A 270893-nucleotide genomic window follows, 5' to 3' on the forward strand; every position below is an offset into this window, starting at 1 on the left:
CTCCAAAATCCGCCACCTCGTCCTGTCCTACACTTTCGAATATATATACATATATATATATATATATTAAATATTTATGTGAATATTATTTTATTAATTAAAAAATTAATTTTCTAATAATACATATAATCTTACATACACCGGGTTATAATTAAAAAAAAAAAAAATATTCAGTGTTGGAAATTATTAAAATGGAAACCAGGGTGATGGGAGAAGGTGGTATTTGGGAGGCCCGTTGTTTGTGATGGTATGAGGTTTCATGCAAGGGAGGGAACTTTGGTAAGATATGGTGACAGTACACCGTAGCATGATGTGCCATCATGAGGGGGCCACGTGTATGGCTGAGAATGATTCATATACATATATATGTGCTCTTCCAAATGCATCATGACAAATTTTCTTTATGTCAATTCCATCCAACAGTACCATTTTTCGATTAATCAGTGCGATCAAAAAGGTGTTTTATGTGATCAACACTTCTCATCACATCATACGTGTATGTATATATATATATATATATACGTTTGTGTGTTTTGTCTGTGTAATTATTATTTTTCTTTATGAGTGAATGCATGCATGCAATGCATGAGAATTTTACTTATTTCGTTTTTTTTTTTATAATTGTTATATAGTTTTAAAATTAATATTAGTAATAATTAATATCATCATGATCATAAATGAAAAAATTTAGGGTTTTAATTTATTAGCATTATATATATAGATTTTCTAAAAAAAGATTATTATTTTTTTCCTAATTTGTATAGTAGAAGGAATATAAGATTTTTTTTATAAAAAAAATATTAATAATTATATAATACAAGTTAGATATATAGTTTGAAGAAGAGTAAATATCAACTCTATATATAGTTCAGGGAATCTACCGATTCCAAGATGCTCATAATTGAAGTACCACATGTATGTATATGTATTATATATATCTATTTTGGGGTAAAATTAACCGTAAGCTAAGGGTAGACGTATATATATATATATATATTCAAACACGAGTCCTTACAACCATTTCACGAGTACCCTATACTATATATACATACGTATTTACAAATATATTAAAAAAAAAAACTATGATACATGTGATAATTAGCCATATCAAAAAGGGTTTTTTCTTTTTCTATCAACTTAACGTACAAAAAGCCCGGAGAAGGAGTTTGAATGGAGGTTTGATGCAACTTTATGCTCTGAATAAAACCTACATTAATATATAATTACAATGAAATCAAATAATTTGCATTATATTATATCATAAAATGTAGAGCATACATATATACACACACACACACATATATATATATATATAGAGGTAGGTAAGGATTGTGGGCAGTGTTTAAGCTAGTGTATAGGTGAATCTTATTAAACTTTTTAGACGACAAAGATTTGAGCCATTTCATCAAATAAATCTGGAAAATATATCTGCTTTTTCATTATTTAATTAGCTTTCAATTCTGAATTGGCTTCTTATATATATATATATGTGTGTGTGTATGTATATGGAGACAGGGTTTGATTCAATGAATGGTAGACTATGCAGATTTTCTTGATTTATAACAGTTGTTTTGATATATATGATGAAGATGTTATGTTGCTTTCTTTCAGCTTGGATATATTCTCTAAGGTCCAAAACAAGCTGCTCTAAAGCGCTTTCTCTTGTATATATATGTATAGACATATATAAATATATGATTAGTGTACTATACATATATATACACGTTAAGAAAGACCTGTAGGAGAGAATATTTTATGGGGATTTCAAGACCCCACAAACAAGGTGCTTTTCACATGAAGAAAAGTTCAAAAGCAACGAGTCTTTATCACTAACACATTCGCTAAGCATAAATTTAGCACATATTTATACTATAGATCCGATATATACATATATCTATATATATATACGTACTTTTTTAAAATTAAGATTGGACCTAAAATAGAAGAAGATCGGATTATACCGAGTATTGGTAAAAAGTATCTTTAAAAGGATGTATTTCTCTGTGTTTTTTTCTTCAAGCAACAAAGTTGAATGTATTTCTCTGTGTTTTTTGCTCAATGAGTGTTCATGTGTAAAATGTTGTTTGATTTCCATGTTAATCCAATTTAACTAATTGAACATGGGAATGAGAGAGATGGATATATATATACGACTATATATATATATATATTATATGAACAGCAGGGTGTTGTTTGTGTATCTTTTAATTATTATGCTGTCATGACCAGGGAAGGAGGATTTTAAGGAATTTTCATGATGCCTTTTGGAATTTGAAGTGATGATACACTTTTTCCATGTATAAAAAATTGACACACATGCACATTCAACATATTATATATATATATATATAAAGTGTAAAGCAGAGAAAGCTAATCATGATGATCCCAGTTTCAATACAAATATTATTACTTCATATATAGTTTATATTCATATATGTCTCCAAAAAATAGTTACTTACACAATTTATATTCACACACACTCTCTCTCTCTCTATATATATACACACACACATGTTAGATTTACTGTAATTAGACTAGTTAAGCATAAACGTTAATTACTTGAGCTTTAATTAGACCAATGATTGAGCCTTAATTAGATACAAAATGTTCACGAAATTTGTTGGCATATTATATATTACATATAAAGGCTAACTCCATATTTTTTTTCTTGAACAAAAAATTGTATGCACAGAGAAAATACAGTACAGTACTATTAATTATGTACATACGTACATACATACATACATACAATATATATATATTGATGGTAATTATTTGAAGGCAAGCCAATTGTCTTTTCTTTCTAATTTTTGTATTATTATTATTATGTGTTGTCATTTACTTTGTCTTCATTTGACTGCAACCATACGAAGCTTGTGTGGATTGTATTGCATGCTTAATTAATTTAATTAATTACTTTTTTTTTTCAACTGGAAAGAGACAAAATTCATTAATTTTGCACAGGTAAATTTTCAACTATATATTTTTTTTTTATAAAAAATTTAATTAAAAAAAATTATGTTCTGAAATAATTTTATAAATTCAGAAACTAATTGAAAAAAAAAAAAGAAAGAAAGAAATTAAACTAAAACATAAATAGTAATTACATTAATTATTAGTATATTATCATTTTGGAAATCTGATTAAGAACAAGATTCTTAATCTGGTCGCTTAACTAATCATGATTAAATAATTACTGTCTTTTCTTTAATTATGATTTAATTTTACTGTAGCCAAATTACCTATCTCTACATCCTAATTTTTTGGAACAAATTTTTTTTAAAGTTATTATTACTTTACCCTATCTACCTTACTATACTTTGCTCTTTAATTAATACCCATGAAAGAAAAAAGTTACATAGAGTTTAACTGTGATTATATTAAGATTTTAATTAAATATTAATTGCACGTCATGGGTATGTAATATAAAGACTTATAGTTCATGTGCATATACATTTTGTTATATACAAATCAATTGATTAGTAATTGTTTGGGGGGTATAAGCATAGGTAGACATGTAGATGTTAATTTATAAAGGTTGTCTTGATTAAAGGGGTGAGCTGTTATACATAAGGGCCCTCTCTAATTAATTAAGAAATTTGTGAAATAAACCAGCTACTTTCGGGTGGGTTAATGGTTACCTTCTCTTCATTAGTATTAGACGAACGAACGACTGTTTGACACTTCAATTTTCTATTTACGCAGTGACTTAATCACTAATTAAAAAATAATTAATTTTAATTATAAGAGATTAAGCATTAATAGACTCACCCATACGAAGGTTAGGGAGGCTTAATGTTTCCAACTTGGTCGGCAACGACAAAATCTGAATCCTTGAAATATTGATGTATTTATCCCCCACCACATTGACTCACCTTACACTTAATTCTCAAATTTTTTATTTTCTATTAATCTAATATGTATATATCTACCAAATATTTGAATTCATGATTAAGACAATATATTTTAGAAATAAATTTAGGAGTAATTTTTTAAATTTTTATAAAATTTATGCAATGAAAACTCAATAACAAGTAATAAAATCATATAAATGAGTTCGATTGATGATGAATATACACGTTAGTCAGATTATTACAATCAATATATGTAATAATATAAAAGAGTTTTTAGTTCGATTTTTATAAAACAATTTGTGTCGTAATTATACATGTAAATATTAATAATATAAATATTGAAAGTACGAATTGAATCAAAACTTAACTGCTAAAAATGATCAAATATGTTGCTTGTATTATTGTAATTTTAGGATTATGATCAATGATATAAATATACCAAGAAACTCTTTTATGCCTATATATGTATATCTCTAAGCTCCTAATTCGTCTTCTTTTTTTTCACTGAATATATATATATATATAATTAATACATTCATGCACCATCTAGAAACCTTAATTAATTATCTTTTCAGTATGAAAGCTAGAAATCCCAAGTCCGAAGTAAATTACAACCACATGATCATCGATGTTTATATATGTTTCTCGATGCTGTCTTTATCATTCATGATCTTCAATTTCCTCTTTGTTTCTTCGGTACCATGTTAGCTCTACTTGATCTTCTCGATATTTATGCGAAAACTCTAGCTAATTGATCAAAGTTTTTTTTTTTTAAAACAAACATATGATTTACATCTGAAGATAATATTATTGTCGAAGTCTAGAGATTTATATAGACTACCTGATATATTATATATATATATATATTCATCTAGAAGAAAACTGGTTTGCTTATATGAAGACAAAATTGGAGTTATAGTTTGACTTGAAACAGGGAGTTGACTCTGTATTAATGGTGCCCCATGCATGCATCTTCTTTTAGTTAATAACAGCCATTCATGGAGTCACCTTATTTATAAGGGTTTTCTATATATATATATTTACATGTGTATAATGCCCTAAAATAATTGGTCCACATCTGCTTTAATCAATAAATATAAAAAAATTAAATTCTACCTACTCGATCGATCCATGTCAATTAGGGTTCTTGGACTTTTGCATTTGGATCTCTCATAGACAGACAATACTACCTATATGCTAGAGATTTTCGTTGGCAAATTATACGTGTATGTCTTTATATATAAACTATATAGGTTAGAATTAATTATGTATTACATATTGGTATCAAAAATGTTATGGTCATGTAGGTATACATATGTATAGTTTAAAAATACATTTGACTTCGCACTTGCTTACAGCTTTCTCAGTTTTGTTTTTGTTTTCTTTCTTTTAAAGAAAAACCTAGACGTATTAATACGGACAGTTATCAATTTGGTAAGAGGTATGTGTGTGTGTATATATATACACACACACACACATATATATATACGATGCATGTGTAGAGATTTCGTGTTTCCTTGCATACGTACGATCTATGTATATATAATGCATGGATCTTTCAGTATACGATATGTTAAAATAATCGATTCAATTAGTACCATTAATTTATATAATACAATAAAATTAATTAGTATATAAATAAAATAAGCAGTAAAACAAGGAAGACAAATTTTAGACGATAAACCCTAGCTTTCTTTTTACAAACTTGTCTTCGCATTGCCTGAAAATAAGGTCAATATTCCATTAATAATTAATAATTATAATGCTTTACTTCTATAATTAGTATATATATATATATATATGTGGAATAACATTCCAAATATTTCTTTACATATCTATATATACACACACATACGTACATATATAGATATACACACACAGGGGGAGCTAGGTTCCAATTATTTCATGATTAATTAGTACGTATTTCAATGTTGGATCTAGAGGATAACATGAATGCATGCTAAGAGTATAAATGCGTTTTCCAAATATATATATATATATATATGATATGTTATATTATCATATTGTCGGTCAACGTCAAAATTATTCTTTTAGATTATTTTGGAAGCTTATTAAATTGCATATCTTCACTACATTATCTTTCAAATATTAAAAACAACTCTTCACATGAAAAGATATGTAAGATGCCAAATATAAGTCACATGTCACACGCACACATTCATATCTATACACATGCAAAGTGTAGATGTTTGTGTGTGTATACCAACTAATTCATATACATACATACATGCATACATGCATGCATACAAGTTTAATTAAAAACAAATAAATTGAAGTTGATAGGATTTGGGAGGAGATGCTTACGATCTTAATGGCTTAATTTGAAGAGAAGAGGCAGGAAATTGATTTGGTAATGTAATTAATCATGCATGAATTCAAGATTAATTGAATTTTGTAATCTTGTTTAGACTTGTGGTCAACATAATCTCTTAATTAACAATATCTTTGATTTTTTCAAACTAGCCAGTTGGGTCTAATCTTTTATTTATTAGATTTAGATGAGTTGGTAAGAATTTAGATCCTTTATAATAAAACAATAATATTATATATACGAGTAATTATGTGGACTACGAACTATATATACATTATAAAAAACGGTAACAAATTTTGAGCGTGTATAAATTTTAATTATAATTCAAACAATAATTTTTTTTTTATTTTTTCTAATTAAAATTGATGTGCTTTAAAATTTATATTGTAACGTTTCGAACTCATAAAACATAACATCTCATGTGATATATGTAATAAAGTAAAAAATATACAATTTAACAAAACGAGACTATAACTTAAAAATATGAATAAATTATATGTTGATTGGGATATATATATTTAATTTCACTTAAATATATATATATTATTTTTGACGAGATTTTTTCACTTGTGTAATTATATATATATTCTTAGCGAAAATTATATCATATGTCTTGAAAATTTAATTTTTTTTTTGAATATCTTTACTTAACAATTTCACCGAGACAATATTAGTTCATTTAAGATCAACAAAATTTTAATACGATCAAATAATTTAAAATATTAGATTAAAAATTTCAAAATAATGAACAATTTAATTAAAAGTTCCAACAAATTTTCATAAATTTCAAAATTCAAACTAATTATCAGTGATAGTTAATGCCTAATATAAAGTCAACCAAAAAAAACAAGAGTGTGTATGTGTATATATACATACATACATGTTCTCTCTCTCTCTCTCTCTCTCTATACATACATATGTATGTACGTACGTACGTATGTATGTGGGTAATTATTATAATTTTGATTATTGCTGTCCTTTTGGGTTTTGTAATTATAATTTTAGAACTGTTTAAACTGCATTCATGTGTCTATTATTTATTTAGAGGTATATGCTGACTTTATCGGACATGATTAAAAGCAAGTTCATTTGGCCAAGGTCGGTCGTCAAATTTGCTTTACCCATCATTTTGTTCTTCACTTCTCCTCCTCAATTTCTAACTACTTACCAAAATTATCAAACTAATTACGGACTCGTAAAAAGTGAAAGAATAATTTCTCTTTTTTTTTCTTCTGTCTTAATAACGAAATAATTACTTAAACACGTAAAAAAACATCGGTTAAACATTTGAATCTCTTTGCAATACTGAATTTTTCTTTTTTTTTTTGGTTATGGGTTTTCTTCGCACCTCGATTAATCTCTAAAACCCTTTTCGTTCTACCATTGCTCGTGCATAATTTGATCGACGTAAATCTATCGTTCTCCGAAATGTAACTACTTAAATAACAAACTAATGTTCTTATAATTAAAATTAGGTTTAGTTGAGAATCAAACGTGTGTGTGTGTGTGTTGTTTTACATAAGAATAAAAAATTTTAAAAAAATATTACATTAAGAACATATTATTGCAAGTGGGTATAAAATAATGATTATGGACTTACCGAAAAATAGAGACAATGTCTAATTGGGTTTTGTTTGTATTGTCACATGGATTCCCTCTGTACGAATCTGACAACCCAAAGCTACGTAACTTTTTAGCTTTTTGATTTCTGGTCCCAAATTTTAAAACGTTGGAAAAATTAAATAAAATTATTTCTTGAATTATATATATATATATTAATTAATTCGGTTATTACGTAATTTTTAAAATTAGAAAAAAAAATATTAAAATTAATATCTTATCATTTTTTCCAAGTCTTAATTCTTTATATTAATTAATAATATTATTAATTTATTTATTTGGGAAATTAATATATTTTTGTTATTTAATTTAGTGGAAGTTTGCGAGAATCTCTGGCATCGTCAGCTTTTTTTTTTTTTTTTTTTTTTTTTTTTTCTTTTTCTCACATCTCAATGTTCGTACGACAGACCGTATTATTACCAAATGACGAAGCTCACCTCTTTTGGCTTTGGAGTCGTCTTATTTCAAACTTTTGCGGATCGCGTGCATCTCGCTAATAATATTAAATTATGAGCTCGTGGTTCTGATTTCGCGGTTGATTCCACGAACTATCGGGAGCGTGCGGGGGAACGTTATATCGTTTGTGGAAATAAAAAAAAAATAGCAATTATATATAAATAATTGTTAATGCCTTGATTTTATTTTTAATGGAACGACGCCGTTTTGCAGAAGTATATATTTTACTTCTTATTACATAGTAATTATGTAATATTTTCTCATGAGTATCATTTGTCATTTAATATTAGATAGATATTTTTCTAATGAGATATTTTGCTATTTAAATTTTAATCAATGACATGACATATGTCGCTTAAATGTTTAGAGAGAGAGCGTATGTGGGTATAATATACATATATATATATATATATATATAGATACACACACACACATTTTTGGAAGAAAAGTATATATCAATTTGGATATATTATCTTTTAGCTAATTAAATAAGTGATAAATTTAATTTACATGTATCTCAAATAATTATAAAATTTATTTTTTAAGTGATCATTTGGGTACAAAATTTTTAATTTTTTAAAAGAGTTCTCTTGTACTCTTATCAAAATTGAAAAAAAAAAAAATATATTTTACTCTCGAAAATTGTTATATAAAAAAATATTTGAAAAAATTACATGTTAAAATTTTTTGAAGTGGACTACTAATGGTAATATTTTTAAAAAATAATATCGATTAATATGATGAGAGTTTAAATGATTTTAATTTATTTAAATATGCACTATTTTTTTAGTGTTTTCTCATATAAAATAAACCAAACGTACAAATAGTGAGTGATTTCTGTTTGTAAACGAAAATATGCATTTATTTTCGATCAATATTCGATAATTAAAGATGTGCGTCATTGTAATACCCGATTGGACCACTTCGGGAATTATAAAACACTTAACTCCTAGATTGAAGACCAGACTTTATTAAGTTTAGTCTAGTATTGTTCAGATATTTTTAATCTCATCTTGATTTCGACTAGTCAGGATTGAGTTTATTTATGAAGCTCAAATTTTCATTTTACCTAAGCAAACTTAAGAGGAACAATTTGAAAGGAGGTAGTGGACTGACTAGAGGCTGGAGCCGGAGTAGTGGAGGTTGGATGAGAAGTAGCTCAGAGAGCAAGGTCTACGAGTGAGTGAGGAGAGGAGAGTTGAAAAGGCGAGGCAAGAGTTGGAATTTAAGTTGAGGCGAGAGTTAAGCTGACAGACTGAGGAGAAGAGGGTTAGAGTTGGAGAGTGATGGCCAACGAGTGAGGTGCTGAAGGCTTAAAGTTGAAAAATGATTCCCGCATTGAAGTAAATACTAAAGGCTTTAAGTTAGAGAGTAAGACTCAACTAGCATAGATTTTGAGATTTAAAACTGTAGAAGAGTTAGGCAACTAAGTTAGACATAGAGGGTAAGGGCCGACTACTGATAGATGAAAATCTGGAGAGCGGCAACTGGAAGAGAATCAGACATTCATGTAAGAGGAGAGTTGAGACTAGTCTTGAAATTTAGAGGGGCGAGATTACTATTTAATTATTTAAATTTGCTCTGAAGAGGTATTATAGTCTACGTGCGTGTGAGGATTAAGGAGTAAGGAAAGCCGGAGAGGAGAGGGCGAGAGACGAGTGTGGTTACGTGAGAGTTAAGGGATTAAGGTTGATGAGGACGATTAAAATGTTAGAGTTTTTATTTTTGTTAGTAGTCGAGACCAGGAATAAACCGATTTATGTTGATTTTTTTTTTGTCCTTTCTAACCCTAAACCAAAAATAATTTGATCCAACTGAGCATCTCAGTCTATTCTAAATCGAACATATCGGTCCGATTCGGTTATTACTTAAATATAATAGTTCAAGCTGAGATTTGCACATCTCTATCAATAATGATGCGAAATAACTAGATTATATGAGTTTGTGATGTAAGAAAATTTTCAAAAAAATGTATACTTTGGTGTATAATTGACCTAGTTTGTGATAGACTCAACTCTAATCTACGTGAGTCACCCATGATCATATTTTTTATTATTTTTATTTAGAATATTATTATTATTATTTTAAATCTATTTATGTTTGGACTCCAAAAGATGAAGTTAGACTAGACTAAACCGAATCGATTGGCTTGTTAGTCCTATTAACCGTGTTGCGTTAGGTTAAAGCTTAAATCGAACTGTGTTGCGTTTGCAGCGTGAGACAAAGAGTTACACTAAAGTTCAGACTAATTAACAAGTTTTATTAATCTGGTACCAATATTTAAAAAATTATTTTTATTAATATAATAGTTTTTTTTTATTTAATAAATATTTGATAAGATATAAAATGATAAAATTAATTAAAGAAAAAGAAATATAAGTAATTAAAAAATAAATTTAAAATTTAAAATTAAACAAAAAAATGAAATACATTACCTCATTATTATTTTTTTTTTTGGTGAAAGAATAAATTGCCCTTTTTCTCGCAAGAGAACTCAACCCATCTCTTCCATCCTCAAGAAAATAATTTTTACCTTCAAACTTCTCTCTCTCTCTCTCTCTCTCTCTCTCTCTCTCTCTCTCTCTCTCTCTTGTTCGAGAAATTCTATACTCTTTCACGTGCAGATCTCTGTACATCAATATTTTTGTTATATCATCATCATTTCAATGGCCTTTAAAAGCCCTTTAATTCCCCATCCCAAGAGATACATAGTACCCAATTTCTCCTGCCTTCTTCCTCTTGAAAATTACAGTCCCTTTTAACACTTTCCTTTTACTTTTTCTTTTCCTTTTTGGCCCAGAAAATTTACAGACAACGCAAAATTAATCATGGCCTTGGAGGCCGTTGTTTTCCAGCAAGACCAGCTCTTTACTGGTTACACCACCAGAGATCTCTACAACCTCTTCGGAGCTGGGAATTGGAGCTTTGACGGTCACTTTGGTTTTGCTCGAGATGAACAAGATCAAGATCGAAATTTTCTCCAGAACCAAACGGAAAATCTTGACCAACAACCACCTAATTCTACCGTCAGCCAGACTCAGTTCAACGAGTTGCACCACCCCAACTCCTCTTCCTGCTCAAATCAGTACGGCACCATTGATGGCTCCAACTCGAGTGCTAATCCGACTAATGTGTCAACCATTACTCGATCGAAGAGACGACGATCTAAGAGTAGGAAGAACAAAGAAGAGATCGAGAACCAGAGAATGACTCACATTGCTGTTGAGCGGAATCGGAGGAAGCAGATGAATGAGTATCTCTCTGTTCTCCGATCTTTGATGCCAGAGTCTTATGTCCAGAGGGTATAAAGCATTCTCCATAATTTTTTTTTTCTCATTTTTCTAAATAAATTAATAATCTTTTTTTAATGCAAGAAAAAATAATTTTTTACTTTTTTTTTTTTCTTTATTTATTTATAAAGGGTGATCAAGCATCAATAATCGGAGGCGCCATTAATTTCGTGAAGGAGCTTGAACATCGTCTGCAACTTCTTGGCAGCCAGAAAGAAATCACAAATCCAGAGAGAAGTGATTCTGTCGCTCCATTTTCTGAGTTCTTCACATTTCCACAGTACTCGACGAGTTCATCATCAACTCGGGGAGGATTAGTTACTCATAACTCAGTTGCCATGAACGAAGAAGAACAAGCTGCTCATGTAATAATTCCTAACTCAACTCAATGTGCCATAGCCGACATTGAAGTGACAATGGTGGAAAGCCATGCAAACCTGAAAATAAGATCAAGAAGGAGGCCGAAGCAGCTGCTGAAAGTGGTTTCTGGTTTACACGCCATGCGACTCACTGTCCTCCACCTCAATGTCTCAACAGTAGACCAGACTGTGCTTTACTCTCTGAGTGTCAAGGTCAGGTACCCGCCATATCTGTAAGAATAAGAATAACTGGTTGAAAGCAAGGGAAACCCAATTGAAATTTGGGGGGTTTGAACTAATGGGTGATGGCTGGTTTTTTCAGGTTGAAGATGACTGTAAGCTGACTTCAGTAGACGACATTGCTACAGCAGTTTACCAGTTGATAGGTAGGATTGATGAAGAAGATGCAATGTTGATGAACTGAAAATTGAAGTTAATTTAGGTTTAATTATATAATTATTGTATCTAGTTAATTAAGATTTTTACTTGTATAATTTGGAACTGAACTGATGATCATCATGCTTTGTCTGCTCAGTTTTTCATGTTATTATTGTTAGTATTACAGTGAGTAGTGTTAGGTTTTGTTCTGGGCCTGGCCATGAGTTGGGCTTCTTTTGTGTTTAATTTAATTTAATTTAATCTTAATCCCTCTTTAATCTGATCCTAATCCTCTTTTTGTTTGGCAAATTAGAAATCTAATATTTGGTGTAAGAGTTATTTGCCTTTTTGGGTATGTTTGTGCATGAACCACACACCAATTGGTTGGTCAATTCATACTACTTCTTATATCACTCCAATAATGTATGTGATCATAATGCAAATTTTTTTTTTTTTTTTTTTTTTTTTTTTTTTTTTATCACCGATATAATATGTACACACACACACACACACACATATATATGTATGTATATGTTTTAAAGGATGATTTATTCATCTTTTACCTTTTGCCATATACAAACTTTTGCCCCATGTATATATATATATATATAAATATATATATATACACACACACCCCTATAATGATCTGTTTGATGGGCGCTCAAACGATTTCTATATATTCTTATGAAACAAAAAAGAATCAAGAAATGCTTGAAAAATAAGAATTAAAATATTATTGTGAAAAACTAAAACATATACGAGAATATATATATATATATATATATATATATATATAGTATCTTTAAAATTCACAATTTACATAGAGTATTTCATATTTTGGATTTTCTGTATATACATATTACAGGCTATAACACATTCTTCTGCACAAATAAATAAAATGATTATTAATGAAAAAATGTAACTTATTATTAAACATCTTATAATATTTAAACATATCATATGCAATTTACATATATATATATATATTAGTGATTGCATATCTATGTTTGTAACTATAAAAAATCTATAATTCAATGTTTGCATATATACAATATATTGTTAATAATACGAATATATATTATCTCATAGAAATAAATAAAAATATTATATATTACAAATTTCTAATTGTTTCTAACTATTAAATATCTTATAATTAAAGCACCAAGATATATAAATATATATATATATATATGTGTGTGTGTATATATATAAGCAACATACCAGCTGGTTTGCCTTTACAATGGGCCATTGCCAAAACCACATATCAATCAAATCAGACTCTGTTGATGCCCTGGTGCAGAGAGTTTCCAGATTCATTAATTAAGTATGAAGATAATTTGATTATCTGCTAATTAATGAGGTTGCTAATAATATAATAATTACTCTTTCTTTTCGCAATGACTTACTTTATTCTCATTTTCATCTTTAAATTACATCTGTTTATATATATATATATATCTATATCTATACACAGTTGTTTATCAAAATATATAATTAAGTGTGTATTTATATTATGCATATATATACACTTCTTTTGATGAAAGATATAAGAGTGTTTATATATATATACACATGTATATTTATGAATATGGAGAAGGAAGTAATAGTAATAATAATAGAGAGAAAACTGATACGAACATGGAAGGTTTTGATTTCAGAAAAGTTGGAAGGAGAGCCATGAATGGATTTATATAATAATTGGGGTGGGAGGTGGTGAAGAACTGCTGCTGCTACAGAAAGCTGCCATGAAAAAGTTATAGAAGGATAAGCTTTCTTTTCTCTGCAACTCTTCGTTTTTTACCTCCATTTAGTTAACTCTTCATGTGCTCATCATCATTATATGCACAATACCTTATAAAAATGTCAGTATCATCTACATATATACATATACATATACATATACATAACCTGTACTCTAATCTCTCTGTAATACATTAGTTGTTCATTTTTATGGGAATCTATAATAGTATGTAGTTGGATGATCTTTGTTAATATCTTCTTTTCTGTTTCTAGTGAAACCAGTCAATAATACCATTAACAATTGACATAAATAAATGATTATATGATAATTTTAGGTTTTAAAAAAAATGTTAATTAACTTACGAGATTTTACCTCTAAATATTATAAATTAGAGAGTCGTTTTTTGACATTTTCGATACGAAAATTTCTAAATTTATGTTGCACTAATTTAATATTTTATATTATTAAAATAATTTTTAAAATTCATCGTTCGTTATAATTTAAATAATAACTCAAAAGAATGAATTTATCCAAACGTATTTTAATTATTTTATTTTATTTTTAAATAAAAAGAAATTGAATGTCTAAAATAAATAAAAAATGATAGAGACAAAATTATAATGAAAAAACATAAAAAACCCAATTAAAACAAATAATAAATTTTGAAGACTAATTTAATAACTTATCTTAAATTATAATATAAAGATTACGGCTATTTTTTTTTTAAATAAAAAAAAATAAATTTAGTTTCAGTTAAACTTACTTATTCTAATTAAGGTAAATTAGTCATTTAATGATGTTTTTTTTTTTTTGCATAGAAATATAATAAATTTATTAAAATTAAATCGAATTTAATCACTGTAACCCAGTAAGAAAATAATGAGTTAAGTTTTTGATCGGATAAAGAATTATAAATCAATTACCGTAGTTCAAAATGACAAAATCTATATATTCAGTAAAGTTTGAATTTAAAATTCTCTAAGTAACGTATAAAACTCTTATAACTACTAAATTATTTTATTATTGGTGGTCACCAAACTTTGTTATCCCTAGAGTGCACTTGAATATATGTACATGAACTATATGTATATGTTTAGAAGATATAAATGTACTGTATACCAAACCTCCATGGCCAAGCGCACAAGAATCGTTTACAGGTGTTCTAGGCCTATTTTAGAAGATTCTAACCCATAGCTAGTCTCTTCTCTCTCTATCTATATTTGTTTTTACCTTCTTGTTTTCTACTAGGGAACACGGACCTTGAAATATTCCGATCTTTCTCTCCCTAGCTATATATATATATATATATATATATATAGATACAGATATATATAACTCATAGTTATGATTATTTTTATTATCATAAACTTAATATGTATGATACTATATATATTATTGATGTAAAGGAAGGAACAAGAAAGTTTTGTATTTTATGTTCCACTATCAAAACATTAATAATGATAATGGTGGGTAAGCTTGTTGCTAAGATACAGTTGATGTGTGTGTGTATATATATAAAACAAAACGTTGATATATTATATTATACACATTGTGAAGAAGAATACAAAAAGAGATGATGCATGGGCTTTAATTATGATGTACACTATATAAATATATATTTGTATATGTATATATATATATTTACTGATCCATGCAAAGTTATATAAGCAATTTAATAATATTATTATAGCAGCAGACAGCGACTTGCTTGGGGGGGGGGGGGGGGGGATCAAATGGAATAAAGCAAAAGAGATATAAAGTTATGAGAAGGATAACAAAGACAATTACCCTGAAACAGCAAATGAAAATGAAACATGTAGAAGAAAGAATCTATTAATCATATTCTGTAAGGAATTCAATCCTTATTTAATATATATATATATATATATCTATACACACACACACACGAATTGGGCCCGACTTGTTGAAATTAAAAGTTGGAGAATTTGTATGCATAGATATCTACAACACACACGCACAGGTATATACACATATTTCAATTAGGGGGAAAAAAAAGAATTGATTCGTGCTTGGCTGGTTTTGGTACAAGCTTCGTGTCATATGTGGTTTCTCTTTTCTAGGATTAATTTCAAGAGAGTTTTGACTAGCGAGACAGACTTCTCTGTGTATGTATTTCCATTAATAAGGTGAGAATGAAGAACTGGTACTTGTTTGGCTGATTTTGGTATAAATGGGTGCTGTATATAATTCTATATGTAAATCAGTACTAACTGTGAATGAAACAAATATATAATTCAAAGAACAATGCAAATACTATTGCTAACAAAATGATTAGATTTGACAAAGTTTCTAACTTTTAATTTGTTTGGCTTCTGGTGGAGTAAATATTCCATGGTCTAATTGATTGTTACCCAAAGTTAGTCCATGAGTATCACATGCATGCCATAATTGTATACTAATTAATGAAGGGTTCTACTTTTGCTTTTCTTTTCTTGTCTATATATATATATATATGTGTGTGTGTGTGTGTGTGTGTGTTAATTCCATAAATGTATGTGTAGAGAATTTCTTTTGGGTATTTGAATTATTAATATTATTTTACAAATGAGGGAAGATGATAATTTTTGGTATCAGTCTCTGAATTCTGAACATTCGAATTAAATAATTTTGTACGTAAGTAGTCAAGTCAGGTGATGTCTAAACATTCCATTTTAAAGACAACATGATGCAAATGAATGATCAAAGAAAGTTGTCGAAATCAAGATATGACATCCAATTTGTATTATCAATCAAACTTTTCAATAAGCTCCTCAATCTCTGTTTTGGTCACTGAAATTTACAGTTACTGGAGATCGTTTTTGAACCAATCAACGGACAGTAGACGACTGTTTTTCCATTAATAATATCGTGGAATTGTAAAGTAAAGAAAGTGGGGAGGCCGGAGAAATTGAACATCATGCGTTTGATTTTTGAGGTCATTGTACCAATGGTCGGTGTTCGTTATCTCTTTTTGGCAATTAATTAGGTATTCAGTTTTTATCAAATGGGTCAGTCAAGCCATTTCTCGTTCTTTGTGAAATTGGGGCTATTCACCAAATTGACTGCAAATCTTCACCTTTAACGTGAATCCATTTTTTTTGTACAGGAATTTTATATGCAATTTTACTTCTGTTTGATTCAGCCCGTTATTATTATTATTATTATTATTTTTTTAATGTTTGAGTAAATTCTGTCACAATTTTTTTTTTTGGTTTGATTTGTTTCTTTACAGTGGTTTGTGTTGAATTCTGGTTCAATTTCTGTCTTTAATTTTCACATAAGTCTTTGTCACCCGTAATTAGGATAGGATATGCATTTGATTTACCGTTGTTATCGTCTTGCATTTCTAATGTAAGATGACAATATCTTAAACACAATAATATTCTAATTATGCATATTAAAATTATGTAAGAACTAGAACTAAAATTTTTTAAAAAGATTGAATAAGAATTGAACCTGATACAACCTTGCAGTAATATATTTTTGTTCATAATTTCTACATTCTAAGATAATCTTAAAACTTCTAAACATTATTTTAAGGGTCTCAGGTCAGGAGCAATATATTTGAGCTTGGTTATTTGGACTAAGAACTGAGATGAGAAATAATGGAATATATCCTGAACTAAATTTATTCAAACATTAAAATATCAAACATAATATTGGTTAAAGATAATGTTTATATCAACGTGATTCGTTGCTGAACAATTTTAATTCCATTATTTCTGTCGATGAATCTTAAAAAATGAGATAAATTAGAACTTGAATACAATAAGCCTCTGACCGCCCATTTGAGGAAAATGGAGGAAATGCAACTCCATATGCTCGACTTTTATTATTGTTCCAGAGGCAGTTCTTTTCATCTTCAATTTTCGCGTGTCCAACTTTGATGATTAACCTGCATAAGGAAATTCCATTTATCAAGCTGGCTAGTGAAAACACATTTCAGAAACTTGTTTGCGGTAAATTCGGATCATTGCAAGATAACTTGTTAGGATTTTTTTCACAAATTCTTATTTTGGGTGGGTTCGGGATTCTTAATTTGTAAAAGCTATTTGTATTCTGTTCTCTCTTGACTTGGTCAACGAGTATATTCTCCGTATATTGAATTCCAACTGTAGAGATTTGTTAGCTTGGTTCCAAGGATTGTGAGTGCCTTACGTGGAGAGTATGGGTCAATGAGTGATGCTAAGTAATTTGCAAGTCGAGAAGTACACTAATTTTCAAGGAGCGGCCATGTTTTCTTGTACTAATTAATTTTCAGAGAACAATCAATATTGCCGTACATATATGCAGAACTAAATTACATAAGACTATGATGTTCTATACCTTTGTTTATTGTTGTAATTCCTAACTGGCTTTGCAGATGAGCAAGATAAAGGGTACAAAATTTCCGATTTTAGTTTTTCCAGTCTCCCTTATTTTCTTATTTGTAATTTTTATTTAATTTTTGGTGGAGCATTTACAAGTGAGATTGTGATCTCATCCAATTTACTGCAGAGAAACCCACATAATTCTGGAACTAAATGGTAAAAACATGTAAGAAAAATTCGAGGGCTAGCTGATAAAATGCACCTGCTTTAGAGGTACCTATCTTGTTCAAGTTTCTTGGTAGGATGGTATAGGCACGCCTGATTCTTCTGTCAGCTTCTTGTACGCCTTTTGCAATCTTTGAGTCACAGGTCCCACTTTTCCGTCACCAATTATGCGCTCATCAATCTTCACAACCTGTTAATGAATACTTGATTTACTCAGTTAATGAACAATAATATAAGGCACCATACCAATGTAATTTTAATTAGTTGAGTTTTCTGGTTAATTAAATTCAGATGTTGAAGCAATCCAAGAAAAATTGCTATTTCGCTGCTCAAAACCTATTAAACAAACAGCAACTTAGGACTACTTTCTAGTTTCTGTAATTCACAGTTCAGTGGTGCAGCCTCCTATAAGCAGTGCCTGATCCTGCATTGCATGAAGTGGATTGCTCTCTTTCAATTTTCACCATTTCATATGTACTGTTATCACTGTTTTGTAACTAAATTAAGTCTACATTCCAAATAAATTCTAGAATAAAACTCATTTGTTCCAAACATAGCCTAAAACTAGTATAGTTGTTCCAACTCAATGTAACAAGACTCTGCAGCGGCAAATCTATAATGAATAATGAGACCATAATCGTCGATTATGGTTTCTTAACCTAGTTATTCAACAAGTCACACAACAATAAATTCGGCAATTAAAGCTACATGCAAGATTCAGCAATCATTTGGGTACAGCATGTTTGTAAATTGCTTTGAGACAGCAGGAGCTCACAGTCCATATCAAACCTACTAACAGATTCCATTTGGCAGCATAATAAGAAGCTAACTTTCACGAGAAGAATTTTGCAGGATGCTTGGTGCTGATCACCAACTGGATAAAAACACATTTCCCCAGTTTGTTTTCTTAAATTAAAGTTTAACTGGGTATCTAAAAAGCTACCGCTGTTTGTTAGTCTTCAGTTTATTAATTTTGAAAACACCAAATAGGCAAATTACCTCTTGCTTTGACGTATAAAGAATTATATAAAATTGGCATCCAGTATCAGTGCTACAAAGAATTATATAAAATTTGGCATCCAATATCAGTGCAATTGGTTAAGATATGGCATATATCAACTATGTATGGTTTTCCATTCCCATGTGACTAGTAAGCCATCCTGACTAGGAATTATTCATTTCAAAATGAAGGCACATACCGGGCTTAGTTCTCCCATTGTCCCTGTTGTCCATACCTGCAAGACATGCATCTAAATTGTAATGTATTTTAAGGGATAAACAAACAGAAAAATAGAAGAAGACAAGGCAATGGTATCGGCATCATAAATGAGGAGCCATTAGAAAAATAATTTTTCATGGAAACTATCAAAAGGAGCTAATACAAAAGAATGAGTTTAACAGAAAATGCATCTGAATTGAGTGATTTGTTTACAGGTTATGTAGTAGAATAATCTCTAGATGGAGTAGCCCTTTTCAACACAAACTTTTGGACAAAGAAGACAACTTATGCATATGCTTTAAATCTTAACAATATCAACTTCTTAGAGGCACTCATCACTAGTTGAAATAAAACTTTTCAACAAATCTTCACAGAGAAAAACGAAGAAAGCTGTTAGAAAAGATAATCCAGGTAATTAGATGAATTTTTTTTAAAAAAGAGTATTTCTCATAAGAACCTCATCTGCAGTATGGAATTCTGATAAGCTGATCCTTCGCTCCTCCAGGACTAAATTTTCACTCACCACAAGGTCCATAACCTGTAAAAGTTCAACATCTATGTGGTCATATCAATACCAAAATGCAAAAATAAACAAAGGAAGAAATCAAATGGTTTACTAGAACGTGGGTTCTGATCTGCCAATGATACAAGAAAAAGGAACAGCCAACTCCTGATTATACATATTCACAAGCGCACGCTCACCGCAAGGTAATATTCAAGTTAACTGGAAGTGACAACCCATCCCTAGGTTCTCGGAACCTCAAAATCTTTGTTGGCACCTTCACAAATTTTCTCATCTTGTGCATAAAAAAAGGATTAATTTGAACAAACCCACAAAAATTAGTGAATTGAGTTGTAAATCAAAATTAACAGAAAGCTCAGACTGAAAGTTTAGATTAGAAATTGCTGTGCATTCTAAAAGGTCTGAAGATAAAATTCACATATTTCTCCCAAATCGAAAAAAATATTTTCCTTATTTCTCCTGCACGGTAAAAGTAATATCTCCTTTAAACTTGTTTAAGTCAACCATTATTAATCAACTTTAGATTGAACAAACTTTGAAGTGTGCAACTTACAGTGGCTCTGGTAATACCAGGAAGGCAGTAATCAGCATGAGGTGTCAGCACACGGTCTTTCTTCACCATAAACTGCAATATACAACATATGAATATTTTTTAAAGAAACGATTCAATATACAAATATCTTATCCAAAGATAAACTTTTTTTTTTTATTCAGAGACAATGACTCCTGATTATATCCAGTAAAATCTCACCATGATGAGCCACGATCAAGACCTCCATGGAAGTGGGATCTAACTTTTGGGGGTTTGAAAATTAGTTCAATAAAATCATTAGAAGTTTGCTGAACATCCAGATTAAGTTATGAAAGAAAAATAAAACAAAAAGAAAATAGCCACGTGTTGGTAAAATAGATTCTAGATGAAGACTTTCATTTTGTACAGTTGACATCCCATCTTTGGAATCTTAAGAACCTAAACCTTCCAATTTCTGTAGACAGGAAATTAGAACAGTAAAAAAGTGAAAGGGCAAAAAAAGGTAGCAGGCTTACAATGTTTGTAGCATTTGTTTCAGATACAAAACCATCCTTGTCAAGCATGATTGCATCATCAGCATGTGCATTATTTCCTTCTACCTGCTTGCACCAACAGACTCAATCAGAGAGTCATAGCTTATCAACAGACAATCAATCCTTTAACTGATGGGAGTTGATGGGATCCATAGATCTTGTATAAAAATTTATCATTGTAGTATCATATACCATAAGAGTATAGTTTATCATAAATATGCCATCATGCTAATAACTTGTTTATCAAGAATTAAAATCAAATTACCCATGCAAAATAAAATTTGCTCCATTATTTTGTTTGCCATCTGACCCATTCTAGAGATCCATTAAGGATATACAAAACCATACCTTTGCTAATATATTGTTCAGAAGATTGTTGTGGTGTATCTTGGAATCCAAATTCTGGCACAAAAAGAGGAAAAAAAAAGAAAGTCACATTCACTTCATTGGTAAGCTAACCAATGTTGATGAAATAGAACAAACTAAAATAAAGATCATATTAATTTACTCTTAAATCTTAATTAGTTTTTCTGGTAATATATGTCCTGCAAGCCTTTTCAATTCAATACATGAAACTTCGCAGGATTTGATTAATCAGCATGCTGACAACTTTACCCACAGGAATATAAAAGGACAAAGAATAATACAACTCTATGAACACCCTATAAAATTTGCATTCAGGAAGCACTCTTGAGCAAACTAATAAAACTTGAAAGACAGGTATTTACTTTAAGCCAAATGAATAATTGAGAGTAAACAGAACAGATAAAACAACCAAGAAATTGGGACCCAATTTGCAGAAACTGAGATTTTACTAATCTATTTTTCTTTTTGGTGTGTAACATAGGTCATACTAACTCATTCCGCAAACAAAATTAATGCTGAAGACAACCCAGAAGGTAAAAAGAATAGGAGGTTCAACTATGCTCCTTTCCTTTTTTTTTTTTTTTTAAAAATTTTTGAAATAGCTCCAATTGCCCAGTTTATAGATTCATCACTTCTGCTGCACAAGTTTCAAGAGTTCCATGGCAACTAGACTTTTTTCAATGTCAAACAAAAGTTTGCTCAATTGAGAAAAAGACAATTAAGTGTTACTGGGAGGAACTAGTTTATGACACAAAATTTTGCCATGTTAACTGATATCTTGTTTCATCCTATGATGATAATTAAGTGCAATAAAAGTCACCAAAATCTTACATTTGGTGAATTACGACGCGTTGTAGCTGTCACCAGAGTAATACCACTGATGTTGTCATAGACAGGGGGTTTCCATTCTGGAAGCACTGCATAACTCACAAAATATGTTGATTGTAGCATGAGAAAGTCGATTCAGTACAAATTTCGATTAGCCCCTTAACTATATTTGTCATGCTACTATTAGCTCCAAAACTTTTTTGTTATAATTTAGTCATTAATCTCAGTTCGTGATCTTTTTGTATGATTGTGAAAATTCTGATAGAAAATGACAAAAGTTCATTATGTCTTGCTTATATTTTTTATTTTTTATAAAATTTTAAAATTTATAACTAAAGGTTAACTTTAAATAAACTTAACCAGAATAAGTATTTTTTATTTTAGTTATACAAATAATAATAAGAGACATTAGAGAAAAAGAAGATACTTGCAATCACCAATTTGGAATTTTTTTCAACTCCTAGATCTAAATAAAATCATTTACTTTTTAAAGTAATCTTTTATGTCACACAAGCAAGAGATGAAGAATTTTTGTTATTTCTGCTAAAAAGTCATTGAAAATTTACATACTAAAACAATTTTGTAAGTTCATAAACCAAATCATAATAAGAAAATCATTTGAAACTGAATTGCATTGCAGACAGTTCAAAGACGAAATTGGTAATTTACATTATTTATAAAGAGAACATTATGACTTAACCAAAAGAAACTAGAAACAAACTTTAATACAAATAGTACTATTTTGGAAGCCAACATCCTCTGAACCTAAGAATGGAACCCCTTCAAAGCCAGTATGCACTTGTCCAAGAGATGTGAAGGAACACTAAGCTAGTACTATTATTGCAATGCAGAAATAAGTTATCATCTTACCTATTAAAGTACAACCATAACGATTGAATGCTGGGCTCATCCCAGAAGTGACCTGAGAAAGAAGAATATTGCAAATTAGAAAAAAAGAGAGCATGACCAAGAATGTTTCAACACAAAACAAATTTACATCTTCTACACCAAAACAATTGATAGGAACAGGTCCCCTATACTACATTGCACAGAAAACAACATGTGCATGCTTTAACATGAGTTTCTCTAATAAGAAAAAGAAACTATATCCATATACACAAAGGGGGCGCTCAGTGAAAAGATTATTATTATTTTTTGAAATAAAAATAGTATAGTATGATCCATTCACAAACACCAAGGGGGTGCAAACCTATGTACAACATATTTACAGTGAAAAGATTATATAGATGACAAAAGTTTAATGTATCTATAGTCTTCCTGAAAACCATTCTTTCACCCAAAAATTTTAACACACGAAATCATCTTATAGACAAAATTATTCCATATTACCAAAACCTCTTGTATCCTTGTCCCTCCATAGTATGCAGGAAATTCAACGGAGGCACCAAAGCTAGGTTCTTCACAACCTTCCTAGAAGCATGAATGTTGACCAAGTACAAGTCCTTGATAGCAGCCAATATGGCTACCACATCCCAGGACAAACCAATGCAAGTAAGAATCATCTTCACAAATTGTCTATATTGATGAATAAATAACATATTAAATTATTTCTTATCAGCTTAACTTTTTAGGAAAATCAGTTCAACTATATTATTTACATAGTATCAAAATCTTTACTAAAAAAAAAATATGGCATCAAAGTCATATGTCTAGTGTTCAAATCCTACCTATCGCTCCATTTCTATTAATTAATTTCAGTGAAAGATAGGTAGATTTGTAGTTGATCAATACTTTGAGTCTAAAGGACTTGTATGTGAGGAATAGTGTTAATGCATACATAATAAATTGAACCATTTCCTATCATCTTAAACTTGTAAAAAAATTTGTTCAATTTTATCATTCAACATTCTCAACCATAGATGCCACAATAAATGATCTTTGATGCTCTTGCCATTGCCTTTACAAAGGTATAGATTATTGACTGAAAATTCCCCATCTTCCTCGAATTATCAATACAAGTGGTTCCATATGCAAAAGAACCATACTTCAATTTTTATCAATGGCCTAGGTAATGAAATGACTGGAGCTGGAAGGACGAAAACCAGAAATCAGCACTTTCTTAAAGCTACCTTCTCAAAATGCCACGTTCTCCTCTAGCTAGAAAGCCATCAACCATATAACATTCAAACTGCAGGAAACTTATGGAAGTTGGAAATGGAGTAAAAACAAATGCATGTGTGCGTGTGGTAAGTGCTAGCTTGTATTTTTTATCCTGAGTATTCAGTCTCTTTCAGGTACTGAAATAACTCTTAGACATGCAGAGCAAGAGAGAGAAAGGAACCATACTATAGTACCTTTTTCCCACGGGTAAGTGACAACCGGATGTGTGTGTTATCAAACATTCCATTGACATTGAGAGTTCTAAATATAGCCTCTTTGACCTGCAATTATTAAGAAACTTTAATAAGATGAAACAATCCTCTATTTTACAAAGCAGAGGTGAGAGGTAACGGTGCAAAATGATGCACTAACATCAGTTACCATAAACTGCTCACACCATAAAAATAGCTATGAAATATAGAAATCATCAAAGTGTCACCTCTTCACGACTAGGAATGTTTCTGAATGCCAGAGCCTTTGCCGAATCAAACAACCTAATATGAATCCCAACAACGAAATTTTCAATAATAGTTAGCAGAACTTTTTGGCAAGCAAAATATTTTAACAGGATTTAAAAGGGTCTCCAAATTTCCTGAAAAGATAGGAAGCAGGAGTCAGAAAATCAAGAAAAGTGATTCCTGAAAAAATGAGAAATTTGAGAAAGTAAAAAAGCGCCTTCAACAGAGAAAACTCTCTGGAGAAGCATGTAGCAAATCCTCAATCCATCAAATACTCCTCACTGCAAAACTACATCAAAGTTCTGTCTCTGAGTCCAAACTCCCTTATCCTCTTATACAAGGACACTGGCACACGCACACATACATATATGCATACGTGCATACTTTTAATAGAAACATTTTTCTTTTCCTTTTTTTTAAAATACTTTTGATAGAAACCTTATCAACAGATTTCAGGATGCCTTCCGTCTAAGAACGGTAACACAGATTTCTGGAGTAGCAAGAGAACTCCAAACAAACCAAAAACCAGATCCCAACTTTCCTTTGCTTCAGTTTCAAGTTAGAAAAGTGCAGAATTCACTGAGTTCCAAACTCCACAGCAGGCATACAATATTGGGCATCAGGGTTTCTAAAAAATTACAAAAGTATGCCCTTGATGGCTCTACCATCTTCCGCACAATGATAACATAAAAAATTTATAATTTCCATCAATGTGCAAACTGTCCAAGAAGTTGGAATTAAACAACTAAAGAATAGACCACCACAGCTTCTAGAAGTTGTGGAAACTGTCCGATTGGAATTCAGAATCTTAGATTTCCACGAAAAACATTGTGGAAGCAACATATATAATATTTCATGAAAATGCAGATGCCATGAACACACACATATACATGAAAAGGTAATTACCTTACTTATTTAAGAGAAAAGAGGGAAAAGTGAAAATGAAGAGAAATCTGCACAAGTGTGATTAACAGATTACTATTATATTTTAAAAGCTCCAAACCAGATATCTTTAGCTGCAGCAACAAAAAATTCAGAACTGTCAATTACTGCAACATTTATTAGCATGAATATGCTTGTTTCAGATTTCTTAGTTTCTATTTTTTTCAAGATGACTTGGCAGCGGAAAATCAAGAATTTTTATTCATCTATAAATGTAACAAATCAACTCATTGAATGATTTCAAAAGACCAAAACCTTATCAACTAGAATAATATGGCTGCCCAAATAATAAGAACACTCATCCCAAGCGCTTATTTTACAATATTTATTGTCCATGTGCTTACCTATCTAAATGTTCCTCAAGTTTAAATATCTTCCCGTTGTAAATTCGAAGTCCTTCCCATACTGAATCACCGCCTTGAACAACGGAATCAAATACAGAAACCTTGCATGGCCACAGGGTGAGAATGATAAATTTTGGAGCATTCAGTATAAAATATATAAACAGAAAGGTAAAACCCAAGCATAATAGTTATGTGTAAACTTAGTCACCTTCGCACTCTCACGAGGTAAAATCTCATCAGCAACCCATGCAAGTAGCTTCTCATTTGCTGGAACTGGAAGATCAGGTGGAGGTAAGGGGCTCTTCAAAAGCGATGATTTATGCCTCACATGGCGCCTAAGTGTGTTGTAGAAGGGTAAGCTTTGCTCCAGCAATTCATACAATGAGAAGCAAAATGGCTGAAAGCAAGACAAAAACTAAGCATAAACTTTGCACCAGCAAGTCATACAGAGAAAGGAAAATGGCTGAAAAGAATATACAAACAAACCACAAATTATATCAGAGCTATCTGTCTATACAATATGTTTCCATTTCATTTCCATGTAAAAGTCAGTCAAATTGAAAGTCAATTATATTATATTGTTGAAAGTAAAATTAAAATATCTTTTAATAGAATGTAACAGGAAAAAATAAAACCTTGAATTGAATATATCACCTATTCGGCTTTATATGAATAGTGCTCACTGTTTATGCTACAAGTGACTTATTTATAGTAATTAGGATAATTCTTGTTAAGGTCATACATAAATACAGCACAAGTATGGGCAAGAAATCCGAGTTTCATTTTCATCAGTGAATTTGTGCATGCAGTATGCTAGCGTTGAATTTTGGTGCTAAAATGACAAAAGCAAAAGTGAGTTCTGCATATGTAACAGGATAAAAGATTCCAGTATTTTTGCATGAAACACAATACGAAAGTTACATACTGTAGGATACGTACTGCAGGATACCTCCTTGGAGGTGCAAAACCTGTTGATTTATGAACGCTCTTGTACCACCAAGGGGCCCAAATCCCATCTATTAGTTTTGGACCACTCTCCCATCTGAGTGACATTTAAATTAACATTAGAAAGAATTAACAAATTCAGCCATACACAACTGTACGGGAGAGATAGCACCTATATCTGTAAAACTGGTAGGATAGAAGAAAAAAACTCTTAGGGAGATTTCCTATGGTAAACTGAAAAAGATCTGGAAGGCAAATAATTGAAGTTGGGTTATGACTTAACATAAAAGATATCCCCTGGAATAAAATCAAACAGGCAAGCGGTGATTTAATTGCTGAACCAGATTGATTAGGAGAAGACTTAAATAAACTGAACTAAGCCCGTAGCTGCTTAGGTTTCTTAAGATGAAATGGAAAAGGAACTTTGTCTAACTGTAGATGCAAAAAGCTACCTTCATAGTGACCATGAGAAGAAAACTCCAGAAAGGTGGAACTGATAACAAATGTAAGTTTTTACATGAGAAATGTATAGTCATACCTAAGCATTGAGGCTTGAAATGGAATACCCAATTCTTCACAAAGACCATGTAAAGTAGCCTATCAATCAACAAGATAAACAGATGAACAGATGATTACACAGAATGTGGAATTCATAGAGACACTGAATTTTCTGATACTTGAAATGGAATATCCAACTCTTCACAAAGACCATGTAAAGTAGCCTATCAATCAGCAAGATAAACAGAATGATTATACAGAATGTGGAATTCACAGAGAAACAGAATTTTCTGATACTGAGAAGGGGCATTACATAAATATGTACATATTTACAAAGAAAATTAGGAAACTAAATATAGAAAATCAAATCAAATTAAATCAAATCTTCATATCAGTAGAATTCCCTACTGAGATGAACTTTACCATCTCCACCTCAAGTCCGTGTACTTTGCCATCTCCATGTAGCTAAGCTTCTTTTCCCTCTTCCCACACCTTTTATCATACTCCTTTTACTAGTTTATTTCGTAGGGAAAAGACAAATAAACTTTCAGCCACTTAAAAACTTCAAATTCATTACTGCAGTTTCTAACTGAAGGTTAGATTAGAAACTTCTCTAAACATCATGCCCTCAACTCAAATCCACTTTCATGTTAATTTGACTCATATGCAGGAGAACTTACAGAAAACAGACTTTACAACCAGACTTATCCGTGCTTGAGTAGTTGGCTATAAAATATCCATCAACTTTTTCTGTTGATCTTCAACACACTCAACACTTAATAATTTGTGCATTTACTAATAAGGTAATACAAAGTTAATTTCAATGCCCTAATGAACTAAAAATTTCTTCCATAGAAAGGTAAGAAATGGTTGTTATGCCAACTGCTGAAGAATATCCAAATTTATCAACATAAAAAACATTCATAAGCCAATGGAAACATCTGATATATCAGTGGTTAGACATTGAACACCATAAACTAGATTACTATTTTTGAAAAGATTATTTTTTATCTGTTCTACCATTTCTCATGGCAATTTCTAATAGGGCCACCTCTAATGAGAGAAAGGCATGAATAGTTTCTGATCATTAAAATGCTTTAAGAAGTAATAACCACTTAGTAAATCCTGCACATATTGAAAGCTATTAGACCTCAGGATCCTGTTGAAGATCTTCTGCATCGATTACAAGTGGAGGCTTTCCTAATGCAGACAGCTCGCAGTATATGGAGACTAGTTCTGCCAAACCCAGCTCCAGAAAGGTTGAAGGCACAACCTTGTCAAAAGATGACTGAAAAAAGCATCAAAACTCTTAAGTATACAATGGCGTAAAGGAAAACAAAATTTTCAAAACTTATGCAGTTCCTGACATGGAAGAAAATACTCTCTCAAGAGTATATAGAAAATTAATGCTCTCTTGAAGCTAACAGTATGGCATACAAATTGATTTAAGAGTGATTTCTTAATGTGAGACATATAGCAACCAAGATAAGGAAAACTTTCCCTGCTTACCAGTATATGAAGAGGATTTCTTATCAATATAAAGTGCTTTCCTTTCTTCATCAAGTCATTCGGCAAACCAGGTACACGTTGTTTTGCAATATGCTGTACATGATGAAGGAATGAATTTTTAAAAAGTCAGCTCAAAACTAAATTTATTCATTTACAGCATTCTATCTAATTTAACTGTTTCTATTAACGATGGGCATGTTCCAGACTTTTCTCCCTTTCCAGACAGATCATGAAATAAATGGCCAACATGATTTTACCTCACTTTCCAAAGGAATAGCTGTTTGATTAAGACAACAAAATAAAAATACAGCGCAGGTAAGATGAGTAACTTCATGACCTGACTATGTTTGTGCATATAATTAAACTTTCCACAGAAAAGCAATAAGAAATAGTTAATCAACTTCCACTAAATAAATTAAAGTGTTGGAAAGTATATATTAAGTAGGGTAGGGTATATGATATATTCGTAATATATTCGATCTTTATAATTAAGTACATTTCCTTTTATTGCTCATATTATGTTGTCCTAATATTCAATAAAGTACATACTTTAATTCTTCACATGGTATTAGAGCTGTAGGTTAAAAAAATTCCAGACACATTCACAAAATATCGGTTATATAGTAAGTGTAGTACATTAGTTCATGCACAAGTACAAAGAAGTACACTGACAAACTGTCTACACGTACACTACTTGAAAAGTACATCGAGCAAGGAATCATCGTTGAAGACAAACAATGGGTTACTTCTTGAGGTTTACACGCATGCAGATTACATTGGAACATTAGTTGATAAGAGATCTAGAGAACCATTAAGGATATTATACTTTCCTTGGAGGGAACCTATTTACACGGAAAAGTAAGAAGCAGAATGTGGTAGCCTAGTCTAGTGCAGAGTTAAAATTCAAAATCATGACTCAAGGAGTATGTGAATTCCTACAGTTAAAGATGATCCTGGAAGACCTAATAATTGAATGAGATGGGCCTATGACACTTTATTGTGGTAATAAATTGACAATTTTTATCACTCACAATCTAGTAAAATATGACATAAGTAAGCACATTGAAGTTGATAGATATTTCATCAAAGAAAAACTGGATAGTGCATTTATATGCACACCTTCTATGCCCACTATTTTGCAACTTACAAATGTGTAGACCCAAGGGCTAAACAATCATGCATCTTACACTATTATTACCAAAATGAGAATGAATAATATTTATTTATCGATTTGAGAGGGAGCGTTAGGAATTTTACATTAAGTAAGATAGAGGGTATATTAATAATATATCCATACCTTGGTAATTAAGTGTATTTCCTTTTATTACTCATATGAATTTAAATATATAGGGCCCTTATATTGAATAAAATATATATTTTTATTTTCCACAAAAAGAAAAAGACTGCACTAATTAAGTGTATTTCCTTTCATCAAAGAAAAACTGGATAGTAATTGATACGCACACCTTCCATACCCACTATTTTGCAACTTGCAAATGTGTAGACTAAAGGGTTGAACAATCATGCATCTTAAACTAATATTACCAAGATGGAAATAAATAATATCTATTTACTAGTTTGAAAGGGAGCGTTAGGAATTCTACATTAAGTAAGATAAAGGGTAAATTAATAATCTACCCATCTCTTGATAATTAATTGTATATCCTTTTATTATTCATATGAAATTATATATATAGGGCCCTAATATTCAATAAAATATATATTTTCATTTTCCACAAAAAGAAAAAGATTGCATTAATTAAGTGTATTTCCTTTAATCAAAGAAAAACTGGATAGTAATTGATATGCACACCTTCTATTCCCACTATTTGCAACTTGCAAATGTGTAGACAAAATTGTTGAACAATCTTGCATTTTAGATTATTATTACCAAGATGGGAATGGATAATATCTATTTACCAGTTTGAGAGAGAGCGTTAGGAGTTATATATTAAGTAAGATAAATGATAAATTAATAATCTACCCATATCTAGATGTATTTCCTTTTATTACTCATATGAAATTGTATATATAGGGCCCTAATATTCAATAAAATGTATATCTCATTTTCCACAAAAAGAAAAAGATAGTGTTAATTGTTCGATCCATATTAGTATACCACCATTTAATCTAAATAATCTTTTTACTTTGGGAACTAAAAACAGCATCCAAGAATTATTAAGCAAAATATTAAGAGATAATGCAGATATATCATATAAATATTTGGATTGGTTCTCTTTTCTATCTCTCTCTCTCTCTCTCTCTCTCTCTCTTTTAAATGTTTGATTCATACATCCTTGATCAACAACATCTTAAAGCAGAACTAGGAAAGCAGTTCCCTAATAAAGAAACTAGTACCAGCATGACATCAACAGATCTTGAACACAACCAAACTTTTGATTTGTATTAGTATCTTGTAATCTAGTGCACAATTATTGCAGCAAACCTCTTCTGCTGGGGTATTCAGCTACCCATATAAATTTTCTTTTACTTATATTGTATTAGCCTACAAAAATATTTTCTTTAAATTTTTTCTTCTGAAAAAGAAAAGAACAATAAAGCTCTCAAGTTTAAACCATGAAGAACTTGAGCTCAAAAAAATAAATGCAAAGAAAATTCAACCAGAAAGCATCTTCCCAGATTGCAATTAGTATCTGAATGTATCATAACAAACTTATGCATAAATGATGAAAGAATTTGCATATTACCTTACAAAACCGGTACTTCTTTCCTCCTGAACCATAGATGATTTCTTTTACAACCTTAGTTCCATCAGTTTCCTACACAAATTTGGAGAACTAAAGATTCAAAACCAAGCACAAGAAGACACGTGAAGAACAAAATATAATGTATTAAGAAAATGAAAACATAAAATAAATGTTATTGCACCTTATATGGTCCATTCAACTATAAACTGGTCAACTAATCCAAAAAGTCAGTGTATGAAACAGTCCAATCCGTAAACTAATCCAAAAAGCTCTGCTCTGTCACTCAATCCCAAGTCCCAAGGAAGAGTGTCAGTGCAGAAAATGTTTTATAAAAGTATCGTAAAAGCTGCTTCTAAATCTGGAATTAAGTTCTAGAAATATAAACCTATACAAAGGAATTTCCTAACTATCAGAAACTTTCTCTTTGACACAATTGAAAGACCCATATAGAACAGCTTATTTTATCTTAAAATGTAACAAAAAAGCAACATCTAGTATTATATAAAAAATGTAATTATGCCCTGGAATATAGTGATGCTTTGTCTAACATACCATCTTGGATAGAACCTCCTCTCGGTAGGGCCTCTCAACACCTGTTACCCGAAGGAAAGTTGCGTAGAGTGGCTCATCAAGCACTTCAATGTCATCCCTCTAGAAGCATAAAATATAACTGTATGATAAGTAGATGAGACGCAAGAAGAAACTTAAGAAATTATGAATTTTCCCGCAGTCATGCTATTCTCCCTTTAATGAAGCAAGTGATAGTTTGGCAATACTACGAGCTTGTCATCTAAAGTGCTAACTAAGCATGCTACTCGTGAGTCATTGGGCCACAAAAAATATACCACACTTTTTTTGTAAATCATCATAAACTTCCTCTACAGAAATACTTAATTTCTGAGAGTCATAAACACAAACAGTTGTTGTCCCTAGGACTCCAATAAAATCCAAAAAGCAGACACATTCTGGCTCCTTGGTCCCAAACTCCGCAACAAATGAATTCACACATCTAATATGGTAGTGACTAATATCACGTAGGTCGACTCCAATGCTCTTTATAACAGTGCAGGTCTCCCATCCGGAAGTGTTCTTGAGATCATTAGAAAATAGGCATTACAAGTGTGGGATGTGAGGCTTCAGCAATAGCATATGAAAAGACCATGTAATAACATTCCTATAACACATGAAGACATCAGTACTAGACATTATACTTGCAGCAAAATTTTGACAAATTTCCACCACAATTTTCAAGTATAGTTTCGAAAGTTTCAAACAACAGAATGACGCAGTAAGGATGACGAATATATATGCATTTCTGTTTAAAGTTTCAAGGATGAAAAGACCAAAACCAAAAAGATACATCCATTCTCTTTTCTCCTTCCCACATTCAACTTCTCCAGCAACCGTAATAGAGAACGGGAATATTATTGTAGGAAACATCAAACATGTGTCATGACGAATATTTAAAGCTCAGTTTCAGTCTAATCAAATAGTTCATTTCTCTCAAGAGTCTCAGCCTCTTATAGAAACACGAAAAAGGAAATTCAGATTGACTTCCAGTTTCTTCAATTCAATATAGTCAATGTCCAGCAAACACTAAAAGTTGGTGCACTAAAAATGACACTAGTAGCAGGTTATACCGATTTGATTGTGGTGCTAAATTATCTCAAAAGCTTGCAATAAATTCAAACATTTCGCTTCATTTCCTTCTTTGCTGTTCGTCGTTTTATAGAAACAAAACGGAATAACACCAAAAAAAGAAAATAAAAAAAGAACTCGAGACCTGTGCAAATGAGTACATAAGGCTGGTACTGAGTGATCTCGGAGCGGACCACGAGTGAATGACCTCCACTTCCTCTTGCTTCCGCTCCGCCATTTTCTTCAGGATAACGGTCAATGATGATCAGAAGTGGAAGAGAATCCAGAGAGTCAAACTCCGAAACGATCTGAGTGAGAGCCGAGGGTAAAACTCCGCTTGCTATTTATACAGGAATACGCATCCAAGAAGTACCCACGATAGGAGAAACGTACAAAAGAAAAGGTCACTATAAATACCTCGTTGTGGGCAACTCTACCATATTCCACGTGTCCCTATCACCATCTCACAACGAATAGATTAACAATCACGTTTTCATCGGGCGGGTGGATTAGAAAAGAATATTAATTGTATATAATTATAAGTATAATTACAGCATAAATAATATATTATATATTAAAATGCTGATTAACATATTTTTCATTTTAATTATCAAATAAAAAATATCATCCAATTACTTTTACGTATAAAATATAATATCTGACATATATTAAATAAATGAATACTGTTATTCTAAATAGAATATTCAAATGATTTTATTTCAAAAGATAATTATTTATAAAAATTAGATTTTAACTTGTCCCTAGTGTATCTACTATGTATTAAATAAAACATATGTATTTACTATGCAAGGAGTAGATATATTATAAAAAAAAGAAAAACTAATTATACATATAATACTCCAAAAACCTATTTTCACCACAAAAATATATTAATAGAAGGTATTATAAATAAATTAATTACGAGTAATTTTTTGTGTGCATCATAACACAGAAATCACTGCCAAAAGAAAAGGATATACGTCTTCCATTTTCATTCCTATGGAGAGATTACAGCATAATTGCTTAGCACTTTCGTTAGATAAAATGTTAACCCTCCGAGTTAATTTTACATTCTTAACCATTAGCCGAATCAGATTCAGCATAGACCGAACGAATACTCCAGTAATACCAATATAAAAATAATCGAACATAAACTACAGTCTACAGAGAGGCATTAGAAAAGTACTGATAGCACAAGGAAACAAGCCAAGAACATTTGAATCATCTTCTCTCAGTAAACATCATAGGAAAAGAGAAATCACTAAGCAAGGAGAAAAAACCTCACTTGTACGAAACAGTATATAATCGTATAGTTGATGGATCATATGACTTCATATAGGGAAGAAAACTAAAGGGTCTCAGTTTCCCAGTTATGTCGATGACTGAAAGATTAGCCTGCTCAGCCAGTTCAAGGAAATAATTGAAGGTGTCAATATTGCGAATAACAGAAGCTATGTAAGCAATCCTGCCTCTGGTATGTCCACAATTTGTGGCGGGATCACAGATGGGGCGATCTTTGCTTTGATTGGCACCATTGATTTCATTGTCAGAACATTTAACATCTACCAAAGGGCCCTTGCAAGTCTCTTTCCAGTCCTCGGAACATGAATTTGTTTCATTCAAAAGGGTAGCCAGTACTCGAACGAGATGGGGAAGGCAGGATGGGTCATAAATAACATCTGCACCCAAGCTGTGGAAAGAAGTAACAGAGGCAAAGTGATAAATCAATAGCAGTGCAGAGTCAGTTAAATCAAAATAGCACGGTTAGCACCATCGATCTTGCAGAGGAATCAAGCTCCTTCCTCATCCATATTTAAAAGAAATACAGATTGAAGAGTAATACTCACATAATGTCAGGCATAAAATTTTGTAGCTCATTTTCTGTTGCAGATTCCCATGGCAAATAAATGCACTTCACCTGAGAATTTGCAGTTAGACTTAGCTGTCTACTATAACTTGAAATAGTTAACAAGCTAACAAGAAATATTTTGGTCAAATGGACTCATTACGAACTCACCTTATTTTGGTCTTCAATAGCTTTCCCAGGCAAATTAGTTTCACCACTCATCTTGTTCATTTCCAGATTAAGCTTCATATTTGTCAAAGTCAAATGGTCACCATCACTTAATATCACCTGCATCACGAGTACCATATCAAGCATACGTGGCTGACCTTTTTCATTGAGTATCAAAATCTTACATTTTGCCAGAAATGATAGACAACTATACACAGTTCTACAAATTGCAAAGATAAAAGGGAGTGGTTCCAAACACATTATTCGGTAGAACAAGAGCAATGGAAATAAGAGATTGATAACACACAACTTATCCAATTCCCAATGACAGATTTAAGAATGTCTTCAGGACAACTTCCATAACGGGTACCAACTAGCAACAGCCAAGTTGTTTAAAGTCCACAACGGGTACCAACTAGCAACAGCCAAGTTGTTTAAGTTCACATTATAACTATCATAAAACTGATCTTCAGTACATCAAAGTGACCAAACGATCTAATCTATGCTTGTTGCAGAAGATTATTGGTAAAAAAAGGCGATATATCCAATTCCAGAAAACCAATCAACTTCTAATTGGCTAAAATCCGCACCTATCACAGTCCTATTTCCAGATAAGATACAAAATATGTGAGCCAACGACTGCCATGGGGTTCAAGTGGATGTATGGAAAAAGAGTCACTACTTAGGACATCCAGTTAGCAAACTGTGAAACAAACATACTACTCAATAAGTCACATAATTTTTGAAGATCAATAAGATGAACTAGACCTTCAAAAGAATAAGTCCAGAAAATGACTATGATATTTGGGAGAATTCAGAGAGCATATACATGTGGTTTGGAAAGCATACCTTGGAGGCTTTTACATGCGCAAGACAGATTCCAACCAAACCGACACCAGAACCAACCTAATCTTTTCTCAAACATAAAAGAAAATATAAGTTAACAAGTTTTGAACTTTGATGTATTGCCTTCAGTATCTGTCCAGAATATAATAATGAGGGGAAAGGGAAGGTATACATGTAGAGTAAGATCTTAATTATGAGAAAAGGAGGGAAGAAAGTCCAAGTAGTGCAAATAAATTCCAATGTCATGCTTTGTGTCAAAATGTCATTAAATGGTTGTTTCAGAAATTTAGTAAGATGAAGCTGTTTCAACACATTTATAGGTCACTAATCAATGTGGAGGAAGTTCTGAAAACTTTTTAATAGAGGAATCACATATGAAACCAGATAAATTACCTCAAAGCATGATTTATGACAGAATATATCTGGAAAAGAAAGGATGAACTCTGACAGAAAGAGACTGGAGGGCCAGACTGAACACCTGTGTAACCAAAGCTGTTATGACTTGCATAAGTTTGCATAAAAAATAGAATTAATATTTTTTGTAAGAATAATAGCTGTATATGAGAAAGAACTCAGTGTCATGATTTCTTATGTGCATGAAAATAATTGGATGAAGAGGATAATGCATAAATCCAGAGACATCCATTACATATTTTGATAGTGACAAATCATGGTCATACCCTGTATCTCCTTCAAGCATGTTGAGTGAACATTGGAGTTGAACTGTCAGCTTCCTCGAACTTGGGCAACTGTCAAGTTTATAGCAACCTAGAAGAAACAAGCAATCAAATATAAAACTGGAAGCAAGAAGATAGAAAATATTGAAATATTAAAAAAAACCAACATATGGGAGTAATAATAGTTACCCTCGGGAAAAAGATACGATATGTGCTTGCAGACTCTGATGCCTCCTTTCGTCAAAATGTCATCCTAGTGACCAGGAAGTCTTGTCAAATATAAACCAAGCACATTTAAGGACAAAAATCATTCAATTAGAAAGCCAATAAGTTTTTTGATAAACATTACCTTCAGTGAAACCATATAGTAAGCATACTTTTCATATAATTGATCCAGCATGTCACCATTCTTTGACTCGACTTCATGTATAAGCTTCTTCAGAAAATTCTTCACATAAGATACATGAACATTTGCAACCTGCTGCGATCATACAACTGAACCCAAGTTTTATACTCCATGAATAAACATTACCAGAGTTACTGTATAAAAGAAGTAAACCCACAAATCAAAGTTGAAAGAATTGAATGCTCAACAGCTCAAGGAAAAAGGGAACCTAGACTTAAAAGATTCTCCTTTTCCTTCAATTCTTTAAATGATTCAAGGGAAAGTTACTGATTAATGGTGGTATAGAAATTTTCACTTAAATTTTGACATCCTCCTGGAATTTCTTAGCAACCAAAGAGTCTCTAAGTTAAAAATTCTCATATATATGTATATATATATATATATATAGATATATAATACATCAAAAAGCTCTAATACTATTAGAAAAGGCTCAAATAAACCCTTACAGTATCTTTTGGTTCAAATATAATCTGAACTTTTAAATTTTATCCGAAGAGATCTTTATCATTAACTTCGTGTCTAAAACAATGTCCATAGCAGATGATGTAGTATCAATCGCAATAAAAAACTAACAAGAATACATAAAACTAGAAAGAAATTCCAATTCTTTCTACCGCTAATGCCGCTCCAGTGCTTTATATTCCCTATTTAAGTACTATAATCGGCATCTAGAAACACAATGCTGCAAGAGAATAGCTTAGCAATGACAAAAGCAGTCACATGTTGCCACCTTGACAATACTTTTAAAACTTGACAAAACTAGAAAACACACATTCTATTTGAATAGATAAATACTATAACTTTCGATTTAAACTCTTTTAAGAGTATAATTGCTTTTTGACATATTATCCACGCACGCACACACATTTGAATAGATAAATACTATGAATTTCGATTTAAACTTTTTTAATAGTATAATTGCTTTTTGACGTATCATCCACGCACACTCACACACACACACACACACATATATATATAAAATACATCAAAAAGCTCTAATACTATTAGAAAAGGTTCAAATAAACCCTTACAGTATCTTTTGGTTCAAATATAATCTGAACTTTTAAATTTTATCCGAATAGATCTTTATCATTAACTTCGTGTCTAACACAATGTCCATAGCAGATGATGTAGTATCAATCGCTATAAAAAACTAACAAGAATACATAAAACTAGAAAGAAATTCCAATTCTTTCTACCGCTAATGCCACTCCAGTGCTTTATATTCCCTATTTAAGTACTATAATCGGCATCTAGAAACACAATGCTGCAAGAGAATAGCTTAGCAATGACAAAAGCAGTCACATGTTGCCACCTTGACAATACTTTTAAAACTTGACAAAATTAGAAAACACACATTCTATTTGAATAGATAAATACTATAACTTTCGATTTAAACTCTTTTAAGAGTATAATTGCTTTTTGACATATTATCCACGCACGCAAACACATTTGAATAGATAAATACTATGAATTTCGATTTTGCTTTTTGACGTATTATCCACGCACACTCACACACACACATATACCCAGTAAAGTTGGCTTACAGCTTCGCAAATACAATGTTCCCAGATGAACCTCTGCACTTCCTCTGTAACCAATCCTCCACCGCAGTTTCTACAAGACGCGAAATGATATCAACGATGATAAAACCAGGGGAGAAACAAAAACGGACGCAAGAATTTACCTCGCGAAAGAAACCAAAGAATCGGTGGGTTCCATGGCGAGAAAGGCCGAGACTAAGTGGAGGCACGGTGGAGCCGCCGGGTCCGTCATCTGCGCGCCTGCAAGATCTGGGTTTCTTGCATCATCGAAAGGGTTTAAACTTGAAATTTTAAAGAACTTCGTCTTACAGCGCTGGCAGCCTGCAACATTGTTAACTTCTGTGGATTCATCGTCGGCTACGCTTGGGTAACCCATTCAAAATATGAACTGGCTTCAAGCGGTGAATGGGTTTGGATTCTACATAAAATTAATTTTGGCCCGTCTCTGGTTTGGCCCAATATAATTTTAAATTTAAAAACCCATAACTAATTTGGGCTTGACCTATTGGATTTAACGGGTCAACTCCGGTGCCTAACTTGTCATGGACGGGACTGGACAACATTTAAAAAATATCTCCTGCATTTGAATTGGGCCTACCATAAACATTAATGGGCCGGACCCACCACGTCAGGCCCACGTAGCTAGGTCCAATAATGAAGCCAGGCAACCGACTCTCTGGCCTATATTTAAATTTCATTTATCGCTTGTTTCCTAACTTGCCCGCCATTAGTAGAAACTTGTAGTGCAAGAACTGAGGTCCGTGAGTTTCATGCTAAGAACCGCGCTTCTTCCGTTGATTCCAGCGTTTCAAATTTTAGAATTATTTGAATGTAATCTAGGTTTATCTGTATATCATTTCAATAGATATGTTGTTTGTTCTTGATCTTCCTCGTTGGCGCGAGTCGTTGAGTAGCTCCGTTCACTCCATTGGTTATAACTCTTGTTTTAAACATGCCAATAAATTTTGTTTATTGATTTCTCAGGATATTTGAGGTTTTGTTGATAAAGCTATGTCAAATATAACGGTCTGCGCTCGATTTAGGCCTTTGAGCTCAAAGGAGAGAAGAGATCATGGCGATGGTGTCTGCATTCACGGCATCGACACTGAATCTTTCATTTTCAAGGTCCGTTCTTGCTTCAGAATGCTTAATGTTTAATATTTTATTTACATTTGATGCCTAATTATCTGTTAAATCAGTTTAGCAATGTGTTAGTAATTCGTGTGTGTGGTAGGATGAGAAGGAAGAAGATTTCACATTTAACTTTGACAGAGTGTTCTATGAGAAATCCGAGCAAGCTGATGTCTATGAATTTCTGGCTCTGCCTATTGTTCGAGGTATAAATCATAATCCATGGACTTAACCGTTAGCCTTTGACTCAGATTGCTTGCGGACTTTTCTGTTTGCTTGTTAAGAAAATCAAAGAAAAGAAAGACTAAAGAATTTGTCTGGTTTTCATATACTTCGACTGAAAATATGTCCTAGACTGTATCTTTGTATGTCTTAGTGTTCTTAGTCTTCTCTCAGACCCTAAAGAGATGAGATATATTCTAGATCTTGTAAATTTCTCTAATTTGTTTTCAATTTCCTGGCTAGAAACAGAAGATAGGTTTCTATGGACTTACACTGAGATCATGTCTACTATTTTGGCCTTCCTAACTTGCTCTCATGTCATGGTTTCTGATTTCTATATGTTTTCTTTGATAAGCAGATGCTGTTAAAGCCTTAAATGGCACAATCATCACTTACGGACAGGTAACCCTAACTTAGTGGTGAATTAGATGATCCTCACTAAGGATGTGGTGGCTAGATTATCATAAGGATTCTGGCTTTTGTTACCATGTTGATATTTCTACATACTGGCACAAAGAAAGATATTTATTTGATGAATCAAAATTAGAAATTGAGGAATGAACTTTGACGTCCAAAAGATCTGAAACATTAACTCCAATTTGCTAGATTCAAATACGCATCCTATAATATTGATTATGTTGCCAGTTCTGCTATTAAAGAAGTTGTTGACACAATCAGAAACCAGCATATAGAATTTCATGTCTGAAAAGTGAGTCAATTTTTTTGTATACAGTAGATCAAGTCTGAGGAATCTCACCCCTAATGATTTGAACCATCACTAGGTGACAATTGAGTCAATTGGTCACTGAAAACTATTTTTATCAGGAAATTCAGATGGGATACTTTACTAAGGACTGAAAGAGTTTTGGCTCTTTAAACACTATATAAGGAATCTTTAGAATTAGGATGGTTAGCAGAGTCATGAATGGCTTTTTTTTTGGGTTCCATGGACTTCTCAAATGAACTTACAGATTCTCAATCTTAACCAACTTTATCATCTTGACAACAGACAGGAGCCGGGAAGACATATAGCATGGAGGTGATGTAAAGAACAGACTACATATTTGAAGAATTTTAATGTTATATAGATAGGCAAAGATTAACTGGATTTCTTTATTTGTTATTCTAATTAGGGATCAGGAATTCTAGAACAGGATGAGAAGAAGAAGGGATTACTTCCAAGAGTAGTAGATGGACTGTTTGAATGTATTAAATCTTCCAGCGAAACAACAAAATACACAATGAAGTTTTCAATGGTATTGATAAAACTTGTATTGTAGTACAGGGTTTGCATTTGCATCAACTAAAAATTATACTTGCTAGTGCAATTTCTGAACAATCTTTTGACTCCACTAGGTGGAGATTTATATGGAGAAAGTCAGGTACCTCAATATGGTTTCTTATCCCTTTCAATCCTTGATTAGCCATGAATGAGGCTAAAATCTTCTTATAGTTTGGATCTGAATTTTAAATTCCAATGTGTTTTTTCATAGGGACCTATTTGATTTATCAAAGGATAACATACAGATCAAGGAGAGTAGAACACAAGGAATATTATTATCTGGAATGACAGAGGTGACCTCAGTTTCCACAACCTAGTTATTGTTTTGTAAGTTAATTTATCAAAGGATAACATGTGTTGGATGTCTCGTTTCCCTTTTCCTTTTCTTTATTTTTGTTATTCTATGTTCTCTAATTGCATGAATCTCTGAGTTTCTTTCTTTCCCAGATTTCTATATTGGACCCTGCAGAAGCATTACAAAACCTATCTGTAAGATAAAAATTGGCCGATATCTTTCCCATATACGCATACCATGTCATCTAGCTTCCTCATGCAGACTTTTTTGCAGAGGGGTATAGCTAATAGAGCAGTTGGAGAGACCCGTATCCTTCTCTCTTTGCTGCTTTTAATTCTTTCTGCTGCAGTTTAGTTAAACATAGAAAAGCCATTCCTCAGCGAGCTAATAAAAGAGTCAGATCTTTTTGAATCATATTGGAGCTCTTAAAAACTGTTTTAAGCATTAACAGATATAAGAAATGAATATGGCCAGCAGTAGAAGTCATTGTGTATACATATTTGTGGTCCAACAAGAACTGATCAGAGATAAGAGGTAATATTTCTTCCTTGTAGCGGTTGATTTTTTTTTTTAAATTTTTTTTTGAAAAGATAGTCTTGAACATTCAAAGTATGATGGCTGAACAGGGTGAAAAATGGTAAACTAATTCTTGTGGACCTGGCTGGGTCTGAGAAAGTAGAGAAAACAGGAGCTGAAGGAAAAGTTCTTGAAGAAGCTAAGACAATCAATAAGTCCCTCTCAGCTTTAGGAAATGTAATCAATGCTCTGACAAGTGTTGGCAAAGCAAACCACATTCCGTTCCGTGATTCCAAGCTTACTCGGATTCTACAAGATGCTCTTGTTGGTTTCTACTTCTTGAGTCTCATTAACTTTTTAACAAGTAAATGTTTTATTAGGAAAACTGATTCAGATGATATAGGGAGGGACCTCTCGAACTGCATTATTGTGTTGTTGCTCACCAAGCTATTCAAATGCATCAGAGAGCCTATCTACTCTCCGCTTTGGCACAAGGTATGTGAATCCTGACTTCATACAGAACACCATCCCACCGTTTGAAAGGTGATTTAATTTTATTTTGTTAGAAGTAAAAGAGGAATTTCCAAAGTTTAAGCACCTATAAAGCCCACTACATTCTTTCTTACTGTTTAAAAACAAAGAGTAACTGCATAAAATTTGTTATTTGAATATGTGTTGGTAGGGTCTCTTTTCATAAAATCAGTTTGAGTCAGTCCAGATGATGTTTCCTGAATTTATATCTTCGAAGATTTTGATATGATAGTTTTCATTTTGGGTGGCTCTGATTTCTGCCCCATTTTCTGGTTTGCCCTTTGTCAGGGCAAAGCATATAAAGGCATCACCATTCGTCAGTGAAGATAAATTCACCAAGAAACATACACTAGTAACCAAAAGCAAAGATGAGAAATGTGACAGAGTTCTAGAAAAGGTTAAAGCTCTTGTGTAATATATAATTGCATATTAACTGATACATATATTTTTTGTAATATCTAAGAAGCATCCATCCATGTAGTTGAAGGAGAGACTGAATACTGAAGATGTGAAGTTACTTGAGGAATTATTCATAATGGAGGGACTTCCCCTTGGTGATGAATCAGTTGAAGACTTGGAATCAGTTTATGAAGATGTTATTTCACAAACAATTTCCTCATTGCAGCAAACTCTGGAATATCTCCTATTTAGAATTGAGCAGGTAGTAGGGAAATGATTTGATTAATCATCCATGGCATGGTGTCTTCACTACTTCACGTGTATTTTTGGCTGCTTTTTTGCTTTTTTCGCTTGTTCAATTTAGATGTGGAATTGCTACGAGTTTCTCACCATGCTTCTTTTCCAGTCGTGTTTCAAGTCCTTCCCTGGAGATACATTAATGCAATCTCTTTATTCCAGAACCCAAGAGAAGCTGAATACTTCATTATACGGATATTTTTAGTGATAGTGGTTGTTGTGTCTTTTCAGCTTAAGGGTGAAAACGAGGTTCTCAAGGGAAGAGTAGCCGCTTCTGAAAGATTTTATGCACTCTACAAAAAGAGTAGAGAAGGACGAAGCCTTCTTTATAAGATGTCAGAATTTGTTGGTTCTTCTGTTTGGCGATTTGCGCCATTCAACCGCGCCAAGATGCAGAAATGAATAGTGTTTGTTACCGACATTGGGACATAATAATTCCTACCATGCTTATAGGAAGCATATCCAATGGAGGATTCAAGGAGATGATTTGAGTGAATTGTGGTGTCAAAAATTGAAACAGCATAGGTATCTGCTTTTCTGCATTCGTTTGCATGCCAAGAAAGAGAGGTAAATCCTACTCTTATTTTCACGTGAACAAAAATTATTGTATCGTGACGAAATTGTCAAGCAAGTTCTTGGACTCAGTTTGAAAAAGGACAGGAAAAACAAAAAACAGAAAAAGAAAATGTGGATGCTATCATATACATGAGTATATCTTCTATTATACGTGATCTTTTCCCAAAAAATAATAATTGTGCATGCTTTTTGTTAACAAACAAAAAAGGGCATGCTTTTTTGGGGCAGTTATGTGGAGGCCTTATGGTGTGGACTTGCCCGAGTGATGATGCTTTTCATAATCTGGGAAAAAGGCATTGTAATGGGAAGTTTTCTTAATCCATATAGGTAGTTTGATTACAAGAGGTAAAGTGAAACATGTAATTCGTTTGAAAAAATATTAACCTACATTAAAATCGAAGAAGCTTGTTTCTTGTCACATGGAAAATCATGAGCATTGGATCTTTACTTCTTTCTATTTACCTGCAATTCTTTCTGTATACTATTTTAAGTTGAATATATTGAAAATGATCATCATATGTATTCCCGGCCGACTCTTCCATACAATTATTATATGAGCAATAGATAAAAAGAATCAGAGATTGTTGCGCCACGTGTTGCCTTGGTGCACTTCGACTCTCGTAGTATCCCTTTGAATTTGGATTGAAGATCTTGAGTCTTATCTGCATTTAGTATTTGATAACATGCTTGAATTTTTTTGATACGTGAAGTTAAGTGATGAAAAATATATAAGAATTTTTTTAAAATAATAAAATTATTTGTCAATAATACTCGAGAAGTTAAAAAAACGATGAAGAATATATAGAATTTTTTTTTAATACAAATTATTTATTTATATAAAAATCTATATAAAGTTCTCTTGCTTTACGATAACACTGAGATATCGTTCAAATTTTTTTTTTATTACAATTAGAGTTAAATTAACATTTGACTGGGGAAAGAAACCGATTGTGCCCACTAGAAAAATATTACATTGGAAATTCTTTATTATTGTTCCTCCACAGACTTAAGTAACCAAGAAAATGTGGAGTAGGAGACTGGATAAAACAAAAAAGTTAAGTTTCCAAAATGCCACCCGTGGAAGGGATACTCGAACATCTTGCTTGCAGAATGGTGCCCAGTGTCTCAAGCCTCTTCTTATTTTTCTTTTGTCTTGGAATATTAATTTATTCGAATTTTTTTGCTTTATTTTTTTTATTTAATAGAAAATTTAGTATTTCGTACATTCAGACTCTAGAAAAATGTGATAAATTTCACTTATTGTATCATATGGTATTTGAACCGTGCCGGGAACATACCTTAGCCACTCGAAATATGAACTGTTTGGTGCTTTCAGGCTTTGATTAGGTTTGTTAATGTCTTGTCTTTTAGTATTTGTTTAGTATCATTTCTTCACAGTTACAGCTTCATTCTCACTTGAGAGACAACAAAAAAGAGGGGGTGTAAAGGCATTGCTTTTGGCCATAAATCTTGGCTCTTTCCATAATCTAAAGTAAACCCTCACTCTAAACATCAAAGGTTTCAGAAACAATTCAACTTTCCCTCTTCATCACATGTTTATAAAGCTGCATTGAATTTGATTTATTGGCAGAGCCAATCAAAACTTTAACTTCAACAAAGAAAGAAAGAAACAGAAAAACGTTTAAACCATGAAATTGACCCTACAAATCCTCACCTTAACTTCAATTCTCTTACCTCTTTCCTACCCCATTGAATTCAATTACCCTTCTGTTTTCAACTTTGGTGATTCAAATTCTGACACAGGTGAACTTATTGCTGGAATGGGTGATCACCTTGATCCTCCTTATGGTATGATTTACTTCAAGACTCCATCAGGAAGGTTCTGCGATGGCCGCCTCCTCGTTGATCTCTTAAGTATTCTTCTAACTAAATTTGTGTTTTTACAGTGTTGAAAATGTCATGTTCAATCAGTAGTTCATTAGAGAATTGAGAAGGGAAAAAAAGACAAGTTGGGTTTTCAGGCATTTCCTTAGTGTAATTAATGAAGTTTTTGTGGAACAGAATGGCAATAAGAAAAAGTATGGTACACCAACCTGCAAAACAAAACTAATTGCTTCCAATCTCCTGTCGGGTTGCCAATAAAAGAAGATGACTTTTATTGCAAACCACCACCAACCCTTGGTCTACTAATGGAAAGTTACAATACGTTTATATATATATATATATATATATATGTATGTATGTATATCTAGTTTTTAACTAATACGTGAAAGCTACCAGAGAAGATTGCTCTGGCTCTTATGGCTACAAGGACCTGCCTTCTGTATATCTGGTTCACTTTGATCTCCATCTTCTTGACTCTAACAAGTGCCATTCACTTCAATTATCCTGTGGTTTTCAACTTCGGAGACTCGAATTCTGATACTGGAGAGCTCATTTCTGCTGGGATTGAAAGCCTTAATCCTCCTAATGGGCAATCTTACTTCCAAACACCATCTGGGAGATACTGTGATGGCCGTCTCATTGTTGATTTTCTCAGTAATTTACCCTCCAGAATCTGAAAATAATCGTCCATATAAAGTTCTCTGTTTTTTGCCCATTAGGTTTTTATGGCTATAGTCTCTGCATATTGTCTGTTTCCCCTGTTGTCATCCATACTGTTTTTCTCATTATTCCTCTGTTTCCCCTGTTTTCATCAAGGTGTTCTTTTTTTTTTTCTCTCTTCAATCCTTGCATCCTTTTCTATGATGGCTAATTTTTGGTTCTGTTGGATATATTTACATTTGTTTGAGTATATAATGTTGCAGTGGATGCAATGGATTTGCCATTCTTGAATGCCTATCTGGATTCACTTGGCTTACCGAATTTTCGCAAAGGGTGCAACTTTGCGGCTGCAGCATCAAAGATTCTTCCAGCAACTGCTTCAGATCTCAGTCCATTTTCATTTGGGATCCAGGTTTCCCAGTTCCTCAGATTCAAAGTTAGGGCTCTTGATTTGCTAGCAAAAGGTGTGCATACCGTGAAAATTTTCAATCTGGTGAATTTTCAGAAGGATTATTGCCTGAAAATACTGATAAGAAATTTTAACCAGCACCCACTTATTTTAATTTTGTGGCAGGCAGGAAGTATGAAAAGTACCTGCCACTGCAAGACTATTTCGAAAAGGGTCTCTACATGTTTGATATTGGTCAGAATGATCTTGCTGGTGCGTTTTACTCTAAAACATTAGACCAAGTTCTGGCATCTATTCCAAAAATTTTAGAGGAATTTGAAACTGGACTAAAGGTGAGCTCGGTTGGATTTGAAAAGGGTCAAAATTGTTCTACTTTGATTTGCTTGCATTCTCTTTTTGATCATATGAAAATAGTAAAGATTTGAACTCTTTGATTTTGTTTTGTTTTTTTGTCCAGAGACTATATGACCAAGGTGCAAGAAATTTTTGGGTACATAATACTGGGCCTCTTGGATGCCTGGCTCAGAATGTTGCCAAGTTCGGAACAGATCCATTGAAGCTTGATGAGCTAGGATGTGTCAGCGCACATAACCAGGCTGCTAGATTTTTTAATCTTCAGCTTCATGCTCTCTGCAAAAAGTTGCAGAGTTCATTTGCAGGTTCTAATGTCACCTATGTGGATATCTTCTCAATAAAGTCCAACCTTATTGCTAATTACTCTCGATACGGTATGATCCCTCTTGATTAAATTTCAGTTATGAATCCCAACACTGTATTTCAATTGTAATATCTTTTAGCTGAATAAAATCTTGATTTGCAGGTTTTGAGCAACCTATAACGGCATGCTGTGGGGTTGGAGGTCCACCACTAAACTACGACAGTAGGATTGCTTGTGGGCAAACGAAAGTCTTGGATGGTTCTTCAGTCACAGCCACTGCGTGCAATGATAGTACCGAATATGTAAACTGGGATGGAATTCATTATACTGAGGCTGCAAATCAATACGTTTCGTCACAGATACTAACCGGGAAGTATTCTGATCCTCCTTTCGCTGATAAAATGCCTTTCCTCCTACCCATCAAGTTTTGAGGACAGAATCTTCATTATTGTAATTATATAATTAACATCTCTCTTCATTTGTTGGCTTATGGTATTGATTTCAAGCCACTAATAAGAGGGAGGTCTTGTCAAATGATACAATTTGTGACTCAATGATTTATAGTTTTCGACTAAAGACAAGCAAACATGTCACACCTTGTTTGTTCATTAGAATATTAGGATTGGACCCTCTAATGAGATTTTTCTCTTCATGATAAGCTCAGAAAAGATATATCAATAGAATGCTCCATAAAATTCTATGGTTTTATGAACCCAGAACCAGATCGAGTTATTGTTTTTGACCCAGAACCAGATCTGCAGAACATAGGAACTGCAGAAAAAATGCGGCAGCTTTAGTGTCCATCTGTTGGCACTAAGATCAGTTAGTCTCATTTGTTAAAAAGCTTACCAAGCTCTAGTTAGCTATTGTTTGGAAGGAAATCAAAGAGAAAATTTAAGTAGGTGTTACAATTCAGTTCTGTTTTACTATGAGATCTATTAGGATAGCACTAAGATGATAATGGCATATGGAAAATATTCACGACTACACGATTTCAAATACAGGTTTCATAAATACAAATCAAAATTTTGTACTTGTCACTTGATTGCAAGTCTCTTATCAACAATTTCAACATGATCAATTTGTACATGTGTTATACTTTCCCTTCATAATCTAGAAGAATTGATCCAAAATGAAGGTCTAACAGTACAAGTATCATTTCTTGGAGACATAAGCATAGTATTGTGCCATGGGAACAACAAAAGCAATCACCAACAGACCTCCAACGACAAGACTGAATTGTCCTCGTTTCTCTTCTGTCTCTTCCTTGGTTTTGAAATTAGACTCTCGTTTGTTGTCCTTAAATTTGGGCCCTCCAGGATCTGGAAGGCCATCAATTGCAGCAACTAGCCGTTTGGCACTGCTATAGAGGGCCTCGTTGTACTTTTCTTCCGTAGCAAAGACTGCAGTCAAAAGCCACCAATTTGATTCATAAGACTAATTAACTTCAGAGGAACATCCCAAACTGAAACAGAAACTTAGAACACCGAGTGTTTAATGTAGAGTCAGTCTAACTTCGGTTTAAGGCTTTAGTTAATGCTTCTAAGAAGAAAGTCAATTCATGTGTTGTTAAGATTCTGCAAGTATAACTTTAGGGAAAAGTACAGTTTCAGCCATGTAGTTTAGTTTCATTGCAGTATATGCTAAGAAAAAAATCTAAAAACGACCAACTTGAAGTTTGAAAAGTAAATGGCCAATTACCAGGAAGATTTTCTGATACAGTGGCGTCAAGAACATTTTCTCCAATAGCTTCAATAAATGCAGGGCCACCGGTAACTGCTCCTTCTTTTTGACTGGTGACAAGCACAACAATGCCCTTGTTATTGCCCTCTTCAACAGTGGGATACCAGCGCTCCAAAACTTGGTCAGCATACTCGAAAGCATCAGCTTTGCTCTGCAACCAAATGCTATCTATCCTCAGTATGCAAAACCTCAAACTCCAACCACTTATAAACTGTTTGATCATGTGTTCTATTTCACAAATTACAGACTTTTGCCAAGACTGTATAACCGAATCTAGTTAGCTACTAATTTTCTTAGCACTAACCATTATCTGGTAAGATAAGTCCTCAACAATCAAAAGCTTATAGGCCATTTGCTTTCATATCTATTATCTGATACAAAATTGAACTATTCCATACATACTTTTAGCTTTATAGTAAATGTATGTTTTGTTAACTTGTCAAGGGAATGATTATGAAACTACCTTTGTTGAGTTAGACACATAATTGGCATAAATCAAATTCAAATTCAAATATTATTTTATTCACAACTTGCAGTAAATAAATGGAAAACAAATACTGAGGAATTTGAATCTCTGCATATTTGTTTTTAATAGCTAAAAAACCAAAGTTTAGAACTCCATTTTCCATTTTCTTTCTCCCGGTTTCCTCAATGACCAATTACAGACTTCGTAACAATTTCCTACAATCTTACAACTGAAATTTCCTACTGTTCATCAAGAGTCATTAACAAAAGAAAGGATAATCTAGAACAAAAATTCTTACAGTGAGCTTCCTAACAGTGACAAAATTGATATGGAAATTCTTCCTGGATTCCAAATCTGACAGCAGCCGCTTCAAATCGGACTTGGTAACTCTACTGAGCACACCCGCATCATCAACCACGTATGAATCCTTCGGTGGCCCCTCATTGAGCACATCAAACTCAGACGCTAGTGCATTGTCACTATGCAACAGTGGGGAAAAGTTGAGAGCCAAAGAGAGAGCTAAAGCCGCTAGCGCTTGTTGGGCACGAGTTAACCAGCTGTTGCTGGTACGTACCTTTGAAGTAGATTTTAATGGCTGAGAACTTTGTGCTCTGAGGCTGCAAGAAAAGGGTTTGTAGAGAAATAGTGGATTTGATATGGGTTGGAGAGATTGGGGCAAATGAGTGTGTTTCAGAGATGGAGCTTTTGGATGGAGGAGAGGGGAAAGAGAGTGGGAAGACAGTAAGGTATCCATTGAAAAGAGAGATAGGAAAATGGGAGGGAGAGTGAAAGTGTTTCAGAGGAAGAAGAAGAAAAGATTTTCCTTGCTCTGTATCATTCTCTGGTTTCTTTTTGGGTTGGGATTTTGGGTGGCTTGGATTTGTTCTGGTGTTGGATTGGTGGGGATGAATTTCATTTTTCAGGATAAAATGAACCATCCTGGCCGGTGAGAGATCCATGGGCATTTTGGTCATTTCGCCAACATAGCGGGTAACTTGATGAGTTTTGTAAAAATATTAATTAACAAATTACAAAAGATAAATTTTAAAATTAAATATATGATTTATTATAGTCTAATATGTAGGGGTTTATTTATTTATTTATTATTATTATTATTCATAAAATCTGAAATGTCGAAACTAGCCTGCATTATTTAGAGAAACGCAGAGATTCTCTCTAATACATACATAGCCTGGCTCATCTTCTGCCCCACTTTATCCAAAATTTCTGTATCAAATCCCCGCCATGGGTTCTATCTTCACTTGCTCATGGCCATTCTTCCTCTCTCCCTCTCTCTTCACCCACCACCAAACCTCACCCAAAACCCCAAACCCACTTCTTCCTCCACTCTCATACCGACCACATCCACCACTGTCTTTACCAGTCCCAGAACTCCCAACAAAACTACCTGTAAAAGGGACTTCATTCTCAAAACCACTTCATTTTGTATAACTCTTTCCTTAGCCCTTCAAAACCCATTAGGTGTATCCTTGGCCGAACCTTCTTCGCCTTCAAAACTTGGTCTTTCTGGCATTGCCAACACAAAATCGTGGTTCCAGTTTTATGGCGACGGGTTTGCCATCCGGGTCCCTCCTCAATTTGAAGATATCATGGAGCCCGAGGTATATTTTCTTCATAGAATCGTGCATGTGTTTGGTTGTAGTTAATGGGAAGTTGTGTTTTTGCTTGGATCGTGTTATTTCAAATCGGGTGTGTTCTATTAGTCTTTTTTTTTCCTTTTCTCCTGCTGCTCTGGACTATGGATCATTTACCCCAATTGGTAATGGAACAAGATGATGTAGAAGTAAATTTTTGGATAGTTAAAGGTGATATTAGTTTAGATGCAAAATTCATGTATTGACTTTGTTTATTGCTTGATCTTTCAAGGATTTCTCTGCTGGCTTGTCTCTATATGGAGACAAGGCAAAGCCCAAGACCTTCGCGGCACGATTTGCATCTCCTGATGGGTATATATATAATATGCAGATCCTCAAATTACCTCCTGTTGATCTCTCTATTATGCTTCTTAATTTCCTGTTCAGTTTTACTTTATTCCCTATTTCTTCAGACTGTAGAAAAACTTGCTTGCCATTGTCTTGGTTATAGTCAAAATTTATTATGCATTTATATTTGATTTTCTTACATGTTATTGCTTGGTTAGGTCTGAAGTATTAAGTGTTGTCGTCCGCCCAACCAATCAGCTCAAGATCACCTTCTTAGAGGTTTGTGTTGTATTGTCGTGGAGATTTTCCCCCATAATATATGGTTTACTCACTTGAAGTCAAAGATTTCTTTGCATTTTTATACTTAAGGATGTGTGACTGTTTTTTTTTTTTCGCTATCGTTACATGCTGTATATGACCAGTGTCAAATAATGAGGCCGGTTTGCTTAAGTGCTCCTATAAAATATGTTCATTCATGTTCGCTTCTCTAATTGCATAATTTACCTTGTGGAATTGTTTGGTGTACTGTGCTCCATCATATCCTCGTGAATATTTAGGTGAATCTTTTTGGTCTGTTTTACAATATTCCTTGATAAACTCATCAAGGTATTTACACAATATTATCCGATGTTTGAGCAGGCCAAAGATATTACTGATTTAGGTTCCTTGAAAGAAGCAGCAAGAATTTTTGTTCCAGGTATTTTACATTTTGTATTTTGTAGACTTAAGTATTCTTCAATAATTATAGGTTGTGAATTACACGACTCGATGTAGTATCACATAATCCAAAAAAAGAAGAAATCATATATAACTGTTCCTCGAATATCTTTTGTTCTTCCATCCCTTTGGTTTATTGTGATGCTTGTTTATCGGTAGGTGGAGCTACTTTATACTCTGCTCGGACACTAAAGATAAAGGAGGAGGAAGGTCTCAGGCAAGTTATTTTTTCTCATTCTCTAGATGGATGTCAGCGTTTACAAAGTATAGGAAATATTACACTTGGGCATATTTTTGTTCACTATGAAGCATATGAATCGAGCTTTAGACTTTCTAATCAGGGATTAGGTTTCTAATGTATAACATTAATGCTTAATTTTTTTCAGGACCTATTACTTCTATGAATTTGGTAGAGATGAACAGCATGTAGCACTAGTAGCTGCAGTCAGTAGCGGAAAGGTCAGGGGTGCATGCTTTTACTGCTTCACTTAATAACTAAGATGTTTTGTTGTCATTTTAACGCGATACTTCTGTCTTGTAATTTCATTTCCTTGTTTATTTGTTGCAGGCAATCATTGCTGGAGCAACTGCACCAATGTCCAGGTGGGATGATGATGGTGTCAAGCTTCGTTCTGCTGCTATTTCGCTGACAGTTCTATAGTCTTCCGCCAATAGCTCATTTGGCAGATTTTCGGATCTTAGATACCTATTTACTTAGTTTAGACAAGAGAAAGCTACAATGAACTTTCTCTCAGTGCAGTTGCTCGAGCATTGTCATGCATCGATGAATATCAGAAGCAGAAACAAACTGGACACTGAGATTCTTTTTCATATTGCTCTACTTCTAGGGGACAACCCTTGTGCCCTTGGAAAAGGTGGGGCCATGCTATTACAATGTCAAACTTGGAATAACTATTAACGAGAATTCTTTTGCAAATTTAACCTGCGGATGATCCAGTCATGCAACTTCTGGTTCGTCGCCGACTGCTTTCTTTTCTTCTAATGGCTTTTGAAGCAGCGACTTGAAGCTTATAGAGTTTGAATGTAATATTGATTTGAGGGACTATTATCTTTCATTTTTTTATTTTAAGATGGCATTTATTGCTCAAACAATTTTGAAATTGAAGTAATAAATTTTGTTCTGCTTTATTTATCCATTCCACCTAAAATTCTCCAGTACATTTGCCCAGTGTCCTAAACTGAGATAAGAACACTGGAATAGTTCGTGAATTAATGGTGACCCCAGATTTTTAAATCTTTTAACAAATGCAGTCAATTAACCATTAAAAATTATTTCTATTGTCCAAATCGGTAAACAGAAGTTAATTCATGTTACAGGTTATAAATCTAACTAAAAAAATTAGAACTCAGCAATATACTGCAACAATAATATCTGCAGTTTCAGAACGTATGTTAATATGGTGCAATTTCAAATGCTTGTGATTCTAAATTTTCTTCAAACACCACTGAGAGGCAGAAGGAAATTCCTTTCTTGTCTCAATATATCGAGCTGGTAGGTTGCAGCAATTGTAGAGATTCTGATTTGTAGAGGATTATTCCTCAAGATCAACTACCAGTCTTCCCTCCAATTCTACAAGTCTTGAACGTGAAAACCAACCAAGCAAATCCTCAGAGCTCTCTAATATGAAATTTAGGTGAAGACTTCGTGTTTGACATCCCAAATTTTGGCACTTGCTTCAGCATCTATGAAACCCACAATCTGTATATACCAAATTTAGCTACTCAACACCAGAAATGGCTGAAGACTTAGCAGGTTTTCTTAGCACAACCACCATTATTGCACTGACTGTCTTCTTCACCCTCCTCTGTGCCATCATCATCATAGGACACGTCCTTGAAGAGAACCGATGGGTTAATGAGTCAATCACTGCTCTTCTCTTGGTGGGTACTTATAAAATCTGAGCTTTCTTCTTGTTTGGCTCTTTTATACTGTCGTAGGTTAAGGTCAGTTATTCGGCTATTTAATTACAGGGGTTGTGTGCTGGAGGAGTGGTGTTGCTGGTGACTAAAGGTTCTGATTCTCATATACTTGTGTTTAGTGAGGATTTGTTCTTCCTTTATCTGCTGCCACCAATCATTTTCAATGCTGGGTATGATTTTTCCATCTGCTACTATTTTAATTTCCATGATCTGTGAGTTGGTTGCATAAAAATTTTAGCTTGAGTTCTAATTCTCTGGGTTATGAAATTTTTTATTCAAGAGCTATGTAATTTGTCCATATTTTTTGTTTATAGTTATGCATGGAAATTAAATGTTTGGAGAAGACCAAGTGCAGCCAATAATTGTTGGGAAAAAACTTTTCCAGATTCCAGGTCAAAAAGAAGCAATTTTTCAAGAATTTCACCATAATATTGTTGTTTGGAATACTTGGCACCGCAATTTCATTCTGCATCATCTCTGTGGGTAAGGCCTAGGAACATATTTTGTATTGCATAACTGTATCTAGTTTAAAGCATTTTTAAACTCATTTTCTATCTCGTATTCCATCAGAACAGACTTAGCTTCGCATGTATGTTTTTGGAAAACCCTGCAGGTGACTTCCTGCTGTTTACAAGAATCGGCGTGAAATCTCTAAGTACTCAGGATTACCTAGGTGCTTTAGTTTGTCTTTTTTTTTTCTTTTTAATTCTGTTCTTCTGCCCTTGTGCATGTGTTGGGTGAAAGTTTGTTGTTTTATACTTATCTTTGAGCATTATTCGTTTGCAGCTGTTGGTGCTATATTATCAGCCACTGATTCAGTATGTACATTGCAGGTACTTATGATAATTTCAAAAAATGATTGTAAGTTTAATCAATCATATCAAAATCTTAAGCTAATGGGAAATGAGCTAATTTATTTTCTATATCCTAATAAATACTAGTTGCTAAACAGAAGCTTCCTCATGGCAGTTGATTATTGTCTCTAACGCGCAAATTTTCTCCTCCATGTTTAAAGGTTCTTAACCAAGATCAAACACCCTTCCTTTACAGTGTGATATTTGGGGAAGGAGTAGTAAATGATGCTACATCTATTGTGCTTTTCAACGCAGTCCAGTCCATAAACTTCAACAACCTAAATGTCATGATCATCTTGAAATTTTTGGGAACATTTCTCTATCTGTTCTTCACCAGCACAGCACTTGGTGTAGTAGTAAGTAATGTTTATAATCATGAATCAGTTTCTAGCTAAATTATGAATCAATTCCTGAGCTCTGAAGAATCGAGCTTTGATTTCCTTCCAACATGCTTTGCTATCTTTCAGGTGGCTCTTCTAAGCGCTTATATCATAAAGACGCTTTACTTTGGAAGGTATAATAGAATGTTTTATATCCTTTTTCTCTAGCATCTATGATTACGATGAGGTTATGAATCTTAACATGACCAAAATAGCCTTCAATATTGGATGGTAAGTTTGATTTGCTTGCAACTCGGGCTTTATATCTATTCTGACATTATATTCTGGCATTGACAGGCACTCTACAGATCGTGAAGTAGCACTTATGATGCTTATGGCCTACTTATCTTACATGTTGGCTGAGGTAATTGTCAAAGAATCATAGTCTTAGTCTTGAAAAATTACGTTCCCCTTTTTCACTCGAAACACTAATATTCTTATCCTCAATGTTCGTGAGGTTCTGTATTTACAAACACTTTCTTTTAAGGGAACGAGACCTTTTTTCCGAAATCAATGGTTCATCCTTTTGTTGCTTTTGCAGCTTTTGAGCCTCAGTGGGATTTTGACAATTTTCTTTTGTGGCATTGTCATGTCACATTATACATGGCACAACATAACTGAAAGCTCAAGGATAACAACCAAGTAAGAGCCAAAAATATGTATCATGTTTATTATTGTGATCAACTCTGGTTAATAAGCAACTATCAAGCATCTGAATCCCTAGATACTTCATCCAATCACTCAAAAGTGGTGCTATGGAAAAGTCTGATAGAGACATGCAAAATCTTTTCTTTTATCTTTCTATGACACATGATCTTAATGGCTGCAGTATCTGAATTTTTCAGGCATGCCTTTGCGACAATTTCTTTCATTGCGGAAACTTTTATATTCCTATACGTTGGTATGGATGCCCTGGACATTGACAAATGGAGAGATAGCAGTGCAAGGTAATACTATTTTGCTCTTGTAATGTATGCCTAGAGCAAAAAGTTAGTTGACAAGTCGATCTCAAATCTGCTAATCCATTATTGGCCAAAGCCAGACTGCCATGTTTCTCTTGTCTCAAGTTTGAATTCTGGGGTTCTGTCTCTATTACCAGCCCTACTGGCTGGCCCAGAAAGAGTAGACCTGGATTCTGGAGACAAGTTAACAATTTGTGAATACAATAATGGGGGAATACTAAATTCGAAGCTTGTCTTTGCTCGTGCTGCCATATCCGAAGTCCTAACCATAGCTATCTTGTTTTTCATCTTCTTGATTCAGTCCAGGCACCTCTATTGCTGTTAGTTCAACATTTTTTGCCTTGGTGTTGATTGGAAGGGCAGCATTCATATTCCCTCTAGCAAATATCTTAAACTATGTTAGAAGGAGCAAGAATACGAAAATTGAGTTTAGACAACAGGTGATATATCATCGCCAAGGACCTAATCAAACTTATCTCAATTGAACTTTTCTTTGGTCCAGCATTTGCTGACTGTTATAAATCTCAGTGTATAATGTGGTGGGCAGGCCTAATGAGAGGTTCAATCACCATTGCTCTATCCTATAACCAGGTAACCGATAACCTGATACTCGAAAATACAGTTTTAACATTTTAAATCTCCAGCTGGAAAATTGATCTACTGACATGCAAAGTTTGTGTCACAGTTTTCAAATACTCACAGTTCATCAACTGAGGACGCTGCACTCATGATTACCTCTACCATAATTGTTGTTTTGTTTAGTACAGTGGTAATTTCCATTACTTCACTGTTCTTATCTGAATTAGATCGCTGATTCTTCTATCATTAACTTAATCTTCGGCCTTTTATATTCGTTTTTCTTATTTATATTCTAAATGTATAATTTTAGTATTATGCGAAAGAATTGAGTTTAATTGAATTTTTTAAAAAGTTTAAACTAATATAAAATAATCAAATCTTTAATTTACATATAATAATCTACATCTATATGTTACAACCTTCTAATAGATTATCTCCCGAATATGTTTACAACATTGCTGATCCCATCCGTAAACAGGTGTTTGGTTCCATAACCAAGCCCCTGATAGAAAGAGTGCTGCTAAGACATCAAAAACCTGCAATTCCTGATGCAACCGATAATCCCAGTCTGGATGACTTGAGACTACTGTTGACCGAAAATGGCGAACCAAGCGAGCAAGGCAACACCGGGCCAGCTCCGAAAAAAAGCAATCTGAGAGTGTTAATTACTCACCCTACCCCAACTGCTCACTGCCTGTGGAGAAAATTTGATGACAGATTCATGAGGCCCGTCTTTGGCGGCCGAGGATTTGTTCCTCACATTCCCAGTTCCACAACTGGTGCAAATTATCAGAATTCTTGAATCACAGAGTTATCAGCATTCCTATTTTTTATTGTATCATTGTTGGCAGATAAATTCTCAATGGTTGCCTGAATTTTTCCTAGGTAGTATTATTAACGTATTATGAATACATGTAATATATATTTTACATGTATATATGTATGCACACACATGTATGTTTTAGGTTGATGAAAATATTTTTAATTTTCTAAAAGAATATTAAAAATATATTTATATTTTAATTTTCAAATTTTCGTAAGTGTGTTTTTTTTATTTTTTTATTTTAAGTTTTCAATTTTTATTATTGCTTTCTTTTTATTTTTTTATTTTCTGTTTATATCATTAAACTAGTATTCTATTGGACGATCCCGCACCCATAGTTAAGCTATCGTGGGCTGCGTACTACCCGATACTTTCTCACTTAAACCCTGCAGAAACTAAGAACTAAAGTCTTTTCTGATCAAACCATCACGTTAGGGTTTTGGATTCAGTTTAATGATCGCATATGGCGTTGTTAAGGAGATTGCAAAGAGTTCGCGCTGTTTATCAGACGGTTGAGGCACAGGAGTTTTCGCATCTGTGAGTACCCACTTCATTTTTAACTGTCTTGATTAGTTCCTGGGGAAATATGTGAAAACGAGAAGGAAATTGTCAGATTTTTTTAATTAACTTTGAGATTTGTTATACTCGAAAAAGAAAACTCGCTTCTGCGTATGGTTAATCTCTGAATATGGTTCTCGAAATTTGGAACCTTGAGGTGTTCTTTAGCTGAGGGCTTCTTCTTTGATTCTCTGTTTCCCTGCTGAGAAAATGAAGAAAAAGAACTACGAGAATCTTTAGGCACTTCATTCAAATGATGTTTATTGCACGGTCCATTTTTTGTACGCCTAGTCAGATTAAAGCTGCGAATTCTGTATAAAAAAGGCTTCATTTTTCATTTCCGTCTTTTCCCTGTGTTTTATACAAATTGGACTTCAAAAAAAAAAATGCTCTTCATTTGCTTGGCATGAAGTTACTTTTTTTTGACATCTTGTTCATTATTTTTCAGTACTGGGAGCTCGAGGAGTTACTTCCCTGGTCTTTCTCGTGGTAGTTCTTTTCTGATAACAAATCTATTAAAATTTTGATTACATACTAAAGTTATTTGTGCAACTTTTAGTTTTGTCATTGTAAGCTGATGTGTTCTATGTGATCAGTTCCTGAACTTTATAGCCGAAATTTTTCTTCTTGCTTGTATAAGAACCAGAATGCTCTTCCATGGACACAGAGCAGTACAACGATGCTTCATTCTAGGATGGTAATCTCCCGACTAGAAAGTTAGTTGGTTGGATGAAAATCTATCATGCTTTTTTTTAGCTGATGTAGGTGCTGTTTTGTCCCTAAGATTGTATCCTTTTTGGTCCTGATTTAGGGTGCTGAGTTGTTGATTTTCGTGAATGACAAAAGGTTCTTAGCAGTGCAAGCACAAGCCCATCCACAAGCGAGACAAATGGTTTGTACTCTCTGTAAATTTCAGCTTGATTTGAGGTGGTTGCTTTCTGTTTATTTTCGTTTCTCTTTAAAAGGTGCTTCCACATTCTTAGCCATTGTCCATAATTTTAAATGGAACTAATCAGACATGATATGTTCCATTTTAGTAAGAAGCGGTATAAAAGATTTGGAGAGGACAAGCCCACAAATGTATGGGAACATTGATGCAATATGTACTTCTTCAGCCAATTTGATTATCGATAGATATTCTTCGGAAGAAAAACTAATAGTTTTGTGATCAGAATGCTTTTGATTATGCCAAAAGAATGCGAAATGATGGCTGAAGATCCACACACATGCTATTATATAGTTTGAAAGGATTTATCAATTTTAACCATAACCAATTATTTATAATGCTGCCGCCAAGAATCTGCAAGTTTTTGTTTTTATATGTATTAACATCTTTCTAGATTGTTTCTCACACTTTAGATGAGATGGGCTGCAACTCTCTTTTTTGTGTGAATAAAAGTTTCTACTTGTGAAAAGATCCACTTATTATATGTTGGATGTAAATAGTAAAATGATTACCTGTTCCTCTTGTCATGTTTGTAGAGTGCTCTTAAAGTGTCAATGTTGAGCCCTGGATTCATATATGAACCTTATGCACCTCGTGAAAAAATCTCATTTTGGAAGAGGTTAGTTGTATTTTAAGTAAGTTGCAAATTGATTTTCAGGCATACAGCCTTTTTCCCCTTTATCAGCCCATGGTCAGGGGGAATTTCCCCGTAGTTATCATCAAATCATGTTATTGACTTGCATTATAAGGTTATATTTATTTTTTTTCTTATTATCAAATTCACTATGAAACGTTCATAACAATTATTGCAGAGATGGATAATTTATTTTAGTTGTTAGATTCCTTGTGAAAGTAGGGATTCTTGAAGGAGCAGAAGTGGAAGGTAATGAATAAAAAGACATTGGTTGTTCTAGAGTTCTAAATCTAAAATGGTTCATGAAATCACTTCTGGATGAAGCTATGCTATCCTAGTTTCACCAAGTAGTTGTATCAAATTTGTGCAATTTGATGTCTATGCTGAAGGTACTGGCAAAAATAATGGTAAACAGAAAACTTAAGCAATAGTTTACAAAAATCTGAATAATGTTGGACTGTGTTAATATTGTCTTAGAGGCTGCTTCAATGTGCCTTTCGTCCTTATGGATACTAAATTTCCTCGGAAAGGCCACATGAAAAGTGAGAGGCATGGCAGACTGCCTGACTTTGCAGGATTGGAGTATAGGTTACTTCATTCAGTAGGAAGATAATACGGTATTCTCAATAATGATCTTCTCTTTGCCATGGGCTTTATTGAGAGATCTGGATGGATCAGGTGTTTCTCCTTTGTTCATCACTTTTTTTCTCTAGGAGCAGCTGGGGTTGCCAACAATCTTATTCAGTCATAATTGTTATCAAGATCCATTAATTTGAGTTGCACTATCTTTATGCGTCTTATTTCCAGTGGACTAGCTTCGTGCACTGTAATTCTTAAAGATATGCTTATTTCCTGTTTCTGACTTTTTGGTGGACTGCCCTTCAGGTGGTTCACACGAAGTGGTTGGAAAAGAACAAAAGAGGATTCCATTTTGGAGGTTAAGTCCTTCCATTCCAGCTCTACTTGGTTTCTTGAAATTATCAAATAATTCCAGCCTAGTTTTTGAATCCCCATAGTCATCTTGTATGTTCTCTCTAGTCTGCTGTAGGTTTGTTTTATGAAATTTACTACATTCTGATCTTTTTACAACCACCATGCAATGAGATATTTAGCATTATCTATGCTTTGTATGGTTTTAGATGTATGTTTGCAAAAAATTAGAGTCTTTTGATTTTGAATATCATTATTTGAATGTTCTATCAGAAAGCAAAAGTGAAATCTTTGTATCTGAACAGTCACATTTCCAATTCTTTCATTTGCAGCTTAAAAGTGCTTATGCAATTGCTAAATTGAGGAGAACTGGATACTCAAAACAAAAGTTCTATCAAGAGGCTATAAATTTATACAAGGAGGTGCGATACTTGCTCTTAAATTTTAACTACACTATGCAGTTCAGGAGCTTCACTTTTTCTATATGATTTTAATTTATAAGGCCATTTGGATATAGGAAATATCAAAATGAGATGCCCACACAAAATATCTACCTGTCTGATTCAAATTAATATACTCTATTTATATTCTATATGCCACTGTGATGCCCTATATTTACCCATGTTTTCTTTCTTCTCTTTTTGGTGTCATGGAGTGGGAGAAGTTGGTAGGTTGGAACGAAAATAACTTACTTTTCATTTTTCAGCATTTTTCCTATGTTGTATTGTCCCTCTTTACTGATTGTATTTAGTTTCCTTCTTCCATGTGCTAAAGCGTTTCTCTTTGTTCACAGATTAACACTCTACTGGTGATTGGCGACAAATCATCATTAAGGAAAGCAGTAACCGAGAATATGTACTCTGTATGCTTGAGTTCTTTTTAGCTGCTTTCATGAGATTCTGTCTTATATCCTCTGTTAGTCTGTCACATTTTCAGATTCTTTTAGCCTCTTAGCTTTTTGATCAAGTTGCAAATGGTACTTTTAAGCTTTCACCCATTATTTTCAATCTTCATACTGTAGGTACTCAAGAATGAAATTAAGCAAAGAGAGTCCATGTGGAGTAAGGTGTACTGGGAAATGGTTGAACCAGTTGTCAGGATACGGACTCTGCGGGCTCGTCTGGAAAGTGTCCTTTTCTTTCATCTTCTTAAAGCTTCAGTCAACAGTATTGACATAACTGAAGTTCTCTTACATTTTACCTATCTAGCAATAATGAAATCTGGCTAGTTGAATAAAAGCTGTTCAAATCCCTGTCTACAAAGTGGCATTTGGGAGCAGCCATCCACTTGCTAAAAGTCTTAAACCAGATCTTATGCTTGGCTAAATAATAACATTATATCTGAGGATTCCCTATGTTCATAAAGTTTCAGCATTTCACTTTCTTTCCCTTGGCTAACTTCACGTCTTCTTAGGAATCCATTAACACCAGATCCAAGAGTAGGAAATATACTAGTGTCTGAACAATGGAAAAAGGACGTCTACCATTCACTAACTTTCTGGTCTCTGGTACATGTGATCTCTCTTTATTATGAGCACTTCTCCCAATTGCCATGAAGTCCCCAATTGTAGATTATGAATTTGGTGATTTCATCATTCAAAGACGTGCCATACATCCAGAATTTTCTTTTGTCGCTAATATGATTCAACAACAAACTATGGGGACTTTTACCTAATGATCGTCTGCTTTGTAATGCTTGAGAGATTTTTGGTAATTAAAAGAGCATGTTTTAACATTATTCAGGAAAGAACATGTTTTAAAAAGAACAAACCCTCTCTTCAATTCATTTAGGGAGTTGCTTTTATTGTTCTTTTAATAATTGCAGATTGGTGTGGACCGAAATGATCTCAAGAAAGTGTTCATACAGCTTACACTTGAGTTTCTGACAAAACAGGTAACTAAGAGCACCAGAATTCTGTTTACTTCTTTATATGTCACTTTATCTTATGCATAATATGAAGTCCTTTCCGTGATACTTCTAGAAATTTGAAGCATATGATTCAAGCGGTGCTGTTGTTGCTGGAGACAAAACTAAGGAGGTAAGATTAATTCTATCCTTCCCTATGGGTAATGTGTGCTTGATTTGTTAGTTTTAAATATAGCGCATTTTGATTCCTGATATAATTTATTATGATGTTTGGCAATTCTCATCTCCAGTAATCCTTGATGCTTAGTATGTTTTTTCAGCTCCTTATACGTGAAATCTGGGTTTTTGAGAAATCTCTGTTTCATACCGGGGCTTATTGGCGTCTTTGTGGAAGGCTTAAAGTGTAAGCCACTATTTTTAGAGTATTCTTGATTGAAGATGTATCTGCTGCGGTGCAGTAAATGCCATTTGCACCCAATTTTGTAAGTTGAATAGATTATATGTACCAGAGTATTATTTATTATTTGTTCGGAAACTCTCCTTGTTATCTGATAAAAGAGAGAAATAAAATGGGAAAGCTTAAGCATTTGGTATCTGAAATATTGTTCTCTTGTCATTTGGAATCGACAGATTTGCCACTTCAAAAATGAACAATCCTGTATATATATATATATATAAAGAAGTGGCAGCCCTTGTCGACAGGTTTTAGATGCCTATCCATGAAGTTTAACTGGCACGTATTGAGATTGTTCTGTCAATTTCCAATATCTGTAATTTTCTTCTACTGTTAGAAGATCCTGCTTGCTTTGAGCAGAAGTATCAAGTTTTCTTGAGAGTTTACTTTCTGAGAATCCCAAATATTCCCCAAGAAAAGAATCTGTCTTCCTGATTGTTTCGATTTCTTCTTAACCGTATAATATCCTAGGTTAAAAGAAAAGGACCCCCCCCCCCCCATTCCTCAAGCATATCCCATCTACATAAGAAGTTTTGCATGAAGGAAACACAATAAAATATACAGAAAAAGAAACCCTACAAATGGATCATAGGGAAAGCAAAACAGAATCAATTGGCATTTGCAACAAGCTCTACAACTTCATCACGCAGACCTTCTTAAGACATGCCCTCAAGACCGTGGCCTTAGGCCGTCCTTTGCCTCACCTGCTTCCTGATACCACAGCCACAACTAAACAGACCGAAGCTGACTCAAAAGGCAACCAAGTCGCAAACGCAGTGGCTCAGGAAATGGGAACCAAGGCTGACCCAGAACCAGAACCAGCAAGAAACTCATACCCTTTTGAGCAGACTGAAAGTGGCAGAGGTTTCTCGTCAGTTGGTGAGACAGGCCTCGTGTCTTCTTCACTGGAGATTGACGCTAAAAATGATGATCGACATGTGAGCTCTGCAGAGAGTGGGGAAAAGGAAGCAACAGAGCCTGGGATTGAAGGAAAAGCTCCAAAGAAAACGGTGAGCATAAATGAGAATGTGGAGGAGATTAGGTGGAGTAGGAAATACAGCAGGAAGAAATCGACAGAGAGGTTGCCTTCACTGGAATTACAGGGTGAACCAAAGCCTTTGAAATCAATCTTAAAAGTGGGTTCTGATCTGAATAAGAATTCCTTCATTAATCGAAGCAAAAGTAGATTAATTACAGAGAATCAAGCTAGCTAATCACCTTTAATTAGCACTAATTATTGTAAAATGTAACTAGAAATAAACTACAGTTATTGAATCTAAAAAGCCTTAAACCATTGTTTTATCAACCTAAGCTTTTCTTGAATAAACACTAATTATTTAGATATAGACTTATATTTGATTAGTTAATATTTCTTTAATAATAATAATAAAAGTAATTAACTAACAGATTAAGTTGACGGATGGAATCATGATATTATCTGCAAAAAGACGATTTACCCCTTAGGCTCACCTACCATGCATATTATAAATGTGCTATAAATTGTACCTACAAATTACTTTAATTCATTAATATACATATATATATATATATAAATACTATAACTTTTAATGAAAAAATATAAAAATAAAACAACTAAATATTATAATATAAAATTTTAAAATTCTAAAACTAAAAATATAATTAATTAATAAAATTATAAATAATATCATGAATGCATATTAATATTATAAAAGAAGTTTATAATCATATTTCTAAAAATTATCTCAAATAATAACATAAAGGACTAATAATAGAGATGGTGAAATTATTAACTTTTTGTTGATACAATTACACATTATAATTACAAAATTATTACAGATAAAAGGTTAACTAAAAATTATCACTATATATATATATATATATATTAAATTTATAAATAATAATATGATCTAAATTTTATGGAGGTCAAAACGAAATTCTGTTCATGTGTCAATTATTTACATATTCTTATAAATAAGAATTTTTTAAAAAAAAATTATATATTATTATTTACATAACTCAAACCCATTTTTTTTTAAAGAAATAATAATTAATATAATAATTTAAATATAAATAATAATAACAACAAGGATAATAATAATAATTAATTAAATACTATTAAACATATAATTAAAGATTTTAATGATGCTAAAATTGTTAAATTAGAATCTAATATTATTAATGTGTACGGATAAATACTATTTTTTTTTTAAGTGAGTTTTTTTTTAATATTCCTCCCACCCCACTAAATAATTAGTTTTCCCAAAATTAAAAAAGAAATATATATATATATATATATATATATATATATATATATTATTTGACTATGCAATCTACTTGAGAATATTACCAGGCTGCAAAGAAAGCAAAGGATTTGACATATGAGAATCTCGTTTCAGTTCAAAAAGCCAAAAAGAAAAAGAAAGAAAAGGTCAAAATGGGTATTGGTCATTCTTCGTGCACTTCCTCCGTCAGCTTGCCCACTACTGGGCGCTGCTGTATTTTTTCGCATCCATCAGAATCAAAATCCAATTTTTCATTGTATCCTAGCCATAAATTCTCGCGTACCCATCTCGGAAACCCCAAAGGTTTGTTGACCCACCAACCGGTGCCGCTTCTTTTCTCTTCTTCGCGTCCAAAGTTTGGGCCTTTCAAGTGTGACCGAGGATTAATTGAGATGGAGACCCAGGAGGGAGCAATGGTGAAAAAATCCTTGTTGGATTTCGATTTTGTAGACGATGATTTGGTTCAGAAGATGGTTTATGATGCTCTAGTTTGGAGTTCTCTTCATGGACTTGTCGTTGGTGACAAGAATGTTAAGGTCTCTCCGCAACAACTCTCTCTCTATATATATATATGTCTCTGTGTGTGTGTGTGTGTGTGTACTGGCTTCTCTATTGAATCAGTATATGCTTGTAGTTATGCGTGTGCTAGTTAAGTTTGGTTCGTGTTTAAAGTGGATTGTATTGGTTTTGAATGTCGGTATTATTTTTAATCTGCATATGATCATTTGAGATGAGATTGAAATTATTGATTTCTCTTTCATTAGTCCAAAGTTTTTCTTTTTGCTTAAATTGGAAGAGCAGATTCGTTTAATTATTTCTGCCAATTGAATTTCGTATTTGACGATTTTGACTTTCAGAGATCAGGAAAAGTGCCTGGTGTGGGGATGGTGCATGCCCCATTTGCGTTATTGCCTGTTATATTCCCAGAAAGCCACTGGAAACAAGCATGTGAATTAGCCCCCATTTTTAATGAGCTTGTTGATCGTGTGAGCTTGGATGGAAAATTTTTGCAGGATTCTCTGTCCAGGTTTGGCTTCTTATACTCAAATATGATATTGAACTGTGATAGTTAGCTTAGCTGAATACATTGCGATATAGGTGTTGGAAGAAACTAAAAGGCATAGCAGTATACTTTCACTGGCTCTCTGTTGCTTTTCACTGATTCGACGAAGCTCACGGGTGTTGATTTGTATTACTAGCTTCCTGGCATTGGGTTGTGTTCAGTGTCGTACTTATTCAGTAGATTGGAAGTCCTTTTGGATTGATTTTGTTCTTTTTCTTTTCTTTACAATCTCAGAACGAAAAAGGTCGATGCTTTTACCTCAAGACTTTTAGATATTCATTCCAAGATGCTAGCAATTAACAAGAAAGAGGTAAGTACATACAAGTAGGGTATATCATCTCATACCATGACAAGGAGGATCTTCGTGGCTTGTAAATTAGCCCTTTTTCATGTTTACTTACTTTTCAATCGATCATGTGTCCCTCACTTTATAACTTCATTTAGTCATTGCAAAAAAAATGTTTAATAGGAAAAGCTAGTGCCTTGTTTTTACTTCTCAGTAATGAGACCAGCATTGATCTTTTCGTTGTTGGCACAGGAAATACGTTTGGGTTTACATCGCTCAGATTATATGCTCGATAAACAAACCAAATTGCTTCTCCAAATAGAGATGAATACAATTTCATCATCTTTCCCTGGCCTTAGTTGTCTTGTCACTGAGCTACACAGGTCACGCATCACTTACAAATTATTTAAGCTCTTTTGTTCTTTATACTGTGCTTCAAAGACTACAATGTGCTAGACACATGTTTGATACCTTATGGATCACTTCACCGTGATTTTTGTCTAAAAACAATCAATGTTCTCTGGAAATGCACCAGACTTCAAAAAAAAAAAGGAGCACTTTATGAACCTTGGTTTGCTATTTTTCAGGAGCCTGATTAATTGTTATGGAGGTCACCTTGGATTAGACTCCAAGAGAATTCCCAGCAATAATGCAGTTAGTCAATTTGCTGAGGCATTGGCTAAGGCTTGGGCCGAATATAATAACCCCAGGTTAAATTTGCTGCAGTATGTAATTTTCTCTTGTTGCTAAGATATTGAGTGATCAGTGACTAAAATATTTTTTCAGGGCTGTGGTCATGGTTGTGGTTCAGCCTGAAGAACGCAACATGTATGATCAACATTGGCTTTGTGGTGTTTTGAAGAAAAAATATCCTTTTCTGCATTTTCAGAATGGCTACCATGTCTGAGACTGACAGTTCTTCTGATACAGCACCTTGATATAATAGAGATCCTTCGGGCTATTATTCTCTAATATGAAAATCTAAAATAACCGAAATTTGATAAACTAAATGTTTCCAGTTCCTGCCTTTTTTCTTTTTTTAGTCTTTAATTTTCCTTTTAAAGCTTGTTACCAGTACTTCGCTCAAGATATCTTTCTTAACTTTAGCTTGATAACACACATAACATTTCAAGTATCCGGAAGACTTTGGCAGATATTGATAGAGAGGGGGCAATCCTGCCAGATGGAACACTTGTTGTGTAAGTGGGTTTAAATTCATGAATTTTTTGCTTCCCCCCAAATTGAGATTAGTCTGTGGAGTTACCAGAACATACACATATGATTGGTATCATGAAAGTTTTTCTATTGTAGAGGTGGCCAAGCAATTGCAGTCATTTATTTCAGAGCTGGTTATGCACCAACTGATTATCCTTCAGAATCAGTAAGCAATTTCCTTGATCTTCCTGCTTATCACAAGTTGCTACATTGGTTACTTACTAATCATATAATGTTTATTTATCACCTAATTACTTGAATTAGCTTTAATCTTGGTTGAGCTTTTGACGTCCTATCTTCTTTTCTCTTTTTTCTTTTTTCCGGGGGAGTTGAAATGTTCTTTTTTTGTTGTTAGTTATCTACGAGTTCTAGATTCTTCTTTGTGAATGAATTTTGGCTGCCTTCTTTCTCAAACACGAAGTATATGTTTATGACTTAAGTTTAATGTGGCAATCAATAACTTATTAGTTGGTTTTGCATGTCTCTCATCTTTTTTCTCGTACTCGTTCTTTTCTAATTTGTAGGAATGGAGTGCTAGGTTACTTATGGAGCAGTCCTCTGCCATCAAATGCCCCTCCATAGCTTATCATTTAACTGGCACCAAGAAGATCCAACAGGAACTGGCAAAACCAAATGTTCTTGAGCGGTAATAATCTCCACACGCTTGGTGGTAACATTTTCCGAGCCTCCAAATTATTGCCAACTCCATATTTGTGTGTTTATGTAGAGTTGGAATGCATTGTTCTGATTTGACATGAAATTTTTTCCAATTCCACATAAAATTTTAGATGAAGTCAATTCTTTTATCTTTTGATTGAGTTCTTTTCTAATTTAGTTTAAGCATGAATTTACAAATAGGTTTTGTAAAAGTCTGGATTTATTCCAAACACAGCCTTAGAGTTTTATTAGAGATCTTTTCCTTCTTGTGTTGAGGTAAGCCACCAAAGATTTTCTTCTTATTCTTCCAAACAGATTCCTTGATAACAAAGAAGAGGTTGCTAAAGTACGGAAATGCTTTGCCGGTTTATGGAGTTTAGATGAGACCGCTATTGTCCAAGGAGCAATTGAAAGACCAGATTCATATGTAATGAAGCCACAAAGAGAAGGCGGAGGTCTACATGTTTCTCTTTTTGCCATTGTTCTTGTCTTTCTACTTTCAGAGCAGTGATTTATGTTTTGAACCACCATTAACTTAGATCTTGTCCTCTCCAGGTAACAATATCTACGGTAATGATGTAAAGGAAACCCTTTTGCGATTGCAGAAGGAGGGTTCTGAAGAAGACGCGGCTTACATCCTTATGCAGAGGATTTTCCCAACCGTATTGACCACTTTGTTGATGCGGGATGGCGTCTGCCTTAAGGATCAGGCCATTTCAGAACTTGGGATATATGGTGCTTACTTAAGGTATGCCTTATCAGGATCTTTGCCTCCTTTTCTGACATATATGAATATGATATCGATGAATTATGTAGATATAAATTGAATCTTTTACGTGAATTTGTGGGAAGAAAATCATAAGCTAAAGAAATTAGATTTGTTTGAAGATTGTTAATTTCTCATGCTGGCTGCCCAAGTAATTTGTGAAGGAGAGATTTCATGTGTTTACTTAGACTGTTTAGAATGAAGTCCATATGTTTATGGAATTCATTTATAAATTTATGCTTAATTAAATAAACCAATAAGTAGGGATTAAGCTTCAGATTTTAACATTTTAAGACGGCAGCTAACATACTCAGATTGGAATTATGCAGAAACAAGGAGAAAGTGATCATGAATGCCGAATGTGGATATTTGATGCGGACAAAGGTATCTTCATCAAACGAAGGTGGAGTTGCAGCTGGTTTCGCAGTCCTGGATAGTATATATCTGAACTGAAGAAACCGACTTTTCAGTTGCGTCCACTGCTCGGGACGACCGGCACAAGAGTTGATTATTCTTGAGACAGAGCAATACTCAGAAAGGAAAATAAAGTCTCTGTGCCGGAATTTTTTTCATTTGGATGTTTTTCATTTTGTTATCATTGGTGTTTATATATCATAATATATAAATTTCTACTCAAAGAAAAGTTCTATATAGATTTTACCGAGATTATTTCAAACGCAACATAATTCGACAGTGAAGAGCTTGCAGATATGATAACTTTGGTAGAATAAGCAGTGAAAACTCTGAAATTTTGTATTCACAGGAGAAGCTTTATTCTAAAGCTTAGCATCAACTGAATAAAACAACAAAATCTATATATATTATATCATTATTTATATATATTTATGTATAAGCTGTTCTGTTACTTTTCCAACCAAGTTCTCGAGCTCTTCTCTCCCAAACTGCTGAAAGCTTACGTTCCTGTGCAAGCTCTGCTTCTGCCCTTTCTCTTGCTTCCTCACAAATCTCCATTCCAGCAATGCACTTTGATGCTTCTTTCTGGTAATGGGAGGAGACCAACTTGGCATCCATGGTTAACGCTCTGGTGTGCTGTAAGGTTTCATTTGTAACCATTCTCTGTAAATTAATCTCTTCTGATAGTAATGCAACCATATCTTTTCTCATTTCTTCTTTCATCTCTGGATCATCTGTTCCACAGTCTGCAAATTTATCCAACAACCCTAAAGTAACTTACTCTCAATCAACCCTAAAGTAACTCAGCATATGGGCGAAACTGCGGAGTTAATAACATTAAATGTGATGCTCTGATACCACATGGGAAAGAGATATAATTGTTAAATTTTATATCAGGATTCTGATACTACTTGTAACATTTCACATTCTGAGTACCACTGTATAATAAATTTTTAGACCAGAATTCTTAGTAGCATTGTGACTTGGAATATTCCGCTGAGTCTCTTTCTGTATCATTGTAATAAAGCATTTCTCTTTATAAATTTTAATTTATACAAGTTAATTTTAAGCTGTAATTTTTTGGAGTTGAAATTTAGTAGGAAGAAAAGTTTACAGATACTGAAATGTGATAGCTTCATCAAAGAGGAAAACAGAAGAAAGACACAGACAGATACTGACCTTTAAAGGAGGTGTTGTCAATGCCAGCTCCTGCAATAATAATAGACATTAACAAAAGAAAGTTGAAAGAAGGAATAGCATAGAAAAAGAAATACCTTCAATGAATATTAATAAATTATATTTATAATCTATCAATTATTTACAAGCAAAATTATACAGCACCTCAAAAAATTTATAAATGCTTAGTAATTTTTTAACATTTCACAATAATTTTATATAATATATAATAATGATTTCTACACACTTTATCTAATTAAATTACTATTAAAAAAATATATATTACAAAGAAGACAGCCATGGAGATATTCACAGAACAAGAACACAAAGTGTATGAATACAGTTGCAGAGATTTTCTAAATAAGATTGTGGAAGTTTCCATGAACAGAATAACTGAGAATCAAGCATACAAATTAACGCTACAGAAACATAACCTTACCGAATGGAAAAAACAGAGCAGTATCTGAAGAACAATCACAAGAACAGGAACTACACGGAGCTTCATCTTTCCAACTCCCCTTCCTCAAGAACCACAACAATGGCGAACCTACAACAACGCAGCCAACCAAACACACCCCCGCCATAGCCAAAACCATCCTCAAACCTCTCCTACTACAAACCCTCTGCACCATCGGATGACCCATACGCAATCCCTCGAACTTCAACAAGATCAAAATCAAGAACCAGAAGCCCTACTCTGTTTTCATCTCAAGAACAGAGTGCAACAGAGGTAGTAACAATCAAATCAAATCACCCATTTCTCGGTCTGGGTCACCCTGCAATTGACTCGGAGTGGGACTGTCACCTCCAATTGGTCGAGTTGATTCCGATCAGCGGTTACCCATTTCAAGATCTGAGTCAGAAAGTAAGACTCTGAGCTGGACCGTAACTCTGAATGGTTGCGAGAGAGAATCCAAAGAAAAAGGTGACGGCTGTTTGTTTCGAGAAAGCAAAGGAGACCCAGATCCCTATAAATGTGAAGAGATTGTGGAAAATCAAATGTGGGATATGATTGATTTTCCAAGATAGAGAGAGAAAGGGGGATTAACCGAGAAGAAAACAGGATTATGAGGTTGAGTTTATCAAGAAACCTTCTTTAAATGATTGTGTTGGGAGGGCTTTTTAGGCTTATTAGCCTTCGTTAGAGGAAGATTTAGCTGCCAGTTTCTAGAGAGTGGTGTCGTACGTTTATATTTCTGTCGGCACAAAAAATAGGCTGCCATTTTTTTGTATGTGTATTTCTTAATTATGTTTTCATTGGTTTAAAAATGTTAATTAATTATTAAAAATATTGTATTTAGCATTTAATATTTAACTAAGCGTAATTTACAGAATTAAAATTAAGATACTTTTAAACAGTAATAATCTTAATTAGATTAAACATACTTTTAGTAAAATGTCAAGAGTTTAATTTTCTAAAAAAGGTAGAGCATTCATAAATGAAAACAAAACTAACTTCATGTAGCTTTTTGTGATAGAAAATTCTTTTTTTCATCATTTTGTGTAGAATTTTCAGTTTTTTTTTTAAATCTTTTTATTAATTTGGATTTCTAAACAATAATAGACAAAAGATAAATACTAAATAAATTAAAAAAAATTACAATAAATGAAATAAAAAATACAAAATTATAACATAATTATGTTAAGAAAATATTTTATATATAATTGTTAGGGTGAATTTGGATTTTGTTTATTAAAAACTACATGTTGTCAACAATATCCAATATACACTTCTTACTTTTACATTCACTAAGAACACATGATAAAAGCATCGAAATCAATCAACCTTTTGAATCATCAAGATTTGATTAGATAAAAAGTATAATATCATTTCCAATTGAATACGATGAATACCTCCGACATAGTCGGAGAGGCTGTGATATCTCGCAAGGCACCACACCCCCACAACTCCCTCGCACAAGCCAGGTCTCATAAATTTTCTTGTAAGATCACCTTATGTAAGAGGAATTGTGGTACCATTAAAATACCTCGGAAGAATCTATACGTGTTTCATCAAGAATCAATTGCATTTCAAATCATTCTCTCCCGTCATCAGTATCATTACTACTGTCGTTGTTTTGTTCAGTTAAGTGGTCGAAAAATTCGTCCATATACCAAGAACATTGGTCATTCCACTCACCCCTTTTGGCATGGATTCGCCATTTCTGGTCATTAATCATTTCAGGGGAGAGTCCCCATTCCTCCATTGCTTCATCGCTGTGATGGATGGCTAAGCTGTAGTCTCCGCCATCTCCTAGCTCCATTATCCGATATTCGCAGTTCCCAGGATTGTTCAAGCGTTCGAATTGATCAACTGTCCACTTGAACCATTTCATGAGAAAAACTCGTAAGGTCAGCCCGTGTGATACGATTACAAGATTTAGGTCTTGAGAAGGATCATTATGAAGCCTATTCATGTCAATATCCCTCCACAGAGATTCTAGAAAATCTGGAAAAGAAAAAAAGGACATAGCCAAATTACATCAACATTCTGCTTAACTGCAAAAAAAAAAAAAAGGTCTTCTTTCAACTTATTCTTCCTTAGACTACATTCCGAACAAATCAAAAACTTCTACATAGTTCATTTGCAATTTGCAAATATACGTCCAATTCTAACTAGTGAACTTCTATCAGAAATGGTACAAGAAGATCTCAAAACATCATGCATAGAATTGGAATAATTTATTTGAATTTCATTAAGAATAATAGAATTTCAAACAATGTTGAAATTTCATATAAGATAATTTTTTTATCGAAAACTTTCAGAACCTTCTAATTAGTATTTGGCAAATGAATCCCATAACAATTCCGGATTTGAGTCAAACATGGCTTTAATCTTCAATAGAATACAGGAAAGTAGTTTCTTACTACACTCCAGGAATCAAGATTCTAAATAAGCAGGATGGTGATCAAACAAAGGGATGATAGCAAATTTCTACCGAAAGAATCAGCTTCAACCCACAAAAATCTATTACCCCCAATGAGAGAATTAAGATTCACAGAGACAGAAAGAGTAAAAGCAGAATTTATCCAAAATCATCTGAGAGCCACATTAACAAGCCAGCTTAACTTGTATGCAATAAACAAACAAGAAAACAACAGGATTTTCGTCATAGAACAAGATCATAAACAAGTTCAAATTAGCTGAGTAAACAATTAGCAAACACACGGGCATTTAATAGGAAAAAACAAAATTCTGAATAAAAAAACCAGAGCAGGAAAAAGAAAAAAAAAAAAAAAACCAGATGGAGTGCAGTCTTCTTCTTTGTTTAAAAAATGGAGACCACAAAATCCTAGATGGCTGGAATCGAACAGAGCACGTGAACCTCACGCGCGGGTTCCGAAAGCGGAGCCCGCCACTCAGAGAAACGCAGTAGCAGGAAATCAATGATCAAACAAGAAACAAATCAGTTGAAAAATTAAGAAGATGAAGAACCAGAAACGTACTGGAGACGCGGTCGAAGACGTCGGCGGCGGATTCGCCTTCCGGAAACCGGTAAAAGAACCGACCGAATCTCTCTCGGGTCTCCTTGATGACCCGCATCCGTTCCTCCACTTGGAAGTTCCCGAAATCCTGCTCGCGTACGCGGCATTCCTCGCGGACTCCGATAATCCTGCGCCGGGAAAATGACCGTCCAATCTCCCGGAGCGTAGATCGGGTGCGTTCGTACGGCGATACGTAAAAATACGCGCGCCAATCCTCCGACGACACGTTCCCCGCCATCAGCGCGCGGAGCTGGGCTCCGGCGTCCCGCGCCTGCGTCAGGCCGGCGTCCGTCAATGGGATCTTGTGGTCGGGTGTCGTCGTGTACGCCGCCGTGTCTAGATTCCCCTCCGACTCTCCGTGCCGCACCAGCACGATTCGCCTCGGCATCATCCTGCCGTCGCACCCCATTTCCTGCAATTATTACAGAGTCACTCTCTTCCTTTCTTCCTCCCTCCCTCCCTTGCTCTCGTCTCTGTACAAAAATCTTGAATTTCAAACAGGGAACAGAGGTCTGAAGGAAATGAGGATGTGGATTTTGTTTGTTTTGAATTTGGGTATTGAATCTGATGCGGAGGGTTTTTGATCTGCTGACTCTGTTAGATTTTATAGTTGTAGCTTGGCGCGTATTCGCCATTTTTAGGTTTCAGCATCATTTTATATATATGAAAAGGAGGACAATATCCAGTTCTTAATTTGACAAATTGATTAATTGTTTAATCAAATGATTAGTATGTTCATGTATTCATAAGAAATGGTATTTTTCAAGTTTAATTATGTTTTAATTTAAAGATTATTTTTATTATAATATAAGTAATACATGTGTATCATCTAATTAATTAATTAATTAATTAAAAAATAACATAATATTAATTGTAATGTACGTTTTCATATTAATATACAAAAATACTAATTCTACCGGGAAATCTTTTAAGATTAGCAATTGATAAGTGTTTAAGTTATGTAATTAAGTAACGTAATTAACCGGTAATTAAGGGAATATTTGATAATTCAATAGTTCACATTCTCAGTTTGATAATTATTAGACATGCGTGAGTGAATACAAATGTGTGTGTGTGTGTATATATATATGTACGTGTGTGCGTGTGGGTTTGTATAAGATAGACTTCAAATTCCGACTATTTCTACATACCTTGAATTATATATATACATACATATATATTATTATTTCTCAACATATAAAATTATTTATAACATAAAATTTTAATGGACTACGCCGTCTCAGGTTCTACTCCTGGTGTCGAAGGGTGTTTGTTTTTTTACTTTTGTCACACCTGTCTGGCTGCCGTTTCACTCAAAGTCCCTCTCCGGACCTTTTTCTAAACTGGTCAAATGAAGTGAGGCTTATTTCAACTATAACGTCATCCATGTATTGCACAAGTCATATCAATAATTGGGTCAAAACCTTTGACTATGTGCATAAATCAATCGACTGTACATTCTCAATTACCATTTCATTTTGATCATATATACTCAATCTCCCATATTTATATATATATATATGTGTGTGTGTGTGTGATTAACATGAAGTAATTAACTGTGGATAGATTGAATATTTTGATACTTCAAATATATAACAGAGAGACAACAAACAGTACTTAAACAATTAAGATCAAAAAATGAAGAGAGTAAAGCAAAAAAAAAAAGGAAAAGAAAACTCTGATCCACTTGTGACTTCTAAAAATGGAAAAAGCAACCAACTGTTCTTTCTTCATCCCAGCTGTTTGCTGTCCATTTCCTAAAGATTCCACCATTATCATCCTCCAACTTTTCTTGACACCTCAACTCTGACTCTCTGCACAACTTCAACACACTATCTATACAACACACTTCCCACAAAAACACACACAGACTTGCAGAGCAGAGCAGACCCAGCCATGAAAACAGCTAGCTTCCGTGTAAGCTGTCTGGTTTCTTCTATCCCCCACGTGAACCATATATAAAGTATATACGCTATATCATCATCACCTAGTCGTCACGCAATGCTGGCTCCACACATGCAAGTTATGGTGGTGACCATCATGCTGATAATGATGATGATGATGATCGTGATGATGATTCACCACCGCTACATCATGGCACCTGATTCTCATCCCATCTCCACTCCCACTACTCACCGCCGCCGACCCTAACCTCCATTCTTCTTCTTCTTCTTCTTCTTCGACGAGTTCTTCTTCATCTTCATCCTCTTCTTCTTCTTCCTGCCTTTCGAATCCCATTAATTCTTGTTCAGCTTCCTCATAAATTTCTTCTTCTTCTGAGACGTCGACATCTTCTTGGCCTTGTTCTTCGTCGGTGATAAGGTGCAATCTCAACCGTCCATCTTGTCGGGAGGCACGGAGGATCTCCGGCCTGTGGATCCTGACCTCAGTCAACTCCAGCCTGCCGTCCTTCCTCACCGGCCGGAGAAAGAAGTTGGGCTGTCCGTTATCATTCAAGGAAGACAACGGAGGAGGAAACTTCTTAGGCTCTCTTTTGCTCCTCTGCCTATCTTCCCTCCATTGCTTCCTCCTACTCGAACTCAAAGAAGAAGAAGAACTCGCCGCCCCCGCCGCCATAATATCGATCCGGCAGTCTTCGTCAACTCTCCTCTCGTCGTAACTCTCGAACCCTAAGCTCTCCGTGCATGACATCAGTCCATCCACCCCGCCCCCTACCTCATCAATGAACCCGAAATCACCCAGGTCCTTCCTCGAAAGCAAGCTCTCCACCGCCGGAAACGGCGCAGTTGGCGGTTCCGTCGATTCTAGTCGTTTTTCCGCCGGCATGGGAATCTTGATGAGAGACGATTCAATGATGTTAGGACCACGGTAAGCATCAGAAGAAGAAGGCGCAGTGATTATACCCAGCCCGCATTTGCATGGCGGTTCACCGCCATAATCATAATCGGCAGGTTTCGCGGTGGCGGCCGTGAGACCCAAAAAAGAATGAACACTCTTTTTGCAGAAACTCATCATCACGTTTTCAGAAAAAACTAAAAAGGGAAAAGTGAACAGAGACTGATATAGTTGGAAAAAAAAAATTGGAAATTCGAAAGAAAATTAATTTGAGTTCATTAAATTTTCTTGGAGAGATAATGAAAAGAGAAGAAGGATGAGGGTATTAATAATACCCGCAGGAAAAAGATAGGGAGGTGGTATGGTGAAGAGAGTGCCAACGCGGGAGGTGAGCTGGAATGATATAGCGGGTCCCACGTGAGAATGGCGCCTCACACTTTTCTTCACATTTGATTTAATTTCCACCTAATCCTGATTATCGTTAATTAATTGCTTCCCTTAATTTAATTATCTACAAAATTAATACTCGTTAATTTTAGAAAAATAAAATTTAAGATATATCAGACACACACATATATATATATATAGTCCTCCAGCTCGTTTATATATATTTTTAGGGAAATACCCAATAATTTATATATATATATATATATATAGGATTATAATTATGTGAGAATATTTAAAATTTAAGGAAAGGAAAAAAAAATTGAAGCTCCTTTACATCTCATTCCAACTTAGCAAGATAAGAGTGTATTGATATTTGTGATCTGATCTCTATATGTAGACAAGTCAGGATTTTCTTTATGTATAAATATGAACGCACGTGTGTGTATGTATATAATATGTACACACGTGCGTGTGTATATACGTTCAGTTTGCTAGTAAGGAAGAAAGTCTAGCAGTTTCTCATAATTCACACGGATAAAATCGTGACAACGTTTGTTGTCCGCTGCAACCATAGATTTATAACACAACTTTTGGTCCGTGCCCCCTCAAAAAATATCTTCCATCTCCATTACCACCACTTTATATTAATACATACATGTATATATATATATATATATGTGAAGGGGAACATTATCTATATAGATATATATATATATATGTGTGTGTGGGTCTGAACTTATGTATCATTATCTCTTTTATTTTGAAGAAGAAGAAGCGTTAATCTATATGTACGTAATTATGGAATTATATATGAGAGGAAATTTGTGTGAACCATGTCGGTGCACGTAGTAATTGAAAGAAAGGAATATATATATATATATATATATATATATATGATATATGGTACGTCGATTATTACATTTACCATTCCAAAATTAGAACGTGTTGTTATTGCATGCAGATGTGCGATTGATGGGTCATTATAACCACTTAGATTTCTCTGAAAATCTTAAATTCAATTACCCAATCGCCATTGGTTACTATATATATATATATATATGTATATGTATATAACTTTAACTTTATTTTTGAAAAGAAATAGTGGGTGTATGTATATAAATAATTATTTAAAAAACTTGTGTACTTACGTAATTAGATGTAAGTATATATTTCGATTTAGATTGATTTTGACACTTTCTTTTTATACGGTCCAAAAAAATTGTGTAGCGATTTGATTTTCCATCACCAGAAAGTAGAAAAGAAAAAGATAATAAAAAAAAGAAAAGAACAAAGATAAGGAGAGGGATTTTCATCACTGAAATTTCTCTGGAATATATACCACTGCTACTAATATACATACATACATACATATATATATATATATATATATATATATATAGTGGAGGAGGCTGCAGAACAATCATGATCATCAAGACGAATCTTCCGCGGGGATGTGCTCAAACTTGTTAGTGCAACCACCACATCAATGGTGAACAGATTGATATTCCTGTGTCTGTATATGTGCGTGTGCGTGTGCGTGTGTGTGTGTGTATATATTTGTATAGTGTATGTATATATGTATGGCCAAGTTTGAAAGATGACCATCCAGATCTTATCTTGTTGGAAAAATGGAGACGTGTAAGTTGAAGGTTTGTGCACATGGCGAAAGGAACAAAACTCGTGGTTATCAGCTACTGGAATTATACGAAGTGTATGCCAGTTATTATATAAAATAATTTCAGAATATTTTCTTAACAGAATAAATAAGACGCATTCTATAGAAGGATTAGCCATGGATGCTTTGTATTTCTTCAAGTGTTCTCCCCTTGGTTTCTGGTACAAGCTTCCAAACAAACGCAACAGTTAATCCACATATGCTCGAAAATATAAAAAATGTACCTGTCAAAATACCCACTACATATTATCTATCAGTAATATATACACACACACACATGTATATACAAGCTAGGCATGCACGAAAGTGATACAAAAATTCGGATGTAAGTAGTAATATACCAGATGAGTTCCACTTCATGAGAAAGTTAAAAGCATAGGAGACGATCCAAGAACCCAGCCAGCTAACCAGTGTCACCAGACTTCCAGCTGATCCTTTCATGTTGATTGGAAATATCTGAAACTCAAACAAATTAAAATCAGCCCTTCATTCCTCCAGTTCTCATATATATATATATGTATATATGTATGTGTGTGTGGGTTTGGAATAATAAACGCTGAACAAATTTCCACCCACCTCTGACATTATAACCCAAGGAATTCCTCCCATGCCTAGTGAAAAAGATCCAGTGTAAATCTACAAATTGAATGGTCATATAACCTCATCAGAAATATATATATATATATATATAGATATATATATGCATATTATATTGAAGCCAACTACTTCAAATGATGAAAATAAACAAGATGCAGGGGATATGTGAACTAAAAGAGACAACAAAATATAGAACTATTCAAACTTACGATACCTTATAAAAAGAGAAAAATACCAACTATCTAGCTAGTTAAGTAATGATCGATAATGTTATATATATACACTTTCAAATGGCATAGTTACCAGGACACCAGCAAGTGCCGAGAAGGGAGTCACCTCCTTCCAGTGTCTTAAATCCTGTACGTGATAGAAAGCAATCGTCAAGAACATAAGATCATGATTCAACAGATGAGCAGATTCTGTACTAGCTAGAACCTGCAAGAGGAACGAGAGAGCCACGAGAAGGCATCCGAAGCATGTTCCGGCTGCAGAAATCTGCGGACGTGATTTTAATTAGACAACTCTTTTACTTCCAATTCAACTTAGATCACTTAAGTTAAAACAGACTGAGAAGCTTGATTCTTTTAGATACCAGGAGAAGAGGTCGTCTCCCGGATTTATCCATCAAAAGTGCTCCCAATGCAGTCATAGGAATCTTTGGAAGACGATCAAAAATGTCACGAGAAATCATCTTGTAGAACCTCAAAAGAAATTTGAAGTTAGGAAGTGACAAACCTGAACAATAACCATTGCAATCATGCCAATACTTCCAGAAAATCCTGCCATAAGCCAAGCAATTTATCGGTTTTCCTTCCATATTTCTTAGGAGACAAGGGTAAAGGAGAGAAGGCAAGGCTCTCATTTACCGGCCGAGATAAAGATGGCACTAGCGTAAAATGCAATGGCATTAACACCTCCAAATTGTTGAAGTACCATTAGACCAACTCCAACCTTACAAGATTTTGAATCTTTAATCATAATTAAAGAGTTTTAAAACATGGAAAATAAGGCCATAAAAGGTCTTAAGAAGCTAACCACTAGCAAATGAGTATAGTTCCACCGGAACAATTCAAAAATTCCAGCTTCAGATGTCCTTTTAAGCATTTCCGTATAATCCTACAAGACAAAATAATTCGTTGAAGTTAATTTCTCCCCGATGAAGTAAGAATACACTGAGTTTTCTTCTATTAGTTTAAACTTCTAGAAATTTAAAAGTTCGATACTCAGTTTTTTTGGTATAAACAATACAAAAGTAAATTAATTATGTAAGAAGCAGAATTTGAATTTACTCTAATCTCAGTAGCTTCATCAGAAATATCAGAATTTTCTCCTCTAAGGCGAAGTAAGGCACTTTCACAGTCTTTCCCTTTTCCGATCTTCGCCTACAAATTAACCATTTGCAACATCTCAGATATACCATCGTGCATCTAACATATTTTTCTTTCATGAGAAAATCCCTCACCAGATATCTAGGAGACTCTGGGATGAGGAACAATCCTAGCAGCTGTACAAGACATGGAAGAATTCCTAACACACAGAGTTAGAGCCAACCTTGTCAAAACACATTGAAACAGCAAGATCGTTTACACAAATTACCAATTAATGCCAAAATCCGCCAATTCAGAAAAGCTCCCATGAGATATGTTAATGAGACACCACAACAAATCATCAACTGCAAAAGAGAAGTTTAATTTGTAAGTATAGGTCCACGAGTCTTATATGCTCGATCATGATGTTCTGATTTTACTTGATGAACTGTCGTGAATCCTCCTCGAAGATCCTTGGGTGTAATCTCAGCTATATATACAGGCACCTGTAACATTTCATATAACAGTTAATTACTTCATATGGTATTAGCGCTACAATCAATTATTTGATGATTTAAATGAATTTGTGACTAATCAAATATGAAATGAACAATTACCACATAAGAAAGTAGACCCATCCCATATCCTACTAACAGTCTTCCAACATCAAGCAACCAAGAAACCTTCCAGCAACAAGCAGATCTTTTAACATATCATCAAATCTTTTCCGAAAAAGAGAAGGATCCCGAATTCGAAAAGTAGGCATCAATGAGTTTCACCTTTGAGAATGCTATTGCAATCCAGCCTATAAGGCAGAATATATCTGAGAGACCCATTGTCTGTTTTATAAAACAGAAATCTTAGTTAATGATAATCAAAGACTTGTAACTTGCTAAAGAAAGTTAACATAAATCAACCAGAAACTCACAGCTTTTCGACCAATATGATCTGCTATTCTGCCACTCATTATTGCACCTACCATTGCTCCTATGGTTAATATCGAACCGAAAAGTGAGTACTGCAACAGAATCAACAAGTTGAAAAAAGAAAGCAAATTATGTGAAAAATCCTGTCTAGAACAGGACAAAAATGAAAATTAAAACAGAGAACTAAAAGGAAATAGTATTATGTATACTTCTGCAACAGAAAGACTCAATTCGCTCATGATTCCAGACTGGACGGGTGATGAATATCCCACCTTCAAAACAGTTAAAACACAGAAAATTACTTACAATCTGATGTGATGTGCACAGTTCATATCAACTAAATTCCTTACAAGTTTTTCTACTCACTCCGAGATTTTCTCAAAATCTTTGTAATTACTTAACCTTTTTCTACAATAAATCCCTAACTGTTTAAGGGATAAAGAGTCTATTAGCTGAATATATGAATATACAGGAAAAGACGAAGTTAGATATATCATAAAGTTAGCATCTAAATTTTAGGGTTAAACAAGGTTTAAACAGAGAGCATTACTATTTTTTCAGAAGTAAAAGATGAAAAAGTAGTTTACAGCAGATCCGAAAACGTATGAGCCACAGACAGCAACAAGGGTGCTGAGGAGAAGCACAGATGTGGGTGATGAAGAAGATGAAGCAGGAGTTTTTGTAGTCTGTTCATCTTCTCTGGGTTGTCGTTTGAGGAGCAGGGAATTTGATAACTCCCCTTCTTCTATAACATCTTGGCTCATCTTTTTCTTGAAAACCAAGATCAAAATTAAACGCTTAAGTGAGGATTAACCGAGAAATAGTAGAATATTTTGGGAGTCACGAGCAGAAATTAAGTTACAGAGAGCCGAGGAAGATAGTGGAAACAGAGCAAGAAATTTCATGAGTTGGTTTCACGTGGAGATTTTGCCTCTTCAACTTTCTTCTTTATTTTTCTTTTTGGATTATTCGTATAAGTGAAAATAATAATCTAATAACGTTATTTTCTTAATTACATAGTTAAATAATATGTTTAATGTGTATACTTTCATAAACTAAAATTCTTAGTTTTTCAAGAAAATTTTCATTTATAGGTGAAATGAATCAGATTTCCCAACCGCCCCCCGAGGTTACCTCCAGCAATCCATTTGCTAAAAGTTAGATAGGAATAATACATATAGGGGGATGTGTGTATACATGTATATATGTATACGTATGTACTTACTGCGGCCACAGATGGACCCAACTATTCTTCCATGATTGCAAAATTCAAAGGTTATGCAGAGTTGTTGAACTGTAAATGCAGCTTCCTGCAAGGAATACATATACATAAACATATACATTTATAACATATGTATATATGTATATGTATGAGAGTATGTAGATATGAAGTAATGATCATATATGCAAGTCAATATGTATTATAATACTCAAATTAATTTTTATATAATTTAAATTAATTTAAAAATATAATTTTTTTAATTTTAATTTAATATAAAAATGAAAAAAATTTAATGGATGATGAAATTTAAAATAATTTTAAAAAAAATTGGTAAAAATTTGAGTTCTGTGAGTATTTTTGAAAGAAAAATAAAAAACTGGAAGTGAAAATACAAATTAAGAAAGTTGTGTCACGTAAAATGTCCGGTCAGCAACTCCGACGAACCAAAACGAGCTGCGTGGCAACGGACACTGTCACGGCGCCACGTGGGAGGCCAAGCAAGCGATCCGCGCGCCCGCAATCAAACGGCCTAAATTCGCTCCCGCACGCATGGACTGCCCAGATACGTTTCCTCCCCAAACGCGATTGGACGATACATATCAAATGCGATAGACGATCTAAATTAAATGGATATGGATATAAATAGATTCTTCACACTAAACCCTATCCCTACCCACCAGACCTCCCCCCCCCCCCCCCCCCGCCGGAGAAGAAGACCCAACTGCTAGGAAGGAAGCCGCCGCCACTCGCCGTCGCGCCGAAGCCACTTTCGACCGCCAAAAGAGGTAAAAAATTTCTCATTTGCTCGGAATTCAATTTTAAATATCTTTATGGTTAAATCGGAGTAAAAGAACTAACTGATTAGCCAAAAATCGCAGACAAAACCCCGTGAAATTTTTTTCTTTGCTCGGAATTCAATTTTAAATACCTTTATAATCAAATCGGAGTAAAAGGACTCGCTGATTAGCCAAAAATCACAGGCAAAGCCCCGCAACGCCACCGCAAAAATTAAAAAACCGCCTTGGAGCTTGTATACACACATTATTGCTGCAACAATGTGTGTATTTCCGATGGGGACTACTGCAGAAAATTGCAAAAATTGCCAGAATCCCCAAACTGGCCGAAAATAGTTTCTAACACCGATTTTTAGTTTTTGGGGTATTTCTAAGTACTTGAAGCGTGTTTTAATCTCGGAATGAAAATTTAAAAAACCCGGAGGGGACTGCCAGTAGGTACTGTTAAAAGTTTAGCGTTCAAACACCAATTCGGGTAAGAATCCATCACCTTATTCCATGTTATGGAATTAAAATTTAATTATAAATAATATGGTATTTTGCATAATTTGGAAATATTGATAATTAAAGGTTATTAATGGAATCGGAACCGATTATTTATTACTGTTTGTCATGTTTAACTGATTGATTGATTTTACAGTTTCGAATGCATGATAATACACTATGATTGATATGATAATTCAATTGTATTTCCTTGATATATGTATTGTTTGTTTTACGTTATTTACAGTTAATTGAGAAATTGAAAATTAAAGATAAATATAAAATTATTTGATTAAGTGAATGGATAAATGATACCCTTACTGGATATCCTAGGAGATGGTAGACGGAACAAGTACATAGAGAACCCTACCGTGAACGTTGCCTTATACTGGACGGGATATCGAGAATTTGTATTTTGTCACTCATACCAGACGGAGTATGGGGATAACCCATTTCACCCTCATACTTGACGAGGTATTGAGAGATTATATCTTTTAGTGCTCATACCGAATGGGGTATGGAGACGGTCCGTTACTTGAAAAGGTTGAATGAATGTTTACGTATTGCAGGGACATTCCTATGAACCTTCATGGATACCAGTAGGTTGATAAAAAAGAAAATTATTGTTACGACTGATTGAATATGATATTATAGTATTATTTATGTTATTGCCTTTATATGTCGGTTTTACAAATCTCACTATGGTAAGTATGCAGTAAATAATTTTATTCATCAAAAACGAATTTACTTAAATTGAAATCTCTTTTATTATTTTTATCAACTTTCATTTCTGTATCGGTGAATAGCATACTATTCTTACTGGATTTGTGTAGTTCACTCTTTCATTAACTATTTCAGATCAAGAGAACCAAAATCCAAAACTCGATTCACAAGAGGATTGCAAGTAAAATGTTTAGTTTATTTTCTTTTTATTTATTTTTTTAATTATTAGTTATTATTTTAGAATGATCATTCATATAACTCTATTGGGTATCATGAATTATTGTGTAAGAAAATATAAACTCTAACGCTATTATTTTACTTCTGCACTTAATTTATAATTTAATTACTTTCAAGTTTTGGAATCATTACGGAAAATCATTCAAAGTAAAATTTAAAATAAAAATTCATTTTGTCTCAACGTAATCATTTTATAAAATAATATAATATAATATAAACTATATAAATCTTAAAAATTTTAATAATTCGCAAATCAAAATTTATTATTACGCATACACTATAATTAAAATTCTAATTCCGTGTGAGTACAAAAATATGAATCTCCGACTCTGAATTAAGTAAATCATGAATTATACTCTCGCTAGTTATATAACTATTTCGTTCTTGACCGCCATAAAAGAATGAAGCAGCTTAGAATTGTAAGAACTCTTTAGATAATACCGAGTTTCAAACATAAAAATGAGAATTATATTATATATACAATCACTATATTTGAATTCGCAGTAATTAGTATACATAATTTAGTATTATCATCGAACAATATTTGAAAAAGATGCATGTATTTCTTCTAGAGTTCGTCCTTTTGTCTCTGGTACAAGTGTCCATATGAACACAATGGTTGCACCTGATATTCCAGCAAAAGTATAAAATGTTCCTGCAAATTTTTTTAAATTTCTACAATTAGCTTAATCCAATTTTATAACCCATGAATTAAATTATTAATTTTTAACTAATACATATATATGTATATATAAATACCTATAGGGCTCCATTGTAACATAAAATTAAACGTATAGGTAACAAGCCAACCGGTGGACCAATTGGCTAAGGTCACCAGGCTCCCAGCTGAAGCTTTCACGTTCATCGGAAATATCTGAAACAGATTAATTAATGTCGTAATTAATTTCTAATTAATTAATTAACTCAAAATCAACTTATAACTTTAATTAAATTAAATTAAATTACCTCCGACATTATAACCCACGGTAACCCTCCCATGCCTATTGCATTAGCTGTAATATAACCCTGTACGTTACAATAAATAAAAGACTAATCATTAACCCAAAAACAAATTATGTTAATTAATTTCGCTACTTAATTATAATTAGTTAATTAATTAATGGATTAAATACCACTAAGCCAATGAATGCTAAAATAGGAGTCAGCTCTTTCATGTAGTGGAGCCCCTGTTCATAGTGGGAAAAAATATTCATTAAATAATTAAAGAGTACTTCCAAATATGTATATATATATATATATATATTGCATACCTGCATCCAAAATGAGAACCCAACTAGGAGGGAACACAAGCACATTAATGCTGCAGAAATCTGAAATTATGTATGAAGTTTAAGTTAATAATATATATATATATATATTTAATTTTAATATATGAAATATTCGTGATTTTACAATATTGTAAATATTTTTTACCATCAGAAGCGGTCTTCTTCCCATTTTATCCACAATAATTAAACCCATTAAAGCTTTTGGTATCTGCAAAATAAAAAATTTTGTAATTAATTAGATAGCTAATCAAGAAATTTAATTTAAATAATTACTAATTGAAATAATACCGGATTAAACCCAGAAAAAAAAAAAAAAAAAAAATTAAGGGTGATTCAGTACCAGGATGATGGCTAATGCTGTTGTTCCAATGCTACTTGAAAACCCTGTTAAGGAAACGTTAAAATTAATGATGATTATTTCTATGATTAAGTTAAGTTAATTAGGTTTAATTACAGTGGCAGTTTAGATTAATTAAATTACCAGCTTTGGTTAAGATGATGCCAGAGTAATATGAAATTCCAGAGCAGCCTGATAATTGTTGCAGAAACATAAGTCCAACTCCAACCTACACCAATACAAAGATCAAAAGAAAATTAGAGAAAAGAGAGATTAAGTCAAATCTAATTTACCATTACATTACTTACAACAAGTGAGAGAGCGTATCTCCTCTCGAACAACTCGAAAAATCCAAATTTCGACTGATTTATCTCTAGGGTTTCCGCAGTTTCCTTCAAACAAAGAGAAAACAATAACAAATTAAAAATTGCAATGGTCGTTAAATTCGAGTCTAGAAACCTATCCGCTACATAACGTTCATTTCGTCCGCAAACGTAACAGGTTTACTGAGACCTAATCCAATTTGATGATTCTTATCTTCCGTCAAAATAATAAATTCTATATTTTAAGTAGATTTTAAATTTGTGACGTTTAAGTAAAATACGAATATTTTAACTAAAAAATCACTAATCATGTTTTACTTTTGAATAATAACCAACTAATTATATTTTGTCTTGACTACTAAATTCCTCTTCTTCTTTTTTTGTTTTTTTTTTTTTTTTTCCGTTCTCCCAAACAGAACCTAAAGAGAAAGTTAGAAGTTGAGAAAAATTACTTTGATAGCAAATGCTTCTTCAGAAATATCAGCATTCTTTCCTCTAAGCCGCTGCAAAGCAGCCTTGAACTCTTTCTCTCGGCCATGTTTGGCCTGCAAATAATTTATTAACCACTTGTCACTTACAAATACATATCGTGTCAATATATATATATATATGTATATATATATATATATATCTAATTCATTGAAATGAACTTACCAACCATCTAGGAGACTCTGGAATAAAAAACAAACAAATGACTTGCAGGAAACATGGCACAACACCTGATCAAACACATAATCAACCACTAATTAACAAAGAGTATTCTCAGTTCACTAGCTCTGAATTCTATGTTCTTAGATTTAAAGTTATTCATATATATATGTATGTGCTCATATCTATATATATATATATATATAGAGAAGAAAAAGAAAGTACATAGTAGGGCTAGGGTGCGCCAGAGAATGATATTGCCCAGAATATACACGAGTGAAATCCCACAATTCATCATCAGCTGTACAATATTTATGTGTGTGTAAAATTAAGAGATTATCTTCATGTATGGAATTATAATTAACTATTAGATTATCTTTCAAAAGCTTAATTATTTTTTTAAGTACCTGATTAGCAAATGTAAATCCTCCTCGGCAAGTCTTGGGTGTTATTTCTGCAATATACACCGGTATCTGTTTGCCAAACAGTATATTATATACATATATATATATTAATATTTCAAAAACAAGTACTGAACTTGTTTTTATATAATTACCACATAACTAAAGAGGCCAACTCCAATACCCAAGGATAATCTTCCTAGATCCAGCCACCATGCATCCTATAAAAGAAATCGAAAAAAAAGAAAACATGTTCCCAGTAATTGTTAGAATCCAAATTTATATATATTATATATTATAAAACTGTATAAACAATGTTATATAAGTTCGTCCAATAAATACATAAGATTATTATGCTGTATCTTTGGAAAAAATTTTAGAAATTGGGAATTTCTGGAATATTATATTTGTGTATATGTACCTTTGCAAATGCTATTGCGAGCCACCCAAAAATACAGAATATTTCGGTGAACCACATTGTCTGTTTATAATAAAAGATTAAATTAGTACAGAAGAAATTAATTATGTATTTATAATTTCGATGGTGTTTATATATATATATATATATATATATAATGTATACATAATTTTGAACTTTTTAAGAAATTAACCTGTCTTCGTCCAAGTAAGTCAGCTATCTTTCCACTAATTACTGCACCTATCATACCTCCAAATGTCATAATTGATCCGAAAACAGAGTACTGTGAAAACAAAAACATGACGTTAATTCATCGACCGATTCGTATCTCTATATACATATCGGCATACGTACGTGTGTTTATATATGTTTATTAGACTTACTGCTGCCACAGAGAGACCCAACTCTTCCATGATTGCAGATTGAGTAACTGATGAATAACCCACCTGCAAAAACATAATTATAAGTAACCCACATGAAGGGTTGGCTGTTACTCTCACTCTCATACATACATACATATATGTGTGTGTGTGTGTGTGTGTGCGTGTATATATATATAGATGTATATCTGGGTATGTAAGTACTTACAGAGCAGCCAAAGACGAAGGAGCCAAAGACAGCAGCGGAGGTGCTGAGAACAACAAGAGGTGTGACACGACAGTCGCCGCCGCCATTGCCGTTCTGCTCATGAACATTCTCGGTAGTACTTGGCTTTGTCTGATCATTGAGAAGAAGGGGTTTCTTCAGAAGTCCAGCTTCCATGTTTTCTTCCATCTTCTTCTTCTGCTTCTTCTCTTAGTTTCTTCTTTTGTGAAACAGAGAGTAAAGAAGAAAATCCTGAAAAAGATACCCCTACACTTGTTCCCTTGCTTAATTTCACTCCATTAAAGTTGCTTTACTCTTTTCATGTTGCTTTAAATGCACACACACACACAGAGAGATATATATATATAGAAAGAGAGAGAGAGAGAGAGAGAGAGGGCAGGAGGTGTAAGGTCGGAGAGTGACATGGTCGAACTTTATCAAATTAGAGAAGAGAATTTGTGCATCCAATTACAGCATCAAGTTGATTATATTTTAATATATGTTTTTGAATATTATTATAATATCACTCTCGTGTCCACCATTGTCTTCTTACATGATAACTCGTAACATGATGATTCGATGTGATCTTCGTGTTTTTATCGTCCATCATTATTGCTTCATCAAGATTAACTATTACCCATATAGTAATTAATCAAGATTAACTATTAACCACGTAGTAATTAATCATTTTACTTTTGAATAACTATGTCTCTATCATTTATTTAAAAATATACAAGACTTCAAAGATTTGATTTCCAATTTTGGTTACACTGTCAGAAACAAGTAACATTTGAATTTTATAGTTTATATATATATATATATATACACACATATATATATGTGTGTGTGTGTGTATCTATTTGATTAGTGATGTTTGTATAATCAAAAATTAATCTCGGTGAATAATATTCTGGATTCGTAAGGACCCACCAACCCAGATGGTTTTACTGCCACTAACTGAGTTCAATCATTGATTTTTTTCAATCACGTTTTTTTCAATGCAATTAGTAGTTGAAAGATAATTTTATATTTGTATATATATATATATATATATGTATTTCTTTATACACATATACATATAGTATTATCGATATGTCAATATATATTTTCAAGACAGCCGACAAACATATTGTAATGGTACAGTTATCCTTCCCACGTTAGGGCAATTGCTGAGCGAAAGGGCATGGGTGTTGCCAGATTTGCAGGTTTAAAGTTAAATTAAAACAGTCGTCCTTTTCTGACTTATGAATACTTATATATATATATATATATAATATTATACTTCATAGTCTGCTCTGAGAATATATTCGATATGTATGAGCTAATCCAACCATTTTCAAGTTCAAACAAAAAAAAACTCGTAATTAATTATATGTTAATTTTAGGTTTAGCATTTAATTACTTGCTTAATCTCAATACTCCGTTCTTTTTTTTTTTTTTTTAGCAAGATAGTAATTATTATAATCCCCATTGGAAAGAGTCGGTGGTTCATCAAGTTTTTGGCATATATATAGGATTAATTAATATATATATATATATAGGATTAAGAAAATAAAAATATTGTATATATGTATAGAATTTCATGTGAAATAATACATGAATAATATAATGTTTAGTATTAATTGTAATTTGCAACCTACTTCGCTGTTACTGACACATAGAAGCATGTCATGTACATGGAAGAATATGTTTGGACGGATTATATCTTATTAAGATTCACTAATTAATTAATTAATTAACGATCGTATTATGGTCAATTAATTGAATAATATGTAATTAAATTCATAATTTTAAAAAAGTAACGTGACTTTTTTTTTATGATACTTAAAACATTTATACTGTATATTGTATATTATATGAAAATCATACGAGGAATAATGTAATTAAGTCTGGTCTTTCAAGATAACAATTTTCACTGTATATATATATATATATGTATTATATGATAAAACCCATCAAAAATTACTTCAAATAATTAAATATAGCATGTAAAAATTTAATGTCACGTTTCAAAAATTATATTCTTTCAAGTACAGTCACCCACCACAGACAAACAACCACGCTTCACATCCAAGATTTTCCTCACACGTGATTGTGAATCTCAATAATTTCCCCATATATACATATATATGTATGTGTATATAACTAATATTAACACATTATTTATTCTCTATAGTTAAATACTTAATTATACATAAATTAATTACCTTTAAAAGAATTAGTAATCAAATTATACGAATTTTAATTAGATAATGATTAACTAAATAATTATTATGTACATTGTTGAATTAATTCTATTTTATATTTAAAAGTATTTATGATATAATTAGTAGTTACTAACGATCAAAATAATTAAATTATTATTTTAAGCGTACCCTACCTGAGAAATTACATATATATATATATGTGTGTGTGTGTGTGTATAGAACACTTAAATTAATTTTAATTATATATTTAAAAACTGTTTTTAAAAATTTGAGAAATTGTCACATGCTATGTTGAGTTGTATATAAAAAATGATTTATAAATAATTAAATAATAATCTCGCAGTACTTTAATCACATTGGCCCACGTTCTTCGTCTGCTGTTTGGTACCTTATATTTTGTTGGTAATTAATTATGTATACAAATATACATACATGTACATATATATATATATATATATATAGAGAGAGAGAGAGAGAGAGAGAAAATGTTACTGACGACTGTACTTAGACGTATTACCGGCCAGGTTCATCATATACCTGTGATAAATTTTCTAGCAGTTAAAAATATTTGCAGGTTAAAATTGTCATTTTACAACATTGGATCCAAATCTAAATAAATTATTTTACTGGGAGTCCAACTCTTTGCGTTATGTATGTGGGCCCAAAGTGGAGGCAGTGGGCCCACAATCAAACGAATAGCCCAAATTATTTGAGCCCACCCAATAAACTAAATTTGAAAGAAAATGATATTCACCGACTAAGCCGTCCAAAATCTAAATGATCAGCATAAAAAGTGAAGGAAAATGCGCGGGGGGTGTTCGGTGACGGTGGAAGGCGCGGAAGCGGGTGAACGGAGAGGAATCTCTTCGCTGCAGCGGCTGAATGAAGCGGGCACGTGTTTACCTGCAAGAAAGAACACGAGAAACAGAGAAAAAATTGGAGGATTTTGCTGTTTTATCGGCGGCGACGGAGAGGAGAGCATAATAGGGCTGTTCTGTCCCCGAGCTCAGCTGAGCCCGAACGCACCGGATCACCCTTCAGTGAAACGGTGCGTTTTGGTGTTCCGGTGTGGGTTGGGTCGGCCTGCTTCATTCAGGCCGGATAACAAAATTATTAACGATTTATTACAATAAATAATTTAATAATAAATACATGTTATATATATATATATATATATATATATATTATAATTATGATATCATAATGACCAAATAAAAGAAAAATTAAAGTCCAAATGATAATTCCAATTATCAACTGCATTTGAAAAACATTATTATAATCTAATAAAAACAAAAATAAACCCGTTTAATGATTATTATTAATTATCATAATTAACTAATTTAATCTACCCAATTTTTTTTTTAATTATTTAAAAGATTTGGCAACAAATTAGCAAGAAATTTCGCTTAATAACAAACAAATTATATAAACATATACGTATGTGTTGTGCACCGCCAAACACGTAAAATTTCTGAAAATATTTGACTTATAATATTAAAATTTTAAATAATTCAATTAAAAAAACATTTTCAAAAGTTTGACATCAAAAGAAGAATTAAGGAGAAACATCCACGACGAACCCTAAAAAGTTAACGACATGTCTTGTTTCCAACATAAAGGTTGGAATGAAGGAAGCGTGTATGTATAGAATAATTACTTAACTTAATCATCATTAGTGTTTAATTAACTAATTAATTAGTTGATTAATCAGCTTAAGCAATGAATGACAACCTTATTCACAAAGTTAGCTCAACTTACGACTTACAACAAATTAAGCAGTCCACACGTAAGACGTATAGCGAAAGAAAAGTGTTACCTACGAAACCAACAACGTTGAATATCAAACATATACATATATATATATGTGTGTGTGTGTGTGTGTGTGTGTGTGATTATTTAAATGTAACATTATTTTATTTTAGGTAGGTTTTTAGATGTCTATAACGAGTTTGAAATTTATTTTTTATGATATGATTCTTAATTAAAATGTAATTAGAGGTGGAGTCGACCTAATTCTGGTTACAATTAAAATTTGATCATGACAAGATTCTTAATTAAGAGAAAAAATTCAATTGTTTGAAGATTATTTCAATATATATTTTAAATTAAGTGATAAACAAAGCTTTGCATCCTATAACATTTATAAGTAATACATATATAATTCTATTATAATTTATAACGAAGTAAAACAAATTATTAAATAAAAATTGGGGCGTGATTGAAAAAAATACACATACCAATATATATATATATATATATTTATATACATATAAACAATTTGCTTGCTTTAATTTGTCGTGTATATCTATGGGATCATTGCAAAAGATGGGTTAACGAAGCTTGTATTTCTTCCAATGTTCTTCCTTTGGTCTCCGGCACCAACATCCACACAAACAGAATTGTTACCGCACAAATCCCAGAGAAGAAGAAGAAAGTTCCTGCAAAACCCACCGAAAAAATTTACAGTTTTACCTCGTATGGTAAAAGTAAATATATATATATATAAAAATACGGTAAAAGTAGGTGGGTGTGGGTGAGATGATGACCTGAAGAGCTCCATTCCATCATGAAATTGAAAGTGTAAGTGATAATCCAACCAATAGACCAGTTGGTAAATGTCACCAAACTCCCAGCTGACACTTTCACATTGATGGGAAATATCTGATATATATATATATATATATATATATATATATATATATACACACACACACACAAACGTGTATATATGCAAAAACATCGTACGTTAATTTCAATCATATAAAATTAAATCATAGTGTATAATTAATTTTTTAATTTGTCAAGAACTTTACATTTTTAATAGTTTGGTAAATTAAATAATTACTTACCTCAGACATTATAACCCACGGTAATCCTCCCATGCCCAGTGCAAAAGTTGTAATGTATCCCTGATTTTAAAATCATTTCATTTGCAAATTGTTAAAGAGAGGAAGAAGAAAATTAAACAGTGAATAATTGTGTCTTTTTTTGGAGCTGGGTAAAGTAAAATTACCAGTACACCGGTAAATGTTAAAATAGGTACGATGTCGGGAGAAATATCCAGTCCCTGTAAACCCAATAGGAAAAATATACGTATAGTTATAATTATATTTATATATATATATGTGTGTGTGTGTGTGTGTGTGTGTGTGTGTATACATACATGTATAGATACCAACCAACCTGTAGGCAGAATGAGAGTCCAAGAAGAAAAGAGCATAAAAACATTCCAATGGCTGAAACCTGCAGTAAATTTAAATGGTTAAATTAAGATTAAATTAGTGTAATTAATAATAAAGTTAATTATTAACACTAACCATAAGAAGTGGTCTTCTTCCCATTCTGTCAACCAAAACTACACCCATTAAAGCTTTTGGTATCTGCAATAAAACACAGATCACGTACAACTCTAATTAATTCATAAAATCAAAATTTGCGTGTTAATTAATTAGAATTATGAGAGATTAAGTAAATAATCTTCCTTTTTAATTAAGATTTAAGAGGGTAAAATACCATTAGGACAGCTAATGCTGTTGTACCAACAGAGACCGAGACTCCTGTTTCAAAAAAAAAAATTAAACTATTTATTTTTTTTTCGCATTCAAACACTCTACGAACAAGACTTATTTAGAAGGTTGGATTTACTCACCGGCCCTCTCAAATATATTACTTGCGTAATACGTTACACCTGAACTTCCCGATAATTGTTGTAACAACATTAATCCAACTCCGATCTGATTAATGTAAGTAAATAAAAATATTTTCAAAAAATAAATTAAATAAAAAAAAATTTATGCGAATATCTTACGATAAGCGAACTGGCATATTTCCTTTGAAATAAATATAAGATTCCGGTTTCTGAATCATCTTCCAATGTTTCGATTATATCCTGCAAGATTAGAGATAATTGATATTAATTAAGAAGATAAACATAATTATCATTTTGTTAATTAATATTTAGAAGAAAATTAACCCTAATCTCTTCTGCTTCTCGAGAAATATCAGCAGCATTTTTCCCTCCAAGCTTCTGTAAAGCAGATTCGAACTCCTTCTCTTTTCCAGCTTTTGCCTGCATATTTATTTTTATAAAAATAATAATAATAATTGACAGTGATTTTAGACGAAAAACTGTAATTTATTCGATTTTTTTAATAAATATTTTGACTTTTTCATATATATATATATATGTGGTGATATGTACTCTGACCAGCCATCTCGGAGATTCTTGAATTAGGAATAAGCCAAGAAATTGCAACCCACAAGGAATAACACCTGAAAAATTAAAACACTAATTAAAATTTTAAAGCTAATTAACAATGTTCTAATTGAGTATTAAACTAATTAATTATGAAGTGGAATTACATATCAGTGCCAGCGTCCGCCATCGAACCAAGTTTCCGAGCAAATATACAAATGAAAACCCGCAATTCTGCATCAACTGTATTTACAAATAAATAAATATATAATTATATAAGTATAAATTAATTTAGTGGAATATATAATTAATTACCTGATTGGAAAATACAAGTGCTCCTCGAATATCTTTGGGTGTTATTTCAGCAATGTAAATTGGTACCTGTTTGGCACCATTAATTAATATAAATTATTATTTTATTTAATTAATTAAATAAAACGAAAATATAATTGGAGTAAAAATAAAAATAAATAAATAAATAAATTACCACGTAGCTAATTAGACCCACTCCAATTCCCATGAAGAATCTCCCGAAATCCAGCCACAATACATCCTTTTTAATTAACAATAATTAATTAATTTAATTATATGAGAATTAAGCTAAGTAATTTAATTACAACATACATACACACATACATATATTTATATATATATATATTATATTATATATATGTAGCGAAGAGAGAGTGAGGTGGTAAAGAATGGAACCTTGGAAAAGCAAATGCAGAGCCAGCCAATAGAAGAGAAGGCTTGAGTGAACCACAATGTCTGGTTTCCAAAAAATAATAAATTAATAACTGACAATTAAAGTAAAAGATTAAATTAATAAATAAGTTAATTATTTAATTAACGAGTGGATTAAGAAAGTAATTAACGGAAATACTTAACATGTTTGCGACCAATCAGATCAGCAATCTTGCCGCTAAACACTGCACCCATCATTCCTCCAAGTGTCAAGCTTGACCCAAAAACCGAAAACTGTTAAAAATAATTACCAAAGTAATTAATTAATTAATTAATCTTCTTTCTATTTAAAGAACCAAAATAATTATTTAAGGAAATAATTATTAAAAAAAAGTAAGAATTAAAATTAAAAAAAAAATGAGTAAAAAAGACTTTATCCGTACGTATAATACTATATAAATACAACGTAAGACGAATTTTAAATTAATTTATTTATTTAATATATAAATAAGCTCCGTAAAAGTAAAAAAAAAAAAAAAAATAATTTTATATTACTCGTGGGTCCCTTCCTTTTGTATTAATTTGTAAAGCAAGAAATTCCTTCCTTTTTCCGGGGGATGATTCCTTATCTAAAGTGACGTCGTATTACGCAGGGGATAATGTAACTTTTCAATAATTACTAAAAAAATTAAAAAAAAAAACAAAAATTGAAGATAAAAAAGTTACAGACAGAAAAATGAAGAAGAAGAAGAAGAATGGTAAGTAAAAAAACTCACAGCCGCAACGGAGAGCCCCAAGTCCTCCGTGATCCCAGATTCCGCCGCCGTCGAGTAACCCATCTTCAAAAACCCGACCAACAAGCTTCTTCGTCAACATTCATATATACATATACATGTATAGTATCTACGTACATACATATACATGTATGTATATAGAAAGAGAGAGAGAGAGAGAGAGAGCATATACCGCACAGCCGAATGTGAAGGAGCCGCAGACGGCGACGAGGGCGCCGAGGTAAACAGCGAAAGTGGCTTTGGAGGTTTCGTCACTAACAATGTCGTCGTCTATAATCGGCTTTCTCTGGTTTATCAGAGACCTTCGGAGATCGCCGGCTTCCATCCTCTCTGCTTCTTCTTCCACGATCATTATTCCCTTCTGGGTATTTTTACAATATGAAAGAAGAAGAAGAAGAAGAAGAAGAAGAAGAAGAAGAAGAGGAGCTGAGTTGAGTCTGTGCAAAGCAGATTCCCCTCTGTTCTTTTGTTCTACTTAAAATGGGTTGTGAGAAAAATGAAGAGCGAAATTTGGGTTTAAATAAGAGAGAGAGATAGTTTAATTAATAATTATGGGAAAATTAACATGAGAATCAATATAATAAGTTGACAAGACACACCCACTAATTACGTTTTTTAATCCCAAAAAATTCTCATCCCGTATTTCAAATTTTACTTTTAATCTTTTTGTATGCATCGCTCGTTAAGAACCACACAACCGAGTGGGATTGCTTGTAGGTTTATATTACTACACACATACGTCTGAGTCTGTGAATCAACTGGTAAAGGGTAAGTAGCTCTTCGTACGTAATTAATTTAAAATTAAAAATTAAAAATTCTTAATCTTAATCATCGAATCTTGAATGTCACGCAATATAGGGTTGTAATTGTAACCTTTTTGTGTGTGTGTGTGTATGATATAAATACCCAATGGGAAGTAGATTTATGAGGTTCAAAGGAAAGTCAAATGTCAATGCAATTTAACAAGGCCACGTTTGGTTTGGCTGACCGTATTAGAATTTTGAAGAAGCACGTTATTATTAGTTAGGAAGATGTTGCAAGCTACGTTCCACAAACAAGGATTATCTAGTTTTGCAATCACCAACATGCGTGTCCTTATATAGTTTCCCATCAATTCCTCTTAACATTTTAAACTATTCAATCATGTGTGTTATATATATATATTATATAGTTGATTTTGTTATAAATTCAAATTTATATTTTAATTATTGATTTAGTCAATTGAATTTATCGTCAATTCTCGCAACAACAACAACCAAAAAAAGAGAACGTAATTCAAACTATGTAAATGTGTGATGGGGATTTATTTATGATTAAATTAAGAAATTATTATGTGGTATAGTTATTGACACGTTATTAAATTAGGTGTACATTTGATTTATATTAAAAAAAAAAAAAAATTAGTTTAACCTTTTACTCATAACAAATATTAAATCTTTCCCTAACCTCTTTTCTTGTTTGTTTAAATCAATCGTGAATTTTAAAATATTTACATAAAAACCTCTTTCCGTTATTACCCAATGACGCTATTAGAAGCGGAAAAACATATGAATCATGATATATGTAATTTTAATCTATGTGGAGTCATGTCAATTACGAATAGTGTTCATGTGAATTCACTCAAAAACCATGCACATCTACTCTATCTTTGCCCTAAACCATTATTCTTTATGCCTTGGATTTTTTATAACACGTAGTCTTAATATGGGTTTTGGTATGCATATCACACTATCAATTTAATGTGCTCGATTAAAAGTGATCGACTATTGTTAAACAATATTGGATCTTAATACCTCGAGTTTAAGTACGAGTTTGTAATGTGCAAATACTATTTTTATAATATTCTCATTTTATGATAAAAATTACAAAAATTAGTCGATATAAAAGATAGTTATGGTTCCCAACTAACAAAGTTGTCATTTTATTTTTTCTGAAATCCCATCACAAGAAAAAACTAATTTTTAGACATTGTGTTGATTCAGAAAATCCTATCGCCGGACGCAAACAATTCTTCCGCGATAGATTCAGGTACGCTTCTGTTTATACTTCTCATTAATTCAGTACGAGATCATATGTTTGATTTTTACAAATCTACAGATTTAAAAATAATTTTTATTTCAACAATTGGTATCATAATTATTTATCGTATTGGATTTTTAAGAATGTTTTACTTTGTTTTGTAATTTTAGATTTTGAATTAGAAATTTTAGATTTTGGATTTTATTTTTATTTGTCTGAATTCACATATATATATATGCAGAAATATATGCAAAACAAATATATATATATATATGTATATATGTGTAATGCCCTAATTAATTTTAATTGTAATTAAAATTAATGAATAAATATAGTTTTTTAATTTTTATTTAAGGTAAAAATGAAGAAAATTAAATGGATGATGAAATTGAAAATAATTTTGGAAAAAATGAGTAAAAATTTGGGTTATGTGGGTGTTTTTAAAAGAAAAATTAGAAATTGGGGGCTCAAAATATAATTTAAAAAAATTGTGCCACGTAAGGCGTCCAGTCAGTCGTTCCGACAACCGAAGCGCGTCGTGTGGCAAACCACGCTGACGCGGTGCCACGCAAGGGGGGCCACGCTGGCGATCCGCGTGCCGCGATTACACGACCTAAATTTGTTCCCACGCGCACGGATAGTCCGAATCTGTTCCCTCCTCAGACACGGTCAGACGGTTAAGTTTAAAGCGATGAACGATCCAGATCTACTTCCTATTTAAACGCGATCGAACAGCTCAGATCAAAACGCGATGAACGGTTCAGATTCACTCTCTATTTAATCGCGATCGGACGATTCAGATCAAACTGATGGATGGTCTAGATTAAAAGAAGACGGATATAAATAACTCTCTTCACACCAAACCCTAACCTTAGCCGTCGACTCTCCCGTCGGAGAAGAAGAGCGAGCCGCTAGGAAGGGAGTCGCTCGCCACCGCGCTGGAGCCACTTCTGACCGCCAAAAGAGGTAAAATTTTCTTTATTTGCTCGAAATTCAATTTTAAACACTCCTATGTCCAAATCAGAGCAAAAGAACCAGCGGATGAGTTAGAAACTGCAGGAAAAGTTCGGCAGCACTACCGTGGGAAAAGACAAAATTTGTCTCTAATGAGGCCCTTTCCGATTCCCGTTTCGTATAATTTTTTCTCCATTATAATCATCATTCCTTTCTCTATATATTGGCAATAAAACACCCAACCGCGAAGGTCAGCCGGAGGAGCCGTCGCACTGGAGAACCCCGCCGCAGGTAAGCTTCGATTTTTTAACTTTTTTCGGCCAACTGAGATCCCTTAACGTGTTTTCTCACATGGATTAGTATAAAACCGACAGAATTCGACCGAAAACGGTTGAAAATAGCTAACCCGAGGCAAACCTCCACTGCAGGCAGCGGTGCCATCGCTAGAGCACAGCGGAGGCGCCGTGCCAGAATTCCAGAATTGGCCAAAAAATGCTCCTAACAATGATTTTGGATTTTTAGGATATTTGTAGGTACTTAAAGTGCATTTTAATGCCCAAAAAAAAATTTAAGGAACTCGGAGACCGCCAGTAGGCGCAGTCAAAAGTTAACATTTTGGACATTAATTTGAGTAAGAATCCCTCACCTTATTCTCTGTTATGGAATTAAAATTTAATTTTAAATAATATAATATTTTGTGAAACTTAAAAAATATTCATAATTAATTACAATCTACTAATGGAGCTGGAACCGGTTATTTATTATTATTTACTATATTTAACCGATTGCCTGATTTTACAGCTTTCAAATGTATGATAATACACTATAATTAGTATGATGATGCGATTGTATTCCTTTTATGCATGTATTGCTTGTTTTATGTCATTACGGTTGAATTAGTAAACTGAAGACTAAAAGTAAATGAAAAATTATTTGATTAAGTGGATGGATGAACGACAACCTTACTGGATATTTTGAGAGATGGCGGACAGACCGGGTACATAAGGAACCCTACCGTGAACGTTGTCTCATACTGGACGGGGTATCAAGGTTTGGTAATTTGACGATTATATCGGACGGGGTATGGAGACGGCCTATTTCACCCTTATACCGGATGCGGTATTGAAAGATTATATCTTTTGACACTCATACCGAATGGGGTATGGGGATAGCCCATTAATTGAAAATGTTAAAAAAGAGTTCACGCGTAGTGAGAACATCCATATTGACTCCTGTGGATACCAGTAGTCTGATAAAAGGGAAGTTTTTTGTTCCAACCGACTGTGTATAAAATTATGGTATGTATTATGTTATTGATTCTATAGGTTATTTTTGGAAATCTCGTTACGATAAGTATGCGATAAATGATTTTATTTATGACAAACGAATTTGCTTAAATTAAGAGCTCCATTAGTTGTTTTGATTATTTCTACCAATCTTCATTTTTGTGTCGGTGAGTAGTATGATATTCTTACTGAGTTAGTGTAACTCATTCTTTTATTAACTATTTCATATTAAGAAAACCAGGATTTAAAGCGTGATCCGCAAGAGGGTTGCGAATAGGATGCCCAGTTATTTATTTTCCATTTATTTCTTTAATCTTTTGTTATTTATTTTAAAATGGTCATTCTCGTAACTCTATTAGGTAATCTGAATTATTGTTTAAGGAATGTAAACTCTAACTATTTATTTCGCTTATGTACTAAATTCATAATTTATCTCCTTTCTAGTTCACAGGCCATTACAATATGTATATATATAAGGATTAGAAATATATATATATATATGAATATCAAAGATATATGTATGCAAAAAATTAAAAAATATATATGTATATTGAGGACGTATATATATATATATGAAGCAGAAAAATAAGAAAGAAAAGAAGCGGTCGACCGCCACTGTATGAGGAAGGAGAGTTAGAACTTTTCAGGGTTTAACGGAAGTTAATAGGATCATCTTCCACTGTGTTAATGTCAAACACATGTTCTTGGAGATATACAATATAATCATCTAGAATTGTATTTTTCCTCCCTTTAGTAGATATTTTTAATGGTATAAGTTTTTAAAGGTGTGAAGTTTGTACTTCAATAACAATTTTCTAAATAAAAACAAAAGATACTATGACATTGTCTTAGTCTGGAGTTGCTTTTTGAACAATGTTAGGTATAATAATCTAATATTGATCATTGTTAAGAGTAATTGAGGGAATAGGAATATCGGCCAATTCCCCTAGGAATCGAGCAAACGGTCCTGGATGTTGTTCACCTAATTCACCAGATTTACCATAGTATTTACCACCACGGTCAAATCTAATAACCTCAATCATTTTGTTGAATTCGTTCTCCACTTCTGTTTTAAAACTCTTGAACACATCTAAGGACTGAGATTTTTCATAAATGAGATATATGTAGTTATATATTGAATAATCATTTTTAAACGTTATGAAATATTGTTGACCATTCAAAGAAGCCGTAGGGAACGATCCACATATATCTGTTTGAATGAGTTCTAATACGTTCATAACTCTATTGACACTTAATATCTTAATATTTGTCTATTTTCTCTTGATACAATGGACATATCTGTCAAAATCTGTAAAATTAAGAGAATCTAGAATTTTTTCTTACACAAGTCTCTCAATTCTCTTTTACGAGATATGACATAATCTCTATCATATGTATATGGTGTAACGGCCCCAAAAATTTAAAAGAATTATATGTATTAAAAATGTCAAATGCGGAAGCGTAATAAAATTTTTGATTAGCATCCCTTACACAATAACTAAAACGTACTCAAAACATAAAAGAACAAATTAACTAAAAGAGATACTCGAAATAAGAACTATAAATATAGTTATGGAGTTTTTAGGCGTCCCCTTCGCCGTCTTCCTGCGGAACGGGCTTGGGAACAATGTATTCCTGATATGAAATGGTTAAATAAGGAATGAGCTACACCAGCCCAGTAAAGACATCACACTATCTCACCGCTACAGAAGTAAAGGTCGGTAGAAAACAAAATGACCAATGGAGCATAATTTATAACAAATTCTTTTATCAATAATAAAATCTTTTACTGTTCACTTACCTCAGCGAGATCCATGAAAACAACATATGAAAATAATAACCTTACAATATCATGAAATCATACACACTTTATAACACAACATATATCACACCTTTACATTTCAATCATCAGGAAACAGATTTCCTCTTTTACCAGTCTACTAGTATCCCTGGGGATCCGTAGGGGGTCCCCTCTACAAGTGAACCATTAATATTTACAACCTGATTCCAGGGCCGTCCCCATACCCTGTCCGGTATGGGCGCCAAAACACATAAGGTCTGCATACCCTGTCCGGTATGAGAGACCACATTCCCGGTAGGGTTCCCTACGGACCCAGTCCATCCACCATCTCCCAGGATATCTAGTCAGGCTGTCCACATTATCCACTCATCAATTCACATAACCTTTTTACCTTTTTTCTTGATCTCAATCATCCAATCATACACAACATGTAAACCAGTAATTGACACCAAATAAGACAATACAGTACCGGGTTAAGCATAATACCAATCATAATAAAAGAAACCATAGTTCATGCATACGAGACCATAATATAATTACATCAAACATTATGTTGCATTTAATACTGAAAATTAAATCAAACAATAACAGACCAACAATGTATCAGACTCGGGCTCTATTGACAACCTTAATCAATTATACATCTATAAAGTCACATAGTACAGTTTAATTATTTATTTAACTTTAATACCGTGATAGGAAATAGGGTGAGGGGTCCTTACCTATTTCGGGGTCTGAATTTGACTCTACAGTGCGCCTACAGACTGTCTCTAATTTCCTTGAATTTTTTTTCGGGAAACTGAAACGCACTACCGGTACTTGCACGTGTTCCAAAAAATCCCAAATCAGACCTAGGGCCCCTTTCGGCCAATATCGAAATTCCGGCACGGCGGCTCCGCCGTGCTCCGGCGACGGCGATTCACCTCGGGTTGGCTATTTTCGGCCGAATTCGGCCACACTTGCATCGATCCCTACGATAAAAAAACCCTAGGGCCCTCGGTGGGCCAGAAAATTACGAAAAACTGAAACTTACCGGCGGCGGTGCTCTCGAGTGCAGCGGCTCCTCCGGCGTGAATTGCATTTTGATGTTTGGCTCCGATCAACCTGTAGATAAAAGAACGGTGATTACAGTGGTATAAAAATTGCATCGAACAGAGGCCGGGAAGGGCCTCATTGGTGGCAAAAACTGAGGAGGGACACGGCGGCGCCGCTGGGCTTCGACTAGGTTTTCCGGGCGTTTGGCCGATGGTTTGGCCATAAGCGGACTCAGCATTGAAAAACAAGCAAGGGGGAGAAAATTTACCTCGATAAGCGGTCAGAAACTTCCCCGGTGCGGCGGCGGCCGGCTCCTCCAGCGTCTGGTTCTTCTTCTCTAGCGAGGCACTGGCGGCTAGGGTTTTTGTGGTCAGGTGTGGGTGGGGTTATTTATACCCTTTGCCTTTTAATCTCAACCGTCCATCAAGATTAAATCTGAACCGTTCAATCGCGATTTAATTGGGATTAAATCTGGGCCGTCCATCGCGATGCAATCTGGGCCGTCCGTGCGCACGTTTGATCTGGGCCGTCCGCGCGCGCGGGAACGGATCTGGGCCGTCCGATCGCGCGCACGCGGGAACGGATCTGGGCCGTCCGATCGCGCGCACGCGGATCTCCCACGTGGCCCATTCCCTGGTCAACGTTTCCTTGCCACGCGGCGCGTCCTGGTTGGCCGGGGCTGCTGACCGGGCCGCTGACGTAGTGCTGGCGTGGCATAACTTTTTTAAATTGCATTTTGACCACCGCTTTCCGATTTTCTTTTCAAAAACACCTCCATAATTCAAATTTCACTCCTTTGTCCCAAAATCAATTTCAATTAAATCCAAATAATATTTTTACCAAATTTTATCATTATTATTATTTTTATTTTCATGAAATTAAATTAAATAAAATCAAATTAAATTAATTAAAAATAAAAAACATTCAAATAATTACAAAATAAAATAAAAAAATAATAATAATAACACTTGGGGTGTTACATATGGTGTCATGATTAATATAGGCTCTATATTAGACTTTTGAGAATTGTAATAGCTAGCAACTAGATCCCTAGATTTAAAGGGCCTAATTTATTATTAACAAATGTTAATCACTTTAGAGTTTAGTTTATTATACTATCATCTCCACATAATAACAGCAATACTAATCATAATCAACTAAACACTCTACATTGTGTAGAAGAAACAATACATAATAATTTAATCAATACATATACTCTATAATTGATCCGACCACTATAATTACTTAATATTTAAAAAAAAAAAGAAAAAAAAACCCCAATAAAATATTTGTAATTTTAAATTAATGCTTTGTGTTAAAGCATTTTGGGATGCGTGGAAACCTTCAAATGGAAGGGAATTATTTTTTAAATTATCTTTCTACTATTATTTATATAATGTTTTGAGAGATCTAAATCTAATTACTAAAATGGGTAATACTTGTTATTTACTTTTTAATTAATTCTTATAATTTGTTCTAATAAACTAGTTTCAATTTTTGAATTCGATTACAAAATTAATATATACACATATATGTGTGTGTCTAGGATAAAACTTAGTTTCTAATTTTTTTTTTCTTCTCGATTAAGGAAATATTTGGGATATTTTAAGACCATGATTACGGAAAGAAAAAAATAAAAATAAAAAATGTATTTAAAAACTTACCTCAATAACATAAAGTAAATATCATTTTTTTAAATAAATTTCATTCAAACATAATTCGTAAGAAATAACTTATTTTTAATCTAATTAAATAGATAATAATAGACGATATGGTGTTCTAATAATTGGTACATTTTTATTTTAATCGAAGGTGAAAAATTTAAATCTCATGCGAAATATAAAATTATAATTTATAATATTTAATTTAATATGATTAATAATTTAATTGAAATTAAAATTATACTTAGATGGCAATTTCGGTATTCTACTGAACAATACCATTAAATTTCCCATTTGGTTCACAATGTACCTGGACCCCTTGCAGTCCAAATTAATTATTTTATCTTAGGTTAATTAAACATTCAATTAGTAGGCCACCTTAAAATCATTACACGATTACATCTATATACCTAATAAATTATTCATTTAAGAATTGTGGTGGTAGCTGTTTTAGAATTCTAATATTCAATTCCTACGTTTGAGCACCCACATATACATATAATAATCATATAAAATATTAAAAAAAAAAAAATTACTTGAAAGTTAAAGCTTTAGACAAATACAATTATGCCCGTGTACAAATAAAAATTCAATTTTCTTATCTTCATTTACTATATCAATAAAAAATTTAAAAAAGAAATAAAATGTTAGATCCGGCCCAATATTTCGTTTGCTAGATCCGGCCCATTTCATTTTTTGGTTCTGAAAAGGGTTTTAGGTTTTCCCTGTCCAACCATACAAACCCATTGTCTCTCTTGCTCGCGGTCGCATCTCGGAGACCATTGCAACTTGGAGTTTGAAGCCTTCTTCCTCGCGGTAACGCTTGAATCCATTCTTTACCTTCTCTGTGATTCCCTTGTTAGTTTGTACTGTAATTTCCGGATTCAAACTGAAACTCAGCTCCGTTTTCATGGATTTATTCGCCTAATTTTGTTTTTTCCTCTCTTCATTTTCCTGCTGTTCTTTTGTGCATTCATTGTTTGATTATACGCGTTTATATACTTTTGTACTTTTTATTCTTGTCCCCTACATTTGCTTGCTTTCCTGTCAGAGTGCTTGGATTTCTAAGAGACTATGATTTAGTTAAGAGTTCGATTACTCAGTGGCAGTATTTTGATCTCATTTCGTATCTGTATCTCGCTTTAATTTTTCTTCTCTTATTTCTCTTTTCGGTACTCTCTGAAATCAGTTCTACTCTGTGTTGGAATTTCCTTCAAAGGAAAGAACCCTAACGGATCTTTCTGGGAAGCTCAAAGAGGATAAAAGATGGCGCTGCAACATCTTAGTCGTCCAAGGAGTGTCACCAAGAGGTCCACTAAGTACTTAGAGGAAGCGCTTTATAAGAAGCTATTCAAGGAAGGCAGCTCAGAATTGACCGTTCGCCAACAACTGAATCTCTTCATCAAAAGCTCGAAGCGGGTATACAAATGGGAAGTTGGAGACACTCTCAAGAAGCTTCGTGATCACAAGCTTTATTACCCTGCTCTCAAGGTCTGCCCCATTTGTTTTATACTTATCTCCATTTTTTTAGGGTTTTAAATCTATAAATTTTTGTTTAAGTCATTGCTTTGTTTTAGTTTAGGCTAGAAGAAGTCCGAATTTGGGGAACTTATGGATAACGATTGAATATGATTTGGCTCACTGTGATTGACTTTTTCATTGGTGTAACATATAATACGAATTGGAGAACCGAAGAATGATTTGATAGTTCGTTGCATAAAATGTGATTCTAAATGGGTTATCCAGAGATCCTAAAGTAACTTCAGTTTTGAAATGGTCCTATGCCTTTGATATGATTGAGGAACAACGTATTCTGATGTTAGACTTGCAGTTCTTTTTTGTGTGTTTGAATTTTCATATATTCCTTTTGAGGGGATAGGGGAAGAAGCTTAGTTCCGTTTCATTCTTGATGTCTCTAAAGTGATCGATTTACAGCTCTCAGAAACAATGGCTGATAGGGGCATGAACAAGACAGTCAGTGATCAAGCTATCCATCTTGATCTTGCGGCCAAGGCAAGGGGGATTGCAGCAGCAGAAGATTACTTCATTGATCTTCCCGAAACAGCAAAAAACCATCTCACATATGGTGCACTTTTGAACTGCTATTGCAAAGAATTGATGACTGAAAAGGCAGAAGCTTTGATGGAGAAGATGAAGGAATTGAACATTGCTTTAAGCTCCCTGCCGTACAACAGTCTCATGACTCTTTACACGAAAGTTGGCCAACCAGAAAAAGTTCCAGCCATCATTCAGGAAATGAAGGCATGCAATGTAATGCCAGATTGTTATACATACAATGTGTGGATGAGATCTCTGGCTGCCGTCAATGATATTTCTGGGGTTGAAAGAGTTTTTGAGGAGATGAAGAGGGATGGCCGGATAAGTGCGGATTGGACAACATATAGCAACTTAGCATCGATTTATGTTGATAGCGGTTTGTTTGAAAAGGCAGAAAGGGCACTGAAGGAAATGGAGAAGAGAAACACCAAGCTTGATGTTTTAGCTTACCAGTTCCTACTAACTTTATATGGGCGAATTGGCAAATTGATTGAAGTTTATAGGGTATGGCGCTCTTTGAGGCTGGCTTTTCCAAAAACTGCAAATATTAGTTATCTGAATATGATACAGGTACTGGTTAACTTGAAAGATTTACCAGGTGCGGAGAAATGTTTCAGTGAATGGGAATCTGGCTGCTCAATGTATGATATCCGGGTTGTAAATGCTCTGATAGGAGCCTATGCTAAGGATGGTTTACTAGAGAAGGCTCAAGAGCTCAAGAGGAGAGCGTGGAAGAAAGGGGCTAAGCCCAATGCTAAAACTTGGGAGATATTCTTGAATTATTATTTGAAAAATGGGGATATCAAATTAGCAGTTGGCTGTGTAGGTAAAGCAATACCTATTGGTAGAGGAGATGGTGGAAAGTGGATCCCTTCCACTGAGATTATTGGTACTTTGATGGAGCATTTTGAGAAACAGAAGGATGTTGATGGTGCTGAAGGTTTTCTGGAGATTCTGAAGAAGGGTGTAGATGGTTTTGGAGTAGAAGTTTATGAATCATTGATAAGAACTTATGCAGCTGCCAGAAGGACAAGTCCTGTGATGCGCCGCCGTTTGAAGATGGAGAATGTAGAGGTGAATGATCCAACAAAGAAGCTACTTGATGAAATATGTGTTGAGTGAGTACTTTCATCCCTCAATTTTGATTCCCAGGATTATAGTTAATTGGGAAATGAGATATGAATGGGTTCGAATATATATATTTTCTCCAATAATAAAATATCTCTCTTTGTGACTGGCCAATTTACTTGAAACCCTTTTATGACTTGTTAGATGAGAGGTATTGTTTGGGCATGACTTAGGATAAAAGTAGACATGTAGCAATTCCAAGTTCACTCCAAATTGTACAACCTAGTTCTGGTTCAAAGGCTGCTTGGTATTATTTATAATTAGCATTTTCGGAAGTATTTGTAGTTAACATTAAACCCAAAAACAGTCTATAAATATGTGGACTATAGTTTACATGTAATGCAGAAAACAATTTCTTCATTCCTCAACCTTTTTCTTTATTCTTGGTTTGGATGCTCTGTTGTAGTAACTAAAATAGAAAACGGTTAAGATTCTTGACGTCGCAGGGACCAACGTGGGATGAACAGAAATAGCATAAGCTGAATTACACTAAAATCATCAAGGTAAAATTTGTGTTTTACATAAAAATGTTTATTATTCTACACGTGGGTAAACCCATCGTAATTTTTTTTTGAATAAATACAGATTAATATGAGAAATATGTATATCCTAATTTACAATTTATTTAGCGTAGGAAAAAAGGGGTTGATTATTTATTTATTTACTTTTGGTATTATAATTGGCGACAGAGTAATAATGGATGCTCGTTGAATTTCTTCGAGTGTGAGTCCTTTAGTCTCCGGTACCAAAGTGTAGACAAACGCAATTGTCACTCCACATGCCCCCGCGAATATAAAAAATGTTCCTGCGTTTTAATTAAATTCACTTTTTCTATCTACAAATTTTTAATTACTATCAAATTTATTTTTAATATTTGTTCTTAAAATATAAATTAGAGGGAGAGAAAAGAATGTGACCTGCGGGACTCCATTCCAACATAAAATTGAAAAAATAAGCAATAATCCAACCAGTAGACCAGTTGGCCAAAGTGACCAAGCTTCCGGCTGAAACTTTGACATTTATAGGAAATATCTGAAAATTTAGAAACCAATAAATAAATAAATAAATAAATGTAATGTTACCATTAATTTTATTATTATTATTGTTTTTAATGTCAATCAAAAATTCATTACCTCACACATTATGATCCACGGTAATCCTCCAAACCCAACAGCAAACGTCATTATATAGCCCTATTAATTTACGGTTTCATCAATCGAAGGAATAGGGGAAAAATGTGTAAACGAGATAAAAGTGGTAAGAAGTTAAATACCAATACACCCATGAATGCTAAAATGGGAGTGAGCTCCGGGAAGTGATTAGCCGCCTGTAAGAAATGTAAAAGTAAGTAATTAAAATAATTGCTCCGAGTAAAAAAAATTAAAACAGTTAAGACAGGAGAGGAGGTAATAAGCAATTTTAACCTTCAAGGAAAATGATATCCCCAGCAGAATGCAACACAAGCACATTCCAGAAGCAGAAGCCTGTTAATTGGATTACCATAAATAAGTTGTAACATATATGTGTTTATATGTATCTATCTATTTATATATACCATAAGTAGAGGTCTTCTTCCCCATCTGTCGACCAAGAATAGTCCCAATACGGCTTTGGGTACCTGCACGGTATATTATGCAGTGATCATCATAGTTAGTCTGTCTGCAGGTTGGATATGTCTTGTATTATAAAATTGGCTATATTGATATACAAATACACATACATATATACACGATCTAAAACGGGATAAATCCATACCATTATAAGAGCTAAGGTGGTTGTGCCAATGTTAATTGGAAAGCCTGTCTCATCCATAATAAATATATTTGTGTAAGTCAATTGTGTTATTAATTTCGTAAAAATTGTTAGTGTTTCTTGCTATTATATATATATATATATATATATATATATACATAATATATATAATATATTGTCTGTGTGTGTAAGTACCAGCTTGTTCGAAAATGCTGCTAGCATAAAGTGCTACACCAGAGCATCCTGAAAACTGTTGCAGAAGCATAAGTCCAATTCCAACCTGAATTATGCATGCATATATTAATCATCAAATTAGCAAACTATAAAGAAAAGAAAAAGATAAAGAACTTAAAATTTACATAATTAATTAACATATGATTCCCTCCATTAATAGACACACGAACACTTACTGTAAGGGCGTGAGCATATTTCTTTTGAAACAAGTGCCGGATTCCAGAATTTGAATCATCAACAGTTTCCATTCCTTCCTACGCATAACAAAAGGGGAATGGTTGGTGTTATATATATGTATATATATATAAGTAAATATACATGCGCGAAAGCATTGAGAGATATAAATTTAAAATATAAAATTACTCTGATAGTAGCAACTTCTTCTGATATATCAACATCCTTCCCTCTTAGACGCTGTAAAGCAATTTCAAACTCTTTTTGGCGACCTAGTTTTGCCTGCACAAGTTTCATTAATCACCATATTACTCTCACTCAATATGTTACAACCATGTAGACACATTATTAGATCATGATCTCATTTGTCCCAAAACCATGGTGTATCGTAAGGTGACTTGATTTAAACCCGAATAATTATTATCTTTTACTAACTAGCGTTATCAAAAAAAATTTGTATCCAACTTACCAGCCATCTAGCAGACTCAGGGACGAAGAACAAACCAATAAGCTGAACAGCACAAGGAATAGCACCTGAAATTAAAGTGAATCACCATTCACATTACATATGTGCAGCTTAAGTGTTTAAAAAAAAAAATTAAATTATGTCAAAAAATCTAATTATTTTGCATTCACAAGGAATGATAAGACTTATGAATATATATATATGTACACACACACACACACATAATGTTTCAATTACCAATAAGTGCCAAGGGACGCCATGAGACAAAATTTCCAGTTATGTACATGAGTGAAAGCCCACAATTCTGCATCAACTGTAGAACACAAATACTTAATGATTAAATATCTGATCTCTCTACATAATAAGCTCAAACTTGATCATAGTGGTGGAGTAATTAATAATAACCTGATTAGCAAAAGTACAGGCTCCTCTAATATTTTTGGGTGTAATTTCTGCAATATATACAGGTACCTGAAATTCGGTGTATAAAAGAAATTGAGTTTTAGTAACATTCTTGGTTACATATATATACAATCTCTGAAGAAACTCAAAGGTTCGTAATTAATTACCACATAAGTAACAAATCCAACTCCAATCCCAAGTAAAAATCGTCCAATGTCCAGCCATCGAGCATCCTTTCAGTAACAAATGAGAGATATATGTGATTGTATTGTTTTATTTGTTAAGGAAGTAGCGGTGTTACTATTATTTTTTGTTGTGAGATATTTTTAAACTGTCACTAAAAATAACTGAGTGAGAGAGGGATATGTACCTTAGCCAACGCTATTATGAGCCAGCCAAGAGTACAGAATAGTTCAGAGAACCACATTGTCTGTTAAATAAAAACCAGAGAAATAGATTTCAACCACCATTCTTAAAGATTCAGCTCATATACATAAATGTTACTGATATTGAGATTTAGTTATAAATATAAAGACATTAATTAATGGATTGATTGATTAATTAAAGTAATTTAGAATAGTCGAATTACATGTCTTCGACCAAAAAGAGAAGCTGTCTTCCCGCTGAACAAAGCTCCAATTGTTCCTCCCAGGGTCATAATTGAACCAAACAGTGAGTACTGTAACCAAGAGAGAACAAAAATCAACCCACAACAGAAAATATTAAATGTTTGTATGAATTTTTATTATCAATATATACTTCACATGATTTTGTTTTTACCATAATCCACAATTTACATATATGTTATTTTTTTCGTAGTAATTTATTATAATGTTTATTAGTTTTTTAAATACACATATTTGTCTGCATCTCTCAATATAAACGAATAAAAGTTTAAAATTAAAAAAGAATTAACGTTAGAAAAAAAAAGGTATAAAAATTTAAAAATATTACTAATGGCACCTAGCCTGATTCCATTCCCTCATCGTTTTTCTTCAAGTACCTTTCATTGATTAAGAAATAGAGTTGATTATCAGCCCACGCATCTCAGGTCCCCTCCCCCCAGCCCTCACCAAAAAATCAACAGACAAACCAAACAGAAAGGCATAAAAAAGAACTAATTAATTAATCAATAAAGACAAGAGAAAACTTACAGCGGCCACAGAGAGACCTAGCTCCTCCCTTATCCCTGACTGAGCTGCCGAGGAATACCCCATCTTCATTCACAAACACCGTATTTTCACATCAATCAGTGCAATCTCCACATACAAAACTACAGATTAAGTTTATGTCTAATCCAGTCAAAATTAATCTCTACAGTTGTAACTAACTAATAATCATGAACAATCATTGCGATTTCCGCCGAATCTGATGTAGAATATCGGAAACAGACTTACTCAAAATAGTCGACTGCGTATGCACATTAAATCGATAATGTTTTACTTACATGTGTATATTCTGAAAGTAAAGAAGGAAATTACTTACAGCGCAGCCATAGCAGAAGGAGCCGCAGACGGCGGTGAAAGTACTGAAGATGACGACGGGGGAGGCAGAGGAGGAGGAGGTGTTCGACGAATCAGTAATGCTACTACTGCTGCGGTTGGATTCATCGTGAACAGGCTTGGCTTCATCTTCTTCTTTTACCAGGAGTCCTTCTTCGAGCTCGTCTTGCTCCATGATCATATTTTTTTCTCTCTGATCAGTCGTGTGTGCTGGCGGAGGGAGAGATTTATAAGAAAGGCTAGAAACAAAAGAAATGATATTTTATGCTTTCTTTATTATTAAATATTAATAATAATTTATTTAAATAATTTATATATAATTTATTAAATAATTTTATCCTTGTGCTATTTTCCGTCTTTACGAATTATGTTACCTGATTTACTCTTACGGGTTGTAAAGTCCACTCGTGTTTTTATTAATTAACGTATTTTATTAAAAAATCAAAATATATATACATACACATTCTTTATTTTTCTGAAAAAAAAAAGGGTTTATACTGTATTATATGATATTTACATTTATTTTTTTTATATAAATAATTAATACGAATTGTACTTTTATTAAGACGATAGTCGTTATGAATTTAAAATTTTATTATTTTTTTAATGAATTAATTTAAAATATTTAATTCATTAATTTATTAATAAAGTTATTATAATTAAATAAAATTTATTCCCAATAAAATTTTAGTAAAATTAATATTTAATAATATAATATTTACATATTAATATCTTTAAATGTAACATTTTCGTGTGTCAGCGACATTCTTTAACGAGACTGTGTTTGGCACGTGCGCAGCGGTCGACGAGAACTGGCCTGTGTATAATGTGTGTGTGTGTATCTGTAAATTAAATTACAAATTTACCCCTGAAAGCGTTTCCCTTCAATTTTCATGTAGACACTCTTCTCACAATTCCAAATGATATTTTATTTCTTACACGGAACTCGTATCTTTTTTTTCTTCCAAAAAAGTATCTGTAATTATTTTCAAAAAAAATATAAAACACTAAGTTACAATTTATTACTCCTCGTAGTTATTTTAATAATAAAAAAAATTAATCGTTATATAATATTGTAATAAATTAAATATTATTATTTTATAATATATTTATAAAATATCAAATAATAATTTAATTAATCACAATATATATTATCTTTTAGTTAATTATACATCTCAATTATATAATTTGAAAATATATTTCCACGAGTGTCACCGTCAATAATAAACGTATTGACGTACGCATCTACTTTTCCATTTTGGGTTATGTGAAAAACTTGTGTTGACAAACAGAAAATTGTAATAAATATCTTCTTAATTAATGGGAGGGCAACAAAATTTTAAGTATGAATTATATTTGTATTGGCCACATTTAATTATCATATACGTAATTGACTTGATAATTATTATAATAATAATCATAAATGTAGCATTTTGTTTAATTAATATTAAAATTGAAAAAAAAAATTTACATGTTATTGAGTTTGGTAAATAATTGTAATAATTGTATTCGCTATGATTAATTGTAATTAACATAATGTGAAATTATAATTAACAATTTATTGGGCATGTAGATGATTTTTTTTTTTTTGGGTACAAGTAAAAATCAAAAGAAAATTAAAAAATTGTCATGTATATTTGAAACTAAAAGATATTCACGATATCGTTAATGAGGAACTGTTGGAAATCATTCGTCACTTGAATATGATAATGAAAGTCCATCGGTAAAGAGAAGTCAGCATTCCCCAACCAATCAACACAATTATTTTCTTTGCGATAGACATGTTAGATTGTGGTGACTAGAAAAAAAAATGTATATGTAGGAAACGACGCCGTTTTAAAGAAGGAGAAAAACGACGTTATTTTGGGATGGGAAAAAAGGACGTCGTTTTGAATAAGATGGTAGGGTATAAATAGAAGTCGGAAAAGGAAGAAGAACAAAAAGAAAGGAAGAAAAAAAAAAGAAAAGAGAAAGGCAGAGAAGGAAGAGAGTGGGAATGAGGAAAAGAGGAGGAGAAGGAAGGTTCCAGAAAGAGAGAAAAGGGAGTCGGAGCAGAGGGGAGCGACAAGGAGGCCGCGGATGGACGGTGATACCGGCAGAAGGAAGGAAGATGGAAACGGGAGGTACGATGAAAATTTTAGTTGCATTGGTGTGGTGTGAGTTGTGAATTGTTTGCAGGTTGCGGAGTCCGTTGGGGGTATGACGAAGCTGAGAGGTGGAGGTAGGCGGTAGAGTGTGTGATTATTCCGCACGTTCGCGGAGGAGGCCGTGGGAAGCGAGAGGATGGCGATGTTTGGGGCTTACGGAAACCCGTGGGTTAAATTAAAAAGTTAATATTAATCATGATAATTAAATATTCTAATCACAAACATCCTTTTAGTTTCCATTTAAAAAAAAAAGTCATTATTGCTATTTGAAAGCAAATTGGGTTTATATTATATGGGCCAGGTCTTAAAAGAAAATAGAGAGCAAAAGAAATATTATTTTATTAATTATTTTTCTATAAAACTAATTCTTAAATTAATCTATATAAATAGTAGTTATTTTTGTATTATTGATTAATACAATTAGTATTATATATATATATACTATTTTGAATTTTTTATAACTATATTATATTAATATAATAAATAACTTTATTATAATCATATCGAATCATTTATAAATTTTATAGAATTTTAAAATATAAAAAAATTAAGTGGGTTCAAATTAATTTTTTCATATGCTTCAAACGAATTCAAATTTTATAAAATTCGTATCATTTTTTTTTACTCGTGAAATTTATAAATTTTTAAAAAATAAATGATAAATATTTAATTAGTGTTATTTTATTTATTTTTTTTATTATTATTAAATAAGTATATGACCTCCATTGACAAAACTTAGTCTCACCAAACATGATCGAAGATTACTTTCTTTATATATATATATATATATATATATATATCTTGATTAATAAGCCATGCCAAAATGCCAATTTCGTCTTTGTCAACATATATCTACCATAAATCATTAGATTCATATTTGTTCATCAACTTTTTGAATTATTACAAGTATTTTAATTACAAACGTGTAAATTATTTAAATTAAAATATACTATAAAAATAATTTAGAAAATTATAACTAATTACTTCGGACATCGTCATCCATGGTTAATATTTCGGTAACATCAATTTTAATAATTATTAATTAAATGAAGGAATTATGTAAATATTTAATTAATTAATTAATAATAAAGTTAAGAGGGGGTAGTTTACATGTCTTAATTACTCACGGTTATTTCAATTAAATTTTGCACGTGATTCTGAAAGAGGAAAGTTTGGAGTCTGCGCGGGCCCCACTGAATTGATGTCGCTTTTACAAAACGGTCGAAGCCATTTAATTATTTTTATAAATGTAATTTAAAAACTTTTGCGGGTTTGACCCACGGATTTTAATTTTTTTTATATCTATACTTTTTAATGAAACCAAAGATAATTTCATTACATAAAATATAATATTATTTTTAGTTATATATAATACTATTATATTGGAGTCATAATACATATATATATATATATTATGTTGCATCTAAAAAGCATATTCATTATCATATTAATAATTTAATTTAATTACTGTAATTTTATTATTATATTAATAATTTAAATTTTATATTTATTTAATTAAATATTATAAAATATTAGTAAATTAATAAAAAGAATTTTGAATTTACGATATTAAAATAAATTATAAGGATATGAATAATAAAAGCACCATTGGAGGAGAAGGTATTGTATCTTCCTCTTCTATTTATTATAACCAAAAAAGCAAGAACACAACAAAATCATTTATCTTCTCAACTCTACACACACACACACTATATATTTATATATATATATATATATCATATCTTATACCTGCCATCTTATCCTCTTACAATAATTTTTTCTTTTTTAAAAAATATATACATACACTACATACGTGCATACATACATACCCACATATTTGTCCATGCATACCCTTCAATGAATATTCTATTTTCATGGATGTTAAACTTTGTAACTCTAATTCACCAAATTTATGATGACATTATTGATTATTTGGTCCTATAGTTACTACTTCTACTTTTCTATTAAATTTTTTTAATTTTAAATTAAATTATATATATATATATAAGAAAATTAGAACAATAAATTATTTCAAAAATTTTTATTTTATTTAAAAATTATTAATTCGAAATTTATAAAACATGTTATTTTATAAATATATTATAAATTAATGATAATTAATTCGTAATACTTAATTAAATAAAATATTAGAATATAATGCAACTGTAGCATTGGCCCAACTCCATTTTCAGTGATGTATATAAAAATGGCACAGGAAAATAAAAAGATAATTTTTTTTTTTAAACAATGAACAAAAATAAATTACATAATTCCAGTTTAGTATTTTATTATACATATTTTACATTAAAAAAATTTACATTATATTATATATCAATAATTTTATACATCTTATATATATATATATATATATATACATATACAAATACGTACACAAAAAATAAAATAGAAGAAATTAATTGATTCAAGTGAGTTGAAAATCGGAAAAGGATGCTTGTATTTCCTCCAGAGTTCTTCCTTTAGTCTCCGGCACCAGCATCCATACAAACATAATCGTTGCACCACAAATTCCTGAGAATACAAAAAATGTTCCTGCAAATTTTTGTTTTAAATAACCCTAATTAATTAATTGCTAAAGAGTGATTAAGTGAAAATGATTTAATCTAATTAAAAGATTAATTAAGAGACCTGATGAACTCCATTTCAGCATAAAGTTGAAGGTGTAAACGACAATCCACCCAAAAAACCAATTTGACATGGTCACTAGTGTTCCTGCTGGTACTTTTATATGGATTGGATATATCTGCAACATACACGTACGTATACGTATACGTATACGTATACACCAGTTGTGAATATATATTATCATTAACTAAAGTATTTTAGATTAAGAGTAATTAATTACCTCGGACATTATAAGCCACGGTAAACCTCCCATGCCTATTGCAAAAGCTATAAGGTACCCCTGTTTTACAATGGAGATTAATTAATACTTCAAAAATAAATTAATATTTAAAAATATTACCAGTACGCTTGTAAATGCCAGAATTGAAGTGAGTTCCTCCAGATGCTTCATTGCCTGCTCCATTAATTAATCAGAACAAATGTAAGATGTACAAAATATATAACTACATGTTTATAAATATATGTAAGTATATGATTTTGATTATACACCTGCAGCCAGAATGCCAACCCAAGAAGGAAGCAAAACAAGCACATTCCTACAGCAGAAATCTGTAAGGTACATGATTAATTAATATAGGAAAATTTAGAAAGAAATTGAAATTTATCCACCTATATACATATATATATATATATATATATTTCTTACCATAAGGAGAGGTCTTCTTCCCCATTTATCTACCAAGAGTAAGACCACTAAAGTTTTTGGTATCTGCAAGTTAAACACTCATAATTAACTCCTTTCAGATGTTCCAAAGTCTTGTATACATAACATATATATATATATATATATATATATAAATTACCATGAGAATGGCTAACATTGTTGATCCGACGTCGCTTGAAAATTCTGTAACAGACGAAAGAGTTTTTCACTGTATCTTCTTTTTCTTTTTTTTTTTTTCCAATCATGAATAAGTATATATATATGTACACACACACACACACATATACACGTATATGTAACTATTGATGGAGGCAAAAAGGTAGTTAAATTAATTAACCAGCGTCGTCGAATATGCTACTTGCGTAAGATGTCACAGCCGAGCTCCCTCCAAACTGCTGCAAGAACATCAACCCTACTCCAACCTATTCCAAACTTTTATCATCATCAATTTACTCAGTACATATATATATATATATATATATATGTATGTATCAGAGTATTAATGAACTAATTTTAGTAGTTAATTAATATTTAAGCTCACAATGAGTGAATGAGCATATCTTCTTTGGAACAAGCTTAGTATTCCACTCTTTGATTCTCTTCTAAAGGTTTCAGCGATTTCCTGCAGACGCAAAACAAATCTTTCAAATGAAGTTTCAGAAGAAAAAAAGTAATTAAATATATAAAACTCTGAACCCTAAATCCTAAATCCCGTAATTACTTACTGTGATTTCGGCAGCTTCTTGAGAAATATCAGCATTCTTACCTCTGAGACCGTGCAGAGCAGCTTCTAACTCTTTTTGTTTTCCGACTTCTGCCTATAAATTTTTTCAGAAACTAAATTTAACGTTTTATTATACAAATAATTCTCTGAAACATACTCACCAGCCATCTCGGAGACTCTGGAATGAAGAACAATCCGATAACCTGCATCCCGCATGGGATTGCACCTGATGATAGAGATTAATGCGATTAAGTTCAAAAAGTTGGATTGAAGTAATTAATTGAGTAAAGGAAGAAGCTTTTAACTGATGAGTGCCAAGGTGCGCCAGTTAACCACGTTCCCAATTAAGAACACAAATGAAAATCCAAAAGTCTGCATCAACTGTGTGTATATATACACACACACACCACAAGGCAAAAAAAAGGTAATCAGTATGATTTTCTTAATTATATGTCTATATATATATATGTGTGTGTGTGTATATATATAAGTTTACCTGATTCGTGAATGTAAAACTTCCACGAATATTTTTTGGTGTTGTTTCTGCAATATATACAGGAATCTGGTCGATCCAAAAAAAGAAATAAAAATTGGAATTGCTGTGTTTTTATCTTAAGAACAGATGGATCAAAAATTACCACCCAAAAAAAAGTAGTATATATTTTATACGTTACCACGTAGCTAATGAAACCGACTCCAAATCCTAAGAAGAATCTCCCAACATTCAGCAGCAGTTCATCCTTCACTCCACAAACAGCAAAGTTTTATTTATAATAATCTAATTATTTGAAGTAGATATATATAATACAATATAGAAGAAGATTATATTATATATGTAAAGGAAATTGTTAACCTCAGCAAATGCAACTCCAAGCCAGCCCATGGTGCAAAATATTTCAGAGAAGCACATTGTCTGCTAATTCACAACATAAAAACATCTTTAAATACTGATTGAAAAAATTATCAAAACAAATTCTTGAAATTAAATTGTTTTTTAAAAGATTAAATACTTAACGCGTTTTCGACCAATGAGAGAAGCTATCTTCCCGCTAAATACTGCACTTATCATCCCTCCAAATGTCATTACTGAACTAAAAAATGAATACTGCAAACAACAAAAAGAATATGAGCATTTGATATATATATATATATATGCTTCATGATCGTATATTTCAATCATTCTAGGGTTCTTAGGATCATAAAAAAGTAATTAGTCTTAAGTATGCAGATTAGTGAATCATCTATGACCCAAATGGCTATTTAGTTGAAGCAAAGGTCATTTCTTGCTAAAGTTGAATAGCTTTGTTTATATATATATATATATATATAATAATTCCAATGATCATACATGAATATTACATATTAGGGTCATTATCAAAGTGGAACCCATTTATCCACCCAGCAGCACCGAGGCCCATCCCACAAAATAATTACTGTTTAATTAAGATATATTAAAAAATTTGAAAGGAATGAAATAAAGTGAAAAGAGAGAATAAATTATTGTTCAAATATTCTCTTCAGATTAAAATAAATTAATAAACAAAAAGAAGAAGATAAACAGAGGATGTGTATCGGTAAGTACTTGTTGCAGAGAAAGGTTCAAGTCCCTCGTAATCCCAGATTGAGCTGGGGATGAATAACCCATCTGCAAACAATTCACAAACCAATCCTTCAAATCAAATTTGTTCATAGAAAAGTATAACTCAAGGCAGAAATTTATGCGATTTGGTTAAAAAATGAAACCTGTTTCACCAGACAGATGATTCCGATTTACAGTCAAAGAAGTCTAGAAATTCAAATGAATTTAAACTTTTAAATTATCGAGAGTTCAAAGCAGAAGAGAAATACCAGAATCGAAATTAAACTCACACTGCAGCCGAAAGAGAAGGAGCCGCAGACGGCGACGAAGGTGCTGAGTAGAATGCCGGGAGTGACAGAGCAGGTTGTCCGTTCCAGTGAGAAATCACTGCTGCTAGACTCACCGTTTTGGTACGTTGTAGATTTTGAATTTTTCAGCAGTCCAGCTTCCAAGCTCTGCTCCTCCATAGTTTCGATTCTGAATTATTAATTTCCCCTGCTCTCTGGGAGAAAGAGCAGAAAACAGAGGTTATTATATACACAGAGACAGAGCCTATTGGTCGAATGACTTGCTGTTTTTCTCTTGCTCCCTGCTTCAACTAATTACTTTATTATTTATTATTTTACAGTTCGGATTTAATAAATTTAGTTATAAAAAAAAAATAAAAGTCAAAATTCCTCGTGTTAATTCTCTTTGATTTTTGTAATTTTTATTAAATACAAATATAAAAATAATATACTCTATTATAATAAGAGAGATGAGTTTTGAATTCAATTTCTGAAATCAGAGTATGTTCTTTTCAAATTCTAATTCCAAGTAGATCAAACCAAAAAAAAAAAAAAAAAAAAAAAATTCAACTTCTATAGATACTTCATTTTGTAAAACTAAGATATATATATATGTTATAGAAGGTTGGGTTTGTAAAATGCTTGTATTGGGTGTCCAAGTTCATTGAATCTATAGATTTAGATATACATATTATACAATATATAAAAATATAATAATAGTGGGAATGGTAGGGACTAGGAAACAAAGTGGTCGTAATTTCCTTTTTTTCTTTTCCAAACAATTAAAAATAAATAAATAACTTATTATATAATAAGGTAAAAAGAGAAAGAATTTACAGAGGAGTAAAATTATTTTTAACAGTCTGTGACGATTGTTCATTGAAATTTCCACAGTTTATACGTCAAAAATATTTATTTTAATTGCTTGGCGTACTGGGCTCAAATTGAATTGTCATCATCATCTCCCACTACACAACATTGGGTGATACCTAATAAATTGACCCAAATCTCACTATAATCTGCTATGACATCACACCACCTGTACATATATTTAAATTCAATTGGATTATATAATTAAAATTTGATTAAGTTAAGCAACACAATAATACATATTTTAGCCGATACTCTGTCAATTTTAGGATTATAATTGTGATAAATTAAAAATTAATCACAATTAATCGTGACTTATTATTAACATACAGATTTGTATTAACGTTAAACCCCACCTCGCTGAGCTTCCAACAGTAAGTCGGCGAGAACATAAATTAAAAATTGAGTGGGAAGACTTTTCCAAGTTGACTCACACTGTTATTGATGATAACCACAACTACATTTTCTTATTTATTTATTTACCCATTTTTTAATTTTTTTATATAAAAAAATAATTATATTTTATTATTATAATTTTATTTTTTTAAAAAAATTTAAACGATTTTATATATATTTTCTTAAATTTTAAAGAAACATAATCTTAAATTTAGTACATGAACCGTGATTATATGATTAGAGTATAATTAATAACAGGGATGAATCTGATCCGTTAATGCTGTAAAGAATCGTTTTCGGTTGAGTTTAATCTTGATCGGAGTTATCATCCGATTATTTGATAAATTATTTAAAAATAATTTTTACTTTAAAAAAAAAAAATTTGAATAGTAAAAAAAAAAAAAAGGGTTATTTCTCAATCCATGTCAAAACTACAGGCATTATAAAAAAAGGACTGCTAACCAGAAATTAAACAACAAAATATGAATCATCATGGGAACTTATTAAGGGAGGCTTGAATCTCTTCCAATGTTCTTCCCTTTGTCTCCGGCACCAATTTGGCGAGAAACAAGATTCCCGAACCCGTAATCGCTGCGAAAATTAAGAATGTACCTGAAAATTTCTAACGTAAAGTTATTTCTTTTCGTCAAGAAAATTAGACGTACAAGAGAAATTAGTACGAGGATAGGCATAGGCATCGCCACCTGCTGAGCTCCAGTCAAGTAAGAATTCGAAAGCGTAGGCCACAATCCAGGAACATATCCAATTCACCAAGTTGCAAATACTCCCGGCTAAACCTTTTACATTTATTGGAAATATCTGCGACGATAAGGATCAGAAATTCAGAAACTAGAATTTCACATTCTTGAGCGAAAAAATAATTATCTACTACCTCCGAGGCTATAATCCATGGTATTCCGCCCATTCCTAATGCGTATGATCCGTTATAAATCTGAATAGAAAAGAAAAACGTTATCGTTATTACTTAATTCATGCAAATTCATTAGTTTAAACATATTAATAGAAAAAATCGTATAGAATGAAAAAATTCGAAAAGTTAATCGCGTTACCAAGACACTTATAAGTGCCAAAATAGGAGTCGCCTTAGTACACATACTAAAGTCCTGCTCATTTCAAAAGAAAGAGTTAGGAAAAAATTTTGATACATGTAAAAAATCAACAATATTAAAAAAGAAGAAAAATTTATCTGCTATGGACCTGAAAGATAAATGATAACCCTGTGAGGAGGCAACCGAGGCACAATCCGACTTCAGAAATCTGCATATGTATACATACATTGTCGTGATTATGAATTCCAACAGCGAAAAACTTTTATATATGATGCTAACCAGTAGAAGTGGCCGTCTTCCAGATTTATCCATTAAAATTGTACCAATGATGTTCATCAAAATCTGCAGAAAAACATCAAAGATATCAGAAATATGGCTGGAGAAAAAATGTGTATCGGATTTTCTTGAAATGGTTCGAAGTAACCTGGACAATGGCTACCGTCACGAACCCAATGAAAATCGGAATTCCTGTCATCGAAAAAAAAAAAAAAATACATTGAATTATTTGCATCACCATATATTTTCTTTGAGAAGCAAAATTTTCGCAATTAGTTTACCTGCTGATTCAAAAATTACACTGGTGTAAAATGTGTATCCATTGACTCCTCCAAGTTGTTGAAGCACCATCAATCCGACTCCAATCTACGACGAATTTGAGGTATGAATTAATGGAAATCAAGTGACAGTTATTATAAGGAAAAAAGGAGAAATTAATTTTGATGAAATTATAAAGACTTACAATGATTGAATAAGCATATTTTCTCTGAAACAGTTCTGTAATTCCGTCTCTTGCGACGTGCTTGACAGATTCTGTATAGTCCTGTTAATTAAGAAATAATCAATCACTTATCTTTTCGAGGAAAAGAATGAAAGAATAGTAAAGGATGTTGTTCGAAGTAAGTAAAATTCTTTTGATATTTAAGTAAGATTTAAGATGAGTTGTTTCAGAGCATAGCCTAAAATTTATACCATTAAAACTAGTTTTGAAGTCTGACATATAAATAAGTAGAAGCATTACTCTGATCTCTGCTGCTTCGTCAGAAACATCAGCTTCCGATCCTCTGAGGCGTTGTAGGGTGGCTTCAAAATCTTTTTCCCGGCCAACATTTGCCTGCAGAAAATTTCTATTGATATATGTCCCGCATGTATGTCTAAAATACATGATATATAAACCCACCAGCCATCTTGGAGACTCAGGGATGAAGAACAGAAGAGGGAGTTGAATTAAGCATGGAATAACTCCTGTATGCAACACAAATCCATATAAATTATTTTTAATTTACTTTTTTTGTCTTTGTAACATAGTGAAAAATTATCAGGTTCTGAATGTTACATTCAAATTACATGAAAGGGATAATGATAATGAATGGTACCTATTAGAGCTAAGACGCGCCAACTGACAACTGAACCAACTATGTAAGAAAATGATATGCTGAAACCAATAATCATCTGGGACAAAAATTCGTATCCAATTAAATAATTAGTGGAGTAATTGATTATCTCGAAAACTTAAGTTGATTAAAAAAATGACTCGAGTAACAACTCAGTAGCAAAATTTACCTGGGTTAGAGATACAAGTGCTCCTCGAAGATTCTTCGGTGTTATTTCTGCGACATATACAGGTCCCTATATATGGGGATGAGATGTTAATGAAATTCATCAAACCCATAAATTTATAAGACATGAATCCGAATAAAGATTTTAGCGATTACCAGATACATATTAATTCCAATTGCAACTCCAAGAATAAGTCTCCCAATGTCAAGCAACCAAGCAGCCTGTTAACGTTTACAAGTACTGAAACTTAGAATTTTGTAATAACCTTTTTCATATATAAATAAAGAGAGAGAGAAGAGAAAAAAAACCTTGGCGAAAACTATTGCTAGCCAACCGATAATATAGGTTATATTCAGAACGAACAATGACTGGTTCAAGGTATCCAGAAAAAGAAAAAGCAGAGAATATGAAGAGTTTAGTTGCAGATACTTGGAATTACTACAAGGGCTCTTTTAGAATTTTTATACTCCAAATCATGAAATTTGTTTTCGTATCCGAAACTAACCCATTTACGACCTATCAAATCTGAAAGCTTCCCACAGGACAAGGCACCCAGCATTCCTCCAATTGTCAACAAGGACCCAAAAAGGGAATACTGCAAAGCCAAGAGTTGAAAATCAAAGAATGTCTTATATACATATTTAAGCCAAAAACAGAGTTCTGTAACAGAAAAGAAGTGGCAATTTATGGCTTTATTCCATGTGGATTTGGCTTTATCGTTGTGCTTCTAGGAATATCTGGTTCCCTGTGTTTCTTTTTTTATCATTTAGACAAATCAATTTAAAGTGAGGAGAAAATGGGAGTTACCTCTGCTACAGTAAGACCCAAATCTTTCTTGATTCCGGACTCCGTAGGCGATGAATACCCAACCTGAAATATGAAATTTTTTGGAAGAAACTCTCCATCAATGTCTCTGAAACCATAAGTTTTTATCCAACTCAGAAATCCATGTAGTCATTTTCTCTGTTTCACCCTGTTTCATTAACCACTTATTTACGCCCTGTTTGGATTTCTGAGTTCTGTAAGATTTTATTAAACACAATGCAAATCAACTTACAACCCATCCAAAATCAAATGAACTGCAAGTCACGGCAAAGATGCTAAGAATAAGAATTGGTGTCGCCCTGCCCTCTGCGGCTGCCACCGGACCATTACTGATCTTACCGTGCTCCCTTCTATCCAGCAAAGACTCTGTTCCCGACCCATCTTCTATTTCATCTCTCTCCATGCTGAAAATTTCGAAACGAAAATTTTATCTTGTTAAAAATGATTTTCAGATTATCTTTTAGTAATTTCAGAAGATTTATGGGAATTCAAACTCACCGAACACCAAGATTTCGTTCAGATCATAATGTTGGCAACATGGGTAGCTCTGCACGTGTTTCTATATTGTCTCTGTTTTCCGTTCAGCTCCTTGCTTATCTAACTCATGTTACTTTCTTATTCTTAACTGCAACTCGGAAATAGTAAGTTTTTGCTCTGTTAATGAGGGAAACAGCTGGTCAACTGTTTGTCATACTTTCCCTTTTTGGTATCACAAGGTGACTAGAGTTAACTACCAGTCAATCGTTGACTCACCTAATGGATTAGATATTTCTATTTTCTTCAAGGCCATTGCCTTAGGACAAAGGTAAAATGTTTTTGTCAGAAATTATAAGTCTATAAAAATGTTTCAATAAAGTATTTATAACATATTTTTAAAGTATTTACTCATCGACATCTTATCAATATCTTTTTAACATGTTTATCCGACGAAAACCAAAAAAAAAAAAAAAATAGTAGATCGCGGGCATTAAACCTTAAATGAAAAAACTCTCACCCGCAATTTCGTTACAACTAAGCATAGATTATAAATGAGACAACATGGAAATGTTATGACCTTAATTATAATTTGCATGTTAAATAAGAGAACTGGATTGATTACTTCAAAAATTTTGAGTTGATAAATGAGAAAATGATAAGAGCTAAGATCTAAATATATAACTGTGATTTCTAAGTTTCTTTTGTTCATTGTAAATCCGGATTTTACAAAAAGGTTTTGCATATAACTATTCAGAACAGGAAGAAGATCATGTCTAATGTTGAACACTAATGGTCAATACAAACTGATCTTTTCTTTTTTCTTGAATGAAAAAAAGAAAAATAGAATCTGAAGAGTGAGTTTTCTACACGATGACGATGATGGCACCTTGAGAAATCATGGATACTGCTTCCTCTGCATAATTGATTACTGAGTAATTGAAGCTTGTATTTCTTCTAGGGTTCTTTTCTTTGTCTCTGGTACCATCTTTGCTACAAATATTATACCCAATGCAGAAATGGCTGAATAGATGAAGAATATCCCTGAATTGCACTCAGTACATGTTAAGTTAGATGATAAATATATTCTACAAATTATTAATTAAATTTCTAAAATGTTGTTTAGGTTATTGTCGACTACGAAAATGTTTCTGTTACAGTTTAATTATGAACTTAAAGAATTATTTCAAAAAAAAAAAAAAAAAAATCACGGACTTAAAAAGATTATCTAAAGACGCAATTTTTTTCATGAACTTTTTAAAGAAGTAACAGGAAATTTTACGAAAAATTCACCTGATGAGCTCCATTCAAATATGAAGTTGAAGGAGAAGGAAACAAGCCAGTTAAATGTCCAGCTGATAAAATTCACAACGCTTGCAGCTGAAGCCTTTATGTTTAGAGGAACTATCTGAAATTCATAAAACCATGTAATTCAATTAATTTCAGCTACAAAAAGAAAAAAAGTTAATTTTTGCGAATTAGTTTAACTATTCAGCGAAAAACATAGTGTCCTACCTCTGAAACTATAATCCATGGAACTCCTCCGATCCCGAATGATATAGCAAATATGAACATCTGAGTTTCCATATTGCGAAATTAGATTTCCAGAACTATTAGACTCAATAAAAAAGGTGGAAGAATGACTGTGTGTGATTATTGAATTAGAGGGTCATATATATATATATATATATTTATATTGTTGGGGGTAATAAAAGGAAATATACAATTGATTATCTATATAGGTATTTACTTTTATATTCCCAAAATTATATTTTCCTATTTAATAAATATTTTTCAAAACTTCCTATTAAGGTGGTGAATAGATATGATCCATTAACAATCAAAATTATTATCTAAAATCCTAGATTACTCAACCCTTTAGTTAGTACATCAGCAAATTGTGAGGTGGTGGGTATATATGGCCTGCAAATCACACCACTATCCAATTTCTTCTTGATAAAATGTTGTTTATCAATTTCAATATACCTGGTTTTGTCATGCTAAACCAAATTGTGTGCTATATTAACTGTTAACTTATTATCACAGTAGAGCCTCACAGGCCCTTCCTATTCAATTTTCTAGTTTTCCAGGATCATTTTCAGCCATTAAAGTTTACTCAGTCTAGGGTCATTGCTCGGAATTTTGACCCTGCACTAAGTCAGACTACCACATTCTATTTCTTACTTATATCCACGTGACCTAGTTTCCCCAAGGATAGTGAAGTAACAAGTGGTGGCTTCTATCAACTAAGGCTTCTGCACCAATGTAAGCTTCAGCAATCAAACACTTCTCTTGTGTACACTTTAAATAGTGGAGGTACTCGATATGCAGCTTGCAAGTATACCTTCTTGGGCTTGTGCATGGATTGGTTATTACACTTACTGCCTAGGTGATATTTGGTTTGATGTGTGTAAATGGATAAATATTAGATATGTTAAAAGTAAGATGATATAAATAAATTGGAAGATTGCCATTACCAGTACTCCAACAAGTGTCATTACGGGAGTGACTTCCTTCCACACGCGATAGCTCTACAAATGGCTTAGGCTTTTCAGAGAACTGAAAACTTAAAAATATATATAGATTCTATATATTATGTATTAGATATGTTAAAATATATAAAGATTATAATTAAAATGTGTTTTTATTTAAATTTATATGTAACTATCATTATTAAAATTTCAGTCAAACATAACTTAATATTTTACCTGTAATAGAAATGAGCCTCCTGTCAGGAACGAAGCTAAGAACATTAAAGTTGTTGAAACCTATGAGAATTGATCAGTTAATTTAGTATGAAATAATTCTTATTTAATTTAATTAATTTGAAATTAGTATCTAATTACCAGCAAGAGCGGATGCCTTCCACACTTGTCGATTAATACTATGCTCAGGATCGTCATCGAAATCTGTTATGAAATTAAGGATTTGTTAATTGAATCAAACAGATCACAAAAGCCAAGATTAGTTTATCAGAATGTAAGAACCTGAACAAAGCTAGCTGCTATAGCACCAGTTTTGGTTGGGAAACCTGCAACATGAGAAAATTTAAAATTTATCTTCAGAATTTTTCTATACTAAATTTCAATAAATTTAAAACTTATTGCTCTTTTTATTTTCTATATGCTGTTGCTTTATATTTTACACCAATCTCGCAACATCGTATACTTGCTGAATTATATATTGCATTGAACAAAAAACATACCAGCTGATTGAAGAATAAAACTTTGATAAAAAGTATATCCACTGAGGCCACCTAATTGTTGCAGAGCTATTAATCCGACTGAAATCTAGGTAACAAATTTCTGTCATAATTTGCGAGGAAGAAAAAGAAGTAAATGGCAAAAAAACAGAGGCAACAAATTGTCTGATTAGGTTCTTACAATCATCACGCGAGCATATTTCTGTTGAAATAAATCAAAAAATCCGTCTTTCAAACGTTGGTTTTGGCTTTCAATATAATCCTATAAAAGCAAAAAAGAAAATCTTGCTTCTGGTTCCATGGTGAAATAAAATTTTCAGATTGATCATATGAAGTTGAAAGTAAAAGTTAGGCAGAATTACTCTTATTTCGGCTGCTTCCAATTTAATATCAGCATTTTTCCCCCTAAGACGTTGAAGAGCATCTTGTGATTCTTTTTGTCGACCCACTTTTGCCTGCAGAAATTAGATTTGGTATAGAGAAGAATGTGACTCGGATCACCCTCGATCATAACTAACTAATAAATAATAAGAGCGAGCAGTTCTAAGAGCATAAGTCAACAAGATCCTGTATTGATTAATTAGAATTTGGGCGACGGCTACACTCAAACACTACTCTAATATCATCTCAAATTATAGAATTGGACTGATTTTCTAAAAGGCTTATGCTATATAATCTATTATTCATACATTAAGATTAACATAAACTCACCAGCCATCTAGGAGACTCCGGTACGAAGAATAGACAAATGAACTCGACTATACAAGGAATAAGACCTGAAAAGAGTGAAATGAAATAATTAAGAAGAGCCTGAAACAACTGTATCAAAAGTAGAGAGAAAAAAAGGATAAAGGATTACATAGCATAGCCAATTTGCGCCAAGAAATGAGTGAACCGAGAAGAAATGTACTGGATATACCACATCCTGTCATAAACTGTAAAGTAATTGAGAGTAAAATTGCAAGCACACAACGAAAGAGAAAATTAAAGGAGTTGGAGACTATATATAATGAAATTTACCACAGAAAAGGCGGCAAATGCTCCTCTGGTGTTCTTGGGTGTTATCTCCACAATGTACAGAGGTGACTACTATGCCGGAATATATACACACATACACAAACACAAGTATGCAAAAGAAACAAAAGTAAATGTATAAAAATTTCTTGTTGTTCGAGGTAATCAAACTAATTCTAAAAAGGAGAGTATGGAAAGCTTTCTAATTACAGTTTACCGCATAGGAAGAAAGTCCCATTCCAACTCCCATTACTAGTCTTCCAATGTCTAACGACCAAGCACCCTAGTAGATTCATTGATCATTTGTAGAACAGATTAGTATAAAATATATACGTACATGTTGAAGATATTTGTAATTTAATTTAGCTCTAATAATAAGAAGCATGAGAGAAAAACCTGGGATAATGTGATAGAAATCCAGCCAAGGATGAAAAGTAGATCTGTGAGCCATAATGCCTGGTTTTACAGAAGAAAATCACATTACAAATCCTGAAAACAAAGTTGAAATACGTACTAAATAATCGATCATTAATGTAAATTAGATGGGGTTTTCGTGTCTTAGCTAGGTTTAATTAAAACTGACTTCTTCAATTTGAACACACGATAAATTTTAATTAAAAAAATAAAATATGTTTTAAATAGCAATATTTTTAGTCTAAATTCATAATTATTTTTTTTTAACAGACGAACAAGTTAATATTATATAATTAAAGATACGTCGTAATAATTATGTTAAATTTTTATACGTAAGGAATAAATTACTTTTTTTTAAAAAAAAAAAAAAAAAAAAACTAAAGAAAATCAATTAGAATAAAAATATAAAAATTAGTGAACATAAATATAGAAAAATTTAAATATAAATAAAAATTATATTTAATGCGAAACGGACGCTCTTACTCCTCTTCTTCCAGCGATATCAGTTATTCTTCCACATAAAGCTGCACCTATCACCCCTCCAACTGTCAATATCGACCCGAACACTGAAAACTGCATCACCATCGATAAAATTAAATAATTAAAATTTAAGAACTAAAACAAAATTAAGCCAATTAAATGCAGTTTAAGGTAATTTTATAGTGTCAATAATAAATAATTATTTTTGCAGAAATTAATAGGAAAATTAGTAAGTAGAAGTTTACCTCTGACACAGACAAGCCAAGCTCCGACATAATTCCATTCTGAGCTGGTGATGAATACCCTACCTGAAATCCATATTAATTATACACCTGTATATGTATTTTGTGTATATATAACAGCTCTATATACACAAAATAAAAGTTCAATTAGTTAATCAATTATATATACTTTTAAGACCTATGTATGGATATGTATATATGATCTCCTTTAGTTTTATCTACCTTATTAAGCTTTCAATTTTCTTAAAGTCGTCATATATTTTAATGCCCAAAATGAAAAACAGGCAGTTGTATATAAGTTATATACATACGTATCATAGAAGTTAACAAGAACATCAATTAAATGAACACTTACGACACATCCAGAACTGAAGGAGCAACACATAGGCATGACATTACTGAAGATGACCACAAACGTGAGTGCTGGAGATTTACTTTGTTCCTCCAGACCCTTATTATGTGCATGATCAACAGGATGCACTTCACTTTTATTCTTCACCATTAATGCCATAGTTAATTAATTTAATTTCTTTTCTCGACCTTCCACCAACCTCTCAGCGGAGATTGGTGATCAAAGAGAAGAACTTTCAGAGGGAGATAACTGGGAAATCAATGGCTCCAACGGGAGATTAGAAAAGAAGAGATGACATATACCAGGAAATACCGTGTCCTCCCTGTAACGAAGACAGATTTGTTCTTCTATAATGTTGTTGTGTGAAGATAAAGGTTTGTTCTGTTATACTGTTGCTGTGTTAATTAAGGTTGTATAAAGTTGTTTGTTTGTTTTGGGCATAAAAGTTGTTGTCTTAATCGGACAGGTATAATAAGGTTGTTATATTACTTCATTGTGTAACAACTAATTAAATATCATTTGAAATTATGGGTTTAACATACAAAACTATTTTGATTAACATAGTCTAAAACTATCAATAAAAGATTTTTGGATTACAATCCAAGTGAATAACTATTTTGGTTGGACAACCATATTAACGCGCCGAAAGGCAACCTGCATCCACCCACCGGGGGACGGCATAGAGGTCGAGGACGAAATGTGCCCATCGGATAAAAGAGAATAAAAAATTGTCAATGACAAAACTGAGTTCAAAATAAGTAGATACGTGTGAAGTTATATTAATTATACACTTGAAAAAAATAAGAGAAATAGATCCCTTTGCTTATTACTCGTTTTAAAGTATAATCTTATCTTTTGTAAGGTTAATCATAAAATTAGTTATTATACGCATCCGCCTTCCTTCTACCTCTCTTTCTTGGGCTTCCTTCCCGTCTTTGACGGCGCCTTCATTTGTCCTTTGCCTTTCTGAGCTTTGACATTCTTCCCCTTTTTACCCCCTTTTCCTAGCTTCCCCATCCCACGTGCCCTAGCATCCTTTTTCATCCTAGGATCTACAAGGACTTTTCCCTTGCCAGTCTTCACCTGCACTCCTTTCTTCGCAACCACGTATTCCTTTTGTGGCCTTCTGGGCGTTGCCTTCTTATAGAGTTGTTCGATTAATTTCCTCTTTGAACGATCTGATATGTCTGCTTGGTCTGATATACTGTTTGCTTTCTTCCGAACTTTCTCGAGCTTCCTCAAGGCTGCACGCTTCTTGCGGGCTTTGGCCTCAGCCACTTTCTTTGCAGGCCTGGCATTGATTTCTTTGAATTGTGCTCTCATTGCAGCTATCTCCTCTTTTGTAACACGTTTGACTGGTTGCCTATGCCTCCTTTCTTCCTCCAGAAACCACTTTGGTAGGCCCTCGTCATCAAACATGTACTTGCTGTAAACATCATCAAGTATCTCCTCTCTTTGCTTTTTCCTCAACATTTTCTTTGCGCAAGCCAATATCTCAGCCTTCGCATCCGCATCTTCCTCAGAGTCATCTGAGGATGACTCAGCACTTGAATCTGTAGCTCTAGCAGGGACTATTTCAAAATCATCTTCCACCTTGGAAGCTTTGGCTAGAATGTGGATGGGCACCGGAGCAGGTTTCTCAGTCCTGTCCTTTTTTCCAGGGATGGGAAGTCTTCCCTCCTGCTTTTCAACCTGCATTTCATCCTCACTGTCGTCCTCCAAATCTCCTCCCCGCACTGCTTCCACAAATACATCCTGACTAAACCACTTGTTTGTGATCTCCTCTTGAGTTGGTGCTTCTCCCCCATCAAGTGGTACCACAAGGGGATTGACCTCATAATCACCCTGCTCTTTGTCTGAATCGTAATCTGAAGGCATACCATCATCATCACCACCATCACCCTGCAGACCCAATATCAAAATTTTAGAAAAGCAATATTGCGAAATGAAAAATTCCCTCCATGCAAAGATCAGGAACAGAGATTCCCTCCCCAACCAGCAACTAAGAACCAGAAACTAAGAACCATGCGTTAACACTACTGCCCAGCATCATAAAAAGGGAGAAAAAAAGTAATTATGACAGAGATCCATGGGGAAAAGAGATTGCACACAAATCAGGGACAGTGAGGAAACCATAATTGGATCACTGGATGAAAATCATTTTTCCAAATGAAAGGATCATAAGTACCTCCAGGAGTTCTTCCGAGTAGACTTGTTTTGCACGCTTCCTCTGCTTTGTACTTCCCTCCTTTTTGGCAACAAATCTTTCATAAGCCTCGTCAAGAATATTTTCCATTTGTTCATCATACCTAAGAACATTGAGGATAGCATAATATTGCAGAATCAACAAGGAAGAATAGGTGATTGACAGCATCATTGGAACCATTTGACTGACCTTCTGCGTTCTACATCAGAGTCTATATCACTAGAAGAATCCTTGGGACGTTCCTCCCTGTTTTCTTCATCGTCACTATCCTTCACGTCATCCATCTCACCAGGAAACTCATCATTATCAACAGCAACCAGATCTTTCTTCCCCTGAAAAGCCAACAGTACAACCAAATAGATAAACAGAATGCGAGACCAGCACATCAAATATGCCTGTTGAATATCAATAGTTTTGTATCACAACCTTCAGTTAAACCTGCAATCCAACAGTTTATTAGGAGAGGCATGGCTACAAGATAATTCTGTAGACAGCTTAATAATTTCTTGAATTCCCTTTAGAAAACAAAAACAAAAATAACTTTCTGAACTCATAAAAGGACAAGGTGATGATTGTGTGTCATCATACTTAAGCTTCAATTTCTTGTTTTTACTTATATCAGGTCCCTGACATCCTACTTGTAAAATTGTCAAAACTTCTGAAGTATCACACCACCAGCTGTAGACAATCGCAAATTACAACTACAAGGTGACATATAAGAAAGAATGTTCCAAGGATCCAGCACAGTGGATCGACATAAAATTCTTTCAAAAAATATGGATTCACAGATAATTCGATGCAAAGCAAGGAACCATATTTTCTTTATAAGGATAATGAAGTAGAAGCACAGTATTTAACCTTGATGGACGATAGGGAAAACAACTCATGGTCAACATAACCATCTTCCAGCGCATCTATTTGTACCCCCGTTGCTTTTCGTGCCTTATCCTGGTATACGCGTATGAAGTTAAGCAAGAGAGAGCTTCATGAGAAATACTGGATAACTGAACAAGTAATACTGAAATAGACACATTGCTGGTAAGCTTGTTTCTCAGAATATGTACGTGCAGAGCGAGTGGGAAAAATGCCAAACCTTGGCTCGTCTTTTTGCAAGAAGCTTTTTTGCCTGTTTTTTCTTGCGTTCCATTGCATAGGTTAACTCTTCCATTTCGTTAAGCAATCTAACATCTTCATCCTCCTTGATCTCAGTTTCAAGATTTGCAGTAGCAGTAGAAGTAGACTTCTGGGAAGGAGACAGGGCCTTCCTAATCTGCATCCGCCACCTATGTGACAAAAAGAACATTGCACGTGATGTGGGTAAACTGTAATATGCTATTAGCTCTACCAATGGAGAATGATAGAACAAAACTACAGGCTCTTATTTAAAATTCAATAACACCAAAGCATATTAAATTCAAGGGGTTCTTTAATGGGAACGCTGCCATTAGCTAGAACCAAAGAGCACACTAAAATTGCAAAAATTAATTACTGATTGCTTGTGTGTCTTTCAGTATCAAGCAGATTAAAGAACATATATTAGATCCAAACGAAATGTTGAAACTTGACAGAAATTTATCACAGACCCTAGTAAAATATAGAATTCAATCATTTTGGTAAAAGGCAAGACTACAGAAGCCTTCCTAGGGACTGGTAGTTAACTTTGCTAAAATCACTTGGGATTTATTATGCACATAATCAGACACAGATTTCCACTGCAGTCCCATGGATTCTATGCATTCTTATGCAAAAATATCACAATGCACTGAACACATTAAACGCAGAATTCTTAGTAATAGGTACTCCTTTTGGCAACGTGGATAGAATCAAATAGCAAATAGTTACGGAAGGGAGAATACAAAGTACTATACATGCTCGACTTATCCTTCCATGAACCATAATATACTAAATAAAACTTCAAACTCAAAAATGTCATACAGAAGGATAAATTTCCAAAACAATGAAAATAAGGCAACAGACTTCCTTACTTCAAGATGTATTTGAAGTCTTGCTTCGCCAAAACACGTAGATCATCACAAAGAGCCTTAACCTGTCAAAAAAAAAAAAAAAAAGACACGGTAAATGGAAAGATAATAAACAAGATTCAAAGTTCGAATCCAAAGAAGGGGCCGGGGACGACACCTCGTCTGTGGTCAGACTATGATCCTTAATAAGTAAAGAAACTGGATCGTCAAAGCTTATGGAAGTAACTGAACCAAGGATCTCCAGTGGTGCATCAGACCAAATGAAATCAGCAGCTGAAGTCGCTTTCCTCAAAATTGTGGCACCATCCTCATAACTGTAAATAAAACTTAGTAAGTAAACACAGTTAATATGAACAATTGAAAAGCACTATTTTTAAACATCCGTTGTCACCCTAGTTTCCTATTAAATAACACCACTAGATTATGAGATTGACATGGCTGAAAGAGGAAACAACATAGATAATGAGATCAATCAAAGAAGGCAGGCTCACCCATCACGGTGCCTCTTTTGCTTAGTACCTCTTAGCACATCCACCACCTACATTTAGAAAATCAACAAAAAAATCATAAATATCAAAACATAATTTTTTTTTTTGAAATAAATAGATATCAAAACATAATGGACTGGAGTGAGATGATAATTTGAGTAAAGTCAATTTATTGTTTATATTCCAAAACAACAAAATTACCTTCTTCTGTGGTTCTATAGATCCTTGGAAAAGATGCTTAACATCGAGAAGACGTGGATCAATTTTTGCAGGGGCCTTGTATTTTAAACCCAAAACATATATTTCTGCAGACGCTGAACGACTGGCAGCTGGTTTATCTACCTCAACCTTCTCAAATAACTGCAGAAAAAACAGTACCACAATAGTTTAGCACGAGGCTCACCAATAATTACTTTCAAAGAGCAGATTATCAAGAAAATGTTGAGAAGGCGACAAAATAAAACTAACCTGCTTAAGGCAGTAAAGAACAGAACTGTAGTCTTGTGACCTAAAAACCTAAGACAAGACAAAAAAACAAATGAGCTTGCAGCATGCAGAATCCGTAGCTGAGACTAAACGATATGTAAAGCACTTTAATGAAACCTTTAGATATATAACAGAAGATATGACTGAAAGATAAAAAGTTGGAAATACTGAACAAGGTCAGGGCAACCGAAAATGAGTACCTTAGTAACAAACGTTCCCTTTGGAGCTAGGAACTGAGTAGCAAGCTTGACGGAATCGATAACTAAGGCGTTCTGGCTCATTGCCTCCTGGGCCCAGGCGCCACCCACATTAGGGGAGCCATCGTGGAGGACAAGATCAAAAGCCTTCACCCCATGCTTATCCATGACACGCTGGACTTTCGCCTTGCACTCGGGCTTGGTGATGTCCTGCTCCATAGCTTCAGCTCCGCGAATAGGGACAATGGGTACCAAGTCGATTCCGAGGACCAAGCTGCCGACGGGAACGCGCTGAACGGCAACCTGCATCCACCCACCGGGGGCGGCGCAGAGGTCGAGGACGGCATGTGCAGAGCGGAGGAAAGAGAACTTGGAGTCGAGCTGGGCCAGCTTCCACGAGGCTCGAGATCGGTACCCGTGTTCCTTGGCTAACCGGTAGTACTTGTCCAACCGATGCTTCCCCTTTACTTTTCCCATTCCAGCGGATTTTCTTCAACTTTTCTCAGGGGTATATACTTGTATATATAGGGAGTTGACGGAGAGTGGAGCTCCCCTTGCACGCAATGATGTGGTGGATTCTGCTAGGGTTTGGAAAAAATGGACGGTTGAGATCGAAGGTACAAAATGAAGGGCCAGATGAAAAGAATGTCGTGATTTAGGGCAAGTGGACGATGGAGATTTGTTTTTGTTTTTAGTTTGTTAAGCAATTTATCAGGGTTTGTTTACTTTTTTTCAATTAGTGCATTTTCCTCTTCTCTTTCTGTATATAAATACGCACATGTCCATAATAAAATACATACACAAAAACAGTAAAATAGAAAAACTAAGCACTTCAATCGGCTTTAGGCTGGGTTGATTAGTTTGGGCCCAAAACAAAAAATTCTGCTGCAAATCGCATCTTTTTTTTTTAAGTTAACGAATTTATAACTAAATAAATTATTGTTACCAATAACTGTAACTATATATATATATATATGATATTTTTAGTTATTATTCGAATTTATTTTTATTATTCTATTATTATTTTTTAAAATTGCTACTATTATTATTTTTATTATTACTCTATGACTTAGTTTCATATCTTATTAATTAATTATTCTCTCTTTAAAAAAAAATTATAAAATTTAGAAACTTAATTTTTTCGAAATCTTTATTTTAAGTATAGAATTTAAGTCTGAATCGCTATTTTAAATTCCAAATTAATTCTCTAATTCCAATTTAAACGAGAGCTTAACTTTAAATGTCTTTTAAAACACATATCTTATTCAATTTTTTCTTGACCCTAAAATGTCTGTTTAAATCCGACCAAAGCACAAGAACCCGAACACTCCAAAAATGCAAGCCCATAAAATTTAGAATTTCCCTAGCCTTGGCCCAACCTTGACGCAACCAGTCTTATTTGGTTTCTATAGGACGTGGTTGTTTTTGGAGCCACTTATTTTCTTTTTTCTTCAGCGGCAAACATCGACAGAGAAGGAGAGAGAGACACAATGAGAAATGAAAAAGGAGCGCGGCGGAGGCCTGTGGCATGATGATGGCCAGACAGGTTTGGCATGTGATTACTTTCATTTTATGATAATGAAATGGCGTGGAAGAAACTGAAAATAAAAAAGGAGGTGCGACTTCTGGTGATGCCTAATTGATGATTCGGCAAGACGCAACAATGAAGCAGGAACAACGAAAAGAGAAGAAGAAGAGGCGTGGTAGACGGCAAGACGCAATGATGGCTGATTGATTATTCGAATCAAATTTTATTTTTATTTTTCGAATGCATGACACCTCTTATTCAAAATCGTAGCTATCCTTATATTCATGATGTCTCCTTTTAAAAATCTTAGCTATTCCAAACATAATATTGGAGAATTTCAATTATGTTACTCAAACAAGTATGAAAATGTGTTGATCACGAACGACGTATAGCAATGTATAAGCCATTAAAAGATAATAAATTCATTTATATATATATATATATAAAGCAAAATCAATCGATCAATAGTTTTCATACAAATATGTAGTATCGATCTAACGTATCCTGTAAAGAGCTTAGTGTGTGAATTGTTCAGATCCTATTTGTTGCAAATAACTTTGAGTTAAAATTCTAAAAACCAACAGTTTTGAGTCTACTTATTGGACTTGTGATCTTGGACTCGATGTACAACCATTCACAATTGTAGTAAGTTTTTTTATTGCTAAAAATCACATTTATATTTATTTCTTTAAACATTGTTCTTGTCATTAAACATAACATGATTGGTCAACGAGGAGACTGTCGTTGACTCATAAAAATTGCACTCGGGCTTGGTGATGACCTGCTCCATAACTTCAGCTCCGCGAATAGGGGTATTGGGTACCAAGTCAATTTTGAGGACAAAGTTGCCGACAGGAATGCACTGAACGACAACCTGCATCCACCCACCGGGGGCGGCGCAGAGGTTGAGGACAGCATGTGCCGAACGAAGGAAAAAGAACTTGGAGTCGAGCTGGACCAGCTTCCATGAGGCTCGAGATCGGTGCCCGTGTTCCTTGGCTAACCGATAGTACTTGTCCAACCGATGCTTCCCCTTTACTCTTCCCATTCCAGTGGATTTTCTTCACCTTTTCTCAAGAGTGTATATACTTGTATATATTGGGAGTTAACGGAGAGTGGAGCTCCCCTCGCATGCAATGATGTGGTGGTGAACCTCTCCTTCTAATTCAGTGCTCTCCGAACCGTGCGGGAAGGTTTCCCATCACACGGCTTATCCGTCTCGCAGCGGAGCCGTTCACAAGAGAAAGACTAGCTGTGGATTCTGCTAGGGTTTAGAATAAATGGACGGTTGATATCGAAAGCTGAAAATGAAGGGCCATATGAAAAGAATGCTGGGATTTAGGGCAAGTGGACAATGGAGATTAAAAGTTGTGATCTGTTGTGGACAGCTGTAAAAATAGATTCTAGAATTTATTTTTGTTTTTGGTTTGTTAAGCAATTTGTTAGGGTTTGTTTCCTTTTCTCGATTTGTGCATGTCCCTCTTCCCCATTGTGAATATAAATACCCACCTGTACATAATGAAATACATACATAAAAACAGCAAAATTTACTCTTTTTTTTTACATGGTATCAGAGTAGTGTATGTACTAAGAACTGTTTTATTAAATTTTTATAGCTAATCTAACCTTACAATGTCTAATCCAAACCTAAATCCTACTACCGACATGCTGAACCTCCAAAGCTCATATAAGCCCGGAATGCAGCTGGTCTCCGTACCTTTTGATGACTCTAATTACCTCTCTTGGAGTAGAGCCATGATGATTAATCTAAGAGGTAAAGATAAGTTAGCTCTCGTTGATGGAAGATTTGAGAAACCAATCCCCAACACAGCAGAATATGAACATTGGCAAAAGGTAGATAGCATGGTGGTGTCCTGGATCCTCAACTCAATGACCAAGGCGCCAGCACCTCCCTATACACCACATATGTAAAAAAAATTATGGACTAAATCAAAGAAAGGTATTGAGAAAACAATGGTCCATTGTTGTATCAATTAAAACGAGAAATTAGTTTCATTACTCAATCAAGCCTTTTGTTCGTTGTTTATTTTACATAATTAAAAATTTTTTGGGATTAACCGAGTTAATTAAAACCATTACCTGCATGAATCTGCAGTGCCGCTATCTGCATAGTGAAATAGATAACACAAAAAATTTGATTCAATTTTTGATAGATCTTAATGACACATACGGTCATGTGAGAAACTAAATCTTGATTATGGAACCATTACCCACAGATAACAAAGCCTACTCTATGGTACTCAGTGTTGAAAAAAAAGAAGAAGTACAAATCAGTAATGTATCTGAAAAGATATCGGCCGTTTTTTATGCCAACCCAAAGGAAACTCTAAGGCCACAGAACTGAAAGAATGACAAAAACAACAGAATATGCACTCATTACAAGAGCACATGACACGCTAAAGACACATGTTTCAAACTCCACGGCTATCCCGAATGGTTCACATAACTAAAAAGGAAAAAAATGGCAAAGAAAAAGCAAATGATGTTTCAAATGAAAGCTCCAGTGACATTAAAGGCGAAACACCGATCATAGCATGCTGGAATGAAAAAATAACCAACATTATGCAACGAAAAATCAGTAAATACATGAAAAGTTAGGGAACAAGCACAATGGAATTAGTAGGATGTGCGGGTTACTCCGGCCCTGCAGGAAATCAATCTAAGTACTACTTTTTACACACATCGAATGATGCAGGTACATGGATAATCGATACAAGTGCAACATCACAAACATGTCATGATTTTAGCTTTCTTACTAAAACCATTAAATTAGATCCCGCAGTACCTGTTTCTTTACTTAATGGAACCTTAAGGTACTCAATACATAAAGATACAATAAAACTATGCGATAACCTAACCCTACATGATGTTCTTTACATACCAAAATTTGCATGTAACTTAATTTCCATCAAAAAATTAACTCAAGCCTCAAATACCTACGTTTCTTTCTATCAAAACTATTGTTACCATTATTATTCTTATTATTACTCTATGAATTAGTTTCATATCTTATTGACTAATCCTTCTCTCTTTAAAAAGAAGAACTATAAAATTTAAAAACTCAACTCTTTTGAAATTCTCATTTAAGTTTAGAATTTAAGTCTGGATCGCTATTTTAAACCCCAGATTAATTCTCTAAGCCCAATTTAAACCAGAGCCTAGCTTTAAATGTCTTTTAAAACACATGCCTCATCCAATCTTTTCTTGGGCCTAAAAGATAATAAACTCTATCTTTTACCGCTAATCTAACCTTACAATGGCTAATCCAAACCCAAATCCTACTACCGACATGCTGAACCTCCAAAGCTCATATAAGCCCGGAATGCAACTGGTCTCCGCACCTCTTGATGGCTCTAATTACCTCTTTTGGAGTAGAGCGATGATGATTAATCTAAGTGCTAAAGATAAGTTAGCTCTTGTTGATGGCAGATTTGAGAAATCAGCCCCTGACACAGCAGAATATGAACATTGGCAAAAGGTAGATAGCATGGTGGTGTCTTGGATCCTCAACTCAATGACCAAGGCGCCAGCACCTTCCTATACACCACATATGCAAAAATATTTGTGGGATGAAATCAAAGAAAGGTATGGAGAAAACAACGGTTCATTGCTGTATTAATTAAAACGAGAAATTAATTCCATTACTCAATCAAGTCTTTTGTTCGTTGCTTATGTTACATAATTAAAAAAACTTTGGGATGAACTGAATTATTTAAAACCATTCACTGCATGTACCTGCAGTGCTGCTAATCTGCATAGTGAAATAGACGACACAAACAACTTGATTCAATTTCTGATAGATCTTAATGACACATTCGATCATATGAGAAACCAAATCTTAATTATAGAACCATTACTCACTGTTAACAAAGCTTACTCTATGGTAGTCAGTGTTGAAAAAAAAAAAAAGAAGTACAAATCAGTAATGTATCTGAAGGGATGTCGGCCGTTTTTTGTGCTAACCCAAAGGAAACTCTAAGGCCACATAACCGAGAAAATGACAAAGACAACAGAATATGCACTCATTGCAAAAACACATGATACGCTAGGGACACATGCTTCAAACTCTACGGCTATCCTGAATGGTTCACAGAACTTAAAGGAAAAAGTGGCTAAGAAAAAGCAAATGATGTTTCAAAGCTCCAGTGACACTAAAGACGAAACACCGATCGCAGCATGCTGGAATGCAGAAATAACCAACATTATACAAAAGAATATCAGTAAATATATGAAAACAATCTAACTACTACTTTTTACACACCTCGAACGATACAGGTACATGGATAATCGATACAGGTGCAACATCACAAACATGTCATGTTTTAGCTTTCTTACTAAAACTATTAAACTAGAACCTGCAGTACCTGTTTCTTTACCCGATAGAACTTTAAGGTACTCAACACATAAAGGTACCATAAAACTATGCAATGATCGAACCCTACATGATATTTTTTACATACCAAAATTTGCCTGTAACTTAATTTTCGTCAGAAAATTAACTCAAGCCTCAAATACCTACGTTTATTTCTATCCATGCCATTGTTACCATTATTATTCTTATTATTACTATATGACTTAATTTCATATCTTATTGACTAATTCTCTCTTTACAAAAAAAAACTATAAACTTTGGAAACATAACTATTTCAAAATCCCCGTTTAAGTTAAGAATTTAAGTTCGGATCGCTATTTTAAACCCCAAATTAATTCTTTAAGCCCAATTTAAACCAGAGCCTAGCTTTAAATGTCTTTTAAAACACAAACGTTATTCAATCTTTTCTTGGCCCTCAAAGGCCTGTTTAAATCCGACCCAAGCACAAGAACCCGAACACCCTAAAAAGGCAAGCCCAAAAAATTTAGAATTTCCACAGCCTTGGCCCAAGCTTGACGCAACCAGTCTTCTTTGGGTTCTAAAGGACGTGGCTGTTTTTGGAGCCACTTATTTTTGAAAAAGAAAAGTACATAGTGGAAATGAAGGAAACAATCTGATTAGGCTTGATCAAACAATACCTACAGAAGAATATATTTCCTTAAATAACTGAAAATCTATGTTCTGAGCTGCACCAATACTGGTTTTTGAGGTAGTTCTGCATAAACAAATTAAAGATATCTTGCTTCAGTTTCCATGTGAAATAAAGTTTTTGGACCATGTTTAGCGGCTACAGTTTCATTAAGAAAATGCAGAATCACTTTTATTTCAACTGCTTCCTGGGATATATCAGCATACTTTCCCCAGATATCTGCCCATTTTTGCATTTTCTAACTTATGATTTATATTATATTCTAACACAAACGACAATCTCCAAAGAGTTCATATTGGACTGACCAGATATCTAGGAGACTCAGGTATGAAGAACAGACCAAGAAACTCCACTAGACATGGAAAGGCGCCAGGAAGCTAAAACCAAATAGGAGCCTGCATCAAACACATGGAATCCTATCACTACAGAATTAACTAGATAGAAAACAAGGAAAAGTTTAACCAAGATGTGCCAAGTGGTGACAGAACCAAAGGAGATAGGCAGCTGATACCCTGGTTCCTGTCATAAACTGTGAAGTAATTATCAGAAAATGGCAAGTACATCAAGAAGAAGTAAAAGCTAAAAAGTTCAACCAATAGTAAATTTATTTTTTTATATAGTCTCTTTTACCACAGAAGAGTCTGCAAACGATCCCTGAAGCTCTTGGGTGTGATTTCCACAGTACACAAGGTGCCTATTACGTTGGAACTACATGCAACAAAAAAACACCAATAATTATAGAACTTCTCAGTCAAGGAAATGTTGGTTTTAAATATGTAAATGAACCTCTATAGGTATTGCAGTTCACATACCTCATAGGTAATAAGTCCCATTCCCACTCCTATTATTAGCCTTCCAAGTTCAATTTACAAAGCTCCCTAGTAAGGTTACACTGAACATTAAAAGAAAAGCAGTTGATCAGCACAAGCTTGACGTGGTAATGCTACATTGACATAGCATACTTTCTCGTCTGTTAATTACTGGGTCAAGAAAAAACTTATGGCATAAAAGTTGTTCTCTACAATTCAGTATATAATCTTCATATCTTACAGAGTCGTTTCCCGACTCTGCTAAGCAAGAACTTGTGTAAGGATAAAATCAAACAAGCAAATAAGATACGGCAACTAATAAACAGGCAGAATATAAATAATAAGATTAGCGTAATCCCTCAAACCCAAGCACCACAGAATATACACCGCACAAATGCAGAATAACTGAACTGATATATACCAAACAATTGACCGAGCAACTTTGGAATTCGAACTACTCCGCCATCGAAGTCCAAGTAAAGTTTTATAGACAAATTATGAAATTCAAGAAGCGAAAACGAAAAGAAAACAAGTGGAAGTAGAGAAAAACTGAAAGAAAATTAACCGTAAAAAATGCGATGGCAGAGCCGGCCAACGACGAAAATATGTGCATTTGAAATCCACATTACCTGCAAGTTTACGACACCAAACTAATCCAAATACTAAAATTGAAGACGTAATTCAATCCGAATAAAATTAAGATAGAAGTAGTGGATATGCATGCTTACACTTTCCCTTCCAGTATCGTAGCGCTGCCCCTAAAACTCCTCTGGTCGTCAATATTTGAGACGAAAGGCTAAAACTGTGGTATGTGCGCGCGCGAATATATCCGCCATTAGCACATTTCACAAATGACGAAATTGTGTAGTACTTGGAATTCAAAATTTAAATTGAAATTTAACTAAAATTTTAATATTTTAATTAAATTTTTTGGCCAAATATTATTATTTAATTAAAAATTTTATTTAATTATTTTTATTTCAATCATTCAGTTCAATAGTAATTAGTAATTTATTAATTAAAAAATTAGTTTTTTTTTGTCATTTAATGAAAATAGTAGCTTAAATTTTATAATTTTACAAAATATCTTAAAGTTTCTTAATTTTAATAGTTAGAAGAAAAATCAATTAATCCAAATATTTTTCAAAATTAAAGCATATTATATAAACTTGAAACACTAAAAAATATAATAATTCAAAAAGCCTAGAAGTATTTATTCTCCACCCGTAATAAGAATTTGTTTATGTAATTAGGCTGCTGGAACCAATAATTATTTGACATAAATTTTACTCAATACTCTCAACTGAATCTGACGATCTATTAACTCGTATGATTTATTAATAAAGTTTACAATAACTCCGTAATAACGAGACAGATAAATAAAAATAATAATTAATTTTTTAAAGACTAAAATTATAGAAACTAAGCAGAAAAAGATTGCTAAAGGTCGTCACATTTTTTTTAATGGAGTTATTTTTTTTTAATTATGTACTGCTCTAAACTGGTTCACATGTTATTTTTTTAAATTATGATCAATTAAAAAATATCAAGTGTAAATCAATATTATACATAACACTTAAAGTTACTTGTGTTAAGACATTAAAATAAAAATTTATTAATTCAATTATTTTGGAAAGTTTATAGATTAAATTAACGTAAAATTAAGACAATGATTAAATTGAGATCGAATATGTATTTTAATCCTAAATAATTCATAGGCTCGTATCATTCGTTAATACGAATTAGATCATGTAGCGAGCATATTTTAAATTTTTTTTTTTTTGTTTTCATATGTAAAGATGCTGAGACGAAGTCATTTTGTCGTAATTTGAAGACGTAAATATTATTAACAACCATAAAGTTCGTTATTTTACAAAAAGAATATTATGAATAAATAACTGAACTACAAAAAAAAATGAAGTAATCAAAAAGTTCATTTGCTCGTTATAATTGGCATGAATGACAACAAGCTGAAACAACTCTCTGAATCCTTTCTGGTGTTATGGATTTGAAATCCAATCTACTTCACCAAAGCTTGAATCTCTTCCAAAGTTCTGCCTTTTGTTTCCGGCACCAGCTTGATGATGAAAACAAGAGCCAGTGCACAAACCAAAGCATATATGAAGAATGTGCCTGAGACCAAACAGACCAATCTTCAGATATTATCAAAAATCTTATTCTAATAACGAAATGACTGTAAGTTATAAATCGAGTTCTTCCCAGATAAGAAAAATGTAAGTGGATATTTTGGTTCAATCATTCCAAACCGATTTCTCATAAGCTTAGATTGGAAATCAAACCAAAAATGCATAAGCAAGTTCATAATAGGCTTGTTTGATCCGACTCTTAACTAGTTATCTCTCGATCCAAGTGATAGACCAAGGTTTTCTTTAGAGTCTTACCATGAGAGCTCCAAACCATAAGAAAGTTGAAAGTGTAGGAGATGAGCCAAGAACCAGACCAGTTCACCAATGTCACAATTCCCCCAGCGAGTCCCTTCAGGTTGAGTGGGAAAATCTGCAAACCCAACAGCAGCAATCATAGAAAATTAAGTCAATACGTGCTTCGTTATAACTCGCTGTACAGTACCAGTGCAGCATCGATTTAACTCGATGTTTTTTCCTGAATGAACATTAGAGTTTACCTCGGACATTATAACCCAGGGAATTGCACCCATTCCAGCTGAAAATGAACCGATGTAAACCTGACATTTACAAAGAAGTAAACCACCGAGGTATTAAACACGACCTTATTGTAATATCATATTAGATACTATAGTTAACCCAATTTTTCTGAAAACTGATTAAAAAAAGCATAAGTTAAAATAGAAAGAATCTTGATTCATTTGTCTACAATTATCCTTACATTATTCGGTTTGGAAAGAAAACAAAACAAAAACGTCCTAAATGTATAATTTGATTCATACCAGGACACCGCCAATTGCAAGGAGTGGAATCAAGGGAAGTGCCAAATTATTTGCCTGGAAAATGAATAGATAATCAGTAAGGAACTAACCCATATTGCCTAATAGAAAACTAAGTTGTCACTTGAGTCTGATAATGATTGGCTACCTTTAAAATGAAGGAGCTTCCGATCAGTAAACTACCCAGGAGCATCCCAGAAACAGAAATCTGAATTGAAAAAGCAACGAGTATTTAATTAATTAAGTTTGTTTCTGTAAGTATAATCTTTTGGAGGGTTTCAAAAGTTGATCATAGTTGCAGTCATTACAATTAAAAGAGGTCTTCTCCCAGCTCGGTCAATTAACATGGTTGCAGCAAGTCCAGTAACAATAACCTAAAGGGGAAATATAATATATATATATATATATGTCATCAATCTGTCAAAATATACAACCAGGAAAATAAAGAATATGGGAAAACAAGGAGATCAAAACCTGTAGAACCGAGTAAAGAATACTTCCGAGATTGGGGGGAGCACCTGAGAAGAAAAAAATATTCATGTCTCTGATGCCTCAAGCCACTAGAATTTTTATACTTAATGCTTAGGAAACTATTTTACCAGCAGATACAAAAATTTGACCAGCGTAGAAGATAACTCCATTTATTCCCACGCATTGCTGGAACACCATTAGTCCAACTCCAACCTATATTTTAAATCTCTAGTGAGGTTTGAGATAGAGAATATTTTTTTCTTTCCAGATTCCTACATAATCGAAATCAATTTACAAGATAGATAATGTGACTTACAATGACAAATCGAATGTTTCTTCTATTAAACAAATCTAATACCGTAGCTCTTGGCATGTGTGAAAGACTTGTCAAGTACTCCTATTGAAGGAGAACACAATGAGAAGAGATAAGCTATCTATAGAATGTATATGGATTACACCAGAACAAGTTAGAAACATAAAGGATAATCTCAACAATGTCAATATTCAGTACCTGAATCTCATCTGCTTCTCTAGAAATATCAGCATGAGGACCCCTAAGAGTCTGGAGAGCAACCCTGAACTCATTTTGGCGACCAACCATTGCCTGTCGGGAAAAAGTTAGAGTAAACTGCATTTACTTGTAAAACTTGGTACACAGATCCAGATTCTGAGAGTTTGAAGAGTTGGCTCAGGAAAGAAGAACAATATCTGTAACAAGTAAATCTTACCAGCCATCTAGGGGACTCTGGAATGAAGAAAAGTCCTACAAACAGAAAAGCACATGGGATAACTCCTACAAAAACCAAACTATGAATCATCAGCTCCCTGTTTGAGAAATTGTTTATTTGACGTTTCACATATTTCATGATGTAAAAATCAAAATGGAGGCAGGCACATGGATCAGATAAAATAACAATACCAGTAAGAGCCAGCATCCTCCAAGAAACAAATGCTCCAATTAAAAAGGCAACAGCTAGTCCAATAACAATGAAGAGCTGCAGAGAAGATAGGCTGTTAATAAGAGGCTATATAGAACTAGCAAATTTCAAAACCAGCAGGCTTGATTTCAACGTTTATGCTAGCCACTGCTATGAAACTGGCTTCAATAAAAGGAAACATTACTATGAAGAGATAATTTTCAATTTAGTTTTGGTACCTGATTTGCTGCTGCTAGTGCACCTCTAAGGGTTTTTGGTGTTATCTCCGCAATGAATACTGGCACCTGTTAGTTTAAAAGAAAGCAAAAGGTGTTTATCAGCTCTTGATTTACATGTTACCCTTTTGACAATCTGCTGAGCAAGAAGAAAAAGCTTACCACATAAGACAGAATGCCAATGCCATAACCTGTTAAAAATCTCCCAAAATCTAGAAAAAATGACCCCTATAAGAGAAAGGATTATAGTGTAAAGCAGTGTTTTACTGGAAGGAACTTCATCAAAATTATATGAATAATCAATCAGTTAAAGTAAATAATCAACACGAACCCAGGAGACGAAGATAATAATCCATCCTACTGTACATATTACAGATGACAATCTCATAGCCTGCAGTCATCGAAGAAAAAGCAAAACAAAACAGCAAGTTTGAGGAGATTGAAGACTATAACTTGATGCTAATTTGCCTACTCTCTCATATGATCATGTGGTGTGAATATATTTATTTCTGTTATGCATACTCCTTTTCGGCCAAGGTAGTCAGCAATCCACCCACATGTAATGGCGCCAATCATAGCACCAATGTTTAGTATAGATCCAAAGACTGCAAACTGCAAACAACAATGAACTTTTCATCAGAAAAACATATATATATCTATATTGTATTTACCGGTTATATACGCAAATTTCAGAAACCTGGAAACGTACCTCGGAATAAGACATGTTAAGATCATTCATAATGCCAAACTGGGTAGGCGCAGAATATCCAACCTGTGGAGACCCAAAGCAAATTATTGAACAAAGAATTTGGCAAAATTTGAAATCTACAGTATGACATTTTTTGAAACAGGTATAGAACATGCTTTATAACTTACACATGAACCAAACTCGAAAGCTCCCCAAACTGCAACAAACGTGCTGAGGTAAACCATGAAAAGCTCTTTATCGTCATCCCCATTCCTGCATTCTGCTTCTGATTCCTTCTCTGTCTGTAACAACGGCTCTGATATATTTCCATCTGTAACAATCTCCACATTCTCTGAATCCGCCATTTTTACTTCTTTTTCTTCTTCTTCGTCCTCTGTCCTTGATCAGTCCCCTTCACTGATTAAACCAAACAAATGGGTGATGCTGAATTCAAAATCACCAAACGCGCAGTCTGAGAATCACACATCTGATCAGATATAAACAAAACCCGAATGGAAATTTTACGTTTAGCATTTCACGGTTTACCTTCCATGTGCGCTTAAAATAGGATTAAAAAAAAGCAAATCCATAGATAGGACGATCGGAAAGTATTAGAAAATCTTATTTGTTTGGTATCCTGGAAAGTCCAGCTGATCATTGTCTTCATACCTCCAGTTGATATGCATGCGGCAGGGTGGATTGGGTCCATTTGACGTGGATATGACTGATCATGCTTACTCGCCTTAATTAATTAAAATAACTATTTGCCATTTAAACTCATTTTTAATTAATTTGCTTAAGTGGATAAATAAATCTTACCAAATATGTATTTTAATTTTTGATTATTATTTATTAGTTTTATATATACACACATTTATTGGTTATAGAAATTATTATTTTATTTTAAAACTAATATATACAGAGATACAATTGATTAGAATTGAAACTTTAATACAAATTTATCTCTTAATTTATAAATTAAACAAATAAAATAATTTCAAAAATCAATACATAGTAGAGTTTTGATTCGAATATAATTTTTTTTTTAAGTTGGAAAATTTATGAAATTCCAGTTCTTTCAAAGAAATTCGATATGTTCTGATGATGATCCAAAAACTTCAAAATAAAAAACTTAAAATTCGAGAAAAAGGGTATTAAAAATTATAATCTAATTTTCCAAAAATAATAAATTTTACTTAAAATTTTAAAAAAAAATTACAATATACTGAATTATGAAAATTATGTATAATTAATTACACGAGACTGTGATTTATCTGAGTGTTATAACATTCATCGATATATAATAATCTAAACCATACAAATTTCATGAAACTCCTCTCCACGTACTTTGATATAAAAGAATCACGTCTACCCATACATACACACGCAGAGACACAGATACATACACATACATACACACAACAAGTTTTACAAACAGCTGGGAAATCTGACAAAAATCTGGTCATGGTTTTGAGAATGAGCAAATCTTGTGACTGTTTAGAAAGAGTTAGTCAATAATTTACCAACAATGCCATCCGATCTTGTCATACACAGAAAAATCAAGACCATACAAAAACAGGTTGAAGAAGACGAAGAAGAAAAGATCAAGTAATAAAATTATTTACCTTTATATCGCAATTCTGAGGAAGAAGGTAGTAAAATAAGACACCAGTAATTTTTTAAGGTTAATAACTTCGTACCCGGAAGTAATAAATACTTTTCTTCTTCTCCTAATTTTAATTGAAAAGGGACTTTGTTAATTAATTAAGTTCTTAAACTAATTTATGTAATTAATTGATTATAATAATTATCGAATGCATTAAGCCCGTGCTAATCCAAACCGATACCGGATATCGACCCGCTTCATGAAACCCAATTCAAAGTGGACTGGGCTACGCAACAGGCTAGATTGACCCGACCCGACTTGTACCTACCAATTATATATCTAGATACGAGTTAAATAATATAGTTAGTTTTAAGGGTGTTTGTAGCGATAAGAAATAGTTTGTGTATGTACACGTATTAAAATAATTAAATAATATTGGATCGCATCGAATTTAATTTAAGTATAAATTTATAATGTAAATATATTATTTTTATAATATTTTTATTTTATCACAAATGAAATAAAAGTTATAAAAATTTCTCAATATAAAAATTAATTATGATCACCGAATCACATAATTATCATTATATTTTTTTTAAATTTATTCACTATAAAAAATTAATTTTGAAGGTATCGTATTGATTCAGAAAATTCTATTGTCGGGTGCAAATAATTCTTTTGCGATTGATTCTAATATACTTTCGTTTATATTTTTTATTGATTCAATACGAGATTACGTATTTAAATTTATAAATCTATTAATTTAAAAAATATTTTTATTTTGACAAAATACTCTTATAAATAGGGGATTAATTGTAAATTTATAAATCTAATGATTAAATGATATATTGTTATCTAATATTCTCAAAACTTTGATTAAAATAAAAATAAAAATTTGTTCAAAATAACCGGGTTGGCAGGGAATGTCCAGCGAAAAGAACGCGCATGCACAGAGACAAATATTCGGTGAATATAATAATATATGTATATATATATATATATATAACTTGATTATTATTACATTAATGAAGCTAATTAAATTAATATTACATTAAGACGAATTACAGGGAGATTCGGTAAGCAACTCCGGGTAATTAAGGATGCAATTAATTTTTATATTATAGTAATTTTCTTCTGAGATAATACAATATCCAAATACATGATTAGATCCTGAAAGTAATTAATTGAAGTTTAGGTAAATTACTTTTATCAGATTCTAAATTCGATTTTTCATGGTCAGATTTGTGGGGATTTAAGTTATAAAAATCTGATTAATTTCTTAACATCCCAATTAAAATGTGAATATGTTTTTAATTAGAATGTAATGTAAGATTAGCAATTATTATGTAATCTAAATCACATATTAGGATAAATCAAGAATATAATTTACTTATTTTAATTTTTATTAAAAAATTATACAAATAAAAATCTAAAATGTAGTCATCCATTAATCTCTATATATGGTATTAGAACAACTAATATTTTTCTATGCATAACTCGTAATTATTAATAAAAATTATGTAGATATATATAAATTCATTATTATTTTTTTTCTCCAAATCCAATAACTAGAGTTTATCATTAATTGTAAATAAATAATTTGTACATTTAAAAATTATTAATTATTTAATTTTTAATAAAAAATTATAAATTTAAATTGAACTGTACATTATATATATATATAATATATAAATTTACTAATATTTCACACCTCAAACTAATATTATTAACGTCTAGAGTTGGATTTTAATTTTTTTTTTCTAATTCAAAAATTAAATTTGCAACCTTTTTTTGGTTTTATCTCGGAAGCCATACGACAAGAGGGGTGCAACTGTAAGAACATTCGTCCATGGAGGAAATAAATGAAAATAATAAAAAGTATGAGGAGATAAACCGAAATAATAGAAAATAGTGGGTTATCGTCATCCCCCTCCCGACAATGATTCAACTTTTCCTCTGTTTTTGGAACTCCCCCTCTCTCTCGGAAAAAAAAATGCCGGCAAGACTGTCTCAAATGAAAAAAATTATTAAAATAGGTTCTGCTTGCAGGGGAAAGTTAAAGGAAATGGGTGTGTAAAATTCATAGCTTTAGAATTTTCACATATCAAAAAGCTTGAATTTTTTTTTTTTTCTCACGAACACTCTCCTTCACTCAGAGGAGAATTGCAGAGCTCGTTCCACTTGTCACCAACCGTGTCGAGTGTAGAGTCTTGTTTGGCATAAAAAAAAAATGAAAAGAAAGAGAAACAATACACCGAGTCCGTACAAAATTATTGCATTTAATGAATACCTTTCCCTTGTTTCCCATATTTAGCTCCCCAGATGCCCTTTTATGGCTTTCGATAATGAGCAGGCCAGATAAGATGGTGTTTGGTCAAAAATCGGTTACTGAAGAACATTGCTTTGTTGATGTAGTAAATATTATTTTTGTTTTTCTTTCATTTTTTATCCTTCTGGGTCGGTCGCTTTCGTTTCCTTTCGTTTTCATTTCATTTCCTTTCTCTGTTCCCCGTTCTCTGTTGGTGGTCCCTGTGTGTTTCTTGTTTCATTTTCGGTTTGTTAATGGCGGAAGCCAAGGACCCTGATAAAGACACCTCTGTTCCATGGTATGCGTGTGATCTCGTTCATGTTCTCTCACTTGGGTATGTCTTATCATTTTGTTTCTTCTACATTTTTTTCCCTTTCTAGGTTATTCTTTTTTGTTTTTTGATTTCGATATATTTTAGCTTGCAGATCCTTCAGGATTTCTGTAAAATCTTCTCGTTTTATATTTCTTCCTATGAATTTTCTGTGATCTCCTTTATTTTTGCTCCGATGAGATCTTCATTGTGGTCCCTTTTGCCTGTTGCATTCAATTTTTTCGTTCTGATGTCACTTGTGCAGTTCGCCTATTCTTCCATTTTCAAATTTTTGCCTCTTGTCAGGAACTTTTTGGATTTTGGGAGTTCAAAAGATGAAGATTTTTCCCTTTTCATTTTTGCATTGGTGTTGGTTTCCCTTTCTCATTCCATTTTTTTTTTTCTTCACAATGGGGTTTACTTTTTTTTGGGGGTGGGGGTTGGGGGGAAGGGGTGTTTGTGCTTTTATTGAATAAAGAAAGACGTAGATATGCTGCTAGTTGTTATTGTCTGCTTTTGGATTCTATATTGTGTCTGTTGCCTTGGAATGTTTTGGGTTTGGCTTGTGCTGTTTTGGGGATTTTATGGCATTGTTTGATTTAGTCAATGTCATGCCATTATGATCATAATTTTCTTGTCATCTGACAAATTTATGTATGTTTCACTGGTAATTGTTAATTTTCCTGTTCTCAGGTGATATTTTCCTTCTATTCCTATTGCAAGAATCTAACAGTTTCAATGTGTTTTGGGAAGATTATTTTAAACAGTATAGATGCTTCATTGTTGGCTGCATTTATGATTTGCATGCAGATTCATATTCAATTTTCTATCCGATTTACTAGTCTTAGTAGTATTCAGTTTCTTGTCGCGACTCTTAGGGTTTATTCCTCACATATCCAAATTTAGATTTTCTTTGTCTATATGTCAATCTGATAATCATTGATTCTTTCGAATTTGCTACTTTTATCTGTCTCCCACGCGCTCGCACCCGCACATGTTTGTTTCCAACGCGCGTGCGCATATACGCGTGTGAATACGTTGTAGTTCAAGAGTCAACTCATGCATGAATACAAACACTCACGGGCACATACACACTCGTTAACAATGATTACTTCCTTTCCAAGTTTCGTTGCTTATTGATGTGTTGCTGTGGCTTGTTTGTAATTTAGGGATAAATCTAAAGATTCAGCTAATATAGCACAGAAAAACCAACAAGATTCTGCTTCAGGGAAATCCAGAAGGAGTGCGGCAACAATCTGTTTTTCCTCCCCTCATGGTAGTCCTCTCTTTATTTGTTATATATGTAGGGGTTCATATTTATATCTATATCTATATCCATATGGGTGTCCATGTTCTGTTCCTAATTTTCTCATTCTTCAAATTGCTTGTAAACTTGAGATGTTTAGAAATGGAGAAAGAGAAGGAAATTTCATCATCACCTAGAGGAGTTTTGGAAGCTTGCATAGGAACCATGGCACCTCGCAAGACTTCTTCCCAAGTCCGAAGTACAGAAATAATAGCTCCTTCTTCAACTTCAGTGGCACTTTCCAATTGGAGAAAGTTCTTTAAATTGTGGAAAGGAAGATCATTTAAGCGCTTGGTTTCTTTCCCTCCTTTTTCTGCTTCGAGGTTATCTAGGATGAAGGTCAGGAATGATAGGGAGAGTACTCTAATAAGAGATATACACAACTTCCAGATTTCGCTGCAAAACTTCACCTTGTTTGAACTTGAAACTGCAACTAACAATTTTAGCCAAGGTTTGTACATTGAGTTCATAAATTCCAGAAGTTTCCGTTCGGGTCCTAATATCTGCTAGGATCCTAAATTCCAAATGTTATTGAAATTTTTGCATGGCCCAAATTTTGTAGAAAACTTGATTGGAAAGGGCGGTTATGCTGAAGTTTACAAGGGATATCTGCCAGATGGAAGTTTTGTGGCCATAAAACGGCTAACTAAAGGCACCCTGGATGAGAGGACGGCAGGCTTTCTATCCGAGATTGGCATTATAGCCCATGTGAACCATCCTAACACTGCGAAGTTGATTGGATGTGGCATTGAGGGAGGAATGCACCTTGTTTTTCAGTTATCCGCACTGGGGAGTCTAGGATCTCTTCTTCATGGTTTTTCTCCAATTCATATTCTCTCATTGAGCTACAATTTTGTTTTTTGTTTCTTTAAGTTTTAATAATTGTTTAATCACATTGTTTAGGATCGTCTAAGGGTGTGCTAGATTGGAGTAAAAGGTACAAAATTGCTCTAGGGACAGCAGATGGCCTAACATATCTTCACGAGACTTGTCAAAGGCGAATAATTCATAGAGATATCAAGGTGGATAACATTCTTCTTACGGAGGATTTTGACCCCCAGGTACTTTTCAAGTCTTGCATTTGAGACGAATGCATCACTGCATCTATTATTTCCCTAATAAGTTGTTTCAAGATTTGGCTGATGATGAGGCTAAAGATTTGCAGAAAATCTTGACCTGCAATAAGTGCATTGCATACTTTGATACATGAAGATGGGAGTTCAGTTGTTGTTAGATTAGTGTTCTTCATGCAGAATTAAAGGTTTACACTTCTTAATTCGAAAATATCCATGCGGAGACTGAGTTGTAATTCCATCAGATATAGAATCTTTCTGTGGTTAAGTTTGCAAAATTTACTTTTATAACAAAATGAGAAAGTAAGTGCCAGAGAATGATGCATTGAATAACATGACGTTCGTTGTTTGAACCTTGATTTCATTAGTTAATCTTTAGGCAATGCATTGAGGAAATCTTCAAGGTTATTGATTGTGTTTGCTCGATCTAACTATCCAGAAGGGTACACTGATACTCAAATGATCCTACAAAGCAAATAAGAAAATCGAGACTCAATTACTCACGAGTAATGATTCAGTTGAGGAGAAGATGTGCTTCTTAACTTCACCATCTAGTTCAACTATAGTAGAGAACAAAAGTTTGAATCAAGCTGATGTAGAAGAATGTTGATCATCTAACGCGATGATTCTCTTACTGTTGAAGAAAAAAGAACTTGACTTGTTTGAATGATAGAATCCAAATAAAGAAGTTTATAATTTGGAGCTGCTTGTGTTCGTGTTCTCATCAATGCAAATATCTCTTACGAATATTTTAACCGTACTTCTCTTATGATCTTGGTTCATATTTAGCAAGCAAGACTTATCTGCATTGATTACTTATTCATTGATTATCCTCGTCAATCTTGATCCAGATTTGTGATTTTGGGCTTGCAAAGTGGCTTCCAAAGCAATGGACTCACCGCAATGTATCGAAGTTCGAAGGCACATTTGGGTCTGTAAGCCTGGAAAATCTTCCTTTATGTTTTGATATTACTAAAAAAATTCTGGCTTATTTGTTCTTCTTGCTTCTTGCTTTTTGACTCGCAGTTATCTTGCTCCTGAATATTTCCTGCATGGCATTGTTGATGAGAAAACTGATGTTTATTCATTTGGAGTTCTACTTTTGGAGCTCATTACAGGACGCCGAGCTCTGAATCATTTACAGCAAAGCCTTGTCCTATGGGTATATATTTCTTTCTGCACATTCCAATTATACCATCAAATAACTATCATGCATACACAAACAGACACCTATTTATAAACCTATCATGCTTGTTTTTCATTTAATTCTTTCTTGCAGGCAAAGCCTTTACTGGATGACAATGATATCAAGGAGCTTGTAGATCCCTCCCTTGGTGATAACTATGATTTGAAAGAGATGGACCGCGTAGTTTTAACTGCCTCTTTATGCATTGAGCATTCACCTATTCTGCGTCCTCGGATGAGCCAGGAAAGGATTTTTCTGTTTATTTATCTTGCATTTGCTCAAAAGAATTGAACTTCTTTTTCTATCTACTTAAGTTTTTGGTAAGGTCAACTATTTCATATAATATTAAAATGAAAGATCCAGGTTCAACATGTTATACAAAATTTGGTTTCTGCAGGTTGTGATACTGCTAAGAGGCGACGAGTATGCTGCAGAGTGTGCCAAAGAACAAAGAAAATCACTCCAGAGAACTTACTCGGAAGAGACCTTGGATGCGCAAGAATACAACTCGACAAAGTATAATATGGACGAACTCGATCGGTTCAAGGAGTTGGCATTGTCTTCTTGAAATCAAAACAATGTACAGTTTTTTTTTTCATATAAACTGGCTTAATTTATCATGGTTTCTTTAGGGTTATTGCAGTGTCTCAGAGAAAAGTCCCGTGGAAAACTGTTTTTCATTTAGAACCAGAAATCTTATTTTCTGCGTTACATGAAAAACAGTTGAGAAGGAGTTCAGTTCTATATGTATATACATATATATATGAAAGACGAAAGGATTATCTATCTTCTTTTTGCTTTTTAACTTCCTGAGGCTGCTAATGTTTGTAAATTAATAGGCGTTAAACTATTATGGTCCGAGTTAGGTCAAATGGAATTTACTCGTTAGGACTATTGGGCCTGGTTGGGCTCAGTTTTGGGCCCAAGTCAAAATGGATTAGGCTCAGCCCAACCCAAGATGGTCGGGCTCAGTTCAGGCCTATCCAAGATGGATCTAGCATGGTCTAAGTCAAGATGAATCGGGCTTGGGCCCAGTCCAATATGGGTCGGGCTACTTCGGTCTCGGGATCTATCTGAGACAGCCTGGGCTAATTCGAGATAACTGGGCTCGAGCCTAGTCCAAGATGGCCCGGTCCCGATTCAAGATAATTTGGGCTTGGACCCGTCAGATTGAATAGACCATGAAGTGACAGAACGAATTGGGCTTGGGCTTGGGTTCGATCGGAGATAGATCGAGCCCATTAGACTGGTTTAGTCCATTATATGGTGTGTTTTTTGGGCCGGAAAACTGTCGCACATTTACATAGTGATTATGTTATATTTATTTTTCATACATTTGTACTAAATTTATTTAAAAGCTAATTATATATTTTCTACAACAGTGATTATTTATTTATAAAACGTTTTTAAAATTAATTAGTAGAACATTAATGTCTACATTCAAATCATATATATATATACACACACACTCAATATTCAATTTTTTTAAAATTCGTGCATGTATATTTTTAATTCATTAATAGTAAATACTGATGTGCGCACGTCATTAAGTATTTAATAGATGTAGCAAATTATAATTAATTAACTTAAAATAAATAAGGTTTTTTATTTATTAAGTAAGTATAATTGTGCATGGGTAATGGATTAAACTTATTATTTATCTTTTAAAGACTTCTGTTAATCACATTTGGGGTTAATAGAGAAAATGGTCAAAATACGCAACTAGAAGGTTGGCCGTGAGATTAGAAAGATAAGTTGACACGTCAAGTTAGCATATCCTCTCATTATAAAAATATTTTTCTCTCTCCATATTTGTTTTTGAAATCTCAGAACGACAACTGTGCATAAAAATAAATAAATAAATAAATAAAAGAAAAGAAATTCGTATTTTTCATTTTCATTTTTTTTTTTTTTTTTTTTGGTGGGTTCGCATCTCTTTGAAGATATTCCCAGTCTCTGTCCTAACCCAAGTTTTTATTTTATTTTTCTAAATTTTAATTTTCATTTCGTACATTTCTCTATTTATTGTTAATTTCTAATAGAAACTTCACGTGTTAAATATTTTGTAGAATATATTTAATGAAGACAGAAATATCATCATGGTTAGTATTGAATTTTTAAGACCATATTATATATATTTTTATGATGAAAAATTTTTTGTTCACACACAAATAAAATATATATTTATTGGCGAAAGCATGGCAACATTATAAGCACACGGTCACATGGGGAATTAAATTTCAATTATAACGCATAAAAACAATAAATATCTAATTTATGCAATTTTAAAATTATGTTTTCACCCTATTCATTTATTTCAATTGTACCATTTATAGGACCCAAAATAAAAATAATTTTATTATTCTAACAAAACAATAATATAAATCGAGCTTTCAATGTAAATTATAGAAGAAATAAGATTTAATAATACTCTAAGCCTTGCATTAAAAAAATAAATTAAACTTAAAATGAGGAAAAGAAACTGGACCAAATTGGAAATTGGTAAAACCTCAGGGGACTATTTTGATAATTTCGGAAACTTTGTGGGATTCACGTGAAATTTTGCAAAATATATTGCTTGCAGTGCAATCAAGAAACTTTTTTTTAAAAAAAAAAAAAAAAAAAAAAAAAAAAAAAGAAGACAACCGTTTCCCCTTCCTTCTTCTCCTCGTCTGTTTAAAGGTCAAAACTCAACCACCACCAGCACCACCATGATCACCAAAATTTAACAGAAGAAAACGTCACCGTTTTCTTTTTTTTTTTTTCCCTCCCTCTGTGGATTATCCGCTTCAATAAACTGCTTATGCGATTGTTGATAGTTTCTTCATTCCCGGTGGCTTCCGGTGGCCGGCAAACTTACCGTCGTCGATTTTATTTCTACTATGAAGAACAACGCCAACGGTAATTACAATAGCAACGGCAACAAGAGTAGCAGGAATGGTCTTATCCCAAATTCTCTGAAATTCATTTCCTCTTGCATTAAAACCGCCTCTTCTGGTGTCCGGTCAGCTAGCGCCTCGGTCGCCGTTTCCCTCTCTGGTGATGCACAGGAACACAAGGAAGAGGTCGTTTTATTTGATTTCTGTATTTACTAGTTAATCATCTATTAGTTTGATTTTTCGATTTTGCTTCTGATTTTGATTATTCCGAGGTTGGAGGTGGGAGCGGGAAGAATTTTTACTCTTGATAGCTAATTTTTCCTAAGTTTGTTTAATTTACGGTAAAATTTTGAGGAAAATAGAAGGGTGGTGATGGAGCTTCGGTGTTGCTCTTTTTGGCTGCTGAGAAAAATGCGAGAAATGGAGGAAGGAAGTAAAACTTGGAGAAATAGCCATTCCTGATATAGTTTTGTTTGGTTGCCCAGAAAATGAAGCAAAGGAAAATGAGTTGGAATCTTGAGTCGTGTATGTATTTTGGTGTCTTGGACTTTGCATTCATTTGATGGAATAGCTTCTAGAAGTGTTCTGTCTGTTTATTGATATTAGAATTTAAGGAATAGAGTTGGAAAGAAGAGAATTGGAATGTTACAACTCCTACATATTTAGCTATTTATGGAAGTGAAGAAAATGAATTCTAAGGAGCATTTTGGTTTATTGAGCTTGTTATTTCATGCTTTCTTGCTTCGTTAATTGAGTATTTGTAACGTTTACTGTAACACGATGGTTTTTGGTGTCCTAATATGGTTGGCAATGATCAGCGAAGTCCCTGAGTAAGGAACTAGAAAATGGTGTGTTCTTAATTATACATGATCTGCCAGTTGTTCTCGAAACTAAGAATTAGTTTACTAGCAGTTTCAACTTTCCAAAATGCCCAACAAACTATTTGATAAAAAATTGTAGTTTGGGTTCATCCGGGGCAAGAATTAACTAAATTCTTGATCACCAGTTAAGAAACTTGAGTCTGATGATGTAATCGGTCGCTAGTCAGTGCTTGGGATTTGCTCATTATTAGGCCACATGCCTGTTCATCTTTTCTTTTTGATGATCTTGATGCAATATGTGGATTAGCTGTTTCAACCTCTTCTTAGAAGAGTTGCCTTTAGTTAGGTTACTGCAAGCTTGTAAAATCCCAGAACACGAATTGCGTTATTGTTCCACTAAATAATGATCAGGAATCTTAGTTTGGAAATATTTACCGAATCCATTTTCTCAAAATGATTAGAAGTTAAGCCCTGATTCGTTTCTGGAAAATTATTTTGAGTTTTAACATTTTAGTACATCTTTGTTTACAAAAATATCTATAGTTGATGAATCTAAAAATTAAGTTGAAGAAATGATAGTGATGAATTGAGTTTGAAAATAACTTTTTTATTCTGTTTAAACCCACTTTTTATGTCACTTTTCTACCTTTTATTTTGTTTTCACAACCAGACATATTTTTCTTTATGTATTTCTAAAATTAAAATTTTAAAACAGTTCTCGAGAAACTAAACAGTGTCTAAGCTTCCCACTCAGATTATGAAATCATAAAAGTAGATCTTGCCCATTAATCAACAAAACAATCATGGTTCTAATATTTCAGTTTGTAGACGGGATGTGATATAACACAGATGGCTGAAGTGTCTTTTATGGCTATTTTTAAGGATTGTAATGATGTAAGCTATCATGAAATTTAGCATGAAAGATTAGGAAATCTTGGCTTTTTTCTAGGTGAGTGTCCATTGGAAACCTTGAGATGACCACGACAAACTTTGGTATGAAGGATTTTTTGGTTTGGGTTTGTTTATCTAATTGTTTTCCTCTTTGCGAATGGTTGCTAGAGGCTATGGTGGTTAAGGTACAGGGTTACTGAGCACACGTGCTTTTCAGCTGAATATATGCTTTATCATGCGATTGAGCTCAGTAGATATTATCTATAGATCATCACTACCCTTATCTCATTGGATTTTCTTTAGTGGACTTTGTTTTGCTGTTTTCAGAGACGTAGCATCTTGTTTTCTACATCATGTGCTATCATGGTCTGAATTGTTTTACTTGAGCAGGTACTCTGGGCATCCTTTGACAGATTAGAAACTGGTCCATCTTCCTTCAACCGTGTACTCTTGCTTGGCTATTCCAATGGCTTTCAAGTTCTTAATGTTGAAGATGCCTCCAATGTCAGAGAACTCGTTTCAAAACGTGGTGATCGTGTTACATTTTTACAGATGCAGCCCCTCCCAGCAAAGTCAAAAGGTCATGAAGGATTCAGAGCTTCGCATCCTTTACTTTTGGTTGTTGCATGTGATGAACCAAAAGGCTCTGTTAATAGAGATGGGTTGGCTAGAGATGCTTATGATGAGCCTCAATCTGGAAGCCTTCTTATCTCCCCTACAACTGTTCGGTTTTACTCACTAAGGTCTCATAATTATGTGCATATTCTTAGATTCCGCTCAACTGTGTATATGGTTAGATGCAGTCCTCGAATAGTGGCTGTGGGTCTTGCAGCACAAGTAAGCATTTTCTTGTTTCAACATTTATTTCCTAAGTAACTCCTGCACTTGTTTGTGGAATTCTTTAAATTTTTTATTGGGGAAAATCTGAAAGGCCATTGTGGCCATTCAATTGAGACTTCTGTGAATGTTCTGGTTCTAACAATCAATAATGATCGGATTGGATATTTCCGAAACAAAAATAGTGATCAGATTGGATGATTGCAAAACCACTTGTAAACTGCAACCACTAACAATTATGAAACCTTTAGTTCTTTTCTTTGATAAAGTTTTCTATTGGAGATAAGCTATTCCAAGGCTAATTTCTTTCCATATTTTGCTGCAGGTATACTGCTTTGATGCTCTGACTCTTGAGAATAAGTTTAGTGTTCTCACATATCCTGTTCTTCAAACGAGTGGACAAGGAATGGTTGGAATTAATAACGGATACGGTCCAATGGCTGTGGGTCCCAGGTGGTTAGCCTATTCTCCTAGCAACCCATTGTTGTCTAATTCAGGTCGCCTGAGTCCGCAGAGTCTCACTCCTCCTGGTGTCAGTCCATCAACTTCACCAGGCAGTGGGAGTCTTGTGGCGCGATATGCTATGGAATCTAGTAAGCAGTTGGCCGCTGGATTGATCAATTTGGGTGACATGGGCTACAAAACTTTATCTAAATACTATCAAGATCTCATGCCTGATGGCTCTAGTTCTCCTGTATCTTCAAATTCAGCGTGGAAAGCTGCTCGCACAGTATCTCATTCAGGAGAAACAGACATACCTGGGATGGTTAGTTTTTAAGATTTTGAGGTGCAGATTTCTGGTTATATTAAAGCACATGATAGTTGTAAACTTTCTGGCAAGAAGGGAGAACTTTATCGTTCATATGATTGCATTTTGTCTACTGGATATATGAGTGTAGAATATATGAGCCCTTTGTGTATAAGTTAAGGATCTTCCTTTTTCATTTATACACTTATTGCAGGTTGTTGTCAAAGATTTTATTTCCAGCGCTGTTGTATCCCAATTTAGGGCCCATACTAGTCCAATTTCTGCTTTATGTTTTGATCCAAGTGGGACTCTTCTGGTTACTGCCTCAATACACGGGAACAATATAAATATTTTTCGTATTATGAGATCCTACTCAAGGAACGGGTCAGGCAATCAAAGCCATGACTGGAGTTCATCTCATGTACATCTTTACAAGCTCCACAGAGGAGTGACATCAGCTGTATGGTTTGGTTCTTTTTCTTTTTCTTTTTCTTTTTTTCTCTCAAGCCTTTTTCTTTCTTTTTGTATATCCACTTACTCTTCCTTTGTTAGATTTATCATAACAGGTCATACAAGACATTTGTTTTAGTCACTATAGTCAGTGGATTGCCATTGTATCCTCACGGGGGACTTGCCACATTTTCGTGCTTTCCCCTTTTGGTGGTGAGAATGTTCTTCAAATACAGACTTCTCAGGCAGATGGACCTACAATTTCCCCAGTTGCATCTTCCCCTTGGTGGTCCAGTCCGTCATTCATGATAAACCAACATTCTTTTTCTCTACCGCCACCAGCAGCTGTTGCCCTCTCTGTCGTTAGCAGAATAAAACATAGTAGCTCTGGTTGGCTTAATACAGTGAGCAATGTGGCAACTTCTGCAGTTGGGAAGGCCTTCATTCCTTCTGGTGCTCTTGCTGCTGTTTTTCATAGATCTGTTTCTTGTGATTTACAGCCAGTTCTGTCGAAGGAAAAGGCTTTGGAGCACCTTTTGGTTTATACTCCTTGTGGCCATGTAGTTCAGTATAAACTGCTCTCATCTACAGGGGGAGAACAAGCTGAAACTACTACAAGAATTGTGTCAGGTTCTTCTACGCAGGTACAAGATGAGGAATTGCGAGTAAGAGTTGAAGCAGTTCAAGGCTGGGATGTATGCCGAAGAATAGAGTGGCCAGAAAGAGAGGAATGCATTTCTGAAATCACTCTTGTTGAGCAAGAAACTGTAGAGATGAACATGGATGCTTCTGATTATGAAGACAATGATGTTGGGCATAAGGAGTTGGTGAAGCACCAAGAGCAATCCCACTTGTATATATCCAATGCAGAGGTGCAATTAAACTCTGGAAGGATACCGATCTGGCAAAACTCTAAGGTATTGTTGTGATATACTCGTGAGATGCTCTTGTTCATCACCCTTTGTGCTTGGTCATGTTTATTTCAAATATTTCAGATATCATTCCATACGATGGACGCTCTGGGGATTGATGAGTTTAACTTGGCTGATATTTCTGTTGGTGGAGAGATGCAAATCGAGCAGGTGCCTGTTCATGAGGTTGAAATAAGGCAGAAGGATTTATTGCCCATTTTTGACCATTTTCACAGGATTCCGACGAATAGGAGCAATAGGTAATTCAATGTTCTTGTTGTAATGTGTGTTCTGGTTTTTGTTACTTAGCTCTAACGTAGAATTTCATCTTTGGGGACATGGAACTGGACGGATGTGGAATCCACGTTTTTGTTCACTAAAAACCGACTTATTTTAAACTTATTCATATATTATCTATCATGTAACATTCTCTTAAGTCTCTCTCCCCATAAAGATTCCTATAGATAACTTATTTCAGAAGTTTATTTTATTTTTTATTTTCATCGTAAACTTCCTAAAAAATCAATTTGATTTATCATTTTGCACAGAGGTGCTGGTTTTGAGACATCTTCCATTTCATCTCCCGACCCTTATGAAGCTAAAGGAAAGTATTCTGAAGACATCATTGCTGCTAAGTTGACATCACCTCTCCCAGTTGGAGATTCAGATGATGGTAGGATAATCTTTAACAAATTTAATGTATCATATTCCTCAGAATGATATAGCTTACCTTGTTTTTGGTGCTACAATCAGGATCATTGAGGATTTCTTCTACATCAATTCAATCTGGGAATGAGAATAGTAACACAAAAGGAGGGAGTTCTTTCGTTGCTTTACATATGATGAACCAAAACTCTGTTAGCAGAGATGGTAGTTCAGTTTCTTTTAAACAGCCTGTTGATCATTCTTCTACTGAAGCTACTAATTTTAAGAATAGCCCATCATCATTAACTAGTGCCTTACCTTCTGTGGGAAGAACAATTACAAAAGAAACTCAGTCTTCAAACAGTGGTGGGACAAGTGAAAGTATAAACACAAGTTTTAACTGTTCTAATTTGACCCTAAACAGTCTAGGTGAGGGACTATCAAATGACTCACCTGATTTTGAGCAGTTCTTTCAAGAGGAGTACTGCAAAGCATTGGCCTCAAGTGAATCTCATGAATCAGCAGAAGTTGTTACTGATATAGACAGTAATAACAGTCCCTGTGATAGAGAAAAATCCGAGGAAGATGGTGACAATGATGATATGCTTGGAGGTGTTTTTGCCTTCTCTGAAGAAGGTAGGAAGTTAAAAAATATATTTAAATTACTGATTTTTAAATAAATTTTTGGTTAAAGTTATCAGATTTTTTTTTTAACCAAGCATTCTCATGTTGATCGCAGTAATATAAATATCTTGATGCAGTAGATATCTGTTCTTGCTGAATCTGATCTGTATTCTTTTGTAGTAAATAGAGGCTGGTAATGAGGCCTTATTGATTATTTATTCTAAAACTTATGGAGGCAAAACTATCAATGAACTTCATACATTTGAAAAGGCTTATATTAGGATTTTTCAATTTCTTTTCACTAGATGTAACTAATAATGCATGTCTATTCTAGTAATTAGCTGGTTCCTTTCTTTTATTGATATATATATATATATATAATTGGCTATATGTTCGGTGGCCCAAGAAATACTGTATGGGGACCTTTATCTGTAAGATTATACTGCTTCTTGGTTATTACTTGTGTGTTGATTGAGAAAGAATCTCGTTGGTTGGTATTTTGTTTTTCATACTAGATGCACTTGAAAACTAAAATGATAACGGAAGGAGCAAAAGCTCATATGCAACTTCACTGAATGTGGTTTTTAACTTCATTTTACAGCAGGCAATCAATGGGCTATATCCATTCACCAAAAGAATGACTATTAAAATATTAATGTTTCGATAGTTTCCATTTTTTCATGGCAGGTTGATGATGTTACTTCTTGTGTCCGTCCTTTTTTAGATGTATCCCACGTTCACTTCCGTAATAAGTATTGCAGAAGGTTGGTCAGGGGTCAGCTGAGGAGGGTCAGTTACTAATTGGTGCCATGGATAATTGTTGTTCAACTGTGAAAAGACTGCTAACTGATTGGTGCAAGAAGTAATACAGTTCTTGGCTCACGTTGTTACTACCAGGGCAAATGCTTGATCTCTCCTCTTCTAATTCCCATGTACATTTGTAAATGGATATTATGACAATATGAATGATTTGTGTGGACAGGTTCTTTCTTTGATGTGTAACATTATTCATTCATCAACAAAAAAGAAAAAAAAGAATAAAGAGGAATTATAACAGAGTTTATTGCTTTTGCAAAGCGTGTTCAAATGTGCGAACAGGATTTGCTTGCATGGATGATGCTGCAGGTGAGTCGAAGCTTATCTCAATCTGGTCATTCTTTTTGTGTCTCATATTCTAGATTGCAGGAAGTACTGCTCCCATGGTTAGGTGTGGAGAGCTGCTGAGAATCTTTGTCAAAGTAAAATGATTGGTTTTCGGGGAGGCATGGTATGACTCAGGAGGTTATGTATCTGTTGAGCTGAGATAGCTTTTAACTAAATATTTGTGCATATATATGGATCTCAATTTTATTCATAAGGTTATGGTTTTCTTTGAAAACCTTTTTTTTTTTTTACTTGTACATGGATGTTTCCATGGGTGAATATTTTGTGAGAAAAACCATGGGTAATAGGGGAGACAGAGAGATGTAGAGATAGAGAGAGGGAGAGAGAGGAGAGGGCTTATCATGCAGCTGTTCTGGTTGAAATTATCAATAACAGCCAAAATGACAGATCGAGTATATAGGGAACTGCACGAATTTTGTGGGCATTGATAAGAAAAAAGAAAAACATTCATTCACTAAAATCCCTTGATGAGCTCTGTTCTGTTCATTATTCCAAGCTTAGGATACCAAAACATCCCTCATCTTTGTATTCTTGTGGCATGCTGTGGTGATAACTACATCAGTGGCATTAAATCTGGCTGTATGGCTATGGCCCCGCTAGTATACCTCTCATGTCTCATCAAGTTTGTGGTCCCTTTTTCACTAAGATACTCTCCCTTCATCAAAACAAAAAACAAAAAATTGTGGGATCTCCATGAGCTCAACTAGAGCATGCTTATTGGGAGGATTTTGGGTTTTTTTTTTGCTTTTTGATTCAGCCTATAGTCAGGCATTTTGTAAATTGGATATCGAACCCATAAAGCCACTAGAGAGGAAAAAAACTGCCAGAATATCGAACCCATAAAGCAACTAGAGAGGAAAAAAACTGCCAGAACTCAAGGCTCGAGTTGAAGAGGAAACTTGGTTGATTTGGTGTTAGATTATTGTCTGGTGCCTTGAGGTTGAGGGAGATTCATCATCATAGGAACCTGGCTGTGACCACTTATGTTTTCAGGCTTTCTCTTTTGTTGGTTGCCTTAAATATACACGGCGGCGGGCGCAGTAACTTGTTTAGTTATAACTAGATCGCCGTCAGTGGTTTTATGAAAATTACTGAATTACTGTGAAACCATTGAAGAAGATTTAGTTTATAAATATGCAACGGTATTGGATTTGCAGCTTGGCTGTAGTTTACACTAAAAACTGAAATCGAACAATCAGAAGAGAAGTGCTCTGCTTGATTTGATTTACCAAGTTTGGTTAGGTTAACTATGAGATTTAAACATGGATCTGGGAAAGACTTTTCAAATCATTGAAAATTAATAAAAGGAAGAAATGAGTCATTTTCAGGGGAGGGACAAACAACATAAGCCAAGAATAATTTTACAGTTCCACTTTGAGATTTATTATATATATCATTAAATCAAGGAATGATACGAACCTTATCCATATTCCTGTGAACTTCACATTAAGTAATCATTAATAACACCCGAACTCATGTTGCTTTTTTCCTCTTTAATATTCTTTTAACACATACACCACCTCTATTATTGATTAAAAGAATGACATGCCTCTCTCTCTCTCTCTCTATATATATATATATATGTATATATATATAAGAGACACATCATCAAATTTCCAATTTGGTTTCAAATAGAACTACATGTCGATTCTTATATAATATATATATATATATTCTTATATAATTTGGTTTCTTTCCTTTTCTTTTCTTTTTTTAATTCTAGAATATCTTAAAATGTTTTGAATAATATAGCTGACAAACCATAATTTTATGGAATTTTTATCAATAATAGAGCCATATAAAATATCTCAAAAATTATTCCCTATCCCATATAAACTTAAATGAAATACAAAAGTTATTTATAAATCAATAATTTGTACGATAAAAAATAAGGTTAAAATAAAATGTTAAAACATCTGCAAATTGAAGCAAAATTTATAAATTCTTATCATTTATCTTTAATAATCAAATATGGGTTTATGTTTTGAATAAGGTGCTCAACAATGATGTGATCTCGGTCAACACAAATTCTAACTTTATTTTGACAATTAAAATTGAACTGTCAAAATACAATACGTATATCGAAAAAAAAAAATGAAATGCAGATTATCTGACAAACCTAACTTTTGACAGACTTATTAGATTTCGCTCTCTACAGCACCCTCTTATGAAAATTTTGAACATTTTTAAAAAGAATATCATCGAGATCTACTGATTTAAAATGTGTAATATTTAAGCATAGTCTTTTTCAATTTTGTCTTGTTTGTTATTTTCTTGTAAAAAAAAAATTATTATTTTTTTTATATGCGTATTATTTTAATTTAAATGCTTCAAAATATAAATAACAAAATTATTACGTTATAAAACATTTTAAAAAAATGAAAAAGAAAAATAATCATAAGATAGTTGAATCCAAATAAAAGCATGTGGATGCCCCCCCCCACAAGAAGCCCTTAAAGTTTGTGACACGTGCATACCTGGCCAAGATATTATTATTTTCCAGTGGCACAAAATATTAATGCAACCCCCACCAAAATCCCTTTAGCACTCGACACGTGTCTAACAAAAAAAATTACAAATTAAATATTCACCGTCAACACCACAAATAAACAATACATTATAGTAGAAAAGCTACTCAAAAACATTTTTTAAATAATTCCAAGTAGAATGCACACACACACACACACGCAAATATACATATATGTATTGTGTGTGTGTGTGTGTGTGTATATATATATGTATACATGTTTCTATCTTAAAGAAAAAAGCCAAAACCCAAAAGGGTAGGGCATATCCATGGTTGAGTTGTCATTTTTGGGTAACTCGAAACCAAATTATGAGTTGCATATACCTTCCCAATCATGCCCCAACACCACAACACACATCCAAAAAACAAAGACTTGATGAGATTCTTGAAAAATAATTGAATTGAAATTGAAATTGAATAAACAATTATAATAATATTTTTCTCACATAAAACCATTTCACCACATGGGTAATTAATTAGATATTATGGGTAAGATTAATTCATTCATTTTACTTAATATTTAACTTAAACAATCAATTACTCGCTTAATTAGTGAATTAACCGATTAGAATTATGAAAAAAAAAAAAAAAGGTATTAGATTCTTTTATGATTTCTTTATAAGCCGTAGGCAGACAAAATTTACCCAAAATAAAGTGTCTATATAGCCAAATCTATACGCATAGGTAGGAGATACATGTATATAATATATATATATATATATATATGATTTTAAATAACATCAACTTGCACTCTTTTCTTGTTCACATTGAAAAATGTGGGTCACTTTCTTCTAATGTGCATGGTTCTTGATAGTACAATTCCTAGGGATGAAACTTTATCTTAAAGTAAAAGTTTCATTGCAATCACACTAAAATATAATAATTGAAAGTAAATCTCATAGCATTGCATGATTGAAGAAATGTTATAATACAACATTAAGACAAAATTAATACTTAAACCACAAGTATTAAAATTATTAACTCTTGAAAATCTCAAAAATCACATTGTATTAAACCAATACTTGGTTTATTTAATGCATCCAAGATAGGACAAATGATGAATCTTATGAAAACTTATTCTCATTTAATTTTAAAAAGAATAAGTCTCAAAATAACACTTGGGTATTTTGCTTCACAATCCCAAGTTTTAAATAGTGAAAAAGAATCAGCAGACGATCACATCCGAGGTTCAATAATGGAGAATTGAAACTGTGGATTATTAAGCTATCCCTATCCCTATCCCTATCCCTATCCCCAATTACTTGGGAACACAAGACAAGACAACGATAAAGAGAAATTTCATTAGCATTTGGGCATGTGGCCTTTGTAATAATGTGCTTGTGTGTGTGTGTGTGTGTGTGTGTGTGTATATATATATGGGTGTATATATGGGTGCATGATGAGAAAGACTAATTGACTAATGACCAACCCAATATTTGATTGTATCAGAACTAAATCAACTTTTAAGAACTATGCTGATTTGCTGCTCATAATTTCCAACATTAATTATGTTGTACGTTATAGCTAATAATTCCATAATGAATTAAAATATCCATACAAATAGATAGTTCATTAAGAGAATGTACGTGTGTGTGTGTGTATATATATATATTAATTAAACAAGTTAAATAAAGATGAAAATATTAAAATATATACGATAGACAGAGAAAGAGAAGAGACAGAGCAATAATAATTACTGAAATAGAAAAAGATGGAGGAGGTGAATGGTGTATGGCATTAAGTTCTGGATCTTGTGACTTTCAGATACTTTCTATTTTCAATTTTGTTAATTTCACTAATAATAATAGATATAGTCTATAGATATATAGAAAAGACAAAAACACAAACCCAGAGGACAACAAAAATTATTTAAAAGAAAAAGAAAATGAAACCCAGAGGTCACCAGTCAATATTTTCTCTCTCAAACTTTTTTTAAGGGAGAAAATAAAATGATCCCATGAGATCTGCTGCAAGAAAAAGTAGGAGAGCTAGCCCTCAACAAAAGAATAAAAATGGATGTTTCTCAGCTGCAAACACAGTTGGTTGACTACACAGCCTCACTGTTTCATGAGGTCAGAATCTATATTTACATACACACACTTATATATGTATGTTGAATTGATTTCTTGGTAATGAGTTTTTTTGGTTTATACGAGTAGGGATTTTTGGATGAGCAGTTTAACCAACTTCAGCAACTTCAGGATGAAAGCAATCCAAATTTTGTTGTCGAAGTTGTTTCTCTTTTCTTTGAAGATTCTGAGAGGCTTCTCAATGAACTAACCAAAGCTCTGTGAGAAGAAATTTTTTGTTTTTCGTTTTACATGTCCCTCAAGTCTCCTAATTTACTTATTTGGTCCTTCTTCTTCGTCTAATTTCCCATGCAGGAGCCAGGAGAATATAGATTTCAAGAAAGTTGATGCTCACGTTCATCAGTTGAAAGGCAGTAGCTCAAGGTACTGGCTTTATACTCGTATACATATATGTATATATATCTCTGTCTTCCGAAAAATTGTTCATTTATATCAGTTGAAGATCACTTGAATTTTTCTTGGACATTCTTGAAATATTCTTCTCTAAAACAATATGTTCTTGGAAAATAACAGCATTGGAGCACAGAGGGTTCAAAAGGTGTGCATTAGCTTCCGAGGTAACTGCGAGGACCAGAACGTTGAAGGGTAAATTTCTTGACCAATTTCATTCAACACCCTCATCATTATATCAGAATAATTGCTCTCGATTAACCAACTATTCCTTAATTGTAAGTTTAACTCGAACTGTGCATTCGCATGTCTGTTATTGCGAGATTAATTGTGTTGTATTGGTGTGCAAGACCATCTGAATTCTACTCAATAAACTAGAGACTGATCTTGGGAAGTCTTTTTAAGTATTTTATGACGATTTTGAAGTGGGCATACGTATAGGTGTATCAAATGTCTGCAGCAAGTGAAGCATGAGTACTCCCTAGTGAAAAACAAGCTTGAAACTCTGTTCAAGGTACACACACTCATATATATATATATATATCAAAAACAAAAACAAAAACTTACTTGTTGAGGACTTGTCTTGTTTCAAAACCAAAGCTTATACAGTTTCTTTTTGTCTAGAATATTACTTTGAATTGATTTTTAAACTTACTTGATTGGTGTAGCTTGAACAACAGCTTTTGGCTGCGGGTGGGTCAATTCCAGTGTACTGAACTGCAGCAAATAATAAAGCCTTATCATCTGCAAAAGTTGAATGTTAGCTTTGTAGAGGAATTTTCTGTCCTTGTTTGTCTTTCTTTCAATTTTTATAAGTACATTTTTTTTGCATATTGAAGGCCTCTATATCCATATATATATATATATATATATATATATTTTTTTTTTTTTTTCTGCTCTTGAACTTGCGTTTTGTACTATGTCATCTCCAGTCCACCAAGCAATGACAAAGAATGTGAATAAACCCTTTCTGTTTATCTCAATCACCCTTCAAATATTCCCTTTGTTTCCCCTTTCCTCAACTGCCAGCTTCTGCTTAAAGCAAAGCATTAGCTTAAATAAACAAAAGATTTCTTATTTGACTTCAGTTAAAGTTGAATGAACTTCTTCATACATACATACATACATACATATATATATGTATATACAGAAGTTTTATCAAGAACTCTGTTTTACAAATCTCCATTAATCAACTAAAGTAAAGGGTACTAATAATCGTTTTTTTTTTCACTAAAACTATTTTCATCTTTTTGTCAATCTGTTCATTGTACGTAGACTTCGTCTTTTCAAGTTATTTTAATGGCGGTTAGCTTAGCATTGTTTTTTGGGAATTGAAAATGAAGAAGAAACCCCACGTTGCTGGGTTTATTTATTTAATTACTTAAGTCTCTATATCACATTCAGTGAACACAAGTACGTATAGTTTTAATAAGCTAATCAAATATGTTCATATTGCTGGCATGTTCCCCAACTATCTTGCAGCTTATATATAATCTGCTACCAAATACTGGATGCAGGCAAGTTCAAAATATATGTATTATATGTTCGTTTTTGTTATATGAAATTATAATTTAAATTAAACTCAGTGTTAATTATTTTGGTTGATGAGTGATAGCGCAAACACGTGTATGTATAATGAATGTTAGCACACACATATACATATATATACATATATATATATATATATACACAACACATACAACGAGTTGGTCAATGCCAGCTAGTTTAACTTTGTGAAAACAAAATACCCATAACCATTTTTTTTTTTTTTTGACTAAATTCATACATTCGAAATAGTATACATATATTATTTATAATACGAAATAAATAATTTATAAAGAAAAATAAATATAAACATATAATCTTATACGAATTTATAATTTTTTATAAATAAAGAAACTACATCTTTTAAATTATTTAAATAATCAATCTCGTAATTAGTTATAACTTTCTAATTAGTATAATATTAATGTGTAAGATCTTCATTTTAAACCTCACTTTGCAAGGTAATCTATATTACATATTTTGTAGTTCATATTTGAACCTCCACACACACACACACACACACACACACATATATATATATATATATATATATATATATTCTTTACCTCATTGTTAGACTCTTCTGTCTTTAGCCAAAAATAGTGATTTAGTTCTTGTACTTTTGTTTTTAGTTAAATAAATTCTTGTAATTTTTTTAAAAAAATTAATTTAATTTCTTCCTATTAATAAAAATTAATTTCGTTAATTTATATATTTTTTAATTTGTTCAAATATTATTCGATCCCATGAACTAATTTTTATAAAGTACGAAAGTACAAAAGCTAAATTGTTATTTTTGCATGTGTATTTACGTTTTATACTCCCAAATTGGACCAATTGTGCCCTCCAATCATAATGGAATTTAATCCATGTGCAATTGTGTTTGTCTTTTTTTAATCTATAGTTGGATTATATATTAGATATATTATATAGTCTATTATCCAACTATATCCAAGAGCAATCCAACGGGAATGAGAAGAAAATACAAAGAAATAACAACAATAAAAGCAAATTATGAAATTAGTTTCTAATATTTACCATTTTTTACAGTTTAATATATAATATTTATTTTTTATTATAATTTGATTCCCGATGTTATTATCAAATTTATTATTCTTGGAGTAGATTATAAATTAACATTTGATATTTGTCACTTATTACAGTTTATTTTCTAATTTTTTACCACGATTTCATCTTCGTTATTATACATTTTAATTACGAAGAAGCTGAATATTTTATATTTAGTTAATATTTAACAGTTTTAGACATGTGATGAATTTGTAATTTTTTCATATTAATTAGGTTCAAGAATGAGTAATACAACTCATTTACATACAAATTATGAATATTTGGAATCCATATTATGCAAGGAGACGTTGCATAAAATCAGTCTATTTCCGACAGTATATCCATAGTTGGCGCATTTATCATGGTTAAAATTTTTAATTCCGTATCAAGTTCACGATCGATATCATTATTATCATCAATATTGTTACTAACATTTGGTAAATACTTCTGAATGAATTTTAAAAAAATTATATTTAAAAATCATAGCATTTCGTGATTTATTAACAAATCTACATTCTAAAGAAGTTTATATTAATTGAATTTTAAGTTTATAATTGAGTTATTTATTTCTCAATACTATATATAACTTAATGAACGCATATTATTTTGATATTGATTTATATTATTTTAAATTAAAAAAAAAAGTGATATGTGCATCAATACAAAATGACGATAAACTATATATTATAATATTAAAATTTATGTTATCTTTTGTAAATAAAATCATTATAAAAAGAATTCACTGAATATGTAGGAAGTGTAAAGTAAAGAGCAATTTATATCATCAAGAAATATAACTCCCATCTTATTCACCAAGTTCATCTAAAAAATAATTTTTTGAAAAAAAAAAAAATGCAAAACCCTCCCAAACGGCATCGTATTTGAGTATAATAATGATATTGGGCCTCTCTTTGTGGACAGCATTACGGTTTAAAAGATAAAAATTGGGTTTGTCATAGTTGATTTAGGGTTCTTTCTTTTTTCCATTTTTAGAAAATATAACAATAAAAATAGTAACAATGGTAATTACAATAATATATTACAGTAAGTAAATGAGATATTTTATATCTAATATTCCATAATTATTATTCCTCAAAAACTTCATTTGTAAGTCTGATAAATTTGGAGTATAATAGTCATAAATTATATAAAAATTCTATTGAATTTTATATATTATTATTATAAAAATATATTATCATCATACAATTTTAATAATTTTTTGAACATGTTGATTGAATTTTTTGAATTTAAAAAATAAATAGTGTTTTTTTTCATTTTAATTGTGCGATGTAAAAAATAATCTAAAATTTAATATTTAATTAATTATAAATATATTAATATGTCGTAATCAATTGAATCATAACTTGTGAAGTGATATATGAAATTTAATAATTTAATATTAATATCACACGAATAAAAAAACAACATAAATAAATTAGTTTTCAAAATACAAAGTATGTTATAAGTTATACGAACATCATTACTTCATCATAAAACTATATTTGACCGATTAGAAAACGCTAACTTCTTAATCTTATCAAAAATCATGTTTAGATACACTATATTAGATATCAAATTCAAGCTTGTAAACGACATGATTTGATTATACTGTAATTATATTTAATTATAAAGTAGTTATTATAATAAAACTTCAATGTAATTTAAAAAATAAATAAATTATATGATGTATTATGAATATTAGCACAACTTAAATGATGTTACAAATGTTTGTGATTGCTAAATAAATGTTATTAAAACATATGAATACTTTAAATCACTTACAACATATAATTTCCCAATTAAAAAATAAATTGTTTAGATAAAATGCTTATTGTTAAAAAATGAAAAATTATCTTAAATAATAATAATAAATTATTAGAGCTATTTTTATAATTAACATTATTTGACATATATTATTAACTTTAAGTAAAGATTAAAAATGTAATTAAATAAATTTGTTAGAAAATAAAAATAAAAATTTAAAATTAAAGATATAGTGCTTATTGTATATATTTTCGATCGAATAAATTGGTATTATCAAAATTAAATATTGAAAAAATAAAATTGTTTATAGAAATTAAATAAGTAACTCTCAAATATTTTTGTTATATTTTTTTTATTTATTAAATGTTAAATATGTTATTTTATTTTGTAATTATAAATAAAAAAGTAAAATTACTAATAATGAGGATTCATACCCCCTTCCCTCATAAATGGCTATTGGGAATAAGGAAGTCTTAATTTTTTTTTTTATTATTGTAATAATTATGATTATTGGTCATTCATAAAAATTATTCATGATTAATCTTAATTAGTGAATTAAACCAATTTAGTAATTATCACATTCAAGCCTTGTAAATTTGGATTCAATTAACCAAAGATGCCGTTAAGTACAAGTTACCCAAAGTAATAATAGGCATATGGTAATTAAACATTGTTTTAACTCCCCAAGGGGAGTAATATAAAGAGGCGAATAAATAAATTAAATTAACCACGACCTAAACGGCAGGACAATCCACCGTTTTATCTTCCTAACGCAATATCTATTATCTCCTCAACAAATATTAATATTCCCTCAAAATTTTGAATCTGGAAATTGCCCTCCAACCAGCGGGATATCTGGCTAATCTCTCCATTTCTTTTCTGCACCATAAAAACCCTACCAAAGCCCTAATCTTGAAATCCTGCCCCATTCTCAATCACTGTCACCCACCACCTTCCAAGAAATGGCCAAAAAGAAGGTGACCACCCAGATCAATGAGCCCAGAGAACAACCCCAGAGTCAGAAAGATCCTGACCAGGACGAAACCATATCCCGCCAAACTTCCATGGAAGAACTGGGGGAGAAGCTTCAGAATCTGAAATCACTCAATTCTTTGCTTGCCAGAGAGGTGTTTGAAAAGAGACAGCAAATTGATTCCCTGGGACAAGCCAAGAATGCGTTACAGAGAGAGCTGGCTCGGTCTAAGGGAGACTTGGAGGCGGAGTTGGGCAGAGCGAGTGACGAGAACGCCGGGTTGGAGTTGGAGAAGCTTTTCTTCTGCGTAGCGATGGAGACCTACGTGAGAGAAATGTGTGCTGGGATTGATTGCTTGGTGAGAGAGAAGGAAAAGAGGGAGAGGGAGATTATGTTATTGAAGGGTGAAGTGAATGAACTCATGGAAAATTTTGAAAATGAGAAGGACCTGTCGAGGCGGGTTATTCTGGAGCGGGACTCGGTTAGGAGCGAACTTGATTTGCAGGCTCAGGAGGTAAATGGGTTGAGGGAGAAGGTGTTCATAATGGAGAAAAAAGAGAAGAATTTAGAGGAAAGGATTGAGCTTTTGGAGGCTGAAAATCAGGCATTAATGGAGAGAAAGAAGAACAATGATAATGTGATCGAAGCGGTGACGAGGGAAAAAGATAAGCTTGAGAGGAACTTGGAGGAGAAGCTGAACGAAATTCAGGATTTACGGGGGGAGATTGAAGAGATTGCGAGGGAGAAAGAGATGATTCAGATGGAGAATGGCGAGCAAAAACTCACAATCAATGACTTAGAGAAGGAACTGAGGACACTGAATGAGATTTTGTTGAATTCCAGGAAGGAAGAGGAAATTTTGAAGGGAAAGTTTTTGGAGTTGGAGAAGAGTTGGGGTGAAGGCACGGAGAAGCAACAGGATATGGCAATGGAGATAAATGCATTGATGGAAGAAAAAAGAGAGATGGAAAGCAGCATCGAGAAGTTAATAGAACAAACAAGTTGTATGACTAAAGAGTTGGAGATGACTAAGATGGAATCTGATGAAAAAGCACGGTTGATTGAGGATTTGTCTAGAGAGAAAAATGAGCTTCTGAAGAGAAGGGAAGATAATGATAATGTGGTTGAACTGGTCACGGGGGAAAAAGATAAGCTTGAGAAGAACTTGGAGGAGAAGCTGAAGGAAATGCAGGATTTACAGGGGAAGATTGAGGGAATTGCAAGGGAGAAGGAGAAGATTCAAATGGAGAATGGTGAGCAAAAACTCACAATCAATGACTTGGAGAAGGAACTGAGGACACTGAATGAGATTTTGTTGACTTCCAGGAAGGAAGAGGAAATCTTGAAGGGAAAGGTTTTGGAGTTGGAGAAGAGTTGGGGTGAGGGCACGGAGAAGCAACAGGATATGGCAACGGAGATAAATGCATTGATGGAAGAAAAGAGAGAGATGGAAAGCCGTATCAAGAAGTTGATAGAACAAACAAGTTGTATAACTAAAGAGTTGGAGATGACTAAGATGGAATCTGATGAAAAAGAACTGCTGATTGAGGATTTGTCTAGAGAGAAAAATGAGCTTCTGGAGAGAAAGGAAGATAATGATAATGTGATAGAACTGGTCAGGAGGGAAAAAGATAAGCTCGAGATGAACTTGGAGGAGAAATTGAAGGAAATTCAGGATTTACATGGGGAGATCGAAGGAATTGCAAGGGAGAAGGAGAAGATTCAAATGGAGAATGACGCACAAAAACTCACAATCAATGACTTGGAGAAGGAACTGAGGACACTGAATGAGATTTTGCTGAATTCCAGGAAGGAAGAGGAAATGTTGAGCGGAAAGGTATTCGAGTTGGAGAAGAGTTGGGGTGAGGGCATGGAGAAGCAACAGGATATGACAACAGAGATAAACGCATTGATGGAAGAAAAGAGAGAGATGGAAAGCTGTATTGCAAAGTTAGTAGAACAAATGGATTGTATGACTAAAGACTTGGAGATGACTAAGACGGAATCTGATGAAAAAGCACGTTTAATTGAGGATTTGTCTAGAGAAAAGAATGAGCTTGAAGGGCTCAAACTCTGCACAGAGAATGAGGTTGCCGAGCTGCATGGAGAGGTGGGTCAGCTGAGGGACGTTGTCATAAGATTGCAGGAATCATGTCAGAATCAAGAGGAGCAGAACAAACAGTTAAAATCTGAAGTTGGTCATTTCAAAGATGCTTTTGATCGAGTTACAATTGAAAAGGTTGATGCTTTAAAGAGTGTTGATGAGGAGAGAAAGAATGGCTTGAAGCTAATGTCAGAAGTTTCCGAAGTGGAAAAGAAGATTGAAGAAACTAGAAATGAGTTGGCACGGGTTAAAAGTGAGCACGACATTGTCTTTGAAGAGAAGAAGGGAATGGAGCGTCACTTTGAATTGTTGAAGAAGGAAAAAGATTCCATGCAAATGAAGCTATCGGCAAGAGTTTCTGAAATTGAAAAGAGTACTGAAGGAACCAAAAAAGAATTAGCACGGGTTAGAAGTGAGTGCGAGAATTTATTTGGAGAAAAGAAGGAACTGGAGTCTCGCTTTGAATTGTTGAGAGAGGAAAAAGATTCCATGCAAATGAAGCTATCAGCAAAAGTTTCTGAAATGGAAAAGATGATTGAAGAAACTAGAAAGGAGTTAGCAGAGCGTAGAAGTGAGTGCAAGAATGTGTTTGAAGAGAAGAAGGAACTGGAGTTTCGTTTTGAGTTGCTGAGGAAGGAAAAAGATTCCATGCAAATGAAGCTATCAGCAAAAGTTTATGAAATGGAAAAGAGGGTTGAAGAAAGCAGAAAAGAGTTGGCACGGGTTAGAAGTGAGCAAGAATGTGTATTTGAAGGGAAGAAGGAACTGGAGTCTCATTTTGACTTGTTGAGAAAGGAAAAAGATTCCGCGCAAATGAAGCTATCAGCAAAAGTTTCTGAAATGGAAAAGATTATTGAAGAAACTAGAAAAGAGTTGGCACGGGTTAGAGGTCAGCGCGAGAGTGTGTCTGAAGGGAAGAAGGAACTGGAGTCTTGTTTTGAATTGCTGAAGAAGGAAAAAGATTCCATGCAAATGAAGCTATCAGCGAAAGTTTCTGGAATGGAAAAAAGGATTGAAGAAACCAGCAAGGAGTTAGCACGGGTTAGAAGTGAGTGCGAGACTGTACTGGAAGAGAAGAAGGAGCTGGAGTCTCGTTATAAATTGTTGAGGAAGGATAAAGATTCTGTGCAAAAGGAGCTTTCAGAGGCAAAACAAGCCCTTAACAAATTAAGGGCTAAATTGGAATCAGTTGGAATGAACTCAGAGCAAGCTCTCACCATGCTGAAGAACACTGCAGCTGTTTTGTGCCAATCTGGAGGTGATTGTGATTACAAGGACAATGTGGTTACTGGCGAAAGAAAGCTTGAAAATGAAACTGAACAATATGCATCTGAGTTAGAGGCAATCAAGAAAGCATTCAGGCATAAAGAAACGATGGTTGAGGACATGAAGCAGCAAGTTGGGCTTTTGCAGAATTGTGTGGCAGATGCACATAAGAAAAAGAGCTTTTGGACTGTGGTATCATCAGCAACAACTATTTTTGCTGCCATATCTATTGCTTATGTTGCTAGAGCACGCTGAGTGGTTTACTTTATCAGCCATGAATGACTATTTGGAGAATCTAACTTTTCAATGCAGGATTAACAGATCAAGTTCTACTTGACGACGTGTCATGTTGTTACTTTGTTGAACTAGTTATGAATTATGAACGATAATATCATAATGGGTGCAGAAACACAACTCTATACTATGTTCTTTAACTGCTTTACTTTGATGAGCATAGTTCCTTTTGTCTCGTGCTTTTCCTCGGTTCATATGCTATGCTTTATTTTTGATAAAGATTCATATGCTCTCCTTTAGGGCTTGTTGCATGGTCATCCGAGAAGTAGGGGAAAGAAGACATGCATGCTGAAAGTGAAATCAGATTGATGATGTGCCATGAATTAGCGGATTGTTGTCATTATAACTTTGTAACATAAAGTAAGGCCAAATACTCAAAGTCCATCAAGCTGAACAGTCCTTGATGATTCACTTAATAATGGCATGGTGGGTCAATGTGAGGTGCTGGGGTTGCATACTTTTTTCTTTCATAAGGTCAATATATTTACAATGAGAAACAAATAAAACTTGTTCTGTTGGTCAACCGTTGCTTTGTTATGATCCCAACTAGATTTTTTTTTTTAACTATGGGATTATATTTTGGGAGTAGAGGATTCGTTTCCATTATTTCTATAGATCCCACTAAATTTAAACATAAATGCTTTTATTGTTTTGGTGTTGGTCAAGCTTGTGATGATTCAAAAACTGTGAGACAAAATGGATGCTTTTTAGAAGTGTCATGAAGCATCATCATATGTCAATATAGTTTGCCCTTAAAGTCACAGGATTTAAGGCAACTTTGATGCCTATGACATTGAGAACAAACTGTAGTAGGCACACTACAGCAAAATCCGGGCTTCAATGCCCTCTAAACCTCCCTTATAATGCATTGAATATGACGAATTCAATGGATTTCTGTGTTGAGCAAATTGAAAAAGACTTCCTTACTGTTATTTCCATTTGACAGAAGAGGAAGGAATGCTAATAACAACAGTACCTCTTTACAGAACAAGCAGTTTAGCATTCTGGGTTTTATCTACATTTTTTGCTACTAGAGACAAGGTTTATTACCTTTCTTGGGTTTTTCTTTTTCATGTTTTCTTCTTTCTCCCATGTCATAAATGCTTCTGATGTGTGTGCATGGATTGCAGCAATCTGTCAGGATTCTTCTTTTAGGGTTTCCTTGATTTATACGTGAGGTTGTTAATTGTAATAGACCAAAATCTCAAGTTATATATAGGATATCATAGACAGTGATGGAAAACAGGTCCGGAAAGGTATTCATAGAATGTGTTTTTTCTTCAATAGACATTGTTTCATGTTATAGTTTCAACCAAGTTCATGGACTGTTGCAATTGAATTTCTCCTATAGGGTGCGTTTGGCTTTGCCTCTAATCATGTATAGCTTACAAATAATTCTCTTTTTTGACATTTTTCTTGCTGGGAAAACACTGTAAAAAAAGTAAAGCCAAAAACATGGGGAAGAGGGTGAAAAAAGGGGGAAAAAAAAGAGAGGAGGTTGTTAAGGTTGTGTGTAGTAGGTAATACTGCGATTCATTAAAAGCTGTGATGTCTGTCTGTATATATATGTATATGTGTATATATATATATATATTGGATAAGGAATCTGATAAGATCATATCTAAAAAGATGGAAATATTTACTGCCATTTTATCTTGATAAGGTGAAATGCAGACACTGTCTGCAATCACCATGCATGCACATATTTACCATTTGGTTTTAGCTATTCAGGAGAAACAGAAAAAAGAAAGAAAAAATAACTGGGTTTGGGTAATACTTCGAAACCCAAATAGAAATTTTGCAAATATCTGGATCACTCTCAAGAAAAAGATAAAAGTAGATGGATGAACAGAACTGGTTAAGTCTAATTTGATTTTCTTTTTTTCTTGAAGTTTGAATTTTCTCAAGTACGAACCCAATTCTTACCAAATTTCTTTAAGATTTTCCTGATGAAAAGAGACATGAAGTGTGAATTGGAATTTTTTTTTTTTTTTTTCTTAAAAAGTAAACAAAGAAAAACAAATTTAATTTGATGTTTTCTTAATCCTGAACTAAACCAAAGCCATCCATTAATGAGGTTGACTTCTTTATACTGTAGCTTCCCATGTGCCCTAGATGCAATCCCACTCATAATCCATAATTAAAACTCAGACAGATGGGTTTCATCTCCATCACAGAGACATTCATATTTTATCTCAAATTTCAAAATAGTTTATGTTATGTGAATTACTTGTAAGCTTTTTCTTCAAAAAACCAAAAAAAAAGAAAAATTAATATTGAATAGGAGAATTAAAGTGAATTAGACAAGAGCTGCATGTCTGTGTCAAAAGCTTAGCTGTTACTTATCATTATAATAATATTCTCATATCTCCCTGAAAGCAAATCCTACCAAGCTTAAGAGACTTGATGTGTGCTTCTCATGTGGTCCATTTTAATCCCTCCAATTTGCAACCCACCATCATCTCTGTTTTTTTTTTTTAATTCTGAAATTTCTCCTGATTGTTTAACAAGCCATTGAACTGGGTCTGAATTTTTTGAAATAATACTTGAGCCAAACAATTAGAAGGAATTTATTTCCCTTTAAAATTTTTCTCAAAAAAGAAAAGAACTTGTTACTGGATCCATTCATGAAAACATGAAGACAGAGGACTGTTGTTGATACAGTATGAGAGGTGTTTTAATGGGACCAGAAAGGATGTTTTGAGTCTGCCCCATCAGTCACTTGCCAAATCAACCACTAGCAGACACCAACATGTCGTCTCAGCAAAATTTGTCTAATTCTCCTATTCCCTCCCCCCAATCATTCTCTTGCCTTTTGAACATATCTGGAACTGCACTCTCCCTTGCCGTTCATGGTGTTGTTGGTGGAGGTCCAGAACAGAGCCAAAAAGGGTTAGGGTTAAACAACCTAAACCAGGGTAACTACTGCATGTTCTCGAAGTTATCCAAACAAGCATTTAACAGAATTCCTGATTGTTGGGTTGTTTAGATTTCAAAACTATGAGTCAATTCGCTCTAAAAATAATCAAATATTTTAAGTAGCAACTAAGCTTGTACAGAAATCAAAGAAAAAAATTTGGTAATCCAACAGCCCTGCAGATGTAAAAGTGTAGAGAAACACGATGCAATTCACAGACCGATGATTGAGTGACCCATTTCCTTCAGTTTTCAGAATCCAATGTCCGAAACTAACAGGGAAAACCATACCAGTATCAGTACACCAAATTTCCATCAATGTCCAAAACAAAGGCCAAATGAATCGGCATATTCTAGATTAAGAATGAACTCTGATTTAATACTAAGGTTATATTTGGAACAGATCTAGAAATTTTGTCAAATTTATTTGTATATAGGCTTGATTCAACTACAAAATTATGTAAATGCTATAAGAACACGATATATGTTAACTTCGTACAGAAATCTGTATGTGGTCAGTTCTTATCAATTTTAGGATATTTTCGTTGTCAATTCAACTAAGTGTGAATTTACAAATAATCCAAGAAAGTTCTGTTTTTTTGTTCCAAACATGACCTAAGACTTTAAGAGAGAGGATGAAATAAGACAATATCGTGAACAGGGAAGAGAAGCCAAAAAGCTCTAATTCAGGATATCTCATTATCAATAAACATTATTATATTTACAGTTGCCAAATATATAGCCTCAAATAAGAAGAAATAAAAAAGAAAAAGAAGAGATATATTGAAGGACAACAGAAGAACACATAACCAAACACCTTTATATATATATATATGTTATATATTTATATACTAAACATTCGTGTATAGACATACAAGATCACAATATCGTGGAAGTTCTCCCATCCACCTTCTAAAATTAGCTAGTATATAACATTAGCCAGGCACTGTTCCTAAACTGAAAGAGCCACCAAATATATTTTACCCTTCAAACTCCTGTCTTCCTCCCCTTGTTGTTCCAGGCAGGGTGGGTAAATCTTTCAATAGTTCGATCCGCTAAACTTAGTCAAATGGCTCCCGCGGCCATAACAGCTTCAAAGATATATTATCATAACTCCAGACAACTGGATGTATACCCCAACACATCCCGGTCCAGCTAGTTGCTGACCTAAATTGTCTACTGTCCCCACAACCGCGACCGGACTTCTCTTGATGAAAAACCAGATGCAGTGGTAGCAGAACACCACTAACACAATTGAGTTATAAAACTATAAGTAGTAATACCTCTCAAACATATAAACTCCTCACAACTCCCAACACAAAAGTCAAACCTGTTATGTATGGCCGCCTGTCCGTAAAGTTAAGCCTATTAACAGTTAGAACACACAAACTTACTTATCTCATCCATGACGGTATGGAAGTGAATGTTGTTAGGCAAAAGGTAGAATCCAATTGTTGCTTGCTCCAAATATAGAAGTTTCACCTCCTGCCCAGCTCTTTTAAGCCCTTCAACGTACCCTAATTGCCAATCCTGTATTAGATCCAAACCAGCCACCACAACAAGACTCTTCGGGAACTTGATTCCTTCGAGGCTTTTATTATTTGGACCAAACGGGTTACATGCTGGATGGTCCCTATCTTCGCCTTCAGGGAGAAAAGCTCGCCAGTACCAGTCCCGATCTCGGACAGTAACAAAATATTTCCCATCTAGACGCTTCTCGGATTCAGTTCTCTCTTTCCCTCCAAACATAGGGTTCAGCAGTATGTTTCCCAATATCTCAATACCTGACTCCATTGCCCTTAAAGCAACATGGTGGGCAATGTTACCACCAGAGCTATCCCCAGCCAAGTATATATGAACTTTTGAATCTTTCTTGCTACGAAGCCATGATCTTGAGTTCACCCAGTTAAGGGCTGTCCATCCATCATCATATGCACAAGGGTACCTATTCTCTGGTGCACGCCGGTAATTCACTGAGACAACAACAGCCTTGCACAGGCCCACTAATCTGCGACATAGCATGTCATATATAGCACTGTTTGCAGAGGAGTGTGCAAAACTTCCACCATGAAAGAAGATAATGACAGATACGATGTCACCATTGACAGGCTTCTCAAGTTCAACAATGCTTGCATGAGGTTCCTCTGCATCGACAGGTCTGTAGATGCGGGTAAGGAGGCCAGTCTCACGATCAATGATGACATCAAAGGAGAAAACCCCATCAACTGGATTTGCGTTGGCTGAGACTTTTCGGTCAAGGAATTCCGCAAGGTGGCGGTTGAAAGTACCGTCAGGACGCCGGAGGAGATTATAGGCCAGCTTGAAGTTCGAGATAAGAACCCAAGTGTTCAGTGGAACCACCAGCTATGCATAAAAGGAGCAAAAAGAATAATAAGAAATTTCTCCATGCCAAACTAAAATGGTAAGATCTTTGACTGAGTCTGAAACCTAGACCCAATTGAATCAATGTATAGATATTGCTTTGGAGTTGCAATATGAAAGAAATATGAAACTAATACGTATATATATATATATATTATATTAACAGTGAAGCCCTAGAAACCCCAGAAGCAAGCAGAGGCACTCTGACAAGAAAGCTCATGATCAATCGCAATATTCTAACAAAAAGCTCAATTACATTGGAAAATATATTATTCAAATCATACCCTTCGAAGCAAATTCATAACATCAAAAATCAGGAATTTTTTAAAGTTCTTAGAGAAAAAAATGAAAAACCACAAAACACAAAATTAAGGGAGCCGAAGAACCTACAGGAAAATCATTAACAGACCTCTTCCATCATCACCATATCCACTCAAATCCCAGCAGACAGCTCGAAAAGCGAAGCTACTGGTATCTACATATTATCATCTTCCCCATGAATCAAACACAAATTCCAGCCACGAAATCCAAGGCTCTTTAACCCAGAAAGAAACGGGCACAAAACTCACTCTAGAATCAGCAAAAACGCATCTATTGAAAAGTAAAATCAGAGACCTAGGACCCAAGTAGAAGAACCCAATCAAACTGCCTATATATTACAGACTAATCTAAACTGAAATCAGCTAAAAACTCAACGGAGATTCAATACACAGACAATCCCAAAAAGAACTTTACAAACCCCGATAAAAAATCAGTAAAAATTTCTAACCAATTAGCACAAAAAGTCATAACCACCTTCCCCAAGAAACAAAGCAAAATACGAGCTGAGAATAGAAGCGAGTACCTTGCTCTCACTGAGGTTAACTTCATTGCTCCTAGCCATTAAAATTTCTCCTGGCAACAGTCGAGACAAAACCCCAGAAAACCCAAAACAGATCTTTCTTTTGGGGAGCAACCCAACTCGAAACTCACATTTCAAAACAAAAAAAAAAAAAAAAAATCGCGATCTTTTTTCGCCCAAGAGATTCAGTCCTTTTGAGGCGTGATCAAAATTCGAGAATGGCCTCTTATAAACGCTTAATGGTCTCTCCAGGGAGATATATTGCTACTGCTAAATGATAAATGATAAATCTCACTGCCTCAATAAAACAGAGTGCGGAGAAAGAGAAGAGAGAGGGATGTGAATGTTGATGTCTGAGGTGGGGAGGGAGTGAAGGATAAGATTTTGTGCGCAGTTTAGCGGACTGTTAGATGGGTATTCTAAAACACGCTGCGAGTGAGCAAAGACGGGAGAGAAAGCCAAAAGGTAACTGTTGTGTGGGGCACATGGTGTAAATATAATTTTGGTTTTTTATATTTTGTATTTTAATTCTTTTTGTTTTTTAGTGGTATTTTTGACGCAATAAATTGGGAAAAGCTACAAAAGGAGTTTGGGAGGGAACAAAAGCTTTCCGTGCGTGCGGCCGACGCCAGGCACGTGACGACAAACGGAGTCCGTCCCAAATTCTCACCGATTCTCGCGTGATTATTAACATATTTATTAAAAAAAAAAAATCAAAAAATTAGAAAATAATTGCAATGTTTTTATACACATAAATGTCAATCGTTTTTATTCGATAATCTTTTTATTATAACTTTTTCCACGTTAATCAATTTAAAAATTAAAAGAAAAAAATATATATTTACAAATTACGTAGACAAGAATAAATATTACTTGACCCAAATGTCATATTAATAATTACGTTTGTTAACTTAAATATAATTACGCGGTTAATTAAGAAAGTAAAAATAAATTATTGCGTTTATATATCGACACGTGCTGACTCGTTAAAAAAAGTTGGGGGGGAGGGGCTTCCGTTTCTCTCTCGTGTGGTATGCACAGCAGAGTTCATCCTCCTCCTCGGAAGTGGGTCCCACGGAAATTCCCAAATGACCAATCCGCATATGATGATTTCCCAACTTGGCCTTTACCCTTTTAACCCCATCCAGGCCCCCGTCTGATCAACTGGCGATCTGGGACCCACAAAGCGCGTGTCGCCTCTCGCTCCTCCACCCGTTCACTTCCTCCACCGTCCATCATGTGGCCACGTACGAACGTGGTGGGTCCCACACAAGAACTAGGAAAGTAGTCTAGTGCTGTCCCTGCCAGTGCCCACCCCTCAGATTCTTTTTTTTTTTTTTTTTTTCTTCTTTTCCCATCAATCGTCAGGTTAAAATATTTCATTTCACATTTTTATCTACCGTAAAAAATATTAATATTTAACGGTAAAATTTATAAATTTCAAATTCAATAATTAAAATAAATAAATAAATATATACACACACACACAGACACACAGAGAGGGTAATTAAAAGGGGGAGAAAAATAAAAAAAATAAAAAAAGAAAAAGAAAAGAAAAGTACCAGAGTGTCCTTGCAAGAGACAAAGTACAGAAGAGTACTTTTTGAGTAGGGACTGGGTTTAGCAACAGGGATGGAGGAGGGTTGTATAATCGAAGTCCATCTGATTAGTGGACCAATTTTTTTAGTTTGGAAATTTTGAGGTACAAAAGAAATTATGTCTTCATCTTACCCAAACCTGGAATTTTCTTTTTTTTTTTTTAAAGATAAAATTCCATCTAACCAAAACAAAAAAAAAAAAAAAAAATTTATTTTCATTTAATTTTAAAATAATATGATAAAATATTTATTTTTCTTTCTATAATTTTTAATTGTTAATATATTTTATTTTATTTTTTTAAATATTACTAGAATATGCATACTTATAATTTTGAAAAAATAATAATTTTTATCCAAATCAACAAAAATACTATAATAGCTATAAATTATTTATTTAATTAAACTTTTTGGGTCTACAAAATGTTATTGTCATGTTATATTATTAATATATATATATATTACTATTTAAAGACATAACTAAAATTTAGTTGACTGTGTGTTTAAATTAATATTAAAGGACGAACTTAGTTTATTGGTTAAATTAGTTTTAAATCACGGTCAATTAGTAAAAGGGTTTAAAGTTAGTTTTAAGTAAGATAATGAGAGTTAATGAGTTGGGTCTTAAACTCGTAAAGTTTTTTATAATAATTTTTTTTATAAAAAAAGTAAATGAAATCTTACATTGGGGTTAATTTACAAATTTAGCCTATAAAATTAGTTGTAATTACAAATATGCCCTCTTATTATGTAAGCTGATTAATTAAGATGAGTTAATTAAAAATAAAATAAACTTGGTGATTAAGAGGTGGGGGAGAAGATTCAATGCGATGCAGCGTAGGGAGAGGCGGCCAAATCGAATTTGGAAGCGTCTTGGGGGGGGGGGGGGGAGTTCAGTCAACATCACGCAACAGTATTTGGATTTTCCCCCTTTATTTATCCCCCTTACCTTTTTCCTTATATACATATACATATACATATATAAATTCAGTAGTGTTTTTTTTTTTTTTTTTTTTTTTTTTGTGGGGTTTTTTAATATTGTTATTTCTAAAAAATATTTGTGGTTATATATAAAAGTATTGAATTAATGATTTTTTTTTTTACAATATACTTATTATTTCTTTAGGAATATTAATATGACACAAATTTTTAATATAATTAAATATAATCGTCATCTTATATATTATATAATTTATTAATTTATTAATATATACACTAATACATTGAGGTTTTATTTAAAAAAAAAAATGATGTATCTATACCTTCAAAGAGATAAATTAAAACAAAAAAATTTATGTATTAATAATTTTAGATAAAATAATAGAAATAAATTTGTAAATTGAAATAGTGTATTAAAATTGTGATTATTTAAAAAAATATTGTTAATATTATTTTTTTTCTTCTATTTTCTTCAATTAAAAATAATAATTAAATAGGTGATATTTACATTATAATTGATGTGTGGATTAAAATTGCCCACGTCATCCTTCGTTTTATTTATTTTTAGTTGTTTATGCTTTGATCACTTCTGGTCTTATCTATTTTGTCCTTTTGTTCTCTCTCTCTTTTTTTTTTTTTTTTCTTTTTTATTATTGCAAGACTTATCTCGCATAAGTCAAGGTCCGTCCATTATATATAATGATTTATATTTGTAAATAATATCATTTTTTTTACTAAAAATAGTAAATTTTAATTATAATAAATTACCTACTTTATTATATAATTAATTATTCAGAGAGTATTTCGGTAATAATTAACATTTGTTGGTTATGAATTAAATATTGATTAAATATAAATTTTGGGTCTTCAAAATTAATTACTCAGCGCTCCATAAGTTTTGGGTATATTATAGAGTAGAGTTTTCAAACAAGAAATTCAAGATCGGTTCGGTTCATTTCATAAAAATAAGTGTAATTCGTGTCGTTCAATTTTTTTTTTTAGGTTAATTTTCAATAAATTTAATTCAATATTAATATCGCATTGATAAAAGTTTTGTCTTTTATTTTTATTTTTATAGTTTCATTAGTAAGAAAAAAAAATGATTATGGAATTAAAAGAACAAAATAAAATTTGCAAAACTAATTTTGACTCGAATTTTTTGTCATGTTAATTAAAAGGCATTTCATGAAATTCGGATACGTAATAATTGCATTATTTGACAAATCGTAGTGATAATTAGGGTTCTTGTAAGCAGATGATTTGTGGGAAAATTGACCTAAAAAAGTTGAAACATAGATTAGTTGGTAGCCAACACACCCATAGATTCTTATGATCGACATAGCCACCAAAACGTGTGGGGTACGTGCATCTAATCTATGCCAATTATTTACACCTATAAACATTGTGTTCTATAAATCAATTCCAATCAAATTACACACCACGTTTTTAGACTAATTTGCCTTAGAAAAAAGGCCACTAATCAATTATTATAAATATTAAGCTTAATTGTAAAGGGTGGTTAAGCAATTTAATTTAAAACCGGAATTAAATTTAGTAATTTTAATTAAATAAAAGAAAAATTGCAATTTTTTTCAATGAATTTATCAATATGCAAAGACTAATCTTGAATAACAAATACACTCAATTTTAAAATAAAATATTAAAATTTTACCACCCATAAAATTAAGGGTTGAAATATATACACTATATTTGAGAAACATTGTAGTATGAATTGTAGCCTACTAGAAATTTGGGCACTTTCATATTTAAAAGAGCAGCTTCTTGCAGGCCAGGTTCAACACATTTGGGCTTTAAGTGCCAGATGAACTGTTTTTAGGCCCGCAGAAGTAACAGACCCCCAAGCAATGGCTTTGTTATGAAATAATAAAAAGATTTATTAGAAAATAATCTTAAAAATTATTATTGTTATTATTATTATTATTATTATTATTATTTAATTTACATAATTTTTGAGTGATATGTATAATTTTAAAAACTGAACATTGAAATTTTAACTTTCAAAAGTACATCAAGACTTCAGAATTATTAGATAAAAATTTTCTCTTAAATACTAAGAGAATGATTCGGACCCATACCTAAACGTCGTCGTTTCCAGCAATTCCCTGAAATGCTCGAAAATAGATGGCCGCGCGCGAAAACTTAAATGCCAGCAACAGAGACAACACAAATTTTAATTATTTATCCACGCTGGCAATCCGCGAGATCCTTCCCTCCGCCAATCAGCGACCGCCTTCCTTGCTTATATAAAACGCACCGATATGCCAAAGAAAAGTATTCGTTTTCTTGTATAATTTCTTTCACTTGTTCCCTCCGCGGTATAGCACCTAGGGTTAGGGTTTGAAACAGAGTTGAAGTTCCTTTTAATTTGGTGCGATCTGAAGATGAGTTCAACAGGTGGTGGTTCAACCAAGGGAGGAAGGGGTAAGCCTAAGGCCTCTAAAGCCGTATCTAGGTCGCAGAAGGCCGGGCTACAGTTCCCTGTCGGAAGGATTGCGAGGTTTCTTAAGGCAGGAAAATACGCCGAGCGGGTTGGTGCTGGAGCTCCCGTCTACCTTTCTGCTGTGCTAGAGTATCTTGCGGCTGAGGTATTGTTGTTAGATCCTTGTCTAGTCTTATTCTCCTCAGATTGGATTTTTTTGTTCTGTTTTTTCGGGTCGGTTTGGATTTCGCAAATGATTGTATACAATGTACCGTTGGTTTCTTTCCTTCTTTCTTTTTTTTTCCTTGGAAAATGGTTGGTTCTTTTTGGTGCAACTAAATTGATGTCTGGCGATTTTGGTTTTGTTTGTTTCTGGCAATATGTCTTTTATCATATATCTATTCCACGTCTCTTTTGTTGCTTGGGGTTTGCATCAGTTGACTGTTTTTCTATTTTCTGAAGGGCCTCATCATTTTTACGGATGAAAATTGAGAATATTCATTTCGTTGATTTAACTTTTCCGTTTGTGGTGAAAGTTGATTTTTGGTCAGGAAAGATGCTATTGAACAATGATGGTATTTTGTTTTGCCTTCTTCTGGTCGATTGTGTATATATACGAACTTGCATGTTCTATTTTACTTTGTCTTCTTAATGAAGCGGTGCCATATAAGTTGTGTGGTGATTGTTGATCATGTGATGAACTTTTTATTTAGGTTCTGGAGCTTGCTGGGAATGCAGCCAGGGATAACAAGAAGAACCGTATCGTGCCAAGGCATATACAGCTTGCGGTGAGGAATGACGAAGAACTAAGCAAGCTTCTTGGGTCTGTAACTATTGCCAATGGAGGTGTTTTGCCTAATATTCACCAGACTCTTCTCCCGAAGAAGATGGGCAAAGGCAAAGGAGAAATTGGTTCTGTTTCTCAGGAATTCTAGGGTTTTCTAGTATTTTGCTTTAGAGGCCTTTTTTGTTTGGTGTATGGGGTTTTCTCTGCTGTAATATAAATGGCCTCATTAAGTTTTTCCTTTTTGGGTTTTATTTTAGTGCTTTGAACACATGTCTCAGGTAAATTATGTAGCTTTATAAGCATAATGAAAGGCTTGTGCTTGATCAAGGACTTCTCTTGTTTTTCTTCTGGTAAATATCTAAAGTTTTTGTTGTGTTATGACTTGATGATTCGGAATTGCGATTGAAGTTATTTATTGGTTTTGCGTTTTGGTTCTTGTATGGTTCTAGCAGTCGTCATTTTCACTACTATAAGGTGCCTGGCAAAGTGATTCACTGAGATGAAAATAGGAACAAATTAATTCAGAAAAAGACAATGCCGGATGAAAGAGTCAATACATCACCTAGCATTCCTCTCCGGATATGGCATTCTCAATGGCATCGATACAAAAGCCTACTGGCTTCCCCAGCGCTATGGCCTCTGCTAGTTTTGATCTGGCTTCATTGTGATGATGCAAAATGAAAGCAGTATTTAATACGGCCCATCTCACCTGAACGCCTGCCTCAATATCTGTATACCCCAGCCATCTAAGCACACGGTTTAGCTGATCCATAATTGGAAACTGGTCAAGTCCACTAACAATCCAAATAACTCTGGCAAACTGAAACATGAGAGATTCAACTTAGCCTAACCTTGTCAATATCTGAGCGAGAGCCTCTCGAGTTGCCAAATAATATATGCTCTGCTACCAAGCCTCCCAATATTATACAGGAAAAGTTGTTTAAATTCTGCAAGACGTTATCATTTATGATGAGAGAAATGTTTTGTCCCTGAACTATTGAGATTATTGTGGGTTATGTTGTTCTTTGTCTGCCATGGAAACAGAAGTAGATTTTGCTGGTCGCTCCAATGACTTGGCCAGAAAACTATGGAGAAATAATATTCAAACACTAGATCATGGACTTCTTTCTGCTGTTCCCTTTTGCCAAAATATAGAAGCCCTCATTTTGTTCATGAAAGTGTTTTGCTATTCGTGGGTGGATAATAGCCAAAACTAACAGATCATGTCAATTGCAAGTCATGGGAAGTACATGTGCAGCTTGTATTTAGTTAGAAAACAAAGATTCTTACCGTAGACGAAATTTTGCCTCTGTGGCCCTGCATGTTACAGAAACGCAGATATTAGATCAAATCTAGCTTAATTCACTGATGGAGTCTTCATGCTTGCCATGGTTGTTTCGAAACTAGTATATTTCTTTTATGAAGAACAGGAAGCATAGAAAGGCTACCACACAAGCAAGAGTGCAAAAATTGTATAAAATGAGACGAAGCGGCATCTTTTTATTTTTCACTGAAAAGGAAAATGAAGAAATGCAATGGCTTGTCGTTAGTAATTAACAAAATAAGAAGAGATAGCTGGCCCGGTTCAATGTACTTTGTTGTTCATGACATCTTTGCTTAGCATTCTCTCAGAACCGATCTGCATAGAGGAAGTTAGAGGGTATTTAGTACATGAGATTTATAATTTAATTTAGATTAGAGGCACACTTGTTTGAGCCATGATTTCAATTTAGTTACGGCCTGATGAATTTTCCTCCTTTCCATTTCCTTCTCTAGATGTTTTGCGGAAAACTAGGGAATCCTGATGAATCTAGCACAGCTAACAACTAAACCTCAGCCTACAGCTATATTGTCATGAACAACAAATTGGATCAACGTACATAATTTGATTTTCTTGTTTATTATGCATGTCTGGGAAGACTATTTCATTTAAGTTTATCAAATCTAAAACTACATGCCCCGTATGAATTCCAATAGTTCTTGACGAGCTGCGACATATGAGTTTGGTAATGTAAAGCAGCAATATATTGGGTTCTTAAGCAAGCAAAATTCAGTAACAAACCAAAAAAAAAGAAGAATATTTCTTACTTCTTTAAGAAATTCAAGACCCACAAACTCTATTCTTGCTATTCCAAAATTATCGCGCTTCAGATCTTCTATGCTTGTTATGTTATAACCTCGAGGAAGAACCCCAAGCAAGTAGCCAACCAGAAAATGACCAGCTTCATGCTGCACGTGTTATCTTCTATTGTCAATTCAGTTTGGATGCAAGAGTTTAGAAGCGCTCAGGGTATGAATATGCATTATTCAGAAGCTCAAACATGATTGTCATGTCTTTATGGGCTAACAAATCAACATATTATCAGAAGCTACAACGAGTAGAGCTCTCACTTGGATGCATCTGTAGTGATAATCTTCGCAGGAAAACTCGCGGTCTTCTACATTCGTCAACCTTTGGGTTCCTTTGGATGATATCTATGATAGAGGAAGCAGAACGAGCATGTTTAACACTCCTCCTAACCAGCTCCAAATGAAGAATTCATCGCATTTATATAAGAAAACACAATCACAAACCAGTGGTCCACTTTATAGTAGAAACAAAAAAAAAAAATAATCCGTAGTGATACGCTCAGGACAAAAAAAAGTAGCAAAACAGGGAGAAGAAGCATCTCTGGATGAACTTGAATTCTGATAAAACATATCATCGATCAGCATAATTTTGATAAGATCTCATTTTGAATGAAAATCTAAAATGATTAAGAGTATAATAAAGAAATCATTACGGCTAAATGAATTAACATACCTCGTCAAGTAAAGCAAACTGACTGCAGCTCTGTACGGAGTCCATTACCGAATCAACCAACAGTCGGAGAACCGATAAGTCAGTTCCACTTAGCTCTAAATCATCGAATGATGACAATTTCTTCGGAACCTATTAGTAATTATTCAGCAGTAATATTCAAAATCAAAAGAAGAAGAAGAAGAACACTGCACAAGTTCGCAAGAGAGGAACCTGTTTGGCGGTGCCAAAGGCACGGATGCCACCTCGTTTGCAGCGCAATTGCTTGACGAGAGAGAGAGCAGTTTTGAAATTTCCCTTCGAGAGCTCTCTGTCTATTCTTTCCAGAGCTCGACGGCGCCGTTTAGCCAAATCAGTTCCGGTAGCCGCATTTGTCAGATGGAGATGAACCGCGAAGCTCATTCCGGAGCAATCAAGAATGGAGTTCAACTCTGCCAGAAAACGGCGGCGATCCCTTTCCCGATTGTCGACCGGATATTGGTGCCGCTGCTTTTAATCTGGTAACATGACATGGCGTTATATAATTCGTTAGATATATGATTAAACAGCATGATCTGAATAGTCGTTAAATATGATTATTATTTTTATTTAGAAATAATTTCTTTTTTTTATAAGCTTCAGTCATTTTTCATATTAATAATAATAAAATATCATATGATTAATTAAAACTAATTATCCAAATTGAGTGGTTGAAAACGTGGGAAATTAAAATCTAAAAAGGGAAAAAAAAAAACTGGGATAATAAAATCCTAACGTAAGAGGCGAATTGAAGTTTCAAATTTCAAGTTCTGACTGGCTTTCTCGTTGAACGGGCATGTGGAGCCTATCTTATCACTCACAGAAATACTTCTGCCATGGAATTGTAATAAGTTCTTCTTCTGAAATTGGGATATCGAGGAGACAAGCTTTATCGCAGGTGGACAAGGAGCTCGCCAAGGGAGATGACAAGGCAGCACTCTCTCTCGTCAAGGATCTCCAAGGAAAGCCTGGCGGACTTCGCTGTTTCGGTGCCGCCCGTCAGGTTTAAGTCTCTCTGATAACATTGTCCTCCATTTTTGTTTTCGAAGATCTGCAAGGGTTACATTAGGCCTGAAGTTTGAACTTTTGAGTTTGTTTGGATTTTCTTCATTTGATGAGTATGATTTTTGTGCAGGTACCGCAGAGACTCTACACCTTGGATGAACTGAAGCTGAATGGAATAGAGCCGGTGTCGCTTTTATCGCCTGTGGATGCCACTCTTGGTTCGATAGAAAGGAATCTGCAGCTTGCGTCTCTTGTAGGAGGCTTTGCTGCCTGGAAGGTGTTTGAGTTCAATCCTCAGCAAGTTTTATTCCTTTCGCTGGGAATATTATTTCTGTGGACACTGGATTTGGTAATTTGCTTATGCTAGCAAGTCTTTATAATGATTATCCTTTACTGGCTTGTGTCTCTCATGAAATTTGTTCAGGTCTCGTTTAATGGAGGAGTTGGTAGCTTGGTTCTTGACACAATTGGCCACACTTTCAGCCAGAAGTATCACGACAGGGTTATTCAAGTAAGTGATTTCTCTATCCTCTCATTGTCTCTGTTAGATATTTTCCCTTTTTAATTTAGAGGAGTCCATTGAATAAACATGTTGTCAATACTATCAGGCTACCAGGAAATTACTACTCTTGCTTGGCTAATTTCTTGTTAATGCCTCATTGATCAATCACTATATTGCTTTACTTACATCTAATATGGTATTAGAATCCATACTCTTTCTTTCTCGTTGCTTGACTTCGAGAATAGAAGTTTTAGAACCTAACTCTAGGGAAGCAGCTCTAAGGCAAATCTTTGATGCAGCATGAAGCTGGTCATTTCTTAATCGCCTACTTGGTGGGGATTCTTCCTAAAGGATACACTTTATCTAGTTTGGAGGCTTTGAAGAAGGAAGGATCACTCAATGTTCAAGCAGGCACTGCATTTGTCGATAATGAGTTCCTTGAAGAAGTATGTCATTTTGAATTTTTTTTGGTATCATTCTTCTGTTTAAAATAAGATTACCGTTGGGAACCCAGTTCAGAAGCAAGGAAGTAACAGTCTGGTAAAAGGTTACAATCAGTATTATCTATACATATATATATATGATATAAGTTAAGTAAATGTTGTACTTTTGAGTTCATGAAAGAAAAACGATTGGTGGCTTTCAGTACAGAGCTTATTTAACAGTTAGAGCTAGTGAAAAATGACTTAATGCTGAAACTTTATCTGTGAGGAGAAATGGATGGAAGAAGATGATTTAAATCAAAATGCTCCAGGAAACCAAGTTCTTTATTCTTCTTTAACTACAAATTGTTTTTAATGCAGGTCAATGCAGGGAAAGTATCAGCTACGGTATGTTCTCTAGTGTCTACTTCTCTTAGACTTCCATATTTTTGATTTTATACATATCTGATTTGCATATTTATCTAGACGTTACTCATCTTCTTCCTGAAGCTGAGAACTGTTCTCACTGTGGGTTATGTACCTTATAATCAGACTCTAAACAGGTTCTCATGCATAGCATTGGCAGGAGTGGCAACCGAGTATCTTTTATTTGGATATGCAGAGGGAGGCCTTGATGACATAAATAAGGTTGCATTATACCTCTGCTTTGTTCAATCATCTGCTAAAATTAGTTTCCCTTTCATGTGAAAAAGAGAGATTGTGCAAGTAATAATAATGTTATTTCATTGAACTTTCTTGTTCCATGGAAAAGTTTGATATCTTGCTTAAAAGCTTGGGATTCACACAGAAGAAAGCAGACTCCCAAGTCAGATGGTCAGTACTGAATACTATCCTCCTCTTACGCCGACACCAGGTTGCTCGAACTAAGCTTGCAGAGGCCATGTCCATGGGAACATCTGTAGGGTCCTGTATTGATATCATAGAGGATGCAGTTAAGGATGCTGACATCTAGTTGCATCATCTGGGTTTTAGCTAACATGATTGACTCCATACTGGGCATTTGGCAATCTATCCCGAATGTCGAAATTCTTTATAAGTTCTTCAAAAAATGAGGTGAAAATTTTGCTGAAGTTCTGCCATACTGGCCATTTGCTAATATATACTGAATGCTGAAATTTGTTATTGCAGGGTGAATTGGCCTTGGTACAACAATGCACTGCTGCTACAAAAATTTGAGGAACTGGTATTACAAATATTGGAAGATCTCACGATATAAAACAATGCAAATATGTTTTGTCTTTTGCTGCAAACCAGCCTTCGGTTTGATTCCCATTTACTTTTGGAGAATTACTAATTTAGTTTTTATATCAATTTAATTGTGCATAATGGAAAATAATTTATGAAGTTACTGCTATTCAATCTTGTAAGTTTATTGAATGTAGGAATTTAATTGGTAACTTTTAAGGTGGGTGCTTATTATCAGAGAAATGAAAGTTGAAGAGGAAAAATTTGATCACATTATTAAATTAGTTATCGAAATTTCACACTAGTAATTATTATTTTTTTTAAATTTTTTATTATAATTTGATTTCTTATATTTTTTATTTATTTTAAATATTCAAATTTTATTATATTTTTAATAAAAAATTAAAATAATTAGAAAATATTTAAATATTTTAAAAATAATTTTAATTAAACTATCTGAATGTAATATAATTATTTTAATTTTTTATTAAAAATAAAAAATTAAACATTTAAAATGAATGAAAAATGGCAATAATTAAATTGTAATAAAAAATAATAAGTATTAAATTATGACAAGTGATAAATTTTAAAAATTAATTTAATAATTTTTGTAAAAATTTAAATAACACCAATGACGCTTTAGTCATATTTATGAAAATTTAAAAAATAATTATAAAAAAGATACATAATTTTATTAATTTATTATTAAAAATATATATTTCTCAATATAAAATAATATATATTTATTTTTACATTAATTTTTATTTTTTTTTTAACTATTTAATCTTACGTGAGATAAAAGAAAATATTTAATTTTTATTTTATAAAAATAAAAAATACTATTTTAATAGTAAAAATAAATAATTTTATATGAAGGTTGGAAACCCACCCATTTCCCCAAAGTCCGAAACCCAAAAGAAGAAATCAAACACAACAGAATTACAGAAAGAAGAAACACCCTCTTAAATTTCAAAGTCCAAAACCACCGGAGGTCTCGAATCAACCCGGACCGCATGATCTGTTCTCCGTCTCCTCACCTGATCTGTCACCAACCACAAACTCCCAAACTTCGTCTCTGTAAACAGGCTATAAACAAAAAAAAAAAAGCTTCTATTGGAAACGACAATGGCAACGCAGTGGCTTCTGGTGTGCCACGGCCTGGTGACGCTGGTGGTGGTGGTGTCCTTCCTCTGCGGCCAGTGGCCGATCTTCCGTGGCACCCCTATTCAACGCATCCACTTCTTCCTCACTTACGGCGCCTATGATTACTTCCTGTACTTCCTCATTCACTAAATCTCGTCTTTCTTTTTCACTCTCGTCTATTGCCGCGATTGATATTGTGCTTGTGATCTCATTTGATTCGTCGCAGCCGGTTTGTTGAGGCCGTGTTTGGCGCCAGGGGTACGGACATGGTTCTGTCCGTCGAATATTATTGCTGCGATCGGCCTAATCCTATCTTGCAGGTAAAATTGACTGCAAAATAGTCCTTAATTACGTTCTGAGTCATGTTGCTGTTCGAAGAATTACTTAGGGATTTTGCTTCTCGTGACTGAAAACTTTGACCCGCTTAGGTATGGTAGGTGGGACTTGGAACTGTTCGTAATTGACTAATTGGTGTTATTTTCAATTAGAAGAAGAACCAAATTACTATTTCACAGCTATCCTCTATGTTCCAATTAGAGTCTGGAAATCTTTTTCGTTATAAGTTGGTAACTAAACTTATTTTAATTCATTATTTTTTTAGAAACTGTGTAAATTTTAGCAAACAAATTATAGAAATTCTTTTACTCGTTATCATCTTAGTAGCTTTTAGTCATAACAACTAAATATTAAACTTAATAAACTCATTATTATTTTAATAGAATCTTTTTATTTAAGCCATGCAGATGGTAGTAACAAAAGTTTTACAATAGCAATTTTCTTTTTTTTTTTTTTTTTTAATTTCTTTCTAATTTTTAGTCTTAAACAGAGTAGTTATATTTTTTTTCAGTTACGTTTATGTTACCCATGCAAGATAGAAATAACTTCTATTATTTCTGTAAAAGGTTCAATTTCAAAAAAAAAGAAAAGAATTTTGAAACAATTTTATAAATTTAGGAAACAAATTTAAACAAAGGAAGTTTTTGGACTGAATTCCAGTGTAACTCATAATGTACAGACTAAATTTGTGATTTGCCCAAAGAAATACATGTCAAAGTTATTTGGCACTTGACAAGCTATTTCAGCTTATGATGTTAACTCTTTTCTGTTATTAACTTTTTAGCAAACTCTTGTGCTTCAATGTGTTGATTTACAAGCACAAAATTCTTAGTTTCACAATGGGTCGATCTTCCATTTTAATTTACCCGTGAATTGCAGATTTTATATTTTGGAATACTTGGGGCAACTTATTACTTCACTGTAAAGTCATCCTTCAGATATATTCCTGGGTATTATTTAAGTGAAATTCACAGGTAAGTCATATACAGAATTATGGGCTTATGTTGTTTTATTACTCATCTTGTGGAAATGTGCTCTAGATATCCTTTTGTATTTCATACTTTTGCAGGTACACAAGCCTGGTGGCAGTTGTTATTGGTGTTCTACTCTTCCTATTGACTAGCTTTTCTGATCCAGGAACAGTGAAGGATGAGAATGTTTCCCGATATATTTCTGCCTATCCCTATGATAATATTATATTTTCTGAGAAAGAATGCACTACTTGTAAAATTCCGAAGTGAGTTGATTCATTTTGTAACGGGAAACTGTCAAGTTATTCCGATTGCTTCAATATAATTATGAATTACTTTTGTCTGATTCAGACCTGCTAGGTCCAAGCACTGCAGCATATGCAATCGTTGTGTGGCTCGGTTTGACCATCACTGCGGATGGATGGTTTGTTCAGTACATAAACTATTTTATATCCTATATGTATGTATTGAACCATATTAAATAGCTAAACTTTATCTTTCCGCTGCTGCAGAATAATTGTATCGGAGAGAAGAATACCCGATACTTTTTGGCTTTTCTTTTCTGGTGAGTTATTTACCATTTTAGCGTCAGAAGTTCTATACTCTCATATTAAACTTGTTAACATGAACATCCTCCCATTTCATTGTCCCTCACTGGTAACTGTTTTACAGATACTTGGGTGGTGAAATATCTTGACATGGTAGCCGTCTTGTTGACTAAGAGAGTTTTTTTAGTTTTTTGCTGCCAAACAGATATTCAAAAGTCATTGAATCTCGAATGAAATTCTAGAAATATGATGTACACCAAGGTGATAATGCAGACTAGAAGAAAGGTTTCATTATCATTATTATTTTTTGGCTGAATATTCTAGTTTTATGGTATTAAAGGTTTTAGGAGTATATCTTGGACTGACCATATGCCGTTTCTGAAGTGGCTAAACATTCCTTGTCTATTTTTGCTTACCACAGCTGTTGTGGCACCTTTACTGTTTAATTCATTTGTGATCACTTGGCCATTTAATCATTTCCTTTTTCCTGTTTTCTTTATTTATTTAAATGGTTCTTCAGTATTCTGCAGGCACTTCCTTCTTTGTTTATATGGAACAGTTGTCATTGGGTTGGTTCTTGCTGGACGTTTGAAAGAGTTAAAGGTGGTTGATATTCTAACAGGTACTGTTTGCATCTGATATATTCATGTTTGGGTTTATCAGCTTTTGGGCATATATATCATATATATATGTGTGTGTTTTCATTTTTTGGCAGTTTATTATGGCATAGAAAACTCTTTTCAGAGTTTAGCTCCTCATGTTATACAGGTGAGTGAAATAACATCACTTACCATACTTCTCTGCTATCCAACTTCTTCTCAGATGCAAGGCCATTCATTTGTGTTTTGCTAAGATTTTTTTAAAAAAATGTAAGTTTCAGTGGAATCTCCAGGTCTTTTGCGTGATTGTGATGATAATTTCTAATTTCGTATTTGATGAATGTTCTGGTGTTTTTATGAAAAGTATATTTAGGCTTGTTTTTGTTAAGTTACTTTAAGAATGGTGACGTCTTTTACTTTTCTTTTTTTTTTAATTTTTAACTTTTATTTTACCGATAAGAGACGCACGTTCTCTCTCCTTTGTTGCAATACTTTCTGTTCCTCAATCATGATCATTCTGCATGTCTACTTGTGGACATGTGCCTTTATATAATCATTTGGAATCTTTAAGCAATGCTATTTTTAACATGTTATTCATTTCTGTATCCCCAAAGATCAAAAACAGATAGGGAGACTAGTATGTTCTTGCATTACTGATATAAGAGCAATTATATGGAATGGAAGCAAATATGAACAGCGATACAAAAATGTTGGAGAAATATCTTTTTTGTTAATGGCGGTTTACATTTTATTCCACGAGGAATGTTGTATTATACGGAAACGCTTTCACTTTTTAAAATCCAATGGAAAATGCTTTATTTAACAAATTATCATACAGTTTGTCTCTTGTGGTCGACTTTACTAAAGATACTAGTAACTAATTTTCTCTATTTCATAATATAGTTAATATTCAAACTACAGACACCTACTATTGGGAGTACCTAAAAGAACAGGGAATCAAGTATTCTCCAAAGGGAAAATATTGTTGTAGCATTTATTTTTTCTGAGCCAAGTGTCTTTTGCCATCTGCTGTGGTGTGATTTCCACATTTTAGGCACATTTTCTCAATTTTTTAATACAGTGAATAGTGAGGGGCAGATGGTGTAAAATTATAGATAATATATTTTCTTTTCAGTTTTAAGAAGTGAAGATTTTTGTATAAGACAACAAATTGCAGGGATGGAGTATGATTTGTCCTATGTTAATGATTTTGCTCAGAATCGTTGAATATTCTAATGCTGCTCCAATTTGCACATTGACAATGAAGTTCATATCAGCAAGTCTGTTATGATCAATTGTTTATGCTTTTGCTTGCAATTTGGCTTGGATAATGTGGACACCTTCTCTGAGCTCTGTGATTATCATGCATACGTGACTTTGTTGTTTTGTCAGCCATTTTTTTTTTGTTTACATGGTGCTTTTGGTTTGGCCTTAAGAGTAACAATTTTCTGGTTTGTAACAGTGGTTGGTGAGCTCTTATAATACTCAAATACTTCTTATGGTGTTTCTTGCCATAGTTTCCCTTCTATTGGCGGGTTTCTTTGGTTATCATGCCAAGCTCTGTCTCACAAATACGACAACAAATGAGGTACATTTTTATTCATTCCACAGAGTTTGTTGAATAATGTTCTTTCACTTCCAATCTTCAATATAATTACTATCTGCAGATGCAGGGATAGGAATGTTTTTCAAGAAGATCTTTGTAATATATTTTCTGCACAACGAAAATGAGTTTAGTTGATGGTTTTGTGTTTCGATTTTCATGGAAACAAGATCAAACAAGGTTAATTTACATTTGGTTCTTGAAAACGTTTTCTAAATTTCAGTTTCTAAAAATGAAGTTTATATTTTCAAAAAATAATAGTGAAAACAATTTTAGAAAACATGTTTTGGACCTAAAAATGAAAAATTGTTTTTTTTTTATTGTCTTCCAGTATTTTCACTTTCATAAAACAGTTTTCTCTTTTGACCAACCAAACACATTTTCTGTTCTATTTTTTTTTTGAAATGAAAAAATATAAAACAGTGTAAATTAGTTAACAATTAAGTGAACAATAGTGAAATGCGGATGAAGTTAAAAATTTTTAAATGTTGTCCTTAGTATTTTCTTGAAAACTATTTTGTTTTTAAAATTATTCTACTAGTATACAACTCTTACAACTTTCTATGAATAAATACATGCATAAAATAATGAATTTAGAAAATGATGATTAGAAAATACGTTCATGTACCAAATTCTATTTCAAGAACTAGACAGGCAGAAGATGGGAACATTCTTTTCAATGGCATTTTTTGAAACTGTTATGCATCTAAAATCATCTTTTTCTTCTTTGAAACTACAGACCTTCAAGTGGCAAGAATACATAAACTGGCAGAGGAAGCTAAGGGAAGCAAGGGCAAGTTCTGCGGCACTAAAAGGCGGCATAAATGAGATAAGTGATGAAGCCAAGCCTCCTGAAAGCAAATGGAGAGCCTTCTTCCAAAGATCCCCACGAGAAGATACTGATACAGTTGTCAAGAATAACGTGTATGATAAAGGCTTCTTCAACAATCTGTATGAGACGATTTTTCCTCTGTCAAAGAGATCATCTATTTTGAAAGCCAAATCCAAATCTGGCTGAGAGATGAGATTATAACTTCTGCGCTTCCTTGGCTGTCCATATAATATTTTTGCCTCCAAGTATATATCATGTGTGATTATTTGTTGATGTCATGATTTACCGTGGGAGATAGATGAGCTGTGTTATGTGGTGTATGAATGGAGAATGCTCCAGTGATTTTGTGGCAAGAATGTTTCAGCCCATGTTGGAACAAGTTAAGTTTATTTTTAGAATTTATTTGAAAATTTACGTAGAGTTTAACTACGCAGGGATAAAACTAAAATGGCAAAAAGGTTTACTTTTAGGATTTTTGATACTACAGTTAGAATAAGTAAATAAATTGATCTTGATCCAGGGTGAGGAAGACCTTGAATGTCCATTGCAAAGTTTTCTTTTTGCACTTGAATATACGATTTTCCTCTGTATATAATTCTTTGTTTCTGATTCATGGTTTCACTTTATGTATAGGTAAATAAGGTACAAAGAGTATTTAGTAAGATATAATTTAGCATTGGGCAGTCTCCACCCTACACTAACACTTCGTAATAATAAAAGATATATAATTTATTACCGATCATAGGCTTCAAGATACAACATAGTAGATTACTAGTATCGGTACACGATATACCGATCTTTTTTTACTTTTTATTCTGTTGGATAGGATAATCCAATAGAAACATTTTATGGAGATCGTTTACGTTGTCTACTTAAACTTGAACGAATGCGTAAGAGTTACATTAATTTTATTATATTGAAGCTCGAAAATAGATGGTAAAAGAGGAGTCCCATTGCTTTAAAAGTTAAGCAACTTCTTTCGAGTTTGGATTGAGAAAGTCGGTAAATCAAAAATCTGATGCTTTAGGTCGTCTATCTAATGAGTTCTTATAATCTAAATAATATAAACTAAATTGCACTAAAAATTCTTGAACAAATTCATAATTGTCTAGTAATGATCATACAAAATACCCTACAATGTTACTTCCCTCACTGCATAAAAAAAAAATTAAATAAGTTTATGTTCCTCATAGTAAGTAAAGAAACTTACTCAATTTCTTATTTTAAGAATGCAGTATGAGTTTGATAGTAATCAATTCGTCCCACATTAGCTAAAATTTCATTAAATGATATTACACTACTGTCAGTATAACCTAATAGATAAAAAAAATTTAAATTATTATTTATTAAAAAAATTTAAATATGTAATTATTGATATAAATATATCCAATTGATAATTAAAAATGAATTACACAATTTTTTGTGGGTTTGATACCAGTCGATTCCTCCCACATTAGCTAAAATTTCATTAAATAATATTGTACTATTGTCAACATAATCTAATAGATAAAAAGATTTAAATTATTATTTATTAAAAAAATTCAAATATGTAATCATTAATATAAATATATTTAATTGATCATTAAAAATGAAATATATCATTTTCTGTAATGTAGGTGAGAGGATTGCTGTACTTGTTTCTCAAATAAGTCAAAAGATCATAAAATCCCGTTGCATTAAAATAAAATAGTGTCGACTGCAATATTTCAATTTGAAAAATACTATTAATATGTGTATATATATAGATATTATCTTTCAATGCATTATATAATGTTGTTTGTGTGTATAGACATGCATTTATTAGTAAGTTTAATTAAAATATTATTATAATTCTTACATTTGTACTGATCATAGCACCATCACGATTATTTGTAACAAAAAAGATGTATTTAATTTAATCAATATATGATTCTTGCTCAAAAAAATTGACAAGGCTTATTATACATTGATTATACTTAAGTGAAATATTATAGTATCAATGTTAATCATACTTATTTATAGTTCCAAATCTTCTATATGTTAAAACACTTGATTTTGTGGGATCAGGTGCAAGTGTATTATATGCAAATAGTGAAAAATAATAATTTAAGCCAAAAAAATCAATTAATCCTTTTAGAAGTTTAGATTCCCATGAGGCAAATTGTTGTAATCTTTTGCCAACTAACTCCTTCATAGATGCTGGGTAGTCGCCAAATATGATTGGATCCAAAAACCTATCAAAATATATAAGAAGCAATAAAATCAATATTCATCTCGTGATATATTATAATCCTCGCTACATAGATACATAGAAGTTCATCTATTTTTTAGCTAAGGTTTTCCCTTTTAATTTAATATCAATCATATTCTTTTAAATTATCATTTTAAGATCTAATTTCATTAAAGACATTAAAGATATTAAACATAAGCTTAATTACCATCCAAGCTTGAAATCTTGAGCACGTTGAGCAGGATCGATATCAGCTTTTGTGTTCATTAATGGCCAAAATTAATTCGTTACCAATGTGATACCTATATTACCTTTTTGGATTTCCTACAATTTTGTTATTTGTTGTTTAAAAAGTTAATAAGTCTTAAATAGATATTAATAGTAAAATAATAAAATATAAGGCGCATACTCTAGAGTAAACGTGTATTTGTTAAAATACATTTAAGTATGTTTTATTGTCATAATATTTTTGTAGCATTTAATTATAACCTTATATTCTCTTCTATATAATCGAACAACTTCTGCATGAGCAATAAGTTTATTATAAGCTACAATGTATGGCTCCCTTCCTAAATCTCCTCCTATGCAATTCTTGTTCATCCAATAAGTATTAAACCCAAGGCTATATGGTTGATAAAATGTTATCTAATACTTCACTTTATCACCAAATTCTTTAAAGTAAAGAATTACAAAATCCCGAATCTAATATCACAAAATATTAGATAGTAATTAGGACAAGATTTCAAAATGTTTTAATAATTATCTCGTAGCCAATAAAAAATATAAAAAAAACTCAATTTTTTCTTAAACTTATTTCTTTCTTCATAACAAGCAAAAATTTTTACTTTTGAAATTACTTACAAAAAATTACGATCTAAAAGCCCTCCATATAGGTCATCTAGAGTTTGAGGGACATTCTATTGAAAAATAGTCACTAATGGTTTTATATCTGTATTTAATTATAATATAAAAATAATATTATCAAAATGCAGATAATATTCTTACTGAACGAACAAATAAAATATAATCTACTGCAAAGAAATGAATTACAACCATTGGATAAGAGTTAATTGATGGGGTTCTTATAGTACTGGATCCCCTCTTTATTTATTCATCCGCTTATTCTTTCCTCTGAACGTGAAATTAATTATTAAGAACAGAAAACAATTATGCTATAGAAGATTGTTCGGACCATCGGAGTAGCTTGCTTGAAAATTCAAATTGTGTTTCAATTATATTAAAAAAGTGTTTTTTAAGCAAGTTTTTACACATTAAAGTTGAACTTCTTTTAAATTTGAATAAAAGGCTGTGACATATTTAAGAAAATCCTCATGATTTCATTTTTTTTTTTTCAAAATGGTAGCTTCAAGTTTAATATGTATATTCATTCATATATAATATGAATATTCGAGACCAAGCAATCGAGAATCTATAAGCATTGACTCCCATGTCCTTCATCTTCATCATCTTAACATCCATCTGTTATTGTAGGGAAAGAAATTAGTGATATAAAAAAATCGATAACAATATCTTATTTTCACTTTTTTATAAATTAGCTTTACCTTAAAAAGATGGTATGAATCGGTAGCCATATCTCCGTAACTTTCATAAGTTGACTTTTCTGAAATTTCAATATATATATATATATATATATTAAGTTCATTACTCATTATGATAAAAAAAATTTTCAAAAATATTTTTTTTTTGAAATGTTATATATATGAAGACATATGTTTGGATATCTATGAACAAAATTATCCCATATGTTAAATTTTCTATGTCTCATACCTTTAATCTAGAAAAAAAAAAATTAAATATAAAATATGAATTAATAATAATGTTCAACAATCACAATCATAATATTCTTGTGGGTTTTATACTTTTTTATCAGTTTATACAACCTCCATTGTTTTAGAAAAATCTATATATACGTGAATTTCTAAGTACACATAGGTACAAAAAACCTTAAAATTGAAGAAACCAAAATTAAGAAGAAAATAAAATAAATAATAAGATAATAACTTTAAAAACAATTAGAAAATTTCAAGCTGTCATCAGAAGTGCCCAAAAGAAGATGTAATGATGCAAATCCCTTGTGCGAAAATTGCAACTTATTTGACATGCATTTCAACGTTTTTATTCAAGTATATATTTTAATATATTTAATTTAAATTATTATCTGAAAAGTTGATGTAGCAATATTAAAAATAAAATTTTTAGAAAAATAATCACCGAATCAAATTCTTCTCATCAAACATCTAGTAAGACTTTCCTGTGTTCTTAACGAGATTAACAATGGAGAAAGGCATATGGCGAGCTCCATGGGAGCACACTGCAGAGGAAACAAAAACTAGAAGGAAGAAATATCGAATCGCCATTGTTTGTTTTTGGCTTGCTGTGAGTCTCTCCTTCCCCAAACAAGTCTTTATATCGGAGGTGGAGTACAAAAAGATCAATTGCATGAGTAATATTTTCATGGAGATGGCATGACCTTATTGACACGTAACCATATTGGATTTAATTGAATCACATGATTTCTTCTTTTCTTTTAATCTATAGACTACGTCAATGAATTTTTCCCAATGCTTTGTTTATGAAGCATTCTGCACCATGGGGTTGAATAATTGCTGTTTGGGACTGAACGTATTAGAACACAAAGTTTGGGACTGAAAACATCAAAAAAATCCATCTTAGTTTTCGATCAATCTCTTTCAATAACCCACCTCGAAGAATAATAATTTTGAAATAGTTCTGAAATCATAATAATTTATCGAAAAAAAAAGTCAATAATACTCTAAGTTTATGAATAATATTTTGATTGAACGGTGAATATATATATTTTTTATATAAAATCGTAGATTCGAATAAAACTGTATATCTTAACTATAATATTATGTTATGATAAATGAATACATAACTTGATTTTTATATTAATTTTAACTTTGCGGATCTTTCGATGCATTATTTTGTATTGGTGGTTTACCATTATTTTATAAGTTTTCTTACATTTTTTAAATTGAAAATTTATAATTTTTTTTAATTAGATAATAGATGTATAGTAATTATAATGCAACAAAAGTAATTTCTAGAAGAGGATATGCATGTGAGTACAATATGAATTATAGCATCTTGTAGAGGAAGAAATATATCAGCATATATATATATATATGTATGTATTTTAGTGTTTTGACAGGTGGCTTTACCAGTAGATGTGGATGACTGCTTTAAGGGCTTATGTAAAGCTTGTATTTAGAGATGGGAGCGGAGAGAGTTCAGTGTGGATGTGACTAAACCCGAAACTACACCGTTTTAAAATCCAGTCAGTTTCAATATTTAATTCCCCACAGTTAATTTGAACATATGGTCAACTAAAGTCGTGGTTATCATAAATTCTATTTTGTTGATTAAATTAAACGAAGGTGTTTCATAATATACACACGTGAAATATATGTATGTATGTATGTATGTATGTGTGTCTCTATGTAAATTATTGTTCCGCCAACCTCTAACAAATGAAACGCACGAGACGGGTAAGTGGTGACGATATTATTGCATGCATGCGTACGTACCGTCCATCGAGAAACGTTCTTCACGAGCCCAAGCATAATATTTAAGATATATGTGATGTGTGTATATATAGCAAGCAATAAATTCAACCTTCTCCGTGAGCCGGACTTTTGTGAGAGTAATAAATGTTTACTAACTTTCTCTATCTCATAATTTACGTAGTTAAATATTCAAACTACAGACATCTATTATTTAAAGAACAGGGAAGAAACCATTCCCAAAAGGGAAAAAAATTGTTGTAGGATTTATTTTTTCTAAGTCACGTGTTTTTCGCCATCATCAATGCTGCTGTGGTGTGATTTCCCCATTTTAGGCACATTTTTTTTCTTGAATTTTTTAATAGGGTGAATAATAAGGGGAAAATCCTATAATAATTATAGGATAATATACTTTCTGTTCATCTTTAAGGAATCAAGATTTTGTATGATACAACAAATTGCAGGGGATGGATTATAGTTTGTTCTTTGTAAATGATTGTGAAATGAGGATGAAATTAAAAATTTTGAAATGTTGTCCTTGGTATTTTGTAGGAAAATATTTTGTTTTTATTTTAAAATTATTCTATTAGAAAGTATGTTCTTGTCCATATAATATTTTTGCACCTAATTTGAGGAAGCCCTTGAACGGCATTTAGTGCGATGCAAAGTTTTCATTTTGCACTTGAATTTACGATTTTCCTTTGCTTAATTCTTTGTTTTTGATTCATGGTTTCACTTTATATGTAGGCAATAAGGTACAAAGAGTATTTAGTAACATATAATTTAGCATTGGACAGTCTTCACCTCATAAGCTTCAAAGTGCAACATAGTAGATTACTAATGCCAGAACATGATATACCGATCTTCTTTACTTTTAGTTGGATATAATCCAACATAATCACTATATGAAGATCGTTTTACATTGTCTGCTAAAACTTGAAAATAGAAGGATACATACGAGTCACGTTTATTTTATTTTATTGAAGCTGGAAAATAGAAAGTGAAGGAGGAGCCCCGTTGCGCTAAAAGTTAAGCAACCTCTTTAGAATCTGGATTAAGGAAGTCGGTAAACCACAAAGCTGATGCTTTAGGTCGTCTATCTGATGGATTCTTATAATCTAAGTAATGTAAACCGAATCGCACTGAGAATCCTTGAACAAACTCATAGTTGTCTAATAATGACCATGCAAAATATCCTGCAATATTACTTCCCTCACTGCACAAAAAAAAAAAAAATCATATTAGTGATACTAATTTTAAATAATGTATGTCTACAAATATATGTATGAAACAAGTGTAATTGTGCTTCTGAGTATTTTTGTCTATATTCCTTATCGTAAATAAAGAAACTTACTCAATTGCTTGTTTTAAGACTGCAATATGAGCTTGGTAGTAATCAATTCGTCCCACATCAGTTAAAGTTTCATTAAGTGATATTGCACTACTGTCAGCATAACCTAATAAATAAAAAAATTTAAATTGTTATTTATTTAAAATAAACTCAAACATATAATTGTTAATAAAAATATATACACTTAACTATTACAAATGAATTTTACCATTTTCTGTAATGTAGATGAGGGGATTGTTATACTTGTTTCTCATATAAGTCAAAAGATCGTAAAATCCCGTCGCATTATAACAAAATAGTGTTGACTGCAATATTTTAATTTGAAGTTAAAATACTATTAATATGTATATATGCATATATTAATAAGTTTAACTAAAATATTATTATAATTCTCACATTTATACCGATCATAACACCATCGCGATTATCTGTAACAAAAAAAAAAAAAAATTGATTTAATCAACATATGCTTAGAAAATCAAGGGCATCTAATATCAAATTTTGATTCTTACACAAAAAATTGACAAGCCTCATTATACATTGAGTATAGTTCAACAAAATATCATATTACTAATGTTAATCATACTTACCAATAGTTCCAAATCTTCCATCTGTTAAAACACTTGGTTTTTTGGGATCAGGTGTAGGCTTATTATATGCAAATAGTGGAAAATAATAATTTAAGCCAATAAAATCAATTGATCCTTTTATAAGTTCAGATTCCCACGGAGCAAATTGTGGTAATCTTTTGCCAACTAACTCCTTCATAGATGCTGGGTAATCACCAAACATTATTGGATCCAGAAACCTATCAAAATATATAAAAAGCATTAAAATCAAAATTTCATCTTGTGATATATTATATTTGTTAGCTGATAGTGATATTAAATATATCTAGATATAGAAATTCGTTTATTTTTTAGCTAAGATTTTCTCTTTTAATTTAGTATCAATCATATTCTTTCAAGTTATTATTCAATGGTCTAATTTTGATAAAGACATTAATAAAAATTAAAGATAAGCTTAATTACCATCCAAGCTTGAAATCTTGAGCACGTTGAGCAGCATCAATGTCAGCTTTTGTGTCCGTTAATGGCCAAAACCAATTTGCTACCAATGTGATTCCTATATGACCTCTCTGGATTTCCTGCAATATTATTATTTGTTGCTTAAAATCAAAAGTTTTAAATAGATATTAAAGTAATATTTAAAGTAAATTTATATTTTTAAAATATATTAAAGTAGGTTTATTGTCCTAATAATTTTTGTAGAATTTAGTTATAACCTTATATTCTCTTCTATATAATTGAACAACTTCTGCATGTGCAATAAGTTCATGGTAAGCTACGATGTAAGGCTCTGTTCCTGAGTCTCCTCCTGTGCAATTCTTGTTCATCCAAGAAGAACATCGTCCAGGTGCTTGTTCTCCTTTTCCATAAGCGTTAAACCCAAGACTATATGGCTGATTAAATGTTATCCAATACTTTACTTTATCACCAAATTCTTTGAAGCACAGATTTGCAAAGTCTCGATAATGTGACCTAATATCATAAAATATTAAATAATAATTAGGACAATATTTCAAAATATTTTATTAGTTATCTCATAGCCAATCAAGAATATAGAGAAAGTTCTTTTTTTAAACTTATTTCTTTATTTAAAAAACAAAAACTTTTACTTTCAAAATTACTTACACGAAATTACGATCCAAAAGTCCTCCGTACATGTCTTCTAGAGTTTGAGGGACATCCCAATGAAAAATAGTCACGAATGGTTCTATATCTGTATTTAATCACAGTACAAAAATAACATTCATTAGAATGTAAAAAATATTTTCACTAAATGTCCGAATAGAAAATAATCTATTATGAAGAAAGAAATCACAACCATTGGCTAAGAGTTCATCAATGAGATTCTTGTAGTACTGGATCCCTTCTTTATTTATTTCTCCGTTTATCCTTCCATCTGAAAGTAAAATAAATTGTTAAGAAAAAAAAATATTATGCTATAGAAAATTTTTCGGGTCATAGAAGTAACTTGCTTGAAAATTCAAAGTGTTTATATATCTAATTTTTTTAGTTTACTGATATGAGATTGAAAGGTTGAATTTCTTTCAAATTTGAATAGAAGTCTATGATACATTTAAGAAAATCCACATGATTTTATTTTTTTTTTTAATGGTAACTTCAAATTCAATATGTATATTCATGTATATAATATACTTTTCTAGGAAGTTGTCTTACTTGGCAATATTCGAGACCAAGCAATTGAGAATCTATAAGCATCGGCACCCATGTCCTTCATCATCTTAACATCCGTCTATTATTGTAGGGAAAGAAATTAGTCATATAAAAACATTGATAAAAAAAAAAAAAAATTTAACTTGTTAAGATCTTATTTCACATTTTCTAAATTAGTATTACCTTATAAAGATGGTAGGAATCAGCAGCTATATCTCCATAACTTCCATCAGTTGACTTTTCTGAAATTTCAACATATATATATATATATTGAAGTCGTTATTCGTTTAGATAAAAAAAAATTTTTAAAAGTAATTTTTTCTCAAGATGTTATATATGTAAAGACACATACCTGGATATCTGTGAGTGAAACTATCCCATATGTTAAATCCTCGATGTGTCACACCCTCAATCTGAAAATTTATTTTTATAAAATTTAATATAAAACATGAAACAAAAATAATCTACAATAATTATAATCATAATATTCTAGTGCGTTTCATATATACACATTACTTGTATTTTATAATTTCTTAACAATTTATTATAGAACTATATTTTTCTTTTAAAAAGTTTATTATGTATTTAAATTTTATATACAGACAAGTACAAATAATGTTGAAATTGAAGAAAACCAAAATTAAGAAGAAAATATAACAAATAATAAGATAATAACTTAAAAAACAATTAAGGAACCCACATTATTTCAAGCTATCATTAGAAATGCCCAAAAAAAAAAATGTAATTGTGCAAACTCCTCGTGCAAAAATTGGCATGCATTTCAAGGTTTTTATTCAAGAATATTTTTAATATATATTTAATTTAAATTTTTTTTTATAAATTTTTACCTGAAAAGCCGATGTAGCAGTGCCAAAAGCAAAATTTTTAGGAAAATCATTACGGGTCAAATCCTTCTCATCAAACATCTTGTAAGACTTTCCAGTGTTCTTATCAAGATTAATGATGGAGAAAGGCATATGGCGAGCTCCATGGGAGCACACTGCGGAGAAAACAAGGAGTAGAAGGAAGAAATATTGAATTGCCATTGTTTGTTTTTGGCTTGCTGTGAGTTCATCTTTCTCCAAACAAGTCTTTATATAGGAGATGGAGTACGAAAAGATCAATTGCATGAGTAATATTTTCATGGAGATAGCATGGCCTCATTGACACATACGGTGCTCTATACATACTTTTCTTTAAAAAAATAATATATATGACCGTATTGGATTTAATTGAATCACATGATTTCTTCTTTTCTTTTTATCTATACACTATGTCAATTTTTTCTGTATCTTATTATAGATTTTGAGTACATATAAAGTAAATAAAATGTTAGAGTCCCAAATGTAAACTAAAAAAAAATATCATCTTAGTTTTCTTTCAATAACCCATCTTGAATAACAATAGTTTTAAAATAGTTCTAAAATCCTAATAATTTGTCAAGAAGAAAAGAATTAAATCAATAACACTATAAATTTATATATATAATATTTTGATCGAGTGGTTGGTGCTTTCTTCTTTCTATAGAAGATTGTAAGTTTAAATAAAATTGTACATCTAGTGTATTTTTATTGTGAAATTCTGTTGTTATTAATGTATATATAACTTAATTTTCTTATCAACTTTGACTTTATAAATTTTTTATATATTATTTTGTAGTGGTGGTTTACTATTATTTTATGAGTTATCACTTTCTTTTTTTTTTATCAGAAAATTTATGTATTTTTTAATTAAATAATATACGTATACTAATCATAGCACAACAAAAATAATTTATACATCCTACCAAGATTATAAATCTATTTATGGAGCGACCGTCATCAACACCACCACCCCAATCTACATACGAGAAGTATTGCAAAGATACTGATGAGGAGACAAACTAAAGAACAAAACTTAACGTTTGCTTGATGTACCAAAGAAGTATTTTCATAGCCGTTTAGTGGTATGTTCTTGGACTGTACATGAATTGACAGAGTTTACTGATTGAAAAGACAAGATCATGGTCGAGGGAAAGAAGGATATTTCAAAGTCCCTGTAACTTCTTGATATCTTTTTCTGGGTTGGATAATCGTTGTCTCCTTAGTTTTCTGAGAGGGGATATGGAGGTAATTAGAATTAATTCGAGCATATGTTTCAAATAGAGATGGTCAGCTAAAATCATGATTATCATAAGTTATCGTATTTTGTTAATTACATTACGGGAGCTGTTTCACATCATATACACGTGAAAGTTACGTGTATGTATGCATGAGACTGGTAGGTGGTAGTGATATTATTGCACGCATGTGTATAGAGCATCTAGTTCTTCACGAGCTCGAGTCATACTACTTGACAAGAAATATGTGATATGTGTATATATGGCAAGCAATTAATTCAACTTGTGAGAGTAATAAATGTTTATAGATTGACAACTACTTTGGATAAAATAAATTTTAATTTTATTTCTGTGATTAATCTGATTTTACTATTATTTAAATTTTATATTTAACAAATTAAATTTTGAATTAACCACTGAAATGGGAATGGAGACATCAGCATGAGTTTGATATATCGACTGGAGTTAGTTAATTAATTAATTCTCTGTTGTAAAGTTGACAATTTGAATTCTATTTCTATCTCATTCTGTCTTCAATTAATTCTTATTTTTGTTTAAAAAATAAATTATCATTAATTAAGTTTAAAAGAGGGTTCCATTGAATTTTGCTTATTATTAATAAATTATCGTGATGTTATTTTAAAAAAAAAAAAATGTATCGAAGAAAGTATTAATAAACTAATAAATTATTATTAATAAATCATCGTATCAAAGAAAGTATCAGTCGTAATTCTCTTAGATTAGTGTTTGTTTAGTGTTGGAGTCGCACTTTCTTTTTATTTTATTTCATCAATTCAAGGTTTACTCAGTTAGCCAGCATTAAGTTCTATTCCAGATCTGCCTATTCAGCTTCAAACAGCTTCAGCTCCACTAAGATTAAGTTTCATTCAAGCTGACATTAAACTCATTGTATTTTCAATTATGTAATTTAAAATTTTAGCTTGTAATAAACTTCTTGTGAAGGAAGCTAAGCTTCATGTGATCGTTATGGATGATCGCTACTTCTGAGATCATGGGTTTCTTGGGAACTTTTGCCAGCATCTCTATTAAAAATATTTTATATCTTGTCACCGAGAGATAGAGATCATATATATATATATATATAATATTATAAGCCTATTAATCCCTTTCAGTCACTCTTTCTACAACAAGCTAATGTTGAAAAACATGATAAGCCTAAGTCTAAAACGACATCTCCTCCTCTGTTTCCAGATCCATCCAAGTCTTTCAATCGTTCAAGTGTTTAAGATTATGTACTGATGTAGTTTCCTCCTCTTATTTATTTATTTTTCCTCTCGATGAAAATGTCTTGACAGACAAAGGGGGCTGGGTAGAGCAAATACAGTTTGTAGTAATAGAGAGAGAAATATGATTTTATTATTTGAACATAAGCTTTAAATTACAACATATTAGGTTACAGATATTAAAGCATGAGATACAGATCTTCTTTATTTTTAGTTGAAGAAACTAATCCAATCGGAATAGTTTAAGAGGATCATTTACATTTTCTGTTCGAAACTTTTAGAGACATTGAGTTAAAGATTAAGCAATCTTATTGAGGAACTTAATAAACCATTTGGCCGATGCTTTAGGTCGTCTATATGATGGATCGCTATAATTTACATAATTTATACCAAATCGTATTGTAAATCCTTGAATGAATTCATAGTTGTCTAATAATGACCATGCAAAATATCCTGAGACCTTACTTCCTTTCTTGTAAATAAATAAAGAATTAAATATAAGAATCATCAATTTTATTGTACAATAATTTTTGATGTCATATATATAAATTTGTGTATGTGTGCATTACGGTAAGTGCTATTATGCTTTATAATAATTAAAGATACTTACTTGATAGCTTTTTTAAGAGCTAAAAGATGAGTCTTGTAGTAATCAATTCGACCAAAATCATTTAGAGTTTCACGCAGTGGTATTGAGCTAGTGTCAGCATAACCTAAAATAAAAAAAATTATTTATTATTTACTTAAAAAATTATTCATATAATACATATATATATTGATCAATATAGAAATATATATCTTTTCGATTGTAAGATTTGCTCTAGCAAGTAGAAATAGTAATGCAAACCCATTAATATAGTCTTGCAGCCTTACCGATCCTTAATATGGTAAAGGATAGATTAAACTCAACATAATTCAAGAAAGGAGGTAATGAAAAAAAAAATCAGCCCCATCTCTCATTATATACTACCCCTGTAACGGCCCTAGAAATTTAAATGAAATATATGTATTAAAAATATCAAATGCGGAAGCGTAATAAAAATTTTGATTAGTATCCCTTACACAATAACTGAAACGAACTCAAAACATAAAAAAACAAACTAACTAAAAGAGATACTTGAAATAAGAACTATAAATATAACTATGGAGTCTTTAGGCGTCCCCTTCGCCGTCTTCCTGCGAAACGGGCTCGGGAACAATGTCTTCCTGATCTGAAATAGTTAAATAAGGAATGAATTACACCAGCCCAGTAAAGACATCACACTATCTCACCGCCACGGAAGTAAAGGTGGGTATAAAACAAAATGACCAATGGAGCATAATTTATAACAAATTCTTTTATCAATAATAAAATCCTTTACTGTCCACTTACCTCAGCGAGATCCATGAAAACAACATCTGAAAATAATAACCTTACAATATCATGAAATCATATACACTTTATAACACAACATATATCACACGTTTACATTTCAATCATCAGAAAACAGATTTCCTCTTTTACCAGCCTACTAGTATCTATGGGGATCCATAGGGGGTCCCCTCTACACGTGAACCCTTAACATTTATAACCTGATTCTAGGGCTGTCCCCATACCCTGTCCGGTATGGGCGCCAAAACCATGAACTTCAATACCCCGTCCGGTATGAGGGTGAAACGGGCCGTCCCCATACCCCGTCCGGTATGGGTGCCAAAACACATAAGGTCTCCATACCCCGTCCGGTATGAGAGACCACGTTCCCAGTAGGGTTCCCTGCGGATCCGGTCCATCTACCATCTCCCAGGATATCTAGTCAGACTGTACATATTACCCATTTATCAATTCAGATAATCTTTTTGCCTTTTTCCTTGATCTCAATCATCCAATCATACACAACATGTAAACCAGTAATTGACACCAAACATGACAACACAGTATCGGGTTAATCATAATATCAACCATAATAAAAGAAATCATGATTCATGCATACGAGACCATAAAATAAATACATCAGACATCATGCTGTATTTAATATTGGAAATTAAATCAAACAATAACAGGCCAACACAGTATCAGACTCGAGCTCCATTGGCAACCTTAATTAATTATACATCTATAAAGTCACACAGTACAGTTTAATTATTTATTTAGCTTTAATACCGTGATAGAAAATAGGGTGAGGGGTCCTTACTTGTTTCGGGGTCTGAATACGGCTCTACAGTGCGCCTACAGGCTGTCCTTAATTTTCCTGAATTTTTTCTGAAAAACTGAAATGCACTACCGGTACCTGCACGTGTCCCAAAAAATTCCAAATCAGACCTAGGGCCCCTTTCGGCCAATATCGCAATTCCGGCACGGCTACTCCGCCGTGCTCCGGCGACGGGCGGCGGCGATTCACCTCGGGTTGGCCGTTTTCGATCGAATTCGGCCACATTTGCATCGGTCCCTGCGATAAAACAACCCTAGGGCCCTCGGTGGGCCAAAAACTCAAGAAAAACCAAAACTTATCTGCGGCGGTGCTCTCGGGTGTGGCGGCTCCTTTGGCGTGAGTTGCGTTTTGATGTTTGGCTCCGATCAACCTATAGAGAAAAGAACGATGATTACAGTGGTATAAAAATTGCATCGAACGGAGGCCAGGAAGGGCCTCATCGGAGGCAAAAATCGAGGAGGGGTGCGGCGGCACCGCTGGGCTTCGGCTGGGTTTTTCGGCCGTTTGGCCGGTGGTTTGGCTCCGATTTGGCCAAAGGCGGACTTAGCATCGAAAAACGAGCAAGGGGGAGAAAATTTACCTCGATCAGCAGTCGAAAACTTCCCCGGTGCGGCGGCGGGTGGCGGCGGCCGGCTCCTCCGGCGTTTGGTTCTTCTTCGGTGAGGCACTAGCGGCTAGGATTTTTGTGGTCAAGTTTGGGTGGGGTTATTTATACCCTTTGCCTTTTAATCTCAACCTTCCATCAAGATTAAATCTGGACCGTTCGATTGCGATTTAATTGGGATTAAATCTGAGCCGTCTATCGCGATGCAATCTGGGCTGTCCGTGCCTGATTGAATATGGGCCGTCCGTGCGCGTGAATCTGGGCCGTCCGTGCGCGCGGGAACAGATCTGGGCCGTTCGATCGCGCGCACGCGGATCGCCTACGTGGCCCGTCCCCTGGTCAACGTTTCCTTGCCACGCGGCGCGTCCTGGTTGGCCGGGGCTGCTGACCGGGCCGCTGACGTGGCTGCTGACGGGCACAACTTTTCTAAATTACGTTTTGACCCCCCAGTTTCTGATTTTCTTTTCAAAAATACCCCCAGAATCCAAATTTTCACCCATTTTTTCTAAAATCAATTTCAATTAAATCCAAATAATATTTTAACCTAATTTTATCATTATTATTATTTTTATTTTCATTAAATTAAATAAAAAATAAATTAAATTAAATAAAAATCAAATAAAATTCTAATAATTACAAAATAAAATAAATAAAATAAAAAAAAATAATAATACACTTGGGGTGTTACAACTCTTCTCCCCTTAAAGAAATTTGGTCCCCCAAATTTGCATATTACTCTGGGTCGAACAAATGGGGATACTGGGATCTAAGTTCTGATTCTAGCTCCTAAGTAACCTCCCTGGGCGTGTGGTTCTGCCACACGACCTTTACAAATGATATTTTCTGGTTGCGGAGTATTCTGCTCTTTCGGTCCGTGATACCGACTGGTACTTCTTCATAAGACAAGTTCTCTTGGAGTGGAAGCGGTTAATGAGCCAAGACATGAGAAGAGTCCGGGTTGTACTTACGTAGCATGGATACGTAGAACACGTTGTGGACTCTGGAGAGCTCTGGAGGCAGTGCTAGTTTGTAGGTAGCAGTACCAATCCTGTCTAAGATTTCAAAGGGTCCAATATATCGGAGGTTTAATTTTTTCCTCCTGCCGAACCTACTAATTCCCTTGAAAGGAGTGACCTTATGAAACACCCGGTCGCCTTTTTCAAGCGCTAAGTCTCTCCTCCGGGTATCTGCATAACTCTTCTGCCTACTCTGAGCTGTCTGAATATTCTTCTTGATTTTAACTATCTTGGACGTGGTCTCCTCTACCAACTCCGGGCTGCATTTAAATCAGGTGCACCTGTATTAAATGCACATAATGGAAAATAATAATTTAAGCCAAGAAAATCGATTGATCCCTTTAGGAGTTTAGATTCCCATGGAGTGAATTTTGGTAATCTTTTGCTAATTAGTCTCTTCATAGATTTTGGATAGTCACCAAACATTATCGGATCCAAAAACCTATATGTAGACAAATAAATAAATAAGAATTAGTATCTATTTTATAATACATAACATATATTTACATTTATATTAGCTTACTTTTAGCCATGATCCTCTCCTTTATTTTTATGGAATTCATATAAAGATCAATCTTTTTTTTTTTCTACAGGAGGAAGTAAGTGGACACTAAAGATAAGTCTAATAAATTACCATCCAAGCTTGAAATCTTGAGCTCATTGAGCAGCATTAATATCTGCAATTGTGTTTCTTAATGGATAATACGAATTAGCTACTAATGTGATACCAATCTTGCCTTTTTGAGTTTCCTGTAATATTAATATTTTTTATTTAAAAAAATTAATAAATTAAAAAAAATTAAAAATAAAATAATAAAAATAAAATATATAATCTAGAGTAAATAAGTATTTTTTTTATAATATGTAAATATAAATTTCATAATTGCAAAATATATCTTTTGCAATCATTTATTGTAACCTTATATTCTCTGTTATATAATTGAACAACTTCTGCATGGGCAAGAAGTTCATGGTAAGCTATAATATATGGTTCGGTTCCCGAATCTCCTCCTGTGCAATTTTTGTGCATCCAAGCAGAACATCGCCTGGGTGCTTGTTCACCTTTTCCATAAGCATTAAACCCAAGGCTATATGGTTGATTAATTGTTATCCAGTACTTTACTTTATCACCAAATTCTCTAAAACAAAGATTTGCGAAATCTCGATAATCAGACCTAATATTATAAAAGATTTAGTAATTAGTACAAGATTTCAAAATATTTTGGTCGTTATTTCATAGCAAATTAAGAATGTCAAACTTTATTTTTTTCCTACACAACAAGCAAAAATTTTTATTCTTGAAATTACTTACACAAAATTACGATCCAAAAGTCCTCCATACGCATCTTCTAAAGTTTGAGGAACATCCCAGTGAAAAATAGTTACGAATGGTTCTATACCTGCAATTATTCACAATATTATTAAAAGTAAGTAATATTAGAACAAACAAAAAATATTCTTACTAAATTGTACAAGTAAAATATAATTGATCATAAAAAAAAAAATCAAATGAGAACCGTTATTTAAGAGCTCTTTGATAAGGTTCTTGTAGTATTGAATTCCATCTCTATTTATTCCTCCGCTTCTCCTTCCCTCTGAAAGTAATGTTAATTGTTGAAAACAAACAAAATTATATTAGAAAAGAAATTGTATGAATAACTAGAATAGTTTACTTAACGAGAAAAAAGGACATCCTAGCAATCAGAAAGGGCGACAGTCTTTTTATGAATAACTGGAATAGTTTGCTTAACGAGAAAAAAGGACATCCTAGCAATCAGAAAGGGCGATAGTCTTCTTACTCGGCAATACTCGAGACCAAGAAATTGAGAATCTATAGCCATTGACGCTCATGTTTTTCATCATCTCAACATCCACCTATTATTATAGAATAAAAAATTAATAATATAAAAAATCATAAAAATTCTACTATCAAATTTAAGAGATCTTGTTTTGGCCTTTTTCTTTTTTTATTAGCGGTATCTTATAAAGATGGTATGAATCGGTAGCTTGATCTGCATCACTTCCATCACTTGATTTTTCTAAAATTTCAACACATATATCCAAATAATTATTCATAAATATATATAACAAAAAAGATTTTATAATAAATTTTTGCTTGAGGGACTATATGTATAAGTGAAAATGTGTATCTGGATATATGTGGTTAAAACTATCCCATATGTTAAATGCTTCACACCTTCAATCTAAATAAATAAAATTAAATATAAAATATTAAAAATTGATATAATATTATACAAATAATCAAACATGAACTTATGGTATATATACAGACATATTTTTATGATACATTTTTTTTAATCATTTTATGTAAAATTGTTACCTTCTTAAAATTTCTGAAGTATATATTTAAATTTTTAAATAAGGATATGCACAAGTTCAAGGGTAAACAAATTAAAAGAATGTCGAGAAAAAAAAATAGATAACAGAATTAATAATTTTAAAAATTATACGGTATTAATAATAAATACATGAAAAGCTGATGTAGAAGTACCCCAGATAAAATTTTTAAGAAAATTACGACGGTTTAAATTATCTTCATAAAAATTTTTTAAAAGAACTGATATCTTTATTGTTATCGACAGACAAACGTACATTGCGAGCTCCATTAATACACACTGATGACAGAGCAAGAGCTAGAAGGAAGAGATATTGATACCCTACTTGAATTGCCATATTTGGTTAATGTTCGGATTGCTGTGAGTCCTATGCTCCCAAAACTAGCATTTATATAGGAGCTGGAGCTCTCTTGCAAAGAGATCTTTATAATTATTTCATTTATATAATACTATATGTAAAGCAATTACGTATTAGCTAATGCATGTGGAAGGAAAAATTTTCTTATTTGCAAATGTGGTGTTTCTTGGAGATGACCCTATTGACAGAAAGGGCACGTGTGTATGTATGTGTATAGATACTGAAAGTTGATAGGTAGGATTTTATTGATTTAAATTCACGTTAATACCAAAATGCAGGTTCTTCTGAAATTAAGATAAATCTGAGTGAAATAAAATCGCTCCAGCAACTGCCGGCGAAGATAGAAAGCAGCATAAGAAGCCATTCAAGACGGTCAGCTAAAGCAATAACCAAAATTGCCAGCCAAAATAAACTATTAATTACGTGTATTAATTAATAATTAGTACATAATTAAAATAATCAATATATACATTTTGTAATCTTATTTAATATCACATATGTAATAGTTATTAGAGTAAGTTATTTTAATTAATAATATTCAATTTATTTCATATCTTTATTTATTTTTAAAGAAAAATATATATTTAACTTTATAATTACTATATTATACATTGCATATCATATTTTTGTTTATTGTCCATTGTAATCAATGTTATTTTAATTTATATTATAAAATAAAACTTATATAAATTAATAATAACAATACGGATATAGTTAACCTATATTAATTATATCCAATAAATATAATTTGTCATGATTTATGCAATATATTTCAGAAATTCAAGATTAAAATATTTAATATTATGATATTACTTAGATATTTTAAGGGCAAAAGCGCATCTATAGTTAGCATGTGTCAAAAGCTAATGTATATATATACATACATACATATATATATATATATATCTATAATTAAAAACTAGTTGCTAAATTTATAAATATTAAAACGTATAAAATAATTTTTTTTTTTATAATAAAACATTTCCAAAATAGTAAAGCAAGCACATGCATGTTTATAGCTGAAGCACATGTTATAATTTTTTGTTGTGTTAAACCATGAATTCATATATTATGCGAGCGCCAGGAATAAAAAACAAATTAGAAGATTTAATAAATATTGTTGTTACATTTCAAGATTTATTTTAGAAATTTTTTTACAAAAATTTAAAATAAATTTATTAAATTATTTATACAAAATTAAGCAATTAATAAAATTAATCACTTCTACTATCTATATATATATATGTGTAAATGGATAAACATACTAGGTATAAAATTACATATATATATATTTATAAATATAAACATCATTTATCAGTAGTTAGCTTGAAGCTGAACTTACTTAAGCTAACTAAATTAAGCATAAACAGCAAAATGTACTATACATAGCTAGGATCTCAAGAATTGTCATTAACCCAAGTTTAGTTTGGAAATTAAGTTTAATTAATACAATTACACACGTCCCTTTAGATACAAATTAAATCAGGATTACCCAAAATTCAATAACTGAGATCTGGCTATTATGACATCAAATTAATTAAAATATACAAGCAATTATTTTTAAATTAATTATTTTATATAATGGGTGTATACTTTCTTTATTTTTTAAAAAACTAGAATCATCATAAACATTAGACTCGATTGATATTTATAAATTTAATGAAATAATAATAAATATGATATTACAACCTATTCTCATTTAACAAAATAACTTGTCATGTATTCATACATGTTATTGTATTCAATGCAGGATTATTCTAGGAGACAACATGGGGCAGAAACATATATAGAACTGGAATATATATCTCAAATTTGAATCAATAATGCTATTAGTTATTTGCTTGTTGATTGACCGCTGAGTATTGCACAAGTCTTGCCTTTTCTCCACAATCATAAGAAATTGTATGTGCATAAAAATTCAGTATACTGTTTCTATTAACTATTGCTTATTTGAGACAATATATACAACCTCTTGAGTTTACAAACAGATGATCAGAATTCTACATCTGTAGAAACCTTGAGACTGAGCCATATGCATATCTTCCTAAAGATTACCATGTCGTAAAGATTGGAGACATCTACTTGATGTCACGGCCAAAAAACTTTCACTACACTCCTTGTTTCATGAACTACATATATCATTATCATTCCTTATGTTATTTGGTGTGATAATATTGGTCTTATGTACTTAGCTTTGGGTATATTTTTCCATGCAAGAATGAAACAAATTGAAATTATTTACTTTCAGTATGAACAATTACTAATTTTTATAAATAATTAGAAAAATGATTAAGTTGCTGACATCTTCACCAAATCTCTTCCCAAGCTAATATTCATCATATTTTTTGATAAGTTGAGAATCTGATTGAACAAGCTTTCACAGTTAAGAAAAATAAGGTCTAATGAGAGTAAAATTATTTTATTGATAATAAAAAATGAACCGTCTGATGATCCACAATTACAAACTCTTATTTAATGAAGAAGTATGTGCTAGTGCTATTAATGAGACTGTGTATATTATTTAGTTATGCAGCTGTTATGCTGTTATACTATGTTATTTCCTCAAATCTCCATTATCCTTCAGTCTTTTTGAATCTATCAATCTCAAGAGTTCTAAAATCTTACGAATCTTGATTTTTTTTTTTGTGGAACTTACCGCCCTGATACTACGAACAAGCTTTCACAGCTTAAAAAAATGAGATCTAATGAGAGTAAAATCATTTTATTGATGATAGAAAATGAATCATCTAATAATGCACAATTATAAACTCCTATTTAAGATGTAGAACTCGAGAAACATAAAAGAAAAATGAAAACCCACCCATAACTGAACAAAAGAGCTGCATAACAAACTTTAACACCTGTATAACTAAGTGATATGCCCCGTATCACTAATACCACTGGCACATACTTCTTCGCTGATCCATGTCACCATCAGCTTATGGCACGGGGTCAGAGGCATAAATTATTATGTTATTTACTTATGTAATAGAATTATTTATTTATGGTGTAAATTGTCATTCATTATATTATATTTTTAACTGTAACATATGTCTATAAAATGCTGACACCGTATTAACCCCAAAATGTATACAATTACGAGTGTCTACTAATTTTTTCACCGAAAACCAAGAATCAAGTTCTGTCTTGTTCCCGGAGACGTGAAAACAGGAGAGGACCTATTTTTACCCTATCTTCTAGATGGCTTCCAACAAAATATTTTTCTCATCCAAGCTTCATCATCATCTACTACTTTTATGATGAATCAATAATGTTTTATATAACGTATTCACGCATTTAATTTAATTAGTAATAATCCTTGGACAATAACTAAATTAAACTCTAGAAATCCAATTGCACCCAAAATATTACACTTATGTATCTAAAGAGGAGTCTTGGGTGATATCATAAAGCAATACCCAAAATTCCTATTTATTTTTCTTCTCTTCTCTACAATTTCAACACTAGAATAGCATAAATTCTTGCTTACTTGCTGGTGGTGTGAATAACAGCTAGTTCTTTGTTCTCTTTTGAGAAGATTGAATAAGAGTTGTTTGGTTTCCTGAAATTCTTAGATTTTTTAATTATTAAATATATAGGTCATTTTGTATAACAAGTAGATTTATAAACGTAGTGTTACTTTGTATTATTATAAAAAAAAAAAATGAAGAAGTTAAAGAGTTATTACATTTCATCGTGCAAGTTAGTTAAGGAGGGAGAGAAAACACTTTATTATACTAGCTTCAAATTATAACAAGCATTATACGCAATACTATATGGTTGATTAAATGTTATCCAGAAATTTATGTTTGTATATGTATTTTGCAATAATCATTTTATGTTTATTTTTACTGAAAAATATATATTAAAATTTATAGTTAAATATATACATTTTATTTGATATTTTTATTTATTGCACATTGTAATTAATGTTATTTTAATTTATATTATAAAATAAAATTCATACAAATTAATAATAACAATACGGATACAGTTAATTAACCTGTATTAGTCATATCCAAGATATATATATATATATATACATGCTGGTTATATTGCTTTTGGGTGATTATAATGGTCATATATCTAATAAGTCCGAACCCACACTGGTTTAATAATATCCAGCCAAAGTTTGGATATTTAAATCCCCATAGTTTAAATGCACTGGTCAGCTAAGGTCATGTTTATCATAAATTCTATTTTGTTAATTAAAATACCGGAGCTATTTCATATTATATACACGTGAAAGATATGTGTATACAGTTTCATAAATGATGAAACGCATGAGATGGGTAAGTGTTAGTGATATTATTACATGCATGTGTATATAGCATCTAGTTCTTCACGTGTCCAAGAATAATATTTAAGAAGATATATGTGATGTGTGCATATTACTGTGATATTATTTCTATGACTAATATGATTTTACTGTTATTTAGATTTTATATTTAGCAAATTAAAATTAACCACTGAAATGGGAATGAAAAATCAGCACGAGTTTGATCTACCTACAGGAGTTAATTAATTAATTTTACTTAGAGAGCATTTAATTCAGATGCATAATTATCTCATTATAAAGTTCTGACAATTTGACTTCAATTTCTATTTCAATTTGTCTTGAATTAATTTTTATTTTTTAAAAATAAATTATCATTAATTAATTATTAAATAAAAGTTCCATTGAACTTTGCTTATCATTAAGTTTTTTATTCCAGCTTCAGTTCCATTAAGATTAAGTTTCGTTCATGTTAAAATTAAAATAATTGTATTTTCAATTACGTATTTTAGCTTCTAGTAAACTCCTTGTGAAGAAAGCCAAGCTTCATGTGATCATTATGGAAGATCGGTAATTCTGAGATCATGGATTTCTTGGGAATTCTGCCAGCATCAGTACTAAAAATTTTTTATACGTTATCACCAAGAGATAGAGATCATATATGTAAATATAGGAACTCTTACAATCACACATGAAACCCATTCCCTTTCACTCACTCTTTCCACAACAAGCTAATGTGAAAAACATTATAACCCTAAGTCTAAAACGACACCGCCTCCCCTGTTTCCTGAGCCATCCTTACAAGCTTTCCTATTGTAATTGTGCAATTCATTATATTTATTAATCCTATATTTAATGAAGCTTATTTCACTTTGCAAAAGAAAATCTAATTCTGATGGTCCTTTGGTAAACCATCCAAGTCTTCTCAATCATCATTGTCCTTTGGTAATACGGTCGGCTAATGGTTTATCAGTTTGTCTCCCTTCTCTTTCAATCATTCAAGTTCTTGAAATTATGTACTGATGTAATTTTCTGTCTGTTTAATGTTTAAAGAAAAATATTTTGATAACTACACAAGGGAGGCCCAGAAATTTACTGCATAACCAGAGTTCTTGAGCACAAAAATTTGCAGGAAAAAGCTAATAACCAGAGTTACCGACGGAGGAAGAGCAGACACATTATAATAATAGCTTCAAATTATAACATACTACATTACTGACATTAAAGACGTGATATATTGATCTTCCTTATTCTTAGTTGAAGAGAATAATCCTATAGGAATATTCTAGGAAGATCATTTACATTTTTCATTTCAATTCATAAATAGAAACTCGCGATGATCTAAATATTAGTAGCATTATTGATGAAGTCAGTAAACCACAAAGCTGATGCTTTAGGCAGTCTATCTGATGGATTACTGTAATTCACATAATTTAAGCCAAATCGTACTGTGAATCCATGACCAAATTCGTAGTTGTCTATCAACGACCATGCAAAATATCCCGAAATATTGCTTCCCTCACTGCACAAAATGAAAAATTAAGTAAGAAAAATTATATTTATTACAATCATATATGTTTCTGTATGCGTGCACACGACAAACGCTATTCTAGCCTTGAGAGAGTCTTTGCTTACGCTTCTTATAGCAATTAAATAGACTTACTTGATAGCTTTTCCGAGGGCTGAAAGATGAGTTTGATAGTAATCAATTCGTCCCGTGTCATCTAGTGTTTCACTAAGCGGAATGTCACTACTATCAGCGTAACCTAAAATTAAAAAAAAAAAAACAAATGTTTGTGTCATTATTCAAAAGAATACTTACTATATATATTCATCAAATATAATTTATTCACACAAAAATGAAGAAATAAGTTGTACCGTTTTCTGTAATATATGTGAAGGGATTGTCGTACTTTATTCTCAAGTAAGTTAGAAGATCATAAAGTCCCGTTGCATTGTAGTAAAATAATGTCGACTGCAAAGTTTGGTTTTGAAGTCAATTAAACAATAGTTGAAAATCCTATTTTTTTTAAAAAGATACATATATATATATAGGTATAGTTTCTCTACGTGTATGGTTTCTTACATTTGTACCAATTGGAACGCCATCACGAACATCTATAATGAACAAAAGTATATAATTAAATTAATATATGAGTATATAACCACTAGTACCTAAAATCAAAATTTGATATTTACAAGAAAAATTAAAAATATTGATAAGCTTTAATTAACTTCACGTATATAAAATTCATAACACTATTGTTAGTTATACTTACTTGTAGTTCCAAATCTTCCATCTGTTGTAACACTTGGTTTTGTAGGATCAGGTGCACCGGTATTAAATGCATATAATGGAAAATAATAATTTAGACCAAGAAAATCCATTGATCCTTTTATGAGTTCCGACTCCCATGGCGCGAATTGTGGTAATCTTTTGCCAACTAACTCTTTCATAGATGCTGGATAGTCACCGAATGCTATTGGATCCAAAAACCTACCAAAATATAGAAAGAAAAGACTAGGTTTACTATCCATCTTGTGATATATTATATTAATATATATATAAGTTTAATTTATTTTCTAGCCATGATTTTGTCAATATGATTCATATTAATTCCTTCTACTGACCATGCCACGACTATTATCCTTTGGGAGCATGGTAATAGAAGTAAAAAATAAATCAATTACTTACCACCCGAGCTTGAAATCTTGAGCTCGTTGAGCGGCTTCAATATCTTCAATTGTCTTTGTTAGTGGATCATACCAATTAGCTATCAATGTGATACCTATCTCACCCTTCTGAGTTTCCTGCAATATTTTTTATCTTTCTTTTTTAAAAAATAAATAAATAAACTATACAAAAGATATTATAACAAAAATAAAATTTTAGCTTCATAATAAATAAATACTTTTAAGATATACAAAAACTATATAAATTTTTAAAAATTGTAATATATTCTCGCAGTAGTTAATTATAACCTTATATTCTCTTTTATACAATTGAACAGCTTCTGCATGAGCAAGAAGTTCATGATAAGCTACAACGTATGGTTCGACTCCCGAATGTCCTCCTGTGCAATTATTGTCCATCCAAGCAGAACATCGACCAGGTGCTTGTTCACCTATTCCGTAAGCATTATATGCAACGCTATACGGTTGATTAAATGTTATCCAATGCTTCACTTTATCACCAAACTCCTTAAAGCAAAAATTTGCGAAATCCCGATAATCAGACCTAATATCACAAAAGAACATATAATAATTAATATAAGATTTCATAATATTTTGTTAATTATTCCATAGCAAATTAAGAGTGTCAAAGTCTGTTTTTTTACTCGATTCTTCTTTCCTGCACGGCAAGCAATAAACTTTATGTTGAAATTACTTACACAATGTTACGATCCAGAAACCCTCCGTACATGTCTTGTAAAGTTTGAGGGAGATCCCAGTGAAAAATAGTCACGAAAGGTTCTATTTCTGCATATAATCACAATATAATTAAAAATAAATAATATTAAAATACGAAGAATATTCTTACTATATGCACGAATAAAATATAATTAATTACTAAAAAAAAATAAAATGACAACCCTTAGCTAAGAGTTCGTCGATAAGGTTGTTGTAGTACTGGATTCCATCTCTATTTATTCCTCCACTTATCCTTCCCTCTGACAGTAGTATTAATTGTTAAAAACAAACAAATTATGTTAGAAAAAATTGTACCAACAACTGGAATAGTTTGCTTAACAAGAAAATATACGTCCTAGCAATTGTAAAGGGAGATAGTCGTCTTACTTGGCAATACTCGAGACCAAGCAATTGAAAATCTATAGCCAGTGACATTCATGTTTTTCATCATCTCAACATCCACCTATTATTATAGAATAAGAAATTAATAGTGTGAAAAATCATAAAAATTCTACTAAATTTTTTGAGATCTTGTTTAGGCCTTTTTCTTCTAAATTAATGGTACCTTATAAAGATGGTATGAATCACAAGCAAGATCTGCAGTACTTCCATCATCTGACTTTTCTAAAATTTCAACACATACATCCAAGTGATTATTCATATATATATAATAAAAAAGATTTTACTCTAAGTTTTTGCTTGAGAAACTATATATGTATATATATATATATATTTGTATTTGTGCGTGTATAAAAATATATACCTGGATATGTGTGAGTAAAACTATCCCATATGTTAAATGCTCTATGGGTCACACCTTCAATCTGAAAGAATAAAATTAAATACAAAATATAAATTGATATAAAATTATACAATTATCAAAATATAATCTGGTGTTATATGTATATAAATGTGCGGACACAGTTGTACGGTATGATTTTTTATCATTTTGTATAAAATTATTACTTTTTTAGAATTTTTTTATTGTATGTATTTAAATTTTTAAATAAGCACGCGTACAAGTTCATTAAATTTATGTAAAAAATAAAATGAATTATAGAATTAATAGCTTTAAAAATTATATATTTAAAAATAATACCTGAAAAGCTGATGTAGCAGTACCCCAGACAAAATTATTAGGAAAAGTACGACAGTTCAAACTATTCTCATCAAGAATTTTGAAAGAACCGATATCTTTATCGTTAATAATAGAAAAAGGTATAGTGCGAGCTTCATTAATACACACTGAGGAGAGAACGAGAACTAGAAGGAAGAGATATTGATACCCTCCTTGAATTGTCATACTTGCTTAATTTTTGGCTTGCTGTGAGTCGTTTGGTCCCAAAACTAGCATTTATATATAGGCGCTGGAGCTCTCTTGCGAAGAGATATGTTTATAATTATTTTATTTATATAATACTATATACAAAATAATTAAGTATTAGCTAATGCATGTGGAGAGAAAAAAAGTTTTTTTTTATTTGCAAGCGTAGAATTTCTTGGAGATGATCTTATCGACAATTAATAGGTAAGATTTTATTGATAATTCACGTCAATACTAACATCCAGGTTCTTTTGAAATTAAGATAAATTTGAGTGAAATAAAATTGCTCTGAACTGCCGGTAAAGACAGAAAGCAGAAGAAAACCATGCAAAAACAGCCAGCCAAAGTAAACCATTCTTGCAAAGCTCATGCAAAGTGATCTGAGATTCCAATTTCGTCCAGCGTCAGTTTCTCTCGACACACACAAACACATAAACCATTCATGCCAGCATTAAGTTTCTATTCGAGATCTGACTATTCAGCTTCAAACAGCTTCAGCTCCATTAAGATTAAGTTTCATTCAAGTTAACATTAAAATAATTGTATTTTCAATTATGTAATTTAAAATTTTAGCTAGCAATAAACTTCTTGTGAAGAAAGAGCCAAGCTTCATGTGATCGATATGGAAGATGGGTAATTCTGAGATCATGGATTTCTTGGGAACTTCTGCCAGCATCTGCACTAAAAAAATTTTATATATTATCACCAAGAGATAGAGATCATATATATATATATATATATATATATATTCCGTAACTCTTACATTCATACACGAAACCCTCAATATTATAAGCCTATTCCCTTTCAGTCGCTCTTTCTACAACAAGCAAAGGTGAGAAACATGGAAAAACATGATAAGCCTAAGTCTAAAACGACACCGCCTCCTCTGTTTCCTGAGCCATCCTAAGAAGCTTTCCTACTGCAATTCATATATTAATTAATCTTATATTTAATGAAGTTTATTTCACTTCGCAAAAGAAAACCTAATTCTGATCTCATTCCATCCAAGTCTTCTCGATCATCATTGTCCTTTGATCATTACGACCACGTATATTTTAAATTAACAGCAACAGCCCCCAGGCTTCTTATCCAGCTCGCTGCTTCTACAGTTTCTTCTCACCTTTTCGCTTAGTTACATGAGAGTTATATTTGTAGGTGTATTGATGTAGGTACTGATCTCATGACATATAATTAATTTAACTAGCTGAAAATTTATATATACATACATATATGTTGAAGTTCATATTTATTTTAACTAGCTGAAATATAATAATGATATTATTATTTAAAATGATAATTAATTGAATTGTTTTTTTTATATTTTTAATTATGTACTTATAAAAATCATATTCATGGCATAATTATTTACGCGTTCTAATTTTAAAATAATTAATATATACATTCTGCATTCTTCTTTAATATTACATACTAAATGATTAAATTAGTTTCATTAATAATATTTAATTTATATGATTGTTTTATTTATTTTTACAGAAAAATATATCTTCAAATTTATAATTACCAACTTATACATTGTCTGTGATATTTTTATTTATTGCATATTGTAATTAATATTATAAAACAAAATTTATATAAATTAAGGATATAGTTGAGTAACGTATATTAGTCATATCCAATATGCATAATTTATGTAATATATTTCAAATTGAAGATTAAAATAGAAAAAATTAATATATTTAAATTATTATTAATTATGTATTTTAACGGCAAAAACACGTCTATAGTTAGCATGTGTCAATAAGACTGTGTGTGTGTGTGTGTGTGTGTGTATCTATATCTATTATTAAATATCCAATATACATAATTTGTTATAATTTATGTAATATATTTCAAATTGAAGATTAAAATAGAAAAAATTAATATATCTAAATCATTATTAATTATATATTTTAACGGCAAAAACACGTCTATAGTTAGCATGTGTCAAAAAGACTGTGCGCGTGTGTATATATATATATATATATATCTATTATTAAAAAGTTGATGAATTTATAAATATGAAAACGTATAGAATAATTTTCTACAATAAAACACTTCCAAAATAGTAAGCAAATACATGCATGTTATAACTTAAGCACATGTTATAATTGAAGTTTTTTGTTGCATTAAACCACAAATTCATATATTATGTGCTCTACGAATAAAAATAAACTAGAAGATTTAATAAATATTATTCGTACACTTTGAAATTTTATTTTAGAAAATTTTAAAATATTTATAAAATTTATCAATTTATTTATACAAAATTAAGCGGTTAATAAAGTTAATTACTTCTATTTAAATATATGTAAATGGATAAACATATTACGTGTAAGATTACATACATATGTATATATACATAATTTATTATTGGATAGCTTGAATCTGAACTTACTTAAGCTAACTAAACTAAGCATACACAGCAAAGTCTACTATACTGTGCTAGGATCTCAAGAATCGTGAATTAACCCACGTTTAGATACAAATGAAATCAGGATTATTCAAACTTCAATATTGAACTGAGATCTGGTTATTATGAATTTAAATTAATTAAATTATAAAAATAATTATTTTAGTAATTATATACTTCTTTTTTATTGTTATTAAAAAAAACTAGAGCGATTAAAAAGAATTAGACTCGATCAACATTTATAATTTAACCTAATAATAATAATAATAATAATAAACATGAAGCTATATGCCATTGTATTCATATATGTTAATGTAATCAATGTAAGATCATTCTAGGAGACAACACGGGGAAGAACATATATGTAACACCCAAGTAATTTAATTTTTATCTTACTATTTTTATTTTTATTTATTTGAATTTTTTTATATTTTTAATTAATTTAATTTGATTTAATTTAATTTAATTTAATGAAAATAAAAATAATAATAATGATAAAATTTGGTAAAAATATTATTTGGATTTAATTAAAATTGATTTTGGAAACAATGGGTGAAAATTTAGATTCTGGGGGTGTTTTTGAAAAGAAAATCGAAAACCGGGGGTCAAAATGCAATTTAGAAAAGTTGTGCCACGTCAGCACCCATGCCAGCAGCCACGTCAGCGGCCCGGTTAGCAGCCCCGGCCAACCAGGACACGCCGCGTGGTAAGAAAACACTAACCAGGGGACGGGCCACGTCGGCGATCCGCGTGCGTGCGATCGGACGGCCCAGATCAGTTCCTGCGCGCATGGACGGCCCAGATCAAATATGCGCACGGACGGCCCAGATTTAATCAGGCACGGACGACTCAGATTGCATCGCGATGGACGGTCCATATTTAATCCCAATTAAATCGCGATCGGACGGTCCACATTTAATCTTGATGGATGGTTGAGATTAAAAGGCAAAGGTATAAATAACCCCACCCACACCTGACCACAAAACCCTAGCCGCCATTGCCTCGCCGGAGAAGAAGAACCAGATGCCGAAGGAGCCGGCCGCCGCCACCCGCCGCTGCACCAGGGAAGTTTTCGACTGCCGATCGAGGTAAAGTTTCTCCCCCTGGCTCGTTTTTCGATGCTGAGTCCACCGCATCACCGGAGCACGGCGGAGCCACCGTGCCAGAATTTCGATATTGGCCGAAAGGGGCCCTAGGTCTGATTTGGGATTTTTTGGGACACATGCAAAAAATTAAGGAAAATTAGGGACAGTATGTTGGCCCTACGTACCAGTAGTGCGTTTCAGTTTTTCCAGAAAAAAATTCAGGAAAATTAGGGACAGTCTGTTGGCGCACTGTAGAGTCGAATTCAGACTCCGAAACAAGTAAGGACCCCTCACTCTATTTTCTATCACGGTATTAAAGCTAAAAAAATAATTAAACTGTACTGTGTGACTTTATAGATGTATAATTGATTTAGGTTGCCAATGGGGCCCGAGTCTGATACAGTATTGGCCTGTTATTGTTTGATCTATTTTTCAGTATTAAATGCAGCATGATGGTTGATGTATTTATTTTATGGTCTTGTATGCATAAATCATAGTTTCTTTTATTATGGTTGATATTATGATTAACCCGATACTGTGTTGTCTTGTTTGGTGTCAATTACTGGTTTACATATTGTGTATGATTGGATGATTAAGACCAAGAAAAATGGCAAAAAGGTTATGTGAATTGATAAGTGGAAAATATGGATAGTCTGATTAGATATCCTGGGAGATGGTGGATGGACCGGGTCCGTAGGGAACCCTACCGGGAACGTGGTCTCTCATACCAGACAGGGTATGGAGACCTTATGTGTTTTGGCGCCCATACCGGACGGGGTATGGGGACGACCCGTTTCACTCTCATACTGGACGGGGTATTGAGGTTCATGGTTTTGGCGCCCATACCGGACGGGGTATGGGGACGGCCCTGGAATCAGGTTGTAGATGTTAATGATTCACATGTAGCGGGGACCCCCTATGGATCCTCAAGGATACTAGTAGGCTGGTAAAAGAGGAAATCTGTTTCCTGATGATTGAAATGTAAATGTATGATCTGTGTTATGTTATAAAGTGTGTATGATTTCATGATATTATAAGGTTATTATTTTCGTATGTTGTTTTCATGGATCTCACCGAGATAAGTGGACAGTAAAGGTTTTTATGTCACTAAACGAGTTCGTTATAAATTATGCTCCATTGGTCATTTTTGTTTTCTACCCACCTTTACTTCTGTGGCGGTGAGATAGTGTGATGTCTTTACTGGGCTGGTGTAGCTCATTCCTTATTTAACCATTTCAGATCAGGAAGATGTTGTTCCCGAGCCCGTTCCACAGGAAGACGGCGAAGGGAACGCCTAAAGACTCCATAGTTATATTTATAGTTCTTATTTCGAGTATTTCTTTTAGTTAGTTTGTTCTTTCATGTTTTGAGTACGTTTTGGTTATTGTGTAAGAGATGTTAATCAAAATTTTTATTACGCTTCCGCATTTGAGATTTTTAATACATATATTTCATTTAAATTTCCAGGGCCGTTACAATATATATATATAATTAGAAAATATATCAATAATGCTATTAATTATTTTATATTAATTTTACTTTTCTAATTGTTATTTAATTCTAAAAAATTCAGTAGCATCTAATCTCTGAACTAAGTGGGATCAAGTAATCGAAATTGTTATTCAGTAAACTTTTTTCCATTAACTTTTAATTTCTTAGTTATTCATAACTAATATAAAATAAAATTTCAAATAAATATAGAATTAGATTATATATAGTTTATAATTTTCATTTCATTTTTAATCAATAATAAACATCTTAATTAGATATAAAATCTATTAAATGACATCTGATTTCGAATTATTATTTTTTTGTTTGAATTTAATTTTATTATTCCATTATTATTACTATTATTTTTTTTAAAATTTATCTAACTTGTTAATTAAAGACCATATCTACTTTTTTTTCGATACATAAGCTAAACCTAATTTATTAAATTGGATATATTTTTAATCATTCCTGATATTAACTGATGTGACAATGTTGGCGTTGTACACTTAGTTTTGAATATATTTTTTCTATGTAATAAATTACTATATTTCAAACTATATTACTATACTATTGTAACGCCCTGTTTTTTTTTCCTCTTAACGGCGTAATCTAAAATAATTCCATGACGAAATACTAAAATTTCATTCCAAATCAGTCGCACACATAGAAACACTACCATAATCTATTGTTCAAAGTCAAAGATAAACCTACAACCATACATGTGACATCACAGTGAAATAAAACCTCATACACTCCCAGCAGACACATAATCTACACTACCACTAACTTTTACACACTCAATTTCGTTAATAAAAATTCTTGCACTGTTGCTCTATACGCTAGACTCGGAAACCAGCAACTCCGATCCCGACTCCATTCCTACTTCATCTGTAAATAATAAAGAGTGAGTACATATAACCCAGTACAATAAAAATTAAGTTACAAGTATCATATGCAATAATATAAAACTCAGTATTTCTATATGTATTCTCTCTCCGTAGCCTAAGTCATACCTTCTTACCACCATAGAACTACACAGGACTAATGCTTACCTCCGGTATTTTAAATATTACGCATATTAAGTGTGACCGTCTCCTGACGTCACCCTAACTGTACAAATGGTCTCACCTGTCACCAGTATCTGCGACCATCAATGAACCTTCTATCTCTCGACCCCTAACAGGCCACACACACACACAGATATCATTTTCTTCCGTCACCAATATCGATGACCCAACCCCTTGCCCATCGGAGTCTCCCTACTATCACCACTATCGGCGATCAATTTACTCCTTCTAGGTAGCGATAACTAATATCGGCGTCCCCCTAATGCTACAAACTCAAGAACAATATCACCCGGTTCTTACTCCACAACATTGTCTTAAGGCCCTCCTATACTTTTAACCTGTATACAGAACCTACACGTCTCTCCCCATATGACACACGCTAACACTTAACACACACACACCAGTAATGTTCACTTACCAAACTACTCAATTTACAACAGCTATACCAACCTATATACAACTCACACCCGCACACCACACATCCACATCAATACACCTCTATCCCGATCCCTCATACCCACGCTCTACAAGCCTCCCTTTCTTACTATCTAATTTCCAGCATACACACACTCCACCCTTCCATGCCTACCTCTACTCACAACCACACATAATTTCCTCTCTCACACAAATCCTACTCACTCACCGAACTCCTCCTTCTCTCTCCTCCTGCGGCCTACTCTAAGTACCCCCACTCACAATCACAGAATTTCTTTTCTCTCACAGACCTCACTCACTCACCGAACTCCTCATTCTCTCTCCTCCCGCGGCCTCCTCCATATACCTCCACTCATACTCACATAAAATCTCTTCTCTCTCACGGACCTCACTCACTCACCGAACTCCTCATTCTCTCTCTCCTCCCGCAGCCTCCTCCATGTACCTCCACTCATACTCACACATAATTTCCTCTCTCTCACGGACCTCCCTCACTCACCGAATTCTTCATTCTCTCTCCTCCCGCAGCCTCCTCTGTGTACATCCTTCACACTTCCACACTTCCACCTACCATCTCCACCCGCCTATTTCCTGAATCACAGTTTTCTACTCTATATCCCAAACGAAGCCTAGGTTCCTTAACCTACGGTCACAATTTCAAATCTATACCAAACCTATACATGAAACTTAAGATTTACCGTACCTCCCATCTCCATCTTTCTTCCTGCACTCCCGTGGCTCGCACCATCACTGTCCTCTTTCTCCTTCTCTTTCTTTTCTCGTTCCTCCCCGTTCTGGCTCCTCTCTCTCTCTCTCTCGAACCTTCTCTTCTCTCGACCTCTCTTCTCTGTTTTCTTTCTTTTCTTTCCTCTTTCTTTTTTTTTCTTTCCCTTCTCCTATTTATAGCCCACCTGCCTCCATCCTGCCCGTCCATCTCACCTCATCCCAGCCATCCACTCCCTTTACTCCAAACGACGTTGTTTCCTCCTTCTCTTCTCTAAACGGCACCGTTTCCTCCTCCTCTCCCTAACTATACCCTTTTCCGTCTATAATTATTACTATATACATATATATACATACATACAAGAAATTATTATTTTTTCAACATCCAATTACTACAACTATTTACTTATGTGATAGCATTATGTATTTATGGTGTAAGTTGTCATTCATTTTATTTTATTTTCTCTCTTATATGTCAAACTGTAATATATGTCTATAAAGACTGGCACCGCATTAACCCTAAAAAGAAAAAGATTTTAGCCTTGTAATTGTTGAAGATCAAACAACAAAAACTTGACAAGCAGAATCTACTAACAATCATCAGAATAAATGAGACAAAGATCTTATTCTCATGTCAAACCTCTTCTTTTTCTATTGCAAAGTCATTTTAAATATTAAAAGGTTTTGCATATCTTCTTCTGTTGGCATGAAGTCACTTTCTAGTTTGTTTTTTTTTGTTCTCAATGTTAAGGACTCCTACTCGTCATCAACCACTCTCCTTATGCTTATCATATCACAGGCTGTAGCTCACCTCTATCTCTTCTATCTTTTCTCTTCTATCTCCTTCCTGCAGTTATCCACATCACAGGCTACAACTCACCTATATCTCTTCTATCTTTTCTCTTCTATCTCCTCAATACAGTTATCCATATCATAAGCTGCACTATATATGCTACATATCATAATAAGGAAATACAATAGATTGTTTTCACTAAGCTGGTGTAAACCTAACACGGTATCAAAGCTCTGAAAGGAAAAATACAAAATGTCCACTACAAACAAAAAACAACTCTCCACCATCTCCACCTCACCCATCAACCTTACTACAACTCATCACTCATTCGCCATAAAACTAAACACCATAAATTATCTAGCATGGAATGCACAGTTCATCCCCATTCTCAACTACTAAAATCTCATGGGTCTCGTTAATGGTAGTGAACTAGCCCCACCAGAAACTGTAACCAATGGTGATCCACCCACCACCACTGCCAACCCTGTGTATCTCACTTAGTTCAGGAAGGACCAGATGCTTCTTTCCTAGCTCCTGTCTTCTCTCACAGAGGAAATTTTTCCTTATATCATTGGACTCCCATCTTCCTTCTCTGTCTAGAGTGCATTAGAAAATGCATTCGACTCTGTATCTCATAACATACAACTTTAACTACACATCGAGCTCCAAGATCTGAAATACAATGACTTATTTGTCTCCTAGTTTCTCTACAAAGCCAAAGCTCTAACTGATGAACTTGCCTCAGCGCCAATCGTTAACTCTACTCTGCAAAATTCTGTAATACCCAGGTCTGAAATTTAGTTCGAAATTAATTTTAATGTTCTAAAATATATAAAAATTTATTTTTTGAAATTAATAAATTTTAATTTAACGTGAAATTATAAAAAAATAGGTTATGGATGAAATTGAAAATAATTTTGAAAAAAAATGGTGAAAATTTGAGTTCGAATGGTTTTTTAAAAGAAAAATCAGAAACTGGGGGTCAGAACGTAATTTTAAAAATTATGTCACGTATGACTGCCCAGTCAACAGTCTCGACGAATCAGAGCACGCCGCATGATAAGGCGCGCTAACTCGGTGTCTCGTGATCGGACAGTCTAGAAGCGTTCTTGCGCACGTGGACGGTTCGAATTTATTTCCTCTTCAAGTATGATCGAACGGTCGCAATTAAACGTGATGAACATTTCAGATTTATTTCTTCTTTAAACGCGATCGGACGGTCGAGATCAAACACGATGAACGGTCCAGATTGATGCGAGATGAGTATAAATATCTCGCATCACACTGAATCCAAACCCTAGCTGCCAGCTTCCTGCCGGAGAAGAAGAATCAGTCGCCGGAGAAGGGAGCCGACCGCCGCCCCCCGCCGCGCCGGAACCACCTCCGACTGCCAAAAAAGATAAAAATTCTCTTATCTGTTTGGAATTTGATTATGAACACCTCCATGGTGAAATCGAAGCAAAAGGAATGACGGATGAGCCAAAAACTGTGAGCAAAGCAGAGTGGCGCCGTCGCAGGCAAAATCTGAAACCTCCTCCGATGAGCCCCTTCCCAATTCCCATTTCATGATATTTTTTCACCATTATGATCATCGTTCTGTTTTCTACAAGTTGACCAAAAGAAAACACCAAACTGCTAAGGTGAGTCGGCAGAGCCACTGCACCGAAAAATTTTACCACCGGTAGGTTTTCGTTTTTCTATTTGTTTTTGGCCAACTGAGTCCCTCTAACGTGTTTTTTCGTAGTGATAGATATAAAACCGGCCGAAATCAGTGAAAAACAATCAGATCGAGGTAAACCACCAACGTGGACAGTGATACTGTCACCGGAGCACGGTGGTCCCGTCGTGCCAAAATTTTAAAATTGGTCAAAAAAGGGTTTTTAACACCGATTTTGGATTTTTGAGGTATTTTAGGTACGTAAAGCGTATTTCAATCTCTGCAAGAAAATTCAAAAAACTCGGAGACCGCCAATAGGTGCAGTAGAAGTTTTGTATTTTGGACCCCATTCGGGTAAGAATCTATCACCTTATTCTATGTTATGAAATTGAAGTTTAATTATCAATAATACGAAATTTTGTGTAATTTAAAAAACTTCAAGAATTAATTACATGTTACTAATGGAAGTAGAACTGGTTATTTATTACTATTTGTCCTGTTTTAACTTATTATTTGATTTTACAGTTTTAAATGCATGATAATATATTAGAATTGGTAAAGATGATTCAGTTGTATTTTTTTTATGCATGTATTGCTTATCTTGCGTAATTTACGATTAAACTGTGAAACTGAAAATTAAAATGTAAACAGAAAATTGATTGGTTAAGTGAATGAGTGAATGGTTATCTTACTGGATATCCTGCGAGATGGTGGACGGACCGGGTACATAGGGAACTCCACCGTGAACATTGCCTCATATCGGACGGGGTATCGAGGAATGGTATTTTGGCGCTCATACTGGATGGGGTATGTGGACAGCTCGATTCACCCTCATACCGGACGAGATATTGAGATATGATATTTTTGGCGCTCATACCAGATAGGGTATGGGGATGACCCAATTCACCCTCATACCGGACGGGGTATGGAGACGATGGATTAGTTGACAAGTTTTGATATGGGTTCACGCGTAGTGGGACATCCCTATGGACCTCTAGGGATATCAGTAAGCAAATAAAAAAGAAAAGTTGTTATTCTAGTCACTTGAATATGAGATTATGATGTTGTTTGTGTTATTGCTTCTATAGGCAATTTTGAAAATCTCGCTACGGTAAGTATGTAATAAATAATTTTATTTATGATAAATGAATTTACTTAAGTTAAGAGGTACATTGGTTATTTTTATAATTTTTACCAACCTTCATTTATGTATCAATGAGTAGTATGATATTTTTACTGGGTTAGTGTAGTTCACCCTTTCATTAACTATTTCATATCAAGAGGACCAAGATGCAGATCTCGATCAATAAAGGGGTTGTGAATAGTTCATCAGCCGGACTCCCTTCAAGTGCTAGTGAATGTCGTCTTGGGATGCCTAATTGTTTACTTTTTATTTATTTCTTTGATTTTTTGCTTGTCTTTTTAGAATGATCATTCTTATAACCCTATTGGGTATTCTAAATTATTGTGTAATGAATGTAAACTATAACTCTATTATTTCGCTTCTGTATTCAATTTATAATTTATTTCCTTTTAAGTTCCGGACCATTACAAATTCAATGCAATTATCTATCGCAATATTGGACAAGAATTTCATGGAATCATCACTGCACTCAATATGAAGCCTGAACCGGTTCCATTTCATGAGCTTCATGGTCAGCTTCTTGCCATAAAATTCTAATAAAAAGCCTTCAGGATTCCCCCATCGCCAACATTGTTTAGAAGATCCATTCTTCTACTGGTGATATCAAACAGTCTCAGCCATCTTCCAATTACAATAGGTTCTATCAATCTAAACGACTAGGACCATGCTAGATATGCGGCTACAGAAACCATACGGCTTGTCACTGCCACAAAAATACACTCCAAGGTAACCTGTTCCAATACAAGAAAACCTCACATGTGCTAATTCAAGACTAGGAACTACTGCTTCTCATTATAATCTGGACTCCTATCAAGGTGCTCAATACTTACCATGGAATCCGGATACAACAGCTTCCCATCATATTACTTCGGATATTGCCTCTCTCAGTATTGCTAATGAATATACAGGGGCTGACCATCTAAGGGTTGGCAATGACCAAGGTATGCAAATTACTCACTCTAGCAAAGCAACCTATCATTTTTATTCTTATAAATGTCAATTAAACAATGTATTACATGTCCCAAAAATTACACAACATTTACTCTCTATTCATAAATTCACAATTGATAATCACTGCTTCTTTGAGTTTTAGCCCTTACACTTTCTTGTTAAGGATCAGGTGACTAGGAGAATCCTCCTACGAGGACTCAGTAAAGATAGAATCTATGTAATGCATCCACCAAAGAAACGAGCAAATGTTAGCACTATTTCAATTTTTGATGAGTGGAACACTCAGTTTGGACATCATCATCACTGTGTAGTCTCCTCCATTATCAAGTCTAACAATTTTCCAAGCTCGAGCTCATCCTCTTCAGCTCCCTATCAATCTTGTCCCTTAGGAAAACTATCTAGATTAAGTCTACATTCTGTTGATCATAAAAATCTAGTGCCATTTGAGTTAGTTCACTCAGATGTCTGGGGTTCTGCACTAAATCTGTCTAGTCAAGGTCATCGTTATTTTATTATCTTTGTTGATGATTTCACTCGGTACATATGGATGTATTTTTTTAAGAATAAAAGTGAATTACTTTCCAAATTTCTTCAGTTTAATGCATATGTTGAACGCCAATTTCGCACCAAAATTAAATAACTTCAATATGACTTCGGTAGTGAATATCAATGAGTTAATCAATTATGCAAATCACATAGTATTAATCATCATCTACCCTGTCCTCATACACATAAACAAATTGGTCTGTCTGAAAGAAAAATTAGTCATATTATGGACATGGGTCTCACTCTTCTTGCCTATGCTAATATACCTCTTCGTTTTTGGCAATTTTCTTTTGAATCTATAGTCTTCCTAATCAACACTTTGCCTACCTCTGTTTTACAACACTCTTGTCCCTCTAAAAAGCTATTTGGTGTTGATCCTCCCTATCATACCTTCAAAATTTTTGGCTATCTCATATTCCCTCTCCTCCGCCCATACAACCGTCACAAATTTTCCTACAGATCAAGTCCTTGTGTATACTTAGGTAACTCTCCTTCTCATTTTGGTTTTCGATGTTTAGACCCTTCCTCCGATAGAATCTATATCTACAAACATGTTGAATTTCATGAACATATCTTTCCCTTCATATGCTCTTTAGTCGTGCCCTCATCAACTTCTACTGGTGCAACAACTGCTTCTTCTTCGTGGTTAACAATTGGTACACACTTGGGATCCTCAAGTATGGATAACTCTAATCCCTTATCTCTTAACTCTCCTACATCACCTCTGTCATCCCGCTCTAGGACTCCTATTTCAACCTTACCTTATCACCCTGAGTCCACTGCCACTTAACTCTTCATACTCATCTTTATCTCCTTCTCTGCTAACTAGATCTCTAACTGTTGATTTTACTGAATTCAATGTTAACGATAATCACACTAACTCCCCAAACGTAGACACCCTATGACCTTGCACCCTTCTACTATGACCAAAAAACATGTCGCACTTCTTGCCAAACATTCCCTTAAACCGGATTATCTTCAAGTTGAACCTCTCAAGTACAAACAAGCCTCTTTGTGTCAAGAATGGAAAGATGCTATGCAGACTGAGTTTGATGCAATTTAGGCTACCAACACCTAGATATTGGTTCTCCATCCACGTCATACGTATATCATTGGAAGTAAATGGGTTTTTCTTATCAAAAGAAAACCATATTAGAGCATTGATCGCTATAAAACTTGACTTGTTGCAAAAAGTTTCTCACAACAACCAGTATTGATTACAAAGAAACATTCAGCTATGTTATCAAAACTTCCACCATTCGAGTTCTTCTATCGATTGCTACCTCTCAGAATTGGGATATTCAACAGTTTGATGTCTCGAATACCTTTCTTCATGGCACTTTATAGGACGAGGTTTACATGGAGCAACCACAAGGTTTTATCTCTGTTTCTCACCCATCTTTTGTTTGCAGGTTACAAAAATCTTTATATGGCCTCAAGCAAGCTCTACAGGCCTGGTTCACTTGCCTGAGTCACTTCCTCATCTCCCTTGGTTTTCATATTTTAAAGGCTGATAGCTCACTCTTTATTTATCACCTGGCACTGACAAGCTCTTTCTTCTTGCTTATGTTGATGATTTAATTCTCATGGAGAATAATTCAGCTCTCATTACCAAAATTATTATGTCTTTCAAGGCTGAGTTTCCAGTATGAAACCTTGGCAACCTTCACTAATTTTTGGGCATTGAAGTCAACTATGAGAAAGATGGTCTCCTGCTCACTCAAACAAAGTATATTCAAGACTTACTTTCTCGAACATGCCTTAAAGATGCCAAGCCATGTCCTACACTGATGGTTAGCTCTCCTATCTTATCCAAGTCCATGGGGGACCCCCTTTCGGATGGTATTATGTATCGCCATGTTGTCAGTGCCTTACAATATGCCACAATCACCATACCAGACATTAGCTACTCAGTCAACAGACTATGTCAGTTCATGAATTCCCTAATTGAGACTCATTGGAAAGGAGTTAAATGCGTTATGCGTTACCTCAAGCACACAACTTCTTTTGGTATTCTATTATACAACACTCGACTTCCAATGCTTCAGTGACAGTGATTGGGGCAGGTGTCCTGATGATCGAAGATCGAACTGTGGTTATGCTATCTACCTCGGCAAGAATCTGGTCTCCTGGGTTGTAAAAAAACAACCTACCATAGTCCGCTCCTCTATAAAAAGTGAATACAAGGCTATAGCTAACACCACCTCTGAGCTGCTATGGTTACGGGGACTGTCGGGGGTTGTTAAGGACTCCTACTCGTCATCAACCACTCTCCTTATGCTTATCATATCACAGAGTGTAGCTCACCTCTATCTCTTCTATCTCCTCCTTGCAGTTATCCATATCACAGGCTATAGCTCACCTCTATCTTTTCTATCTTTTTTCTTCTATCTCCTCCCTGCAGTTATCCATATGACAAGTTGCACTATATATGCTATATATCATAATAAGGAAATACAGCAGATTGTTTTCACTAAGTTAGTGTAAACCTAACACTCAAATGCCGTTTGCAATGGATGTTTAAAGAGATGATTGCCAATAAAAATTTTGTCCTCATCCAAGCTTCATCATCATCTAGTATTTTTGTGATGAATCAAGACTATTTTATAGCACATTTCATGCTCTAAATTTGATTAGTTATAACACTTATGTGTCATGGGTAACAAGTGGTGATATCATAAAGCAATATAAAAAATTCATATTTATTTTTCTTCTCTTCTTTAATATTTTAACACTACAGTGGCAAAAATTCATGTTTACATGCTGGTGGTGTGAATAAGAGCCAGTTTTTTGTTCTCTTTTAAGAAGATTGAAGAAGAGTTGTTCGGTTTCCTGAATTATTAGATTTTTGGATTATTGAATATGTAGATTATTATAAATAACAGGTAGATTTATTAAAGTAGTAATACTTTCTATTATTAAAAAATGGAGATGTTAAAGAGTTATTGAAGTTCATTAAGCTATTGTTAGTTTAGACTTCTTGAAATATATGTGTGGTGTGTGTGTCTTGCCACGGGACTTTCTTTCCACCAATATCGTTGGAGAGTCAACAATATAACCAGCCACAAACAAAAGGGTAGCATTATTTAAAGGAGGGAGAGCAAACACTTCATAATAATAACTTCAAATTATAACATACTAGATTACTGACATTAAAAACATGACATATTGATCTTCTTTATTCTCAGTTCAAGAGAATAATCCTATAGGAATATTTTAGGAAGATCATTTACATTTCTCACATGAATTCATAAACAGAAACTCGTAATAAGCCACATTGGACTAGACATTTGCGACGTTATTAAGGAAGTCAGTAAACCACAAGGCTGATGCTTTAGGTTGTCTATCTGATGGGTCACTGTAATTCACATAATTTAAGCCAAATCGTACTGTGAATCCCTGAACAAATTCATAGTTGTCTAATAACGACCACGCAAAATATCCTTGAACATTGCTTCCCTCACTGCACAAAATGAAAAATTAAGTAAGAAAAATATATTTCATACAATCGTATATGTTTCTGCATATGTACACACGACAAGTCTTTGTTTATGTTCCTTACACTAATTAAATATACTTACTTGATAGCTTTTTTAAGAGCTGAGAGATGGGTTTGATAGTAATCAATTCGTCCTGTATCACTTAATGTTTCATTAAGTGATATTGCACTGCTGTCGGCATAACCTGAAATAAAAAGATATTTTTTGTCATTATTCAAAAGAATACCTGGTACATATATTCGCCAGATATAATTTAACAATAAAGGAATAAGATATACCGTTTTCTGTAATGTACGTGAGAGGATTGTTGTACTTCTTTCTCACATAAGTAAGAAGATCATAAAATCCCGTAGAATTGTAAAAAAATAACGTTGACTGCAAAGTTTAAATTTGATGTTAATTAAAAAATAATTGAAACTATTATTTTTTTTAAAATAAAGGTATCTTTTTATCGTATATATGGTTCTTACATTTGTACCAATTGGAACGCCGTCACGAACATCTGTAGTAAAAGAAAGTATGTATTTAAATTAACATACGATCATACCACCACTAATACGTAACTTCAAATTTGATTCTTGCCAGAAAAAGTTAAAATTTTTTACGAGCTTTAATTTACTATACATATATGAAATGTTATAACATTAGTGTTAGTTGTACTTACTTGTAGTTCCAAATCTGCCATCTGTTAAAACACTTGGTTTTGTAGGATCAGGTGCACCAGTATTAAATGCATATAGTGGAAAATAATAATTCAGACCAAGAAAATCAATTGATCCTTTTATAAGTTTAGATTCCCACGGAGCGATTTTTGGTAATCTTTTGCCAACTAACTTTTTCATAGATGTTGGATAGTCGCCAAATGCTATTGGATCCAAAAACCTACAAAAATATAGTGAGAGAAAACTAGGTTTTATATCCATCTTGTGATACGTTATATCAAATATATATGTAAGTTTAATTTATTTTCTAGCCATGATTTTGTCCTTAATTTAATATTATTCATGTTAATTATTTCTGTTGATCATGCCATGGCCTCATTCCTTTTGGAAGCATGTTAATAGAAGTCGAAAATAAGCTCGATTACTTACCATCCGAGCTTGAAATCTTGAGCTCTTTGAGCAGCATTGATATCATCAATTGTATTTCTCAATGGATAATACCAATTAGCTACTAATGTAATACCTATCTTGCCTTTCTGAGTTTCCTGCAATATTATTATTTTTCTTTTAAAAAAATAAATAAGCTATACGAAGGATGTCATAACAAAAATAAAATTTTACTCCAAAATAAATAAATACTTTTAAGAGATATAAAAACTATATGAATTTTTAAAAGTGCGATATACTTTTTCAGCAGTTAATTATAACCTTATATTCTCTTCTATATAACTGAACAACTTCTGCATGGGCAAGAAGTTCATGGTAGGCTACGATATATGGTTCGGTTCCCGAATCTCCTCCTGTGCAATTTTTGTGCATCCAAGCAGAACATCGTCCAGGCGCTTGTTCGCCTTTTCCATAAGCATTAAACCCAAGGCTGTAGGGTTGATTAATTGTTATCCAGTACTTTACTTTATCACCAAATTCTCTAAAGCAAAGATTTGCGAAATCCCGATAATCAGACCTAATACCACAAAAGATCATCTAGTAATTAGTACAAGATTTCAAAGTATTTTATTAATTATTTCATAGCAAATTAAGAATGTCAAACTCTGTTTTTCAACACGATCCTTTTTTACTGCACAGCAAACAAAAAACTATGTTTTTGAAATTACTTACACAATGTTACGATCCAAAAGTCCTCCGTACATGTCTTCTAAAGTTTGAGGAACATCCCAGTGAAAAATAGTCACGAATGGTTCTATACCTGTATTTGTTCGTAATATTATTAAAGTAATTAATATTAGAACAAAAAAATATTCTCGCAAATTATACAAGTAAAATATAATTGATCATTAAAAAAAAAAAGTTCAAATGACAACCGTTATCTAAGAGCTCATTGATAAGGTTCTTGTAGTATTGGATCCCTTCTTCATTTATTCCTCCACTTATTCTCCCCTCTGAAAATGGTATTAATTGTTGAAACAAACAAATTATGTTTAAAAAGATGGCATAGATAACTGAAATAGTTTGTCTAACAAGAAAAAATACATCCTATCAATTATAAAGGGAGAAAATCATCTTACTCGGCAATACTCGAGACCAAGCAATGGAGAATCTATAGCCATTCACGCCCATGTTTTTCATCATCTCAACATCCATCTATTATGGTGGGAAAACAAATTAGTAATACGAAAAATCATAAAAATTCTACTAATTAAATTTCTTTTTAATCAGCAATACCTTATAAAGGTGGTATGAATCGGTAGCTTGATCAGCATCGGTTCCATCACTTGACTTTTCTAAAATTTCAACACAGACATCCACGTAATTATTCATATATATACATATAAAGTAAAAAAGATTCTACAATATATTTTTGCTTAAGAAACTATATATTTAAGTGAAAATATGTACCTGGATATCTGTGAGTAAAACTATCCCATATGTTAAATGCTCTATGCGTCACACCTTCGATCTAAAAAAATACAATTAAATATGGAACATTAAAAACTGATATAATATTATACAATAATCAAACACAGTCCTATGTTAAGTACACATATATGTACAAATATAATTCTATGATATAATTTTCTGTCATTTTATATAAAATTGTTACTTCTTAGAATTTATTTGCTGTACGTATTTAAATTTTTAAATAAAAACATGTACAAATCTAAGAATTTTAAACAAATTAAAATTATGTCAAAAACTAAAATAAATTATAGAATTAATAACTTCAAAATTATTTATTTTTTTATTAGTTGATACCTGAAAAGCTGAAGTGGCAGTACCCCAAATAAAATTATTAGGAAAATCGCGGCGGTTCAAACTATCTTCGTCAAGAATTTTAAAAGAACCGATATCCTCATCATTAATGATAGATAAAGGTAAATTGCGAGCTCCGTTAGTACAAACTAATGGTAGAACAAGAACTAGAAGGAAGAGATTCCGATACCCTCCTCCTTGAATTGTCATACTTGCTTAATTTTTGGCTTGCTGTGAGTTCTTTGGTCCCAAAACTATCATTTATATAGGAGCCGGAGCTCTCTTGCGAAGAGACCTTCACAATTACGTAATACTATATATAAAACCATCAAGTACTGGCCAATGCATGTGGAGAGAAGAAAAGATTTCTTATTCGCAAGTGTGGTGTTTCTTGGAGATGACCCTACTGACAGAAAGGGTACGTGTGTACGTATGTGCGTAGATGCTGAAAGTTGATAGTTAAGATTTTATTGATTTAAATTCACGTTAATACCAAAACGCAGATTCTTTTTAAATTCAGATAAATTTGAGCGAAATAAAATTCCTCCGGAAACTGCCGGTAAAATTTTTCAAAACAGAAAGCAGAAGAAACCATTCAAAACAGCCAGCCAAAATAATTCATTCTTGGAAAGCGCATGAAAAATGATCTCCAAAATAATCTAATCCCATCCAACATCAGTTTCTCTGTACACACACACACACACAAACACATATATTAGTGTGAAAAGCTAATTAATGTGATGATTTGATATGGTATGTTATTACAGAAATGGGTGTTTGTATAAGTTTTCTATATTTTACATCTATAATTAACGTGATGATAAAAAACACATATGTCGTGAAAAGCTTATTAATGTGATGATTTGACATGGTTTGTCATTACAGAAATTTGTGTTTGTATATTTTTCTATGTTGTCACAACCACGTATATCATAAATTTAACAGTAATAGCTCCAGGCTTCTTCGCTACCCATATTTGTAGATGTATTGATGTATATGCCTGTCTTATCAGAGCTTTATTTGGTTAATTATTTAATTAAAACTTAACTTACTTCTAAAAAGGAAAAGAAAATACTACTCTCCTCCAGATTTACTTCACAAAGTCTGAGGGTGTGCTTAGAATAATTTTGAAATATATATATACTTAACTGGCTGAAAGATAATAACGATTATACTAACTCTAAATGGTAATTGATTTGATTGCTTTTGAGTTTTTAATTATATGCTTAATTAATATAATTCAATAATTACAAGAATATTCTTGGCATATAATTAATTAAACTACTTACATGTACTAATTTTGAAATGATTAACGCATAATTAAAATAATTACTACATACATTTTTATGCTTCTTTAATTATCACATATTTAGTAATTATTAAAATAAATTATTTTAACTGATGTCACATTTTTATTTATTTTAACAGAGAAATATATATTCAATTTAATAATTACTATTTTACACATTTTATACGATATTTTTTATTTATTGTATATTTTAATTAATTAATTAACCCATATTTAATCATATCCAGCAAACATAATTTATGTAACATATTTCAGAAATTCAAGATTAAAATTTTAATAAATTGATCCATTTAACGTTATTATACTAATTATATATTTTTACAACATAAACGCATCCCTACGCATGTATCAAAAAATATAGTTGATGAGTTTAAAAATATGAAAACGTATAAAATAATTTTTTTACAATAGTAAGCAAGCACATGCATGCTACAACTGATGCACGTGTTTATTTCATTCAAGTTTTTTGTTGCATTAAACCATAAATTCGGAATAAAAATAAATTAGAAGATTTAATAAATAAAATTTTATTTTAGTAAACTTTTTTACAAAAATTTATAAAATTTATAAAATTTGTACAATCTATCAATTTATTATACAAAATTAAGCAATTACTAAAATTAATTACTTCTATTTAAATATATGTAAATGGATAAATATATTACGTACAAGATTACAAATATAAACATCATTTATTACTAGTTAGCTTGAATCTCAACTTACTTAACCTAACTAAACTAAGCGAAAACAGCAAAGTGTGCCGTACTTTGCTAGGATCTGAAGAATTGTGATTAACCCAAGTTTAGTTTGAAAATTAAGTCTAATTAATACAATTACACATGTCGCTTTAGATACAAATTAAATCAGGATTATCCAAACTTCAATAACTGAGATCTGGCTGTAATGAGATCAAATTAATTAAACTACAAAAACAATTATTTTATATAATGGGTGTTTGTTATTATTGAAAAAACTAGTGTGATTAGTAGAAATTAGACTCGATCAACATTTATAAATTTAACCTAATGATAATAAACATGATACTATAACCTATACTCGTTTCACTAAATAATTCGTCAAGTATTCATATATGTTTTTGTGATCAATGCAGTATTATTTTAAGGGACAACATGGGGAGAGAACATATATATATATATAACGAGAATAGATCTAAATATTGAATCCATGATGCTATTAATTATTTCCTTGCTTGCTTACCGCTGAGTATTGCACAAGTCTTGCCTTTTTTTTCTGAAATCGCAAGAAAGCTAATTCTCTGAGATACCTATAAAGTTAATTAACTGATTTCCGCATGCATATTTTATATTGATTTTACTTTTTCTTTTTTTTTTTAGTACAAAGGGAACAACAAACACAATAATATGAAATGAAGAAACATCTAGATATTATACATTGTAGGTCAGGAGACCCCGATAAAATCCTCTCTAATGATGTTCGGGATTTCCTACGAGGGTGTTGTAGGTAGTGTAATTCAGGAGGTCGGTCAAAAACCTAATTTGCCAGATAGTCCAATCTCCTTCACGATAAACACCAATCTCCTTCACGATAAACATATTGTATATTGATCGTCCAATTTTTAAATAACCAAAACTGTAATTTTTTTTCCGTTAGTTATTTATTTCTTATCTATTCGTAATTAATATAAAATAAAATTTCAAATAAATATTGAGTATTCTAGAATTAGATATCATATATATGCAGTTTAGAATTTTGATTTCTTTTTAATGATAAGGTCATTAATAATAAACATCTTAATTAGATAGAAAATTCATTAAATGACATCTAATTTAGAATTTTTTTTTTTTTGGTTTGACCATAATTTTATTCTATTATTATTATTATTTTTTAAAAAAATTATCTAACTTTTCGATAAATGACCTATTAGATCTCCACCTTTTTTTTCTTTGATAAGTAAGCTAAACCTAATTTATTTAATTGGAAAAGATATAACTTTCACCAAAGTTAACCAAAGTCCAAAGCCTACATCAGGATAAGAAGCAGTGCCAAAGAAAAGCTGAACATGCAATCTAAAAAAGAATACAGTGGCAAACAATAAGCTAAGAGCTAACCATAACTGATCTTACAATTCCAAACAGCAACCCATAATAGCTAAAAGCTAGATAGATGACTACAGCTTGATTCAATGCAATGAGTAAAGAATTACACTTTTTTCAAGCCATTCAACACGGCTTAATTCACGAAAGAGTTGTTTTTCTCCAACCCCTTAAGAATTGAGCTTTGGACTTTGATTCGGTATGATCATGGAGTTAGAGAATGACAAAGTGGGCACTATCAAATACTTTAAAAGACTGAATAATAACAAAGGAATCACTATAGGACAACAAGTGATTGTATAGCCATTCATGAGGTGAATTATTACAAATGACAAGCGAGGGAATATCATTTATGTTTCGCAATCATAAGTGTAGCTTTCTGTAAAATTTCAAGACAATGTTCAAGGATATTTTGCGTGGTCGTTATTAGACAACTATGAATTTGTTCAGGGATTCACAATACGATTTGGTTTAAATTATGTGAATTACAGTGACCCATCATATAGACAACCTAAAGCATCAGCCTTGTGGTTTACTGACTTCCTTAATAACGTCGCAAATGTCTAGTTCAATGTCGGCTTATTGCGAGTTTCTGTTTATGAATTCAAGTGAAAAATTATAACCACCTTAGAATATTCCTACTGGATTATTCTCTTCAACTAAGAATAAAGAGTAAAGAAGATAAATATATCATGTCTTTCATGTTAGTAGTCTGGTATGTTATAATTTTCAGCTATTATTATAAAGTGTTTGCTCTCCCTCATTTAGTAACTAGCATGTTATCGTCTTTTTCCTTCAAAATTTTCGTGCTTAATTCATTTTGTTTGGGGCTGCCTATCTTGATGATTCTCCAATAACGTTGGTGACAAGAATAGAAGACATCCCCAAGACGGCCTTCTGAACCAAGTACGGACACTATGAGTTCCTGGTCATGCCATTCGGGCTAACCAATGCCCCGGCAATCTTTATGAATCTGATGAACAGAGTCTTCAAAGAGTTCTTAGATCAATTTGTCATCGTGTTTATCGATGATATCTTAGTCTACTCAAAAAACAGAGAAGAACATGCTCACCATCTGGCCCAAGTTTTGCAGGTCCTTAGAAACAAGAGGTTATATGCGAAGTTGAGTAAGTGTGGATTCTGGCTTGAGCAGACCGCCTTCCTAGGACACATCATATCGAAGGAAGGGGTATCAGTGAATCCCGAAAAGGTTGAAGCGGTAGTTGGCTGGGAGAAGCTGACATCAGTTAAGGAAATCCGTAGCTTTCTGGGAATGGCAGGTTATTACCGCAGGTTCGTTGAAGGATTCTCGAGTCTAGCAGCTCCTCTAACCCGACTCACAAAGAAGAATGCCAAGTTTGAGTGGAATAAAGACTGCGAAAGAAGTTTTTCAGAATTAAAGAAACGGCTTACCACTGCACCTGTGCTGGCTTTACCGAGTGGATCGGGAGGATATGCAGTTTATAGTGATGCCTCCTATCTGGGCCTGGGTTGTGTCCTGATGCAACATGGAAAGGTTATAGCATATGGGTCCAGACAGTTAAAGAATAATGAGATGTAACGCCCACTAATTTTATAATTTTTATTATTATTATTATTAATTTTATTTAGTTTATTTTATAATTTTTGAATTTTAATTGATTTATTTAATTTAATTTAATTTAATAAAAATAATAATAATAATAATGATAAAATTGGGTAAAAATATTATTTGGATTTAATTGAAATTGATTTTGGAAAAAATGGGTGAAAATTAGGATTCTGGGGCTATTTTTGAAAAGAAAATCGGAAACCAGGGATCAAAACACAATTTAAAAAAATTGTGCCCCGTCAGCGCTACGTCAGCAGCCACGTCAGCAGCCCAATCAGCAGCCCTGGCCAAGTAGGACCTGTCGCGTGGCAAGACCATGTCGACCCGGGAACGGGCCATGTGGGCGATCCGCGTGCGCGCGATCGGACGGCCCAGATGCGTCCCCGCGCGCACAGACAGCCCAGATCAAGCGTGCGCACGGACGGCCCAGATGCACGCGCACGAACGGCCCAGATTCAATCAAGTACGAATGGCCCAGATTTAATCAAAATGGATGTCTGTGATTAAAAGGCAAAAGGGTATAAATAAAACCCCCACACCTGACCACAAAAACCCTAGCCGCCTGCCCTCGCCGGAGAAGACGAACCAGACACCGGAGGAGCCGGCCGCCACCACCCGCCGCCGCACCGGGGAGTTTTTCGACCGCCGATCGAGGTAAATTTCATACCTCCGGATCGTTTTTCAATGCTGAGTTCCCCTGTGGCCAAATCGGAGCCAAAATCCTGGCCAAACGGCCGGAAAACACGACCGAAACCCAGCGGCGCCGCCGCGTCCCTCCTCGATTTTTACCTCCGATGAGGCCCTTCCCGGCCTCCGTTTGATACAATTTTTATATCACTGTGATCACCATTCTTTTCTCTACAGGTTGATCGGAGTCAAATCACCAAAACACGAACCTCGCCAGAGAGCCGCCGCACCCGAGAGCACCGCCGCCGGTAAGCTTCGGTTTTTCGTAATTTTTTGGCCCCCCGAGGGCCCTAGGGTTGTTTTATCGCAGGGACCGATGCAAGTGTAGCTGAATTCGGCCGAAAACGGCCAACCCGAGGTGAATCGCCGCCGCTTGCGGCGGCGCCGTCGACGGAGCACGGCGGAGCCACTGTGCCGGAATTGCGATATTGGCCGAAAGGGGCCCTGGGTCTAATTTGGGATTTTGTGGGACACGTGCAGGTACCAGTAGTGCGTTTCAGTTCCCCAGAAAAAATTTAAGAAAAATTAGGGACACCCTATAGGCGCATTGTAGAGCCGTATTCGGACCCCGAAACAAGTAAGGACCCCTCACCCTATTTTCTATCATGGTATTAAAGTTCAATAAATGATAAAACGGTATTTCATGAATCAACAGATGTGTGAAATTGTTTAAGGTCGCTAATGGAGCCCGAGTCTGGTGTGTTTGTCGGTTAGCTGTTGTTTGGCCTATTTTACGGTTTTAAATGCAGTATGAGGTCTGATGTTTTCATTTCATTGTTTCGTATGTATATTTTACTGTTTTATTGATTATGGGTTGAATGACTGAGAACCCGATGTTGTATGTTGTCTTGTTTGGCATAAATTACTGGTTTGCTTATTTGTGTGTGAATTGATGATGCTGACTGGGGAAAAGGGGAATGAAAGGTTATGTAAATTGATAATTGCATAATGTGGTCAGCCTGACTAGATATTCTGGGAGATGGTGGACAGACCGGGTCTGTAGAAAACCCTACCGGGATTGTGGTCTCTCATACCGGATGGGGTATGGGGACGGCCCGTTTCATCCTCATACCGGACGGGGTATTGAGGTTTATAGTTTTGGCGCCCATATCGGACGGGGTATGGGGACGACCCTGGAATCTGATTACAAGTGTTAAGGGTTCACGGGTAGCGGGACCCCTATGGATCCCCATGGATACTAGTAGACTGGTAAATGAGGAAAAATATGTTGTGTAATGATTGAATTGCAAAAGGCGTGATAAGTATTATGTTATACAGCTCATTTGATTTCATGATAATGATAATGTTATTGCTTTCGTATATTGTTTTATGAATTTCACCGAGGTAAGTGGATAGTAAAGGATTTTATTATTGATAAAAGAATTTGTTGTAAATTATGCTCCATTGGTCTTTTTGTGTTTTCTACCCACCTTTACCTCCGTGACGGTGAGATAGTGTGGTGTCTTTACTGGACTGTTGTAGCTCATTCCTTATTTAATCATTTCATATCAGGAAGACATTGTTCCCGAGCCCGTTCCGTAGGAAGACGGCGAAGGGGACGCCTGAAGACTCCGTAGTTATATTTATAGCTTTTATTTTCGAGTTTCTCTTTTAGTTAGTTTGTTCGTTTATACTTTGAGCACGTTTTGGTTTTAGTGTAAGGGATGTTAATCAAAATTTTTATTACGCTTCCGCATTTGACCTTTTTAATACACATATTTCATTTTAAAATTACGGGGCTGTTCCATGATAAGAACTATCCCACCCATGATTTGGAGCTTGCCGCAATCATTCATGCCTTAAAAACCTGACGCCATTATTTATACGGAGAGACCTTTCAGATCTATACCGATCACAAGAGTTTGAAACACATATTCACTCAGAAGGATCTCAACATGCATCAGAGAAGGTGGATGGAACTCCTTAAGGACTATGATTGTGACATCTTATACCATCCAGGTAAGGGCAACGTGGTAGCAGATGCCCTCAGCAGGAAAAGTGCAGGTATTTTAGCCCATTTGATGGTTTCAGAATACAGACCAATTAGGGCCACGCAACAGGTTCGATTTCATGATCTGAGGAGAGTTACATGTTTGGGCCGCCTGATAGTCCAGCTTGAGTTAATCCAGAGAATAAGGGAAGCCCAGACAGTTGACCCCGCCCTGGTAGCCCGTAGGAAGGATGCAGAACAGGGAGGGAGCTCAAAATTCTGAATCTCTGTTGATGGATTACTTCGTTTCTAAGACAGGGTGTGTGTCTCAGATGATAATGAGTTAAAAAGGGGCATCATGATGGAGTCCCACAGCTCGAAGTTTGTCATGCATCCAGGAAGCACCAAAATGTACCAAAGCATGCGACCCCAGTTTTGGTGGCATGGGATGAAGAGAGACATAGTCGACTTTGTATCTAAATGCTTGGTATGTCAGCAGGTCAAGGCAGAGCATCAGCGCCCAGGTGGGTTACTTCAGCCTTTACCGATCCCGGAGTAGAAGTGGGAACATATCACCATGGACTTCGTATCGGGGCTACCCAAGGCACGTACAGGACTTGATGCCATATGGGTAATCATTGACCGACTTACCAAGTCTTCCCACTTCCTAGCCATCAGAATGACCGATTCATTGGACAAGTTGGCAAGGATGTATATCCGGGAGATAGTCAAATTGCATTGGGTTCCAGTGACAGTAGTATCCGACAGGGATCCTAGGTTCACTTCTCAGTTTTGGAGTAGCTTCCAGCAAGCTATGGGAACAAAGCTGTCTCTTAGTACTGCCTTCCATCCCCAGACTGATGGACAATCAGAGATGACAATTCGTACGCTTGAGGATATGCTCCGAGCTTGTGTCCTGGACTCCGGGGGCCATTGGGATGACCATCTACCCCTGATAGAGTTTGCTTACAACAACAGCTACCAAGCAAGTATCGGCATGGCTCCATATGAGGCGTTATATGGGCGCCCGTGCAGATCACCGATTTGTTGGGAGGAAGTAGGCAATAGAAGATTGTTCGGCCCGGAGTTGGTAGAGGAGACCACGTCCAAGATAGTTAAAATCAAGAAAAACATTCAGACAGCTCAGAGTAGGCAAAAGAGTTATGCAGATACCCGGAGGAGAGACCTAGCGTTTGAGAAAGGCGACCGGGTGTTTCTTAAGGTCACACCTTTCAAGGGAATTAGTAGGTTCGGCATGAGGGAAAAATTAAACCCCCGATATATTGGATCCTTTGAAATCTTAGACAAGATTGGTACTGCTGCCTACAGACTAGCACTGCCTCCAGAGCTCTCCAGAGTCCACAACGTGTTCCACGTATCCATGTTACGTAAGTACAACCCGGACCCTTCTCATGTCTTGGCTCATGAATCGCTTCCACTCCAAGAGGACTTGTCTTATGAAGAAGTATCAGTCGGTATCATGGACCGAAAGAGCAGAATACTCCGCAACCGGAAAATATCATTTGTAAAGGTCATGTGGCAGAACCACACGCCTAGGGAGGCTACTTGGGAGCTAGAATCAGAATTTAGAGCCCAGTATCCCAATTTGTTCAACCAAAAGTAGAGGCAAATTTGGGGGACCAAATTTCTTTAAGGGGGGGAGAGTTGTAACACCCCAAGTGTTATTATTATTATTATTATTATTTATTTCATTTTGTAATTATTTGAATTTTTTTAATTTTTAATTAATTTAATTTGATTTAATTTAGTTTAATTTTATGAAAATAAAAATAATAATAATGATAAAATTGGGTAAAAATATTATTTGGATTTAATTGAAATTGATTTTGGGAAAAATGGGTGAAAATTTGGATTCTGGAGGTGTTTTTAAAAAGAAAATCAGAAACTGTGGGTCAAAAGGCAATTTAGAAAAGTTGTGCCACGTCAGCAGCCACGTCAGCGGCCCGATCAGCAGCCCCGGCCAACCAGGACGCACCACGTGGCAAGGAAACGCTGACCAGGGGACGGGCCACGTGGGCGATCCACGTACGTGCGATCGGATGACCCAGATCCGTTCTCCCGCGCACAGACGGCCCAGATCAAACGTGCGCACGGACGGTCCAGATTGCATCACGATGGACGGCCCAGATTTAATCCCAATTAAATCGCGATCGAATGGTCCAGATTTAATCTTGATGGACGGCTGAGATTAAGAGGAAAAGGGTATAAATAACCCCACCCACACCTGACCACAAAACCCTAGCTGCCAGTGCCTCGCCGGAGGAGCCGGCCGCCGCCACCCGCCGCCGCACCGGGGAAGTTTTCGACCGCTGATCGAGGTAAATTTTCTCCTCCCTACTCGTTTTTCGATGCTGAGTCCACCTATGGCCAAACCAGAGCTAAACCACCGGCCAAACGGCCGAAAAACCCAGCTGAATCCCAGCGGTGCCGCCGCGCCCCTCCTCGATTTTTGCCTCCGATGAGGCCCTTCCCGGCCTCTGTTTGATGCAAATTTTATACTACTGTGATCACCATTCTTTTCTCTACAGGTTAATCAAAGCCAAACATCAAAACGCAACTCACGCCGGAGGAGCCGCCGCACCCGAGAGCACCGCCGCCAGTAAGTTTCGATTTTTTGTGATTTTTCGGCCCACCGAGGGCCCTAGGGTTCTTTTATCGCAGGGACCGATGCAAGTGTGGCCGAATTTGGCCGAAAACGGCCAACTTGAGGCGAATCGCCGTCGCCAGAGCACGGTGGAGCCGCCGTGCCGGAATTGCGATATTGGCCGAAAGGGGGCATAGGTCTGATTTGGGATTTTTTGGGACACGTGCAGGTACCGGTAATGCGTTTTAATTTCACGAAAAAAATTCAAGAAAAATTAGGGACAGCCTGTAGTCGTACTGTAGAGTCGAATTCAGACGCCGAAACAGGTAAGGACCCCTCACCCTATTTCCTATCACAGTATTAAAGCTAAATAAATAATTAAACTATACTGTGTGACTTTATAGATGTATAATTGATTAAGGTTGCCAATGGAGCCCGAGTCTGATACTGTGTTGGTCTGTTATTGTTTGATTTAATTTTCAGTATTAAATGCAGCATGATGTTTGATGTAATTATATTATGGTCTCGTATGCATGAATCATGGTTTCTTTTATTATGGTTGGTATCATGTTTAACCCGATACTGTATTGTCTTATTTGGTGTCAATTACTAGTTTACATGTTGTGTATGATTGGATGATTGTGATCAAGGAAAAAGGCAAAAAGGTTATGTGAATTGATAAATAGATAATGTGGACAGCCTGACTAGATATCCTGGGAGATGGTGGACGGATCGGGTCCGTAGGGAACCCTACCGGGAACGTGGTCTCTCATACCGGACGGGGTATGGAAACCTTATGTGTTTTAGCGCTAATACTGGACGGGGTATTGAGGTTCATGGTTTTGGCGCTCATACCGGACGGGGTATGGGGGCGGCCCTGGAATCAGGTTGTAAATGTTAAGGGTTCACGTGTAGCGGGGACCCCCTATGGATCCCCAGGGATACTAGTAGGCTGGTAAAAGAGGAAATATGTTTTCTGATTATTGAAATGTAAAGGTATGATATATGTTATGTTATATAGTTTATATAATTTCATGATGATGATAACGTTATTGCTTTCATGTGTTGTTTTCATGGATCTCACCGAGGTAAGTGGACAGTAAAAGTTTTTATGTTAATAAACGAGTTCGTTATAAATTATGCTCCATTAGTCATTTTTTTTTTCTACCCACCTTTACTTCCGTGGCGGTGAGATAGTGTGATGTCTTTACTGGGCTGGTGTAACTCATTCCTTATTTAACTATTTCATATCAGGAAGACGGCGAAGGGGACGCATAAAGACTCCATAGTTATATTTATAGTTCTTATCTCAAGTATCTCTTTTAGTTAGTTTTTTCTTTCATGTTTTGAGTACGTTTTGGTTATTGTGTAAGGGATGTTAGTCAAAATTTTTATTACACTTTCGCATTTGATATTTTTAATACATATATTTCATTTAAATTTCCGGGGCGTTACACATTCAACACGGCTTAATTCATGAAAGAGTTGTTTTTCTCCTACCCCTTAAGAATTGAGCTTTGGACTTTGATTCGGTATGATCATGGAGTTAGAGAATGACAAAGTGGGCACTATCAAATACTTTAAAAGACTGAATAATAACAAAGGAATCACTATAGGACAACAAGTGATTGTATAGCCATTCATGAGGTGAATTATTACAAATGACAAGCGAGGCAATATCATTTATGTTTCGCAATCATAAGTGCAGCTTTCTGCAAAATTTCAAGACAATATGGTTCTATTAAAAATAGTCGAACTATATCCAAGATATACTCATGTTTTCTCTCTGGACAAGCATTTTATTGACAGTTTCCTTAACTAAAACCTTGACCAAATGTCTTAATAATAAGGTTTTGGAGATATTTTGTTTCAGATAAGTGAAGTGTGTCTTTTGATCGTGTTGTTTTTATACCTAGAATACATCTTTAGATTCTCAAACACTTAATTGCGAATGCTGACTAACATAATTTAATTAGCCATTGTATAGCCGGAGAAGTTATTTCCATGATGACAGTACTAAATGGGAGATCCTTACTATTTATATGACCAAACAGAGTTCACCAACTCATCCAACTTTTCTTATTTTTATAGATTTTTTTTTTCTTTCTTGCTGCTGCATTATCTTCTTCTTCTTCTCCGTCATAATCTCACTTCTATATTTGCAAACCCTAGAATCAAAACAATTTAGAACAAAAAACCATACGACTTTTCATTGATATTCACCATAATCAATGAAGAGGGGGAAATGGGAACCTTCTTTTGCTCCAAACCATGTAAAATATATTAATATAGTCGCAATCAATAAGGCAAAGACCTGATTCTCGCATCAAACCTCCTCTTCTTCTACCTTAAAGTCATTCTTAACAGTGAAAGGTCTTGTAAATCTTCTTCTGGCATGAAGTCACTTTCTCGTTGATTTTTCTCTGTCCCCAAATGCCATTTACGACGACTGATTAACTCACTGAGGATAGATTTAAAGAGGAGTCTCGGGTAACAAGTGGCGGTATCATAAAGCAATACAGAAAATACCTATTTATTTTTCTTCTCTTCTGTACAATTTTAACGCTACAGTTGTATAAATTCATGCTTACTTGCTGGTGGTATGAATAAGAACTAGTTTTTTTTCTCTTTTGAAAAGATTGAAGAAGAGTTGTTTGGTTTCCTAAAATTGTTAGATTTTTTGGGATTACTAAATATATAGATTATTTTGTATACAAGATAGATTTATGAACGTGGTACTACTTGCTAGTACTAAAAAAAATGGAGAAGTTAAAGAGTTATTGCATTTCATTAAGTTGGTGGTAGTTTAAATCTCTCTCATACATATGCGGAGTGTTTGCATCTTGCCTCGAGACTTTCTTGTCACCAACGTTATTGGAGAATCATCAAGATAGGCAGCCCCAAACAAAATGAATTAAGCACGAAAATTTTGAAGGAAAAAGACAATAACATGCTAGTTACTAAAGGAGGGAGAGCAAACACTTTATAATAATAGCTGAAAATTATAACATACCAGACTACTAACATGAAAGACATGATATATTTATCTTCTTTACTCTTTATTCTTAGTTGAAGAGAATAATCCAGTAGGAATATTCTAAGGTGGTTATAATTTTTCACTTGAATTCATAAACAGAAACTCGCAATAAGCCGACATTGAACTAGACATTTGCGACGTTATTAAGGAAGTCAGTAAACCACAAGGCTGATGCTTTAGGTTGTCTATATGATGGGTCACTGTAATTCACATAATTTAAACCAAATCGTATTGTGAATCCCTGAACAAATTCATAGTTGTCTAATAACGACCACGCAAAATATCCTTGAACATTGTCTTGAAATTTTACAGAAAGCTACACTTATGATTGCGAAACATAAATGATATTCCCTCGCTTGTCATTTGTAATAATTCACCTCATGAATGGCTATACAATCACTTGTTGTCCTATAGTGATTCCTTTGTTATTATTCAGTCTTTTAAAGTATTTGATAGTGCCCACTTTGTCATTCTCTAACTCCATGATCATACCGAATCAAAGTCCAAAGCTCAATTCTTAAGGGGTTGGAGAAAAACAACTCTTTCGTGAATTAAGCCGTGTTGAATGGCTTGAAAAAAGTGTAATTCTTTACTCATTGCATTGAATCAAGCTGTAGTCATCTATCTAGCTTTTAGCTATTATGGGTTGCTGTTTGGAATTGTAAGATCAGTTATGGTTAGCTCTTAGCTTATTGTTTGCCACTGTATTCTTTTTTAGATTGCATGTTCAGCTTTTCTTTGGCACTGCTTCTTATCCTGATGTAGGCTTTGGACTTTGGTTAACTTTGGTGAAAGTTATATCTTTTCCAATTAAATAAATTAGGTTTAGCTTACTTATCAAAGAAAAAAAAGGTGGAGATCTAATAGGTCATTTATCGAAAAGTTAGATAATTTTTTTAAAAAATAATAATAATAATAGAATAAAATTATGGTCAAACCAAAAAAAAAAAATTCTAAATTAGATGTCATTTAATGAATTTTCTATCTAATTAAGATGTTTATTATTAATGACCTTATCATTAAAAAGAAATCAAAATTCTAAACTGCATATATATGATATCTAATTCTAGAATACTCAATATTTATTTGAAATTTTATTTTATATTAATTACGAATAGATAAGAAATAAATAACTAACGGAAAAAAAATTACAGTTTTGGTTATTTAAAAATTGGACGATCAATATACAATATGTTTATCGTGAAGGAGATTGGTGTGCGGACTATCTGGCAAATTAGGTTTTTGACCGACCTCCTGAATTACACTACCTACAACACCCTCGTAGGAAATCCCGAACATCATTAGAGAGGATTTTATCGGGGTCTCCTGACCTACAATGTATAATATCTAGATGTTTCTTCATTTCATATTATTGTGTTTGTTGTTCCCTTTGTACTAAAAAAAAAAAGAAAAAGTAAAATCAATATAAAATATGCATGCGGAAATCAGTTAATTAACTTTATAGGTATCTCAGAGAATTAGCTTTCTTGCGATTTCAGAAAAAAAAGGCAAGACTTGTGCAATACTCAGCGGTAAGCAAGCAAGGAAATAATTAATAGCATCATGGATTCAATATTTAGATCTATTCTCGTTATATATATATATATGTTCTCTCCCCATGTTGTCCCTTAAAATAATACTGCATTGATCACAAAAACATATATGAATACTTGACGAATTATTTAGTGAAACGAGTATAGGTTATAGTATCATGTTTATTATCATTAGGTTAAATTTATAAATGTTGATCGAGTCTAATTTCTACTAATCACACTAGTTTTTTCAATAATAACAAACACCCATTATATAAAATAATTGTTTTTGTAGTTTAATTAATTTGATCTCATTACAGCCAGATCTCAGTTATTGAAGTTTGGATAATCCTGATTTAATTTGTATCTAAAGCGACATGTGTAATTGTATTAATTAGACTTAATTTTCAAACTAAACTTGGGTTAATCACAATTCTTCAGATCCTAGCAAAGTACGGCACACTTTGCTGTTTTCGCTTAGTTTAGTTAGGTTAAGTAAGTTGAGATTCAAGCTAACTAGTAATAAATGATGTTTATATTTGTAATCTTGTACGTAATATATTTATCCATTTACATATATTTAAATAGAAGTAATTAATTTTAGTAATTGCTTAATTTTGTATAATAAATTGATAGATTGTACAAATTTTATAAATTTTTGTAAAAAAGTTTACTAAAATAAAATTTTATTTATTAAATCTTCTAATTTATTTTTATTCCGAATTTATGGTTTAATGCAACAAAAAACTTGAATGAAATAAACACGTGCATCAGTTGTAGCATGCATGTGCTTGCTTACTATTGTAAAAAAATTATTTTATACGTTTTCATATTTTTAAACTCATCAACTATATTTTTTGATACATGCGTAGGGATGCGTTTATGTTGTAAAAATATATAATTAGTATAATAACGTTAAATGGATCAATTTATTAAAATTTTAATCTTGAATTTCTGAAATATGTTACATAAATTATGTTTGCTGGATATGATTAAATATGGGTTAATTAATTAATTAAAATATACAATAAATAAAAAATATCGTATAAAATGTGTAAAATAGTAATTATTAAATTGAATATATATTTCTCTGTTAAAATAAATAAAAATGTGACATCAGTTAAAATAATTTATTTTAATAATTACTAAATATGTGATAATTAAAGAAGCATAAAAATGTATGTAGTAATTATTTTAATTATGCGTTAATCATTTCAAAATTAGTACATGTAAGTAGTTTAATTAATTATATGCCAAGAATATTCTTGTAATTATTGAATTATATTAATTAAGCATATAATTAAAAACTCAAAAGCAATCAAATCAATTACCATTTAGAGTTAGTATAATCGTTATTATCTTTCAGCCAGTTAAGTATATATATATTTCAAAATTATTCTAAGCACACCCTCAGACTTTGTGAAGTAAATCTGGAGGAGAGTAGTATTTTCTTTTCCTTTTTAGAAGTAAGTTAAGTTTTAATTAAATAATTAACCAAATAAAGCTCTGATAAGACAGGCATATACATCAATACATCTACAAATATGGGTAGCGAAGAAGCCTGGAGCTATTACTGTTAAATTTATGATATACGTGGTTGTGACAACATAGAAAAATATACAAACACAAATTTCTGTAATGACAAACCATGTCAAATCATCACATTAATAAGCTTTTCACGACATATGTGTTTTTTATCATCACGTTAATTATAGATGTAAAATATAGAAAACTTATACAAACACCCATTTCTGTAATAACATACCATATCAAATCATCACATTAATTAGCTTTTCACACTAATATATGTGTTTGTGTGTGTGTGTGTGTACAGAGAAACTGATGTTGGATGGGATTAGATTATTTTGGAGATCATTTTTCATGCGCTTTCCAAGAATGAATTATTTTGGCTGGCTGTTTTGAATGGTTTCTTCTGCTTTCTGTTTTGAAAAATTTTACCGGCAGTTTCCGGAGGAATTTTATTTCGCTCAA

The 270893-nt window shown here is 33.1% G+C and overlaps 35 protein-coding genes, 1 long non-coding RNA gene and 2 pseudogenes across 75 annotated transcripts; 15 read left to right on the plus strand and 23 right to left on the minus strand.

Annotated features, from left to right (window-relative positions):
* Window positions 1-10942: 10942 nt before the first annotated feature.
* On the plus strand, window positions 10943-12572 carry LOC110815531 (transcription factor bHLH94-like). 2 transcript variants are annotated; one of them, XM_022043362.2, is made up of 3 exons: window positions 10943-11564; window positions 11684-12129; window positions 12234-12572. In XM_022043362.2, the coding sequence occupies exons 1-3, from the start codon at window positions 11091-11093 to the stop codon at window positions 12253-12255; spliced, it is 942 nt and encodes a 313-aa protein (XP_021899054.1). In that variant the 5' UTR covers window positions 10943-11090; the 3' UTR covers window positions 12256-12572. The 2 variants fall into 2 exon arrangements, with proteins under 2 accessions (XP_021899054.1, XP_021899053.1); XM_022043361.2 differs by having other exon boundaries at window positions 11684-12124.
* Window positions 12573-17633: 5061 nt separating this feature from the next.
* On the minus strand, window positions 17634-34122 carry LOC110815493 (D-aminoacid aminotransferase-like PLP-dependent enzymes superfamily protein). 5 transcript variants are annotated; one of them, XM_022043314.2, is made up of 20 exons: window positions 33875-34120; window positions 32644-32742; window positions 32092-32163; window positions 29384-29476; window positions 29025-29162; window positions 27915-27973; window positions 27371-27473; window positions 26640-26828; window positions 26432-26532; window positions 25127-25181; window positions 24882-24968; window positions 23437-23488; window positions 22570-22655; window positions 21721-21774; window positions 21355-21438; window positions 20861-20932; window positions 20242-20322; window positions 19765-19800; window positions 18618-18755; window positions 17634-17925 (listed from the first exon to the last, which is right to left on the minus strand). In XM_022043314.2, the coding sequence occupies exons 1-19, from the start codon at window positions 33965-33967 to the stop codon at window positions 18627-18629; spliced, it is 1683 nt and encodes a 560-aa protein (XP_021899006.1). In that variant the 5' UTR covers window positions 33968-34120; the 3' UTR covers window positions 17634-17925; window positions 18618-18626. The 5 variants fall into 5 exon arrangements, 3 of the variants coding, with proteins under 3 accessions (XP_021899006.1, XP_021899005.1, XP_088071031.1); XM_022043313.2 differs by having other exon boundaries at window positions 18603-18755; XR_015817535.1 differs by lacking the exon at window positions 17634-17925 and adding an exon at window positions 20402-20581 and having other exon boundaries at window positions 18688-18755; window positions 33875-34122.
* Window positions 34123-34833: 711 nt separating this feature from the next.
* LOC110815387 (S-adenosyl-L-methionine-dependent methyltransferases superfamily protein) lies at window positions 34834-39577 on the minus strand. Of its 4 annotated transcripts, none has more exons than XM_088214909.1 (10): window positions 39360-39577; window positions 39202-39289; window positions 37616-37744; window positions 37456-37519; window positions 37270-37357; window positions 36983-37067; window positions 36593-36649; window positions 35747-35863; window positions 35577-35647; window positions 34834-35419 (listed from the first exon to the last, which is right to left on the minus strand). In XM_088214909.1, the coding sequence occupies exons 1-10, from the start codon at window positions 39446-39448 to the stop codon at window positions 35011-35013; spliced, it is 1197 nt and encodes a 398-aa protein (XP_088071035.1). In that variant the 5' UTR covers window positions 39449-39577; the 3' UTR covers window positions 34834-35010. The 4 variants fall into 4 exon arrangements, with proteins under 4 accessions (XP_088071035.1, XP_021898873.2, XP_088071038.1 ...); XM_022043181.2 differs by having other exon boundaries at window positions 37616-37747; XM_088214912.1 differs by having other exon boundaries at window positions 39220-39289; window positions 39360-39576.
* An 85-nt stretch (window positions 39578-39662) lies between these two features.
* LOC110815459 (ATP binding microtubule motor family protein) lies at window positions 39663-44618 on the plus strand. 4 transcript variants are annotated; one of them, XM_022043267.2, is made up of 16 exons: window positions 39906-39973; window positions 40201-40341; window positions 40451-40553; window positions 40928-40971; window positions 41579-41608; window positions 41703-41825; window positions 41926-41951; window positions 42063-42144; window positions 42299-42340; window positions 42420-42453; window positions 42605-42680; window positions 42773-42986; window positions 43066-43157; window positions 43482-43590; window positions 43675-43854; window positions 44121-44618. In XM_022043267.2, exons 2-16 carry the CDS (start codon window positions 40228-40230, stop codon window positions 44289-44291), a joined length of 1440 nt encoding a protein of 479 aa, XP_021898959.1. In that variant the 5' UTR covers window positions 39906-39973; window positions 40201-40227; the 3' UTR covers window positions 44292-44618. The 4 variants fall into 4 exon arrangements, with proteins under 4 accessions (XP_088071034.1, XP_021898959.1, XP_088071033.1 ...); XM_088214907.1 differs by having other exon boundaries at window positions 39928-40047; XM_088214906.1 differs by lacking the exon at window positions 39906-39973 and having other exon boundaries at window positions 39991-40341.
* Window positions 44619-46002: 1384 nt separating this feature from the next.
* LOC110815470 (GDSL esterase/lipase At1g54790) lies at window positions 46003-48605 on the plus strand. 3 transcript variants are annotated; one of them, XM_022043279.2, is made up of 5 exons: window positions 46003-46340; window positions 47234-47434; window positions 47545-47711; window positions 47837-48107; window positions 48200-48605. In XM_022043279.2, exons 1-5 carry the CDS (start codon window positions 46115-46117, stop codon window positions 48466-48468), a joined length of 1134 nt encoding a protein of 377 aa, XP_021898971.1. In that variant the 5' UTR covers window positions 46003-46114; the 3' UTR covers window positions 48469-48605. The 3 variants fall into 3 exon arrangements, with proteins under 3 accessions (XP_021898971.1, XP_088071040.1, XP_088071041.1); XM_088214914.1 differs by lacking the exon at window positions 46003-46340 and adding an exon at window positions 46649-46964; XM_088214915.1 differs by lacking the exon at window positions 46003-46340 and adding an exon at window positions 46974-47126.
* Window positions 48606-49029: 424 nt separating this feature from the next.
* On the minus strand, window positions 49030-51143 carry TLP18.3 (thylakoid lumen 18.3 kDa protein). Its single transcript, XM_022043282.2, has 3 exons — window positions 50545-51143; window positions 49739-49931; window positions 49030-49440 (listed from the first exon to the last, which is right to left on the minus strand). Exons 1-3 carry the CDS (start codon window positions 50998-51000, stop codon window positions 49193-49195), a joined length of 897 nt encoding a protein of 298 aa, XP_021898974.1. The 5' UTR covers window positions 51001-51143; the 3' UTR covers window positions 49030-49192.
* LOC110815286 (tagatose-6-phosphate ketose/aldose isomerase, putative (Mog1/PsbP/DUF1795-like photosystem II reaction center PsbP family protein)) lies at window positions 51134-54059 on the plus strand. The gene is made up of 7 exons (XM_022043002.2): window positions 51134-51868; window positions 52134-52213; window positions 52408-52468; window positions 52829-52886; window positions 53066-53123; window positions 53293-53365; window positions 53475-54059. Exons 1-7 carry the CDS (start codon window positions 51515-51517, stop codon window positions 53565-53567), a joined length of 777 nt encoding a protein of 258 aa, XP_021898694.2. The 5' UTR covers window positions 51134-51514; the 3' UTR covers window positions 53568-54059.
* A 207-nt stretch (window positions 54060-54266) lies between these two features.
* Window positions 54267-58653, plus strand: LOC110815366 (sodium/hydrogen exchanger 1-like). 4 transcript variants are annotated; one of them, XM_022043143.2, is made up of 14 exons: window positions 54267-54808; window positions 54899-55017; window positions 55233-55330; window positions 55461-55520; window positions 55634-55680; window positions 55863-56057; window positions 56169-56215; window positions 56379-56445; window positions 56623-56723; window positions 56927-57028; window positions 57345-57483; window positions 57572-57634; window positions 57729-57812; window positions 58052-58192. In XM_022043143.2, exons 1-14 carry the CDS (start codon window positions 54662-54664, stop codon window positions 58082-58084), a joined length of 1302 nt encoding a protein of 433 aa, XP_021898835.2. In that variant the 5' UTR covers window positions 54267-54661; the 3' UTR covers window positions 58085-58192. The 4 variants fall into 4 exon arrangements, with proteins under 4 accessions (XP_021898835.2, XP_021898836.2, XP_021898834.2 ...); XM_022043142.2 differs by having other exon boundaries at window positions 54270-54808; window positions 58101-58653; XM_022043144.2 differs by lacking the exon at window positions 58052-58192 and having other exon boundaries at window positions 57591-57634; window positions 57729-57814.
* Window positions 58654-58807: 154 nt separating this feature from the next.
* On the plus strand, window positions 58808-63979 carry LOC110815507 (Mitochondrial inner membrane translocase complex, subunit Tim44-related protein). 2 transcript variants are annotated; one of them, XM_088214918.1, is made up of 12 exons: window positions 58808-58982; window positions 59452-59489; window positions 59600-59700; window positions 59815-59895; window positions 60486-60568; window positions 61469-61520; window positions 61846-61935; window positions 62307-62375; window positions 62535-62635; window positions 63337-63406; window positions 63495-63551; window positions 63700-63979. In XM_088214918.1, the coding sequence occupies exons 1-12, from the start codon at window positions 58909-58911 to the stop codon at window positions 63784-63786; spliced, it is 903 nt and encodes a 300-aa protein (XP_088071044.1). In that variant the 5' UTR covers window positions 58808-58908; the 3' UTR covers window positions 63787-63979. The 2 variants fall into 2 exon arrangements, with proteins under 2 accessions (XP_088071044.1, XP_088071043.1); XM_088214917.1 differs by having other exon boundaries at window positions 58809-58982; window positions 59452-59492.
* A 2180-nt stretch (window positions 63980-66159) lies between these two features.
* Window positions 66160-70924, plus strand: GSH2 (glutathione synthetase 2). The gene is made up of 12 exons (XM_088214919.1): window positions 66160-66633; window positions 66955-67124; window positions 67395-67470; window positions 67699-67829; window positions 68034-68156; window positions 68233-68313; window positions 68565-68645; window positions 68758-68827; window positions 69186-69307; window positions 69634-69773; window positions 69874-70066; window positions 70414-70924. Exons 1-12 carry the CDS (start codon window positions 66250-66252, stop codon window positions 70535-70537), a joined length of 1695 nt encoding a protein of 564 aa, XP_088071045.1. The 5' UTR covers window positions 66160-66249; the 3' UTR covers window positions 70538-70924.
* LOC110815354 (uncharacterized) lies at window positions 70794-72883 on the minus strand. Its single transcript, XM_022043124.2, has 3 exons — window positions 72114-72883; window positions 71678-71707; window positions 70794-71244 (listed from the first exon to the last, which is right to left on the minus strand). Exons 1-3 carry the CDS (start codon window positions 72316-72318, stop codon window positions 70928-70930), a joined length of 552 nt encoding a protein of 183 aa, XP_021898816.1. The 5' UTR covers window positions 72319-72883; the 3' UTR covers window positions 70794-70927.
* A 428-nt stretch (window positions 72884-73311) lies between these two features.
* Window positions 73312-75803, minus strand: LOC110815529 (phosphoglycerate mutase-like protein AT74). The gene is made up of 2 exons (XM_022043358.2): window positions 75122-75803; window positions 73312-74123 (listed from the first exon to the last, which is right to left on the minus strand). The coding sequence occupies exons 1-2, from the start codon at window positions 75567-75569 to the stop codon at window positions 73711-73713; spliced, it is 861 nt and encodes a 286-aa protein (XP_021899050.2). The 5' UTR covers window positions 75570-75803; the 3' UTR covers window positions 73312-73710.
* Window positions 75804-76709: 906 nt separating this feature from the next.
* LOC110815287 (FANTASTIC four-like protein (DUF3049)) lies at window positions 76710-78264 on the minus strand. The gene has a single exon (XM_022043004.2). The coding sequence runs from the start codon at window positions 78134-78136 to the stop codon at window positions 77144-77146; it is 993 nt and encodes a 330-aa protein (XP_021898696.1). The 5' UTR covers window positions 78137-78264; the 3' UTR covers window positions 76710-77143.
* Window positions 78265-80008: 1744 nt separating this feature from the next.
* LOC110815382 (sugar transporter ERD6-like 5) lies at window positions 80009-83879 on the minus strand. 7 transcript variants are annotated; one of them, XM_022043171.2, is made up of 18 exons: window positions 83436-83874; window positions 83058-83120; window positions 82851-82940; window positions 82702-82761; window positions 82540-82605; window positions 82363-82428; window positions 82212-82287; window positions 82078-82142; window positions 81905-81997; window positions 81651-81731; window positions 81482-81566; window positions 81351-81394; window positions 81208-81270; window positions 81051-81110; window positions 80919-80972; window positions 80595-80654; window positions 80360-80474; window positions 80009-80257 (listed from the first exon to the last, which is right to left on the minus strand). In XM_022043171.2, exons 1-18 carry the CDS (start codon window positions 83610-83612, stop codon window positions 80130-80132), a joined length of 1446 nt encoding a protein of 481 aa, XP_021898863.2. In that variant the 5' UTR covers window positions 83613-83874; the 3' UTR covers window positions 80009-80129. The 7 variants fall into 7 exon arrangements, with proteins under 7 accessions (XP_021898863.2, XP_021898864.2, XP_021898861.2 ...); XM_022043172.2 differs by having other exon boundaries at window positions 80009-80242; window positions 83436-83861; XM_022043169.2 differs by having other exon boundaries at window positions 80919-81110; window positions 83436-83879.
* A 2873-nt stretch (window positions 83880-86752) lies between these two features.
* On the minus strand, window positions 86753-90750 carry LOC110815444 (sugar transporter ESL1-like). Its single transcript, XM_088214925.1, has 18 exons — window positions 90312-90750; window positions 90107-90169; window positions 89917-90006; window positions 89727-89786; window positions 89461-89526; window positions 89312-89377; window positions 89130-89205; window positions 88911-88975; window positions 88709-88801; window positions 88242-88325; window positions 88078-88162; window positions 87937-87980; window positions 87742-87804; window positions 87579-87638; window positions 87441-87494; window positions 87274-87333; window positions 87067-87181; window positions 86753-86962 (listed from the first exon to the last, which is right to left on the minus strand). The coding sequence occupies exons 1-18, from the start codon at window positions 90495-90497 to the stop codon at window positions 86838-86840; spliced, it is 1455 nt and encodes a 484-aa protein (XP_088071051.1). The 5' UTR covers window positions 90498-90750; the 3' UTR covers window positions 86753-86837.
* Window positions 90751-94733: 3983 nt separating this feature from the next.
* Window positions 94734-98706, minus strand: LOC110812396 (sugar transporter ESL1-like). Of its 3 annotated transcripts, XM_088214926.1 has the most exons (18): window positions 98361-98701; window positions 98171-98233; window positions 97599-97688; window positions 97419-97478; window positions 97198-97263; window positions 97026-97091; window positions 96878-96953; window positions 96723-96787; window positions 96489-96584; window positions 96324-96404; window positions 96165-96249; window positions 96029-96072; window positions 95833-95895; window positions 95699-95758; window positions 95529-95582; window positions 95365-95424; window positions 95062-95176; window positions 94734-94953 (listed from the first exon to the last, which is right to left on the minus strand). In XM_088214926.1, the coding sequence occupies exons 1-18, from the start codon at window positions 98538-98540 to the stop codon at window positions 94829-94831; spliced, it is 1449 nt and encodes a 482-aa protein (XP_088071052.1). In that variant the 5' UTR covers window positions 98541-98701; the 3' UTR covers window positions 94734-94828. The 3 variants fall into 3 exon arrangements, with proteins under 3 accessions (XP_088071052.1, XP_088071053.1, XP_088071054.1); XM_088214927.1 differs by lacking the exon at window positions 97198-97263 and having other exon boundaries at window positions 98361-98706; XM_088214928.1 differs by lacking the exon at window positions 95062-95176 and having other exon boundaries at window positions 98361-98703.
* An 8942-nt stretch (window positions 98707-107648) lies between these two features.
* On the plus strand, window positions 107649-110498 carry LOC110813419 (Tetratricopeptide repeat (TPR)-like superfamily protein). Of its 2 annotated transcripts, none has more exons than XM_022040543.2 (3): window positions 107649-107760; window positions 108134-108435; window positions 108880-110498. In XM_022040543.2, the coding sequence occupies exons 2-3, from the start codon at window positions 108211-108213 to the stop codon at window positions 110122-110124; spliced, it is 1470 nt and encodes a 489-aa protein (XP_021896235.1). In that variant the 5' UTR covers window positions 107649-107760; window positions 108134-108210; the 3' UTR covers window positions 110125-110498. The 2 variants fall into 2 exon arrangements, with proteins under 2 accessions (XP_021896235.1, XP_021896251.1); XM_022040559.2 differs by having other exon boundaries at window positions 107669-107760; window positions 108164-108435.
* A 130-nt stretch (window positions 110499-110628) lies between these two features.
* LOC110813408 (sugar transporter ERD6-like 12) lies at window positions 110629-114850 on the minus strand. Of its 2 annotated transcripts, XM_022040522.2 has the most exons (18): window positions 114644-114850; window positions 114313-114375; window positions 113748-113837; window positions 113529-113588; window positions 113326-113391; window positions 113162-113227; window positions 112994-113069; window positions 112760-112824; window positions 112480-112572; window positions 112293-112370; window positions 112078-112162; window positions 111886-111929; window positions 111686-111748; window positions 111555-111614; window positions 111404-111457; window positions 111264-111323; window positions 111048-111162; window positions 110629-110935 (listed from the first exon to the last, which is right to left on the minus strand). In XM_022040522.2, the coding sequence occupies exons 1-18, from the start codon at window positions 114839-114841 to the stop codon at window positions 110784-110786; spliced, it is 1488 nt and encodes a 495-aa protein (XP_021896214.1). In that variant the 5' UTR covers window positions 114842-114850; the 3' UTR covers window positions 110629-110783. The 2 variants fall into 2 exon arrangements, with proteins under 2 accessions (XP_021896214.1, XP_021896222.1); XM_022040530.2 differs by lacking the exons at window positions 114313-114375; window positions 114644-114850 and adding an exon at window positions 114162-114284.
* Window positions 114851-119027: 4177 nt separating this feature from the next.
* LOC110813433 (sugar transporter ERD6-like 2) lies at window positions 119028-123223 on the minus strand. Of its 3 annotated transcripts, none has more exons than XM_022040589.2 (18): window positions 122687-123223; window positions 122421-122483; window positions 121854-121943; window positions 121692-121751; window positions 121513-121578; window positions 121335-121400; window positions 121144-121219; window positions 121000-121064; window positions 120840-120932; window positions 120656-120736; window positions 120473-120536; window positions 120254-120297; window positions 120097-120159; window positions 119940-119999; window positions 119791-119844; window positions 119671-119730; window positions 119454-119568; window positions 119028-119357 (listed from the first exon to the last, which is right to left on the minus strand). In XM_022040589.2, exons 1-18 carry the CDS (start codon window positions 122882-122884, stop codon window positions 119230-119232), a joined length of 1446 nt encoding a protein of 481 aa, XP_021896281.1. In that variant the 5' UTR covers window positions 122885-123223; the 3' UTR covers window positions 119028-119229. The 3 variants fall into 3 exon arrangements, with proteins under 3 accessions (XP_021896281.1, XP_021896264.1, XP_021896273.1); XM_022040572.2 differs by having other exon boundaries at window positions 120452-120536; window positions 122687-123215; XM_022040581.2 differs by having other exon boundaries at window positions 120452-120536; window positions 122708-123213.
* Window positions 123224-124361: 1138 nt separating this feature from the next.
* Window positions 124362-128068, minus strand: LOC110813453 (sugar transporter ERD6-like 15). Its single transcript, XM_088214929.1, has 19 exons — window positions 127921-128068; window positions 127655-127826; window positions 127405-127467; window positions 127103-127192; window positions 126906-126965; window positions 126753-126818; window positions 126601-126666; window positions 126414-126489; window positions 126218-126282; window positions 126059-126151; window positions 125780-125860; window positions 125598-125682; window positions 125465-125508; window positions 125320-125382; window positions 125189-125248; window positions 125041-125094; window positions 124863-124922; window positions 124675-124789; window positions 124362-124582 (listed from the first exon to the last, which is right to left on the minus strand). The coding sequence occupies exons 2-19, from the start codon at window positions 127823-127825 to the stop codon at window positions 124461-124463; spliced, it is 1434 nt and encodes a 477-aa protein (XP_088071055.1). The 5' UTR covers window position 127826; window positions 127921-128068; the 3' UTR covers window positions 124362-124460.
* Window positions 128069-128274: 206 nt separating this feature from the next.
* Window positions 128275-132677, minus strand: LOC110825029 (putative sugar transporter ERD6-like 13). Its single transcript, XM_088214930.1, has 15 exons — window positions 132509-132677; window positions 132330-132395; window positions 132119-132184; window positions 131958-132033; window positions 131810-131874; window positions 131461-131553; window positions 131280-131360; window positions 131102-131186; window positions 130884-130927; window positions 130743-130805; window positions 130605-130664; window positions 130374-130427; window positions 129412-129471; window positions 129190-129304; window positions 128275-128940 (listed from the first exon to the last, which is right to left on the minus strand). The coding sequence occupies exons 2-15, from the start codon at window positions 132360-132362 to the stop codon at window positions 128825-128827; spliced, it is 1011 nt and encodes a 336-aa protein (XP_088071056.1). The 5' UTR covers window positions 132363-132395; window positions 132509-132677; the 3' UTR covers window positions 128275-128824.
* Window positions 132678-134291: 1614 nt separating this feature from the next.
* On the minus strand, window positions 134292-139485 carry LOC110811836 (adoMet-dependent rRNA methyltransferase spb1-like). Its single transcript, XM_088214923.1, has 11 exons — window positions 138963-139485; window positions 138745-138792; window positions 138478-138636; window positions 138280-138326; window positions 137946-138102; window positions 137792-137853; window positions 136900-137089; window positions 136665-136754; window positions 135996-136138; window positions 135789-135909; window positions 134292-135502 (listed from the first exon to the last, which is right to left on the minus strand). Exons 1-11 carry the CDS (start codon window positions 139434-139436, stop codon window positions 134504-134506), a joined length of 2490 nt encoding a protein of 829 aa, XP_088071049.1. The 5' UTR covers window positions 139437-139485; the 3' UTR covers window positions 134292-134503.
* Window positions 139486-141999: 2514 nt separating this feature from the next.
* On the minus strand, window positions 142000-147200 carry LOC148266586 (uncharacterized). Of its 5 annotated transcripts, none has more exons than XR_015817538.1 (6): window positions 147067-147200; window positions 146904-146967; window positions 146342-146421; window positions 145835-146237; window positions 142588-142612; window positions 142000-142400 (listed from the first exon to the last, which is right to left on the minus strand). It is a non-coding gene; the product is annotated as an uncharacterized LOC148266586 (long non-coding RNA). The 5 variants fall into 5 exon arrangements; XR_015817537.1 differs by having other exon boundaries at window positions 142588-145595; XR_015817539.1 differs by lacking the exon at window positions 142588-142612.
* Window positions 147201-148154: 954 nt separating this feature from the next.
* Window positions 148155-152100, minus strand: LOC110811918 (Major facilitator superfamily protein). Its single transcript, XM_022038549.2, has 18 exons — window positions 151762-152100; window positions 151595-151657; window positions 151408-151497; window positions 151217-151276; window positions 151048-151113; window positions 150889-150954; window positions 150652-150727; window positions 150461-150525; window positions 150244-150336; window positions 150049-150129; window positions 149861-149945; window positions 149736-149779; window positions 149570-149635; window positions 149410-149469; window positions 149265-149318; window positions 148983-149042; window positions 148741-148855; window positions 148155-148471 (listed from the first exon to the last, which is right to left on the minus strand). Exons 1-18 carry the CDS (start codon window positions 151936-151938, stop codon window positions 148359-148361), a joined length of 1434 nt encoding a protein of 477 aa, XP_021894241.1. The 5' UTR covers window positions 151939-152100; the 3' UTR covers window positions 148155-148358.
* Window positions 152101-155137: 3037 nt separating this feature from the next.
* Window positions 155138-160167, plus strand: RBK2 (ROP binding protein kinases 2). 4 transcript variants are annotated; one of them, XM_088214934.1, is made up of 9 exons: window positions 155138-155248; window positions 156967-157073; window positions 157196-157554; window positions 157666-157917; window positions 158007-158164; window positions 159028-159107; window positions 159203-159338; window positions 159456-159602; window positions 159757-160167. In XM_088214934.1, the coding sequence occupies exons 3-9, from the start codon at window positions 157206-157208 to the stop codon at window positions 159928-159930; spliced, it is 1296 nt and encodes a 431-aa protein (XP_088071060.1). In that variant the 5' UTR covers window positions 155138-155248; window positions 156967-157073; window positions 157196-157205; the 3' UTR covers window positions 159931-160167. The 4 variants fall into 4 exon arrangements, with proteins under 4 accessions (XP_088071060.1, XP_088071059.1, XP_088071057.1 ...); XM_088214933.1 differs by having other exon boundaries at window positions 157204-157554; XM_088214931.1 differs by lacking the exon at window positions 155138-155248 and adding an exon at window positions 155266-155821 and having other exon boundaries at window positions 157204-157554.
* A 1789-nt stretch (window positions 160168-161956) lies between these two features.
* On the plus strand, window positions 161957-169231 carry ATG18H (autophagy 18h-like protein). Its single transcript, XM_088214935.1, has 9 exons — window positions 161957-162427; window positions 164344-164790; window positions 165116-165556; window positions 165753-165998; window positions 166105-166905; window positions 166984-167159; window positions 167448-167572; window positions 167653-168180; window positions 168856-169231. The coding sequence occupies exons 1-9, from the start codon at window positions 162245-162247 to the stop codon at window positions 168858-168860; spliced, it is 2952 nt and encodes a 983-aa protein (XP_088071061.1). The 5' UTR covers window positions 161957-162244; the 3' UTR covers window positions 168861-169231.
* A 4507-nt stretch (window positions 169232-173738) lies between these two features.
* On the plus strand, window positions 173739-175322 carry LOC110811889 (histidine-containing phosphotransfer protein 1-like). Its single transcript, XM_022038502.2, has 6 exons — window positions 173739-173931; window positions 174019-174149; window positions 174244-174312; window positions 174463-174534; window positions 174781-174853; window positions 175008-175322. Exons 1-6 carry the CDS (start codon window positions 173872-173874, stop codon window positions 175053-175055), a joined length of 453 nt encoding a protein of 150 aa, XP_021894194.1. The 5' UTR covers window positions 173739-173871; the 3' UTR covers window positions 175056-175322.
* Window positions 175323-179432: 4110 nt separating this feature from the next.
* On the plus strand, window positions 179433-183876 carry LOC110811835 (paramyosin-like protein). The gene is made up of 2 exons (XM_088214936.1): window positions 179433-183251; window positions 183594-183876. Exons 1-2 carry the CDS (start codon window positions 179679-179681, stop codon window positions 183660-183662), a joined length of 3642 nt encoding a protein of 1213 aa, XP_088071062.1. The 5' UTR covers window positions 179433-179678; the 3' UTR covers window positions 183663-183876.
* Window positions 183877-187069: 3193 nt separating this feature from the next.
* On the minus strand, window positions 187070-189821 carry GID1C (alpha/beta-Hydrolases superfamily protein). The gene is made up of 2 exons (XM_022038413.2): window positions 189496-189821; window positions 187070-188633 (listed from the first exon to the last, which is right to left on the minus strand). The coding sequence occupies exons 1-2, from the start codon at window positions 189532-189534 to the stop codon at window positions 187638-187640; spliced, it is 1035 nt and encodes a 344-aa protein (XP_021894105.2). The 5' UTR covers window positions 189535-189821; the 3' UTR covers window positions 187070-187637.
* Window positions 189822-194311: 4490 nt separating this feature from the next.
* Window positions 194312-195580, plus strand: GAMMA-H2AX (gamma histone). The gene is made up of 2 exons (XM_022038471.2): window positions 194312-194632; window positions 195180-195580. Exons 1-2 carry the CDS (start codon window positions 194429-194431, stop codon window positions 195399-195401), a joined length of 426 nt encoding a protein of 141 aa, XP_021894163.1. The 5' UTR covers window positions 194312-194428; the 3' UTR covers window positions 195402-195580.
* A 168-nt stretch (window positions 195581-195748) lies between these two features.
* On the minus strand, window positions 195749-198591 carry LOC110811866 (translation initiation factor 3 subunit I). Of its 2 annotated transcripts, XM_022038469.2 has the most exons (8): window positions 198267-198591; window positions 198057-198185; window positions 197645-197728; window positions 197342-197482; window positions 196848-196892; window positions 196544-196570; window positions 196105-196200; window positions 195749-196016 (listed from the first exon to the last, which is right to left on the minus strand). In XM_022038469.2, the coding sequence occupies exons 1-8, from the start codon at window positions 198453-198455 to the stop codon at window positions 195816-195818; spliced, it is 912 nt and encodes a 303-aa protein (XP_021894161.1). In that variant the 5' UTR covers window positions 198456-198591; the 3' UTR covers window positions 195749-195815. The 2 variants fall into 2 exon arrangements, with proteins under 2 accessions (XP_021894161.1, XP_021894162.1); XM_022038470.2 differs by lacking the exon at window positions 196848-196892.
* Window positions 198592-198796: 205 nt separating this feature from the next.
* On the plus strand, window positions 198797-201425 carry LOC110811800 (stress regulated protein). Its single transcript, XM_022038372.2, has 8 exons — window positions 198797-199074; window positions 199207-199425; window positions 199501-199587; window positions 199878-200024; window positions 200382-200408; window positions 200553-200648; window positions 200773-201074; window positions 201150-201425. Exons 1-7 carry the CDS (start codon window positions 198868-198870, stop codon window positions 200971-200973), a joined length of 984 nt encoding a protein of 327 aa, XP_021894064.1. The 5' UTR covers window positions 198797-198867; the 3' UTR covers window positions 200974-201074; window positions 201150-201425.
* A 667-nt stretch (window positions 201426-202092) lies between these two features.
* LOC110811900 (DHHC-type zinc finger family protein) lies at window positions 202093-207667 on the plus strand. Its single transcript, XM_022038527.2, has 10 exons — window positions 202093-202480; window positions 202576-202669; window positions 203565-203659; window positions 203755-203922; window positions 204008-204080; window positions 204169-204221; window positions 204735-204826; window positions 204920-204972; window positions 206266-206391; window positions 207146-207667. Exons 1-10 carry the CDS (start codon window positions 202332-202334, stop codon window positions 207422-207424), a joined length of 1182 nt encoding a protein of 393 aa, XP_021894219.1. The 5' UTR covers window positions 202093-202331; the 3' UTR covers window positions 207425-207667.
* Window positions 207668-208245: 578 nt separating this feature from the next.
* Window positions 208246-211770, minus strand: LOC148266587 (beta-glucosidase 12-like; annotated as a pseudogene).
* A 2030-nt stretch (window positions 211771-213800) lies between these two features.
* Window positions 213801-217662, minus strand: LOC110811920 (beta-glucosidase 13). Its single transcript, XM_088214937.1, has 13 exons — window positions 217432-217662; window positions 216936-216996; window positions 216767-216825; window positions 216587-216662; window positions 216231-216308; window positions 216038-216125; window positions 215629-215884; window positions 215375-215490; window positions 214934-215151; window positions 214740-214771; window positions 214552-214648; window positions 214347-214449; window positions 213801-214208 (listed from the first exon to the last, which is right to left on the minus strand). Exons 1-13 carry the CDS (start codon window positions 217627-217629, stop codon window positions 214022-214024), a joined length of 1569 nt encoding a protein of 522 aa, XP_088071063.1. The 5' UTR covers window positions 217630-217662; the 3' UTR covers window positions 213801-214021.
* Window positions 217663-223399: 5737 nt separating this feature from the next.
* Window positions 223400-226428, minus strand: LOC110811833 (cyanogenic beta-glucosidase-like; annotated as a pseudogene). The gene is made up of 9 exons (XR_015817488.1): window positions 226340-226428; window positions 225887-225931; window positions 225717-225775; window positions 225534-225611; window positions 225252-225329; window positions 225047-225134; window positions 224654-224909; window positions 224369-224484; window positions 223400-224176 (listed from the first exon to the last, which is right to left on the minus strand). The product of XR_015817488.1 is annotated as a cyanogenic beta-glucosidase-like (transcript).
* A 5449-nt stretch (window positions 226429-231877) lies between these two features.
* On the minus strand, window positions 231878-235477 carry LOC110811832 (myrosinase 5-like). The gene is made up of 13 exons (XM_088214938.1): window positions 235236-235477; window positions 234900-234960; window positions 234702-234760; window positions 234524-234599; window positions 234319-234396; window positions 234118-234205; window positions 233708-233963; window positions 233421-233536; window positions 233005-233222; window positions 232812-232843; window positions 232604-232700; window positions 232389-232491; window positions 231878-232247 (listed from the first exon to the last, which is right to left on the minus strand). Exons 1-13 carry the CDS (start codon window positions 235437-235439, stop codon window positions 232067-232069), a joined length of 1569 nt encoding a protein of 522 aa, XP_088071064.1. The 5' UTR covers window positions 235440-235477; the 3' UTR covers window positions 231878-232066.
* Window positions 235478-250844: 15367 nt separating this feature from the next.
* LOC148266588 (myrosinase 5-like) lies at window positions 250845-254379 on the minus strand. 2 transcript variants are annotated; one of them, XM_088214939.1, is made up of 13 exons: window positions 254139-254379; window positions 253782-253842; window positions 253608-253666; window positions 253451-253526; window positions 253247-253324; window positions 253044-253131; window positions 252633-252888; window positions 252354-252469; window positions 251927-252144; window positions 251733-251764; window positions 251541-251637; window positions 251344-251446; window positions 250845-251225 (listed from the first exon to the last, which is right to left on the minus strand). In XM_088214939.1, exons 1-13 carry the CDS (start codon window positions 254343-254345, stop codon window positions 251045-251047), a joined length of 1572 nt encoding a protein of 523 aa, XP_088071065.1. In that variant the 5' UTR covers window positions 254346-254379; the 3' UTR covers window positions 250845-251044. The 2 variants fall into 2 exon arrangements, with proteins under 2 accessions (XP_088071065.1, XP_088071066.1); XM_088214940.1 differs by lacking the exon at window positions 250845-251225 and having other exon boundaries at window positions 251340-251446; window positions 254139-254378.
* Between the last annotated feature and the right edge of the window lie 16514 nt (window positions 254380-270893).

This window comes from Carica papaya, chromosome 3 (genome assembly GCF_054855325.1).
Source record: "Carica papaya isolate Zhongbai chromosome 3, ASM5485532v1, whole genome shotgun sequence".
Classification (NCBI taxonomy): Eukaryota; Viridiplantae; Streptophyta; class Magnoliopsida; order Brassicales; family Caricaceae; genus Carica; species Carica papaya.

Coding starts and splice junctions, on each gene's coding strand:
- LOC110813453 (XM_088214929.1), bottom strand. CDS start 127,825: ATGGAGAGAGATGAAATAGAAGATGGGTCGGGAACAGAGTCTTTGCTG. Junction 126,966..127,102: donor ATTTGATAGGTCGTAAATGG/GTTAGTTTCGGA, acceptor ACCTTGAACCAG/TCATTGTTCGTTCTGAATAT. Junction 126,490..126,600: donor CACTTGTATCTCTAACCCAG/GTAAATTTTGCT, acceptor TTTTTGTCCCAG/ATGATTATTGGTTTCAGCAT.
- LOC148266588 (XM_088214939.1), bottom strand. CDS start 254,345: ATGACAATTCAAGGAGGAGGGTATCGGAATCTCTTCCTTCTAGTTCTT. Junction 253,667..253,781: donor TTTTACTCACAGATATCCAG/GTACATATTTTC, acceptor TTGAAATTTTAG/AAAAGTCAAGTGATGGAACC. Junction 251,226..251,343: donor GCTCTTAAAAAAGCTATCAA/GTAAGTATATTT, acceptor CATTTTGTGCAG/TGAGGGAAGCAATGTTCAAG.
- LOC110811900 (XM_022038527.2), top strand. CDS start 202,332: ATGGCAACGCAGTGGCTTCTGGTGTGCCACGGCCTGGTGACGCTGGTG. Junction 202,670..203,564: donor GGCCTAATCCTATCTTGCAG/GTAAAATTGACT, acceptor CGTGAATTGCAG/ATTTTATATTTTGGAATACT. Junction 203,923..204,007: donor ACTACTTGTAAAATTCCGAA/GTGAGTTGATTC, acceptor TGTCTGATTCAG/ACCTGCTAGGTCCAAGCACT.
- GSH2 (XM_088214919.1), top strand. CDS start 66,250: ATGGGTATTGGTCATTCTTCGTGCACTTCCTCCGTCAGCTTGCCCACT. Junction 68,157..68,232: donor GCCGAATATAATAACCCCAG/GTTAAATTTGCT, acceptor ATATTTTTTCAG/GGCTGTGGTCATGGTTGTGG. Junction 69,774..69,873: donor GCCACAAAGAGAAGGCGGAG/GTCTACATGTTT, acceptor TGTCCTCTCCAG/GTAACAATATCTACGGTAAT.
- LOC110815286 (XM_022043002.2), top strand. CDS start 51,515: ATGGCCATTCTTCCTCTCTCCCTCTCTCTTCACCCACCACCAAACCTC. Junction 52,887..53,065: donor AGCAAGAATTTTTGTTCCAG/GTATTTTACATT, acceptor GTTTATCGGTAG/GTGGAGCTACTTTATACTCT. Junction 53,366..53,474: donor CTGCAGTCAGTAGCGGAAAG/GTCAGGGGTGCA, acceptor TATTTGTTGCAG/GCAATCATTGCTGGAGCAAC.
- LOC110815470 (XM_088214914.1), top strand. CDS start 46,727: ATGGCTACAAGGACCTGCCTTCTGTATATCTGGTTCACTTTGATCTCC. Junction 47,435..47,544: donor TCTTGATTTGCTAGCAAAAG/GTGTGCATACCG, acceptor ATTTTGTGGCAG/GCAGGAAGTATGAAAAGTAC. Junction 47,712..47,836: donor AATTTGAAACTGGACTAAAG/GTGAGCTCGGTT, acceptor TTTTTTGTCCAG/AGACTATATGACCAAGGTGC.
- GID1C (XM_022038413.2), bottom strand. CDS start 189,534: ATGGCTAGGAGCAATGAAGTTAACCTCAGTGAGAGCAAG. Junction 188,634..189,495: donor TTAACCTCAGTGAGAGCAAG/GTACTCGCTTCT, acceptor TTTTATGCATAG/CTGGTGGTTCCACTGAACAC.
- LOC110811918 (XM_022038549.2), bottom strand. CDS start 151,938: ATGGCGGATTCAGAGAATGTGGAGATTGTTACAGATGGAAATATATCA. Junction 150,130..150,243: donor GAGAAGCAGATGAGATTCAG/GTACTGAATATT, acceptor CTCCTTCAATAG/GAGTACTTGACAAGTCTTTC. Junction 149,319..149,409: donor GAAGCTCCTTCATTTTAAAG/GTAGCCAATCAT, acceptor TTCATTTTCCAG/GCAAATAATTTGGCACTTCC.
- LOC110812396 (XM_088214926.1), bottom strand. CDS start 98,540: ATGATCGTGGAAGAAGAAGCAGAGAGGATGGAAGCCGGCGATCTCCGA. Junction 96,585..96,722: donor AAGAATCTCCGAGATGGCTG/GTCAGAGTACAT, acceptor ATAAATATGCAG/GCAAAAGCTGGAAAAGAGAA. Junction 96,250..96,323: donor AATATGCCAGTTCGCTTATC/GTAAGATATTCG, acceptor TACATTAATCAG/ATCGGAGTTGGATTAATGTT.
- LOC110815444 (XM_088214925.1), bottom strand. CDS start 90,497: ATGGAAGAAAACATGGAAGCTGGACTTCTGAAGAAACCCCTTCTTCTC. Junction 89,787..89,916: donor ACTTACTTGGACGAAGACAG/GTTAATTTCTTA, acceptor TATTATAAACAG/ACAATGTGGTTCACCGAAAT. Junction 89,206..89,311: donor GATTTACATTTGCTAATCAG/GTACTTAAAAAA, acceptor AATATTGTACAG/CTGATGATGAATTGTGGGAT.
- LOC110811889 (XM_022038502.2), top strand. CDS start 173,872: ATGGATGTTTCTCAGCTGCAAACACAGTTGGTTGACTACACAGCCTCA. Junction 173,932..174,018: donor CAGCCTCACTGTTTCATGAG/GTCAGAATCTAT, acceptor TTATACGAGTAG/GGATTTTTGGATGAGCAGTT. Junction 174,313..174,462: donor TTGAAAGGCAGTAGCTCAAG/GTACTGGCTTTA, acceptor GGAAAATAACAG/CATTGGAGCACAGAGGGTTC.
- LOC110811800 (XM_022038372.2), top strand. CDS start 198,868: ATGTGGAGCCTATCTTATCACTCACAGAAATACTTCTGCCATGGAATT. Junction 199,075..199,206: donor GTTTCGGTGCCGCCCGTCAG/GTTTAAGTCTCT, acceptor ATTTTTGTGCAG/GTACCGCAGAGACTCTACAC. Junction 199,426..199,500: donor TTCTGTGGACACTGGATTTG/GTAATTTGCTTA, acceptor AAATTTGTTCAG/GTCTCGTTTAATGGAGGAGT.
- ATG18H (XM_088214935.1), top strand. CDS start 162,245: ATGAAGAACAACGCCAACGGTAATTACAATAGCAACGGCAACAAGAGT. Junction 165,999..166,104: donor ACAGAGGAGTGACATCAGCT/GTATGGTTTGGT, acceptor TTATCATAACAG/GTCATACAAGACATTTGTTT. Junction 166,906..166,983: donor CGATCTGGCAAAACTCTAAG/GTATTGTTGTGA, acceptor CAAATATTTCAG/ATATCATTCCATACGATGGA.
- LOC110811866 (XM_022038469.2), bottom strand. CDS start 198,455: ATGAGCTTCGCGGTTCATCTCCATCTGACAAATGCGGCTACCGGAACT. Junction 197,483..197,644: donor ATCACTACAGATGCATCCAA/GTGAGAGCTCTA, acceptor TAACACGTGCAG/CATGAAGCTGGTCATTTTCT. Junction 196,017..196,104: donor CTCGCTCAGATATTGACAAG/GTTAGGCTAAGT, acceptor ATTATGGATCAG/CTAAACCGTGTGCTTAGATG.
- LOC110815459 (XM_022043267.2), top strand. CDS start 40,228: ATGTCAAATATAACGGTCTGCGCTCGATTTAGGCCTTTGAGCTCAAAG. Junction 41,609..41,702: donor GGAAGACATATAGCATGGAG/GTGATGTAAAGA, acceptor TATTCTAATTAG/GGATCAGGAATTCTAGAACA. Junction 41,952..42,062: donor ATTTATATGGAGAAAGTCAG/GTACCTCAATAT, acceptor GTTTTTTCATAG/GGACCTATTTGATTTATCAA.
- LOC110811835 (XM_088214936.1), top strand. CDS start 179,679: ATGGCCAAAAAGAAGGTGACCACCCAGATCAATGAGCCCAGAGAACAA. Junction 183,252..183,593: donor AAAAGAGCTTTTGGACTGTG/GTATCATCAGCA, acceptor GCTCTCCTTTAG/GGCTTGTTGCATGGTCATCC.
- LOC110815531 (XM_022043361.2), top strand. CDS start 11,091: ATGGCCTTGGAGGCCGTTGTTTTCCAGCAAGACCAGCTCTTTACTGGT. Junction 11,565..11,683: donor CAGAGTCTTATGTCCAGAGG/GTATAAAGCATT, acceptor TTATTTATAAAG/GGTGATCAAGCATCAATAAT. Junction 12,125..12,233: donor TTTACTCTCTGAGTGTCAAG/GTCAGGTACCCG, acceptor TGGTTTTTTCAG/GTTGAAGATGACTGTAAGCT.
- LOC110815529 (XM_022043358.2), bottom strand. CDS start 75,569: ATGGGGTGCGACGGCAGGATGATGCCGAGGCGAATCGTGCTGGTGCGG. Junction 74,124..75,121: donor CGTCTTCGACCGCGTCTCCA/GTACGTTTCTGG, acceptor TTTCTTTTCCAG/ATTTTCTAGAATCTCTGTGG.
- LOC110815287 (XM_022043004.2), bottom strand. CDS start 78,136: ATGATGAGTTTCTGCAAAAAGAGTGTTCATTCTTTTTTGGGTCTCACG.
- LOC110815387 (XM_022043181.2), bottom strand. CDS start 39,448: ATGACGGACCCGGCGGCTCCACCGTGCCTCCACTTAGTCTCGGCCTTT. Junction 37,748..39,201: donor CTGTAAGCCAACTTTACTGG/GTATATGTGTGT, acceptor GTATGATCGCAG/CAGGTTGCAAATGTTCATGT. Junction 36,650..36,982: donor GTCATAAATCATGCTTTGAG/GTAATTTATCTG, acceptor AGAAAAGATTAG/GTTGGTTCTGGTGTCGGTTT.
- LOC110815507 (XM_088214917.1), top strand. CDS start 58,909: ATGGCGTTGTTAAGGAGATTGCAAAGAGTTCGCGCTGTTTATCAGACG. Junction 59,701..59,814: donor CGATGCTTCATTCTAGGATG/GTAATCTCCCGA, acceptor GTCCTGATTTAG/GGTGCTGAGTTGTTGATTTT. Junction 59,896..60,485: donor ATCCACAAGCGAGACAAATG/GTTTGTACTCTC, acceptor TCATGTTTGTAG/AGTGCTCTTAAAGTGTCAAT.
- LOC110815493 (XM_022043314.2), bottom strand. CDS start 33,967: ATGGCGGAGCGGAAGCAAGAGGAAGTGGAGGTCATTCACTCGTGGTCC. Junction 32,164..32,643: donor AGGAGGTTCTATCCAAGATG/GTATGTTAGACA, acceptor AAATTTGTGTAG/GAAACTGATGGAACTAAGGT. Junction 29,163..29,383: donor GAAATCCTCTTCATATACTG/GTAAGCAGGGAA, acceptor TGCTTTTTTCAG/TCATCTTTTGACAAGGTTGT.
- LOC110813419 (XM_022040543.2), top strand. CDS start 108,211: ATGGCGCTGCAACATCTTAGTCGTCCAAGGAGTGTCACCAAGAGGTCC. Junction 108,436..108,879: donor TTTATTACCCTGCTCTCAAG/GTCTGCCCCATT, acceptor ATCGATTTACAG/CTCTCAGAAACAATGGCTGA.
- TLP18.3 (XM_022043282.2), bottom strand. CDS start 51,000: ATGGATACCTTACTGTCTTCCCACTCTCTTTCCCCTCTCCTCCATCCA. Junction 49,932..50,544: donor TCACTGTTAGGAAGCTCACT/GTAAGAATTTTT, acceptor ATTTGGTTGCAG/AGCAAAGCTGATGCTTTCGA. Junction 49,441..49,738: donor TGTATCAGAAAATCTTCCTG/GTAATTGGCCAT, acceptor TTTTGACTGCAG/TCTTTGCTACGGAAGAAAAG.
- LOC110825029 (XM_088214930.1), bottom strand. CDS start 132,362: ATGGGAGTTGGAATGGGACTTTCTTCCTATGCG. Junction 132,034..132,118: donor CATTTGCCGCCTTTTCTGTG/GTAAATTTCATT, acceptor ATTACTTTACAG/TTTATGACAGGATGTGGTAT. Junction 130,928..131,101: donor TTTTATTCTTCAATCAGCTG/GTATGTTTTTTG, acceptor CTCATGTTGCAG/GTTTCCCAACCAAAACTGGT.
- LOC110815382 (XM_022043169.2), bottom strand. CDS start 83,612: ATGAGCCAAGATGTTATAGAAGAAGGGGAGTTATCAAATTCCCTGCTC. Junction 82,762..82,850: donor ATCATATTGGTCGAAAAGCT/GTGAGTTTCTGG, acceptor TTTATAAAACAG/ACAATGGGTCTCTCAGATAT. Junction 82,606..82,701: donor TTGCAATAGCATTCTCAAAG/GTGAAACTCATT, acceptor TGTTGCTGGAAG/GTTTCTTGGTTGCTTGATGT.
- GAMMA-H2AX (XM_022038471.2), top strand. CDS start 194,429: ATGAGTTCAACAGGTGGTGGTTCAACCAAGGGAGGAAGGGGTAAGCCT. Junction 194,633..195,179: donor TAGAGTATCTTGCGGCTGAG/GTATTGTTGTTA, acceptor CTTTTTATTTAG/GTTCTGGAGCTTGCTGGGAA.
- LOC110811836 (XM_088214923.1), bottom strand. CDS start 139,436: ATGGGAAAAGTAAAGGGGAAGCATCGGTTGGACAAGTACTACCGGTTA. Junction 138,793..138,962: donor AGGGAACGTTTGTTACTAAG/GTACTCATTTTC, acceptor GTCTTGTCTTAG/GTTTTTAGGTCACAAGACTA. Junction 136,755..136,899: donor TTGCAAAAAGACGAGCCAAG/GTTTGGCATTTT, acceptor CGCGTATACCAG/GATAAGGCACGAAAAGCAAC.
- LOC110813408 (XM_022040522.2), bottom strand. CDS start 114,841: ATGATCATGGAGCAAGACGAGCTCGAAGAAGGACTCCTGGTAAAAGAA. Junction 111,615..111,685: donor GAAGAAGACCTCTACTTATG/GTATATATAAAT, acceptor TCCAATTAACAG/GCTTCTGCTTCTGGAATGTG. Junction 111,163..111,263: donor CGTGGATCATAATGTGTGAG/GTAATGAATTTT, acceptor CTAAATTTTCAG/ATATTTCCTATAAATGTCAA.
- LOC110815366 (XM_022043142.2), top strand. CDS start 54,662: ATGGCTGAAGACTTAGCAGGTTTTCTTAGCACAACCACCATTATTGCA. Junction 55,018..55,232: donor CCAATCATTTTCAATGCTGG/GTATGATTTTTC, acceptor AAACTTTTCCAG/ATTCCAGGTCAAAAAGAAGC. Junction 55,331..55,460: donor ATTCTGCATCATCTCTGTGG/GTAAGGCCTAGG, acceptor AAAACCCTGCAG/GTGACTTCCTGCTGTTTACA.
- LOC110813433 (XM_022040572.2), bottom strand. CDS start 122,884: ATGGAGGAGCAGAGCTTGGAAGCTGGACTGCTGAAAAATTCAAAATCT. Junction 122,484..122,686: donor TGAGTTTAATTTCGATTCTG/GTATTTCTCTTC, acceptor AATTGTTTGCAG/ATGGGTTATTCATCCCCAGC. Junction 119,731..119,790: donor TGGCATTTACAAGCGTACTG/GTAATATTTTTA, acceptor ATTGTAAAACAG/GGGTACCTTATAGCTTTTGC.
- LOC110811920 (XM_088214937.1), bottom strand. CDS start 217,629: ATGGCAATTCAATATTTCTTCCTTCTACTCCTTGTTTTCTCCGCAGTG. Junction 216,663..216,766: donor ATTCCTACCATCTTTATAAG/GTAATACTAATT, acceptor CTACAATAATAG/ACGGATGTTAAGATGATGAA. Junction 214,649..214,739: donor GTGTTATGATCGGTATAAAT/GTGAGAATTATA, acceptor AAAATATTGCAG/TCAACACTATTTTGTTATAA.
- LOC110815354 (XM_022043124.2), bottom strand. CDS start 72,318: ATGGGTCATCCGATGGTGCAGAGGGTTTGTAGTAGGAGAGGTTTGAGG. Junction 71,708..72,113: donor TGCTCTGTTTTTTCCATTCG/GTAAGGTTATGT, acceptor TTATTATTGCAG/GAGCTGGCATTGACAACACC. Junction 71,245..71,677: donor TGACAACACCTCCTTTAAAG/GTCAGTATCTGT, acceptor ATAAATTTGCAG/ACTGTGGAACAGATGATCCA.
- LOC110811832 (XM_088214938.1), bottom strand. CDS start 235,439: ATGACAATTCAAGGAGGGTATCAATATCTCTTCCTTCTAGTTCTCGTT. Junction 234,761..234,899: donor TTTTACTCACACATATCCAG/GTATATATTTTT, acceptor TTGAAATTTTAG/AAAAGTCAGATGATGGAAGT. Junction 232,844..233,004: donor TGGAAGATTTGGAACTACAA/GTAAGTATAACT, acceptor TGTTCATTATAG/ATGTTCGTGATGGCGTTCCA.
- RBK2 (XM_088214931.1), top strand. CDS start 155,742: ATGGCGGAAGCCAAGGACCCTGATAAAGACACCTCTGTTCCATGGTAT. Junction 158,165..159,027: donor CGGAGGATTTTGACCCCCAG/GTACTTTTCAAG, acceptor ATCTTGATCCAG/ATTTGTGATTTTGGGCTTGC. Junction 159,108..159,202: donor AAGTTCGAAGGCACATTTGG/GTCTGTAAGCCT, acceptor TTTGACTCGCAG/TTATCTTGCTCCTGAATATT.